Source organism: Ambystoma mexicanum, chromosome 13 (assembly GCF_040938575.1).
Source record: "Ambystoma mexicanum isolate Mex_15411 chromosome 13, UKY_AmexF1_1, whole genome shotgun sequence".
NCBI lineage: Eukaryota > Metazoa > Chordata > Amphibia > Caudata > Ambystomatidae > Ambystoma > Ambystoma mexicanum.
Window position 1 is genome coordinate 801,514,979 of NC_090938.1, and position 288,358 is coordinate 801,803,336.

General features: G+C 47.5%; 1 protein-coding gene across 1 annotated transcript; it reads left to right on the top strand.

Moving 5' to 3' along the window:
* The first annotated feature begins 17,511 nt into the window (after window positions 1–17,511).
* LOC138520697 (serine/arginine repetitive matrix protein 5-like) lies at window positions 17,512–241,947 on the top strand. The gene is made up of 2 exons (XM_069632962.1): window positions 17,512–21,107; window positions 241,861–241,947. The coding sequence occupies exon 1, from the start codon at window positions 17,716–17,718 to the stop codon at window positions 20,509–20,511; it is 2,796 nt and encodes a 931-aa protein (XP_069489063.1). The 5' UTR covers window positions 17,512–17,715; the 3' UTR covers window positions 20,512–21,107; window positions 241,861–241,947.
* Window positions 241,948–288,358: the final 46,411 nt, after the last annotated feature.

Sequence of the window (288,358 nt, forward strand, 5' to 3'; positions counted from 1 at the left end):
TCAGACCCTATCTCTAGCCCACTGTGCGCTTTGAATGCTGCTTCATAACGCAGAAAGTACTGTGCTACTTCCTCACTTGCACCCTGTATAATAGCGGACAGTTTCTCCACATTCACATCAAATGGGGGTAACACCTTTTCTAGAGCCCTCAGGACTGCCATGCCATGCCCCCTTAGGGGTTCAGGATATTCCTCATGCAGTTTTCTATTTTTGCTCGCATCCATTACATCTTTCCATTTTATTGTTTCATTGTCTTTGGCACGAAAGGGGGTCCATATTTCTTCTGGGACAATGGCTAACAATATGTTATCTACATCCTCTACGGTAAATAACCCTGGTCTGAATAACTTTCCTACTTCTTTGTAGAATCCTGCCGGGTCTATACGGGGGTCGGGGATGGACTTGGTGATATGCATTAATTCAATTCGGGATAAAGGGACATACACATAGGTGCGCATCATGTTACCAGTGGCTGCCTCTATGGTGGGTTGGCACTCTCTCATTGGCATTAATAGTAACTTTTCCGTATTTGTTTGTTCACTCACAGGGGCCTGCGCTGGTGGCGAAACAGAGGATTGATGACTAAGAGCTTTCTCTTTTATTTTTTTATAATCTTTTAATAGTTTCTCCACCTTAGCCATCCTCCATTCTTCCGCCCCTGAATCATCCACTCTTATATTAGATAGCAGTTTCTTATCCAATTCCGTCCTAATCCTATTCCACTGGGACACATATCTAGGCTCCTTTTCCTCTTCTATATCATCCACCCTAATAAGAAGATATTTAATTACGTTTACTTGTATAGGCCAGCCAAGGCCCTCCATCAGACTCACCAGGGTGGACATGGACTGCGAGTGTATGGATGCTATCATACGATTAGCTACGTTTTGGCCCGCCTGGTCTGCATCTTTGAGTTTAGCCTCTCTTTCCCTCACCTCTCTTTCCCATGCCCTCTTTTCCTTCTCCCATTCAACACCGCCCCTTATGACTTCCGCTATTATGTCGGACATACATCCCCATAACTGAACACTGGATGCAGTCACTGGTAGTAACGCGACAGCGTCCTGATATGCTGAGGGCAGATCCCCAGTACTCTGTCCTCTCAATTTACAGTTACCCTCATGAAAGGTATATAGTTTAGGGGCCACTGTCCTAAATTCCAAAGGTGTCAAACGCCCCAATTGGTCCCGTAGGCTGTCATTGAGGGGTGTGCCATACAGCCCGGTCATAAGGATTTGCAAGTCTCCATCTCTATCCTTTTCTACAGTAGTCGTTCTCCTATGGTCTATCAACCTATCTGGGTCTCCATACTTCATTGGGAATTCCACCCTTTCACCCTCACTGTCTGCCGGTGGAGCTGTAGCTCCTGGAAACAATAATTCAGTCGTTGTTTGTTCTGCTTCTAGCCCTATCACATCTTCATATCGAGGCACCGGCACGGCAGGATACATACCCCCACTGTTCTTAATCATCATATGTCTATCCAACTGATCTAGCCTCTCACCCTTCTCTTTTATCTCTAGATCATGTAATTTTTGATTTACCGTTCTCTTCTGCTCCTTTGCTTTTTGTTTATTCTGAGCATTGCTCCTGCGCATTGCTTCTACCCTCCATAGTCGTATAGCCTCAAACTGTGCGGGTCTAACCCGTCTTTTTACTAACTCTATTTCTATTTTGGATATGCGGTCTATGTCAAAGGACCCGGTATCTGGCCAATTATGTTCAATCGAATCTTTTGTATATTCAGACCACTCCCTTAAAAACAATGTCGAGTTCAATCCATGTTTAATCAACATATCAAATGCAGGGCTTCCTTCAAGGGGGGCATAGTGTCTCTTGCCTATACCTCCCTTGTGGGAAGCCGTTTGACCCATCTTGGCGGTATACCGCAATTGCCTAAAACACTCACCTTTCCCAAATATGCACCTATTGGCTAACAATAATAATACATCCTCCTGGCGTATCTAACATATCATATCATCATTTCAACATTACTTCTTCATAGACGGACTTACCACCGTCCTCTTCACAAACCCTGAATCATTATTTCCTTATTCCATCAATCATCCGTCCATACCACTTATCTTAAGGGTCCCGCCAGAGTGTTCCGGACCCGAAGGGCGACAGCCTGCTGTTCCACCGCCAACGGAGCCGGAAAAACAAGGATGACGCGTTGGTTGCAATCAAAGGTGCGGATTCAGTTGTTGGGGCCCCGTGATCAATTCCTTCTCCGGTTCCGCCGCGGCGTTCCTCACCCAGTGACGGACTGTCGCTCCTTCGCGTCCCACTTCTGACACCAAAATTGTGGGTGCGATTTCTCGCCATCACCATAACCAGTACAAAAGGGACCCTATAAAAACTCAAACAGAAAAGAGTTGAGTAAACATTTCTTTATTAACACACAAGCATTCGCGAATGGGCCACAAGTTCAACCGTCTCGCAAAGCAAGTCGTCAAAGTGCCGCCCTTTCCCCTGCACATCGTGGTCCTTTTATACCCATCTGTTTTACATTGTCATACATTGCTGCACATAGATTATGTCCACCACAAGGCGGTTCCTCCCAGTCATGACTTTGCATCAACGGTCAACAGTTCAACATCTGCTATTGTGGTTTCCTGTTATCTGTTATTCGCTCTCTCTCGTGCCCCTCTGTGTCCTTATCTCTGTGCACGAGGCTGTGCTTACTCATTCCTTCCCCACCCGTAATCTGCAGATAGTTTTAGCAGGCTCAGCATGCTTCGACATACAGTGACCAAACACAATTCTTCTGTTAAAAACAGGTTCTTGCCAGGTCAGCAGGTCTTAAACGCCGCTGTATAAAGAGAAGGCCTCTTCTTTTAACAAAGGGTACATTCTTTTAACACATATGGTGATTAGTACAAACTCCAAGTGTGAGCACAACATTACATATGTATGCGTACCTTCAGCACCATCATACCATCCAAAAGCACCTGGTGCTCACCAGTGGTACTCGTACCTAAGCCTGATGGGTCCACAAGATTTTGCATGGATTTTAGACAATTGAATGCAATATCTCGCTATGAAGCTTATCCCATGCCTAGAATTGATGAGTTATTAGAAAGGTTAGGAGCAGCAACATATCTAAACACACTGGACCTCACAAAAGGGTATTGGCAAATACCACTGCACCCGGAGGATCAAGAAAAGACAGCGTTTGCAACCCCTCAAGGCCTCTTCCAGTTTACTGTCCTTCCTTTCGGTCTGCATGGGGCACCGGCCACTTTCCAAGCCCTGATGGACCAAATCCTAAGACCACATGAACCATATGCAGCTGCCTACTTGGATGATATAGTTATTTTCAGTACCACCTGGGAGGAACACTTATCCCATCTTAAAAAAGTAATCATGGCATTGGGAGAAGCCGGCTTGCACATAAACCCTAAAAAAACCAAACTGGCAGCAAACACTACCAAATACTTAGGATACTCAGTGGGTGGAGGAGTGATAACACCTCTGTTAGACAAAGTACAAGCCATACAACAGCTCCAAGTGCCCACCACCCGGAAAGGGATACGAGCTTTTCTAGGATTTGTGGGATACTACAGAAGGTTCATTCCTCACTTTTCCTCTATAGCTGCCCCATTGACAGACGCCCTCAAAACCAACAAAACGCTAACAATCACCCCAGAAGTAACCCGGTCCTTTTATTCTCTGATCAAACTGATCGCTAACAGGCCGGTTCTACACTGCCCCGATTTTTCCAAGCCTTTCTTTTTACAAGCTGATGCTTCAGGGTGCGGCCTGGGGGCTGTACTATCACAGGGAACAGAAGATGAACTCATCCCAGTTGTTTTTATAAGCAGAAAACTGTTATCACACGAACTTCCATATTCAACCCTGGAAAAGGAGTGCTTAACCATAAAATGGGCAGTGGAATCTTTACGTTACTATCTGCTGGGTAGACAGTTCACCATTTTCACGGACCATGCTCCTTTACGGTGGCTAGCAACACAGAAAGATTCCAATCACAGGGTATTGCGATGGTTTCTTACATTACAGCCATTCCGATTTGTAACCGTGCACAAACCAGGAAAATATCAATTGGTAGCGGACTATCTGTCTCGTTCTGTCAGATATCCTGAAGCACGGTTCCGTGTTGACCCGTCGTGAAGAATATATTTCTTCCTACCAATGTGATTCTCAGGAGTACGAAAGGACAGGCTGAGAAACTAATTGATCGGAAGATGGTGTAGAGTCGTTGGGATCGGTAGAGTTGAGCGGACCGCAAACTTCACGATAGATGGAGAATCCAGGTTCCTTTCAACGACTGCAGAATATTACACTGATTAACAATCAAATACACCCCTTTCTGGATAAACGTTTAACAAATAGTTAACAGACTAACCTGCAGAAAACGGGTTTTAACCAGAAGTGTTTCATGCAAGAATGTCCTCAATACTGGGGAAATCTGGAGACCATAAGAAGAGAAAATACAATCAGTACCAGATAGTGAGTTTGTAGAGAATGGTAAGGAAAGTTAAGTTTCTTACCCTGGTTTCCCTGGAAGTGGTCGTCTCTGGCAAATCTCCTTCTCCTTTTCTGTACGAACTGTGTGATGGTATCTGCCCCCCCCCTGTCCGACGAACCAAATAATCCAATGGTGCAAGGAAGTCACTAGTCCAGCAACAACCTATTCCCGCCGGCACGAGGACGCCTAAAAGGTGCTCAGGAAGTCTCTAGTCCAGCACCTAGCCTATTCCCGCCGGCACGAGGACGCCTACAGCACCCTGGAGGAAAGGACAGGGAAGGAATAGGAGGGGAAGAGGAAGGAAGGAAAGAAAGAAGGTAAGAGGTCTCCCAACCTTCAAGGTCCAAAATCAACTTAACCAAACCACTAGGCAAGAATAACCAAAAAACAATCCGAGGTCAAAATACTAGAACAGGTAAGGGCAATCCGTGAGCATATCCAATAAACGTAATCCGAGATCAAAAAACACCAAAAATTTCCAAGCGAGAAGAGCCGCTGTCAATATGGGATCAGAAGCAGCGAGAAGTGGGCGCCGGATCATTAAGTACCTGAACTACCGGCAACAAGATGGTCACGTGACCCAGTACGTTTTCTATCACGTGGAAGACGCCGCGCCCACTGACGTAACCTCCATGGTAACTTCCACGTGAGGCGTCGGGAACTACGTTCCCGACGAAAATGTCTACCGCGAGTAGAGCGTGGATAATGCAAGCCCGCCTCCTGTCTGATGTTCGAACGCGACAGGCGCTTTTGGCTACGAGAAGACAAGAGAACCGAAGGGGTATCACAAGACCTGAAGCGTTTTCTGACAGTATCCTCCCCCAAAGGACCCCCATGCCCCCGTGAGGCCAGAAACTGGGATACCAACAACGGGGCATGCACATTCTGCTCTGGTTCCCATGTCCGATCCTCCGGACCGTAACCCTTCCAATCCACTAAGAAATACCTGATACCACGAGAAACCTTAGAATCAAGAATGGAATTGACTTCATACTCCTCTACCCCTTGAACCAATATCGGAGATGGAGAAGCCACTACCCTGGTACTGTCCACACAAGGCTTAACCATGGACACATGAAAGACCGGATGTATCTTCCAAGAGCACGGCAAATCTAACTTGACTACCAATGGACTCAAGACATCCTTTACAACATAAGGACCGACAAAACGTGGCAACAAGCATCGTCGTCCTGGAATGCGTAAATTCTTTGTGGACAACCATACCCGCGAACCGGGAACGTAATTGGGTGCAGGACGGCGATTCCGATCAGCGTACTTCTTTGCCTGCTCTTGAGCTTGTTTCAGATGTTCCAGCACCCTATCACGGACCAGAGACAGATCCTTGATACAAGACTGAACTGCCGGGCAATCCGCAGGTAGTTTCCAATCAAGAGGTAGGGTGCGTGGGTGTTGCCCATATAAGGCATAAAATGGCGATGTTCCCGTAGATGAATGGCTGGAATTATTATAAGCGAATTCCGCTAATGGAAGAACGGCTAACCAGGATTCCTGATGTTGAAGGATGAGACACCTGAGATACTGCTCCATAGTAGCGTTCACCCGCTCTGTTTGACCATCCGTCTGGGGATGGAATGCTGTGGAACACCGTTCATCCACCCCTAAAGAGAACATAAGATGCCTCCAGAAACGTGACGTAAACTGGGACCCTCTGTCAGAAACCACAATCTCAGGTAACCCAAAAAACCTGAAGACATGTCGCAAGAACAGCTCCGCCAGCTTAGCAGCTGATGGCAAACCTTGGCAGGGAACAAATAGAGACATTTTAGAAAAGCTGTCAACCACCACCCATATAGTATCAAAACCGTCGATCAAAGGCAACTCCACCACAAAATCCATGGTAATCATCGCCCATGGTCTGGCCGGCACTGGTAATGGCTGTAGTAACCCCATAGGTTTCGCCGAATGGGATTTACATTGGGCACAAATGGCGCAGGTCGAGATATACTGCGAGACGTCTCTTCGCATAGAGGGCCACCAACACCAGCGTTTGAGGAGTTCGAGGGTTTTCTGTGAACCAGGGTGCGCTGCGATAGCAGCGTCATGACATAAGGAAATAGCTGCACACCGGGTATCCTGATCAGGCATAAAGACACGACCCTGGACATAAGGAAGACCATGCAAAATATCCATGTTATATTCTGCCAGTTCTGCGGGCTCTTTATCAACCCAGGTCTGAAGCGTTGACTTCAAAGTGGGTTGTAGAACACAACTACAAACCACTTGTGTTGGTAATAACAATGACCCATCCTGTGGACGTGAAACATCATTCCCCAAGCTTCTGGATAGAGCGTCAGCCTTGGAATTTAGAACACCTGGGCGATAAGTCAACGTAAAGTTGTACATAGAAAAGAATTCATGCCAGCGGGCATGTCTCGCAGTGGTGCACGTCAAGGACTGCAAGGCCAACAGGTTTCTGTGGTCAGTAAAGACCTGGACCGGTACTTCCGTACCAAGAAGATGATGTCGCCAGACCATAAATGCGTCCCTAACAGCCAACAATTCCCGTTCAGTTACGGTATAATTGCGCTCATAGGGCGTTAACTTGCGTGAATGATAGGCGACTGGATGTAATTCCCCGGTATCAGCGCATGTCTGGGACAGGATAGCTCCTACCGCAACATCCGAAGCATCAGCTTCGACGACGAAAGGACGTTTGACATTTGGATGTAGCAAAACAGGAGCTGTAGTGAATGCGGCCTTTAAAGACTCAAACGCTATTTGGGCGTTATCGTTCCATAGATAAGGTTTCTTGTTACTGGTCAATTCGGTGAGGGGTGCAGCAATAGAAGAGAACTGTCTAATGAACCGCCTGTAAAAGTTAGAAAACCCCAGAAACGATTGCAACTCTTTCCTTGAAGTTGGTACAGGCCAGTTTAAGACCGCTTTTACCTTACTACTACTCATCTGCACTCCTTTGTTGGTGATGTCATATCCAAGGAACTCGACCTGATTTGCATGGAATACACATTTTTCTAACTTGACAAAAAGGTGATGCTCCCGCAAGCGTTGTAAGACTTCTGAAACATGACGTACATGATCTTCCATAGATGGAGAATAGATGAGTATATCATCCAGATAGACGATAACGAACCTGTCGATCATGTCACGCAGAACGTCGTTGATGAAATTCTGGAATGTGGCCGGGGCATTGCAAAGCCCGAATGGCATCACCAAATACTCGAATAGGCCATATCGGGTCTTGAAGGCGGTTTTCCATTCATCCCCTCGACGAATCCGGACCAAGTTGTAAGCACCACTTAGATCCAATTTGGTGAAGTATTCTGAAGACCCTAACTGATCCAGTAAGACAGAAATCAGCGGAATCGGGTACTGATTTCGGATAGTACCTGCATTGAGCTCCCGATAATCAATACAAGGTCTTAAGTCACCCTCCTTCTTGGGTACAAAGAATAGCGGTGAAGCAAATGGAGAGTGAGAAGGCCGAATAAAACCTAACTCAAGGGCTTTATCCAAATATTCCTTAAGGACGACTTCTTCCTTTTGGGTAAGGGAATAAATACGTCCCGATGGTGTCTTAACATCTGGTTTGAGAACAATTGGGCAATCGTAGGGCCGATGAGGCGGCAGAATCTCCGCTTTCCCTTTGTCAAAAACATCCTTATAACTTGTGTATTCGACAGGCAATACGGTGTTAACAACTGCTCCAATGGTAACCACAGAGTCCAACAAAGCCCGACTAGGAGCTTCAGGTGCTTCATACATAGACTCTACTGAATTGCATGATCGAAGACATTGCTGAGAACTGAAAGCGATAGCCCCGGTCTCCCAGTTAATGACCGGATTATGAAGCTTGAGCCATGGTAAACCCAGGATTAGTTTATATTGCGGTGCCATAATGACGTCAAATGTGATGGTTTCCGAATGCTCAACACCAATGGTTAACAGTAACGGAATGGTATGTTCAGTAACAAGCCCAGAAAGAAGGGTTGATCCGTCAACGGCATTGACTACCTCAGGAACACTCTTTGACAATAAGGGAATACCCCATTTCCGAACATATTGGGCATCAATGTAGTTACCAGTTGCCCCAGAGTCAAGAACAGCTACAGAACTCCAAGGCGTGACCTGGTCATAACTCAACATAACGTCAATATAAAAGGGTGTGGACAACAAGGAACCCTGCATGGAAGAGCTCGGCGTAGGGGTTCCTTCTACGACCGGGCCTTGGCGTTTCCCGACTTGCGGGGTCTCTTTGGGCATGCACTGAGTAGATGATTAGCGGAACCGCAATAAAAGCACAAATTGTTCCGTCTGCGATGTTCTCTTTCTTCCGATGTTAACGGGCCCCTTACTGCCCCGATTTGCATAGGTTCGTCACCGCCAGAAACAGGAATCGGGGAAACGGTAGTATTGACCGGAATTACTCTCTTCTCCCCTTTTCTTTCGGCGCGTCGGGCATCAATCTGAAGTACTAGGTCCAAGAAATCCGGAAAGGACGTAGGAACCACCGGAACCGTGGCTATAGTATCTTTCAATGAGTCCGACAATCCTTTATAAAATAGGGCTGCCTTTTTATCTTCCGGCCAACCAGTTTCAGCAACCAACTGATTAAACTTAGCCAAATATGACAACAAAGGAGTATCCCCCTGACGGAGATTTAACAATTCCAGATCCGTGGCTTGAGTCTTGTAGCGAGTATCAAACACCCTAGTCATAGCACTGATTAATGCATCGCAGTCGAACAATAGCGGACTGCCTTGTTCTAGCAAAGGATTAGCCCAAACAGCGGCCATACCACCGAGGTTTGATAAGACAAAGGCAGCTTTTGTAGTCGCATCAGGAAACGAGGTAGGCCGACACAAGAAATGCAACCTGCATTGGTTAACGAAAGTCCGAAAGGATTTAGGATCCCCAGTAAACCTTTCTGGGGGAGCAAGCGGGAACTGAGCGGCCATGTACACATGCGTAGAATCAGATCTGACCGAAGGCCCTGCCTGACCTGAAGTGGAAGCGGAGGCCAAAGATGGTGATCCTGTAACCACTTCCCTGATACCAGCTTGCATTTCGTCAATGCGCCGGTGGGTGTCAGCCTGGGCCGCCGTCATATCGGCACGTAGGTCGGCCACCAACTGAACCAAAACAGCCAACGGGTCATTCGCGGCATCCATGATATGGCTTCTGATTCTGTCAGATATCCTGAAGCACGGTTCCGTGTTGACCCGTCGTGAAGAATATATTTCTTCCTACCAATGTGATTCTCAGGAGTACGAAAGGACAGGCTGAGAAACTAATTGATCGGAAGATGGTGTAGAGTCGTTGGGATCGGTAGAGTTGAGCGGACCGCAAACTTCACGATAGATGGAGAATCCAGGTTCCTTTCAACGACTGCAGAATATTACACTGATTAACAATCAAATACACCCCTTTCTGGATAAACGTTTAACAAATAGTTAACAGACTAACCTGCAGAAAACGGGTTTTAACCAGAAGTGTTTCATGCAAGAATGTCCTCAATACTGGGGAAATCTGGAGACCATAAGAAGAGAAAATACAATCAGTACCAGATAGTGAGTTTGTAGAGAATGGTAAGGAAAGTTAAGTTTCTTACCCTGGTTTCCCTGGAAGTGGTCGTCTCTGGCAAATCTCCTTCTCCTTTTCTGTACGAACTGTGTGATGGTATCTGCCCCCCCCCTGTCCGACGAACCAAATAATCCAATGGTGCAAGGAAGTCACTAGTCCAGCAACAACCTATTCCCGCCGGCACGAGGACGCCTAAAAGGTGCTCAGGAAGTCTCTAGTCCAGCACCTAGCCTATTCCCGCCGGCACGAGGACGCCTACAGCACCCTGGAGGAAAGGACAGGGAAGGAATAGGAGGGGAAGAGGAAGGAAGGAAAGAAAGAAGGTAAGAGGTCTCCCAACCTTCAAGGTCCAAAATCAACTTAACCAAACCACTAGGCAAGAATAACCAAAAAACAATCCGAGGTCAAAATACTAGAACAGGTAAGGGCAATCCGTGAGCATATCCAATAAACGTAATCCGAGATCAAAAAACACCAAAAATTTCCAAGCGAGAAGAGCCGCTGTCAATATGGGATCAGAAGCAGCGAGAAGTGGGCGCCGGATCATTAAGTACCTGAACTACCGGCAACAAGATGGTCACGTGACCCAGTACGTTTTCTATCACGTGGAAGACGCCGCGCCCACTGACGTAACCTCCATGGTAACTTCCACGTTAGGCGTCGGGAACTACGTTCCCGACGAAAATGTCTACCGCGAGTAGAGCGTGGATAATGCAAGCCCGCCTCCTGTCTGATGTTCGAACGCGACAGGCGCTTTTGGCTACGAGAAGACAAGAGAACCGAAGGGGTATCACAAGACCTGAAGCGTTTTCTGACACGTTCCCTAGATCAGCCCGATCGGCATGATTCCTTGAGGGAGGTATGTGAGGATACACCCCCGGAGTCACCTAATTTGAACAGTGGCGGGACATCTAGCCCACTCACCAACATAAAGTTAACAGAACACCCTGTACCTGCAGTCATGGACGGTGAAAACATGCCGCACATAATGAAAAAACCCACTCTGCCAGGAGATTCCAAAATAAAATCTACAGAGACTTCATGTCAGAAAACTACTTCTCCCACAATGCACTATGCTGAATCACGAAGAAAAGCTGCCAAATCACTTAGTTCCAAAACGCATAGTGACCTTCACCTACCTTATTACCTCAGCAGAAGAAAGGCATTCAGAACGGACAGAATATCAGGAGGGCGGGTGGAATCCAATAATAACCAGGGAGGTCAGGTGGGAGAGCCCAGAGAGAAAAGCGCGGAAAGGGTGGGGTTGATTCATGAGAGCACGGAAAGATTGAACACACCTGGACTTGGGAGGGGAGGGGAAGACAGCATTTTTAACGCATGCGTGGATTCAGAGAGGCTGTCTGTTCTTTCTTTATCCAGGGAGAAGGCGAGTGCAAGGAGAAATGGAAGGAGGAGGAAGCAGGTTTTAACTGGGCATACTGATTGCCAGAGCCACAGGCATGCAAGAAGTCTGTATGCGCGAACTCTCGCCGCAGAAAAACGCAGAGTCCCTCTGACAGGGGCTTACTTGAAAAGCACCATTTGGCCGGGATAAATGCTGGCTGTTAGACGACACGGGCATTGATTTATGGACTGTTTACTTTAACCCACGGAACCAAGGAAAGAAAAGGTTATCGGAATGGACATCTCTTTTTTTTTTATTGAACTTCAGATAGGAAGTCTGAAGCAACGCTTAGTGAGTGCCTTAGGAGGAAAAAGAAGCCCACAATAAAAGGCAAGGACATTTAAAAGACTTCTGTTTTTTTTTCTTTCTTTACATTAATTTGGCCTTAACCCGTGTCACAGCACCAACCCTGATTTAAGGCCTTATTTAGGAAAGTGAAAGAAGTGCTTCCTTGAAAAAACGAAAATCGTGCTTGTGTTGAAAACTGCATTTAAAGTTTTTTTTTTTTTTGTTTGTTCTGAATAAAAGGATTTGGTGCATCTTCAAATACGCCTCCCGCCTGCTGATTAACAGGCCCCTACTTCTGTTCGGGAGGTGCAGCGGTTCTTGGGACTTTCGAATTATTATAGGAGATTTATTCCGAACTTTTCAGAAGTGGTGTTTCCCATTACCCGATTGCTCAAGAAGGAGGCCTACCCGTTTTCCTGGTCCACTGAGGCGGAGGAGAGCTTCTGTCATCTGAAAAGCCTTTTCTGCTCAGCCCCGATTCTGCAACATCCGGCTCAAACTCTACCGTTTATTCTTGAGACAGACGCATCCGCCATTGCTGTTGGGGCCGTGTTACTTCAGACCTTTCAGGATGTAGAACACCCGGTCGCCTACCTATCTAAGACTCTCCCAGTCAACTCAATTATTCTGTTCTTGAAAAGGAGTTACTGGCAATGAAATTGGCTTGTGAAGAATGGCGGCACCTCCTCATGGGTGCCCGTTACCAGTTCCTCATCCGCACAGATCACAAGAATCTGAAGGCCTTACAGGAGATGGAATGTTCAAACTCCAGACAAGCAAGATGGGCTTATCTGTTTTCACAGTACGACTTCCAGATCACATGCATTCCGGGGTCCCTTAATCGACTAGCCGACGCTTTGTCTCGCAAGGACTCCCATACTGAAACCGTGTCTGTCAAGACCGAGGCCATGTTCCACCGAAACTAGATCCTAGCAATGGTGGGTTCTTTTCTTCAAGAGGTGAAGGCTGCTGTCACGCAAGAATTGCCTCAAATCTCCTTCTTTTCTGATTCCCCCTTTCAAGTAAAGGATGGATGGGTGTTTTATAAGAAGAAGTGGTACATCCCAGAAGGACCGCTACGCAGGAAGACCCTGAGATGGTGTCATGACTCACGTATGGTGGGACACAGAAGCGGAGACGGCACCTTGGAACTCATCTCAAGGTCGTTTCTCTGGCCCAACATAAGAAAGGAGGTGTTTGAATACGTTGTCCAATTTGTGCCAAGGCCAAGTACGCCTCGGGCAAACCTCTAGGACTCCTCACTCAGGTGGAGAAGCTGACTCGCCCGTGGGGACTTATCTCCACAGACTTTATAGTGGATCTTCCGGAGTCCGAATCATGTACTTGTATCATGGTGACGGTGGATGCTTTTTCCAAATTGGCACATTTCTCCCCCCTTCCGAGATTACCTACCGCAACCAAGATGGCGGAGACCTTTGCCTGAGACATTTGCAAATTACATGGTCTCCCTGACAAGATCATTTCTGATCGAGGAAGTCAGTACATTTCAAAATTCTGGACAGCCTTGTGTACCTGATTAGGGGCAGAAAGAGCCCTTTCTTCCGGTTTCCATCCGCAATCTAATGGCCAAACCGAGCGTCTCAACGCCACTCTAGAACAATATCTGAGATGTTTCATTTCCCCACCATCAAGACAATTGGGTCTCTCTACTTCCCACTGCAGAGTTCTCCTACAATAATTCCAAACACTCCGCCACTGGCCTTTCTCCATTTTTTTGTACTTACGGAGTACACCCAAGATTTCTAATACCAGAGGTACCCCGATTTTCCAACTCACCAGCCGCTGAAGAGATTTTGAGAAATATCCAAGAGGCACAGACCAACGCATTGCAAGGGTTGGAAGACAGCAGACGAAGGAATAAGGTTGGAGCTGACAAGCACCGTAGAGAATGCCCTTCCTGGAGGCCAGGTGACAAGGTGTGGTTGTCCTTCCCTGGTTGCTGGTACACCATTTGGGTGTTGCAAAATGTAATCTGCAGGGTTTTGGTCACCCTCCGGTCTGATAATAATTTTGTAATGTTATTCTTGTAGGCGGATGCCCCACCTCTCGATCATGGATGGCATCTTTGTGCGAGAGTTCCCGATTAGGCAAGTTATCGGCCCTCTGCAAGTCATTTTTCAATGTCCTCAAACACCTCCTGGCACTCTTCAGACCAATTGAACTCGGTGTCTTTCTGGAGTAGTTTCCTCAGGGGCTCTGTGAGTGTTGCCTAGTGCATGGTGTATCTCGCACAGTATCCAGCCATGCTGAGGAAAAATCTCACGTCTTCCACTTGTGCCGGGGCTTGGAGATTGGTGATGGTGTTCACTTATTCGGGGTCTGGAGTCATCCCTTTGTCCGAAAAGATGTGCCCAAAGAATCTAATTTTTGTCTTAATGAACCTGCATTTCTCTATGTTCAAAGTCAATCCTGCGTGTTGAAGGGCGGTGCAGGGCTCTAAGTAGGGCCACATCGGGCTCTACTTGTGACGCGCCAAAAACTAGGATGTCATCACTGTAATTTAGCACCATCTTGACAGTGCGGATGACTTGCCTGATCGCCTCATGGAACATTTCTGCCATGGAGGAGATGCCAAAAGTTCAGTTGGCGGTAGCAGAAAAGGCTCTCATGCGTGGCGAATGTGGTAATGCTTCTGGACACCGGGTGTAGCTTGAGCTGGTGGTATCCTTGCACGAGGTCCAACTTGGAGAAAGTGGTCGCTCTGCTCAGTTGGGCAATCATATCCTCAATACAAGGTCGAGGGTGTCGTTCCCGCTGGATGGCGGTGTTGGCCAACCTCATGTCGACACAGGGTCTGATGCGACCCTCACCTTTGTGGACGATCACAAGTGGTGACACCCATGGGGTTGGTCCGGTTGCGGGTTCTATGATCCCCTTTTGGAGGAGCTGGTCCAGTGCTTGTGAGACCACTTTCTGGAGGTGGAACCATACTCTTCTAGGGTGTTGAGGTACTGGACAGACGTTTTTGTTGACATGTAATTTGACAAGCATTCCTTTTAGCTTCCCAAGCCTGGTGCATAGGCTCGGAAATGTGGACTGTACGAGTTCTTTTGTCATGGTGCCACCTCTTCCTGGTATATTCTCATGTCGTTTCTTGAGAGTTCTGTTTTTTCTGGCATGCGTAGAAATTCCTATTCTCCCATAGTACAGTGGTACCCGAATCCACCAGAAAGCAATAGAGTTTGTTACCTATGTTGATAGGGAACCTGGGTGCTTCTTTTGCTTCCCGATCATATTGGATCAGATTGACATATTCATTCAGCGGACTCTGGTTGTATTCTGTGTTGTAGTCATATTGGTACTGTTGGTCCCTGTATGGCTGGTGAGAGTATGGGGGTTAGTCATTTTCATCCCTGTAGCTGGCGTATTGGTCCTGCCGGTCATATTCTTGGTTTGAGTCTTGGGTTGGCATCTATTCCATTGCCCTCACGTACCGTCTCTGGCCTTGGTATTGGGATGGGTTGAATCTTGGCGGGTAGCCTGGAGGTGGGGGTTGACAGTGGTAAGGTCTCCCTTGTGGTTGCAGTGGAGGTGTGGGGAATGGTCTCCCCTCTCTGCAGATGGACTGGAAGTGACCTTCTTTCCTGCAGTTGGAGCACTTCTGTGTCGGAGCCGGGCAGGTCCCCGAGTGTGGGAAGCTCATGCCGCATCGGTAGCATTGTCAGATTGGCCTGGGAGGCAACTTGCCGCCTGACCTTTCTACTAGTAACCCCCTCTCTCCTGGCCTCTGTGCATGTGGTTGAATCGCTGCAATGGCTTCATGACGGTCCTGTTTGGGCCCTGGGTTGTTCTTAATGGAGGCAGTCTGTGCATCCACGCTTTCAAATATTCTGGCCAGTTCGCTCACTTCGTCTAGAGTCAAAGGCTTCTTAAGAAGCTGTTTACAGAAAGCGGGTGAAGTGCAACCCTCGATCATGCGTAGTCTTATGGTCTCATCCGTGGAGAACAAGTGGAATTGGCAGTGGGCACTCTTCACTCGTAGGCGCGTAATGAACTCATCAATGGAATCTTCTGGTTTTTGCTTACATTGATTGAACACGTATCACTCGTAGTCACGGTTGGGCTCAATGATGAGTTTCCTGTCAGGACGGTAAAATCGGTCTTCGCTTCTGGGGCTATGGTTTTGATCCCTGCACCCACCAGGTTGATAAACATGTCACTTAGCATGGGGGATTTGTCCTCACCTGCCACCTTGACGAGGTGATTAAAGTCCTCTACCCACTCAATTCCCAGAGGCCCTTTGTCACTCTGGGGCATGAGGGTGAATGGGAGTGGTTTTCTTAGCAGGGCCGCTTTGAATGCCAGTGGCGTGATGGGGGCCTGGGCTGCTCATTTTGGCTGTGGCGCAGGTGTGGTCGCAGGAGAAATGGCACTGGTGCAGCGAGCTGGATTGTGGGATTTGTACAGTACCTTAGTGTCACTGTGCCTGGCTGCAGCGTCCTTTCTGATGCCTCGGTCAGGCTTTGAGGCAACTACTGTTGATTGGTCTGTTGGTGGATCGGTGGTCTGTCTCTCGTGCCCCTACTGCAGGGAAATGGCTGCAGGCTGCGTGTAGTTCTCAGCAATGTTGTTTGTCCCTCCTTGAGGGATTTCCTCAGGAAACGCTGGAGCGCTGGGAAGTGGGTGGAGGGTGGGATAGCTGTGCTTCCCTCCTGGAGTCCATGCTGGCAGGACAGTGCTGGAGCTGTTTCCAGCATGGCGGGGTCACCCTGGAGCGGTCTTTGTTTTTCTTTTTTTTTTCCTCAAGTGGGTTCGCTGGAGTGCTGCTGAGCACCGTCGGGTGGGGGCACCCTGTGGAGGAAGGACGTCAGAGCGTGGGCAGGATCGCCACGGACAGAGGGGGCCCAGTGGGATCACCGGCCCAGAGCAGCAGGAGCAGATGCTGGTGCACAAGTAGAGATCCTCGTTGCCAGTTGTTATCCTTTCTTTAATAAGGACACGACACTGGTTATGTGAGGGAGACGTTTACTTTATTAACCTTCTGCCCCTGCATAAAAGTAGGAACTAACTCCTCTAGGAAAACCCTGATTCCTCCCTTTCTTCCCTTTTACCGCCTGCCTTAAAGGCACAGAGGCTCACAACATGTACAAGTTGATAAAGGAGATTTGTGCATAATAGGAGACTCTGGTCTTGACATAGCATTGTTCAATAAACTACTTAACAGTCACACTAGTGATTCTGACAATGATCACCCATTCTTTTCCCAAAATCAGGACTGGGATATTACATTAAAATAAAGGAGGACAGAGGGCTTAATTCAGGGTCAGTCCAAACAAAACCGGGCCATCTAGTCACCCTAAAGGCCTAGAAGGAGTAAGGATGTATCAGGGGGACGTTCCCTGAATAGGTAGAATTGATGTTTATTTTAGTGGGCAGGTTAAAGAGGCACTCGAGGATGCACTGGGCAGATCTCATATTAACAACATTGCATACATTTTAATTTCCATGCCTGTAGTTTGGCACCGGAGAGGCGGTTGGTGGGGGGGAGTGGTTTCCGTCGCCGATTCCATTTACACCTGCGGTAGGTAGCGGGGGTGAGGTTTGTCCCTCCGTTTCATGTATTTTCATCCATTTCATGTTTCATCTGTAAGGCGGTGTAAAAATAAGCTGCGTAAGCTGCAGGATGTGAATAAAATGCCCCGCCTCAGTGCCGTCAAGAGGCCGCTCCGTCTTCTTGGTATCGCCCACCTTTGGATTACGTCACGGAATCCTCACAGAGGTATCGACAGCGGAGTGAGTGGTGTGCCGTCACCTGTCTCCCCCTTGTCCCCGGGCCCGGAGAACATCAGCGTGTTCGAGCGGCGGCACTCCGCAACTCCAAAACCCACCGGGCCCACCCACTATTGTTTCCTCTAGCCGTTTATTTCCCTTCCCGCCTTTTCTTTCCCGTTTATTTCCCTTCCCGCCTTTTCTTTCCCGCGCGCGCCTCCGCCGCCTGCCGGTGGCGTCCATGGTGTTTTCTGGCAACACTGTGCCTCGTGAGCCCCCTGCCGGCAGCTCGCCAGAAGCCAGCTCTGCGGATGACTCGTGCTCCGAGGGCTCCGCAGGCTCCGCCGTCGACTCGGATGACTTCTGCTCGGACGGTTCCAGCGCGTCCTCCAGCGCCTACCTGGGACATGCCGGCCTCTGGTGCGCGTCGGAGAGCGACGCCGCCTCGCCCGGCACCTCAGGCGACAACAGCTACACGTGCGTGTGCTCGCGAACCCGCCCCCCGAACTCGAGTTGCTCAGAAAAGTCCGGCCACCCTACTTTCTCCCCATTGGACACGTGTTCAGACAGCGGCCTTCCAGAAAACACCTGCTCGAACCAAGAGCCCCCAGAAAGACCATACCAAGTTTGCAGCTCCCGTGTAGTAGCAGAAAATGCCGCCCCTGCAGATATTTCCACAGATAATGCCAGCAACTGTGATCGTTCAGAAATATATGGCCACCCTTCATATATCGCCTGTCAAAAGAGCAGCCAGTCCAGTATTGCCCCCGAAAGTATCTGCCCCTCATATACCACCTCAGCAAAGTCCAGCCGCACCAGCATCACAGACCAAACTACCCACCCATCCATTATTTCATCAGCAAAAAACAGAAGAGCTAAGAAGTCCAAAGGGAAAACTCAGCACGTTTCTATTTCAGAAAATCCACAGAACGCTAGTGTAGGAGATAATCGCCCCTCTCCTATCTCCTCAGTGATATCTTCAAAGAGTAAACACCCCTCTAAAACCCCAATAATTACAAAGAAGTCTAGGAGTGCACCAGGACGTAATTCGCCCCCCAAAAGAGCCTCTAGAAGTACATCACCATCTAAAGCAACTCCAAAAAGCAAAGCAGCCTTGAGAAGCCTTTTTCAAAGTACACCACCGCCTGACCACGGAAGTCCACCGGTGTCAAAATCGGACAAAAAAAGTAAAGCATCCTCAAGAAGACCTTCAAAAAGTCCACCACGTTCAAAAAGTAAAGCAGCCTTAAGAAGACCTTCAAAAAGTCCACCACGCTCAAAAAGTAAAGCAGCCTCAAGAAGACCTTCAAAAAGTCCACCACGTTCAAAAAGTAAAGCAGCCTCTAAAAGACCTTCAAAAAGTCCACCACGTTCAAAAAGTAAAGCAGCCTCTAAAAGACCTTCAAAAAGTCCACCACCTTCAAAAACTAAAGCAGCCTCAGGGCGTACACAACATTTGAAAAGCACAGCAAAACGTAAAACTGCCCTTAAAAGCCCTACTGGAAGTACAAAGCACAGTAAGAGTACCACAGGAAGTCCAAAGCGTACTAATGCCTTCTGGCAGCGCAAACACTCTAAAACCAGAGATGACGAGCCAGCCGTAAAGCAAACCACAGAAGATGCACATCAATCTGATATCACCTCGCAAAGTTCTACACCTAAAAGCTCCCCAGATAGAAATCAGCGTTTTAGCTCCCTAAAGAAACGTTGGTCTCGTGGGCTTTCTCCAAAAAAACACCCTTCAGATATCTCCTTAAGGAAAAGTGTTTCCCCTAAAGCAGAAAATATAGCTTCATTTGCGGCCACTTCCGAAAATTCGTACCTCTCTGCTTCCTCAGCAGTCATTGTCACTGATCCACAGTCTAATGAAATCTCAGAATCATCAGGTTCTTCTGATGTATGTGCAGGAAATCAAGTGCCTTCTCGAGCCCCAGACAGTATATCTGCCTGTTGTCCCTCTTCAGGGAATATTTGCTCACCTTCAATCTCACCAGGGATTACTTTCCCCTCCAATATTATACCTGGAATGATATACACTTCAAATATGTATTCAGAGTGTCAAAGCTCACCTAGTATTTCTCCTGGAGTTAATTGTCCCTCTAAAAAAATCACAGGAATTGTCTGTCCATCTGACATCACTCCAGGTATTCCGTGTCCCTCTAATTTTTCTTCGGAGATGAGCTTCAGATCTGGTGTTTCAATGTGCAAGGCCTGCCCTCGTGATAGCTCGTCAGCGGATCAATATATGTGCCTGAGCAATGTCCCCCCTGCCAGAAACTTCTGTCATCAAGAGAGTTCGGCATGGATTACCTCCCCCTCTGCCATCACTCCATGGGCAACATGCCCATACCTCTCCACAGGGAAAGTGTGCACTGATATCATTCCCTCCAATACCTGTCACGTTGACAACTCAGCAGGGATTGCCTGCTCACCGAACACACCCTGTGACATGGCCTGTCCATTGAAGAATAACTTTCCATCTAACAGCTCCTCAAAGTCTACCTACCCCATTCCTTCCACAGGGAGCCCCTTCTCCCACACTGTTTCTCAAAGGAATACATGTCACTGTGTTGTTCCTCCATCTGCAGCCTGTACCTGTGCTTTCTCCTCCAGGAACATCTGCCCCAATGCTCCCTCATGTAATTCCCACCCTTGTGCTCCATCGCCAAGGAGTACCTGCCCTCACATTTTCTCTACTGGGTCTTCTTCTTGTGCTCCATCATCAGGAGACAGATGCCCACAAGTACCCTTATCAGAGAATAGTTGCTCCACACAAGCTGCTCACACGAGATATGCATGTCCACATGCAACCTCAGCAAGGAATCCTTGCCACACCCATCGCCCACGTGCAATGGCTGGCTGCTCCCTCCCAATTTCCTCAGACAGTGTATACCCCCATGGATGCACTTTAAGACGTTTCTACAATTGTGCTTCCCCTACAGGGAACACCCTCCCTGGTGATTACTCTGAAGGTAATGCCTGTTCATTTACAATCGCCCCAGGAATGGTGTGCTCATTCACTATTCCCAGGTCCTAAATAGCCAAATACCTCTCTAACTTGATTACTAATTGCGTGCATCTTTCCTCTCCATGCAAGCACTGCAGGAAACATGCACTTGCTCCCTAATTTTCCTCTCTGCTTCTCAATCCCCTTTTTCACTTTCTCCCACCCATTGCAAACTCTGGACTTCATTCTGCTGCCGACATGTTATTGTGGATTACCATCCCACTTGATACCTTCTCATAGATTACATGTGTTTCTCCACTGTCTCTAAGGATGATCTACTTCTCATATACCCTTGGATTATTTGACTTTGAGCTGTGATAAAGCATTTCTTTACGTCTGCTGTGTCAGCACAGATCATCCGCCCCTCTGCTACTTCAAAATACATGACCTGTCCCATTTTCTCTCATTTGTCACCCATGATTACCTGTCCGTTTATTTTGACCAAGGGTGTCATTATTGCGCTCCTGCTCCCTTCACCACCATTTCAGATGACCTTGACGTGTGCGACTTCCAAACCAGTGAAGTGTAAATGATACTCTTCTCGCAAAGTCAGCTCTAGTCTTGTCTGCAACCCCTTGGTCGGGATCACTACTTCAGAAATCACAGATATTAAAAACTGAGCAACGGTAAGTGGTCAGAAAATATGTAGAAGTAGATGGGGGTACGCTGGATCCTCTGTATGGATGCATCTGTGGGGGCTTGCCTTATCCATTCAGCAGAGATGGATTTAGATTGGACAGATACTTTCTTATGTAGTGAGTTGATTTGGCATAAGTGTTTGAATTACTCTTTGTAAACTATCCACTTTAGCAATCCTTAAATGTAAGGCTGGCAAATAACATGTTGAAATCTTCTTTTGCTATTATTTATTTATTTATTGTGCATTTGTAAGGTGCTTATACATCTCAAGTAAATTGTGTTTCAAAGCGCACACAGGGCAACAGGGAGGGCACATGGGAATGAAACAAATGTAGCAATAAAAGATAGAGGCTGTCCTACTAGGCCTTGTGAGCATTCAGAATGTGCAAGTGCAGATAGAGGGAGGGAAGAGGAAGTGGGAGGGGGTATGTGCTAGGTGTATCAAGAGGGAAGTGCTAGGGAGTGAGCAGCTGTAAGTGCATAGGTGGAGTGGTCAGCTGTCAATAAATAAGTAATTGCAGGCCTGTGGTGACATAGGCCAGTGGGGGCCAAGGCAAAGTGCTGGGAGTGGTTGAGGCTGTAGGCGATTTGGTGTGGGAAGCCAGGACCCTGGAGGACACATAAGGGCCTTGATCACCAATCTCAGCAACTTTGGGATTTAGCAGAGGAGGGAGGAACGGAAGAAAGAGGTGAAAAGTAGAGTTTTGAGGAGCTTCCGGAAATTTGAGGAGATCTGGCTCAAGAGGAAGTGGGAGGCTGTTCCAAAGTAGGGAGCCTGCTGAGGAAAGAGATCGGCCACCAGCCCGCTGTTTAGCAAAGCGCTTAACACACAAAGAGTTGGTGCCGGAGGAACGTAAAATTCTGGAGGGAGAGTATTTAGTGAGAGCAAGTTGTAGATAGCCTGGTCCCTGGCCCCAGAGAGCCTTGTGGATGATGCAGAAGCATTTGAATTTCATTATTGCAGCGACCGGGTGCCAGTGGAGAGTTTTTAGGGCTGGAGAGATGCGGTCCCTGGGCTTGAGGCCAAGGACATGTCATGCAGCCCTATTCTGGATTAGCTGGAGGGGTCGTAACGAAGAAGAGGGTAGATTCAGGAAGACACTATTGCAGTAGTGTAGCCTAGAGAGAACCAGAGCTCTAGAGACATTGAGCTTCTGGGGGAAGTGAGGAAAGGGAGAATTCCTTTGAGGAGGTGGAGATGAAAGTGGGGCCTCTTGGCAAGGTGTTGAATGTCTGGGATGAAGGAAAGAGAGGAGTCGAAGATGACACCACTGTTTCTGGCTTCAGATGAAGGAGAATGGGGAGAGCCCATAGAAGATGGCCGGATTGAGGGCCTGAAAGAGGGAGCAGGAGTCCCAATCTTAATGATCTCAGTATTGCTTCCGTTGAGGCAGAGATCATTGGAAGTACACCAGGACTGGATGGCAGCTAGGCAGTCAGGAATGAAGGAGGCCGTAAGAAGAGGATCAGAGTGAAGTTTAAGAAGAGTTGTGTGTTATCTGCATAACAATGGAAATTTGGGGAAAAGGTGGAAATGAGGTGTGCAAGCAGAGCAAGGTAGTTAAAGAGCCAGGGAGAAAGGTTGGAGCCCTGAGGGACGCCGCATGTGGAGATAGAGTTGGGTGAGGAGAAAGAGCCCCGATAACCTGGGACGGATGGTCAGTGAGGAAGGAGGTCAGCCAGTCCAGTGTTTTGTGAGGATGGACATGGAATGGTTGACCGTATGAAATGCAGAGGAGAGATCAATTAGAATGAGAATAGCTGGAGAGTTGTAGTCAAGAGATGTGAGCAATTTCTCACGGGTGTTCAGAAGAGCAGTTAACGGAATCCAGATTGATGGTCATGGAGGCAACCAGAAAGTTCAGTGTGCTAGGTCAGTTGGGGAAGACCAGATTCTCCAAGAGTTTCCCAGGGAAGGGGGTGATAGAAATGGGGCAGTAGTTGGCTGGACAAGACCGGTCTGCAGAAGGTTTTTTCAAGAGGGACGCACAATGAAGTGATTGAGGGAGGAGGGGTAATATCCAGTAGCAAAAGAGTGGTTGCAGAAATCGGCGAGTGCAGGGGCAAGCGAGCCAATGTTTTCCTTAATGGTTCTGGAGAAGGGGGGAACCTGTTTGGGGGAGACCTTAATGGAGTAGACAGCTCTGGTGAGCTCCTCAGGTGTGATAGAAGAGAAGGAGGAGAAAAGGGCAGAGGGAGGATGGGAGGCCCTAGGAGGAAAGTGGCTGGGGCAAGGGGATGAGGAGAGGGAGGCAGGATGTCCTCAGTTTTTGCAGTGAAGTGTGTGGCCAGTGCTTTGCAACGGGACTGGGAGGGAATGGGTGAAGAGGAGACACACTCATAGCAGTACCAATGAGTACAGCTGGATTCTCCAAAGGGACCGAAATCAGAAATTAGATGTAGAAAACCTATAAGGCCTGATTCAGAGTTTGGCGGTAGTGGAAAAAGAACAGGTAATTGCCATTACTGTTTGCTTTACCACTCCATCAAATTCTGAGTTTTTTTTCCAAACATCTTATTTCTGGCTCTTTGTGTGTTGAGGTAAACACCTCCAGCGCAAGAACAGTACCTGATGAAATAATTACCACATGGAGTAAATAGCAGACACCAGTCTTATGGGACTCCAAAATCGTGAGTAACAGAAAGGTCTGGATAACTTGGAATCATGCAGTACTTTCTGTTTGCCTACTATTTACCATGTGTTGTAACAGTAAAAGGGTCTGGCGTTATTACCAGAGATGATACCACCAACTTCTTAATCAGGCCCATAGTCTTGATTGCATAACAACAAGGTGATGGCCGTAAGGTACATCTTGCCGCCCATGGACCGTAGACTAGAAAGTCACACATAGGTATCAATCATTTTGCTGCAGAAGTAGCAGTGAAGAGGGGGGTAGAGAATAGGAGGAGTGGCCAGAGGCAACGCTGGCCTTCATAAATTTATGTAGCCGACTTATAATTATTTTTTAAACAAGTGTTTGCTATCAGTTATTTGACTACAGATGACTTGTGTCAGAATCCGATTAGATACTGCTGCAATACAGAAAAACAACACCCTCCCTGTCACAACCACAATAGACCTTCACGTTGTTCCAGGCTATGAATAGATGCTGCATTAGTGCTAAGAGATGAGCAATTAAGAAGTCAGGTGCTAGGTATATTTTTCTAAAGTCCAACTAGAGTTAGACTTCATAAGACTTATCTCTTGGTATTAGGGACCCAACTCTTAATATAGGCCTGTACTGCACAAGTCGGTAGAGTGGCTGAGCAGCCAGGCTTATCTTAAGAGGGAGTTATGTGAGCAGTAGAGCAGTACAAAGAAATCCGTTCCTACAGAGATCCACAGAAACACTCACTTAAAGTTATATTAGAATATATTTATTTATATATACACAAGGCACACAGGCAAATCTAAAATGCAGCAACTACCAATAAGATTCACTTAGAAAAGGAATAAGACTATAAAAGGAACAATAATGCAGGTGAGTAATATATCAAGCACACAGAGTGACTTCAGTTAAGGTCAGTAAAATCACTTATATGTATCACCTTTGCAAAATTCAGTGTAAGGGGAAGTAAATGTTAGACAAAACACAGTTAGCAACTGGTAATTAACAATGTAAACTCTTCAAGAGGGATTTAGGCAGTCTGTTTCCTAACTAAAAAAGTGTTCAGAATTCAAGTTTAGGGAGGAACCAGCATTGCCAAAGCCAGAAGGATCAAGAAGATGGACCCCACTTAAAGTTATATTAAAATATATTTATTTATATATACACAAGGCACACAAGCACATATAAAATGCAGCAACTACCAATAACATTTGAAAGTGAACCCCAACTTATAGGGGCATCCCTTAAATATTTTGGGGTACCCCCTCATCACCCTCAAATCAGAGTAAATGCACCCCTCTAGGGAATTAAAAGCCATGAGTCTATCTTGCAAGTGATAACAAGACTTTAATCTTTACAGATCATGAGGATTGGGGGAAATCCAACCAGCATTTTGTCCTCCATGGCTGGCTCCCAAGTCCTGAAGACTGGTGCTGGGCCTGGGGCTTAAATACTCTTGACTTGGTCACTGGATACTAGCAGAGCTCCTCCAAAACTGTTCTTCTTGCCATACAAGGGATGCTGCAGAGTCTCCAGTGTTGCATGGCCAGGTTCCGTTTGGGACAAGCTAGATACCATAATGCTGCATATGCAGGAATACTTTGTCGCTTTTGTTTAGCATAATTTACTATGTAATAACCATTCATACATAAACACATCTTCCCTCCATTATCTCAACACTTATTCAATAAAATGATATTTGATCTAGTAAAAAAGTTGTTTTCCCATAGTATTCTGCTGTGCATTGAATCTTTTTTAGTCTCCATTGGCTTGTGATTGACAGGAACAGCTGCTGAGTTACCTCGTGCTCTCTACAAGCCTTAGCCTCAGTGATGCAACACCGCATGAGCTCTGCGATCCATTCTTAGCGCAAGCCACATTCCTTTTTGGCAGAGAGCCTGCTCTTTACCGTGCTCTGAGAAAACTAAATACAATGTAACATTATTACAAATTCATTCAACATAGTTATTTGCATCTTATAGTTCCATCCAACTATCATTATTTAATGACTGGCCACGCCTCTGTGTGATTATTGTTGCATGAAAAAAAGCTTTCAGTGCTATAGTGCTTAGAAGTCTTGCCTCATTTTAAAGCGCTTGAGGAGTGCAGGAAGGCACTAGCTGAAGCGCTAGCTCCTCCCCAACATTCCCCGCTTCCGTTACTTCTACAGTAACAAACTCATCGCCACCCGACATATCTTACAACCCCAGAAATGTTAGTTTGAGTTTCGCTGTTTATTGTATGGCAAGGTGTTTTAGATCCCCACATTGATACCATCATCTTTGCACTATTAGGGACTATAGGAACACATCATCGGAGACCCCATTGGCATGTGCAGAAGAGAACCAAGATCACAGGAACCAGTATTTTTACTGCTGCCCCCAGCCATGACAGGACCCAATCAAAGGCAAGCAATAGCCAGTCTGTGTTCTGAACTCTACCTTCTTTCTTCATTTGAACACCTAGATTGTGCACCGCCTTGATGACGTAGGATAGTGACCTATTCTCAGCATCCTCCAGGGGTAGAAAAGTGCAGCAGCTGCTTGTACCCCAGGAGCCAAAAAAGATGAAAAAGAAAGTCTCGGCTGAACTAAAAAGTCATTACTTGTCAGGTATTCCTCTGAGCAGTGCGGAAACAGTCTTTTGAGACAGTTTGAGCTTTTCTTTGTTCCCTGCCGTCGAGATCGTCCTTTTTCTGGCAGCATACCAAATTCTTGTGTGATCTGCAAGCTTCTTTCTGCTTCTTTAGGTGCTAGTGTGACTGTTGGCACCTCAACAGGCATTTCTTCTCCCTTCAGGCGTTCATCCAGGATTACTAGTAGCACTGAGTGCAGGGTGGCCAGTGAACACTTGCCCCTCCAAGATGGTAGGAGTTGCAGGTAGGCTTGTTGGCCACAAACCCAGTAGTAATCCATCACTGCTGCTGTACTTTTCATCATACCAGGGATCACAAAAGTGTGGTTGCACTGTATGTTTGCACCACCAGGAACTGTTCCTTCATTGCTAAAACAAAGTTGAACATGTTTGGCCCTGTCTATTCGCACTGGTTTCTTCATTGTTGCAATCCGTGTCAGGCTTGGGATGTGTTGGGACCATATTTGCGCAAAGTCTCTATTTGGGATATTGCTTCTCCACTGTACTCGGATCAACCCATCTGCCATGCACATCATTGTGGTGCCCTGCCATTTGTCATTGTCATTTGAGTAACCTCCCAAATATGGTCCTTGTAGACACTGGCGGTATTTCGTGTTGTCATTGCATAAGGCTGGATCTAGATCAATGCTCCTCAACTGCACACTATGTGCCTGGAATGTGTCCTTTATCCCCTATAGTGCAAGATGTACCAAGCATTGTGCCTCTGTAATTGGGACTGGATGTGGAACTAAAAACCTTAGGAGCCCCTAATGCGTGCGGGATAAGTGCACACATTTAACAGCTTTCTTTGATTATATTCCTTCCTGCAATGCGCATATCAGAGTGCCAGCTATTTAATGTTTCTACATTCTGGACATCAGAAATAGTGTCAAAGCCCAACCCCTTATATAAATCATAAGTCATTCATACTTCCCATTTCATTAGTCTAAGTAAACTTGTAGGGGTGGCCAGCAAAAAGTGAGACATTTTTAATTTCCTTTTTTATAGACATATTATCATTGTGTTCCCAACTGTCCTCCCCCCCCCGGCCTCTTTTATATGGCCACCCCATATAACAAACATCCCTTCATTCACACCAACAACCACAACCAGTGTCATACAAAACAACATAGCACTACTACATTTCTAGACTAAATAACATCTTTATTTATCATTATCCCTACATAACAGAGAGGTCGGTCAGCCATCTTTGCTTATTCCTGAAGAGGAGAAAAAAGGTTATCAAGAAAGAGAAAGAGGAAAAGAAAGAGAAAGAGAGAGAGTTAGAGAAGAGGGAGAGAGAAGAGGGGGAGAGAAGAGGGGGAGAGGAGAGGGAGAGAGGAGAGAGAGAGAGGGAGAGAGAAAGTGAGAGACAGAGATAGTGAGAGAGGGGGAGAGAGCGAGAGAAGGGAGGGAGAGAGAGAGGAAAAGAGGGAGTACCCTTTTCCACCAGGGCCGACCGGATCCTGGACCTTCAAAAAAAAATAGAAAACAAAAAAAATAATAAATCAAATAACAATTGACAAAAGAAAAAAAGAAAAAAGCATGTGTGTGCCACTGCACACCACCCTGGCATGGATCCTCAGAAATGTCTCTTCTATGGCTATGCCCTTATTAAACTTTGCCTTGTCTCAGGTGCTCTTAGGACACCCGAGAGATGCACCCAATATCTAACTCCTTCATACGGACGGCGAGAGGAGTACAGAACACCACCTCATCTGGACCTTTAAACATGGGGCTGATCAGTTCCCCAGATAATAATGGTTCAGTTTTAATATGGGCAATGCTGTGTATGGAACTATGGTCTTGCTTTCTACAGGGGTGGTCACTATTTCCCCACCCCCTTTACCGCACACTACTACCGCCTCTGTGTGCTTCCATCCCGTCCCCTGGTCAATTATTTATGACCCATCAACATATAATATGTCTCCTTCCGTCAATGCATGAGCCGTTCATCAGAGTGGGAAAATAAATGAAACTCCTGTAAATAATCTGGAATTGCTAAAACAGCTTAAGTCCTCAAACTGTCTAGTCTGGTCATTTTGTCAGTCCATTAAAATGTACTTTTAAGTCCTCTGTCCTTCCCTGAGACTTTGTAACAGTAGCCTTGTGTAGACTGTGTAGTCTAGGATCCATGCCCTACAATAATAACATAAGCCCAAAAAACTGCTACATTTCCTTCACAGTACTGGGCCTAGGGGTAGTGTGTACTGCCGCCGCCTTATCTGATATTTTTTTTCCCATTACAAAAATGAGTTGTCCCAAGTATAGTCCCTCCAGTTGGCAGTATTATAGCTTCTTCTTATCTGCCTTGTTCCCTTTGTGAGCCAGCAATGCCAATAATGCAACACAATCCCTCCTGCACTGATGTTCATTTTCACTGCATCCCAACCGATCATCCACATACTGGATGATTTGTGCTAAGCACCTTACTTCAATGTAATCTTGTACTGGGGTCACAGCTCTCAGTAACCCAACATTGTGTGGATTAACAGTCCATACTTGTGCTGGCACATATTGCATGTCCCCCTCAAAAAATAAAAACATCTGAGTTACCACTGCCATTAGGGGACACTGTGCCTCCCTATGCTGCACCATGATATCACAGGGGATGCAGATTCCCAAAACAATCTCCCCATTTTGTTCACTGTTCTCAAATAACTCCTTATTTGTCATTTCCTTTAAATACACCGTCAGGTCTATACATAATATTGTGCACCACTCGCACTCGTCCTGGTCTTTTCCAATTAGGACTGCTCTTTAGACTGATACTACTAGTCCTTATAAATTTAATGACAATATTGTCCCTGCCACCATCTCGGGTGGCACCATGGGTCGGAAAATAAAATCTGTAGGTACTCGCCAACACTTTGTCACAATTTTAGGCGCTGCATTTACTAATACCTTTCCTACCATAGAAAATTAAATATATCTAAGACCACAGGAACTTCCTGTTCATGGACTACTGACTCCCTTGCATTTGCATTGATTATTACCTTTGCTTGAGTTACACACATCCCTGGAATGCAACACACTACCCCTTGATCTGTGACTGATACATTTCTATTTAGTTTACTGAGCAGATCCCTACCCAACAAGTTCACTGGGGAACTCTCTGAATATACCAAAGGCTCGTACTACCTCCCCTCCGACTTTTATATCCAGCTCCTCAGTCTATGGAACTATAGAAATAGCCCCAGAGAATCCCTACATGTCAAGAGTCTTTATCTGATAATGGAAAGTTCCCCTCCATGATGCACGATTTGGCTGTACCTGAATCTACCATAAATATTAATTGCCTGTTTCCTATTTCCTCTTCCACCAAGAGCTCCTCTTCAGGGTGTTCGGTTATCAATAGGATTGGACATGCAAGTGCTTTCTGTGGGCTGTCCTAATCAGAATATGTATCTATCCTGGGGAATGAAAAAGGGCCGCCCGTCATTGTAACTTCTTGGAATGGGGCGCCTTTTCCCCCTGCCATTCTGTTAAACTGTGTTCCCTCACCCTACTGTAGTTGTTGCCCTTGCCTGTGTTTGTGCCCTCCCTGACTTATACGTGTAAAAATGAATAAAACAGACACTCCCTGGACAGGGAATAAGGCACAAAAGAGCAGGCTGCAAGAGTTCAAGGAAAAGTTTATCTAGATCTCTGAGAGCGCTCTGAACACATCAAGGTTACAACACATCTATATAAGCACATTGACATATCTAACATATGATGCTACGTTGGACCCGGATTGGTCAGCCAGGGTGGTATCTTAGGTGTGGGCATCATCTCTTCCTCCGGGTTGGTTGCTTGGTTGGCGGGAGGATTGACGTCAGACATCTGTGCTCCGGATGGGTGAAGGTCAGGTCGCTGTGAAACACGGTGGTCACTATCTAAGCTAAGAAAATACATTCTAAATAATACATGCACAAAATAATGGTGATCAAAAGACCCTCAGTAGTTTATCATGTCATTGTACAAATCGCACAGGTATCTATATCATGCATAACATTTGGGTTATACAGGTCACAGGTTTACGGGTCTTGACCACTATAAATACTCTCATTGAACTGTGGGGTTAGTCTCACAAGAATCTCAGGTATGTGGTGTTTGTTAGTATTGGGCACGATATACTGCAGCAGGGGTCTAATGTTAGTTGGGAGTCTGTTGGGTGGGCTTCATAGCATGGTCAGCCATCTGGCACATGAAAGGAATATCTTGCAGGGACACAGGGTTAGAATGGCAATAAGTTTCAACTGGCGAGGGTAAGAGGGCAAGGACACTTTGGTGGAGATGGACGAGTTATGTGCTATGTTGATTCACATGCAGGACAGTGATCTCAGAGGAAAAGAGATGTGTTACATTTATTATTTGTTGCCAGCATCTCCGGCTTCAGCGTGAGAATGGAGCTGCAGAGTTTTCCAGTCAGAGTGGGAACTAGGGTGGGGGCCATGTGCTCCGAGCTGCTGCGGTGGGGAAAGGGAGAGAGGCATTTTGTACTATCGCAGTGAGGCCTGGTCACCAAGATGGAGTGGAAAGGGGGTACAAAAAATGGATGCCCCGTGCCCTGCTCAGTGGTCCCATCTACGCGAATGTAACCCAGAGTTAACATTGCATAAGGGCGAGGGGCGTACCCATCACTGGAGGCACTTGGTCCGAGTTTTGTACTGAGAAGTGATGGCAGAGAGGGGCCCATTGGCCCCACGCTCCCACACATTCCCCCCTTTTGTTACATCTAAAGTAACAAATATTTGTATTTTTTATTCTTTTCATTCTCCCTTCGGTAGTACTCAGCCTCCTCCACAGCCTCGTCCCACGCGGGGGTGCCTTTTATTGGCATCCACGCTCTGCATACACTTCTTAAGCTATTTCCTCTTCTGGCATATTTGTCTGGTGTACACATTAAGTAAATTCCTCCATCCCCATCTAGATCCACCCATACCTCTTGGTACCATTGCAACTCCCTTTCTCCGTTCTTTTATCGTTGTATGATGCAAATTATCAACTATATCCCCATATACCCTGTAAATTGCCGTCATCCTGTATTGTGGTGTAGTGTACTCCCCTGTTTGCATTTGTGCATCTATCATGGTAGCTACTGTTGTCGGTCGGCCCATTGCTACCATCATCATAGCTGAGGTTGGCATACTTTTCTCACAACACCGTAGTCCCAGTTGGCACACACATCTTTTCTTTAGTTCATATTCTGACAATAGTTAATACGCTGGAGCTTCTGTTATCATTAGTTGGGGCGCTGTGGATGGTTCAGCCGATTGCCCTGCTGCCGATATGCCAGCCGATTGCTCTGCCGACCCTTGGATATGGCTCTCTGGTATTACCATCAGGGCTGTGTGGAGGGTGGCTAGAGCACAAGTTCCTTTCCACGATGCGGGGAGGTGCAGGTAAGCTTGTTTGCCGCAAATCCAGTACATATCCATTAGTTTAGCAGTGCCTTTCTTCATGTCAGGTATGATTACCGTTTTGTTACAATTCCTTGTCTCCCCCATGTTCACTCTTCCTTCCCCATGGATACACAGTTCATGTGGCACTTCTTTTTGTATTTTGATGGGTTTTTCTAATGCTGTGACCCACGTTAGCTTTGTGACATGTTGCGACCAGATGGGGTCACATACCTCCTTTATCCATTGGAAAGTGTCATTGGATAGGCCTCGAAGTGCTTCTGCTTTGCATTCGATAGTTTCTTCGTGCCACTTATTTTCTGCATATCGCGTCCCCTTGATGACAAGAAATGGTTCTTTGGGGCAAATTACTCCTTGGCGTCTGCTTGTGCTCGGTCTCTCATTTTCCAGTTTTTTCAATGTGACGGCGTGCGCTTGGAACGTGCTCTTTATTCTGCATAAAACCAGATGAATTAAACATTGGGCCTCCGACAAGGGCACTTCCTGCGGTACTATCATTTTCGGTGTCCCTGATGCATGCGGAATGAGTGAACAGACGTAGCAGCTTTCATTTGTTGCTTGCTTCGCCGTGCCACTCATGTCGGAATACCATTTGTTTGATTGATCAGGGTGGCGGGGATCTTCTATTTCGTCTAACCCCAGGTCATGATAAATGTCGTATTTTTTCCCTCCCTCCCCCCTTTTTCTCCTCCTTCTCCCTTCCTTGTTATTGTTTTTCACCTTTTTGTAATGTATTGGAAACATTCCAGCCCAGGTTGCATCATTGTTATTCAATATGGCATGTGTATCATCATCAGTAGCGGCAATGTTGCGTGAGGTAGGGCGTATGGTTGTCTGTGAACGAGTACTAGTGTTAGTTAAATCATTTGGCCAATAATAATCTCCATCATATTCGTTATATCCATAAGCATTGCTCATATTTATATTCAGACGTAACAATGATACACTTGTTGATCCTACAGTGGTGTGTTCTGAAGGTTGCATCACATCTGTATCGTTGATGTTAATCTCATGTGATTCTTTCCATATAGTCTGTTACTCACCGGTGGGATGAGTGCGAGGAACCAGGAAGCATCCAAACCCAGAATTTTGCTTGAAGGAGCTTAAGTAGGGCCTCTACCTAAGCCTCCTCTCTGCGAGGGAAAATAGACCTTCAAAATGATATGACCACTTGCTGTAGTTAACCAGACAAGGGGACTGATCACCCAGAAGGGCGGAGAGAATTCGTACCGCCACGAACCAGGCTGAAAAGAAAAGAACAACAAGTAAGTAATACAAAAGGTAACGGTTGTCCCTTATAAGCCTTACTAACTGAGGAGTACCTGGGTTCTTGTTTTCCTCCCCCCGTAGGATAGATGAAGGAATTAACCCGGGAATCACCTAAGAGCAGGACAAGATTTAGTATCTAACTGGTTTAAATAATTACACAAACAAAAAGGTGGGTAGGATCTTACCAGTGGGAATTGACTTAGTACTTGAAATGTTAGAACACAACGACAGGGAGAAAATAAGAAAAAGGTAAGGTTAGTAGGGTTCTACTACCCGGGCGGCACGAGGGTCGCGCTAGATTCGGGATGGTGCACTGCTGCAGAGCGTCCTGAAAATGCACAAACCCAATGTTCCGTTTAACACCAAAAGTCTTCCCACTGATGGAAAAAGATTAAGGACGATGACAGTCGGGATGGTATTTCCAGGTGAATGGGTTTTAAGGAGGTAAATTCTGGCAGGATACAGAGCAACCAATCGGAATGATGACTCTTGAGACAGGTAGGTCAAAAACAGGCAAGGTCTGGTACACTTGCTGACAGGAACTATAACAGAACGTGGAGAAGAGGAGTCCAGGAGGAAAGCAGGATTTTCGGTACACGGGAAGGCAGATCAGAAGGTGAGGGAATTCCAAATAGAAGGTCCAATAAACAATCCGAGTCGAAAACCGTAAGAACCACAAGCACATAGCAATCGAAGAAGGAACTTCTAATTACCGGTAGTAGCTGTAAACAGAAGCAGCGTCTTGGCCGTCTCCGGGAACTAAATAATGGAGAAAGGCGGGGCTAGCCAATGTGAGGCTCTTCCGGTGAACTACCGTACGGAAGCAGGTTTCCTGGGGGGTGTAGTCTCCGAGCCGCTAACTTCCACGGCAACTTCCATCGTGCATAAAACGACGCGGTTTGATGCCGAATCCTTTTGGGGAGCGCTATAAATTTCCTACTGCCTCTGGTAGTAGATTTGGAAACCCGAAGCGCCAGCGGCGTAAGTGACCGGGTTTTGCTGATAGCCGGGGATGAACGCCGACTCATAACAGTATCCTCCCCCAAAGGCGGCGGCAACCCCCTGCGGGCATGGAAGCGGCGCAGAAGAACAGGCGAGTGGATATTGCCCAAGGGCTCCCAAGACCTGTCCTCAGGCCCGTATCCCTTCCAGTCGACCAAATAAAAGGGTCGACCCCTACGGAGTTGAAAGTCCAAAATATCAGCCACTTCATATTCATCCTCGCCATCCACGCGAACAGCACAAGGCCGAGTTGGAAGACGCGTGGTAAGAAGGCATGGTTTGATGAGGCTGACGTGAAATACGGGATGTATCTTCCATGAAGGCGGCAAAGAAAGACGCATTGCCACTGGATTTAACACCTCCGTAATGGAGAAAGGACCCACAAACTTTGGTAGAAGCATACGTTTGCCCGGAATACGTAGATTACGTGTAGACAGCCAGACTTTTGAGCCTACTTTGTATTCTGGAGCGGTAAGCCGATGTCGATCAGCGTACTTTTTAGCCCTCTCCTGTGCAAGTAGAAGGTGGGATCGAACTTCCCTACGGACTGAATCCAGGTCCCGTACACAAGCCTGAGCAGCCGGGTTGTCAATGGGGAGCGCCGGGTCTAAAGGCAATGAACGTGGATGGAAACCATATAAGGCAAAAAACGGCGATACCCCTGAGGCACAATGTACCGAGTTATTGTAGGCGAACTCGGCAGGAGCAAGCGTTTTTAGCCAGGTAGACTGGAATTGGAGACATAAACATCGGAGGAATTGTTCCAGTGTGGCGTTTGTCCTCTCAGTCTGTCCATCGGTTTGTGGATGGTAGGCAGAACTGAAACGATCATCGATGTTTAGTGAAGAAGTCAAAGCCCTCCAAAAGCGGGACGTAAACTGAGGACCACGGTCCGATACAATGATAGAGGGAAGTCCAAAGAAACGAAAGACATGTTTGAGAAACAATGAAGCCAGGACAGGGGCCGAAGGCAAGCCAGCACAAGGGATGAACAAAGCCATCTTGGAGAAGTAATCAATAATAACCCAAACGGTATCATAACCGTCGAGAGGAGGTAGGTCCACGATGAAGTCCATGGAAACCATGTACCAAGGTTTATGCGGTACTGGAAGGGGATGCAAAAGACCTACAGGTTTGGATCTAGAAACCTTGCATTGGGCACACACTGAGCAAGACTTCGCATAGTCGATGACATCCCTAGACATCGAAGGCCACCAGGCCCAACGGCGTAATGACTCCAACGTCTTTTGCTGTCCTGGATGGGCTGCCATCAATGAATCGTGTGACCAAGTTAAAGCTCGAAGTCGTGCTTCACCAGGAGGAATGAAGAGACGACCCTGGATATAAGGCAGATCCTGAACAATGTCGAGATTCAACGATTCGCATTCCTCCTTGTTTGAGGTCACCCAAGATGATATAAGGGCACGGAGCGAAGGTTGAGGAGTGCAAGCACAAACCACCCTTTCAGGCAACAACAAGGGACGATCAGATTTAGAAATACAAGAACTGTGAGGTAATCTTGACAGAGCGTCGGCACATGCATTGAGGCGAGCCGGTCGATATGTGATGACAAAGTTGAACTGGGAGAAGAAAAGATGCCAACGAGCTTGTCGGGCTGTAAGGCATTTCATGGATTTGAATGCAAGGAGACTGCGGTGATCTGAATAAACAACAACCTGGTGACGGGCCCCCAACAGATGATGACGCCATTCCGCAAAGGCATCCCTGATAGCTAACAATTCACGCTCTGTGATGGGATAATTGCGTTCATACGGGGTCAATTTCCTGGAAAAATATGCCACAGGATGGATTTCTCCCGAATCAGGACACTCCTGCGACAGAACCGCCCCAATAGCTGAACCGGAGGCGTCCGCCTCTACAAAGAAAGGGAGGAGAGGGTCCGGGTGTTGCAGTACCGGGGCCGTCGAAAAGGCGGTCTTCAGGATTTCAAAGGCTTGTTGTGCCTCAGGATTCCAAGCAAATGTTTTTTTGGAGCTGGTGAGTGCCGTTAAAGGAGAAGAGATCGACGAAAATGAATGGATGAAACGTCGATAGAAGTTGGAAAACCCCAAGAAAGACTGAAGTGCCTTGACTGATGTAGGAACGGGCCATTCCAGAATCGCTTTGACTTTAGATTGACTCATACGAATGCCACGATTGGTCAAGTCATAGCCAAGGAACTCAACCTCCGGAGAATTAAATACACATTTCTCTGCCTTGACGTACAGGTGGTTCTCCCTTAACCTCTGTAACACAAGACGCACGTGTATAAGGTGTTCCTTCATGGAGGATGAGTAAATGAGAATATCATCTAGATAAACTACAACAAATTGATCCAGATAATCATGGAAAATGTCATTCATGAAAGCCTGAAAGGTGGCCGGGGCATTGCAGAGTCCAAATGGCATTACTAAGTATTCGAACAGACCGTAACGTGTCTTGAAGGCAGTTTTCCACTCGTCCCCGGCTCTAATCCGGACGAGATTATAGGCCCCCCTGAGGTCAAGTTTAGTAAATACCACTGATGAACCAAGTTGATCCAGAAGCACTGATATCAACGGAAGAGGATATTGATTTTTAACTGTAATAGCATTCAATGCCCTGTAATCTATACAAGGGCGCAGGTCCCCCTCCTTTTTAGGGACAAAAAACAACGGTGATGCAGCCGGGGACTTTGAGGTTCGAATAAAGCCTGTGGCCAGGGCTTTATCGATATATTCTTTCAATACCTTGTCTTCTGGTATAGTAAGTGAATAGACCCTTCCGGTTGGTATTTTGGTCCCTGGTATTAGATCTATCGGGCAGTCGTAGGGCCTATGAGGCGGCAATCGATCTGCCCTACCCTTGTCGAACACGTCCCGAAAGGATTCGTATTCAAGGGGAATACCTGTACTAGGATCCCGAATAATGGCGCCTATGAGAGACACGGAAGCCACAAGAGCCTGGCAAGAAGAATCAGGGCAGACATATGTGTCCAGAAAGCAGTTCTCATTGCACTCCGGAGAAGGAAAACGAACACTCTTCTTTACCCAATCAATAGCAGGATTGTGGTGTTGTAACCACGGAATTCCCAATATGACTTGATATTGCGGAGCTTTGATTAGATCAAACGAGATTGATTCTACATGACCATCTTCGGTTTTCATGCTAACAAGAGTGGTGTTTTGTGTGACCAAACCGGATACCAAGGTTGTGCCGTCCACAGTATGGACCCTCTCAGGTTGAGCCTTTGGTAGAAATGAGACATGGTTCTTTGTAGCATAGTCGAAATCCATATAATTCCCTGTAGCTCCTGAGTCTATAATAGCCAAAGAGGAAAATGTGGCGTCATCGGCAGTGGTGAAGGACACAGGTAGACTAACAGGGGCGGATAAGGTACTCTGTGAGCCCAAAGAAGACACTCCCGGCGTAGGGACTCTATCTACCGCCGGGATTTGGCGTTTCCCGCCTTTTTAACTGGTCTTTTAGGACAATCTTTCAGATGGTGTTCCGAAGACCCACAATACATGCATAAGTTATGCGAACGTCTGTATTCCCGTTGTGCCTGAGTCAAGGGACCCCTCACGGCCCCTATCTGCATGGGTTCGGGATTCGAAACAGAAGGAGGAGCTAAATCTGCCGGAGTGGGTGTAGGGATGGCTGTTTTACGTTCTCCTCTTCTTTCAGACCTTCTAGCATCTATTTGTAAGACTAAGTCTAACAATTCACCAAAAGAGGTTGGGACAACCGGTACTGTGGCTAGGATATCTTTTAATTCTTCAGATAACCCCTGATAGAATACAGCTGATTTCTTTTCTTCGGGCCAGTCTGTCTCCGCAGCCAGCTGATTGAATCTGGTAAGAAAAGAAAAAAGAGAAGAATTGCCTTGTCGTAGACCCAGCAGCTCCAGATCCGAGGCTTGGGATTTATAACGATTGTCAAAGACCCTATTCATGGCCAATATGAGTTCGTCACAGTCATAAAGAACATAACTGTTGGACTCAAGCAAAGGGTTGGCCCATGCAGCCGCTGTACCTCCTAGATGTGAAAGAATAAAGGCTGCCTTGGTTGTGGAGTTTGGAAAGGCGGCGGGCCGACACAGAAAGTGCAATTTGCATTGGTTTATAAAGGTTCGATATTGTTTCGGATCTCCAGTAAACCTTTCCGGAGGGGCCAACGGGAATTGCGTGGCCATCAAAACCGGTGTCGCAGAAAACCCTGAGGCTGAAGCTGAAGGTAGACCAGAACCTGAGGCGGTTGCACCTTCCATGTCTACTCCGAGTGTCTGGGGATTTTGAATATTCCGTAAGCTGTCGATCCTTTGATGCATGGCGTCATGGGCCAATGTCATGTCTGATCGTAACTCAGACACTAAACGAAACAAAGCAGCCAAAGGATCCGCTTCTTCCATGGCTTCTGTTTTTGTTACTCACCGGTGGGATGAGTGCGAGGAACCAGGAAGCATCCAAACCCAGAATTTTGCTTGAAGGAGCTTAAGTAGGGCCTCTACCTAAGCCTCCTCTCTGCGAGGGAAAATAGACCTTCAAAATGATATGACCACTTGCTGTAGTTAACCAGACAAGGGGACTGATCACCCAGAAGGGCGGAGAGAATTCGTACCGCCACGAACCAGGCTGAAAAGAAAAGAACAACAAGTAAGTAATACAAAAGGTAACGGTTGTCCCTTATAAGCCTTACTAACTGAGGAGTACCTGGGTTCTTGTTTTCCTCCCCCCGTAGGATAGATGAAGGAATTAACCCGGGAATCACCTAAGAGCAGGACAAGATTTAGTATCTAACTGGTTTAAATAATTACACAAACAAAAAGGTGGGTAGGATCTTACCAGTGGGAATTGACTTAGTACTTGAAATGTTAGAACACAACGACAGGGAGAAAATAAGAAAAAGGTAAGGTTAGTAGGGTTCTACTACCCGGGCGGCACGAGGGTCGCGCTAGATTCGGGATGGTGCACTGCTGCAGAGCGTCCTGAAAATGCACAAACCCAATGTTCCGTTTAACACCAAAAGTCTTCCCACTGATGGAAAAAGATTAAGGACGATGACAGTCGGGATGGTATTTCCAGGTGAATGGGTTTTAAGGAGGTAAATTCTGGCAGGATACAGAGCAACCAATCGGAATGATGACTCTTGAGACAGGTAGGTCAAAAACAGGCAAGGTCTGGTACACTGGCTGACAGGAACTATAACAGAACGTGGAGAAGAGGAGTCCAGGAGGAAAGCAGGATTTTCGGTACACGGGAAGGCAGATCAGAAGGTGAGGGAATTCCAAATAGAAGGTCCAATAAACAATCCGAGTCGAAAACCGTAAGAACCACAAGCACATAGCAATCGAAGAAGGAACTTCTAATTACCGGTAGTAGCCGTAAACAGAAGCAGCGTCTTGGCCGTCTCCGGGAACTAAATAATGGAGAAAGGCGGGGCTAGCCAATGTGAGGCTCTTCCGGTGAACTACCGTACGGAAGCAGGTTTCCTGGGGGGTGTAGTCTCCGAGCCGCTAACTTCCACGGCAACTTCCATCGTGCATAAAACGACGCGGTTTGATGCCGAATCCTTTTGGGGAGCGCTATAAATTTCCTACTGCCTCTGGTAGTAGATTTGGAAACCCGAAGCGCCAGCGGCGTAAGTGACCGGGTTTTGCTGATAGCCGGGGATGAACGCCGACTCATAACATAGTCTTTACCCCAGTCCATATCAAGTGCGACCCTTCTCGTATCAGGTTAGCCCTGCTCCCCCCCTTGTGCATGTCATTAACCAAAGATAGAAGGGTATAATACCAAGCCATAAAAAAACAACATTACTGACATCAAAACTGCAGCAAAACACATTCAACATTACTGAACCTTTTAGCCCTAATGGCGTCCCTATCACTATCTAACATTAATTGGTTCTCCGCAATTGTAGTTCGTTGGGCCATTTGTCACCTGGAGGGGCGATATAAATTCGTTAAGTCACCACAATATATACATGTATTTACATTTTTTGTTCAACTTCATGTTTAATCATCATTTTTAGTCATGTTTGCTCATTTTCTCTATTACACATTTACTTTTTTCTATGGAGAGGAGGAGAGTGAAACAGTGATGGAGAAAAGAGTGGAACAATAATCGAAACGAAGGTGAGACATAGAGAGAGTAGAGATGTATGGAGGGGATATCGAACAATCAAAAAGGAAAAATGAAAAAAATAGAAAAGAAGGAAGTAGGAGATAAGTCGTGCAGAACAAGATACATATCATACCTTTTATCTTTGCAGGTTATGGTTACCAACAATTTTGTTATCTCTTTTCAACCTCATTTGTGATACCAGTGGCACCATCTTGCTCCTCGTGGGGGATTGTACTATCGCGTGCCCTCCTCACATCTGATAAGTGCACCCAATATTTCAATCCCCTCACTTTTACTGCAGTGGGTGTACTATAGATGACCTCGTAAGGGCCATGAAACCTAGGTGAATTCCACCTCCTTACAAAGCTGCAGACTTACACTTGTGCTCCTGGCATCAGTGGCCCACTTGGGCTGTCTGTGGCTGGTGTGGTAGTATCAGTTGCCACATTTTCAGTAAAAGGCGGTGCTATTTGTCACGCTATACTACGTACTGCACGTGTCAACTGGGTTAGGTATTCTTTGAACTCTTCCCCCAGCACTGTGGCAGCACTGTTTCCCTCCTCTGCTTCTCTCGATATGGGATATTGTTTTACTCTCAGCGGTATTGCACCTGGCTTGAGTTTTATTTTTATTGGTGTCACCTCATGCAGTAACCCTACATCGTGGGGCCCTGTGGTCCAAATTTCAGGTGCTACCTTTGCCTTGTCTTCCTCAAATATAGTCAGTGGGGCATTAACGCTAGCCATGAGTGGGTTGTGTACCTCTCTGTACTGGATCATAATATCACATGGTATACTTATTTCCATTATTATTTCTCCGTCATCTTCACTATCGGTGAATAATTCCTCGTCTGTTCTGTCTCATAGCATTATGTTTGGGTCTATGCATAACACAGTTCTCCACTCGTCCCCCTGCGCGTCCAGTCCTATGACCACAATACGTTTGCTGGATACCTGAACTGCCTCGATGTCTATGGACATTATCGTGCCTAGTACGACATCTGTGTGTGCAATTGGGCAGAATATGATATCTGATGGTGTTCTCCATTCTTTTCTCGTTATCTCTGGTACCACTTCTGCTAAAACCTTGATGCCATAAATAAACATGCTTATATCAATATGTATCCCTCGTACCACAACTTCATTCATCACTGTGCTGATCATCAACATGGCTCGTACTGGGCATACTCCTGGGGTTGAACACACTATTCCTCGTTCTGTAAACGAGATGGTCATATTTAATTTGCTTAACAAATCTCTCCCTAGCAAATTGATCGGCGCGTCTTCGTGGTACAGTAAGGGTGCGCGCACGGTTTTTCCCCCAACCGTTATAGCAAGATCTTTAGTGTAAGGAACTTTCAAAATAGCCCCAGAGAACCCCTGCGTCTCCAAATTCCTGCCTGAGAGCGGAAACCGCACTTCCATAAGACATGACTTCTCTGCTCCTGAGTCTACCATAAAGATAAACTGCTTATTTCCTATCTCTGCCCCCACTAGTGGTTCCTCTTCTGCACGTAGGGTGGTAGATAGGACTGGACACGCAAGTGTTCCCTGTGGGCTGTCCTAATCTGAATGTCTTTCTTGCCCTGGCACTTAAAAGACATTGTCTCCAACCACGGTCATGCCACGGTATGGTGCGGGCGCACCGTTTGCGGCTGTTGCAAAACAATTATTGTTTGCGTTTTGTCTTGCCATAGGTTGTGGTGGTGGTTGCTGTTCTTGCTGCATTTGAGGTTCGTTATAGCACTGGTCCTGCTGTCTCCCTCCTCCCATCGGTAGTCCGTAGGGGCTACCTGGGTGTGGGCACCCCCAGCCTTGTTCGTTCTCCATGGGCTGTTACCCCTGGAAGTACCCCGCATTCTACAATCTCTGGAATAGTGTCCCCATCTCCCACAATTCCAGCATGACCCTTGTGGTCCGCCTCTCATTCCTTGACCACCAAATCCTCTATTCCCCATACCTCCAAACCCCCCTCTCTGGCCACGGTACCCACTTCTTCCTCTTGCTGGTCTTTCTTGCCACTGTTGTCCGCCGTATTGCTCTTCTCCGTTCCACGGTCCTAGTCCTCCTGTTGCCCGTAGTGCCGCTTTTGTTACTGGTCTGTTTCCCGCTCCTTCATCCCCCTCGTTTTCTCTGTTTGTGGCTACGCTGGCGTTGATGGCGGCGACTTTCACTAATTTATTCTGTACCAGCTTTGCCTCGTCTGCCAGCCTTTTTTGTGCTATCTCTTTTTCTCTCTCTTTGATCCTCCTGCAGTGGTGCACAATTATGCTCTGTATTTGAGAAAACCCGGTCAAGTGGCACAGCGAGTAGAGCGCCCGCTTTGACACCCGTGCAGAGCCTGTTAACGCAGGTTCGAATCCCGGCGGGGCCAAACTCAGCCTTTCATCCTTCCGAGGTCGATAAATGAGCACCACACACCGTGGGTAATAATAAGCAGCGCTCAGATACCTGAGGGTTTGTAGCGCTATATAAAAGCCTAATTATTATTATTATTATTATTTCAGGCCAACCCTTGGCTTCTATCCCAGCTATTTTGTCCAAGGCCTTCTGTACCTCCTTCGGGAGCCCCTTTTTGATGATAAAATAGAACAAGGCGGTGGACTGGTTCCACGCCGTGCCAGTTTCGCTTCTCCATAAATCCTGCACCCGCAGTATGAATTGCGTGGGATTCTCGTTCTCCTCCATTGTACACTGCATTACTAAATGTAAATCTGGAATATCTGGAAATGTGCGCCGCAATGCATCTCACACTTATGCTCGAATGTTGTTGAACGCCGACCCATCATGGCGGTCACAACTCATCGTTAAGCCGGGCAATCCAGCCTTTTCCCACACTGCGTCTGCTTGGTCACAATTGCTGACACTAATAAACTTTTCACATCCCCTATTGCTAGTGGCACTTCTGCCGTGTTTTTCTCAAAGGCGTGTATCCATTTCCCAGCCCCGGCGTGTATCCATTTCCCAGCCCCTCCCGATAGCGGTGGGAGGACCTTCAGCAAGTTGTTTTTATCCATTTGGGCCCATGGCATGTAGTGTGGCCTACCTGCTCCTTTATGTATGAATGGCATTTGTAACTTGTGTTTCTTTCCTATCTTACTTACCACACCTTTCTTTATTTTACTTACCATCATATTTCCCCCTTGCTGTCTTAATCTACCCTGCCATAGTGGTGGCGATGGTGTATCTGGGTAACGACGGTTTGGCAGTGGGGTCCCGGCCTCGGCAACTGCCTCTTCATATTCGTCTAAGTCACTCCATACCTCTTCTATTTCTGATTCTTGCACATTGTTTTCTTCACGTCTTTCTCCTTTCTCACTTTCTGGGGTGGGCGGGCGTATAATCCTCACGGGTTTGTCATTTAGATGAAACAGGAACTCCCCTGACTGCCACTCTTTCTCTCCCCCTTGTGGTATGCGTGTTCCTTGTGATGATATTGATCGCGCTGGCTCTGAGATTGCTTGCGCCACTTCCCCTGCTGTGCTTAATGTTGACGTTAGATCTGCCATAGATAACGGTGGCACCTCTCCTCCCCCTGGCAGCATTTGGCCTCTATCGCCAAATGCCCTTAGCCGCGTTATTTCCATCTGTGCATGCGCCAGCTGGCGGTCTAATTCTCCAGTTAAGTGTGCCAAATTCACGGGGGGTGCACTTGTCGGACCATACAAACCTCCTTTATCATAGGGCGGCGGTGCCGTGGCGACTGCTCCGGTTGAGGGTGCGGGGGTGGGACATGCTGGTATGTACAGGGGCTCGCTGTATCCTACTGCTGGCCTTGACATTAAAGGATATATTATCGTTGTATCGCCTTCAGCTGTAATGGTTGTGCATTCGCCCTTTGGCGTTCCGCTTACCTCTTCCTGCATTTTCTGGGTTTTGTTTGTTCTTTATTTACCTACCTCTGCTGTAGGGGTAACTTCTTCAAACATTCGCCACAGGTCTAGTACTTCTCTCCTATTCTGTAGTTGTTTCTCCTTACACCTTGCTAACAAGTGTGTGGACACGAAATCTAACACCCTTTTATCGAATGACCCACCTTCTGGCCAAATTGGCGTCACACTGTCTCCTTTTATCTCCGTCAACCACTGATTGTGGTATTTTTGTATCTTCTCACTGTATAAAGGAAGGTGCTGACAAATATGGGCTAGTGGTGTTATTCCCCCCATGACAGTATTTTTTCTTCTTTCCCTTTGTCTGTACTTGCCCTTCAACCTCTCTTTCCCTTTAATCACTTCTTCACTGGCCTTTCTTTCCTTCTAGCTGGACAATATACCACAAATCTTCTCAATTACTTGTAGTTTGTATGCACATATATGTATCAATATATATATATAAATCAATTTTCAATGTTACCCTTATAATGGTTGCATGTTCAAATTCAACAGTTCATTTTTGCATATTTTGCCACTTTTACTCACAAATCAATCACATTATTTGGATATACTTGACGAAAATGGACAGAACACAATGGACATATAACACATATCATGCACATGCACTACCTGCGCGCTTTTGCTTCCCGTCTGTTCTTTTTACCACCCCTTCCCCGTTTGGCCTACTCTTCTCATTCACTCCCCACCTCTTACACCCTCTTACTCTTTTCCAAGAATTATTTCATACCCAGAAAAAGAATGTTCTAAATAAATACTCTGAGTCTACTCAATATACGAGACTTCTACTGTTTTCTCTGTATCTTCACTTATTTATTCTGCACTGGACGAGACAATGCTACGCGGCGTCACCTTCTACCCCGTTCGGGCTAGGATACCACTTCTCTTTTTCTCTTCTCACAAAAACCTAATGGCCATATAAAGGACAGATCAGAAAAGCCTCATCATCACTCACACAGGCCCTACTCTTCCCTATAACCCATTACCACCTGTCCCCCCCTATTTCCCCCTTACCTTTCCTTAGTAACCTTCGCAACTGGCACTCACGTGTTCAGTCAGGTGACTCGAGGGTCACCGCTCGCAGTCCGACCCCAGTCAGGCTCGCACCACAACCAAGCCATGGCCCGCCTCGCCGAGCAGCTTTTCAGTCGGGTATTCGTCAACCGGGAACCCTTGACCCTTCTTCGTAGTACGCACAGGCTGGTCGGCCGCGGAGGCAATGGTTTTGCTGGGGGGCGTCCCGGATCTCGCCGCACGGCGCCGGCCTCGAGGCACCTCTCCGATCACGTCGCAAGGGGTCACCAAATGTTTGTGCCCTCCCTGACTTATACGTGTAAAGATTAATAAAACAGACACTCCCTGGACAGGGAATAAGGCACAAAAGAGTAGGCTGCGAGAGTTCAAGGAAAGGTTTATCTAGATCTCTGAGAGCGCTCTGAACACATCAAAGTTACAACACATTTTTATAAGCACATTGGCATATCTAACATATGATGCTACGCTGGACCCGGATTGGTCCGCCAGGGTGGTGTCTTAGGTGTGGGTATCATCTCTTCCTCCGGGTTGGTTGCTTGGTTGGCGGGAGGATTGACGTCAGACATCTGTGCTCCGGATGGGTGAAGGTCAGGTCGCTGTGAAACACGATGGTCACTATCTAAGCTAAGAAAATACATTCTAAATAATGCATGCACTAAATAATGGTTGATCAAAAGACCCTCAGTAGTTTATCATGTCATTGTGCAAATCACACAGGTATCTATATCATGCATAACATTTGGATTATACAGGTCACAGGTTTACGGGTCTTGACCACTATAATACTCTCATTGAACTGTGGGGTTAGTCTCAACAATCTCAGGTATGTGGCATTTGTTAGTATTGGGCACGATATACTGCAGCAGGGGTCTAATGTTAGTTGGGTGTCTGTTGGGTGGGCTTCATAGCATGGTCAGCGGTCTGGCACATAAAAGGAATATCTTGCAGGGACACAGGGTTAGAATGGCAATAAGTTTCAACTGGTGAGGGTAAGAGGGCAAGGACACTTTTGTGGAGATGGACGAGCTATGTGCTTGGCTCATGTTGATTCACATGCAGGACAGTGATCTCAGAAGAAAAGAGATGTCTTACATTTATTATTTGTTGCCAGCATCTACGGTTTCAGCGTGAGAATGGAGCTGCAGAGTTTTCCAGTAAGAGTGGGAACGAGGGTGGGGGCCATGTGCTCCGAGCTGCTGCAGCGGGGAAAGGGAGAGAGGCATTTTGTACTATCGCAGTGAGGCCTGGTCACCAAGATGGAGTCGAAAGGGGGTACAAAAAATGGATGCCCCGTGCCCAACTCAGTGGTCCCATCTACGCAAATGTAACCCAAAGTTAACATCGCATAAGGGCGAGGGGCGTAACCATCACTGGAGGCACTTGTTCCGAGTTTTGTACTGATAAGTGATGGCAGAGAGGGGCCCATTGGCCCCTCGCTCCCACACACCTGTCAGCCCCATAAGGGAACTGATTTTGACCCCCTCGCCAATTTGCTGTTGTCTCCTTCCTTGAGGCCCTTGGAACCGCTGCCCTGATGGTGATGGTCCATAATTAAATCTCTTCCCAGGCCTGTTCCTGCATTCCCTTGCGAAATACCCCCATTTCCCGAAACACCAGCACTGTGACGTTTCCAATCCTCCTCCCCGAGGCCCTATCCTACCCAAAGCCTCTTGCATTTTGCTTCTCGAAATCCTCCGTTTGCCATTGGTGCTCCTTCATATTGCCACAGTGGGTTGGGGTACTGTCCCACCCACCCCATTGTCCCTATTCTCCTTCACCCCATAGTGCTGCAGTTGTGCATTCCCAATTTGTTGAGTATCTTCTGTCCTTTCCCCCTGAGCCAATGTCATCACCAGTGTTTGGATGACAACCTTATTTAGTTTCTTTTCAACTAGTTATGCTTCATCAATTTGCCGCTTCTGGGCTGTCTCCGTGTCCCGCTCCTGGATTCTCTTACAATTGTGGACTATTATACTTTGTATTTCTGCCCACCCTTTGGCTTCAATTCCCACAATTTTATCTAGTGCCTTCTGGACCTCTTTTGGTAGTCCCCTCTTTACAATAAAGTAGAAAAATGGTACTGTCTCAACTCTCCACATTTCCTGTAATTTAAGAATAAACCTAAATGGGTCCTCATCATCACCCATTGTGCACTGCATTAAAGAATGCAAGTCAGGGGTATCTGGGAACATCCTTCTTAGGGTATCCCATACCCTTGCCCTTACCTCATCAAAGTCTTCTCCATCATGTTCATTATCTGCAAGACTTACCTCAGCCCTTGCCCATATGTCCCCAGCCTGGTCCCCAACAATGGACACCAGTAAACTCTTAAAGTCTCCTACTGCTAAGGCTACCCCTGCTGTTTGTTTTTCAAATTCATAGATCCATTTACTAGCTCTGTCTATAAGCTGGGGAGAGCTTTAATCAAATTATTTTTGTCCTTTTGAGGCCATGGCACATACTGTGTTATCCCTACTCCTTTATGTATCAGAGGCATCTGCATATCTATTTTGCTTTCTACCTCTTTAGTATTCTTCTGATCTTGAACTACCATGATTAAATCTGGTCTATTTATTGGTCTGTCCCTCCCCACTGCCTCTTGTGGCAGGGACGGGTTTCTCACTGCCTCTTCTCCTTGATCTCCTTCTTGCCCTGCCTCTTCATTATTTCTACCACCTTGATCTTCCCCTCTATTATCCCTTGCTTGTTCTACTTCTTGTCCCAGGACCGTCCATACCCTCTGCCCATCATCTTTTTCAACACAAACATTTCTTACTGCCCCAGGGTTAAACCTAAACAAAAAAAATCTCGTGAATTCCAATCCTCTGGTTTCTGCACCGGTAGCCTTATTTCTGGTGATACGTCTTGAGGTTCTTGTAACCTGACCAACCTTTCCTGCAATGCTCTCAGCTCATTGTCAATGTCTACCTGTGGACCCTCTGGGTACACTAATGCTACGGGTATATTAGAGCTTGTGGATGGGTTATATGCAGGTGCAAAAGCTCTTGAGTCCCCCCTCCTAGTTGCTAAACCTGCAAATCCTGTTGAAACTCTCTCTACCTCTGGAGTTTTATAGACTGGGTTTTTATACCCTACTGCAGGTTTACCCGTTACAGGGTATATCCCCTTACATTGGATCTCTTCTTGATCTCCCATATCCTCAACTAATTTACAGAGATCTAGAATCTCTTCTCTTTTTTGGGACTTGTTCCCTTCATATTTTGCTGCTACAAAGATGGACATTTATTCTAGCGTGTTTCTGTTATGGGAGCCCTGCTCTGGCCAGGAGCAGGACGTCCCCCCTTCCTTTGTTTCTACTATCAATTGTTTATTTTGTCACAATACAGTGGCAGAACCCTTATGCATGTGTTTTATTGGAGTTTCCTCCTCCATAATGTTGTGTGTGTCCCTATTGCTTCACTTAAATCCTACTGCTATGCTGCACACGCTTCAAAAATACAGATCAACCCACTTTTTCCCCACCCCCTTTTACACTTTCTTCACTTTGATTTCACCCACACACACACCGCGACTCATCCACCTTCCTTCCTTACCACAAAAGACAGCAAGAGAAAATATAAAAAATTGACTAAGATCCAGGCTCATTCCTTAATACTGAGCCACTACGTAATACCACTTATTGCTTTTATCGTCATAAGAAGAATAATGTGTGGTACTACCTTCTCAACCTGTTTATAGTGGCCAAGGATCCCTTACCTCCCAGTCCTTATAAGCTGGGGATCCATTTCCTTCCCTTTCCATTATAAAAAGTAGAAAAACAGAAATATGTGACAATTTCATTACATGACCCACTTTTTATCCAATATACTCCTCAACACATCACCTGAAATCCAATCTAACCTATCCACTCTTATGCCTTATCACCAAAAGTCCTACTTTATACTTCATCACCAAAGGTCCTATGCCATAATACATCACCAAGTTCTTATTCCATTGACCCCGTACATCACCGTACCATATCTTTCACATCACCATACCATATCTTTCACATCACCATACCATATCATACATACATGTTCCCATTTTGTTATCACCTGCAAGAGTATACTCATGTGGGCGTTGTTTACTTGAGTTTCCCTGTGTTACGAAGTTCCATGCTGGCCTGTAATTCTGGAGCCACGCCCTGCTCCAGTGAGCAGAAAGGATTTCTTTTAAAATGGCTTCTACTAATGTCACTAAGGACACACAGGTTTTTTGAGTTAGGAGTCTGATCACTACAGTTGGGCGTGGCTGACCTGCATGGGGCTTTGCAAAGTACAGGGGCAAGAAACTAAGTAACACGTCACGGTCACCACTGAAAGCGAACCCCAATTTACAGGGGCGCCCCTTAAATATTTTGGGGTACCCCCTCATCACCCTCAAATCAGAGTAAATGCAACCCTCTAGGGAATTAAAAGCCATGAGTCTATCTTGCAAGTGATAACAAGACTTTAATCTTTACAGATCATGAGGATTGGGGGAAATCCAACCAGCATTTTGTCCTCCATGGCTGGCTCCCAAGTCCTGAAGACTGGTGCTGGGCCTGGGGATTTAAATACTCTTGACTTGGTCACTGGATACGAGCAGAGCTCCTCCAAAACTGTTCTTCTTGCCATACAAGGGATGCTGCAGAGTCTCCAGTGATGCATGGCCAGGTTCCGTTTGGGACAAGCTACATAAAAGTATGCTTCATATGCAGGAATATTTTGTCGCTTTTGTTTAGCATAATTTACTATGTTATAAACATTCATACATAAACACATCTTCCCACCATTATCTCAACACTTACTCAATAAAATTATATTTGATCTGGTTCAGTAATTCCTACAAAAAAACCTTGTTTTCCCATAGTATTCTGTCGTGCCTTCAATCTTTTTTTAGTCTCCATTGGCTTGTGATTGACAGGAACAGCTGCTGAGTTACCTGGTGCTTGCTACAAGCCTTAGCCTCAGTGACACAACACTGCATGAACTGTGCGATCCATTCTTAGCGCAAGCCACATTCCTTTTTGGCAGAGAGCCTACTCTTTACCGTGCTCTGAGAAAACTAAATACAGTGGGCCTCATTCCGAGATTGGAGGTAGCCATGGTGCTATTAGCACCATGGCTGCCTCCAATACCGGGTCCGGTCTGGTTGAATGGGGACTTACCGGGACATTCCGACCTGTGCGGACCCGGTAGGTCCCCATTCAAGCAATCATTCCCCATTCCCATTTGAGCCCCCATAGGGCTCAATGGGAACGGGGAAGGAGCTAATTACGGGCCCGCGAATAGCAGACCCGTTATTAGCGCCCTGGTCCCTTAGCGGGAACCGTAAAGGATGTGTGGTCAGACCACACGTTCTTTGCAGCTCCCGCTAAGGGACCTCGGAATTGGACGGTAAGGTTTTAACGGCACCGGTCTCCTTACCGGTGACCGTTAACCCATACTGCCCAACTCAGAATGACCCCCAATGTAACATTTTTACAAATTCATTCAACATAGTTATTTGCATCTTATATTTCAATCCTAACTATCTTTATTTAGTGACTGGCCACGCCTCCGTGTGATTATTTTTGCATGAAAAAAAGCTTTCAGTGCTATAGTGCTTAGAAGTCTTGCCTCATTGTAAAGCGCTTGAGGGGTGCAGGAAGGCACTAGCCGAAGCGCTAGCTCCTCCCCAACACATTCACTTAGAAAAGGAATAACATTATAAAAGGAACAAAAATGCAGGCGAGTAATTTTCCATATACATTTCATATCTAGCACACACAGTGACTTCAGTTAAGGTCAGTCAAAGCACTTATATGTATCACTTTTGCAAAATTCAGTGTAAGGGGAAGTAAAGGTTAGACAGAACACAGCTAGCAACTGGTAATTAACAATGTAAACTCTTCAAGAGGGATTAAGGCAGTCTGTTTCTATCTAAAAAGGTGTTCAGAATTCAAGTTTATGCAGGAACCAGCATTGCCAAAGCCAGTAGGATCAAGAATATGGACCTTTGAGAAACCAGCAAAGCCACAGTCAAATGGACAGCACCAGTTCTGATGAAAATCTTCGGAGAAAAGTTAAGTAACCAGTCAGTTGTTCTTGTAGGAAACACAGGAGCTCAAGAGGAGTCTTCCTGTTGGGATACAGGTTGCACGGCCTGCACAGTGGAGTTGAGGCCAACTCCCAAATGAGAAAAACAGCACTCCGAAAGCAAAGTAGCACGGGAAATGGCCTACAGTAAGTGTAACCCAAGCTCCACAGTAACTGAAGGGTGAAGTTGAAAATGTAGCTGGTCGCCTTCTGGATGCAACACCGAAGAATCTGATTCCTGCTCCTTGGTGGCTGTGACGAAAGGGGGGACCTTCGGTGGGCTTCTGTGGCAGCACTCGAGCGAAGGGCTCGGCAGCAAAGGATTCAGCTCACTCCAGTGGCTGTTTGTGGCTTTGGCGTGTTTTTCTTAGCGCCAAGAAGAAACAAATATAGCTGGTTGGGTTCTCTTCGACTACTCGGTCGTGAACTCTTGTGAGGGGATTTTTGGTGAAGAATCCCTGCTTATGTAGGTCCACACAGATGCTTTTGAAGTTTTAGTGAGATTTGATGCTCGCAAGACGATGCACTTGCAAATGGTCCTAGTACCCCGTGTATTGCTATTCTGAAGCCCAGGAAAATCATAAGGCGTCGCGGGTGGCTCAAATTGAAGGTCTTGAGGTTAGTTGATCCCACCAGCCCAAGGGAGGAAGTTGTCCTTGGTGGAGCTTCCCTTTCAAGTTGAAAACAGGGTCAGCACAGCTGCAGGGCTTCACCAGTACTTCAGCGGTTCTTGAAGGTGCTGCTGGCATCTCTGCTCATCTTCTGCTTCGGATTTCCTATGGGGCTGTCAATCACTTGGGGGCTGACTGTCCTACAGGGCAGCCGGCTGCCCAGTTTAAACTGGTTTCAGCCAGGCACACCTACAAACAAAGGACAGTGTAGTTTCGGGACCCCCTCTCACTTCCTCCCTTGCCAGACACACTGTAGCCTGGGCGGGCTTCAGGGCAGAAGCCAGCCAAAGACAAAACTCACAAAGGATCCACCCCCACCTGCAATATTAGAAGAAGAGCCCAGAAGGAACTTACAAATAGTGAAAAAAAGAACACAGTCTGTTAGTAATCTGCACAAATGGCAGAAAAGGTATCCACTGCCATGAACCATTTAATTTTGTTAGTTACTGTAACACAAAGTTATATGAGTTGTGGGAGAAGAGTTTCAATGTAACTCACCAGGACCCCACATAAGGTGGTGTGTGCTCGTCCCATAAAAGGAAAGCTAAGTAAGATGTAAGTTATCTTACTACTCTTGAGAATTGTAGTTCACACAAGAGAATGAAATAAAACATAAAGAAAAGTCCAAGGGGCCTCTCAGTGACAATGCACAGAGGGTGCTGAGTGTCACAGTGTCAATAGCAGATGCCTGTATTAAACACATGGAGGAAAGCATACTCAATTAAAGCAGTAAAATAAGAATCCTAGTCAGAGAACAAGAATGAGTGAGTAGTAAAAAGTTCCACTCACTCAGGAGAATAAATAAAATAAAGTCCAGAGTCCAGCAGAAAGTGCTGGGGGTCTCTAAAGGTAAAGGGAATTAGCACAGCAACTGAAAATTGTCTCTAACATCCATTGAGAATGTTAATTTACTACCATGATAAATGCATCAAGGTGCATTTACAGCTGTGACAAAGTCCCTTGATTGGTTTTACGGGTATAGGGTGGGGTGGTCATGGGGGATGGGTGTCACTGACAGCTAGGCAATGTTGGGCCCAGGGGGTGATGTTGTGATGATGCCGGGCCCACCCTACCATGCCCCGGTTCTTTGTCAGGGACTATTCACATTGGTTCACCATATGCCCTGAACCTCTTTAAGAGGACCACAAACATAAGTGGACTCACCCATCAACCTAAAAATCTGTGACTCCTTTACCCACAGAGTCGTCCTCTTGGAGTTGGCACAGACCCCTCTCCAGTGCGGCATGATGGCAGAGACAGGTATAATAGAGCATGTTTAATATCACGGCCACCTGGAGGGTGAGTTTAGTCTTTCCAAAATACAAAGAAAATATCTCCAGAGGTGCTCTAGAATTGGAGAATCTCCAATGCGTGGTAAACCACTTGCTTCCCTCATTCGTGCAGCAGAGAGGGGTGATCTATGCAGAGAATCCAACAGGATTCACCCCGGGAACCTGGTCTGGGACCCTTCTCATGTGGCCAGGGGAAGGCACGCGCTCTCCGATCCCAACCCTGTGGCTGGTGTACTGAGGGATGATCACATGGAGGGATGTGGGGGATCAGACCAGGAACATGGGGAACAACCTCTTTTTAACTTTCCCTGTGACCCTGCCCTTCTAATGGCCTTTTGCCATTTTAAAGAAATAGGAACAAAATATTTCTCTAAAATGGACTACATGTCCTTCCAGAATCCCACAGGGACTGTGACGAAGAAGAGGGCCGAAGAGGCATGCAGGAGTCACGGTCAGGCAGGCCTAATTGCTTTTGGCAAGGTCAGGCAATTCTTTATAAGAGCATGTTCCTGAAGCCAATTAACCCACCTGACGGGCATAAAAGGCTGTAGCAGGAAGGAGCAGTAGAAAGAAGCAGGTGCTGCAAGGTCGGCTGAAGTAGTAGCAGAAGAAGCAGAGCATGAGGCTGGCAGTTTACTTGGAAGTGTAACCACAGAAGAGACACAGGAGCAGAGGGAGAGCAGATCTCACCTGCAGGCTCTGATTTGGTCCTGTGCTCATGAACCCTGTTTGGCTGTGGCAGCATTGAAAGAGACGGGAAGAAACAGGCAGTCTTTCCAGGTGTGCCTAATTGCTGTGAATGCAGAGCTAAAGTTGTGTATCCACCCAAGGCCCTTGTGCAGAACCAAGCTGAGGGAAGCTGAAGAAAGGAAGACTATCCATTAAAAAGGCTGGATTGGAGACACCCATGCAGCAGAGGGGTGTGGGTCCCAAGAGTGACCATAGCAGTAACGGCAGATGAAATTAAGTCTGAAGTAGAAGCAGGCCGCTGCCGCTGTGATTGTGGAGGCTGTGGAGGAAGCTCTGGGTTGTATCTTAAAATAACAACTGCACGCAACTGACAATTGTCCCCCTGCTTTCCATGTAATGGAAGCGGGGGACACCCTGACAACCCCTAACCCACAATCCCGAACAAGGGCAGCGGGTGACACCCCCGCAAACCCTGCTCCCCTTGTTCGGCATTGTGTGATTTGGGATTTTTGTCCTTGCCGAATGCACACTAAACACGCATTCTGCAATTCTTTCCTGTGATTTTTGGTGATTACCAAAACTCCGTACTCAAAATCATCTGAAATACCTTCCTGGTAACTGTAGCCATCTTAATTTATGCTTGCGTGCACATAAAAGCAAGTGAAAGTTGTTTGCAGAAGTGGGAAGTCATTTTAACAAGGGAATTGTATCACACGCTTATATCATCGAAGCCAAAGCTACAACGTGTAGAGAAAGGTGAATCTTATGAAGCAGAAGTTGACTTTCCTGCAATGTTACCAGTTCATTTAACATCAAAAGAGTTTGCGGGGGGCGTGGCTACATGGCCGCGTGAGAGGACGTGTTCACAAAGAGCTCCCGTGGATCCGACATTGATCCTTCGGAAAGGTAGTGCTTTATCGTAGCCATACATACCTGCAGCACACCCACTGAAGCACGAACATTTGGGGCACAGGCTGAGCATTGAGACGGCCCTATCCGCTGAGGGAGGGGAAAGATACAGCTGCCGGAAGAAATGCGGTGCCCGGGTCTCAGAGGGGCACAAGATGGCGGACGACAGGCCATTAACTGACCGCCACATCGCGATCGTATTGGCAGGCCGGCGCACTGGAGACCAAGCCCGCAGTGTTCGTGTGGGATAGTAGGAACCCAGCTTGTGTGCCGCTACTGGAGGACCCGAGCAGAGGGGGGTCCTGCTGGACCAGGAGGCGAGACCGTGGTCCGTAATACGAAAAAGTGCGGCGTGGGATCATTGATGCACTGGTTGTGGGACGCTGTATAAGGCTGGGGAGGATTGCCCCTGGACTCGCTGCAGCCGTTGAACATTGTGCAGCTGCGTGGCTGCCACCCTGTGTTTGACGCTCTGCCGGCAGGCTTCGGGGCTCCCGGGGGGTGCCAGGACTTGGAGGGGGCCTGACATAGCAGGAGGCATCGGCCTCTGGAGAGACCCGGACTGCCGTGAGGGAGATGGTGGCGCCCGCCCCACATTGGCGCAGCAGCAGCAGATGTGTCGGAGCCCAGTGAGTCAGGCCCTGACGGGACCCATGGCGCTAGGGCCAACACTGCAGGAGAGCATAAATGCCCAGCGTGAGGGATCTTCTCTGGCACTGGAGGGCCCGAAAAGGTACTCACCCAGCCTAGACTATAGTGCGTAGCTGGTTTCCTGGTGGATGTACAGTGTGCGCATTTGTACGTGCGCCTGCAGCAGTGGGATACACTTGGGGATACAGGCCCGTGGTGCGGCAGCACCCGCGGCAAAGGAGCGGCACCAGGCTGCAAGCATTGGCTGAAGGATATAAACCCGAGTGCCAGGACCCATGGACAGAAAAGGGCCGCACTAGGGCCAGTGATACTGCGCGCTAGACGCCAGGTCGGAGCTGCAGGCTCAGTCCCCTGCGGGAGGTGAAGCGAGGGTCTATTGCATGCCGGGGTTGGACGGACTTGCCAGTGAATTTTATAAAACGTATAAACAAGAGTTGCTTCCGCCGCTGCTGGCCATGCTTAATGAGGCTTATGAACGTGGGAGATTGCCACAGTCCCTACGGGAGGCGGTGATCATCCCGCTCCTGAAACCGGGCAAACCAAGTACAGACTGTGGGTCATATAAGCCCTTATCAATGCTCAATCAGGACAGTAAAATCCTTACAGCTGTGCTGGCTAATAGGCTTAAGCGAGTCATCGGCAGACTGATACACCCGGACCAAACGGGTTACGTCCCAGGCAGAAACATAATAGATCATCATAGGAGACTTCACCACATTATTGACCAAACAGAGAAGGACCCCGGCGAGCCGGCTATTGTCTCGCTGGATGCGGTCAAGGCCTTCGATTCAGTGAGATGGCCCTTGTTGATGGTGATTTTGAAAGAATATGGGATGGGGCCGGGGTACCTAAGATGGGTCAAGATGCTATACAGCTCCCTAATTGCAAGGGTTAAAACGGGCGCTGTAATCTCAGATAAATGGAGACTTGGTAGGGGAACTAGACAGGGATGCCCCTGGTCGCCCATGTTATATATCCTTGCGTTGGAGCCGCTGGCGGTCTGCCTCAGGCAACAATATGGGGAGATAGGGATCCGCACTGCAGGAGGTGCGCATCTTTTATCTCTGTATGCCGACAACGTGCTTTTGTATCTGCGCTACCTGGAGGAGAACCTACAATATTTCCTGAATGTGATGGAACATTACGCTGTCCTCTCCGGCATAGCGGTGAACCCCAGGAAGTCCAATGTGTTCCCCGTGGGGAGGTACAGAGGCACCCCACTGGAAAGCCTGCCCATTTTGCCAATACCTTGGTGAATCGAGACGTTTCGATACCTAGGTATCGATATATACCACACGACAGGGGCAGAACACAAACACAATACAGAGAAGGCAGTTGAAGGTGTTAAAAATAGCATGGTATTCTGGTCCAGGTTACCCCTGGCCATGATGGGGAGAGCGGCCTTGCTTAAGATGGTAGTCCTGCCCAGATTGCTACACTTTTTTGTAAACATCCCGTATTTGATCTCAAAACACTTCTTTGCCAAACTTCATAGCCTGTGCAGGGGTTTCATATGGCACAATTCCAGGAATAGGGTGGCCCGCTGGAAATTACAAAACTTGTGCAATAAGGGGGGTATAAACCTGCTGAACTTTGAATTATATTACTTGGCCGGACAGCTACTATATGTGGCTAGGTGGTTGTCCTAAGAGGACACGGCTGAAGCCAGGCTCTTGCAGAAGGACCCTGCTCCATACTTCCTCAGAGAGACAGTGTGGTTGCCTAAATTTAAGGTACTAGAAATGGCGAGGTTGTTGGTGCTAGGCTGGGAGGTGTGGCGTAGAGCATGGCAAACCGTGGGTGACCCAGTCCCGTTCTCCCTACAGGTGCCGTTAGTGGCGTTATGTGGGGGAGACCTCCAATTGATAAAAGTGGTCCGCAGATACTGGGAACCGGTGGGCGTAGCCACCCTTGGAGATATATGGCAAGAGGGGGAGGCATTGGATTTTCAGAGATTAATGGAAGATACCGGGGTGCATAAAGGCCAACACATTACTTATTCTAGAATCATTAAACGGGTGAGAGAAAGGTGGCCTGGGGCGGTTCTAGCGGAACAACCCGATGCTACCATAGAGACGATGTATGATGTCTGAGAGGGTGGGCATGAAATATCTCGTATATACAAGTTACTGGGAACTAGGGCGGGGAAGGAGCTGTTCCAACTGAGGCGAGACTGGGAGGAGGAGGTGGGTGAACCCATGACGGATGGACAATGGTATAGAGCCCAAATGTATCATAAGAAGGTGTCCCGAAATGCGAAACTTCAGCAGATCCAATTATATGTCACTCATAGAGCATATTTGACCCCCGGTAAAAAAGCCAGGTTTGGCGGCCCGGCAATACAGAAATGCCCCAGGTGTGGGGAGATGGAAGCTGGGTTGCTGCACATGTTCTGGGCTTGCCCGGAGGTGAGTAGGTTTTGGACGGAACTGAAGACACGATTGGCAGACAGAGGGGTTATGTTAGATGTGGAGTCGGCTTGGGCATGCATGCTTGGGGGCATTACCAGACCACGTAACCTGAGGCACATCAGTAAGATGAAGGACTTGGCTTACATCTTGGCCAAGCGGAGAATTGCAATGTGCTGGAAGGCGGCCCATTGGCCTAAAATTGAGATGAGGTGGGCAGACCTTTTGAAATGGGCAGAGGCAGAAACGGCTGCCTGGTACGACGCAGTCACTAGGGGAGGGGAAGAAGAGGTGGGGTCCCTAATAGCATGGAGGCAATTGGTGGCCTCTATGGTGGGCCCCTCCCAGGCCGACCACAAGGATGATGACACGGAAGAGACGTTGGTAATAGATACACCTGAAGATGTACAGGCGGATGACATGGATACAGTGGCTCAAGTTAAAGGGGTGGGAGGGGGAGGACGGAAGAGCGCATTTTGCAATGTAATGCTTGAAGCTTAATTAAGAACGTCCTCATTGTTTGTAATGTTTGGAGTGTTGTTTATAATATAATAAAAATTATTTAAAATAAAAAAAAAAGAGTTTGCGCACATGATCCCTTGTTTCCCAATGTCTTTTGAAGCATAACGCTGACCAAAAAGAGGGAATGCACATCTTTAAAGTAGTAGTTCGTTATTAAAACGAAATCCTGTGTACCTAATTTTGTTTCTATAAAGAAATTAACTTCTTGTAACATACTGAACATTTATGTAGAAGTCGCAGAAATATTACCCAAGCCAGTAGACCAAATCCTGTAAAAGTGAAACCAGCTCAATTAAGAACTGGACAACATTGTTTTAAGGTTGATGAAGCTGTTGGAACCTCAGTCCTCTGATACAAGGGTGACAAGGTTATCCAAGGCTGGTAGAGTGGCAATACAACTTTGGGGTAACTACTGGTGACAAGAAGGTGTATTTGAAGCTGGGGAAGGGAGCTGAGTATTTGTTAAAAAGAACTCATTAAAATCTGTAGAGCTAAGACTATTCTAATTAAGAAGAAGCAGTCTGGCAGCCAAAGACAGATTTTGTGGTATAATTGCAGGACAGAAAGGAAAGGAAAAGAGGCTACCCTTTCTTGCCATACAAGAGAGAGGAGTGCATTGCCAACCTGTAGAGGTCGAAGAGACTTGCTAAAATTGTTCAAAATACTAAGGGCCTCATTACACGGATGGCGGTATTAGCACATGGACCAAGGTGCTATTAGCTATTAGCACCTTGGTCCATGCCGGTAAAATAGCGGCACCGCCTTGGTGGAAAGGGGAATTACCGCCCCATTCCAAGGTTGGCGGGGCGGTAATTCCCCCTTCCACCACTGCCCTTCCCCATTCCCATTTTTGCCCCATAGGGCATAATGGGAATGGGGAAGGTGCTAATTACGGCACCGCAATTTTGTGGTGCCGTAATTAGCACCAAGGTCCCTTAGCGGGTTGGTTTTTAACGCCTGCAAAAAGCAGGCGTTAAAGCACCAACCCGCTAAGGGACCTCGTAGTAAAGCGGTAATGGTTAACGGTCACCGTTACCATTAACAGTGACCGTTAACCATTACCGCCATCCGTGTAATGAGGCCCTAAGTCTAAACTCTTGACTTCAATCTCTCAACTCAGGAAACAATGTGTACCTATTTGTTTGGAGTCAATGGCTTTACTACTTTTTCTCATCATGCTAAGGCAGGTTCATCAGGCCGACCATCGGGGGGGCTTGCTATACTACTGAACAATAATATCAGTGCTAAAGCCAAGATTGCTCACATAATGATATCCGGGTTTTAGAATATCAATAGTCGAAACCTCCTGCTTGTTTGTTTCATTATATGTATCTACTTCAATCCTGCAAATAATACCCTTCAGCAATGTTTGGATGCCCTAGATCTTATACTTGAAGAGGCCCTGTGTAATAATCCTGACTATTTCATTATCTTAGGTGGCGACTTTAATGCGACATGTATCAGTCAAGTGGTTATTAATTCCAGCACAGTGGGGGTTGGCGAGAGTACTGATTCAAAGCAACGCAGGGAAGTTTGGCTCCAATATTTGGACAATTGGAACATTCATTTGGCTAATTTTACCTCGAGCGCCCCCGTTGTCACCTGGAAAGGGGTTTAGCCTTTTCCTGCATTGATTTTTTTTTATTTCAGCAAATTTACTTGCTATAGTCAATCTTGTACAGATTGGAGGCACTCCTTACGGTGATCACAATCCTATTAAGCTTGACATTAATACTAGATTGGCACTACTTCCCTGCAACTCAGATTTGCTATTAATTCAGTATGATAGAAAACTGCATTCTGTCTATTGGTCGCCTAAGTTATGTCAGCACCTCACCTATTTAATTAATAGGGATATATGGCATGTATACAATAACAAATTACTTACTCGATATCCCTAACAAAGGGAACAATGGACTGGCCCAGTCATTTAGGAATAAAGTTCTGATACATAAGAAACCCTTCAACGCAGAATTGGCACTTCTTAAAACACATACAAATTCTGCCTCGAAAGCCTTAACTAGAGCCTTCATTTCTCAAGATGAATATTCTGTTAGAAAAAATGTGATTACACAAACTTACAGAAAGCAATTGAAAGTTATAAAACGTCAAATCCATGGTGCAGATAATCAACGGCTCCTTTTGTTGCTTTGCAAACGGGATGTTCGTAACACATGAGGCCTCATTACGACCCCGGCGCTAAACCATGGTGCTATTAGCACCATGGTCCATGCCGGGGTCCGCCATGGTGAGTGGCGGAATTACCGCCCCGTTCCAAGGTTGGCGGGGCGGTAATTCCCCATTCCCATTTTTGGCCCATAGGGCTCAATGGGAATGGGGAAGGCGCTAAGTACGGTGCCGCAAATTGCGGCACCGTACTTAGCACCAAGGTCCCTTTGCGGCACCCTACTTTAACGGCTGGTAAAACCAGCCGTTAAGGTCGGGTCCTGCAAAGGGACTTCGTAATTAAGCGCTAAGTGTTTAACGGCGGCGCAGCCTTTTACGGCGCCGTTAAACACTTAGCGCCTGGGTCATAATGAGGCCCATGGTCTTTTTTAAGAGGCACGTCCAAATAGAGTACCACAAACCTAGGCTCTAGTATTTCTGCAGATGTCTGGAAAACGTATATTTCAACTAAATTTAGTCTACCTGTGCCGTTTACATCTGGGCACTCTTTAAACGTAAATCTGACAATTGCTGACGATGGCCCTCATTACGACCCTGGCGGAAATCGCGGTGCTAAAAGCACCGCGGAGCACGGCGGAAAGCTGCCGATAGCGCCATGGAGGTTGGCGGATTTTCCGCCCCATGCCGACCTTGGCGGGGCGGTAAATCCCCATTCCCCATTTTACCCTTCCCCATTCCCATTTTTGCCCCATAGGGTATAATGGGAGTGGGGAAGGCGTTAATTGCGCCACCGCAAAATACGGTGGCGTAATTAACATCAAGGTCCCGTAGCGCCATGGATTTCTCCGCCCGGAAAAACCAGGCGGAAAACGTTCCATGGCGCTACGGGAACTCGTAGTAGGGCGGACGGGTCCGCCGCGATTAACGCTGGCGTAAACCCACTCCGCCAGGGTCGTAATGAGGGCCGATATGTCATTCTCAATAGAAGACATCCTGTGGGCGATGGAACGTATGAAGAATTCCAAGTCAGCCGGTCTTGATGGTATTCCACCTTGTATCATAAAATCTGATCCAAAATTCTGGGTGGCCGTACTTTACACTCAATTCAATAACATTTTGCGATCTATTAAAATTCCTATATCATGGCACAATGCAATTATTATAACCATCCACAAGAAAGGGGACCCTCACGATACAAATAATTATCGTCCGATTGCCCTGATGGATGCTGCTACAAAGATATTCGCGGTGCTCTTGCTTAACCATATGGAAAGACACATCGTTGAAAATGATATTTATTCTAGATATCAAGTCGGAATCTAGGAAAAATATGAGCACCTCATTAAATGCTGTTGTGCTAGCTCATCTGCTGGCTAGCGTTCAATCTTCTGACACAGACCCAATATATGCGGCTGCATTGGATCTCTCGTCAGCCTTTGATGCTGTAATAAGAGAACTCCTATGGTGTAAAATGCTGAAGTTAGGCTTCCACACAGATTGGTTCAGTTAATTGCCTTGTTACACATCAATACATAATTTCAGGTGCGCGTAACCAAGAAGGGGCTATCACTGCCCACATTCCCACAGTGACAGGGATGAAGCAGGGCTACAATTTAGCGCCCACGCTTTTTAACCTTTATATATGTGACATTGATCTATTATGGGGAGACGCAGCGATGTATCCAGCTAGATTAGCAACCTTACATCTATATTGGCTCTGTTACGCTGGCAATGGCCCTCATTACGACCCTGGCGGAATTCGGAAAACGATGGCGGAAATGCAATACCGCCATCGAATAGCGCTCGGTGCGACTATGACCCGTCACCGCAAAGTACGAAGCCATTAGCGACACCGTAGTGAACGCCAACGCTAACTGCACCAAGCACGCGCGCGCGCGCCATGCCAAACCGTAAACACCACCATGGCGCAAGGGTACGCCAATTCCGACCCTAGCGGACATGTACCTAACGCCATCAAGCATGGCGGAATGTACCATTCCGCCATGGTGAGAAGTACGGCATCGCGAATCAACCGTAAACGGCCCCACTGAGTGCCTGTACACCGCTCCCTGCCCACAAAGTACAACTCCCCGTAGGTGCAATGAAGTCACAATGCAACCATTGAAATGTACAAGTCACCCATGCATGCCAACGAACAAATGAAACACAAGAGGGGCCAATGGGAGCTGCAGGGCACAGATGGCACGAATACAGAAGCCATCCCAATGGACATGACCACAGTCCCCCACCAAGAAACGCACGCAAACACAGGCACCTGTGACCAGCAATATTCCGAAAATCACATCATTCCACCAGTCCACCTGGCTGACCGGCATCTGTTACACAAAACCCAATCCCCCGCCCCTGAGCATGACAACATTCAAACAGTCATATTGGCAGCCCCCATCCCTGACCTCACGGGCTTCGTAGGCAAACGCGCCCAGTACAGTACCACGCAACTAAACTCCGAAGCTGGAACCCAATGCAGATCTCCTCACAATACATCGCTCCCCAAATAGGAATATGCCACATCACTTGCAAAGAAGAACGCTACACGGGCCAAATCAGAATAGAAATTTAATGCACAACAAAATCACCAAGCCCATACAGCCATCAGGCCATGAACTCCAAAACACATTTCACCATTGTGGGCTGCATCCGCAAGAAATGACCAGCCACTACTTGTGTGACGCCCTGTTCCATCATGGTACACAGAGCCACATTCACGTACGAAAAGGCAACATGGAAGCGCACAGAACCGCAGGGCCGTCCCAATGGGGAGGCACTAGTCCAGCTGAAAGGCCGAAATGTTGCTCCGAGCCACCAGTACTGCGTAAGGGCATGTGGCCCATTGGCGATCGTCCCATAAGATCGTAATGCTGCTCCACTGATTAACACGAAGCAGCAGGTGTCGGGAGTAAAAGCCATCTGCAGGAGTGGCATACAGATGGCAGTGGCAAAAGGGGAGGAGATACCTGTCAACCAAAAGAAAAGAAAAAGAACAGAATGGCCATCAGAACTACATTCGAACAACTCACTTCAATGACCACACTAAATCCACAGCCATATGCATGCTAGCCCACTCCAAAGGTTCATCACCACCCAAAAACCACTTGCGACTCATAACTATCTATATCGAGGTGTAAACACCATCACAAACGAGTGTACCTGTGCATGCGTCTGTCAAAACAGAATCCATCAGATGGGATTGGTAACGTGCATGGACACAAGTGTCTGAGGGCGCGTCGAGACAGGGAGGGCTCAACAAGGCCAGATAGACGATGGTCCCATTATGGCAGCCCTGCATCACATAGCGTAGGGGAGGCGGATAGATTCCAAGAAGCCCTGTACATGGCAAACTCTGTATCAAATCACCTGCCCATGCATCCATTCATCATTCCCTCATCCCGGGATTAAAACGCCTGAATATTTACTCACATAACATTAGAAATATCCATTGAGTCTGTGCGTTATGCAGCCTGCAAAATCCACAGTGCCCCAGCCCGTAATTCCAGTGTAGTGAAGTAACATGTATTTGGGAACGTCCGGCCTCATCGCCCACGTCGCCATTGCGCATCCCAAACCATTCATATCAATCATTGCATCCTCGCCATGGCCCCTGTCCCAAGGACATTGAACAATAGTACGTTATATTTGCAGTCAGACCTGTGGGCATTTCCTCGCCGCTAGCTGAAAACCGAAAGCGCCGCCCTTCGAATTCCTCATTTGCAACATCACGTCGAAGAGGCATCTGTGGCCGTTTGAAATCACTAATTAATCCATGGAGTGCGGCTGTGTGTGAAAATGGCAACTGCCTTCACCCACAAATGGGACGCCCCGCCCGTCGTTGCAACTCGGTACAGTGATGCATGAGGGTCCACCGTTACTCGAGTACTACGTTCCACTGACCCTTCACAAGTCTGTTCGCGACTGCACAGATAGAATGTGAAACAATGGGACCACAGCAGAATGAACATATCAACCAATGTTACACGGCCATCGGGTACAAATACATGATTGCAATAGCAAGATGCCATTCCCCGAATTGCAGCGTTGTGTGCGGGACGTGCTCGGCCAAAGGGGAGAGCAGTTTGCACAGGTGGAATGAATCACCACAGGTGGAGGCCATACAGCCTGAAAACACATAAATTGCACAGCCAGTCTCCTCCCACAACCACACCGAAATGCTACCGGCAGGACTCGCGATGTTGGCCCTGGGGGACATGATAGCACTGCAAGTACTCCAACTCCAAGAAGAAGACGAACACCAACTACAACCGGCCGCACGGAGGAGACGCAGGAGGAGGAGGAGGGCAAGGCAGGGCCAGCAAGGGCCGCCAGCACAGCCACTACCACCACGCAGGCAGCCCGCAATCCCACGCCTCCGAGCACATCCGTTCAACCTCACTGATGAGCAGATCCACACCCTCTACCGTCTGGACCGGGACACCATAGCCGCCATTGTGGACATGACACAGGCTGACCTTGTCAGCATGATAGATAGCCCAACCGCCATCCCACCCCTACTGAAGGTGGTGTCTGTACTACACTTCCTGGCCACAGGCACCTACCAGCACACAGTCGGACAGTTGCATGGCATTTCTCAGCCACTGTTCTCACGGACACTATTGCAAGTGCTCGATGCCCTCCTGCAGCACGCAGACGACTACATCTCCCTACCACGCTCGGAGCAGGAAATTACCAACACAAAAGTGGGATTCCATGCACTTGCCGGCATACCGGGTTGCATTGGTGCCATCGACTGCACCCATGTGGAATTGGTCGTCCCACATGCCATGGAGGCCCAGTACCGCAACCGAAAACAATTTCATTCTCTGAATGTACAAATGGTGTGTGACTCCAACAGGATCATTACACATTGTTGTGCCAGATTCCCTGGATCAACCCATCATTCTATGGTCTTGAGGAACTCTACAATACCACGCTACATGGAGCGACACGCAGGGAACAGATCCTGGCTACTCGGTGAGTCTCATTACATGCATGATAATGTGGGGTATGTGATTCGGCAATGACCTGGCAGGAAGGGGGGGGGTGTGCGTACGTAGCAATGGCATTCCACATCATACGTTTATCGTCCACATACAGGTGATGCTGGATATCCACTGAAGAGATGGCTCCTCACACCAGTCCGGAACCCACGGGACCAGCATGAGGAGGACTACAACCATGCCCACTCACGTACCCGTGTAGTCATTGAACAGGCATTCGGCCTACTGAAGGGTCGTTTCCGCTGCCTCAGCAGGTCTGGCGGGGCACTCCTGTACCGCCATGAGAAGGTTGCAAAGATGGTGATGGCATGTGTCATGCTCCACAACATGTGCGTACGTAGAAATGTGCCCATGCCCCCTGACGCAGAACTGCAAGCACCTGATGATGGTCATGATGAGGGTGGGGATGTGGCAGCACCTCAAGGAGTCTGCGAGGCACCGGAGGGCCGTGACATTCATCAGCATCTCATTGATGTATGCTTCTAGCACTCACGCCTGGTGGCTGATACATGGACACGGGACTCGTGGCACTGTGTGTGTCTGGGACATGCACAATATGGACTGTACGCCTATGATGGCCTAGTACACAAAGATCAATGTCCACACATCTCATTGGTTGATCGTGCACTGTTTATGGCATATGTGATATCATGTTGTACACCCTATCGACCCGCCACCCAAGTGAGCCCAACACACCCCCTCCACCCTCCTACCTCCCCCCCGAACACCAGTGTCCAAAGATGCTCATTGTCAGTGGGCAGTCGCTATTGCAAGCCCCCTCTGCGGGTATCAGGGGCACCCCTGCCTGTGGAGCGCAGGTTCCTCCCAGATCTACGTTGGGGGCTGCCCTGGACGGAACTTGCAACGGATGATGTCTCTGCCTGCTCACGTCCATGCATGTCCCTAAGGGTTTGCGAGAGCTCAGTGAGCACACGGCGCACTGCGGCAAGTTCGGCACATACGTCCTTGGACGTCGCATGCAGTTCCCCCCTCAGGCTCTCGGTGCTTCTCTCCATTTGGACTCCCAGGCTCTCGGTGCTACTCTCCATTTGTGCCCTTAGTGTCTCAGTTGATGTTTCTATGTCTGCCTTAGTGCCCCCACATTCATCGGCATGGTCCTTGAGGAGCGTGGCCAGTTGCTGCTGTTGCACGATTAACTGGTCGAGGGACTGTTGCCTCTGCTGGGCCATGGCCATTTGCGGGGGTGTCACAGAGGGGCTGGTGACCTCATGTTGCCTTGCCACAGGGCTTGTGGGGGATGGCCAGTCGTCGTCTTGTGGGTGCCCCTGCGTGGTATCCTCATGGTGTACGGGATGGAACAGACAGGGGGATTGAGACAGGTCATGGATGGATCTGACTTCGACATCCCCGTCTTCTGTGTCGGAGCATGCTGCCATCAATGGGGTGTCACCTATGGTGCTGCTGCCACCAGAGGCAGTGCCTTCTGTGGCATCCGTTGGGGGGACCTGTGGTGGTGGTGGTGGTGTGGGCATGCTGGCTGCTGGGGTGCCTGTTGATGTTCCCTCCTCTGTGCTGCCACCTGATTTGTGCTGCTGCCGTGTCTTGATGCGTGCAGCTGAGGTGGAGGGTCTTTGGCCGTTGGTCTTGGCCCTCTTTGCAGGTGTGCTGGTAGGGGTGTCCTGATGCTCGTCGTTTGGATCGGACCCTGTGGTGGAGTAAAGGAGGGCGAGGGTTATTGATGGGTCTGTGGGAATTGGAATGGCATTGTATCACATGCATTGGGGTGGTACCTGAGGGTGATTTGGGTCGGGGCCTTGGAGGTGCTTTCATTTGTGTGTGGAGTGAGGGTGCAGTTGTTTGGCAGCCTGCAGTTAGGGTGTGCCTGCTGCACGTGTAGTGCGTGTTTTAGGGGTTTTTAATTATTTATGTATTTATTGTGGGTTTTAACGTGCGCTATCAGGCCGATGTGTGTGGACGTTCTCCTGGACATGTGTTTCTGTTGCACTATGTGGACACATGGTACTTCACATGGATGGACTTTGTGGATTTGGCATTGTTTTATCTGGCCCACCTACCTGAATCTTCGGATGTCTGCACTCCTTTCTCCATCCCTCCGACTCCCTCTATGCTCTCCATTCCGATGGTGGAGGCACAGATTTCTTCCCAGGGGGTCAACTTGATGGGTGATTCAGGACCTCCCCCGGTGGCTGTGGCAATGTTGCGGTTGGCAGAGAGTATGCTGCGGACGCGTATCCGCAGGTCGTCCCATCGCTTTCGGCATTGCTGTGGGGTGCGGGGTGCGGTCCCCACCGCACTTACCCGCTGTGCCACCAGAGCCCATATGGCCTTCTTGTTTGCAAGTGCCGTCCTGGTCATTTGCGTGCAGAAGACGACGGCAGCATTCTCCTGGAGGGTCTCTGTTAGCACGGTGAGTTCCTCACGGGAGAAGTGGACCTGCCGCTTGCGGTCGCACGCTTTCTTCGCTACTTTTCCCATTTTTCTTGGTTTCGCTAGGGTGGATGACGGGTTGGGGTGTGTCTCAGGGTAGTGTTTTTAGTGGTTGTGTGGTTTTAGTGGTTTTATAGGTGTACGGCGGGATGTTTCCCGTTCCGGGCCCATGTTTTTACTTCCGTTTCCGTATATTTCCGGTCACCGTACTTTCCGGTAGGCGCACACTGCGGTGTCCGCTGTGATGGGTGGCGGCATTGCACCTAGGGCGCCGTACGCCGGCGGTGTGGGCCGTTTTGGGGTCATTTCCGCCATCGCGGACTTTGCACTTCCGCCATGCCGTGGTGCTCGTGCCCGATGGGTCGGAATGGGCCGCACTTTGCTCCTTCGTGCAATGGCGGAAACGCTATTTACGCTGTGGCGGTCCGGTCAGTCACTTTCCGCCAGGGTCGTAATGAGGGCCAATATCATTTTGCTGGATACAACGCCTTCAGGTTTGCAGTGTAAATTAAGGGGCCGATTCATGGAGCAAACGTGCGCCGAAAATCCCAGCGCAAGCAGGCGCAAGGTAGCGCAAGCGCGAGAAATGCAGCGCACGCGCACGTGTGCGATTCAAGGAAGACGTTGCGCATGTTTCCCGCTGTCCGTGCGCCCAATCCAGCCATGGCGCACGCAGGCATACACGGCGTGCGCTATGCGCACAGCAAAAGCGCACATAGCGCAGCGCACACAACCAAAGTGGGCGGAACAGTGGGCGTAACACGCGGAATGGGGAATAACGCGTGAAAAAGAAGGCGTAACTGGGGAAGTACTGCAGGGAACTACACGGAACGCCCACACGCATGCGAACAACCCGTATTCATGGATTCGAATACGGGAAACCCGCGCACGGCAAAAGACACACACAGGCGTCAACGCGTCCGCCACACGAAGGCAGGCGGAAGCGTCCCCGCGCACAGTATAAAAGTGCGCGCAAACAACAAACACGTATATACAGCTACGATGAATGCCCCATTTGTCGCAGCACTGATCGTGGGACACCGCAGGAGGAGGAGAATAGCCAGGGCACGCATTTTCGCACCACAGACAAGCCTTTTTGGGATCCCTGACGACCAGGTCTATGGCAGGTATAGGTTTCCACCCCACATCATCCTAGACCTGGTCAGGGAGTGGGAAGATGACCTTACATCCCCCACCCTTTGCTCCCAAGCATTGAGCCCCTTGGAGAAGCTGCTCAATGTCCTGCATTTTTTGGCCACTGGGTCATTTCAGCGGACTACTGCCATAGTGGGGTGGGAGGGTCTCACAGGCCACACAGTCACGCTGCCTACACCAGGTAATGGCAATCATGACAGCGCGCCCCTCAGTCCGCAGGCACATATACATGCCCAGAACACCCGCAGGATTTTTTCAGGGTGGCACACTTCCCCAAAGTGCTCGGTGCCATAGATTGCACCCATGTGGCCCTACGTCCACCTAGGGCCACTGAGCACATCTACCGAAACCGCAAGCACTGGCATTCCATCAATGTACAGGTGGTATGCGATGCAAAGGGAATCATCACCTCTGTCTATGCAAACTACCCTGGCTCCACCCATGACAGTTTCATATACAGAATGTCTGCCCTGAGCCGGGCCCTGGAAGCTGGGCAGCATGGCGACACATGGCTCCTAGGTGAGTACAAATGCCCTTGCACATGCATGCATGTCACACACACACACACACAAATAAACAAACCCCAATAATCACAACCATTTACACCTCCCCAGGGGACAGTGCCTACCCTCTGAGCAACCACATGATGACGCCAATCCGGAACCCCACCACACCACCCCAGGTAAGATACAACGCCGCCCATATTGCAACCAGGGCCATAGTGGAGCGCACATTCGGAGTGCTCAAGTCACGTTTCCGCTCCCTTGACCGCTCTGGCGGGCAGCTACTCTATGCACCACCAGTAGTGTGCAGGATTATTGTGGCAGCATGTGTCCTGCACAATGTTGCAACACGGCAGGGCGTCCCGGTGGACATGGTGGTGCCCCCACATCCCCAACCACAGGCACAGGCGCTGCCCATGGGAGGGGACAGGGCACGTGGCGAGGAAGCCCGGACCCAGCTTGTGGCCACATTTTTCACCTAAACTCCCACCCCTGCGGAGTGCACACAGGCCTGGCACATACCAGGTGACAATCGATGATGACAAAGAGACAGTCAACTGTCACAACCCTACCACCCTGAGATAGTTGCCATGAAAGTGCCACATTGTCTGCATCCCTAGCTTCTTAAACACAAGCTATCCTGTGTGACCAAAAGGCACACATATGACATGACATGATATGGCCTATACACAAGTATTTCAAGGTGCGATGAGGCAGGGAGGGGGGAACAAGGGAAGACAGACAACGGTACTACTAGGCCAGGTGTCATTTAGAGTGTGCAAGTGCAGGGGTAGGGGGAAGGGAAAAGTGAAGGGGAAGGGGAGGAGGGGGAGTGCAGTACAGGGTAAGTAGACCAAAAAACAAATACATAGGCCAGCTGGTGGCAACTGCAAAGGTAAGTGCAGACAAGTGCTGGGAAGGGGGGGCTGTAGGGATAGAGAGACAGTACCGCAGTGCAGGGGTTGCCAGGGAGGCAGTGCAAGTGGAGAGTGGCTGGGCCAGGGACCGAGGTCGGTGAGAGTGGCCCAGTTGCAGATCCAGTGCAGTTCCAGTGAAGAATTTTGCAAGGGAGAGGCAGAGAGAAAGCAGAAGCAAAGGGGAAGGTCTTGAGGTGCTTCCCGAACCGGAGATGGTTCTCCTCAAGTTCCAGTGAGGCAGGAAGGCTGTTCCAGAGGGAGGGCCCTGCCGCAGAGAGAGATCTACCCCCAGCTAGTTGCTTTGAGAAGCGGATGACCCTGACATGCAAGGTGTGAATCACACACACCTGCAAAACAGGCCATGGCCATCACTGTTATGTCACTCAAACCCTCCCAAACCACAACATGACATGGCAAGCAATACCCATACACCAACACAGTAACAATAAGGTACACATTGCCATGCCCAAAATATACAGTGGCATCAGACAATGATGCCTGACCTGGAATCGGATGAAATGACTGACCAACAACCTCCCACCCAAAATAAGTCATTTCCAAATGCATTACAAGAGTAGACGTAACATAACAATGAATGCCTGTCTACATTGTGCATTGCAAAATCAACACTGCAGCTTCTGTGTGCTGTGTCCTACTCCTGCAACACGCTGCTCAGCGCACAGCACAGTGAACAGCCATTGTGTGTGATGCACACCCTGAGCATCACATCTAAGCGACAGACCACATCAAAAAGCAAATTAGGCATGTACAGGATCCATAATTGGTCACAGAACGTGTTCTGCAGGGACACAGTGGGCACCAGAAGGCAAACAGTGTACACGTGGATATGCAAGGGTGGTAGTACATGTAGTGCATCATAGTGCAAGTGTGTGGGTCAGCAAGGACATGCACTCAACATATGCATGTGCAATCAAGTGACCATCAGTGTTCTCTACACATCACATGTGAACATTCACCATGTGTACACCCCAGCATGTCAAACCACAACTATCCCCTCGCACCTGAAAAGTAAACACAACACATGAACAGGCATTGATCAGCAGAACACAACATTTCCATAGGATACCACCATTACAATGTCAGGGTTCCCATCACACTGCAGGGCAAGGCAACTATCAACAACAACCCCCCCCCTCCCTCACAAATGACCATGACCCACTGAACAACTGCACCTGGGTCATGGAGCCTTCAACCCTCAATTCCACCTGGCCGCAGGATCACCTTTACCCTTCGTCACCATCTCCCACCTTGTGTGTAAAAAGGTGCCTGCACCCTCAGAATCCACACTCATTTCCAAAATCACAAAATCCAAGGCATACAAACGAACCAGAACACCCTCCGTAGATGACTTGACGTAGCAGTACCTCACAAAGGCCAAGTACTACCACAGTGATGCAACAACCAAGGTAGCACAGTAAAACAATGTCACAACAGAATGTGAACCATGTGTGGTACATAACATAGAATGATGCACCATGAACGGATGTGTACTGTCACAGGTCCCGTGTACAGGCGCGGGAGTGTCACGAAACAACCACCCCCACCGTGTCCCGGGTGCCTGCAAGGTCAAACTCACACAGGCCCCTGAGACCCTGGTGGGGAAGGAGGTTCAGGGATATGCAGTCGGGATAGGTGTTGGCACACTGGATAACTGGAATGAGTGGCAGGAGAGGGGAGGAGGAATGACACATGAAAGTAGGGAATGCACGAAAATGTACTACCTGCATGAACACATACACAATCCAAACAAACTTGGACATCATTGTCATGGCCTTCTGTAGTCCAGGCTTAGGAGTGGCACGAACCAACCACCCCCTCTAGGGTTTTGGCGCCTGCAAGTTTGGGGCTTACACAGGCATCCGCAACCCCAGCGGGGAAAGAGGGTTAGGGAACGTTGCTTGGATAGGTACGGGAAGCAGGAACACCGGGTAGAGGGTACAGGGTTCAAAATTGCATAGGATTCAGGGTGATTAGGGGAAAAAAACATACCAAATTGAATTACACATTCATCCATGCATTAGTGCACCCCCCAGCAAGCCTATGCAGAGCAGTTTGAAAGAAAAACAACAAGACAATTAGCTCTGGTTTTGAGTGCTGGCCTCCTGCCTGCGCACTCTCAGGTCCGGTTACAGGAGCACTGCAATGCTGCAAAGAGAGCCACAGTCAACAACCTGTACGTGCCAATTACACAAAAACACACCACCAAACATGCCCCATAGCAACCAACTACTCTACAAACAGACAATCTGGTGTAGATGCTTCGTACCCATCTATAACATTACCCCTGTGATGGGTCATACACAGTCAATGCAGTAAATCAGCCGCCGGTGGGTGCGTGGCAAATGGAACACCAATGTGTCACAATTCACACAACATGCAATGTTCCCTGTGTAAGCAGACATACCCATATAGCAAGCCATGACTTCAGAGCAAGTTGTGTACCACCTTGACCGAAACAAAGTTGGCAGTGCATTTATCATAATGTACATGGAAATGAAATGCACTGCACCCGAGTATGTCCCTTGCTGTATGTCCCTGTGAGCTGCCCCTTTCCATGTCTCGGAAGGCTACATGGTTGATACAAGTGGACTTTGGTGTACCGGAGGGTATGTGCCACTGCCCCTGCAGGTGTCCCAGACAACCTTACAATCAACAGCCATCAGTCCACCAACACATCTGAGCTGCATTGTGTGCTTCAACACCAATATTCGTCCAAGCTCACCCTCAGTGCTGTGACTAAGCCTGCATGTGCAACTCGCCTGGTGCAAGCTTTGCTGTGTTGTGGCCCCCCTGTGCTGCTCACCTTGCCTGGAGTTCCTTGGAACACGTCAGCAGTTCTAGGATGTAGGTCTGCAATCCCTGTGCCTCTGCTTGTGCACACATGTGCATGTGGGCACCAACAAACTTGTCCAGAATTCCGTCATCCAATGGGCCATGTCTGCTGGCAAAGGTGCTCTGGAGGCTCATCCCGCTGCAGAAAGGGCATGAAACACATGATTAATGCTTCAAAGTCATCTGTGTGTGTCTCTTCAGGCATCTCATTACTTGACCATGTCAGAGAGTCACATCATAAATCACACCATCAGTCCGTCTTTCACATCCAAAGTGTGGAACACTAGCTACAGCATGAATTGCAACAAGCACATGTACAGTAAAGATAAGAAACATACTACACAATGCATAGCAATGAATGTACACATTAATTATGAAACACCCCATCTAGCAAAAGCTGAACAGTGGACAATAGTACCGCAATCATCCCCACTAGGGGTGTAAACACAAGTCACACAGCACCAGACATGCCACAGATATGACAGTCCAAAGCCCTTGTGTAAAAGGTTGTGACACTGAACCATCCTTGCGAGCCCATGGATAAGGAAGGCAGGAGTGGCATATGTGAGTCAAGGACCCCAAGCAGCAAACACATAAACAAGACAAGCCTGAAGGGCCCAGCCGGAACAGACAGTGGATGCCTTCAAAAGCCACAAAGCACCGCACCGTCACATGAAAGCACAATAGACAAGCAATTTTAAACTATATTAACTAATTACACTAACTATGGAAAACCTACATTACCTAATTAAACTATCAAACAGAAACTTAACTAACTAAACTAAAAGAAAAATCAAAAATGGCCACATACGACCCGGGGGGGAGGGGAGGCACCCAGGAGGGGGGAGGTACAGGGTGCTGCTCAACATCCACATGCGATGATGCTGAGCCAAAAAAAAAACCTCCATGGGCTCAACGCCTGCACAGCCCGACCTATGTGGGAGATAGATGGTCGTCCGAGTCTGGCTCATCCTGTAAAGGAGGACGTGGCACAGTAGCCTGGCCACGCCTAGCCGCAGCTTTCCCCTCGTCGGCAGCAAGTCTGCCAGACGGGTGAGCCTGGTTCTGTGTGGCGATGTGACGTAGGTCTGCATGCAGAACCTCAAGTGATACACATGCTTCCTCTTGCAAGGTAGCATATGTAACACGGAGTTCCTCCTGCAAGGCCTGGCTGGACAACCGCTGCACCTCCCAGCAAGCCTGTAGCTCAGCCGAGATGGTACGCTCAAGCTGTGCAAACCTCTCCTCTGCCCGCTGCCTCTGGGACATCATAAGGACACCCAGAGTGGATTTGAGGGAAGCATACTCCTCCCTCAGGGCATCCATGTGCGCCTCTGCGTGAGCAGCAATTGCTTGATGCAGAGACGACATTTCAGCCTGGCGTGCCCTGTCTGAGGCCCCCATGCCCAGCCTGAGCGAGCGGGCCGTGGACCGTGCCGCCTGCTGCTGGAGAAGCACCTGCCTAGCAGGGGGGAGCACAGATCGGGCCACACGCTCCATGCTCTCAGCGATGTTCTCCATTGCTGCCCCCTGCCGTTCTGAATTGGCAGTCATGTCTTGCTCCCACTCAGTACACTGCGGTTGCGCGCTGCGACCGTGTTGCCGGGCTTGACCCCTGTGGGACCCAAGGACCGGGGGTCCTCGCTGTGTTGGCACCGCCCGCGGCTGCACGACTACATGCCCCCGTCGACGTGATGTCCCAGGCACATCAGTGACTGGTGTGGAGGGTGACGCTGCATCCCGATCCACCACGGGCGGAGGAACCAAGACTGTCTGATCCCTCAGTGCAGGTGTCGCAGACAGAGGGGTGTCCACATCAGAATCACTCACCCCTGACACATGGACTTGATGCTCATCCAACTCAACATGGACGTCAGAGTCGTCATCAAGGCTGGACTCATAGGCAGCCAGAGACAAGATGGACTGTAGCACTTGGGGGTTTTCGTGGCCTACCACCCCACGACCCCCACTAGTGCCGGGTTGATGTAGTGGTAACAACCCATTGTCTGGCATGACAACACCATCCTCCGCCTCCATTGCGTCATCACCTGAAAAATAGAGAGAAAAAAGGTCACTACACATGTCAGAAGCACACAACACACACACACACCGACAGCAAACGCATCAGGCAGACATGTGACACACAGCATATAACCTGGCATGCATGCTGGGTCAACTTTGAATTGCTTCTGTGATCAGACCTGTTGAAAGGTGGCAGTTTCCATGGAAGTGGGTCTATGCAGTGCAGAAAATGTGTACGCCACTCACTACCTACATGTACAAGGACTCCATGGTGTGTGCCAGGAAATGTGAAGGCAGTGCAATGTCAAATTCAGACATCACGTACATTGTGCATTCAATGTGTACCATATCTAGAAGCCAAGCACCCCTCCACCCCAGTACCAAAGCAGGGATGCCTAGCATGGTATCAAAAGGCTGACCATACACCTGTGTATGGACAGGCAGTGTTGACTGGCATCAACAGCTTAATGTGATTCAAGTGACAATACTGCAAATGATGCTGGGACAGTAAGCAGGACACATGATGAAAACTCTGGATGCCGCCCATGTGTGAAGAAGACACAACAACAGTTGGACAGAGTCATTGGCCATTGAACAGGCTGAGGCCTGTGAGCCACACAGATTGTCAGACCCTAAACATGTGTGCAACGCAGGACTGAGCCACAGTTGACATGGGAACGCTGATGAGATGTCAGGCAATGTATGTAACCAAGGACTTGTATTACAGTGATCATCCAGTCAAGGACACATAGGGGCATGCGTGCAATGCACATGGAGCATGAATGGGCACTCATGTCCCTGCGGGACATCTGACCTATGCACAGTACAAGTGAGATACCCTGCATCAAGTACTAAGGCTGTACCACACGGCATATGTCTGGCAGATTCTACGCTGGAAGTTAGCATCTACACAGGACGCATGAACAAGAAGGTACACATTGGCAAGATTGAAGAACACCAGTGCAAAGGTGGAACTGGGGTGCAGAGTGGCAGAGGAGGGGCAAGGGAGCATGCCTACATGGAGTCCCCGCATGCAGGCAGAGGAGACATGCATGACGGAAGCATTGCATTACTTACACATCAGAACCATGTACACGTCACATGTAGTGGCAATCATGCACAACACATCCCACAAGTGAAACACACACGTCCTCAACAAACACGCATCAACACTCACTGGACTGGGCATCAAAGTCCAGCATCTCTCCCACTCCTTCGACCAATTCAGGTGGTATGAACTCCGCAACGAGTGCCTCATGCGGAGTGAGCTCTTCCTCCTCTGGTGCAGGCCCACCGCCAGTCACCAGAGTCAAGTTGTAATTAGAGGCACGCTTAGCCTTAGTGCTGCGTTTGATGTAATTCCAACGCTTTTTGCACTCTTGCGCCGTGCGCACCTCATGGCCGAATGAACTGACATGTTCTGCAACATGCTTCCAGTGGGTGTCACGTTGGGCAGCCGTAGTCTGACTATTGGCACCCACTAGCATGTCACGGCTGTGGCCCCGCACGTAGTCCACGAGGAAGTCCAGTTCCTGCTTGCAGAAAGGCTTCTTCCTCGACGTGCAGGAGGTCATGGCTGTGTGTGGGGTCCCAGCCTGTGCTGCAGGTGCAACCTTCCTCCTCTTGGACTGTGGCGCAGACCCTGGCTGGCTAATGCCGCCCTGACCAGTATGGCCAGTGGGTTCGGTGGAATGAGCCAAGGGAGTGGCAGGTGGAGGGACGACCAAAGGCCTGACTTGTGTCAGTGGCAGCTGGGTGCCCACTAATGGACCTTGCGCAGCAACATCAGCTGTGGCAGGGTCATTGACCGCAACGGTCCTGGTTGGCAGACTCACAACCGGGGTGTTGTTGGGTGCATCTGCCCCTGCACTTGCCAACACCCGGCTGTTCGGGGCAGCAGATGAAATGACTGCCCCAGGGACACGTGTCTTGGTCTGAGCAGCCCGGCCTGCCCCTATTGGTTCCCTCCTGGCCTGTTGGAGATCTACCAAGGGCTCCTCAAGTGCCAACGCAGCCTGCGCTGGCAGACCCTGAGCCTGGGTGGCAGTGTCCACAGCTGCACCTGCAGCTACCACTACCCTTGGGCCCGTGGCAGTCGATGGAACGGACTGCCGGGTCACACGGGCGCCAGTGCCAGATGCAGAAGCTGCATCCCCCGGAACCACAGGGGGTGGTGGCATGACTGCACCAACACATGGCACAACATTGTGCTTAAGTGGCGCACCCCTGCCTCTTCCCCCTCTGTGGCCGCCCTGGACACCCTGAAGTGCCCCTACTCCCTGGTCACCACGGCCACGTCCCCGACCACACCCGCCACGAGGAGGACGCCAAGCTGAGGCCTCCCAACCATGGCACAGATGTAGTAGTGCCGGCACAGATGGAGTGGTGCCAATGGGAGGTGTACACCACAATTGACCTGGGCAATTGGGGTGAAGGGGGTGGAAAGCAAGATGTTAACAGCCCCCCTGCAAGGCTGTATGTGACCCCGGTGATGTAGTGACGGGTCACGCAACGCTCAGGCACCCCAAAACTGCAGTAAAACCGTGCACGCAACCCTGCAGCCTACGTGCGTGGATTCAACCTCCCGCAGTACGCGGTGGCACCCAGTAACACGAATAACGCGTATGCGTGGGACACGCAGGCTACTATGACATCGAAAATGGGTGCGATACACAGGGGCACCCGCAGTGGGAAAAAGAGCGTGTGCGACTCACCGTCTGACTAGCGCGATGCAGAAAAACACGCGTAGCCAATACCCCCGCCAAAAGAAGAGATACGTCCTTGATAGCTGTGAAGTTGTGATGGCGCGCGAAACAACAGGAAGCAGCAACACACGTCGGTCTCCACGAAAGGCACGTACAGCGAACTGCTGGGCCCGCTCACCTTTAACCCGTGCTGAGGGAAACACCCGTGCGCGTCACGTCACTTACGCGCATGGGCCCTTTCCTCGGATTACACGCGGACGTGCAGTTTTTCACGCGCGCTGAAATGCCCATGCACGCCTGTGCGAGTCACGTCACAGGGGCGCTTGCGCTTGAGGGGCCTTCTGTCCAATGAAATTGCATATGCGTGCAGACGCGCTTACGCGCTAAGGGCCTTTCCTCGAATTACACGCTGATGTGCAGAATTTTCACGTGCCAAATCACTCGGTATCAAGCTGGCCACGCGTAAGCACATGGAAGACCACGCTCCTGCCCAGAAGGCTGAATTACTGCCCCCCAGAGCCCCGAGCACGCTCCCACCTGCCATCTGCTGCTGCCTGACTGCCTGCTGCTCACGTGCCCTGCCATTTGCTGCCTGCACATCAGCCAGGGGTGCTGTTGCTGTGACCACCCCTGCTGGAACCGAAGACTCCCGACTGGGATTCCATCGCTCCACAGCCAAGCCCCAGGACCCAGTTGCCCACCCACTCCTGCCTCTGGGGTTGTCATGTCGGGCACTGCAACATCTGGCACCACTGACAACCCCCGGCCAGAGAGGCAGAGGGGCACCAGCTTCAGTGCCAGGGAAGTTGGTGTCCTGGTGGAGCAAGTCCTGGGGCAGTATGATGCCCTCTTCGGAAGTTCCCGCGCCGACAAGGAAGGACGGACTCGGATCTGGACTGACATCGTGACTGCCATCAACGCGGAGGGGGTGGCAGTCCGCGACTTACAACATGTCAAGAAGTGCTGGGAGGACTTCAGGTCCAGGACCCTGAACAAGGCCCGGCGCCTCTTGAAGGCAGCGGATGCTAAGGGGCGCCAGGGCCACTTGTCGGAAGATCAGATGAGGGTCCTGGAACGCATATCCCCAGCGCTCCACGTCCAGGTCCTTGAGAGGCAGACCCGTCTGGAGTCGAGCGGTAAGTGTACATGCATCCTGATTGTGAGCTGTGCGTGTGGTGATGTTTCAGTAGTGTGCAGGTTGCACATCTGTTTGTATGGGGTCGAGTATGGGTGGGGGTGTACAGGGCCGTGAGGCTAACACATGCGAGGGCTGTAATGTGTGAGACATGGATGGTGCTTGTGTGTGTAGGCTTGCATGCCAAATGCAGTTGTGTGGGCACACATGTTTGGATGAATGTGTATGTAAGTAGACATGTTTGTGATGTCACGCATGTGTGTTGTTTTCAGCTTCATGTATCAGCACTGTGTACATGTGCATTTGTGTGTATTTGACAAGGGTGCAACAGTGATGCAACATGGATGCATGTGACAGCGGGATGTGGAAGCCTGATTGGCAGATGTGACATGGATGCCCATCTGAACACTGCGACACTTGGCAGAGGTGTACACATGCATGCAATTGTGGTGGTGTGTGTACATGTGTAGTGCACTTCCTGTGTTGCATGTGATGTCTGGCTCAGCTTTGCCTGCTCATGCTTTTGTATGTGTATGGATGGTGCTAGCAGTTGCGATATGGCTGTGGTATGGCTCATGTGTGCGAGTTGAAATGACATGTGTTGGGGATTGTGATGGCATGTCTGAGGTTTGCCAATGCCACTCATGTACAACTGTCATGTGTTTATGTGTCCATTGTACAGTGCCCTGATGCCTGTGTTTTATTTCTCCCTGTCTGCAGCGTCAACTGATGAAGAGGGCGGAGAAGGTTCTGTGGAGCACAGCGGCAGGGATCCCACCGCCAGCCGGAGACGCAAGGCCCGGCTCCCCTCCCAGGTTGTGATCTCGTCGGGGAGTGAGGAGTCCGGTGCCGCGTCCCAGGCCCCAGCTGCCGGGGGGAGGTCCAAGAGGCGGAGGTTGGAGTTGGACTCCTCGGCAGCAGAAGGGGCAGCTGGGACCCCACAGGGCCCAACGGGGGAAGATGGCACGGAGTCATCCTGGTTGGTGGGGGGTTTGGTGGAGGAGGAGGCCGTGCAAGCAACAGAGACGGGGTCTGGAGGTGGGGATTCCACTGGTGCTAGTGGTGCAGTGCAGGACCAGGGACAGGAGGCAGCACAGGCCGCCGCGGAGGTGCCTGTGTGCAATCCTGTCCCTGATCATGTCCCTACATCATCTTGCACCAGCAGGGATGCCTACGTCCAGACCCGTTTTCAGGCAGGGGATGAGCTCACGACAACTGGCCTTCCTCTGCCTGCGGACGTGGCTATCCGGGTCCGGGTTGAGCCTGTCCTGACTGGTGTGGCGTTGCGTCAACGGGCCATGCGAGGTGACCTGCAGTCTTTTCATGAGGAGACTGCACGTCATCTCGAATGGCTCGTTGACCGCGTCGGCCTACTGGGACAGGTCACCCAGGCCGGATTCCTCCGTTTGATGGGGCTTGCTGCGACCCCCTCCTCAACTGAACCCCCTATGCGCCAGTCGTCCTCCGTGCCATCTTCCCACCCATCAGTCACCTGGGTGCCCTGTGGAGCTGCCTCTGACAATGGCCCAGGCTGGTGGAGGAGGCATCCCTGCCACAGTCGGGAGTCAGACGTCAAGCAGGGGTGACCACATCAACGACTGCACCCCAGCCAGCGGAGGATGTGCAGGCAGCAGGAGGCAGTGCACGGGCAGAGGCACAGCAGCAGCAGCAACGTGGTGGGAGCCATGAAGGCTCGGGGCCTTCGACATCGGGGGGGCAGGCATCGGCCGGAGGGCAGGAGGACCCAGGACAGAAAGTGTCTTCTGTGTGGCAGCGGTTGGGCCACGCCATAGATGCGGAGCGGCAGCGGGCGGAAGAGGCACGGCTCACGATGGGCAGGGCGGAGAACTCCATGCGGAGGGCCCTGAGGCGGGCTGAGTGCCTCGAGGCAATCCACAGGGGGTTGGAGGTGGACACGTCGACGGCCCTGCGGACCCTCGGGGCCATGGAGGAGGACCGCCTCCGGGACATTGAGCAGGAGTTCGATGATGCCCTGGCCCGGGACATCCAAAAGTGAGCCGTCGGACCAGCCCGCTGCCCTTGTACATAGTTCTGTAGTTAGTGTTAGGTTTCCTTTGTTTTTGCATTTTTTTTGGACCTTTTGGACAATGGGCCACATTTTTGTATATAGTTATTTTTTATTAGGTAGTGTTGTTAGATAGGTTTCATTTCTTTTGTTGGGATCATGGACCCTGGCTTGTTCATCTGTATATAGTTCACTGTTGGATTTTCTTTTTATTTTACAATTTACCCATGGAGCAATGGCTTTCAATTATAATTTTCCATTGGATTTTCTTTTGTGGACTGTGACTTTGGACACCATTCCTTTGGATTATGATGTTTGGTTTTGCATTTTTTCACGGACATGCTTCTTTTCATTTTTTTACATTCCCATTTCTGTTTGTTTATTTTTGATTCAATTTATGTTTCCTTTAATACATATTTTTGATCAAACTTCAATGTGTAGTATCATCTCATTGGTTTCATGCATATCATGATATGGGTTTTGAGATTCACTGACACCCATTGGGTGTATGTGAGGGACATGTGTTCGTTTCCAAACTTGCAATTGGTGTTCTATCATGTTACTGCCATTTCTAAGTGGGTGGATGCAATACTCGGGTGGGTGTTTTGCATTTGGAGGCTGACCATAGGGACCAGGTATCTAGATTGTGATGACATGTTGGCTGGGGAACATGAGTTGGGGCCTTGTGGAGGGTGGGGGTGATGGGAGACATGAGTGGGAGCCTGGTGGAGGGTGCACCACAGTGCTGGGGGGTGGGGGTGCAGGGGAACATGAGTTGGGGCCTGGTGGAGGGTGCACCACAGTGCTGGGGGGTGGGGGTGCAGGGGAACATGAGTTGGGGCCTGGTGGAGGGTGCACCACAGTGCTGGGGGGTGGGGGTGCAGGGGAACATGAGTTGGACATGAGTGGGGGCCTGCTGGCAGGTGCCCCACAGTGCTGGGGGGTGGGGGTGCAGGGGAACATGAGTTGGGGCCTGGTGGAGGGTGCACCACAGTGCTGGGGGGTGGGGGTGCAGGGGAACATGAGTTGGGGCCTGGTGGAGGGTGCACCACAGTGCTGGGGGGTGGGGGTGCAGGGGAACATGAGTTGGACATGAGTGGGGGCCTGCTGGCAGGTGCCCCACAGTGCTGGGGGGTGGGGGTGCAGGGGAACATGAGTTGGACATGGGTGGGGGCCTGGTGGAGGCTGCCCCTGGTGGCTGGGGGGTGGGGGTGATGGGAGACATGAGTGGGGGCCTGGTGGAGGCTGCCCCTGGTGGCTGGGGGGTGGAGGTGATGGGAGACATGAGTGGGGGCCTGGTGGAGGCTGCCCCTGGTGGCTGGGGGGTGGGGGTGATAGGGGACATGAGTGGGGGCCTGGTGGAGGCTGCCCCTGCACTGCTGGGGGTGGGGGTGGTGGTAGACATGGGTGGGGGCCTGGTGGAGGCTGTCCCTGCACTGCTGGGGGGTGGGGGTGATAGGGGACATGAGTGGGGGCCTGGTGGAGGCTGCCCCTGGTGGCTGGGGAGAGGGGGTGATGGGAGACATGAGTGGGGGGCCTGGTGGAGGCTGCCCCTGGTGGCTGGGGGGTGGGGGTGATGGGAGACATGGGAGGGGGCATGGTGGAGGCTGCCCCTGGTGGCTGGGGGGTGGGGGTGATGGGAGACATGAGTGGGGGCCTGGTGGAGGCTGCCCCTGGTGGCTGGGGGGTGGGGGTGATGGGAGACATGCGTGGGGGCCTGGTAGAGGCTGCCCCTGGTGGCTGGGGGTTGGGGTGATAGGGGACATGAGTGGGGGCCTGGTGGAGGCTGCCCCTGGTGGCTGGGGGGTGGGGGTGATGGGAGACATGAGTGGGGGCCTGGTGGAGGCTGCCCCTGGTGGCTGGGGGGTGGGGGTGATGGGAGACATGGGTGGGGGCCTGGTGGGGGCTGCCCCTGGTGGCTGGGGGTGCAGGGAGACATGTGTTGGTGGGCAGTAGTGCAAGGTGACATGTGGGTTGGCTGGGGGGCATGGCCATGGTGGATGGGGTGCCTGCAGGACATGTGCAGGGTAGGCCCCTGTGGTGTGGGCTACCTGCAGGGGCCATGGAGGGTGTAGAGGGAACACCTGGGAGGACCCACATGTGCAATTCACGTGTGGTGCTCCCCGCGCACCCCTGTAATACACGTAACCTGATGGAATCGCGTGTGATACTTCCCGCGCACCCCTGAAATACACGTACCCTGCTGATTTTGCATGTGATACTTCCCGCGCACCCCTGGAATACACGTACCCTGATGGTATCGCGTGTGATACTTCCCGCGCACCCCTGGAATACACGTACCCTGCTGATATCGCGTGTGAAACTTCCCGCGCACCCCGAAATACACGTAGCCAGGACATTCGCATGTGGAACTTCCCACGCACCCCTGATATACACGTACCCTGCTGATATCGCATGTGAAACTTCCCGCGCACCCCAAGATACACGTAGCCAGGACATTCGCGTGTGGAACTTCCAGCGCACCCCTGGAATACACAAACCCTGCTGATATCGCGTGTGAAACTTCCCGCGCACCCCGAAATACACGTAGCCAGGACATTCGCGTGTGGAACTTCCCGCGCACCCCTGCTATACACGTACCCTGCTGATATCGCGTGTGAAACTTCCCGCGCACCCCAAGATACACATAGCCAGGATATTCGCGTGTGGAACTTCCAGCGCACCCCTGGAATGCACGTACCCTGCTGATATCGCGTGTGAAACTTCCCGCGCACCCCGAAATACACGTACCCAGGACATTCACGTGTGGAACTTCCCGCGCACCCCTGATATACACGTACCCTGCTGAATTCACGTGTGAAACTTCCCGCGCACCCCTGATGTACACGTACCCTGATGGAATCACGTGTGGAACTTCCAGCGCACCCCTGAAATACACGTACCAAGCTGAAATGACGTGAGGTACTTCCCGCGCACCCCAGTGATGCACGTAGTCCGCTTGCTGTGCTGGTAGAGGGTTAGCACAGCCCTTTGCGCTGCATTGGGGATTTTGATGGCTTTTCCCTGCGCGAGAGGTGTTCTTGGGGGTGTAACTGGCGCTGCTGCAGGGTCGCTGCGCCACTGTGCGCCACGGCTGGTTTTGGTAGCTGGAATCCATGAATACGCTGTGCGCGGAAATGGATTTTAGTGCACGTGGCTGGCGCAGGGATTCGCACGTGCACACTGTGCGCCAGCCGCGTGCGCCACTTGTGCGCTAAATTCTATGAATTACCCCCTAAATGTCTTCTATGACTTTGGGACTACTCACAATTTACAAGCTAACTCAACAAAATCAAATGTTATCATTTTTGCAAATAAAAAGCGCCCCAAAAAGTACAAATGGTTTATGGCCGATCAAAATATCCACCAAGTATCATCATTACGATACCTGGGGTATCATTTAACAGATACCAACTCGTTGAAATCTTGGACAGTGGAGCTGAAAGCAAAGGTGCGACCATTGCTTTCTCCAAAGAGAATTACCGCTAAATATATGGAAAATTCTCTTTAGTCCCTGTCCTAGATTTCTGTACTCTTAAGGTGGAACCTACTTTATTGTTTGGCCTAGATTTATATCTATTAAATCCTGACGATATCCTTACCAGGATACAGGGTCGAATGTGGAAAGCTACGCTGGGAGTAGCCCCGGCCGTTCCTAACTCTATAGTTCGCCAAGAGCTTGGCCTTCTATCGCTATCTGTAAGATATACCTGGCAGAAGCTTTTGATGTATGCAAAAATACTGGTGCCATCCCGTAATTCACTATATCAAAATCTCGATGAGCCTTTGTTCATTCAAAGGGTTCCTTCACTTCTTTCATTTGCTAATCAAATGCATGTCATTCTTGCACAGATAAATTCATCTGTGGAGGATTTCATTCTGGGGCTTCCGATTGTAAAAACTAAACTGTACGACTCAGATTGGACTTCTACCATGCATAATAACCAATTATATAAAACATACAAAGAGCATGCTATATTTGTAAGAAAAAGACTTAGTCGCTCTGCATACTTACTCAAATATCCTTGTCCTAGGGTCCGTCCCATCTATATGAGGTTTAAATTAAACCAATTACCGACCCTAGAGCGAGTGCAATACACACTTCCATTCCTTGAAGGAAATAATGGTCTGTGTTGATTTTGTCTTGTCTTGGCTCAAGACGAAACCATAAAACATTTGCTTGTCCATTGTTCATATTTTGAAACAAATAGATTACAGCTGATGGGTGATTTTTACCCCGATTCAACAGCAGTTGCACGGCATCGTTCTGGGAACGTGCAATGAGAGGTGACAGCACACGATTAATACTCACACTGGCCAGATACCTGTACAAATTGGAAGAAGTGTTGATCAATATGAATCAGACTGCATATTTTAGAACTTAGTTATGAACTAGTAATTGCGAATCATGCTTCTATACCTATGCAATATGTTGACTGTTCATAACAAGATTTTTATTTTCATGTGAAATTATGTATTTGTTTTTGTTGAATCTATGTTCTGTATTTAGATGTAATCAGTTTGATATACAACAAATGATTTTAAGTAAGGATTTGACATATATATGTATATATACATACATACTTACTTACATTTAAGTAAGGATATGACATATATATATATATATATATATATATATATATATATATATATATATGTCGCAAAAAGAATATCTTCTTTTAGTAATTTATGTAATGTATAGTTGTTTTGCTGTGATTTATTTTTTTGGTTTTTGTAAAGGTTTTCTTTGGGAACCGTATACAAAATAAAAATGTATACAAAAAAAATAAAAGAAATAAAAAATACTAAGTTGCATTAGTAGCAGTATAACTGTGGTTGCTGATACTCTTGTCAGAACATTATATTATTATTTGAATGTAGTAGAAGCAGAAGTAACCTGTAGGGCAAGAGAGCTTGCTATCACAGTATCAGTGGCAGAAGGGAGTTACTAGAGAGAGAGAGAGAGCAAACCCTAACTGTAAGTATCCTAACAAACTGTATTCAAAGATGCTGCAGAAGTTACAAGAAGAATTCTTTCCTGGAAGGAGGTTATCGAGGAATACCATGGTGCTGTTGTTTTCTTTGTGAAACTTGGAAAGGGAATCTTTTCATCAAGCGAAGAAGGAACTGTTTCCAGTGGATTTTTGTTTGTGTGAACTTTTGTTTGTTTGGACCTTTTTCAAGACTTGATTTAAGACTTTCTTTTCCTTGGAAGAAAAGTAACTTTGATACATTCCTGGGAGAGCAAGATCTGCTCAGGAAAAGTAGAAGTCATCAAAGACACTTATTTGGTAACCTTTTATTTATGGTGTTTATATGTTATTTTGAATGTTTCTGTTGTTTAGTGTGAGAGTTTGTTTTGTGTATGCTAGATGGTTTTCCCTTAGATCCTAGACTAGGTAGCGAATCCCCCGGTAGAGTAGGTTTAGTGAGGGTTTTATTTTCTACTTTTGTTTAAAATAAAAAGTCAAACCTTGTGAAAACTAAACATAGTTGTGAGTCTCGCATTACTGACCCCTCACACCAGGCATCAACAAACTTACATTCTAGTTTCCTGAAAGGTAATCCTGCTTCAACCCTCGAACAAATGCAGAGTCAAGATCACAGTTGGCCTTTATGTCTCGTGTATCCGTGGGTGTAGGATGGCAGAGGCAGCAGAGAGCGAGCAAACCATTTAAAAACATATATTTTTTAATCTGTTCATTGGTAAGTAGCGATCAAAGTACCAGATTAACAACAAACTATAACAAGCAACAAAAAACAAAAGGGCATCTAACATAACAATAGAGGTGGCACATGTGGTCAGAGCCGCCGCTCTGGATACTGGGGCGGAAGGGGGTCATCTTCCCAGTTCCAGAACCAGCTAACCCACATGTCAGTTCCAAGCAGACCTATACTGCGCCACGTGTAGCTCTAGTACATATGTACGAGAACATCAGGTGCTCGCAGGGGTCTGTCATCAGATGGGCTGCACATTGCCAGGATAAGTGCATTCCAAGCTGTGATGTTTTCAGTGGGTTCACAGATTACCCTCCTCATGGCTCTACCCAGTCACAGTTTCAGCTGTGCCAGAGCATGTATTGCGGGCCCCTTTCAGCTTCCATGCCACCATCACTATCCTTCTTTTGGCTAAAACACAGGATAAGTCCATGAATTTGACCATTTGTATTTTCTTCTTTGGCTTGGGGTACACTCCCAGCAAACATTCCATTACTAACTCCAGCGCCTGTGTATGCCACCTCTATCTGATGCCAAAAGGCACAGACTTTCGGGCAATACCAAAACGTGTGTTGGATGTCTGCATTATCATTTCCTCACCACAGGCAGTTGGGCAACACCGTAGCGTCTATTTTGGCTAACCTGCTCAGGGTCAAATATGTCCTATGCAACAATTTAAGCTGGAGAACATGGCATTGTGTGAGACCTTTTTTACATAGCATAAAGCATTATCCCATTGACCATCATTCAATGCTTGACCCAGGTCAATTTCCCACTGCGTTCGGAGCGTTGTGCCTCTCTGTTGCTGCATTCATCAAGCCCCCAAACAACCTAGAGACGGGTCTCCAGTTATCCTCTAGTTCATAGAGCAAGGACAACAATTTCATAGGTTCAGATTCCCCTGGCCAGTCAGGCCATTTGCCCTTCGCTATTTGGACATGCTTCCTATACCTCAAGAACTGGCCCTTGGGGAGTAGGACAAAGGGAGTCTGGGTCCCCGAGCTCCACACGGCAAGAGGATTTGCAGCCGATATAAACAGCACTAGGGAAACAAATGCTCCCGAAGTAAAACCTCCACTAAGGGCTATGAACTTTGGTTTTCAAGAACGGCAAACCCGACATGGTTCTGGAGACCGGAGTATCACAAACGGAGAGAACCAGGCTGTGAAAGCTGACAAAGGTATGAGCACCTGCAAGAAACTAACAAGCACAAGTCCTATGTAAAACTGTGTGAAAGAGATACAAGTGGTTTATGCCAAGGCTGAGAAAACCAACAGAAGTACAAGGAATGAGAAAGTCAGACTTGCAGACGTCTTATGTAAAACATATTGAAAGTAGTATGACCACTCTCGAAAAATGTTGGTAAAGGCAACTAGTGTACGGTAGCCTAGAAAACCTGAGCAGACAGACGTCCCATGTATACTATGTTGACTGACAGTCAGTATGCCTACCAAGGAGTCATAAGACTTTGGGGAGTCCTAGTTTTGCGAAGTTTGAGCCTAAATAATTGTGTTACGAATGATCCTGAAGGGATGTGAATTCTTGATAAAAAGCTGAGAAGAATAGTCTAAAAAGACCCCTTCTTTTCCAAAGGAGAAGATAAAACAGTATAGAGGACATTTGTATATTATTAAACAGAAGCTATAAAAGACTGTGAACTGCAATATTTATATTTGGAGTCTGAAAAGAAGTTATCTAAGTGTTGGGCCAGGCAGAATCCAACAACAAAGGCCATTGCTATGACCTCCTTCTTTGTGTTAAGTTTTTCTTAAGTGGCAGGGTCAGTTAGTTTTTAGGATTCGGAATGAATACTATTTTCTTTTGGGACTTCACAAGCACCATTTAAGGTCTCATTACAAGTTGGGCGGTGCAGTAAAAATCTGCAGTAATGCATCAGTAATTCTGTTACACAAAGCTGGTAGCTAGGGTGGAAACCGTAAGCATATATCAGAGGGATGGGACTTGAGAAAGGGTACCAAACAAGGTTGCCCACTGTCTCCAATGTTGCTCATCCTTGCCCTTGAGCCTCCTACTGCATTTCTGAGGATGGAATTTGCAGCAGCTGGTATACCAGTAGACTGGCTCATGCATGTTATCTTATTGTACGCGAAGGAGATGCTGCTCTATTTGCGACACCCAGACACTAATTTGCAGTACATCCTTGAGGTCCTAAATCTCTTTGCAGAGGTCTCAAGCATAACCATAAGCTGTGATAAATCATGCTTCTACCCATTGGCAGGATTGGTGGGCTTGATTCAAGAACAAAAGAACAACGACTTAATTAGCAGTTGAGGGTGGTCGGACACTTTTCGCTACCTTGGAGGGACACAATGGCAGCATTCAACAGGATAGTGAACTCTATGGATTTCTGGAAGGATCTACCACAGTCGATGGTGGGGATAGTAGCCCTACTCAAAATGGTGGTGCTTGACCGCTTCTTGTACCATTTTGTAAACATACTTCTGGGTCGCGCCGGTCTTCACCGGTCACGCCGCGAAGCATACATATTGAGGAGGAACTTCCCGCACCTCATCTTTCTTTGCAGGTAACACTGCTGCTGCTAGGGGTAAAAGGAAAAACCATTTCACTTTGCTTACTTATCCGCCGTTCTCGGCATTTCACTTTCACTTTCTGCCATTGTCCATCACGGCTTAAACTACTCCTAATTTGTTAAATTGACTGTGCATTTTTTATTCATTGCACACGTGTGTTTGGGGGCTTATCTGTGTGTTATTGATTGTGTGGGTGAGAGCAAAGCACTCTCATGTATGCCTGTTGTGTTGCATTGCATGTAGTCCTTTGAGACTACATTTCCCAAGACTCCTTGGGTATTTTTTCTTCGTTCAGGCGCTTCAGCGCCGGCGCATCTGGGTCGTGCCGGTCTTCACCGGTCATCGCCACAGCTCGCTGGCCCTGCTCCTGCTAGACTGGACTTTGATCTTCCCCAAGTAAGATTTACACACACTCTTTTCCGGCCGCTGTAATGTGCCTGAACAAAACAACGCGCTACAACAACATGAAAGGTGCTAATATCGCACCAATGCTGGTATTATCCCTCTCATTACTCAACACACGATCGTTACACAAACATGGTGTTGAAATCAATGACCTTGTCAATGACCACAAACCAGATTTCCTTGGAATAACCGAAACTTGGCTTAATCCAAACCTACCCAACCAAGCAACACTCTCCACACCCGACGATTATACACTCTTCATACACTCTTCAGAGCTGACTGCTTACAAGGAAAAGGTGGTGGAGTTGCAATGCAAGTCCAGTCTTGAATGCCACGAAATCCCTCATAGCTCCCCAGATGGATGTGAATCAATATGGGTGAAAATAAAAACTTCCCCACACACAACTCTCAACATAATTACGATTTATCGACCACCTAGAGAAATGCCTCTCTTTGAAGAGCAGCTCGGCGATCTGCTAGTTCAAATCTGCGCCACCAAGTGCTCTGTAATTATTATGGGCAACCTCAATCACTGGGCTAATGACCAACGTGACAAAGCAGGTACCAGCCTCATGGACATTATTACCTCATTCGGTCTCACTCAATGGATAAACCCTGCCACGCAAAAAAGTGGTCACACCCTCGATTGGCTCATATCACAAAACGCCAACATCTCTGACATTCTGGCCACTCCATGTATATGGTCAGACCACTTTCTCATTCAGGCAAAAATTACACTGCCTTACACTGCCTTCCAGTCCCCCCAAACTTAACACAGGCCATCGCATACAAAAGATGGCCCGCAATCTAAAAAATCTAACAGCCTCTAATTTAACCACAGAGTTGTTATCCACGCTTCAACCCATATCTAGCTTCGATGACCCATCTGAATTAGTCAATCACTTACTACTTAATATAAAAGAAACCGTCAACGATCTTGACCCTATGAAAATGAAAACCATTAAGACTGAAACCATAAAGAACACCTGGTTCTCAGACGACATTATCAACGCCAGACAAATTAAAAGAGCTCTTGAAAGAGCCTAGAGGAAGAACCCAAACGACAACACCTTAGCTGACTACAAAAAATCCATAGCAACCTATAAAAACGTATTATTGAGGCAAAAGCCACACGCTACAACAATAGGATCGTGAATGCACAATCCAGTGTTGGCGAGCTATTAGAAATCTTAGCAGAGTTTCAAGACCAGTCTACTACTGCTAATAACATCATCAAAGATGATAAGTGGTGTCAGAACATCCATGACGCATTCCTAGTCAAAATCGACTCTCATAAGGATAAAATCAAGAAAGCCCTCTGCAAGGTTGCGCCGGTGCTTACTCCTTCTGGAATAATCTCCCCTAATAAAGTGGAAAGTACAATCCCTCTATTTTCATTTACTCTCTACACTGAAAAAGAAGTCTCTAAAGTCATACAAGATCTCAAAGCCACCTCTTGTCCTGATGATGACTGTCCAACAAGTATTTTTAAGGAGTCCTCTGACATTTTGGTTCCATGGATTACCAAACTGATAAATCTATCCTTTGATGAAGGTCTAGTACCGGACCTGCTAAAATCTGCATGGATAACACCATTATTAAAAAAAGAAAACCTGGATCCCGCTAATAATGACAACTATAGGCCCATAACAAACGTGCCATTTATTCTCTAGATATTAGACAAACTTGCATATCTGCAATTACAGGCTCACGTCGAGGAACATAAAATCCTCGGCAGTCGGGTTATAGAGCTCGTCATGGTACCGAGACGGCCATGCTCGATCTTAAATCTACCCTGGCTGGTATAGCAGACAAAAACTAAGCCACTATGCTCATGCTACTTGACCTCTCCACAGCCTTTGACCTGGTTGATCACAGTTTACTTGTGTCTAGGCTCGAAGAGGTCGCCAACTGTTCCACGACAGCATCCAGATGGATAGCCTCCTTTCTAGGCCCCAGAAAGGTCAGGGTCTGTGTAGGCAACTATCACTCCTCCCCCATTTCTCAGACTTGTGGAGTTCCACAGGGCTCCTGTTTGTCGCCTCTACTTTTTAATCTATACATCCGCCCCCTTCTTGATCTTTTGAGTAAATTGGGAGTTCAATATACGAATTACGCTGACGACATGCAGGTAGTGATACAACTGAGTGGTTCATATAGCAAAGACACTGAAACCATTAACAATATATACAAAGCCATACAGGACTGGATGGCCTGCAACTCATTGGCTTTAAATGATAAAAAAAAACGAGCTCCTGATGGTGTCTTCCAAAAGCACTCGGACAAAACTTGACCCTAACTACGCTAGCTTTCTTATTGCGGATAACATCATCATTGTCCAAAAGAAAGTGAAAACCCTAGGAGTTGTTCTGGATGAAGAGCTTTCCATGAAATCTCATGTCTCCAGCATAAGGTCCAGCTGCGGACTAATTAACAAGCGAATAGGATATATCCGTCCATTCATCTCTGAATTCATTCTATCCTCAGCACTGATAAACTTTCGATTAGACTATTGCAATAGTCTTCTATCTGACACCACAGCTACGAACATCCAATCCCTACAGGTGGTCCAGAACAATGCTGTGCGCACCATAATCAACCAAACTCGCTGCACCCACATCACCACCTGTAGGAAGAAACTTCACTGGCTCCCAGTAAAACATCGCATTACACACAAGGTATTTACCACAACGCACAAATGCCTCAGCCTTAGTAACCCCACATATTTGTCTGATCGCATTAGCATTAAGTCTAATGAGAGGAACCTCTGCTCATCCATAGCTGTCGTTCTCAAACACTCCAGATTTAGGACAGCTAAGTTTGGCGGTACCACCCTTGATGTGCAGGGACCCCTTCTATGGAACGCACTACCAGCCCGGATACAGCAGATCCAAAGCTACACTGTGTTCAAACAGGCCATAAAAACTCACTTTTTTAACTTGGAATAACTTGCTCCTAGTTCCACGTTTCTTCTGCTATGTCCTTTGTTTGTCTTTGTTCTCTATGTGCGCTCTGAGGCCCACGGGCATGTGGCGCGTTACAAAAATTAAAATAAATAAAATAAATAAATAAATACCCTATGACATTCCTAGGATGTTTTTCCTCAATTTAGCCTCGACAATAAGAGGATTTATATGGGGACGAAAGAGGAGTAGCGACTACAAAGATGAAGGGATTAAACGTCAGCACTTCGAATCATACTACCTGCCGGGACAGCTGCAATTTGTGATCAGTTGGCTAGCTGATGAGGCCTCGTTGGACACAACACTTTTGCAACCATCTGTCTGACCATATTGCCTGAAAGAGATATTGTGGTTATGTGAGGTCAAGACTGCTAACTTACCTCATTTGTTAACACTATGTAGAAGACTCTGGCACAGGGCCTGGAAGTTCCTTGGTATAGCGGAACCATACTCCACAAATATCCCATGGGCTGCTATGATGAATTTAAGGGTGTCATCCCTCCTTTCCCTAAGATAGCCTCTCCCCATGTGGCCAGGGGACGGCAGCCCCTGCCCTGATCCTGACTCTGTGGGTGGCTGTATGAGGGAGGACCACATTGGGAGATGCAACCCTCAGGGGACTAGCATGGCATCGTCGGATGAAAACACATACCCCCTTTCCCTTTTAAGGATCTCCTTTCCATGTCTCATGCCTTTATGATTTATTGTGCTAGCTCCCATCAGTCACATATAAACTTTACTGATAATGCCTGTCTAAGTAATGTGCACAGAACTGTTCTTCAATCCGATATATATAGAGGTACTGGGACGAGGAACAGGACTGGACCAATGACAATGACTAAGACCAAGAAGCCAATGCAACAGTCTACTCTGTGGAAGGTGCTCCACCTTGACAGGAAGCTTACATTTACCCCAACTGACAGAGGTGAACAAGGAGAGCAGAAATGGGAAGGTAAAGTGCCAGAGCTGGGTGAGCTGGAGAGACACCGGTCAGCATGCTGCAGGCCAGCACGTCAGGGAGCGTGGTGCTGGAGAAAAGCCTACCGACGTGAGGCGAAAGCAAATCACAAGCGCCCCATCGACAGAAAGCGAGAGGCAGCGGGAGCCGCCTACCGCAGAACGAGGCACGAACAGCAACTGATAGACTGCACGTTGAGCCGGCAACCCAAAGGAGAGGGAACGGAGAACCGGGGAGATCACTAATGTATGCGGTAAGCCCAGAGAAGAACGGGTTACTGGGTTGCTTGAGGGGTTAGAAATGAAAGCCGGACATGTTTTTGGTTAAAGACTTTAATGCAAATGAAACTGGGTTGGGAAAATGCCTCTCTGACCCTATGCTAAAGAGGCATTTCCCTTCCTAAACACCAAAAACTAAGAATGTGTCTGTGTCAGGATGTCAATAACCTTGTGTCCAAAACGTCCTATCCTGGCCCTCACACTACAAACAAAGCAATACAGTGTGCAAGGAAATGTCTTCAACCTGATATTGGCAAAAAAAGTGTTCAAAACTGAAGAGTGGAATAACTAAAAAAAAAGGTTAAAGACCTTGGACCCAAAGGGTGGTTCCCTTCCCCTGGATTCTAAGATGGATAGCAATGTCTCTTTTACTAACGGTTCCTTTTGTGTCTCTCTTGGATTCACAATGTTCCGTTTAGCCAACAGTGGCCCTCATTACGACCCTGGCGCAAAGCGAAAAACGATGGCGGTAAACGATTACCGCCATCGTCTTCCGCTAGGGCCGATTACGACCCGTGACCGTAAACTACGATGTCATTAGCGGCATCGTAGCTAACGCTGCCGCTGACTGCGCCAAGGGCGCGCGCACGCGAACATCCACACCGTACTTAGCGCCATGGCGGAAAGGTACGCGAATGCCGACCCAAGCGGACATGCCCCTAACGCCATCACCCAGCCCGTTAAGTACCTTACCGCCATGGTGCTAATTACGCCATCGCGAACCAACCGTAAAGGGCCATGTAAAGTGAATGCAGCTGCCACAGGTGCACAGAAACAGCACAGGTGAAGGCAATACAGACTCAGGAAGTACAAAAAGAGCACACCCCACCCCTTCCCACACCCAGTCACACTCCACAATGATACCAATAGGACTAGCAATGTTGGGGCTGGAGGACCTGATAGCAATGCGAGTGCTACAACAGCAACTACAACAACAACAACAACAACAGGCTGCACAGAGGAGACGCAGGAGGAGAAGGAGGGCAAGGCAGGCCCAGCAAGCCCCACCAGCACAGCCAGTGCCACCACGCAGGCAGCCCCCAATCCCACGCATCAGACCCAGCCCATTCAACCTCACCGCTGAGCAGATCCACACCCTGTACCGACTGGACCGGGACACCATCACCACCATTGTGGACATGATACACAACGACATCGTCAGCATGATTGAAACACCCACTGCCACCCCCCCCCCTACTGAAGGTAGTGTCCGTGCTCCACTTCCTGGCCACAGGCACCTACCAGCACACAGTGGGGCACTTGCATGGCATATCACAACCATTATTCTCGCGTACACTGATGCAAGTGCTCGATGCCCTCCTCAAGCACACAGATGACCACATCTCATTACCACGGTCTGCCCAGGAGATTGCCAACACCAAAGTGGGTTTCCATGCACTGGCCGGCATACCTGGTTGCATTGGTGCCATTGACTGCACCCATGTTGAATTGGTGGTCCCACATGCCATGGAGGTACCGTACCGCAACCGTAAACATTTCCACTCAATCAACGTGCAAATGGTCTGTGACTCCAACAGGATCATCACACATTGTTGTGCCAGATTCCCCGGATCAACCCATGATTCTATGGTCCTTCGGAACTCAACAATACCACGCTACATGGAGCGACATGCAGGCCCAAGATCCTACCTACTCGGTGAGTCTAATGTCATGAGCATGGAAATGCAAAGTGGGTGTTGAATGACGTACCAATGCATATTACATCTGGCAGATACAGGGGGGTGATGCATACGTCACATGGGTGCAACTAGCAGTAGCCATATCATTCCCTGTGGCAGCACTGACGTCAACAGAGTAGTGTACACATCATGCCTGACCTAATCATCCCAACATGTGAATGAAAGTGCATCCCAAAAACGACACAACCATTTGCAAGTGCATTGTGCAAATTGTGACCGCATTGACCCTAAAGAAAAACACCAACATGCACGTCACCATGCACCAACTACTGAAAGGCCTGTCCCCCACAACTGCGCACAAAGGAGGCACATGACAGACAGGGACATCAATGCACCACTACAAGACCCACAAACTGTCCCCATTGACACCAGTAATGCTCACTGGGGTCATAATGAGCCAGACATCAATGTTGCTATCATGTGAGCTTCAAGCTCACAGGACACGTGCAAGGTCACATGAATGACGGCCTGAACGGACACAGTGGATGGCCACTCACAAGGCAATCGTCCCCCCTGCATTGTGTTTTTGCATGCAAAACAGTACATGAGAGCCATGAACACATACTGGTTGCACAGTGTAAATCCATAACCACAACTCCAATTGGTGCACAGTAACAGTCAGAATCAAGGCATGGTTGTGCGTCATGTTCACATATCAATCTCGTTCCTGACACATTCTTTTCTCACATTTTACAGGTGATGCGGGCTATCCCCTGAAGAGGTGGCTCCTCACACCAGTGCGGAACCCATCGAACCAGCATGAGGAGGACTACAACCATGCCCATGCACGTACCCGTGTGGTGATAGAGCATGCTTTTGGCCTACTGAAGGCACGTTTCCGCTGCCTCAGCAGGTCTGGCGGGGCACTCCTGTACCGCCATGAGAAGGTTGCAAAGATCGTCATGGCATGTGTCATGCTACACAATATGTGCATCAGACGAAACGTGCCTCTGCCCCCTGACGCAGAACCACAACCACCTGATGATGGGGATGATGATGATGGGGATGGGGCAGCACCTCAGGGAGGCAGCGATGCACAGGAGGGCCATATAATGCGTCAGAATGTCATTGACCGATACTTCTAGCACACACAGCGAGTGTGTGACATATGGATGGCACTTGGGGCACTGTGTGTGTCTGGTATGTCAACACTGTGGACTGTAAAACAATAAAGCACACATACGCAATGAGCAATGTCCACACTTTTCGTTTGTGATAAAAGAAAAAGTGTATTGTTCTTCTGAATAGGTATAACAGAACCCCTCCCCCTCCCCCCTGAACACTCCAACACACCCAATTCCCCCCTCCCCCTCCCCCCTGAACACTCCAACACACCCAATTCCCCCCTCCCCCCTGAACACCCTGCAAACATGTGACAGTGCCCGTGGTGAAGTGTGTATAGTTTAGCACACTATTGACTGCCCCCTCTCCCGGAACCTGGGGCCCCCCTGCCTGTGCTCCTCAGGGTCCTGGATGACCTGCGGACGGGAGAGGCTTGTGCTGAACTTGCAGCTGAGGATGTACCGGGCTGCTCAGTACGGCATGTGTCCAGGATTGTCTGGATGAGCTGGCTCATCATCTGCCGCACTGCAGCAAGTTCGGTGCATATGTCCCTGCTGGCAGTTTGGATGGCAGCCCTGATGCCATCAGCACTCCTCTCCATGGCTGCACTGGCACTTCCACATTCTGCAACATGCTGCGTGAGGAGTGTGCCCAGTGCTTCCTGCCTGTTGGCAATCTGCTCCAGCGACAGCTGGAATTCTGGCCCAATGGAGGGTGCCAATGGGGGACCAATGGGACTACTCCCATCTTCCACAACTCCCACTGGGCTTGGAGTTGCTGGCCATGAATTAGCTGGCGATGGGCCCTGGGTGTCATCTCCATGATGGCTGATTGGGGATAGGTGTGGTGAGTGCAGTTGCGTGTTGTGGTCAAGTCCAGTGTCATCCTCCACATCACTGTCGGAGCAGGCAGCGATGGCTGCAGTCTCCCCAACAGTACTGCTCCCTGCTGACACATTGCCCTCAGTGGGCAACAGTGAGTGTTGTTGGGATGCAGGTGCTGTCACGACCCCTTCCTCGGGGGACTTTGCTGCCCTGGCCTCTTCAGCCTGGCGTGGTTTCTGCCTGGGTCCAGCAGAGGTGGATGCATGGTTCCCTTCTCCCACTTTCCTGGCCTTCTTGGCTGGGGTGCTGGTGCTGTCGTCCCTGCCAGTGTCCGATTGCGAGCCTGTGGTGGAGCAGAGGAGGGTGACTGTTATTGATGGTTCAGCGGACATTGAGCAGGCATTGTGAAGAGTGTAATGGATAGATGGTGGAGTTAGTAGCCCGTGACATACAGGTTGCCTCCCTTTAGGTTTGGTTTTGCATGCAGGTGTGTGTCTGCCTACTGTACAGTGTACATGCTGCATGTGCGCAGGGCGTGGCTCATCTGCTGATGTGTTGCGTCTGCCACATTGTGATTGTCACGTGCAAGTGTATCAGGGTGTCTTGCAAGGCTGGATATGAGGCACCTACCTGTGTCTCCAGATCTCGGGGCCCCTCTCTCCATCTCGCCGACACCTTCGATGCACTCAATGCCAATCAGAGAGGCACATGTCTCCTCCCATGGCTGCATCTTCAGTGGGGAGTCTGCTCCCCCGCCAGTTCCCAGGGCCAGGTTACGGTTGGCAGACATAATGCCCCGGACCCTGATCCGCAGGTCGTCCCATCTCTTGCGGCACTGTTTGGAGGTGCGTGGGGTGGTTCCAACAGCACTGACACGTTGTGCCACAAGTTCCCACACCTCCTTTTTGCGGCCTATGGCTGTCCGGGTCATCTCAGTGGAGAAGACATCGGCCTTCTCCTGGAGCGTGTCTGCAAGCATTTGCAGTTCCTCTCGACTGAAGCGCTCCTGCCGCTGCCTGTCACATGCCTTCTTGACAACTTTAGGCATGGTTGGCTGAGGAAATGGGTGGGTTATGGGAATGTCAGGGTTTGAGGGTTGGTTGTGGTGTGGTTGGGTAGGATGGCAATGGATTGTGTTTTTTAAGATAGCCGCTGTGCTGTTTCCCGTTCCGCCGCGATTACGCTATTTCCGGTTCCGCCTAATTGCGGTCACCGCTAATTACGGTGACCGCTGACTACGGTCGGCGCAATGATGGGTGGCGGTAGGTCACCCTGCGCTGTTAACGAGGGCGGTAAGGGCTGTTTACGGCATGGCGTAGTTTACGTTACCGCCATGGTGTAATGCTCGTGCGCGATGGGTCGTAATATGGCGCTCTTACCGCCATCGGACCATGGCGTTAACGCTCATTACGCCATGGCGGTAATTTCGATCACTTACCGCCTGGGTCGTAATGAGGCCTCTTTTTAACACAAGTGTATCTTTTGTCTAGCAAACACTGTTTCTTTTTTAGTAATTCTTGTAGCTTTGCAACTCTCCTGGTATACCCACCTGCCAGGACTCTGTGCAATTCCAACCGCCTAGTCTACTCTCCTGCCAGGACTTCTCTTGTGGTTTCACTTGCCTGGTATCCTTTTCTTGCCAGGACTTCTTATGTGCTTCAATTGCCTGGTATCTTTTCTTTGCAGGATTTCTTATGTGCTTCAATTGCCTGGTATATTTCCTTTGCCAGGACTTCTTATGTGTTTCAATTGCCTGTATCTTTTCCTTTTACAGTTCCCCTGTGTCACCAAAACTGCATATAACGCTTTTGGTCGGTATATCGTTCTATGATATGGCTTGTTCAAGCTTTGCACCACACATGCATCTCATGCATCCATATCTCATTGGGGTTTGAATCTGTATTTTGCTTTTTCTGCATTCAAACAAGCTTCTTGTATTTTCTGTATTAGCAATCTCATTACTTTCTCATTGGCGCGGTCGCCGGAACGGCCTGGGATCCCCACTCACAAGTTCTCTCCAGCATCACCGGTCCTACTCGCGCTTCAGTAGGGTGGCTCTGCCGCTCCCTTCCCACTCTGGATTGTGCAGACGTCCTTCCGGTCTCCTTCGTGCTCTGCGGTCACACATCTGCTTCCCTTCAGGCCCCGGTCTGGGAAACACTGCCTCTTCGAGCTGATGCATGCCCAGGAACTCTCTTGTGGCTCCTGGCATCTCTACGGCTCTTCCTGCTCACACACTGCGATTCTCCTTCTGCCTCGATGGACTCCTCTTCTCCGCCACACTGGTACATGTCTCTAGGATGCTCAGGGGCCTCTGCATAAGAGCCGACGTCTTCTCCTGCATTGCTTACTCAGTAGTGCGGTTGCCATCTTTAAAGGTCCCTCGCACAAGTGATTTGGAAAATCCACTAGTCTGCATATTAAGCTTCAAGCACCTGTTACCTTGGACCAATTCCTTCATGCTCCTTGTCTCAGTACTGCAGTGATTATGAGAGTTGGAGTCTATAGATGTCATTGGACATATAGCATTTTGGTAGTTTTACTCAGTGGTTTTACATGAGAGAACACTTTCACGTAAAGGCATATCATAAGCAAAAAGGATTTTGTTGGAACTAAGTATGTTTAGGTCATGAATGGGTTTTTGACCTAAAGGATATGGGGAAGACATTTCTCTGCTTCGTCTACAAGGGGTAACAAACAGTTGAAATAGGCCATCAAGGTTTTGGGCATTAGAGAGTCTTCCTCGAGGTAAATGGGGGGATACTGCATCTTGTTCAATGAAGTCATGACATCTCCCCAGTAGTTGGCTCCTCCCTTGTGAACCATCCTCATATAGCTGGCCCCAAGGTAAGGATCAGCTAGCGGCTGCCGTCCCCTGGCAACATGGGAGGAGGTCACTGCCGGGGAATCCATGATGATGCCATTGGATTCATCACAGTGAACGCTGCTCCACACCGAAAACAAAAGAGACGCTAAGTGAAGCCTTTAAACAGTTAAAAGGGGCTTTGAAACAGACCAAGAGAAAGTACAGAAAGCGAAACAAACTGTTAAACAAATGTTGTCAAATTGATATGGGGCAAATATTACTTTATGGCCCGAGAAGAAAGAAAGCAGCATATAAGTCCTGGTAGGAGAGTATACAAGGCAAACTCAAGTATTTGAAAGAGACTGCAAGTCAACAGCTTGGGGAAATACATACAAGACCTGGTAGGGAAGTATACCAGGAAAAGGCAAGTTCCCAAGTGTAAGAGTGAAGTATACAAGGAAAAGCCCTGGCAGGAGCGTATATGTTATGTTATGTTATGTTATTTTGCATTTATATAGCGCCTTATATACCATTGGTATGGTCTGAAGGCGCCGGTAGGTTGAACGCCCTTGGGAACCGAAGTTCAGATAAGTAGAGAGAGTAGAGGGAGTCAAAAGGTGCGTGTGAGCACCGGGTATGTGTGCAGCTAGTGCGGTATTCTTTTAATAGCTGCTTCTTAGCGGTAGGTGTGGTGATTGAGAGATCAGGAGTATGTGTTCGTTCTGGCAGGAATTATCCAGACCGGATGTGGCTGTGTTAGGCCTGAGGAGAATGCCTGGCTGGGGTGTGTGTAACCAGCGGTGTTTACTTAGAATGATGTGGAGTGAGCGGCGAATGTTGGTATGAGAACAGTTATACCGAATGGTGTCATAGTATCTCTGTGTTCTAGTTCAGTGGTGATGTAAAGGAGAGAGTAAGCGTGGTGGTGTGATATGATGGGTTATATGCTCTTTCAAACGTTCTCTGCATTCGAAACCATACTATATACGTCACGCAATTCTATGCGCTCCAGTCCGTTCCATGCACTCCTATCCACTCCATGCACCCCAGTCTGCTCCATACACTCTGGTTTGCTCCACACACTCATGCATTTCAGCCCGCCCTGCGCGCTCCAGTCCGCCCTGCGTACTCGAGTCTGCCCCACGCATGCACTCTTGTCTGCCCCACGCATGCACTCTTGTCTGCCCCACGCATGGACTCCTGTCTTCCCCATGCTCTACGCATTCAGCACTTCTATGTACTCATCTATTCTACGCACTCATCAGTACTGGTTGCAATCTGTGCTTGTTCGTTCTACGTACTCGTCCGCTCTACGCAACGCGTCCGTTCACTCTGGGCACTCGTTCGCTCCAGGCACTCATCCGCTTTATGCCCTCACACATACTATGCATTCGTCCCCTCTATGCACTCGTCCCCTCTATGCACTCGTCTCCTCTATGCACTCGTCCACTCTATACATTCGTCCACTCTTTCCACTCGTCCGCTCTTTCCACTCGTCCGCTCTATACACTCATCCGCTCTATACATTCGCCCGGTCTGTACATTCATCTGCTCCAGCGATCTACACACTCTCTGCACTTCCGTATTCATCTGCTATCCACACTCATGCGCTCTATTTGCTTCTCCTGCGGATACCTGCAGATATGACCTGTAGCTGTCACATGCTCTACATACTCATCCGCTCCACGCACTCATCTGTTCTACACACTCATTCGTTTTACGGTCATCCGTTCTGCACATTCATCTGTTTTACGCACTCCTGCGTTCTACTCGCTTCTCTGTATTTACGCACTCATCCGCGCTACACGCTTGTCCGCTCTACACACCCAGCCGCTCTACACACACATCGCTCAACATGTTTATCCATTCTATACACTCATCCGATCTACTTATTCATTCCATTTCCACACTCATTCGAACTATATAGTTATCTGTTCTTCCACTCACGCATTCTTCCACTCAGCGCATTCATCTGTTCCACCTGCTCCATCCATTCTAACTATTTCATCCACGCCATTCACTTCGTTCACTCCTCAAGCATTGTGTCCATTTCAGCAGTTTAACTCTCTTTACTGTTTCCGTATGATTTACTCTTATTAACCATTTCACTGCTTTGATCTACTTTATTCGTTTAATTCTGTTTGTCCTTCTAGTTTATATTAGGGGGTATTCGCTGTCAATTTCTCGCATCAGGTAGTTTGTTGGATTGGTGTCATTGAGTTGCTGTTAGTCTGTTTGGGTTAGTTTGGTACGGGTTGGTATTAGGGGAAGAGCCAGGTTTTCAGCAGTTTGCAGAAAGACGTTAAAGTTAAGTACTGGGACAAGGAAGAGCAAGACTAGGATTAATGAACATTACAGGTAAGTAATTCGAGCATTACTCTTGCAATAAGCTCATCTAGAACGTGTCTATTCCCCAATCATTCTTTGCTGATCAGATGCATATGGAATTCTGGCAACTTCGTAACACTTTGCAAAGGCTCCGTGTGTCACAAATGCAGTCAGTGGGCATCTATTTTCAGGTTTATATGCTGGTCTAAAGCTGATGATCGCTTAATAGCCTGCTTTCTAGCAGTTTCCTAAAGGTCAGGTGGCCATCTGTGGGTAGGGGGGTTGGAGTTTGGTTGAGAAGTAGATAATAAGAGCATTTGCGACAGAGTGGTAAAATATGCGTACTGCATTTCTCCCCACCAACTCCACCGTTAACATCAGCTTCCTAGTCTGCCGTTGGATAGCGATTATTGACGCTTGGCGAGTAAGAAATGGTGTGCTGCGTGTATGTGCAGAATTGAGGTGCAAGTTATTTGTGTAGGTCAGGTGGCCATCTGTAGGTAGGGGGGGTGGAGTTTGGTTGAGAAGTAGATAACAAGAGCATTTGCGACAGAGTGGTAAAATATGTGTACTGCATTTCTCCCCACCAACTCCATCGTTAACATCAGCTTCCTAGTCTGCCATTGGATAGCGATTATTGACGCTTGGCGAGTAAGAAATGGTGTGCTGCGTGTATGTGCAGAATTAAGGTGCAAGTTATTTTATGGTATGGCTGGCTAGTAGCTTGCAACTGGTAATATTTACCCCTGTATACCTATAAGTCAAACCTTAATTTATGGGCAATTTCATAACATTACAACCGCTCCCCATTGAAATAGGGATATTGAAAGCACCCCAGTCTTCAGCAGCTCAGGGCAAACTATAAACACAGTTACGAAGTCACATCACCTTCGCTGCCACAATAACACAGATATCAGACATGCCTCATAACACAGGCAGGCAACCATTAGAGCCCGACATGTTTTCAGGGTATACCCGTCCTCAGGTGCCATTACGATAGTGTGATCAAAATTATCGTAGAAGTTGATTTCTTCAGTTAAGATTGTGCATGGCCCACTATTGATGAAAGCATGACTTTTAGCGATGCATACAACAGGATATAATCCCATTTAAACATCTTAAAGTATTGAAATAAAATAACTATAAACAGTGCTTCAGATAGTTGAATGTGCAGGATAGTACCACCCACCCCTCATCGCCTCTACAGCAAGTGAGGCTTCCGAGCCTTGGAAGGTTCCATTTGTCTGTTAGCCTGCCTCTGGGGATCAGTTTATCTGGTTCCCTGTGTGTACACCTGCCGCCATACAGGTGTGTCTGCACAACTGCCTCTGTGCATGCATTAACACAAGCGTGTTTGTGTGCATGCTTATATATTATTTGTATGTGTGTGCCTGTTCGTGTTCAGCACACATGTACATGACCAGCAGAGTGAGGCACCGAGTAGTTGTGGACATTAGAATAATTTTTTAAAAAGCAATTACTGCTTCATAGTGCATCCAGGGCAAAAGATGAGCACTACAACACTAGTCGCTGGGCAAAATGTGCATTACTGCAGCAATAATGACAATAATTGGGCAAAATATGCTAATTACTGCAGCTCTGCTTATGCAGGCAAAACGTGTTTTACTAGAGCATTGCGGAACTTGCAAATGCAAGCGTACTGCCCATTACGGGAAGAGAAAAAAAAAAGCACACATCACATGTATGCTGCAAGTCATTCAGGCTGAGTAGTCAGTTCCACACATGGGGATCTTATGTTTATCTTTACGACCATTTGATATTGTTTTGTGCCACACAGAGGTACCGTGGAACAGAACTGATGATGACCCAGTACCTAACTCTTTCATAATGTGGTGTCGAAATGGCCTCAACGAAGAAGAATTCTTGGGGGTATTTTACCAAAAAATTGAAGCTACGGCTATGGGGGTCACTATGGCCCCAAGCATAGTTAATCTCTATGTAGAGAGTTTTTTAAAAAAAATATATCTTTTCCGACCATAATCTCTGCAAAGCACAGATCATACACTCGACCCATTAAATCGCTGATATTCTGGTCGTTTGGGTAGGAACTTCCGAGTCAGCTAATCTGTTTTTTGACTGGCTCAAGAACCGAACCCGCTATTTTAAAGTTCACTAAATCCCAGAGCAACGAGTGTACCAGTTTTCATGATATCACTATCTTTCATCAAGAAGGACAGTTGCTGGTTAAACCCCATCATAAACCAACTGAAAAAATGTCCCTTCTAGAGTACACTAGTCATCACGTAAAACACTTGGAAGATAAACCTGCCCTTCTGGCAATTTTTGTGCCTTACTCCGAATAGTATCACCAAAGATGTGTTTGAAAATGAGGCATTGGTGTTATCCTCTAAATTACAAGCAAGAGGATACCGGAAGAAATTGGTTAAAAGGGCATTTAACAACCATAGAGAATCCCTTTTAGAAAGTAACCCTAAGAAGACAGGTGATAACAGTCTTGTTTGCGTTTCAACTTTTATCAACCCGATACAAAACATCACTCTATGACAAGACTGGAGGCGAGCATTATGCTTCAACTTCTTTAATTTACTACTCTTTAGCAGTTTCAACAAACTCAAAAAATTATAACAAAAACTCTGAACACAGTCTAAACAGACTTTTCTTCTTTCGAACTACAATCCCCATAGTCTCTGTAGTCCATCTCATTCCATGCTCAGCTATGACCACTTCCTGTCCCTGAGCTCCTCCTCTTCTTTTACTGCTCTTCAATCAGATAAGTACTATTTTGGTTATCTCCCTATTGTATGTGGAAAAGATTATGATTCCAGCAAGTGTGGGGTTGGATGCAGTGTTGGACAGACAGTAATGTTAATTCAGAATAGGATGCTTTGATCCTCAGATCGTTTAATCTTTATGTGTAATCATTGGCAGCGCAGCGGCGCGTCGTTCGTAATTATCAAGCGAGCTACAGCTCGTTCGTGCGAGCGGCCTTTCCCTCGTCTTGCGCGCCCCGTGCTGGATGCCTGGCACATTAGGGGTGTCAGCCGCGAGCGAAGTTTGGCAGAAGGCGGATCGCGAGACCTCCCCGCGGAGGCATAGACTGCGGAGAGCCGACTGCCGAGTGGCAGCCCCCTCCCTTGGGGGGGCAGAGTCGGCAGCGTGAGAGGATACGAATCCTCTCGGCCCTCTCCGTTGCGGGGGCAGAGCCAGCGTGCGCCTGCTTCCGTGTTCGCATTCTTTTCATGCGACACGGAGCAGCGCGAACAAAAGAAGCCGGGCCCGGCGGTGATATTACATCGCATTTCTAAGCCGAGGAGCGGCAACCCATTAAAGGGGCAAAATACAGCATAAGAGCACATTCTAGCACGCGCTCGCCAGGAGTAAGGTAGAGATCCTTCGCCGGCAACGGCAGTGAGAAGAGCCTCTCGAGGCTCACAGAGGCAGTGAGAGAGGTCAAGTGACACACTTCCTCTAGCAAAGAGGACTTGAGAGAAAGCCCATCACAGGCACACATAATAACTATACCCCGTCCAGTACAGCCACCAAAGAAAAAAAAGAAAAAGAAAAAAAGAAAGAAATAAAAGACAATATAATTTATGATTATTAAGAATAAAAAGAAGGGTCAGGAGAATAAGACCCCGAGCACTTATAGTGAAAGGGCGTGCTGTGACACCCTCACAGGTACAGCAGGCACACAGCACCCACACAAGATGTCGGAGTTTGAGTGGAGCGAAGAGGAGCAGACTTCAGATCTGACTGCCAGCTTCAAACAGGTGCTGGGAAATTCACTAATAGATGCGTTGCTCAAGGGGTGAAGCCCCTGCAAGATAGGCTGGAGTCCCTAGAGGCGATATTACACCAGCCCTTAGGCAATGGCGGACGGACAGGGTGCATGCCCGGAGAACTCTCGGAATCAGGGTCATTGGGGAGTACTAAGGCCCGTAAGAGCAAAGCCCCTCTTGACCCCTACGGCCCTTCAGATGGGGCAGAGGAGAAGGCCCCGGAGGTCGTCGATGCCTTCGCAAATTTCCGTGAAGCATATTTGCGGCGTCAGACTGTGCCAGACCTCACGACCCCCGCTCCAGGGGACGAAGAATATGGAGAAGAGGACTCAGGCTCGGGAGAAGAGCTGGAAGAAGGTGAGACTCCCTCACAAGAGGAAGAGGAGGATGTAGAGATCAAACCTAGTGGAGGGAAGAGAATCCGCAAAGAAAAGCACCTCGAAGAGGTGGAGGAGGACATGTTCGATCCAGATAGCATTCGTAATCTGAGATCCTCGGACTGGCAGCCCTTGCAGAGAGTGGCGCAATATATGACCAAGAGGCTGTGAAAAGCGCTGGACAAAGAAGTCCACCAGAGGCTCTGAGCGGAATGCCCGAGACCGGACCTCCCAGGGAAGGTGGCTGAGACGCCAGAATTGGATCCCAAAAATAATGGACCTGGCTGAGAGAGCCAGAGACACTGGGGAGGAAGTAGACCCCGACGCCCTAGCGGGCTGGGCGCAGAGAGCAGTGTGCCTCCTAGGGAACGCGAACTGCGCCATCGCATCAGAACGCCGGAGAGGCCTCTTATTGAAGATAGATTCAAAGTTAAGTGATTTGGCCTCCTACGAAGCCGGTGAAGTGGCTCAGGGACTCCTATTCGGAGAGACATTTGGCAAAGAAATGGGTCGCTTCTTGGGCACCTACGCGTTTCTGGAGAAGGCGCAGGCTTCCATAAGGAAGATTTTCCCCAACCGAGTTTTTGGAGGGACCAGTCGCCACAGGGGACGCTCGACTGGTCGCAACCAGGGTGGAAGAAGACCCCAGAATCCCAGAGCCCAGTACTGGGAGAATAGACAACAGGACTCCTTCTTCCCGTCCAAGGGACGCTTCCCAAGGGGTCACAGAGGAAGAGGATCCGGGCGTGGACAAGGGTTCACTCAAGGTGCGAGCAGCGTATTATCTCCCTTTGGGGGGGAGAACAGGCATGTTCTTGAGAAGCTGGCGCAAGCTTTCCAGCGATGCCTGGGTGTTGCAAGCAGTTGTGGGTTTGCACCTGGAGTTCATACAGCCTCCCGTGCAAGTGCGCAGGCCTCACCAGCAGCATTTAGAGCGCACAGAGCAGAGCCTTCTAGACCAGGAGCTACTTCTGCTAGCAGCGAAGAACACCATAGAAAAATGCCCGAGAGATCCCGCTTTTGTAAGCAACATGTTTCTGGTGCACAGGAAAGAGAAAGTGCGTCCAGTCATAAACCTAAAAGAGCTGAACGGGTGGATAGTGTACCGACATTTCAAGATGGAGGGCATCCATCAGCTCCGAGACACGCTCAGAGAGAGAGATTGGTTGACGAGGCTAGACCTGAAGGATGCATACCCCGACTATTCTGATAGCAGAGGAGTTCAGGACTTTCCTAGCTTTTCGCTGGAAAGGACAGCTTTGGCGGTTCAAGACTATGCCCTTCGGACTTGCTTCAGCACCATGGGCCTTCACCAAGGTAATGAAGCCAATAGCGGCGGCCATAAGGGAGAAAGGAATAAGAATGATCATTTATCTAAACGATCTCTTGCTACTAGCCGAGGATCGAGAGACCCTCAAGTACCAGACATGGTAGGTCCTGGACCTGTTATCTTCCCTAGGATTCCTAGTGAACAGGGAAAAATCAGATACCGAACCAGCGCAAAGGCTAGACTTCCTAGGTTTCATCCTGGATACCAGGAAAGCGACGCTCGAGCTGCCAGCTTGGAAGATTCGCGACATCAAGAGGGAACTCAGAGGATGCCTGCAGAAGCAGATAGTATCCCTCCGTTCTCTAGCAAGGATAGTAGGGCTGTTAGCAGCTTCTATTCAGGCCATCTTTCCAGGTCCACTACATTATCGAGCACTGCAGAGGTTAAAGATAAGGCACCTGCAGCAAGGCCTGCGATACCACCAAGCAGTGCCGTTGGATCACGAGTCCAAGACGGAGCTGGAATGGTGGTTACAGAATATGGACGCCTGGAATGGACGTGCCATTTTCGGAGACAGACCAGACCTGGTGTTAGAATCCGACGCCAGCCGGCTGGGCTGGGGCGCAAGGTGCGGAGACCTGCAGACAGGAGGGAAATGGAGCGAGGAGGAGCTCCGCTTACACATAAATTGCCTAGAGCTTCTAGCAGGATCCTTTGTGATCAGAGCCTTCACGAAGGGGAGGATAAGATCTTCGATCCTGCTGAAGATGGACAACATATCGGCAGTGCGATAGATAAATCACCTGGGCGGCACCAAATCCAGGATGCTAGCCGAACTAGGGAAGGATTTTTGGCACTTCTGCCTGCAGTCAGAGACGTCCGTCACGGCGGAGTACCTTCCCGGGACGTTCAACGTCATAGCGGACTGGAACTCTCGTTACCTGACGGATTCCAGCGACTGGAAGCTGGATCCAGCAGTCTTTCAGAGGATGTTCGAGAGATGGGGACCAGTACACATAGACCTCTTCGCATCCCGGTTGAACGCCCAAACAGCAGAATATTTCAGCTGGAGGCTGGACCCGGGAGCTCGAGGGACAGACGCGTTCCTGCAAGAATGGAACGGAGATCCACACTACGCGTTCCCACCATTCATGATGCTGAGCAGAGTCCTAGCGAAGTGTCGGAGGGAGACAGCAGAGTTGCTATTAGTAGCACCGTGCTGGAAGTCACAAGTGTGGTTCCCGACTCTCATGGAACTAGCAGTAGATTACCCGAGGCTTCTCCCAGAAGGAGAGCACCTGCTCACGGACCCAGCTGGGTCGTGCCACCCTCTGAGAGTGAGGGGGACTCTCCCGCTCATCGCATGCAGGATATCAGGAGACGCTGGGCGTTGCCAGGCATTTCGTTGCAAGCTGCGCAGCTCATCGCAGACTCCTGGGCTCCGTCCACAAGAAGGAGCTACGACGCGGCTTGGGCCAAGTGGACTAGGTGGTGCAGAGGGAGAGGTGTTCATCCCATTTTTGCTCCTGTAGTGATGATTTTGAACTTTTTAGCCCAATTATTGCAAGGCGGTAAAGCTTTCCGCACCATAGGAGTGTTCAGGTCCGCCATATCCGTGGGACATCTCCCTATCGAGGGTGTTCCAGCAGGTGAACATCCAGCAGTAGTGCGGCTTATTAGAGGAGCCAAATTCAAAGAACCCCCAGAACCTCGATATAAGACGGTCTGGGATGTTCTAACAGTTCTTAAGCTATTGGAAAGTTGGCCCGGGAACAGATATTTATCTGTGAAGCAGCTATCAGGAAAGCTAGCGATGCTGTTGTGTCTAGTTTCTTGTAAACACGTGTCAAACGTGAGAGCCCTAGAAGCAGATATCAGGGCTAACGGGTTGATCAATGGAATTGGCTAAAGGTTCAACAATATCTTCCTCTTCACTTAAGTAACAGAGTTCCCCCAATCTCCCCTCCTCCTCCTCCTCCACACTTGATGAGGTTGAATAGTCCAACTTCTTCCTTCGGGTGTGTCGAGCGTTGGGCTTCCTTTTCTTGAGTAGATAGGGTCTGCCTCGAAAGGAAGCCACTGTGACTCTAGATCAAGAGATCCACAGTGTCTCCCCTCCATGACAGCCAGATGTTGCAAGGGGAAAAAGCCTTTGCTCAAAAAACCCCTTGGTGCGGAGGTGAGTAGACGCCGGAGAAGCAGTCAGGAGACTGGGCTGGGGTCTCAGGAGTGTCCACAGTTGGAGAAGCGGGTGGAGGAACGTACCCGTGCCGAGAACGTCCACTGAAAGAAGAGGCACAGGATCGTCGCTCCTGGAGGATGACTGGTGGAAGATCCACGGAGTGAAAACAAGGAAGCAAAAATAGAAAGCTCAGGCAAGACAAAGGGAGGCAGGTACAAGGGAAGGGAGAAAACCAGGGAGTAGAAAGAGGGAGAGCAAAATAGCTGGAAGTAGCGGGCGGAGTTTAAACTAGAACACCGCCAGGAGGGTAGCAAACTAGCGCACGCAACGGAGGAATACGCACAGTTGCAACGCGCCGAGCCGCCAACAGACGAATGGTAAATACTATTGGCGGTGGCCATGTTGGAAAAAAACTAGACTGTCAAACACGTAGAAAATGGAACGTGGCGGCACAGTCTAATGGCGTCCTTGTTTCCACCTCCTCCACAGACGCCAGTCCCAACGGCTGTGACAGCAGATAGGAAGTCATTCGGGCCGAAGGGCGTGACATTTACAATAGTGGGAAGAACTAAGACGGGGACATCCTCGGTCACTACCCATATTTCCCGGCTAGACCTAAATGGTGCGTAGCGAGCGGCGTAAAAGAGTATGAGAGCAGGACGGCAGAGTTCAGAGCAGCAGATACTAAGCAATTGCTTATAGCGCGCAGAAACACATTCAAAAGAGTATCCACAACTACTATAGCCAGATGGGTTAAAGAAGTTATGCATGCAGCAGGGATAGATCTGGGGAAGTATGGAGCGCACTCGGTGCGAGGAGCTATGGCATCTAAGGCCTTTAAGACAGGAGTATCTCTTAGAGATATTATGTTAACAGCAGACTGGTGGAATGCTCGAGCTTTTAAGGAATTTTATTTCAAACCGACCAAGAGTTTAGCGGTCGCAGTGTTGGGAAGCTTTGAACAAGCATAATGCTCGCCTCCAGTCTTGTCATAGAATGAAGATTACCCCTGCTTTCTGCGCAAGGAGTATTAGTTCTATTAAAGACTAGGAGGCGAGCATTAGATTCCCGCCCAAGTATGTATTGAGCATGATATGGTATGATCGCATGTGATAGTAATATGATGTTATTGGCAATACATGGACGCCACCCTGATTTTTCTGCTTTCTATTATTCCTAGGAGAGGAGCAGAAGAACAATTGAAGTGGGAGACTAGCAGAGGTAGTCGCCTGAGTCGAGGAAGTTCGACATTCGTTTGGAATGGTTCAAGTCGTTGCCAGTTGCAGGACTTAATATGGAGTTTGCAGTGTGACTTTCAGAGCGAGTAAAAGAGAGGAGGAGCTCAGGGACAGGAAGTGGTCATAGCTGAGCATGGAGTGAGATGGACTACAGAAACTATGGGGATTGTAGTTTGAAAGAAGAAAAGTCTGTTTAGACTGTTTTCAGAGTTTTTGTTATCATTTTTTGAGTTTGTTGAAACTGCTGAAGAGTAGTAAATTAAAGAAGTTGAAGCATAATGCTCGCCTCCTAGTCTTTAATAGAACTAATACTCCCTGCGCAGAAAGCAGGGGTAACCTTCATTAACATTGGAAAGTATCTGAACGGGCTGACAACCGGCTGAAGGACCCATTTTTGCGTACCGGAAAAGTACTTCCATTGGTAATCTGATCAGCAAAAGTAGACTACAGGGCGAGAAAGACATTGCCCCTTCAGGTATGCCTACATGTGGCCTCAACCCAGTCACCAGACACTATCCCTGTAGGAAATGTGGTATATGCAAGTTACCAAAACGCAAGAGTAACAAGGGATACCAGGGATATCTATGTACTGTGACCTAGCCTGGAATGAACATATAAAAGATTAACATAGAAGGTCAGAGTACTGTTGCGTTCAGATGACAGGTGCTAGTGTACTATCCATGTCTACAAAGTTTTTTTTTTTATTTAAAATATATTTTATTTTATATATGTAAACCACACAACATTACAACTTGAACATAAATAAACACGTTTAACAACAAACAACACTGCAATCCCCATCCCTCCCCCCTATGAGCCTGTATGGTGTTCGCCTTTGGTATCCGCTGTGGGCGAGGGGGCGTCATCACTCTCAGAGTCAATTGAAGCTGACCCCGTTCCAAACAGTTCAGCTATCAACAATTTCCATGCCGCAAGAGAGCACATTTCCTCGTCCTCCCCTGCGATACTGGCATCTCGCCACACAGCCGTCTCGGCCTCCGCCCATTTTTGGAGATCCCTCCACCAGACCTCCGTTCGTGGCTTATGACACTCCTTCCAACCCATGGCAATCCTACGTTTAGCAAGCACATAAGCCAGATCTTTCAATTTATCGACATGTCTAAGTTTACGCGCTCTGGGATATCCCCCCAGTAAGCAGGCCCAAGCTGAATCCACTTTGAGCGTGACACCCTTTCCTGCCAGCTTCTGCGCCACTTCACCCCAATAGCTTGCAATTACTGGGCACGCCCAAAACATGTGTATCATGTCTGCATTCTCCTCGTCGCACTTGGGGCACGCATGGCGTCCAACACCCCGAAATTTGGATATTCTCAAAGGGGTCAGGTATGCTCTGTGCGTTATATAAAGCTGTATTTGCTTAAACCTGGCATTTCTCGATACTTTTTTATGATACCCGAGGGCTCGCTCCCACAACCCATCTGTCATCGGGGCCCCCATCTCCGTTTCCCATTCCAGTCTCAAGTGCCCTAAATCGCTCCCAGCCTTCGTCATCAACATCTCATACAACCTAGAGACCTCATGCCCGCCCTCCGATGTGTCATATAGTATCTCCACCGGGGCATCCGGTTCATCGGCCAGGGTAGTTTCGGGCCACCTATTCCGGATCTCCTGCACTATCCTGTGATATGTCATATATTGACCCCTGTGCAGTCCCGACCCTGCCTCTAATTCTTCGAACTCCAAGATGGTCCCATCCTGCCAAATATCTCCCATGGTGACCAACCCCACTGACTCCCAGTATATCCGAATGGTTGCCCTGAGCTGCCCATCTCCCCTCGCCAGTGCGACCAATGGGAACTGCAACACACACGGCAAAGGGTTGCCCATCATCCGGCAGGCCCGTTTCCACATGTTCCGTCCCAAAGCTAGCATACTAGGCCGCTCCCTCATGCATGCATTAGCCACCCAGATCACCTCTCGCAAGTAAAAAGGGGAGCAATCCCTCCCAAACAGCCTGTGTTCAGGGGTCTCTTCATCAGAGAGCCACCTGGACACATATTGTAGCTGCGCTGCCACATAATATGCCTCAAAGTTCGGCAGCTTGATTCCGCCCTTCTCATAGAAGTTCTGCAGCTTCCACAGTGCGACTCTGTTGCGCATGCCGTGCCACAGGAATTCTCTGCAAACACTATGTAGCCTCACAAAAAACTTCTTAGGAATCATGTAGGGGATGTTGTTAAAATAATGCAGAAGCCTGGGCAGCAATACCATTTTAAGCATGGCTCCTCGGCCCATCATCGCTAGTGGTAATCTTTCCCAGAACCTCATACATTTCTCGATCTTCCCCACAGCAAGTTCGGTGTTATGCTTGTGCTCTTCCACGGTCGTATGATACACATCAATCCCCAAGTATCTAAAGGATCTCGTCGCCCACGGGATCTGCAACACTGGCAACCTCTCCACTGGAGTCCCCACATAGCCCCCCAGCGGAAATAGAGTGGATTTCTGAGGGTTTACCGCTATACCGGACAACCAGGCATACCTCCCCATCACCTCTAAGACATACTGCAAATTTTCTTCTGGGTATCTTAGGTATAACAGCATATCATCTGCATACAGGGATATAAGGTGACACTCTCCTCTCACCTCGATGCCGACCGGGTCATATTGCTGCCGGAGGTAAATCGCTAAGGGTTCTAGGGCCAGGATGTACAACATTGGGGACCAAGGACACCCCTGCCTAGTGCCTCTGTCCAACTGCCATCTCTCTGACACCACTGCGCCCGTACGGACCCTGGCCAGTGGTGCACTGTATAACATCTCGGCCCACCTAACATAACCTGGTCCCATCCCGTACCCTTTCAGAGCCGCTAGCAGCCAAGGCCACCGAACAGAGTCGAACGCCTTAACCGCGTCCAATGCTACTATCGCCATTTCGCCGTCCTCACCACCACCCCACTCGACCACCCTGTGGAGGCGCCTGTGGTTGTGAGTGATGTTCCTATTAGGGACATAGCCCGTCTGGTCAGGGTGGATCAACTTGCCGATCACTCTACGCATTCTAGTAGCCAGGACAGCTGTCAGGATCTTACTATCTTGGTTCAACATCGACAGGGGCCTGTAGGAGCCACAATCATGTCCCGGTTTATTTGGCTTGGGGAGCGGTATTATAATCGCCTCCCTAAGTGACTCCGGCAACCATCCCATCTCGTACGCTTTGTTGAGCATTTCCAACATGGGCGGGAGCACTTCCTCTGCATAAACTTTATAAAATTCACTGGGGAACCCATCTGCCCCTGGGGCCTTACTAGTGGGCAACTGTCTCACAATCTCCTTCAGCTCTTCCAGGGTGATCGGAGCATCCAGCTCCTCTCGCTCCTCATCGCTGACCTTGGGCAAGCCTACATCTTCCAGCACTTCGTCTATCTCCTCCTGGCTGCCCCCCTCGCAATCTTCGTATAAGACCTTATAGTATTCCACGAATGCCCTGTTCACGCCTTCTTGGGTGTCTACCTCCTCCCCCTTTTCATTGGTTACCATTATGATCGGGGATCGTGGGGTCTCACTCTTGTACAGCCAAGCTAAGAGTCGGCCCGTTTTATCTCCCCCCGCATGCAGTCTCTCAATATACTTTCTATAGTTCAAATTACAGAGCCTGTCCCAATGTTCCGCACACTCTTGTTGCAATTTGGAGACCGCCTCCGCATCTGTCCCACCACCTTTCAACTCCTCCTCCAGCGCAGTCTCAGCTCTATGCAAATCCGCCAGGACTCCCCCCATCAATCCCTTAGACTTCGCAATGGCGATCCCCCGCATTACGACCTTAAAGGCCTCCCATAAGGTGCCAGCCGACTTAACGCTCCCTTTATTCACCTCAAAATAAGCAGTTATCTCTTCCCTAATATCCTCTCTGAAGGCGGGGTCTTTGAGCGCCTCCGCCCTTAGGCGCCATGTTGGTATACGCGCTCGTGGGGAATACAGCTGCCATCGCATGACCAGGGGTGAGTGGTCAGAGAGGACCCTCGCCCTGTATTCTATATGGTCGCACTCCGCGACTATGTCTGGCGTAGTGAAAAAGTAATCAAGCCTCGTGTGCAGTAGATGCGGAGCCGAATAGTGCGAGTATTGTCTCGCGCTCGGGTGTTTCGCTCTCCACACATCAACTAGGCCAAAATCCGCCAGCAGCGTCTGCAATACCCTAGCCGCCGGACTGGGCCTAGCCATCTTGTCATCCGACCTATCCTCCCTGGGGTTCAACACGAAATTAAAGTCACCACCCCATATCACCGTGCCCCCCATCCCAACACTAAGCTTGGTGCACAGCGTCCTAAAATATGTCGCCGTTTCCTGGTTAGGCGCGTATGTGTTTACAATGCACACTACTTTGTTCTCTACCAGCCCCCTCACCATAACCAACCTCCCATCCTCCTCCACAACCTCCTCAATTAGCTTGAATGGGACGTGTGGCGCCACCCACACCAGCACTCCTCTGGCATAGGTGGAGTACGTTGATCCTACCACTGTTCCCTTCCACTTCCTCCCTACCAGCTCCAGTTTCTCTCGCTTTAGATGTGTCTCCTGTAGCAGGGCTACGTCTATCTTCTGCCTCTTGAGATACAACATAACTTTATTTCGCTTGAGATAACTGTTAAGCCCCCTAACGTTCCACGTTAATATCCTGAGGTCTCCCATGGCCTATCAGTAGTTTCCTCCCCCCATCCGAGGCAATCCCTCCCCACTCTGCGAACACCCCCTCCCGGTTTCACCCCCAGGCTCATACAAAAACTAAAACTCCCCCCCAAACCCCTACCCCCAACCACTGCCCAGCTCCATCCCTGGATCTCAGGCATCCCTGTGTTCGGTCCTCCTTGGAAACCCAAATAGAGAACCCGACAGGGTGTCACCCCACTAACAGTGACTAAACTAAACACAAAAAGGGGGTGTGAAGGGTGGCTTCAGGCGGCTCCTCAACTTCGCAACCATGTCCGCGCAAGGACCACGTTTCATAACCCCTGACGCGCGCATGTTCTCAAGCGAGTTCAGTGACTATAATCTAGTCCCAATGTTCATGACCCGACCGGGCCTACAGCGTTACTTATCTCGTCCTTTATTTTCCACCGGCCGTCTGAACATCTGACTCCTGAGGGCAGTTGTGTGCATCCAACCACTCCATAGCATCCTCCGGGGTGACAAAGAACAGTAGCTTGCTCTGAAAGAAAACCTTCAGTTTGGCCGGATAGAGCAACATGTATTTAAGCCCCGCTTCCCGCAATCTCCTCTTCACCGTTCCGAAGTTCATACGACTGCGCTGTACCTGCAGGGTGTAGTCGGGATAGGCCGTTATATTCGCCGCTCCTCGTTGTATTGTGCCTCCCTTGCGGAAGTGTTCAAGGATCCTTTCTCGGTCCCGGTAATTAAGGATCTTAGCTATCACTGGCCTGGGCGGGTTTCCCGGTGGTGGCTTCCTAGTTAAGGCCCTGTGCGCTCTCTCAACCGCAAAACCCTGCGACAGGGTGCCTCCCGTGATCTCCTGCAGTAGCATGTTTTCGATAAATTCCGTTGGATTGTGGCCCTCAGTTCCCTCCGGCAGGCCTACGATACGAATGTTGTTCCTCCGGGCGCGCCCTTCTGCCTCCTCCGCCCTACTCTCCAAGTTGCCCACGCGTTGCACCAGGGCATGGAGTTCACGCTTATGCACAGCGCAGTCCGCCGCGGTAGGGCCCAATTCTTTCTCCAAAGTCTCTGTACGCTCTGCCAGGGTACGCACGTCCTGCCTTAGGAGGTTCACGTCCTCCTGCACTGCCCCAACCTGGAGTTCCATTGCGGTCTTCAGTTCAGCCACAGCGAGCTGGAGCTTGGTCTCCCAGGTCGCTTTCAGGTCTGCGATCGCAGCGAGGACCTCGTGGTTCGCACCCCCGGCGGCCATTTCCTTGGCTTGCGTTTTGTCCTTGCTTTTGGCTCCGTCTGGGCCGGGAGGCGTTTTAGCGTATTCGTCGAGCGTGTGCTGTTTGGTCTTCGCTCTCAGGGGCTTGTTAGACATGTCTCACGTCCTTCAATCCCCGCTCGGATCTGGGGCAGGGTTTCACAGTGCGCTCTGCGGGTGCCCCATTGTTGTCACCACTTCTCTGACACAAAGTTCCTCTGCCCTCCGGCACCCCTGGCCATCTTGTCTATTACCTAGCTAAGCCAGGTCGCGTCTCACCCTCTGAGGTCCACTTTAGGCCACAAAGGGCCCGGGGCACAGTTCCCGGTCACACCGCACGATCCGGTTATAAAGTATCTTCGATCAGGCCCTGCTCCCTTCCCAGGTCCACGCCGTCGGCCTCGCAGGACTGGGTGTCCTTAATGACCTCGATGCACCCGCGTCATGCACCTACACCATCACCATGCTCCAGTGCGACCGACAGGTGCCCAGATCAAGCACCCCTTTGTTCCTTCGTTCGGCGGCGGCGGCCATTTTCTCGTTCATCGCACTCTCGCCTCCAGATCTTCTTTTAGCTTTTTGTTGCGCTCTCACGGTGCAGGCCCGTGTCGAAACATAACCTCACGTTCACCTGAGATTCATGCGCGCAGTCATATCAGTCTCAGCCAAATTGCATCGGTCCTTGCACTGTTTTCAGTCGGATAATGTGCGGATCTTCGGGAGCCCCCGTACAGACACGTCCTTTCACATGGCTTCCTAGCCACGCCCCCTCCATGTCTACAAAGTTAAGCTGATTTGTCGGTGCATAAACCTACTGTCAGGCACCAGCGTCCACCAATGAACAAAAACCTGAGATGAAGCAATTGAATTCAACCCAGTGGACGCTCGAATATAATTAAATATTTTTTATTGACATTATTAAACAAATCACTAAAAAACGGATTTTTCAATAATAAAAACATACAGCAATATTAGTATCAAAAGTTATATTCGTATTGATCAACCCTTCAATTCATCATTGGGCTGACCTGATACATCATTCCCATCTAAAAACCACAAGCACACCACTTTCATACACAATCCATTCAAAAATTCATTCAATAATGACAAACATATCATCAATAAAAAATCAAACATTCTAAAACACCTATTATACCATTTTCTGATCCATTATTAATATGAACCATAAAGTTTAGCACCACTGAGCCTATTCCTCATTAATGTAATCTCTTCTGGCTCAGGCGGATATGGCTTCAAACTGTTCACAAATAACAATACACTCCCCAACCCATATATGCAAGTTAACCACTAAATCCGAAAAGATAAGATATTGGGCTGGATAGACCATGGAAACAGAATACTTTTTCCAAATTGCAATAAAGACCATCTAGTCCACTTGATTATCTGCCCATGCCCGTGAAAATACATAGGCAAAACAAACTGCAAGTTAAAAACAAGGATAATTGAGCATCGGAGTTGCATTAAAGAGAAAAAACAAGATACCATGATAAAACGTTTCCTTGAGAAAAAACGTGGATGGGAAGATTTTAAACTGACGACATGATATAAAAAAGCAAGAGAAGATGAACTCTTTAGAAGAGAACAAGAGTTGATATTTTTGACGAAGAGCGACTCATTAGGTCTCAATGAGGCCATTGAGTGCCATACAATTAAGTAAACTTGGCTCCTTTGTTATAAGCTGACTTCGGCCCCCAAGCTATTTAGTTGGGCACATGGAGCAGTTATGCCCCTTGATCAGGCTAGAATTTAACCTACTGGACCATTTGCACTGAACCACACATTTGTTTTGTTGGTGAAGACTATTTCCAATTGATCTTCTCCTTTGTTAAGCTAATAGATTTAGCTGCAGGTGACACACTGAGTTCTATACGTCCCTACTCCACACTAAGATGGCCGATCTGTAACCTCTCTATACCGAACAGTATAAAAGGTCTAGTAAGTAATGAGAGTCCCTCTCACCGTACCAACCGGGTACCGAGACTTGCAGCGAGCGGCACGCCTGTTTGAAGGTAAGCTACTGTTACATTTACATCAACTAAATGGTGTTTAGATTGTAGTAATGCCATAGGACACTATGGGCCTCATTACGAGTCCAGCAGTAACCGAGGCGGTAAAACCGCCTGGTTACCACCGGACTCGTATTACCATTCCGCCTCTGTGATTCCCAGAATTACCAGGGCATTACAACCCCGGTGACCCGGGAATTCCGGAGGCGGAATGGTGTTAATCCCCATTCCCATTGAGTCCCATAGGACTCAATGGGAACGGGGATCATGGAAACACCGGCACCATCTCGTGATGGTGCCGGTGTTTCCTCGTCCGCCTGCAGGCGGGCGGTGTTAAACCCGCCAGGTCAGACCTGGCGGGTTTGACGCCTCCGCCTGCAGGAGTTGTGATCACCCGGCATGGAAACAACGGTGGCGGCGGGTTTATCGCCACCATTGTTTCCATACCGGGTCGATTGTAATGAGGCCCTATGTCAATATCTGTATTAAGCAATTAAGTTCTAGCGCATTGACACGGGTGCTTCATTTTCCCCATTGCTATTCGTGCAGGCTATGCAGAGCATTCACAATCGTTTCCGCACTGATGAGACCTCCAATTGTCTCTCCACACAACTGACTGATAGTGTTACCCCACGCACCCTAGCGCTGTGCATCTTCAGTTCCTCCATAATCAGGTGAGAATGCACACTCTGGACTAAGATGTCTAGTGTTCATTTTCTACCATACATGGGTGGTTGCTAGAAACTCAATAATAAATAGCAGAGAGACGTTAGATTTGTCTTGTGTCTCATCACTACAGATTGGACACTGCATTAAGGCGCACACTCTGGAGATTACAGAAAATGTTAGGAGTTCTCCAGTACCTTCAAAAAGTTCTGATATGCTATGTATATACACAAGTATACTCATAAGGTTGGTACCAAGTAACCCATACTATGACAGTGGGACCCCTGGTTCTCCCCGGGGGCTGTTGTTCCAAGTGAAGCTGATATCACTGCTTTCTTGTATTCACAGACACATGGTAAAGAATGTTTTTATTGGGAAGAGTTTCCTGTGCTCTCAGAACCTCAGAGGCGATTGCATTCGCCATTTCTATTTGCTTTTCTGAAGGCAATGTAGGGGTAGCAGCACCCTTCCATTTAACCACTATTGCACCAATGACTATATATATGTTTTTCTTGGTATTAATCTCAAGTGTCGTGCGAGACTATAAGCTCAGCAAGCAGAGTGCCTATCATTATCAGCTCCTAAGGAAAGTTCAACCAATCGTTGGGATAAAGAACAGAAACATGCTGAGCAATGGACCCATTTAATAAGGGGTTTTGTAATTTTTGAGTGTTCCAAGCATGTATGATTTGTTATCAAATACGGACCAGGATGATTCATTTGGTATTCAAGCACAGCCAGTCCTACTAGATTTTGAATTAGAGTCCCGCTAGCACTTTATACATTTGTAGCTCTTTATCTTTTTTATATACAAGACACTGGGCCTCATTACAAGTACATCTGTCCGGAGTTAACGCCGCCGGTAAAACCATACCGGCACCGTTACCGTGTCCGCCCAATCATGACCTGCGGCCCCGGAAATAGCACCACCCCCAACCGCCACAGCGGAGTTAAGGGTCCCGTAAAGTCCACCTGCATGGAAACCCCTCAGTTTCCGGCTATACGAAACACTGCAAGCATCACAACTAGCACGGACATGGAAACGCCGCCTGAAAAATGGCGTTAAATCCGTGATCACGGTGGCGGTACCGCCGCCACTGCGAACATGACGTTAAACAGTGCCTGCTGAAATGAATGAGGGCACAGGTGCACCAAATCAGCCCAGCTGGACCCAGCAGCCCACTGGGAGCCTACAAAAGGGCCACACCCAGCCCAACACAACACAGAACCATGCAGGCAGCAGCTCTAGTAGCACTGGGACTGGGCCTACTCAACCAACAGGCATTACTGCACATGATGGCAGTAATGGTGCAGAGGAGGAGGCGGAGGCGGAGGAGGCGCAGGCGGCAACCAGCCAACCCTGCACCTATGGCAAACCCCATTGTCCAGCCGGCACAACCCCGCAGGCAGCCTGCAATACCATGCATCAGGGCCTCACCCTGGAACCTTACCCCAGGACAGATCCACACACTATACCGGCTGGACCGTCCAACAATCCTGTACATTACCACCATGATTGAGGACAACATCAGCAGCCACATAGACACCCCCACCGCCATCCCCCCCTCCTGAAAGTTGTGTCTGTACTGCATTTCCTTGGCACTGGCACCTATCAACACACGGTTGGTGAGCTGCACGGCATATCACAACCCTGTTTCTCAAAAATCCTGGTACAGGTACTGGATGCCCTGTTTCACCATGTGTCGGAACAGATAGCCCTACCCCGTACCCTCCCCGAGGTCATTGCCACCAAGTTGGCCTTCCATGCCATAGCAGGCATGCCAAATTGCATAGGTGCAGTTGACTGCACCCACATTGAGCTGACAGTACCACGTGCAATTGAGATGGTGTTCCGCAATAGGAAACAGTATCACTCGCTGAATGTACAGATGGTATGTGATGCCACGCAACTGATAACACACTGCTGCGCACGTTTCCCAGGCTCAACCCATGACTCAATGGTACTGCGGAATTCCACATTGCCACGGTACATGGAACGCTATGCCGGACAAAGCACATGGCTATTGGGTGAGTACAGCTGCCAATGCAGCAACCCTGTTGAAGTGGTGTGTGTGTGTCCAGGCCAATGAGCAATGTGAGTGTGCTGCTGTGACTGCACATGCATCACCCCCTGCCATCAATGAATAGACAGCGGATCCTAAACATCACAAAGCAACACATGACAGGTCACCACAGTGTGCCCGTACACACCCTGCCACATGACACACACAGCCGATACTATCACTGTCCCATACACCTTGTGCCACTGCAATCACCCACCCACAAATGGAACACTGCCCTCCCAATGCACATGATGCTTGTACATGAGACGTCCTGCATCGACTACTTCATCACAGTGGAGGGACTCTGCCATGTGTGCACATCACTGCACAATGCCATACTCACAATCAAATTTCACCCGCAGGGCAGAGTACACATGCACATCAATGTGTAGGTCAATGTCCAGTTGGCAACGTCCTCTGTGATGGCCAGAAAACACTACCAACCACTGCATGGCACATATGCATGAATGAACAATGACACAAGATAGCACAGCATCAGATGAAGACATGATACCACTAACACTGACATGTCCCCCATCTACATCCCATGTAGGTGATGCTGGATATGCACTCACGCCATGGATGATGACACTTGTACGGAGGCCAAGGAACAGGCATGAAGAGGCGTACAACAGGGCACATGTCCGTACACGTGGCATGACTGAGAGGACATTCGGACTGCTGAAGGCCCGGTTCTGCTGTTTGAGCAGATCTGGCGGATCACTGCTGTGCAGCCCAGTGAAGACGGGTATAATCACGCTTCTATGTGCCATGCTTCACAATCTCTGCCTGCGCAGGAACATCCCAATGCCCCCAGACGCAGATGAAGAAGATGGGGATGGAGATGGGGATGGAGATGGGGATGGGATGGCACCACCTCCTCCTGGGGGTCCACTAGATGGCCAAAGAGTACGGGATAAACTGATTCGCATTTACATTTGAGACACAGCACATTCACAGCAATGCATGGATATGGTGATTCCAATAAATTAATTGTTGTACTGCAAATGAAATGATAGATGTCCACTCATGTATGTTTTGTTTTTAAATGATGATATAATGATGAATTAACAACAGAGAAGGAGGTGCAATGGTTAGGGAAGCTGTACACCCATGCCCACCCACCACCCAAACGTACCCACCCCCAACCAGGCCCCAATGTTCTAACCCCCCAAACAACCTCCCCCACCACCCAAACGTACCCACCCCTCACACCCTTCAAGTCCACATGTGTCCTGCAGTGCTCCACACACATGCCATCACTTCCGTGTGCGCTTCTGTGCCTGTGCATCCTTGCCCGAGAGCCCTGTTAGCCGACTCGAGCGCCTCCTTGGACTCCTTGGACTGGCAGTAGTGGAGCTGGATGGGGAGGTGGTATTGGATGGCACAGAATCAGGAATAGATGCAATATTTGCCTGTTGGCCAATCAACATAGACTCTATGAGCCTGGAGGTGTTGTCATTGCCCTCCCGCACATGGTGTGCCAGGGTGACTGTAGTGCTGGCAAAGCGTCCAATGGACCTTGATAGGCGACGTACTGACGTGCTGTAGCACTCCCTCTGCAGCCTAGATTCCTCGAGCTGCCTCTCCACCAGCTGGGTGAGGGTAGCCTGCTGCTCCTCCATCCGCTGCATGCTGGAATTTAGCTCTACCATTGATGGGGTGGGTGACCTCATGGGACTTCGGAGTGATGTGGGGCTGAACTCCAGCTGATGGAAGGATTCCAGGTCATCCAATGTGGGCATCTCCCCCTGTGGGCCAGTATCAGACTGCTCTGCCGGGGCACTGTTGTCACTACAGGCCGCCTCCTCTGCAGTGCAGCTGCCTTCTGTGGTGGTTTGAGTGGGCATGATGGGTTCCCGTGGCACCTGTGTTGCGTCAGGCAGCGTGGAGACGGTGGGGATTTCTGTGTTGGTGGCCGGCACATGTGTTGCAGTTGTTACTGGGGGCAGGGATGCCGAACTGCTGGCAGCATCCTTCTGTGCAGGGGCAGTGGCTTGGACACGTGCCAGTGCTGATTGCCTGGGCTGTTGTGCAGTATCACTGTCACTTGATACGGCTGTGGGGACACAGAGGACATGCAATTAGTTATGTGGTTGTGCCTGATGGGTGCATCACATGCATCATACAGGTTGATCACTTAATATTGGCAGTTACATGCATCTGCTTGTTGGGGGTATGCATTGTAGTGATATTGGTTGCCATATGGATCATGATGGGTCCTTTGCCCCAGTCATGCACTGCCTGGGGGGGAGGGGTTGTTAATGGGTCCTTTGGCCCAGTCAGGCACTGCCTGGGGGGGTTGTTATTGGGTCCTTTGGCCCAGTCATACACTACCTGGGGGGGTTGTTAATGGGTCCTTTGGCCCAGTCATGCACTGCCTGGGGGGTGGAGGGGGTTGTTAATGGGTCCTTTGGCCCAGTCATGCCATCAACATGTACTCATATGGCATTCATGTTTTTCCACTTACCAGCATCTGCAGGTGGGCTCACTCCTGCCTCAGCCTCCCCAATCCCATGCATGCCCTCAAGGTGGAGGACACTGCTGCAACACTCCTCCCATGCTTGCAGCCTCAGTGGGGAAGGTGGTCCTCCACCTGTCACACTTCTTCTTTGGCGGTGTGTGGAGATCAGGTTCCGAACCCTCAGCCTGAGGTCGTCCCACCGCTTGTGGCAGTCCTTTACACTCCTCACAGTCACGCCCACAGCGGTGCACTTGTGTGCTGCTTCCGCCAACACTTCCTTCCTCCGCTGCTGTGTGGCACGCCGTTGATCGGCACTAAACAGCATCTCTGCTTGCTCCACTATGTGCTCCACCAGAACAGTAAGCTCCGCCTCACTAAAGCGCTGTTTGCGCTGCCTCTGGGCTGGAATCCTGGCAGACATGCTGGTGGTCCCTTTTGCCTTCTCACAGTGTGGATTCTGCTTCTGCTGACTCTGGATGGCAATGGATTGTGCTTTATATGATGGCCGCCTCTCTGTTTCCTGTTTTGGCGATCACGGTATTTCCGGTTCCGTGTCCGTGGCGATGGTGACGGACACAGGTTTTGCGCTACTTGTGGCAGCGCTATGTCCATTTCCGTGGCTTTTTCCGTGATGGCGGTAACAATGTTTCCGCGTCCGTGTGGTGCGCGCGACCGACAGCACGTAATCGGACAGTCTTTCCGCAACCTTGCGGATGCGGAAACTTTGTTACCGCTGTCACGGAATCACCGCGGTCCAGACCTGACAGGTTGTAATGAGGTCCACTGTTTTTTTAGCTCTCGTTTACCAGTGTGGTGTACTTGTCATTTTTATCCATTGTGAGTTAATAATTAACGCCTTTCTATTTGTTTTACATTTATTTTCTTTTTGTGCCATGTCCGCTTTTGGTCTTCGCTCCTCTGCATATGCCTTGTGTTCCTGACTTCTTTTATTTCATAGTGCCGCCTGGGGCAATTAGATGTCCCGATAGCATGAGGGAAACATATACTGGCACTTGGGATATGTTACAATGTGCAGAGCAGCACAATGGAGAATTTAGCTATTGTGTATGGCTATAGGGACACTGTTGCAGATCACGCACCCAACATGGCTGCCATGGATTTTGAGTATAGGGCTGATGAGGATGGTTGCCTTAACACCCAATGACAAGTGGGGCCCCTGGGAGTGGTGGAGGGAGCAGAGAGATGAGCCGGAGGGAGAGGGAGTGAAGCTGGCAGGTGGGTGCGAGCAGCATAGGCTTGCTCAGAACACAGCTTGGATTGTGAGATTTAGCCCACTTTCTAAATAATTTCACAGGCTGTGGCATTAGCCATCGGTGATCATGGATTTTTTACTAATAAATATTTGCTATCATAGCTCTTGTTAACACATTGGATGTCATTGATGCCTTGGACCATGTGCCTATAACGTTACCATGAGGGGGTGGGGGAGGACAAGAGAACACTAACATTCTTGTAAAGTGTTTAACCCCTGAAGTAGGTTTGTCCTGAATTCCCATAAGTAATCATTGTAGGCTCCACCCACTCCTGCATTTAAGTTTAAATCCTATCCAATTTTGACCAAGATTAATGACACAGTAGGCTTACAATTGCACCCTTTTCTAAACGGTCTTCAGTTCTTACCATTTTTTATGGGGACTACAAAGAAAAGTTTTGAATACTGCTAGTGGCATGGAGTAATTTAAAATGAACCATGAGAATGTGAGCTACTTTGCGTTTACCGGGGTCACTGTGCAATAAATGTACCCCTCTTCAATTACTATTTATCTGTTCACGACCTACCCGCCTGTTACAAGTATCATGCATCTCACCTTTCCATCCCAGTTCCATCTGACTTACCCACTTCTTACCTCCTGTAGCTGGAAGGCAGTGCACCCCATAAGACACTGTACTTTGAAACCAGCACACCTGGGCAATGCCGCAGGGCTGCCCAAGGCGAGGCAGGGTAACTGATGTTACCATCCAGCAGGCCAGGAGAGGGGCAGCCCGCCACCCCCATGCCTGCTCCTCTCCCCTTCAGCTGCAGAGACACGCAGTCTCTGCCATACAATGCCAGGGAAGGGTGAGGTGTGAACAATCACCTCACCCTTCCTCCAAGCAAAAAGGTGCTAAGCACCTAAGAAAAACCAACAGTCAGGCAAGACACAGGTTCAAAGACCTGCTCCCCCTCAGGGGGCCAGACAGTCGGCGACCCGGCCTGGGGGCTGGAGTACAGCCCCCTCCACTATGCACATCAAAGACCCAGGGCTCCCCTGGGTCTTATAAATAAGAGCAGTATGCTCTAAGAAAACACAATCGGTTTGCGGACCATGAACGGGGAACCAAACAAACAGGAGGTTCGCTGTTCACTCAGCATCTTCCACTCTTTGCTTCTTTACCACAAAACCCTCCCACACTACAAAAGAAGGGAGAAGAACAAAGGAAAAGAGGTACCGGGCACTGTACGGGTCCACAAGTCGTTTGACAAAAGGCGGCACGGGCCAGAGGGGGTAACCTCAGGACCCGGTGCCCAAAAGTATGATACTATTATGATATGTGATTATTTTTATCTCCATAACCATATCTGCACAATAAAATCCTACGGCCTTTTATTGCCAACACTTGACACATTTTGTGAGCCAAATGATTTACTGGTGAGGGTAAGGGGTTGGCTAACACAAGTTGCATGCATATGGGTTCAGCAGTTATGGGTTATTCATCTTCCTCGCATGGAGAATTTTGTGGGCATGGGCAAATAAGTAGAAATTACGAAATGGCAGGGTAAACTACTGTTTGCGAGTGTGCTTAGGCTAAAAAGATGCCTAATATATAAGATATTGTTGAGGTGTGCTGCAGGACTGGTAATCTCTGGTCCTACCCTAGACGCAATAGAAAGCTATAGAGTTAAACCAGTGTTCTGCGCCTATCAAACATTTATGAACACAGAAATTGATAACAACCTGCCTATCAGATCAATGCGTATGATACGAGTTTTCAAAAAGTCAAAGTCAATTTTAATTGACATAACCATAGTCCAGCCGACACGTGTTTCGACCACTGGTCTTTCTCAAGGCAATCATTATTTGTATGGAAGCTCAAATGTTTATGCATCTATCATGCCTTATGATTAGCATACATGCTCATTCTAATTCTCATTTAGATGCCGCCCCTATAATCTGGTCACATTCAGATAGTTCTAGGTGACTGGTGGGTATTTTCTTCCTCCAGGACGGTGTGAACACTGTAGGCGATTTTGAATCTCTCCTAAGGATCCAGCACGGCGCAGAAAGCTATCATTCCCATGGATCTGATTAGCAAACCGTTATCATACATTTCTGCATTCATAAATGCCTGGTATGCGGTTTCCACATTTCAAAGTAGGTTGGGGAGCTGCGACGGGGGCCACTTAAAAAAGAACTCTGCCCCGCCCCCCCACCCCCCTAAAGTTGCCAGTCGCATCATGGGCGATGAGCACATAAGCAGATTGCCAGCTCTCCACATGCTTACAATTTCTTACAGCAAGAAGAACTTATTCTCCAGAGGGCCCGTTTTCCACAGCAGTTATAATATTCAGATCTATGTGATTTTGCTGAATAGCAAAATAAATAATGCAGTTTTAGTGAAACAAAATGTAGTCTTTATTTTCTATTCGTTAAAAGTCACTGGATACCTAATAACTAACCTGAACCAAATGTTGCATAGTTATCTTTACCTATGAGGAAATGGAAGCCAGGGCAACGCCAATGTACATCAGCTTCCTGCAGCACTGTTGCTTCCATTAATACTTATTATCCAGCAGCACAGAATGCAACCACCATGGAGTGTCATACATTTGAGCTGCACCTTGTACATTAATGGTTTGCAATAGGCTACGCTTGGGGACTAGGCTATGTACAGTGTGTCCTAGGCTTCCAGTAGGCTCAAGGGCAGGTACAGAGCCAGACGTCCAGCAAGAGCTAGCCACGGGCCAACACAACTAGAGAATAGACAAAGCTACCAAGAGCTGATACAATGGAATGCAAGAAGTGCGCTAGATACCACAGATTTCTTGTTAGCCATGATTAACGTGTGAGCTTTGGCATGCTACTACTAAATTACCAGTCAGTCAGTAGTATTACAGACAATCACTTGCTACAGGGGCCCGCGAGATATTGCATGTATACTGTAGACCCCATCCCATTCCCCTTGTAAACCTGGGGCCAACTTCCTACAGTTGTGGTATGTTGTGGGCACTCACACTTGTGAGCGACCCCACTGTGCTTCTGACGAAGTCCCTGCTCCACCTGAAACCTTACAGCATCGCAGGCCTCCGAGTGAATGTAGGCCTTCTCAACGCTTCCCTTAGTACCAATGCGAACCCAACTATTCCCTATGACGCCTACGTTCCAACTCCGCTTCTTCCTTAAATCTATTTTATGGCTAAACAAAGTTAACATTTAATAAAGAAAAAAAAGAACAAATGAGGAAATTAAAAAAAAAGAAATGTCAACAACAGATAACGAATCTTGCAACACAAAAAGGTCAAAAACACACAACACCTACTATATAACGTTTTACAGCAAATAACAGCACGTTCTTAAAATTCCAGTAATAACAAGGTATGCTTTTAGACCACACAAATATATATTTATATTTAATTAATATCCTTGAAGGTCCACCACTCATCACCATCAGTCAAGTCTTGTGACATGCAGAGGTATCCGAGTCTCACTGATAACATGTATGAACTCCGAATGGATTGGGTGGGGGGGAGGGGGTGTCTACGCACTAAGAAGGACAACCCAGTGAAGATTTCAGAACACCAGCACCTTGCTTTGGTAACCTGGCACACTGCTGGCATCAAGTATTTTCGAAGCGGCATATATCCGTGCTATAGAAAAACACATTAAAAAGTTATTTTATAGGTCATACTATTAGCTACGGCTGTATGGAAGGCTGGATTTAATAAGTATGGGCAGTGGAGTAACTTTGATGCAGATGTTGGAGGGGGGGGCAAGACATCTGAAGAAAAGGTGCCCCAGCCAAATGTATGGGGACAAAAGGGTGTACCATGAAAGTTGGGGGGGGACAAACACCCCTGTCGCCCCCTAAAATTACGCCCATGAGTGTGGGTGGGACAGCCCTGGTTTCCGACTCGTTGCTGCCTATGGCAGCCTATTTGACCTCAGCCCTGCCAGGCTACACTCCGGGAGCTGCCTCAGCTCTCCCCGCTAACTCTCAAGTTTGCCGGAATCCCAGCTTCCCCCAATATGCCTCACAGTTTCACCACCACGCGTGTGATCTTTGGCCCACTCACTGAGTCATACGGCTGTATGGAAGGCTGGATTTAATAAGTATGGGCAGTGGAGTAACTTTGATGCAGATGTTGGAGGGGGGGGCAAGACATCTGAAGAAAAGGTGCCCCAGCCAAATGTATGGGGACAAAAGGGTGTACCATGAAAGTTGGGGGGGGACAAACACCCCTGTCGCCCCCTAAAATTACGCCCATGAGTGTGGGTGGGACAGCCCTGGTTTCCGACTCGTTGCTGCCTATGGCAGCCTATTTGACCTCAGCCCTGCCAGGCTACACTCCGGGAGCTGCCTCAGCTCTCCCCGCTAACTCTCAAGTTTGCCGGAATCCCAGCTTCCCCCAATATGCCTCACAGTTTCACCACCACGCGTGTGATCTTTGGCCCACTCACTGAGTCTTCCGGCGGTTCCGATCCTGGTGCAGTTGGTAGAGGTCGAGTCCCATTTCACCCAGATGCTTGTATATCAGGCAAACTTAACTTTATTAAACTGAAAGTGAACAACATAAAGAAAACCCCAAGGAAGATTCATGCCCTTAGGACCATGAAGTAAATATTGAGGATGAAAGAAGTCTGGCAGGGCTGTATACCAGGTGTTAGGGAGATTTCTCACACAAGTGCTTAATTCCCTCTACCTTAGAGACCTCCAGCTCTTTTGCTATATTTTGGGACTTTGAATCTTTAATTTTCAATGTGTTTTACTTTTGTGTTCTTTGGTTATGAAGTTTTAAAACAACTCCATAGGCATCATCTTTTTTCTGTTTGTGACACAGCATCTTCAGTGCAGTGGCACAGGGATGTCTTTCATACTTCCCAAGGTTTAAATACCTTCTCTGGGGCTGACTACTGTCTCCTAGAGCATGTAAAGTTAAATTGACTTTACTAGTCTCTTTAAATTTACAGCCCCAGCACACACTATCTTCCTATAGAGTGCTGCAGGGGTTTCCTAGCTTCCCCTGAGTCAAAACACTCATGTAACAGTCAAGTGTTAACCTTTCCTACTTTAAATGGCTGGTGGAAGTGGTTTAGATCAAACTACCATTATTTTTTCCGACCGCGATTAATGGTAGCTAGAAATCGGGTCAGCCATGTTTTCCAATATGGCACCCAAGACCTATTTGTAAAAATAGACTGCGGTCAACTTTTTTTGCCATTTCTTTTAGGAAAGGTCCTTCAAGTGTTTGTCTCTGCATGCCAAACCAGGTTTGGTCCCTTTGTTCGTTGGCCTTTGGCGGGCTTCACTGCTGAAGCCCTCCTCTGGCACCAGGGTGTCTGGGGTGGGCAGGATGTGAGGGAGGTGCCTGCAACTCCCTGTGCTTAGTCTCCTAGGAGACCTGAATGCATTTTGGCGTGATTGGCCGGCAAGGACAGCCATCCTGCTGTGTGATTGACAGCCAGGCTGAAATTAATGAGGGAAAACTGTTTAAAAGCAAGTCTCTGGGACTTGGAAAGCGTCGACCACTGGAACGAAAGAACCGAAGACGAGCTGAAGGAAGAGGACTGCTGCAACTCCTGGATGACCGGTGAAGCCCTGCTGCAGATCCGAATTGCCTGAAACTACATCGACAGAGTAGCCCTTCAATGTTAACTTCTTCTCTTGAGTTTGGTGGGAACAACCAACTCGTAAGCCGCCTGGACACCGTCCCCTCCTGGTCGAATTTTCTGCAGAGTGCTGTGGAAAACCGGATAGCCAGTGGGAAGGATACCAGTTTGTGGTCTTTAAGGCACTCACACCTTAAACCAATGTTTTGCCAAGCTTGTGGCCTCTTCCGTGGGCAGTGCAGGAACCTCCCAACATCCTCCTTCTTAACCCCACGACTGAAGCTCAGGAACAGTGAGATATGCTTGAACTGCCAGAAACAACTGCCTCAGCTACAGCTCTTCTTCACTTTAAATGTACTGTGCAAACGCGGTCCCGAAATCTTTTCGACCACTGCGAAAGTTTGTGAAACTTTCCCAACTTCAAAGGCTTGTCCTTCCCTAAACATTTGGCAAACATTTCGCCTAGCCAAATTCTCCTAGGTTCCGTGGCAAAGTCTTAACCGTTTACTACCAGAACTGTGCTATCCTATACAAAGACACTGAACCATTGACTTTGGCCCAGGCCTATGAACTGAATTGCTGGTTGAAGTTTTTTGAAACCCTGTGCCCCGCCTATAAAAGTATTTGTGCTGTTGATTCTTATAACCTTGTCCTTTTACCCCTTTTTAAAGTATCTGAAGTGCCATTTTGCTCCCACTTCAGGGGAGCTGAACTTGTTCAGTAACTTATTGGTTGTGTATTTGTGGTGTATTAGTATATGCTATTGAGCTGCTCTTGCAAGTGTAATGTTTTCAAACTGACTGTAAATTAATGTATATTCTTTTACCAAGAAACTTTGAGTAAGTTTGTGTTTGAACCACTGTATGTGTTGGTTCTTTGCTCAGCCACTGCTACCACATAAATGTGTAGTACAGGCTTGTACCAAAGGTGAAATTGTACTGACACTTGTAGTCCTAATTGCATGTAGTGTTCCCAAAGGGTATGGCATGTGATTTTGCCTAACACCTGGCACCATGCAGGTCTGGGACTCGCGTTTGAGTTGCATAATTTCTTTTGGAATAGGGAATCCTAAGAAAGACGCATTCCCTTAAGAATCTGATTTATTTTAACTGTTTCTGTTGTTGTGGAAGGAAACCTGAGGAAGGGAGGAAGGGAGAAAGGGAGTCATTCCCTGACCTTGAACTGTTTTGTGTTGTGGAAAGAAACCTGGGGAAGGACAGACCCTTAGTTTTGGTTAAGGTAGGGAAATACCTCCAAGCGCAAGGGCAGTCAGGCATTTTACAACCCTTTTGATTAGTTCAATAAAAGTCTATATCAATCACTATGAGTCCTCTGCGATGTGTCTTATTCCTGTTTCATCACACTGCAGAATACGGGAAACATCCCAACGACGTCCGTACAATTAGAACACACTGGGAGACTAACGGAGTACTCTCACTGGGAGAGGTATTCAAAGATGGTACATTGAGGGAATTTGCAGAGCTGGTTACAGAATATAATATACACAATGGCCAATTCTTGCTATACATGGGTATGATCAAAGCAATCAGAGCAAGATGGTCAAGATTCTGAGAAGGAGTAGAAGTTGATTCTATGCTGGAATCGATGTATGATATATTGGAAGGAGGTCACGTTGTTTAGAGGCTCTGTAAACTGCTACTGAACAGGTTGAGCACAGCAAACTTCGAGGTACAGGCAAAGTGGGAAGCTGATCTGGGTAGAGTATTCACAGAGGCGGAGTGGGCAGGTGCTTTACATTACACTAAGAAAGCCTCTAGGAGCGCTAGGTTCAAACGTACGCAACTTTATGGATATCTCCCTTTCGTGGAGCAGCTAGACAGGGTTGCCCAAGATGCACAGACAACGAAGCAGACATTTTACACATGTTTTGGACTTGTCTGGTGATCCAGAGGTTTTGGTCAGGGATTGCAGACAGGATTGTCTATGGAGGAATACATATGCATACATGGTCCCCTGAAGCCTGCTTACTGCAGATGTTTCCACAAAGGCACATGACTGCACACCTCACTAGAATGAAAGCCCTCATTTGAATATTGGCTAAGCACAGGATTGCAATGGCGTGGAAGTCTGCATTTGTCCCCAGTGTAGGGCATGGTGGGGAAATTTAAAGCAATGGTATATGGGTGAAGCTATTGTCTGGCACAGAGCAGTACATATGGGGATGAAGGAAGTGGGTGATGATCTAGCGGCATGGAATGCGTTGACACAGGCAATGTTTGCTCCCTCAGGTGAAATTCCCTCTTGAGTGGAGTTGCCCAATTAAGGTCTGACAATCAGAGTGTGACCCACGTAAACCTGGGTGGTTTGCTGCTGCTGATTACTCCAAAAAGCAGAAGAGAGCTGACCAGAGGACGGTACAATGCGATGCAGTACAAGCAAGCATAGTTAGTAGGTTAGGCTTTGTTTACATGTTTACCACTTGTACAAAATGGTGAATACTGAATATGCAATGATCCTTTTGTTGATGCATGGTCCTTTGTTGTATCTATCAATATATGAAACGGGAAACAAAAGTGCTTACAAAGAAAATCAGCCTGACCAAGTGGCTGTAATGGTAATTCTGATTGCCGTTATTCCGTGGTATTTACTGTCGGAATACGACCAAACCTGCAAAGGGGCCCTTAATTTGTTAGGCAGGGAACGTCAATCATAGTGATAAGGCCAGATAGGCATTTTTCTTTTATTTAAATATTTTCTCTTGAATCATGACCCACTGTAGTCGGAGTCCTTCTGATACGTCACATCATACAGTGAAAGGATTGCTTGGTATCAAGAATAGACAGACACAAGTGATCACAGTTCAAGGGTGTTTATTAAACTGTATAGGTAGGGTGGGAAAACGCCTATTCTAAGCCTTAATCTAAGAAGGGAGCAAGCTACAAGTATCAAATCAAAATAATGCAGTGCTAGTGGTGTCTTGTCAAATAAAAAGGCCTATACTACAGAAAACCTATTGCCAATCCTTACGCTAAATACAAAAGAGTGTTGGATAGGGCTCATAAGAAATAAATAAGTGTTCACAAATAATATGTCAGGATGCAATAGTTCTAGTCTGCCTTTCCCGATGTTTTGAACACGGGACAAGACAGGACTCTGGAGCACAGCACACGCTCAAGCTTTTGCAGCATGAGACGACAGTTCTATTCTCAGCTATCAGGACCGTCGATAACCAAGTCTCTTGCCCTCAATAAGGCCTCTTGCCTTCGAGGGTCTGATGTATTCAAAATAACAACAAAAGTTCCTCTGACTATGTATGTTGGGTGATGACTTTTCACCCTGGGATTCCCCCTCTTCTGGGCTCAGATCCCCAAATAGTTCTTAACGATATCAGGACCTTAAAAGGTTAGCTTTCCTGCTTCTGATGGCCTGATAGATTAAAAATCAACAAACAAAAATTCCTTCTGTGTTGCACTTGAGGTGATGATTCATCACCCCTGGGTCCCCCTCTTCTGGGCCTCAGACCCCTTTCGAATATCGACATCCCTCCATCGGGTTCACTTTGGCATGTATTCAAAAACAATTTCTCGGTTGCATTCACGTGTTGTTGTTGTGTGAGTTTCTCACCCCTGCATCCCCTGCTCCTGGGCGCAGATCCTTCTCAACTGTTTGCCTCCCTCGGTCCGGTACACTATAGCTTTCAACACAATCTCCTCTGCTTATATTCTCAAATCTTAATGTCTTTTTAAACAGTTCAACGTGGACCACCCTCTGCCGGGCTCACTCTTGTCAACACACTGTTCCTTTGGGAATTTAGACTTTGCCCCTTTTCATCGGCATCCCTCCTTCGGGTTCACTCTTGCCAATCTCACAGTTCCTTCTATTTTCTTATGATGTGGGATTCACTTCCCTTTTTCACGATCATCTGTCGGTCAAAGATTTTCGACTGTAGAGAGGATTTTACTAGACCCCTGTATGACTACTTTGACCTTCTTCTCGCCTTTCCCAAGGCCTTCTGGTAATAGTAGTTTCAACAATCGGGTAATCGCCCAGAATTTCATTAGTGAACACCCACGTGGCGCCTGGTTCATCTGCAGCTGGCTTTCCCCTTTTACATTGACAGTTTTTTGTACATTCTGCAATCAGCCGTTTGCTACTTTTTTTAAACACAGTTCGTTTTCTTTATTGGTTCTCCCCTCGACTTACCGGCTGTGGTCTACCGCTTGGCTTTCTTCGTATCGGGAGTCAAGGCTGGTACCATGGTAGCAGGCATCTCCCTCTGTCCTGCTTATCAGCGTAGGCACTCTCTGTGTACTGTTGACATCTGCTGCAACACACTTGGGCTATTGTTTGCAGTCTTACAATTCCTTCCACGGGCCTTGGTTGGAAAGGGCAAGGTCGCTGCTCTCCTTGTCACCCTCTCGGTTCGCACCGTCTTTCTACTCCTCTTGTACTACCTTGTCTAGATAGCTGTCTTGTTGTGTGGTCTGCCTTGCTTGTATGGTGCTCTCGTACTCCATCTGTGGGGAAGGGAAAGGGCCATCAGGTGTGTGTGATTCTGGTCAATTGCCTGACTTTGCCTGACCTTTGTGTTGGGATACGTCAGGTAAATGGCTCTGGTGTTTGTCCGTCGTCTTTCATTATGTGGGAAAGTGTTAGAGTCGGAAAAGGGGGAGGTAGAGTGTTTGAATATCCTACGGGGTAGGATGGTGAACAGGTGTAATAAGAAGGGGGATGCCTCGTCTCAACCGTCAGTGTCCCACTTCCACTCCCAGAGGACCTCCCATCCAGGTGATCCTCCCTCACTGGTCCACCCCAAGGAACTGGATCCAATAGCGATGGCCATGTCCTGGCCACCTGAATGACCCACTTGGATGACAGACCCCTGGGGATTTGTACGCGAGACACCTTCAGGTTTCTCACAACATCAGGTAATGAAGTGGAGAAAGAGATAGGAGACAGCATACTGGAGGGAGTTGATGGAGGACATAGAAGGAGCAGGAAGGTAGAGGCTGGCAAGAGGTGACCAGGAAAAGGAAGAGGAGGGGGAGGTGGCATATAAGAAGGAGTCGTGAAAAGGGAAGATCAGAGGGAAGGAGGCAGTGGTAACCAGAAACAGCAGAGAGAGAGGGGTGTGGCAGTAGAAGGATCTTTAGAAGGAGAAGTGGAGAAGTACATTGGCTTATTTCCTGGAGGGGGTACCGGTAGGAGTGAGGAGGAATACCTTAAGGAGGTGGTTCGGAGCAACATCTGACACAGGGGTGGAAAGCATTGAGAAAGATACATAGTTGTGGGCTGAGTGCACAGCAGGTGATGAAGGGGAGAAAGCGCATAGAGAGGAGGCTAAAGGAAGTTAGAAGTAAGAGATGCAGGTACTCCATCAGCCCGACAGGACAGAGTAAAGGAGTGTTGCAGAGTGTCTGCAGTTTGGGGCAGCAAACAGAAGTTTAGCAGCCCCTTTTATTGCTGGAGAACATTGCTCCACAGAGTGCTTTTAGTGTTACCCTTGGGAGACAGAAAGACTCCTGGGCAGCACAGAGTGTCGCAGATTGTCTGCAGGTTGAGCCAGTTGGAGTACGGATGGGAGCACCCCTAGACTGGGGTGAGTGCTAATGAGTATTGATATAGAGTGATTGTATGATGTATAATCTGCAGAGTAAAATGGCACCGGACAACTGTAGTTCTAATGAAATACAGCAGAATTTGATTCAGCTTCACAAACCGCAAGACGATGGATGAGGCAAAAGTAGTGGTCTTCCCAAAGCCAAATAAAGTCCTGACGCTACCCAGGTCCTATAGACCCATAGCGCTTATAAACCTTCATGCAAAGATTTACACTAAAATCTTAGCTAAAAGGATGTTATGACTATTACCTAAGCTCATCGGGCCAGATCAATCTGGGTTTATCCCAGGAGGCAGACCCATGACAATATACACAGGGCCTGCCATCTGGTTGAGAAAACCTCAATAACGTAGAAGTCGGCACATTTGGTCTCACTGGATGCAGAGAAAGCATTCAACCGGGTAGAATGGCCTTCCCTCTTTGGTGCGTTAGAATGCATGGAGTTTGGAGGATGGTTTCTGCAAATGGTTTGGGCAAATGATCACTCCCCCTCTATTCGGCTCTCAATGAATGGTAACCTATCACAACGGATAGACACTTGACAGAGCACAAAACACGTGTGTCTGTTAAAACACCTGTTGTATGCCCTGTACCTAGACCCCTTATTAGCCAAACTCTACACCTTAGAATTGGTCAAAGGGAAAAGCATGGGTGGGGAGGTGCACACAATTATGGCCTTCGCCATTTACATATTATTGACGCTGTTGGAACTGGAAAGTTCCCTTCCTGCTGTAAGGGAGGCATGGTATAACAAGTATGACACCGACAAAAGAGCTACAACTTTCAAAACCTTTATTACATTCTTGGGGTTTGAAAAACTCCTACTTTGCCCTAAAGCTATGATGGGAGTAGTCTCTGCCATCAATTAATAAAGAAAACACAGTCCTAGTCAGTCTATGTCAAATCAAAATGGCCTATGCTAACAAAACCTAATGCCTGCCCTATCTCTTATACAAAAATTGTTTAAAGGGGAATTTGTATGCAAACACAAGTCAGTGTTATAACATAAAAGATCAAGATGGGTGAGTCAGCTCTGTAGGGTATTTTGTGGAGATTTGGGGCCTGACGGTATTTTCTTACCGCCGAAATATAACTTAGCAACAATCACTCCTTGTATTCAGATTGGGCCATGTACAACAATAATATAGTGAACATGCATTATTTCAGCACCCAGGCATGCGTATTTGGTATGCGTGGGTGGTAGGCGTGGTTGGTGGTATTTTGGTGAGCATAATTCCCTTGTTTTATTTGTGGCCCCAATGTCCAGAATCCCTTATCTTTGCTTAGATTTTTCGTGTAATCACTAGAGAGACCTCAGACCTACATTTTAGGAATACCACATTTTTCAGTGTTAGTGTTAGTGTGCCACCATGGGCGATCTCACTGACTTATTTACGACAGAGAGCTATATATGGTAATCTTGTGGTAATTTCCAGTACCTTATATACGGTAGGGAGCTATGTTCAGAGAGTCTCTCTTCCCGTTGGCTCATGTACCTCCAACGAGCTATGCTACAGTCACTCACAACTGTTCATACTGAATCTGACATGCACACATCTGTCTTAAAATGACCATTGCACTGTTTAAAATCTCCCCACATCATCAGCATTGTAATGGTAAATAGTAAATACACCACCCGTCTGTTTTCAAATATTTTTCTGTATTATAAAAGTTGCAATTAAACACGATCTCATTCTTTACAGAAATAAATAAAATGGTACAGTAAAAGCATTGTCTATGACACACTGCAAAGAGAGTGGCGGAGAACAGAACTCAAATTGCAACATTAGCATTTGATTAAGGCATGCACAGGAATCCTACACTGACTGCATATTATCGTACACACTCAGCTCCCACACTTCTGTAATTACCTTATCTTTTTAGTTGTTCTCTTTGGCTGTTCTCTTTCTGAATGTGGCTCCCTTGAAGATTAACTCCAGTAAAAAGGAACGCTTGCCTTCTCAAACCGGGGTCATTGCCTGGAATTCTCAGCTTTTGCAGATAGGAATGCCTCAGCCAGTGGAAAGGTCCTTCTTTCAGCTCCCCCCAATCTTGACTGCCCTTCTCCTTTCTCAAAAACCCCCCAGCAAAACCTGATCACTCCCTCTAGCATGATACTTGCTATGACGCTGCTCCAATCAGAATTAATCACGCCATCTCCTCCTTCTCTACACAATGGCTCATTTTTATAGTAATACTTTGTAACCAACTGATTTCCTGTTCTTTCGAGCCCATTTGCTTCCTGTAGTTATGTGGACAGGGCAGCAGAGAGAACAGAAAAAAAAATGGATGTGCGTTTAAAAGTTCACTTTCAGAATAGGCCTAATTCTGCAGTGGAGACACATTTTTATTAGTGGATTATGTTTCATTAGTCAGGTTAGTTGTCAGTAAGTTTAGTTATTATTTTCAAATGTGTCTCTCGCACCATAGGCATTTCAGGTGAAAAATAGTGTGCATTTTTGAATGTGCACGTGTACTTTTAACTGTAAAAATAGATTTGCATCTTATATGTTAAAATCGTTTTTGACTGAATGGCCTGTCTTTCCTTGTTAATCTGGTAACACATATAGCAATGCACCGCACCCTTGTGGTGGTGCTGCAAAAAAAAATTGCTACCTGTGCAGTAGTGCTGTACTCTGTGCTGTTTGCTACCTGTGTAGTAGTGCTGTACTCTGTGCTGTAACACGCCAAATATCCTTACATACCCTCCTTTTGTTTTTAGAACTTGGCTATAATCCAAGCCAATTCCTAAAAACAATTTGTTCTCTCTTTTTTTTTCTTTTACAATATAGCAATCCAACAAAATGAATATTCATGTGCATCAATGAAAAATTTGCAATCAACACAGTATTCATCTGAGTTCATTAGTTTACAAAATGTTCTACATTTGCCTTCTCAGTTGAAGTGGCATTACTTTAAGTTTAGATTTTCCAAGTCAATTAAAAACAAAGAAATAAAACAACTAACTAAAACAAATAATTAATATAACAAATTAAAATAAATAATTAAAATAATAAATACGTGGAACTCCATATGTCAGCACTCTTGTCCGCTTCTGATATGTCCCGACCAGCGATGTTATTCGGTTCATTCGAGTACACTTCCATCTTGGCAATCTTAGATCCATAGGAGTCATCCTTTTTAGCATTCTGGTTATCTTGTCTTCACCTCCACCTGGAGGCAGGCATCTTTTGGTCTTCATCCAGGGGACTCCAGGACTCCATCGTCTCTCCCGTGGGCTCTGATCTCGGAACCTCCGACCAAATAATGTTAATTGTCTAAATCAAAATAGAAAATAAAACAAATTAAGTACATAGCATAATACTAACTTCATCCTTTTGCCAAAAATAAAACATGCTTGGTAAAAATATTTCATTTTTTTTTTTCCTGAAATTAAACACAAGTTAAAAGAAAACAAGCAGATATTCAATATTTAACACACTTTCTCTCTGCACACCAACCATGAGCTTCCATTATATGTGCATTTATTTATTTATTTATGTATTTATTTATTTATTTATTTATTTATTTATTTATATTATATATTTTTACATATATTACAGTGTTTATGTACCATCATAACAATCAACTTTTTTTTAACTTCTTTGTCACTGCCTCCTGATTACACCCATTTATTTTCTCTTTTTTTGTTCAAGGGACTTTATCTGTCTCTACATGCTCAAGCTGCCTGATCTCATGTCTGGGATGGCATGGTTTGATTTGATTTACATGGACAAACTGCTCTATTGCTGTTTCACCTTCATTTTTCAAAATTTTATAAACCACAGGAGAGACCTTATCTATAATTCGAAATGGCCCCTGCCAGGCTGCTAGAAATTTAGAATTTTTCTGTTTACTTTTTCCAAAATGAAACTTGTACACCTGATCCCCTACACTGTATTCCTTTACTGATGTCTTTTTATCATAATACGATTTTGCACTGTCAGCAGCTCTTTCCAGATTTCTCTGCACAAAAGCAAATGCATGTTGCAAATGCCTCCTCAGTTCATCAATATATTCATGAACTGTGGATGCACTCACAAGGGTTTGCTCATGTGTTCTGTATAGTAGGTGTTGTGGTAACACCATTTTCCTACCTGTTAAGACCTCATGGGGGCTAACACCTGTTGCTTTGGCAGGAGTCGACCTGATTGCCATCAAAACCAATGGTAAACGCAAATCCCAGCTGGAACGTGCTTCTGCCACAAATTTCTTTAAAATATCCACAACAGACCTATTGCTTCTTTCAACTGTACCTGAAGACGCCGCCCGATATGCGATATGTAGTTTCCTTTTCACACCTAGTATTTGCCATACCTTACTCATTAGAGTACTTGTGAAATGACTTCCTCTGTCTGACTCAATTCTTTGTGGCAACCCAAACCTTGAGAACACATGGTTCACCAGCAATGTGGCTGCTGTTTGCGCACTACAATCTGGTGCAGGAATGCACTCAATCCACTTCGACATCAAACATACCACACTCAAAATATAACGGTGTCCCCTGCTCGACCTTTTTAAAGGACCTACATAGTCTATTTGCAAATCTGACCATGGGAGAGTTAGGCCTCTTTTCATCAATGGTGCTCTATGCATTGGTGAAGCAGGTTTAAATTGGGCGCATACTAGACATCCTCTAGTATATAATTCCACATCTTGGGACATATGAGGCCAGTAAGCATAATCTTTTAGTATTTCTAATGTTTTTTGTGAACCTCTATGGCCTGCAGTTATGGCATCATGTGCATGGTGTAGCATTAGTCCTCTGAATGAAAGGGGTACTACCCACTGTATTTGCCCTGTTATGGACTCTCTAATCATGAGTCCATCCTGTAATCTAATTCGTGTTTTGTTCTTTAATAACACCCTCAACTCTTCTTTTCCCATACAATCATTTTCTGTTAAAGGATTTTGTTCAGGATCTATCAAATGATTATAATAGATTCCCAAAATTTGATCATTCTTTTGTGCCTCAATCAAATCTTGGTCTGGCGTGTCATGACTCCACTGCACCACCGGTTGATCTACCTCCTTTGGTGCTTTAGAACGTGTGACTGCATCAATTTGTATTTCACCCATTAAATAATCAATAGGTAGCAATTCTCCCATCACAGCCCCAATCTTAGCCAGGTGGTCTGCCTTATCATTTCCCTCCTTATCCTCTCCTGGTGTTTTTAAATGCCCACGAATTTTTCTCCAGTATATTGTTAAATTATTTTCTGACACCAATTTGTCTATGGCTTGTATCATTTTTCCATGTTTAAGTGGCTTTTTGTTGTATGTAACCATGCCTCTTGCTTTCCAACCAGGCAAATACTCCACAAAGCTATTCCGTGCATAGTCAGAATCAGTCACCAGGACAATTTCACTGAACTTTTTATCAACTGCAGTAGCAATTGCTTTATAAATGGCTGCCAATTCCGCCACCTGACTGCTCCTATCTCCAATCCTCATCCCTATACTGGGAACGCCTTCACATTTCAACCAGACATTTCCTATTCTTGCCACTAATTGTTTATTACTGTCATTTTCAATGTGAAAAGCACAACCATCCACATATACAGTTGGCAAATCCTTGCATGTTTTTTCATCAAAAGCTTTGTGTGGTGATTGTTCAAATTCCTGTAAACTAGTTTTCACTTCCATTTCATTTGGTATTTGTTCAGCTGCACAGTCATGTAAGTCAGCTAACCCTTGAGCAATTGGGCTCTTTTTATTTTGTCCATATCTCACTTCTACGGGAAAACCTTGTAATGCCAGCGTCCATGAAGTGATTCTGGATTGTGCTAGATTGCCTGATCTAATTCTTTTACTCTCTAAAAATTGCAAAGGTTGATGATTTGTTTCAATAATCACCTTTTCTCCCTGAACAATGGGGCGGAAATGTTGTAGCGCCCACACAGTGGTTAATAGGGCCTTTTCACATTCATTAAATTTAATTTCAACTTGGGAAAATGCCTTACTTGCATATGCAATGGTTTTGTGATTCAAATCGTGTTTTTGTGATAACACTGCTGACATACAATGTTCAGAAAAACCTATTTCTATAAAGAAATCCCTGTCCTTTATGGGGTATGCTAAACATGGTGCCTTTACAAGAAATTCCTTTAATTTAGCCACTGCATCAGACTGCCCTCTTTCCCATTTCCAGGGAGTATTCAGTTTAAGCAGTTTAGTCAATGGTTGAGTGATTTCTGCATAATTTTCAATGAACTTTCTGTTATAGCCTGTCATCCCTAATAAACTTTTTACTCCTTTCACATTTTTAGGATCTTTTAATCTTTGTATGGCCTCTATTTTCTTCCTTTGTGGATTTAGCCCATGTTCAGTCACTTCATGCCCTAGAAAGTTCACTTTTTTCTTGCACCATTGTGCTTTTTGCAAAGATACTTTGGCGCCTGCTTTCTGCAATTGGCCAAGTACATGTCTTATTTCATCAAAATGGCTTTTCAGGCTTTCATTTTTTATCAGGACATCATCCACATAAACTATTGTTCCTCTTTCCGCTGCATCCGGCATGGCCTTTCTCAAAAATATGCCAAATTCACTCCCACTATTGATGTACTCGAATGGAGCTCTACGCCAGGCATATTGAGTCCTGTCAAATGTAAAGGAAAATAAGTGTTGTATCTCCTCTGCCAATGGCACGCACCAATATCCAGAGGTGAGATCTAATGTGGTAAATACATTTGAACCATGTATCTGAGCTAGGCCCTGATCAATGAATGGCAGTGGCCATCTAGATATTGGTACTCTTTTATTTAACTCTCTTAAGTCTGCACACAGCCGCCATTGACCATTTGGCTTTAACACACCTAAAATAGGCGTATTGGATGTGCTATGAATGGGCCTGATTATTCCCCGTGATTCCAAATTTTTAATAATCTCTGCCAATGATTCTAAACATGCCAGCGGTAGTCTATACTGGCGTACAAACACTGGATTTCTGCTACAACCTTCTGGTAGTGTGGCCACATGTAAATCAGTTAAACCACAATCATAAGCATCTTTTGCAAATACATCCTTAAACTCCATAAATATTTCCCTCAGGTCGTCCCTATCCTTATCGCTTTCACATGCATCCGCTAAGGAGATCTGCTCTTCTACCATTCTGGAAAATTCTGGAAACTCTTCTGGTAAAGGAATCTCAGCGCTTTCCTCTAACTGTGTGGCTGTGTCTTTTTGTAGAGCTGCCACTTTTAAATATTTTGGCATATCAGCTTCCACTTCAATGGGCTGATTTCCTGTTTCATTTTCATTTAAATTAAATATTATGCAATCCTCTTGATGGCAGCACACTGTCTCATTTGAATCATAAGGATAAACAGAATGAATTTTAAATATTCCTTTGGGCTGAGAATCCAGGTGTTCTGGCAACTCGCCCTTGGCATCTACATATTTTTCAGGAATATTCCCAATCACCATGTTATTTAAATCTGCCGTATAATGTGATTTTTGTATGGCCATTCCTAATGGGGAGTTTTCCTCTAAATGAATATCCTGACAACCTTTATTATTTACCATGATTTTTACAGATCCCTCACCAATGTCTACCAATGGAATGTATTCATAATCCAGGCCTTGCTGTTTTATGGATTCATTCAGGCATACAAATGCATCAGAGCCTTTCATCTGCTGTCCATTTTTGCATTTCAGTGTTATTGCAAACTGTTTTGTAAATGCAGGAATAATAGTATTTTTCCTCATGTGTAATTCGACTGCATAAGGAACCAGTTGTGCACAATGATAAGCCCTTCTTTTGTCTTCAAATTCAGGTGCCGGACCACCTAGACGTGACCATATTTTTTGATTAAGGAAATCTAACACCATACACATTCTGTACATGAGTTCATTGCCCATGTAAAATTCATTTTGTGCTCCACTCACTATCCATACATTATGGTAAATTGTTTTCTGCCCAATGCTAATTTTAAGCATGCATCTGCCTGCAATTCGGTTTTCAAAGTCTGGACTGTCCAACCCAGAAACATATTGGTTTTTAATCCTAAATTTCGGGATTTCTTCCCTCTCCATACTTTTTTGCAACAATTTCTCATTTATGAAACTCCTTTCATGTTCAAGCGCTAAAGTGGCTTTTATTGTTTTAAGATAATCATTTATACCAACATGAACCCATGGTTGCTCATCTTCCATGTGTATTTCTGCCAGAGTGGTAATGTGTTTTTCTGAATCTGTTTTAGGAGCAATATTCTGTTTGCATGTTTTCTCTTTTAAATAGAAACGTAATGTGTGCTCATCTATGGCAGTCTGCCAATCTTTCCTTGGGTCCAAGTATATTTGTACAGGTAGTTTTTCATTGTCGCTCTGCATTTTGTCTTGACACATTAATATAACAGTGACACTAGGTATGCAGCTATTCTGGAGATACACCTCCACAGCATCATTTATTTTGGCAACGGTGTGACATTCATTTATATTGCTGTTTTGTGATTTTAGTTTCTTAGGCCTCAATGGTTTTTTGGTTAAGGACCACAGCACTCCATTCACCCCATCTATGAGAGGAGACAATCTTTTCAGGCAATCTGTCCCCATCAGAAATGGAATTTCACAAATAGATGTGATCAATACCTCTTGTTTCATTCTGTGCTTTCCTATTTTTATGTCAACCTCAGTTACACCTATGATGGGCACCTCCTCCCCATTAAAGTTATGCACTGGGCCTTGATTTGCCTTCACTGTGATCTGACTCTGTGGAGGCCTCCCTTCATTGATACTCTTTACCAGCTCCTTGGACATAATTGTGGCCTGTGCGCCAGTGTCAATCATAGCAAAGGTGTGGCATTTTTCTTCTACAGTGATGGGTGCATAATATCTGTCCTCAACTTCCTCTAATACACATAAGAAATGTGAATTCTTACTGATTTCAGGGCTCACCTTTCTCAGGTCTTTTTCACTTTTGGCTAAGCACATTGGTAAATGAAAAGACATTTTTCCCTCCTTTTTACCCGTTTCTGTGCGAGATATTTTATTCATTTCTCCATGTTCAGAGGTTTTTTGGAGTGTGGCCACTGTTCACCCATCCATCTGGGTAACATCAGAGACCACATTACAATCCTCCAACTGAACATGTGTAACAACATCATTCAGCAATTTGTCATTTTTTAATTCTGTGCATTTGTGATCATTTAGTGTGATACCAGCCCTTTCAGCCTCTTCAAAAATATGTGGCTCAAAGAATTCTTCAGGTGATTGACTTGTACCCTCCTTGTGAGTATTTCCTTTTTCTGTCTGTGTTTGGTCATTGTTTTGCTTGCCCAGGGAAGGAGCTATGGCATCCCCACTTACTCCCTGTTCACTGGTATTCCCCATGCATGAGTCATTTTTCTTAAATCTGTCCCTTTGTTCTTTTGGAATTCCTAATGTTTCTTTTTCATTTGTGCAAATCTTTACTGTTTTATTTAGCTCTAAGTTAAACCGTACCTCTTTTTTAGAAGTATTTGCACTTTCTGTCACAATTTCATTTACTGGTACTTTCATTTTTAATCCATTAGGCATCTCAGAGTCGTTATGCAAAATTATATCAGAGCAATCAGTCATTTTGGCACTGCAGTTATCATGAGTACTTAGTCACTTTTCGGAAGCCCCCCGGTCATTGCTATGGCCATCAGCCCCCTCTTTGGAAGGTTGTTTTTGCACTGTATAGAGCTTTCCTATTTGCTCAGCTAACATTTTCACTTGGGCCTCAAGGCACTGGAACCTTTCCATCTCTCTAGGATCCTCTTTCTGTGGCCTAGGTCGATGTTGGTTGTTTTCCCCCTGATTGGATCTATTCTGATACCTCTCAGGTGATTGATGTCGGTTGGGATGGTTTCTGAACTCTTGATTCATTTGTGGAGGGGAGCGGGTTGCACCCATCCTTTGATTATAGTCCCCTGGTGGGGAATCATTGTACTGGCGTGGACTGTAGTTCACGTTTTGCCTCATGTCCTGTCTCTCAGATTGTGGGTACTGGCCCCTATGTTGATTTCCATTATCACTAAATCGATCCACATATCGGGGCCTATCCTGATTACCATATATCATGGTGTTGGGATCAAACCTACTCTGTGTCCCCAATGACTGGTAGGGACCATCATTTCTTTGATCTTGATTTTGTCTCTGGTTATTGTTCATACCTGCCATATCAGGCCGATATCCTACCCGGGGTCTATCCCCTAAATACCTAGGGCTGATGTAGCTCTCTCTATTACTAGGATCATGTGATTGGAACATTGGTACAGGAAATGGCGATCTTTGTTGATTACCCCTTTGTTCAGGTGTCACATTATTTTTACCTTGGCTTTGAGCAGACTCAAGGGACATTTTGGCTGACCTGATTTCCATTACTGTGGCTGAGGGGTCTTTAGATTTAGGCCTAGTATCTTTCATTTTATCACTTTCTCTACCCTGACAATAGAGTACCTCATATAGCTTTGTGCTTTGATGTACAATCCATTCAAGGGACTTGTCACGGTCAAATTCACGGACCAAATGGGATATGATGTCTTTCTGTAGCCCATAGAAGTATGCAGTTTTAAACTCATTGGAATTTGAGTCAAAAGATACATCAAAGCGAGAGAATGCTCTTTTTAAGTCTTGTAAAAATTGGCGAGGGGATGTATTAGGTCCAGCAGTAATTGTGTACGCGACTTTCTTTGCCTCCTGCAATGACTGAAAAGGAGAAAAATGACGCCTAATTTCTTTTTCAAACTCCAGCCATGTCATATTCTGCTGTTCATTTAATCCCCTTATGATGCTGGCCGTCGGGGCATCTAAAGTGAAATGAAAATTTTGTCTGTACTGTTCCTTAGGTATCTGGAGTGCTTTAAAAATGTCATGCACCGCTTCTAAGTGATCCTCAATGCAGCATTCACCTCCCTTTTTAAATGGTTTGATCAGGGCTTTAATCAAATCCCCCAAGGGCGCTGCAACCAAGTTCAGTCACCGGCCCAGTCACTGGAGCACTAGCTCTTTGGGCAGAGCTAGAATTCACCTCCTCTCCATTGAATGTGGTACCCTGCCGCCTCTCCTGGGACCTGGGAATGCACATTTGCTGTTCTAAGTCCTTACACTTTTTAAGGAGTCTGGTTGCTTCATTTTGCAAATAATTATTTGCATCACTCATTTTATTAATCACCTCCTGCATTTCGCACATTTGCATTTGGCATTCATTGAACTCTTTATTTCTCTTGTCTCTTTCTTGGATCATTTTAATCATTTCTTGTTCTGCACTCTGGAGATCACCTTCTTTTTCACAATGTTCTTTTTGTAAAATCTGCATTTCTGAAACAACCTCATCTTTATCCTGCCTAATGTGATCCACTAAGGCTTTTAAGTGTGCCAATTCTTGCTCACTATCTTCAAATTGTTTCTTGCTTTTGGATAACTGAGTATCAAAGTCTCTGCATTTTAATTGCATGTCTTTTTGGCATACATCCAATTCTGCTCTCAACATTTCCTGATTTTTACTTGCCCCCTCTAATTCAGTCTTTAACCTGTTAATTAGCTGAGTATCATTCTCTTGCATTCGCAGGGACTTGTTTAAAATAAACCATATTTTGCCGCATATCCGTATTAAACAGTTTTTCTCTGCACTTTTATCGGCTGCATTCAATAATCTTGTAAGGCAGACCTGAATTATGCTGCCTTCTGCAAAAATATTGTCTAGTTTTTCTTTCTGCACCTCACCCTGAATGCGGTTACTCCATTCTAACATGCTATTTAAAGACCAATTCCCATGTGCAAATAACTTTGCCTCTAAATATTGCACTAGATCTGAGAATGTGGTTTCCCTTTGTGACATTCTGAAATTCGTTTTTAGTGGCACACTGCTATTATAAAATGGGTTCCCTTTAATGTGCAAATGGCAGTGTGAGACACGCTTGCCACGCCCAGTAGGTACTCTATGATCACTTTCCCGGCCTGCAAGGCACCATAAATATGTAGGGTATTTTGTGGAGATTTGGGGCCTGACGGTATTTTCTTACCGCCGAAATATAACTTAGCAACAATCACTCCTTGTATTCAGATTGGGCCATGTACAACAATAATATAGTGAACATGCATTATTTCAGCACCCAGGCATGCATATTTGGTATGCGTGGGTGGTAGGCGTGGTTGGTGGTATTTTGGTGAGCATAATTCCCTTGTTTTATTTGTGGCCCCAATGTCCAGAATCCCTTATCTTTGCTTAGATTTTTCGTGTAATCACTAGAGAGACCTCAGACCTACATTTTAGGAATACCACATTTTTCAGAAAATGATTGTATGGGAAAAGAAGAGTTGAGGGTGTTATTAAAGAACAAAACACGAATTAGATTACAGGATGGACTCATGATTAGAGAGTCCATAACAGGGCAAATACAGTGGGTAGTACCCCTTTCATTCAGAGGACTAATGCTACACCATGCACATGATGCCATAACTGCAGGCCATAGAGGTTCACAAAAAACATTAGAAATACTAAAAGATTATGCTTACTGGCCTCATATGTCCCAAGATGTGGAATTATATACTAGAGGATGTCTAGTATGCGCCCAATTTAAACCTGCTTCACCAATGCATAGAGCACCATTGATGAAAAGAGGCCTAACTCTCCCATGGTCAGATTTGCAAATAGACTATGTAGGTCCTTTAAAAAGGTCGAGCAGGGGACACCGTTATATTTTGAGTGTGGTATGTTTGATGTCGAAGTGTTTGCTACCTGTGTAGTAGTGCTGTACTCTGTGCTGTAACACGCCAAATATCCTTACATATTTAGGAATACCACATTTTTCAGTGTTAGTGTTAGTGTGCCACCATGGGCGATCTCACTGACTTATTTACGACAGAGAGCTATATATGGTAATCTTGTGGTAATTTCCACTACCTTATATACGGTAGGGAGCTATGTTCAGAGAGTCTCTCTTCCCGTTGGCTCATGTACCTCCAACGAGCTATGCTACAGTCACTCACAACTGTTCATACTGAATCTGACATGCACACATCTGTCTTAAAATGACCATTGCACTGTTTAAAATCTCCCCACATCATCAGCATTGTAATGGTAAATTCAGATTGGGCCATGTACAACAATAATACATTGAACATGCATTATTTCAGCACCCAGGCATGCATATTTGGTATGCGTGGGTGGTAGGCGTGGTTGGTGGTATTTTGGTGAGCATAATTCCCTTGTTTTATTTGTGGCCCCAATGTCCAGAATCCCTTATCTTTGCTTAGATTTTTCGTGTAATCACTAGAGAGACCTCAGACCTACATTTTAGGAATACCACATGGGGAGGTGCACACAATTATGGCCTTCGCCATTTACATATTATTGACGCTGTTGGAACTGGAAAGTTCCCTTCCTGCTGTAAGGGAGGCATGGTATAACAAGTATGACACCGACAAAAGAGCTACAACTTTCAAAACCTTTATTACATTCTTGGGGTTTGAAAAACTCCTACTTTGCCCTAAAGCTATGATGGGAGTAGTCTCTGCCATTAATTAATAAAGAAAACACAGTCCTAGTCAGTCTATGTCAAATCAAAATGGCCTATGCTAACAAAACCTAATGCCTGCCCTATCTCTTATACAAAAATTGTTTAAAGGGGAATTTGTATGCAAACACAAGTCAGTGTTGTAACATAAAAGATCAAGATGGCTGAGTCAGCTCTCCTCCCCATGTTGGACAGCACGGAGTAAGGTGGCCCTGGTAGACAGGATGACACACTCTGGATCAGGTTATCAAAAAAAGGCAGTTCAAAACGTGGGACAAGGCCCACTTGGCCTTCCACGTTAAAGTCACTTAAGTTCACCAACATTTCTTTCACGGTTCAACAGAAATGTATGCAGGTCTCCCTCTGACGAGCTCGGACCTCTCAAGGCATCAACAGTTCACCTAGGTCTTCCTCAGTCAGGCTCGGACCTCTCATCAAAAGTACCTGATACAACGTAGATCTCCCTCAGCCGGGCACTGACCTTGCAATCAAAGCACTGGCAAGGGCTCTCTTCCCAAAGCTTTATTCACAGTCCTTAGGGGTTCTCTTCCCCTAACCTATTTCATGTTCTAGGGCTCCCTCAGTCGGGCTCGGACCGTTCACTTATGTCGAAGACTTTCGAAAGTGCAAGGCTCTTTCCATAGACCGTGCAGGATCACTTCAACTTTCACTTCAACTTTCCCCAATGTCTCTTGGTCTTGGTAGTTCCATAACACAATCAGAAAAGTTCAAAGAAATCTTTCTCTTAAAAAAAATCACCTTTTAAATTCCCCTTTCGCTAGGGTTAATCTTGACCATTGCACATTTCAGAGTTTGTTCACTTTGTCGCTTTATGACAAAGCATCAAACATTTATTTATTTATGACAAAACATCAAACAGGCTATCCTGCTGTGCTCATCTGCCCAGCACTGCGCATTTCCAAGCGAAATATTTGAATTTGCTGCACTTTTCTAAAATGGCCGATGCCTTCAACGCGCACTCTTGGGAGCCCTGCATCCGGCCCAGCCTAAGGCCATGATTGGCTACGTTGCCGCATATCCGACACCCGACGTGACCGTTAGGCGGAAACCAGACCGATTCCCTAAGGGCCGCTCATAAGGGCCTGTCTGCGGCTGTCCGCGGAAGTCCGCGTGGACCCACGCGACCGCTATATTGCACCCCCCTTCTTACCGACGTGATAAAGTGAGCATTACTGATCTCACGCGATCTAAGTTGCCTGAACTAGCATTGACTTCCTCAACTGCACATTGCCTGCTATGCAGATTAATCTAATGCATCGCACAACACTGCCCTCTGCCTCGCATAATACCACAATGGCAGTCTATTGCCGATTGTACCCAGCCCCCGAGGATGGATCTGTTTCCTGACAACTACACTTAACCTGTGCACCCTTCTACTATTTGATTGTTGCATTTGGCTTGTTACTCACCTGGTAGTGGATTGTTGCATTTAGCCTGTGCACCCACCTACTATTTGATTGCTGCATTTAGCTTGTTACTCACCTGATATTGGATAGTTGCATTTAACCTGTGCATCCTCCTGCTATTTGATTGTTGCATTTAGCCTGTGCACCCACCTACTATTTGATTGCTGCATTTAGCTTGTTACTCACCTGATATTGGATAGTTGCATTTATCCTGTGCACCCTCCTGCTATTTGATTGTTGCATTTAGCCTGTGCATCCACCTACTAGTTGATTGTTGCATTTAGCCTGTGCTTCCAATCCACCTACTATTTGATTGCTGCACTCAGCTTGTTACTCACCTGATGCTGGATTGCTGCACTAGCCATTGTGTCCATCTGGGATCGGGTTGCGCTATATATTTTGCAACAACAAATTGAACGCAGCAGCCCTTCAACCGATCTAGCCTATCCGGTAATGGTGACTGAATTGAACGCAGCCAATCTCACCCACATAATGCTGATACTCCTGACCACCATCATGTTTCCCTTCTGCATAATACCCCACTCCATACCATGCACTAGAGGACACATCATCAAAATTGAGGAAGGACTAGCTAGATTGGGATGTCAACGCCACCACCCAATCCCTTACCCTTCCCCATTCCTCCCCTCACTTCCTCCATTCCCCCCACAAATTGTATCCCCCAATAATACCTCCCCCAACATCAAGAATGTAGCAGCCCTAGCCATCCCAAGCCTCAATCACAACCTCGCCACACACCCCCAACCTACCAAAACCAACAATAAGACTACATCCAAAGACACTAGGAACCAACAAGTCACTAGAGTATAGTGACTTATTGCATACATTTGCTACAACAAATAAGGTGAAGACAAAGTACTTCCCTTTGCATTCTTTTAACAAGGAAGTACAGCAACAAAAGTCCTGGTTTAGAAGAGAAAAAAGAGTAGTTTTAGCTTTGCCCTCCCAAATTAAATGGCAAGCCCTTAAATCATTGAAAACAAAACATAAAAATTGGATGAAAGCCCATCGAGCTACTCTTTATCAAATTGATGGAGAATGCATGCTCCAAAAGATGGGCTCAAAAAACTCTGCGCAAATATGGGCTCTAATTAATAAGACTAACCCTAATACGCAGATTTCACTACAAATCAATGATGTGGCAGAGGCTCAATGGGTTGAACATTATGCAAATTTGTATGCCTGTCCTGAGACTACAAACTCATTACTTAGTCAGTGTGATCCAGGAGCTTTTACCTTGCAATTCTCAGTAGCAGACATCTTATTTTACATTACCAAATCTAGTAGCTCACGTGCTCCCGGTCCAGATGGGATATCTAATTATATGATGAAACAAGATCCGAACCTATGGGCAAGGATTTTGTATCAACTTTACACTACAATCATACGCACTCAACAATTGCCTAGATCATGGTCTCTCTCAATTATTGTCCCGGTGTTCAAGAAGGGTAATAGACAAGATCCGTCAAATTATAGACCGATTGCCCTTCTTGATACACCGGGCAAGATCTTCGCCCGGTTGATTCTTAGAGACTTGCGAGCATGGATTGAAACTGCTGGTAAAGCTGATGTATTTCAAACCGGATTTGTTGCGGGAAAAGGCACGGCAATAAACATTACAGCAATTAATGCGATTAAAGCTAAATGTGAATATCTCAACCAGCCCTTGTTTTTAGCTTTCGTAGATTTTAAAGAGGCTTTTGATTCAATCGATAGACACCTGCTAATTAACAAATTGATCAAAATGGGTTGCCCTAGTTCAGTGGTTAAATTGATTGCGCTTCTTTATACAAACACCGCAATTCAGATAAGAACCACTTTAGCTGGGCATCTAACTACTAAAATTGCGACAGCAAGAGGTCTGAAACAGGGCTGTATTCTGGCAGCTACTATTTTTAACCTATTTATATTGGACATGGGTAAGAATTTTATTGATATCAACTCAGATGCCCCAAAACTTGGGCCGCATCAAATTGCATGGCTATTATATGCGGATGATCTTATTTTAATCTCTAAAACGCCGGCCGGTCTACAGCGGCTACTACAAGGGCTTTCATTGTATGTTCAAAGAAACCATATGGCTGTTAACTTAAGCAAAACACAGATCATGCAATGTTATAATAATAAAAAAAAATGTCGCCCCCTAAAATCGTCCGTCTGGACTTTTCAGGAAGAGATTATCTCTATCACCCCGCAATACAAATACTTAGGAGTGATTATTAATAATCTGAAGTGTGACACCCCCTATGTGCAGGATATAAAACAAAAATTGCAAACATTAACAAGTCAAGCTAAAGTCCTTTTGCAAAAATTTGGTAAATTCACATGTTCGCAGATATTGTTATATTATACGCAAAAAGTTTTACCAATAATAACATACGGCTCAGAATGTAAATTACCAAGAGACCGTATGTTTTGGGATCGACTGGAGGCAAAATTCTGGCGGTCAGTGCTTAAGTTACCGAATTCAACACCAGGGCCTTTGATACGATATGAGTTGGGTGCTCTTTCAATGTTTGTATTTTATGCATGGAAACTGTGTTCGCTAATGAAGAAATTTCTGCTGTGCACTAATTGTTCAGATTTATCTTATATATTGGCCACATATATGTTGAAATCCACACACTTTTTTCCCAATAAGTGGAGAAATTCTGTTACCAATCTGTTAGTAGAGGCCGATATAACCATTGAACTGCTTCTAACTAATCCCAATCGTGCCCAGAGAAAATTATATCAGCATGACTGGATCTGCACTTTAGAGCTTTGCTCACAGTACAAAGATTATTGCAGCCTGCCTTTTGGTACGAAAAGAATGAGAGTTGCAGCCTCCTATTTACTTAAATTTCCCTCGCACCATTTTAGAAACAACTATCTTCGATTTAGATTTAATTTGTGGCCCACTAGAGAAATTTTAGCTCGAAGAGGTCAAATAACAAAACAAGAAAATAAATGTCGGTTTTGTCAATTACCAGAGTGCGAGGAAACTTTAAAACATTTGATAGTAGGTTGCCCCTCACTAAAGGATTTACGTTGTAAATATTTTAAAAAACTGTACGAAAACTATACCTGTTTAACTAAAGATGTACTGTGGTCTAGAATATTCTCCTCACCTCTCCAAGCTGTTCGTATAGCCACAGTCCAATTTCTGCTAGCCCTAAATCTTGAGACGAGCCCCTAAATAGATGACATGTGTTTTCCAACTAATACCTCCTTGCTGGTGGATCACTAGTGGTTCCAATGATGTGGAATTTGAATCTATTTGGATTGATTTTAGATGAAAACTCAGATGATGTATACATATGAATTGTGATTTTATTATTTTTTTTTGCTGTTAATGAGAAACAATTGAAGGTTGAAGTGGTGAGTTTGTAGGGTTTTGTTGAATGCAGATTTTGAGCTTGATTCTATCCTGTTTTAATTTGTGATCAATTGTGTTATATATTAAATTGAAAGGTTGATTTTCAACCAACCAATAAAATAATAATAAAAAAAAAAAATAGACTACATCCATCTTCGGCATTGACAGACTAAACAGACTTATTGCCAGAACCAAAACCCTCCACCGAGCCACCTCATCCACAACAACCTCCAACACACCCACCAAACTAGACACCACCCATAATAACTACCATTACAAAGACCACTCCAACATACCCATCAAACACCAAACCAAGACCAAAACCATCAATTACACTCCCCACCCAGGCAACACACCGTCTCACGCCCCCACCTCGACTCTAAAAGGCCCACTCGTCAACGCGCACTCCCTTGGAGCCCATACAATAGAAATTCACAACCTTATTGTGGACCAACAACTAGATATGTTGGTAGTCACCGAAACCTGGCTTCACCCAGCTGCAGGCCCACTCCTAGCTCTTGCTATCCCCCCAGGCTTCAGCATCCTTAGGACAGAGAGGACTAACATCCAAGGAGGTGGAGTCGCTGTAATAGCCAGAATCATCTTGCAAATCAGAGACTGCCCAATGGAACAAATACAGGGTTAGGAACTACTACTAGTAAAGTTTACATCCAATCCCAAAACCACCACTAATTTTCTGGTAGTGTATAGATCACCCAACAAAAACTCCCACCCCAATCTGGACATCCCTCTACTATTAACTCCCATTATCAAGCCCAAAACCAAATGTATTATTCTCTGAGACATCAATGTAGTATTCAGAGATCCCCTAGAACCTGCCGCATTAGCCTTCCACACAGCCATGTCAGAAATGAACTTCATACAGCTGATAAATGAGCCCACCCACTCCAAAGGAAGAACCCTGGACTGGCTCCTCAGGCTTAACTAACAAGTCTCCATTGACTCTATCCTCCCTGTCAAGTGGTCAGACCACTTCGTCATCAACTTTACACTGAACAACACCAGTACAGACCACACTACCCCAAAAAACCTGACACCTTTGAAACCAGAAACATTAAAAAGCTTTCACCAGACAACGTCTCCCCCGTTCTGAGTGCAGCACTAGCCAACACTATACGAAGCACCAACAATCCTGCCTACCTAGCAGAACGTTACCAACAAAGCCTCACCCATACCATCGATCTACTTGCTCCCATCATTACCAAAACTCGAAGGCCAAACGATCTTGCTTCTGGTTTAATGAGGAACTAGTGTCCCTCAGACGCATAAACAGATCGCTCGAGCACCTCCACAGCAAAAACAACACCCCGGAATCAGCTGTAGCCTTTGATGTAGCCAACAAAAAATATAAATCAGCGATTATCACCCAAAAAGCTAATGCCTTTAACCTGCATATTACTAATGCGTCCTCAGACAGCAAAGAAGTGTTCTCCATCCTTAGAGAGCTTGAAAATCCATGTCAAGTCATAGCACCAGCCAATGCCAGTAAAGACTGGTGCACCACAATACAAGATGCCCTAGCATCCAAAATCCTACTACTACAAAACAGAATTGACAGCAAAAAAACACTCTTAGTGGACAAAACTCCACCCTTCATCGCAGTGAACCCAACGAACACCACTATTGGCTCTCCATTCCAATTCACACCAGTTTCTCACAAAGAAGTACTAGGCACCATAGCCAAACTCAAAGCCTCCAACTGTAAAGAAGACCAATTCCCCTCCCACCTAGTCAAACTCTGCGCTCCCACTCTAACGCCTCTCATTACCGAATTTGTTAATGCTTCCTTCCTTACCAACACAGTCCCCACAAGCATTAAAAAAGCTTGGGTGACCCCCCCTTCTAAAAGAAACAACCGTGGAGCCAGCTATCCCTACCAACTACCGACCTATTACAACGGTCCCATTTCTCCCAAAAATAATCGATAAAATAGCTTACTCCCAAATACAAAACCACTTGGAACATCACCAACTACTAGGGGACCGACAGTCAGGTTTCCGTCCCAACCACAGCACAGAGACAGCCCTTCTTGATTTGAAGATCCAAATGGATACCACCAGAGAAGCAGGTAAACTCTGTTTACTAATGCTACTGGATCTCTCAGCGGCCTTCGACTTGGTCGACCATGACAAACTCTGCAATACACTAGCCAATAACTTCAGTTTAGCCAAGAATGCCACTGACTGGATCAAATCATTCCTAGCAAACAGGACATCTAGAGTATCCATCGGCAAAGAATCAGCCGACCCATTGCCAGTCCCGCAAGGTTCCTGCCTATCCCCCACACTATACAATGCCTATACCAAGCTACTCTTTGCAGCCCTGGATGCCATGGGTGTCATCTACACTAACTTTGCAGATGACACCCAGATCCTCATCCCGCTAACAGGCAACTATGAACAAGATTCACTGCTAGTTAACCAAATCTACTCACTCTTACAAAATTGGATGGCCGATAATAGCCTCTGTCTCAATGATGACAAAACAGAGCTACTCATATTAAGTTCATCCACCAAAATCAACGCTCTCCAGCCTGCCTACAATTCATTCATCAATGATGGCACCACGATCCCCATACTCAAACAAGTTAAGACACTTGGTGTCTACCTAGATGCCACCTTAACCATGTGTAAACAAGTAAACACTCTAGCCTCTTCCACATCCTACACCTTCAAACTCATTGCCCTTAGTCACAAATTCCTCTCAGTCGATAATTGTGTCACACTAGCCAGAGCTCTTATTCTTTCTAAGCTCGACTATTGTAACATCCTCTTCCTTGGCACCTCCAAATCCAATATAGCGAAACTTCAACTTATGCAGAACAAAGCCCTCAGAGCTGCCGTAGGCATAAAAAAATCTGATCATATCTCTAACATCAGGAGAGATAACCACTGGCTCCCCATCCAAGCTAGGATCATATTCAAAACCCTGAGCATCACACACAAATGTATGGCCAATAAAGCCCCCAAATACCTCAACAATACAGTCATGAAGAAAATTCAGACAGACTTCTCAGATCCAACAATAACTCACACCTCGAAATCCCAAGATATAAAAGAGAGAACGCGGGGGGTAGCAGATTCAAAGTCCTGGCTCCAGAACTCCCTACCCTCTAACATCATGAATGAAACATCATACCCACAATTCAAAAAGGCCTTGAAAACTTGGTTATTTAACCAACATTAACTGAGCCTAGATCACAAACACGCCTTGATTAAGACCTCTACCCTCCATTTGTATATATTTGCTTGTCACATTACCTGCACTTAAATGTGTTTCCCTGTTTTATTATTCAGATTGTATTTACCCACTGTCTGTAACTACGCCGTGATACCCCCGGGTCTGGGCGTATAACAAATGTAATAAATAAATAAATAAATACGTTTTGTTGAGACTTTTGAGTGGGCTGTATCCTTTCGCCTGAGCACTCTGCTACTCAGTATCACTGGCGTCACAGTTACCGCTGACTTTAAAGTTCTCTTCAGGTTTGCTTTCTTTCTCGTCTCATCAGCACGCATGCAAACTTCAATTCGGAGATACACTGTTGTGGCTTCAATCTTTCCTTGACACAAACTGGCCTTTCATGTCTTTCGCCAAATCACCGGTTGTGTGCATTCCTTTCTGTTCTCTGCAGCTTTGATTTCCGAGCCATGGTTGATCCCACAAGCTTGGCCTTGCCTCCCCAACTTTGCCATTCATCCGGGAGGGTCGCTGGCGTCCTTGAAACACAATGCAGGCTTCTTTTTGTCTGGGATTTGGCTTTCTCTGCGTATCTTTCACGGTTTCCATTAGAGGCAACATCCTCCTGTAAGGAATCTTCACGGTTTTTCTACCCCTTGCTCTGGTCCCTCGATTGATTTCTGCTCCAGTGGGTTTGCCTTGCCCCAGGAAATCTGCTTCTTCCTGTGTCTCACCTTGCTCAGAGTGTGTCTCTATGTGTGTCTCTATGTTCCACCTTTTATCCTTGTGGGGGGAGATAATGGGTATCAGATGTATGTGATTAAGGTCAAGTGCCTGACTTTGCGTGACCTTATTAACAGGACATGTCCAATGAGATATGCAAGTGTTAGCCTCTTTACTCTCAGTCCTCCTCTTCCTCGGCCCAGCGTTTGTGTAGAAAGTGGCTGGGGGAGTTGGAATGGTGGAGAAGCCTATAAAATAGGATGGGGTATGGACACAGGAAAGGGGGGGATACCGCGTCTCACCATCGGCTGCCTCATCCCCACCCCCCCAAAGATCCCCCACCTAGGTGATCCTCCCACACTGGTCCACCCCCAGGGTCTGGATCCAAAGGTGATGGTTGTGCCCTAGCCACAACCCCGTATGATTCCTTCTCATCCTTTCTTGCCGGGATATGGGTCCACGGAAGGCTCCTATCTGCATGGGTTCTGGTTCTGTGACTGAGCCTGGGTTTATGTCCGTTCTGACGGTGCTCTCAAAGGACACCTTGGAAGGATTTTCCCCTGGATTTCTTCTTTTCAGCCTTTCTTTCCTGGATACGGAAGTCTATTTGCATGGCAAGGTCCATTAGTGCCTGGAATGAGTTTGGTCGAGCCACTCTGGCCAACTCATCCTTAATATCATCATTCAGTCCTCTCCTGAACAGGGTGAGACTCGCCTCAGAGGACCAATCAGCTTCCTTGGCCAATTGCTTGAATCGGGTCACATAAGTGAGCATATCCTGGGAACCCTGCTGAAAGTCTAACAGACGTTCCTGGGCACTATAGACCTGCTCAGGGCGATCAAACATGTTTTTAAGGGCCTGTATGAACCCATCATAGTCATCTAGGAGGGCATCGCAGGAGTTAACGAGGGGTGTAGCCCATGTTAAGGCATTCCCAGAAAGGTGGGAAATTATGAAACCCACCTTAGCCCTGGGAGTCGAAAAGTAATAAGGCTTAAATGTAAAGTGGACCAAACATGAATCAGGAATCCACGAAGGGTTTTTGCAGACCCATCGTATTTGTCAACAATGCCGCCCAACAAGACGCTTTCTTTTGTGACCGAATCCCGGGATAAGACCAATTGTTTGAGTGCAGCGTTTTCCCCCTTTAGATTTTGGACCTCGGTTGATAGTTCTTGCATGCGATGCATCAGGTCCTGAACGGCGGCTTCCCTTCCATGTCGCTATCGAGCTCGGTCGGGTGGCGTCTCAAACTGTCAAGGAGTTCCCCCATTCTCACCTGGGTCCGTTCTTTGCTGGAGTCCTTGGTCGCTGCCTTCTTGCAGACGGACCTGGTTTTGAACAAGGCTACCCGAGTCTCTTCCGACTCCAGAGTGCGTTCAGTTTCCGGGACGCAGATCCAGAAATCCGGGGAACTAGGAAAGGTGCAACTAGCACACGAGTCCAGGAAATAGGAGGAAAGGAAGGGGCAAGGAACGGGTAGATAGACAGGTACAAGGAAACAATACCGGGAGCTACGGGACACACGTCGGATCGCTACTTTGCAATAGCATTGAGTCGCGCGGAGCCGCAGAAGGCGTGGTCTATTAATAGAATACGTTACGTCCAGCGCATGGAGCGAAAAAGGGGTTTCACGCTGGACGACCATGTTGGGAGTATTATGGAGTGCAAGCCCCGTTGTGACAAGGACCATGTTAGGGAGAATTCTCTGTTAAGGCTAATTTCCCTAACCTAGTGAGTCCCCCAGCAGCTTTGCTGGATTTTTGGGGTTTCATTTTTTATCCTGCTAAGAGTGAGACTCTTTTTCTCCCACTCTTAGACATGATTTGAGATATCCTTTGACTTTGTAAGGTGTTTAATGGGCTATGGGGTCTTTTACTCCATAGGGTTTCATGTGGTTTTTGGTAAGTGTGTTACACAGCACCCTAAGTGCAGTAACACAGGGGTGTCATAGTGACCCCCAAACATAGACTCCATACCCTGGGACTGACTACTGTCTCCCAGGGCATGTAAAGTCACCATTGACTTTACTAGTCTTAAATTGTGAACAGAACCAGTACAAACCATCATATTGTGGAAGTACTGGTAGGGGTAATTAGATTACCCCTCGGTCTGTTTTTCGAGGGGGCACTGTACAGTCCCCCCTCGTCGAGTTTCTGGCTGGTGGCAGTGGTTACAATGCGAAATATTCCACCGGAATATTTCCTATGGGATTTTCCCATTCATTTTAAACACACCACTTTTTGGTGCAATGTTAAAGATACCGCCGGGTTATTTATTTAATATTTATTCCCCGGTTGGGTCTTTTTGCCAGGACTCGGTTTTAATATGGCGTTTGTGTTCGCCTCTGTAACTCCAACCCAAGTCGAGCCCTTTGTTCCACTTTTTGGCGGGCTTATCCACAGAAGCCTCCAAAAGTGGGGCCACTCTGTCTGGGTCTACAGGATGTGTGGGAGGGGTTTTAGGCACTCTGGACTGAGTTGCCTCGGCAACTTAAGTCACACTCTTGTGTGATTGGCCCAGTGGTGAGCCGCCCGGCTCACCACTTAGCATGTTTGAGTGACAGCTAGGACTGATGAATGAGGGTGTTCTGCATAAAAGCAGGGCTTTGGGGACTGGAACTTCAGAAGTCGCCACAGGACCAAATAATCCGAAGAGGGAGAAGCTGAGCCGACCTGCAACGACGACACCACCGGTGGAGCCCTGCTGAACTGTCTCACCACTTTTTCCGACGACAGAGGAGATCTTCATTCCGAAGAGTCTTCTTTTGACTGGTGGGGATAACCAGTTTGCCTGCCTTTTTGCCCTCCCGGATCATCTCGTGGCCGCCTTGCCTGTGCCAAGCACCCCGGCAACCAGGATACCACGATTTACCACTACCACGAATAAAAGGGTAGTACCTTTTAACCGGAGAACTCCACGGCTGGTTTCTTCCCTGGCAGTGCAACAACCTTCAGCTTTCCTCCATGTCGAGACCTTCTCTTCCTCTGAACGACGCCGCGACTTGCACCCACTGCCAGGAACAACTGCCCCCGCTGGAAGATCCTCTCCATTTTAAAGGTACTGTGTCCGCCTAGCCTCCCTTGCAACGGTCTGTTTGGGGTCTCTATTAAATCCTCGACTTACTACCTAGGCTGACCCGAGGCTGGCTAACTGAACTTTTTTGAGCTGAACTAATTCCTTTTTGAACTCTCTGCAAGACTTTTTCAAGCCTCTTAAACTGTGTGATCTTGGGCTCATTGGTGCTCTGCTCTCTCTAAAAGGGAGCCTGGCCTCTGAACTTTTTGCTCACAAGTAGACTTTGACTTTCCTACCTTGCTGGGTGCTTCTAAAGTATTAGTGTTGTGTGCTTTTCTAATTTCTGCCTTTTCCCTCCCTTTTTTGATAACTTATTGGAGTGCCATCTTTAGGTAAGCGCTCACCTCTGTCTGAAAATAAGTGGTTTTAACTAAGACTTTTCTAATAAGGAATAAGGGATGTATATATATTAATAGTGACTGTGTTTTGGACTTGCTTACAATAATAGTGCTGGAGTGGTTCTATAAGTGTGTCTTTAAATAAATAATTATATACTTTGATACCAAAGCTCTGGTCAGTGTTTGGTTGTGCTACTGTATTTTGGTACCTATCTTGTATACTCTATATACTGTCTAACTCTTCTTGAGAGAAGTCTGGCTGCTCAGCCACAGCTACCAGGTAAATTTGGGTGGTACAGACTGCTACCAATTGGGTTTACTGCCAGCACCTGTAGTCCTAAGCCTTTTGCAGTGGTCCCTAAGGGAACTGCACAGGTTTCTGCCTAACAGACCAGGAAGTCCAAAAGGGACGTGTTCTGTAGTTCATGACAAGCAGCCTTCACTTGCGATACATTGTTGCAAACTTCAATCTTTCTTAGCACACACTGGTCTCTCAGGTCGCTTGCCAACGCACCAGCAGTGTGCAGTTCTTATTGCTTTTCCGATTTCTAATTCACCAGTCAAGGCTAGTATCACAGGCTTGGCCTCACCTCCCCAACTCTATTGTTCACCTGGGAGGGTCGCTGGCATCCTTGAAACACAATGCACTCTTCAATATTGGGACCTGGCCTTCTCCACGTGTCTTTTGCGCCCTTGTGGAGGCTATGACCTCCTGTAGGGAACTCTGTGGGGATTTGACCTGCTGCTCTCTTCCTTTGGTCTGTGGCTCTACTCCAGTAAGATCTGCTTTGCCCTAGAAGTTCTGCTCGCACTTGTGTTCCACCTTGCTCAGAGCGTGTCTCTAGGTTCTGCCTTTTATCTGTGTGAGGAGAGCTCATTGAGATCAAGTGCCTTACTTTGCCTGACCCGATTAACGGGACATGTCCAGTACGATGTGTAAGAGTTAGTCTGGTTACTCCCAGTCACCCTCTTCCTCGGCCTAGCGTTTGCACAGAAAGGGGAGAGGGGAGTTGGGACATCAGATTCTAAAAAATAGGAGGAGTTGTATGTACTAAAAAGAGGGGAATACCGCATCTCACCATCGGCTGCCTCACCCCCACTCCCCGAAGAGCCCTCACCCAGGTGATCCTCCCACACTGGTCCACTTGTAGAGTCAGGATCCAAAGGCGATGGCTGTGCCCTGGCCACCTGTGAGTGATATTTCCGTGGACTATTGGGTGAGACACCCTCTGGTTTCTCACAGGTCGCAATGAATACTCTAACAGCACGAGAAGTCAAGGACGACTAGGGCTCCTGCACTTCGGAAGTTTTTTACAAGGCGGCACAACTACGAGTGCTAAAAGAATAGTTCTCGTGTGACACCGAGAAAATGTGGGCACAAGAGGCTAGTGCAGTAGTGGGAACACCCCTATCGGGAGTTTCGTGGCTCCAAAAATACACACACCATTTTATGTATATATTAGTAGAATTGTGGGCATGGTGGCAGACATTTGGGATTTACTACTGACAAAAGGGGCCCTTTCCACTATCCCCGCCCGATTTACACCCTTATTTCACAACCTGCTATTTTATCCGGGGCTGGAGCAGAAATCCTTCAAGACGTGGTGGAAGGCAGGGTGCCTAAAACTACAAGATATGATGCAAGGGCAGGAAATTATGTCGTGGGAAATCTGTAAGCAACTGGTAAGAGTGGCTAAGGAGGAAAGGTTTCTTGGCTGTCAGATCTGTGCATTAAAGCCACTGCTATCAGACAATTGACCCCATTTGAGAAATACATAACAACACAGTCAGGGTCGAGGAAACTTGTCTCTGCACTCATGGAGGGTCCGACCCCAGGCAATGGTCAGACATGAGTAGATGGGAGAGGACGCTGGGTATCAAAATTTCAAGGGAAAGGTAGAATCACTTTTGGGACAATATACCTAAGCTGATTGATTGATTTGTTATTTATTATGTGCCTATACACAAGTGTTTCAAGGCGCAACAAGGCAAGGGAGGGGGAACAAAGGGAGGACAAGACAACAATCGTACTAGGCCTTGTGTCACTGAGATCATTCAAGTGCGCAACAGGACGTGTAGGGGTGAGGGTGCAGGGAGAAGTGCACCCAGAGGAGCAGGGCCCAGAGTTAAGTGCAAGGAAGGCTGGTACTACAGAGGGTAATCCCAGCCCGATAGTGCAAGGTAAGCCAGGCGGCAGTGCAAGTTGGGCCAGGTGGCAACTGCAGGGGGACTGGTCACAGGGGGAGCCTGGTGCCATGAAGACTCAGAGGACACCGAGCAGCCAGTCAGCAGGTGAAGCAGGAGCAAGGGAAGGTTAGCAGGGGAGAGGGAGCGAGAAAGAAGAGGAGAAAAGGAAGGTCTTGAGAAGTTCACGGAACTTAAGGAGATCCAGCTCAAGGCAGAGAGAGGCAGGGAGGCCATTTCAGAGGAAGGTACCTCCAGAGGAGAGAGAGCTACCCCCCATTCTCTGCTTGGAGAAGCGACACGAGCAAAGTGCTCTAGGTGGAAGGTACTTAAGAAGAGAGAATTGAAGGTACTGAGGGCCACGGCCCCAGAAAGCCTTGTGAACAATGCAGAGGGTCTTAAACTTGATCTTTGCAGCCAACGTGAGCCAGTGGAGGGATTTCAGGGCCATAGAGATTCGGTGCCTGGGCTTGAGGCCAAGGATTAGTCTCGGGGTCCTGTTCTGGATGAGTTGAAGAGGGCGAAGAGTAGAGATAGGCATATTGAGAACGAGACTGTTGCAGTAGTCCAGCCTAGAGAGAGCCAGGGCTTTGGAGACAGTGAACCTCTCAGGGAAGGTGAGAAAAGGGAGAATACCTCTGAGGTGGTACACCTGGAAGTGGGCTTTCTTGGCAAGGTCTGTGATGTGTGGAGAGGAGACAGTGGAGTCGAAGATGACCCCAAGGTTTTTTGCCTCATAAGAGGGTGAGGGCAGAGGGCCCAAGGAGGGCGTCCAGAGTGAGAGGTGAATGCAGGAGCAGGGGTCCCAATGAATAGGATCTCAGACTTACTGGCGTTAAGGCAGAGATCGTTAGAGGCACACCATGCCTGAATAGCGGGTAGCCAGTCAGGGATGAGCGAAGAGGAGGTAGAGGCCAAGGGTAGCCTGAAAGAGCCGGCCAAAGGGGCCAGACAGACATTAAAGAGCCAGGAGGAGAGGATAGAGCCCTGGGGAACACCACATGTGGAGAATGAGGTGGTGGAGAGAAAGGAGCCTAGTTGTACGTGGAACGGTCGGTCCAAGAGGATAGAAGACAGCTACAGCAGAGCCTATATCCGTGATACCCAGGGTTTTGCAGAGACGAATGATCCAGATGTTGTGGTTCACCATTGTCTAAAGCAGAGGATAGGTCGAGGAGAATGAGGATAGAGGGAGAGCTAGAGTCAAGGTTAGGGAGCAGATCTTCACAGGTGTTCAGGCGAGCTGTTTCCGTGCCTGTGGCAGCTCCGAAGCCAGACTGATGGCCATGGAGACAACCAACAGCTTTGGGGTGGAGGGTTAGCAGGGAGATAGCCAACTTATCCAGGAGTTTGCCCAGGAAAGGAGGGATAGAGATCGGGCGATAGTTTGCTGAAATAGAGGGGTCAGCAGAAGGCTTTTTTAGAAGGGGGTACACAAGGGAGTGCTTGAGAGGAGAGGGGAAAACTCCAGTGGCGAAAGAGTGATTGCAGAAATCGCCCAGGGCTGGAGCGAGGGGGGCAATGTTGCCCTTATTGGTTCTGGGGGAGCAGGGGGACAGCTGTTTGGATAAGACTGGAATTGTGTTGCTCTGGAGTGGGTCACCTATAGTCTGCAAGGGGATTGGGATGCTTTCAAACAAGACTGGGGACTAGTGCTATAATTCCCTCAAAGTGACTTTAATATCCAGTGGTGCATGCACCGATTGAGAATACTGGACATACTGTGATAATTACTGTCTTATTTTCCCACTGCGACAAGTTCTGTGTCTGTTCCTTTGGCGAATGGGGGTCAGAGAAGTGGGGGGAGGGAAGGGTGTGTTTGTTCTTAGAACTATAATGCAATAAAACTATAAAAAGTAATTTAAAAAAAACAAACGTCCATAAACAACCCCATGTCTGAATGGTAAGTGGAAAATAATGATTGCAAAATAAAACTCCATGATGATAGCTCAGTTATGCTTATGTTGCTAGGGATGGTTATATGGATTGCTGTTATCACTAAAAGTAAATGTATCAGTAAATGTCATATTCCGGGGATCAGAATTATGTTAACACACCAAAATAATTAAAAAATCGCTGATAAGTCACTGCTTGCTGTTAGATAAGATAGTTTCCAAAACAGGGAAGAAACATTCTTACTACTACAATCGATTTCTTCTGTTAGTGTCAATATTTGTTCCAAGGTTCTTCACACCAGTGTCCTATGTGAGGAGGGTTAAACAATGATTGCCTATCTTTAAAGTCTCTTGACTGTTGGCAATATGGGTTACAGATTTCCCCAAACTAGTGTCTCAGGAAACGAGAATAGCGCCTGAGTTGCCCTTTTATGTCTTTGTCATGGTATATTGGCTGTTGGCAATGTGGGTTACAAATTTCCCCAAGTTGATATTTCATAAAAGGAGAATTATGCCCTTTTTACCTTTTAATTCTGCTTGCTCTGTATTCAAAATTATCTGGTATTAGTGAATGTTCCGCTCGGAGCGCCCCGGAGTTACCTGTTTGTGCAGGCCAACTCACCGGCTTCTCTAGGCGGCGAAACACATTACTCCTTGCTGCTGCGGCAGACATTCTGTGGATCGGCAATCCTGATGAGAGCTCTCCTGTACTTGCCATCACCTACAAGGCCCTTCCTTGGAGCTCCACCAGCTCCGTCGGGTCACTGCATCCTCCAGCACAGTTAAGTGACTCATGTCGGGTCGTGACCACGTCTCCCACACAGCTGGGTTTCTCTCCCCTTTGTGGACCACAACTTCCTGCTGCGTGTACTCTGCAAAACCTCACGCCTTCTCTTCCTGCGTCAGTTTCTGCTGGCCCTCACTCCTCATTCGGTTCCCACCACTTCAGCCTCTCTCCTGACTACTTCTGCATCTGCTACTCATTCCCACAGCTGTGTCTCATTCTCAGGTTTAAATGTCCCATGCAGGTACCTCGACTTTAAACAACTAGACTGCACACTCCTTTCTGTGGCACCTTTGATCCTCATTAACTCTCTCTCCTCTTCCTCGTCCCAGTATCACAGGCATCATGAATCTTGAAGTTCATAGTGGTTGTGGCACTTTCCTCTCTCTTTAGTTCTGATTGATTTGTGAACTGAATCTAATCAGATTTGCGATGTGTTTTGTGAATGTTATATGATTTGATATTGGGGTTGGGACTTTTACCTAAGGCAGGGGATGTTACATTTGATTCATGAATTCCCAAAGTATGAAATGTATTCTGTCTAGGTGACTTTTCATAGAATGTTCTTTGGGTTTTCCCAAGGGAGAGACTTCTGCAGTGACAGCATGCCATTGGATATATGGGAATTATAGGACATTCATCCTCATAAGAAGATGAATACCCTGTCTCTCAAGGGAGTCACCATTTCTCCCTGACAGACACCTTCTCCCATGTGAGCCTTCCTTATGATGCCACCCCCAAGGTCAAGATCATGTAGCAACTTCCTTTCCCTGCCCACATGGGAGGAGATTGTACGCTGGGGTTTAGTGCAGGATTCATCACACAGTCTTTTAAGAAATGCTTGCAATGCCACTGGAGCACGTTTCCCAACAACGAGAGGTTGCTGTACCACGCAATGTTGCCACCTGTTTGGTCTCTTGGTGCTCTGACGAATCTGCAATGCAAGGAGGGCAGCAGGGTGTGTTAGTCAGATTGACCGGGAGAAGAGCAAGAGAGCTTTGATGTGCTGTTGGCAGCTTCAGTCTGAAGAAACCGTTCACTGAGGGTTGGTGCGTTTTCAGTCGGTAGCCGTCATGTGGTGTTGAGGTGAGAATGTGAATGGTTTGGTTTCATGTTGGGTGTGGTGAATTGAATGCGGTTTGTGTTGTGGTAGAGGTATGGTTGTGTTCAGAGTTTGACGGGGAGTATGCAGAATGTTGAGTTTTTAGTGCGGTTAGTGTGACAAACCAGAAGGTGTCTCACCAACTAGTCCCCAGGGATCTGTCATCCAGGTGGCCAGGACATGGCCATCGCTTTTGGATCCAGTTCCTAGGGGTGGACCAGTGCAGGAGGATCACCTGGATGAGGGGTCTTTGGGGAGTGGAACACCGGACGGTGAGACATGGTATGCCCTTCCTTGTAACACCTTTACCCATCCTACCAGGTAGGGTATTTAGGAGCTCTACCACCCCCTCTTTTACAACACAAACACTTTCTCACTGACAGCGCACTCTAAAGGAAAACAGACTAACACCTGAGACATATACCTGACATGTCCCAATACTATGGTCAGGTGAGGTCAGGCAATTATCGACAATCACTCACACTTGACTTCCATTACACTTCCCCACATGGATAAAATGGCAGAGTAAGAGAGCACACTCTGAGGGAGGCAAACACATGAGGAAACAGCAGTTCCAAGATGGCAGTTTAACCAGAGAAGAAAGATGACAAAACAGAAAGGGATCATGAGGAGGGAAGTAGCCTTGGCATTTTTGACAAGGAACCTTTGCTTTCACAAGTCCTCGATATTGGAAAACATAAGACCAGAAAACAGGCTGAAGAATCTTGCATTGTGTGTCAGAGATACCTGGGGCCCTCCCGCGTCAATAATCAAGGCGGGGAGAATCGTCAGCCACCGCGGTACTGTCCGTGGCTCCAAGAACAAAGACGCTTCAGTGAAAACAACACAGCCAGTGAGTTGGGGAGGCTGATACAAGACCGTTCTGTGTTTAAGCCAAGGTTGCAAGCAGCAACATTGTATTGCGTGGACTGGAACGAACCTTGTTAAAACACATGTGATAAGAGACGCAAGTGAAGTTAAACTGCTGATGAGTAATTGAACTTGTATGCAAGCTACACTACCTTTGACAGAGTGGTCTGGCCCCACGTGGGTGCTCAATCAAAAGTCTCTGTAGGGTATCCAGCTGAGGAGTAACGAAAGTAGATCAATTTGATCCGAACCCGGCAGAGGTAGATCATTTTAAAGTGAATGAATAAATGTGAATGAAAGTGGTCATGTGATGGGTCAAGCAAAATCCTACGCACAGTCAAAGGTCTTCGATGTTGAGACAGTAAAGAAAGTTTGTGGCAAAGTGGATAAAGTTGGTCTAAGCCCAGCAGAGGGTGATCAATTGAAAACCTTGTGTTACAGTTACAGTGGGTCTGAGCCCAGCAGTAGGGGACCCGAGGTGAAGCGAAAATCACCGAGAAGGTTATGTGTTAAATTGGGTCTGAGCCCGGCAGAGGTGGACCCGGGGTGAATCGAAAATCACCCAAGACGTTGTACATGAGAATCCGGAAGAAAGGAACTTTTGAATGTTTGTTAGTTGTATCAGGCCCTCTGAAGTAAGAGACTTTGAATGGCATAGAGACTTTGGTACAGAAGGCCCTGATGCTGAGATTTGAACTGCATCCACGTGCTAGAGAAGCCAGAGACTGTGCTATGCTCTAGTGTGCCACCTTGTCCCATGCAGAACATGTGGGGAAGGAAAGCCAACGGCTTGAATATCCTGACATATCATTTCTTGAACACATTTCTTTGCATAACATTGTTTCACACACTATTTGTTTCGAGAAGTAAGGATTGGCAATAGGTTCCTTAGTAAAAGCCCTTTTACTCTGACAAGGCACCACTAGGACTGAGTTATTATTATTTGATGGTCGTAGTTTGCTCCCATCTTTAGATTTAGGATTAGATAGGCATTTTTCAAACCCAGTTGAAGTTCAATAAACACCCTTGAACTGTGATCACGCGTGTGTCTTACTGATTGAATCCATGCCTTCCTTACATACGTGAGATGTTACTCAATTGAGACAAATTGGGGAACCCTAAAATTCCAGAAGCTTATTCATAGAGTCTCAGATCACTCTATCACCATGAAAGAATCCATAAGCTTTGCTATCTGTAACAGTAGAGAAGCTACCATCCCTCCAGGGAAAAGAGGAATGATTCCTACAGACTTAGTCTTGATGCCCCCTCCTGGTTGTTATATAATATTGGCTCCAGAATCTGGCCTGGCCTGGAAATTCGGTCTGGATTTCTTAGCACGTGCCATAGATCCCAATTTCTAGAGAGACATCAAGGTTCTCTTACAGAACCATGGCAAAAATCCATTTGAAGTACATTGTGGGGCCACCATTGCACATGGAATTCTTAAAAGGGCTATATTTCGGGGGGCGTGGCTTGGAGCTGCTGCCTGAAGCAAGGCTCTGTAGAAGCTCCTGAGGTGCTCCAGACATCAAGCGGATTTACGCCGGCTCCGCGGTCCAGTTTGGCGCTGAACTGGGAAGATGACATCCCTATGCTACGGGGTATGAGTCGGCTGTAGGATCTAGTGATGTCTTGCGGTGACTGTGGAGAAAACAGCAGTGGTGCCTTCCCGCCCATTGCGGCAACCGCAAGGAAAATGGCGCCCACATCCTCCGCTGGCACACTGTAAGAGGAGGGGCCGGCCGGACAGAGCGGCATCCATGAACTGGCGTGACTGACTGGAGGGCGCCGGTCTAACTCAGCTGCAAGGATCCCACTTCCCCAATATGCTCGATTCGACTCCCCCAGAAGGTAAGATTCGACACCCACCCTCAGCCGATGGAGCGGTATGATGCCTCTTTCTGCCGCCTCAGTGGGGAGCGCAGCGCCCCTCAAAATGGCTGGTTCGCCGTCGCCACGGGTCTGGAGGAGTCTTCCAAGCGTGATGATGTCTATGGAATGACTTGGCCGCCGGAGGACAGTCCGTGACAGCTTGGAGGCTCGGGCTTCATCCCCCTTGTGACGCACCGACCGAAGCCTGTCTCAGAGTGCCTGAGCCAACGAGGATTCCGCCCCGCCTCCCCCACCGGGTGATGGCGCACCCTCCCACTGTGCGGACCCACTGGACTCGCGGTGCACCCTGCAACAGCTTGCGACCTTCTGCCTATCCCGGCCTGGTGTCCGGATCGCTCAGCCCTTGGACAAACTCCCCGTGCTCCCTGGGTTTGGCCGCGACGTTGGATCCCTCTCCTGCAAGCAGGCCTCTGCCCTCTCCCTATAAGCTCCGCTGGCATCATCCTGCGCTCTGCCAGTGGGAGGAGGTGACTGGATTTGCATCAAGCTACGTGGCTTGAACCTCGAGCCCCCCTGCCCCCAAACCACTGACCCACCAGCTGAACCTGGCATCTGGGGGGCCCTGAGACCCGTAGAGCAGCCTCTGCTGTGGAGTCCTGGGGAGCACAACAGCAAGAACTGTGCATTCGCCGGTGGAAGGTGTGTTCCTGGGGATATCTGAGGAGGAAAGGCCTCTTAGGCGCACCTTTGAAGCGCCAGCAGCACCGCACCGCCCCAATCCTGGCGGGACAGCAGCGCAGGCCGGAGGACATTAGGTGAGTGCCGGCGACTGTGTCTTGCTCCAGGTTGGCGGGGTGCCTCCCATCAATCCCACCGCAGGCGCCCTGCAGCACAATCCTGTGGACCCCCATCCTGAAGGAGCGTTTGACCATCCGTAGGCCCCACACCATAGTGCTTAGCCTGGCTTGACCTGGTGGGCCTGGCACTGGTCTATCAGGGAGTGAAGCCTCCCAACAACACAACGGTGTGTGCTCTCTACGATCCTCATAAGTGGATTTGGTCGCCTGTCCCCCTGAACGTCTGCGCCCCCACATTGGGAGCCTGCTTCTGGACCAGCTCTGAGTACTAGCAAGGGGGAAGGAGTGAACGGAGCACAACTGGGCTCACCACATCTCTAGTCATCCCCACTCACCAGGCCCAATGGCAAAAAGCAGCAAATCAACCAAACAGGCAGACATAGCGGTGTTCATGAGCAGCTCCACCTCGGAAAAGGCGAAGAAGGGGGACATGCCACAGGAATCATCCTCCGGAATCGGCCATAAACAGTTGGCCGCATTCCCAGAACAATCCGCCACTAAATCAGACTTAAAAGACCTGCTTGAAGCCCTGACTAAGGAGATCCAGAAGGGCACTGAAGAGTTCTCCAAGAAAATCAACCTCCTGGACAAAAGAGTGGCGTATGTAGAATCCTGCACGGCAGAGTTGGAAAATTAGTGGTGTGACCAGAAATTCGAATGGGAACGAGGGCAGCACAGAATCGGTGCCCTAGAGGCAAGGTGCGAATTGCTGGAGGCGAAACAGGAGAATGCAGAAAATAGTTTGAGGCGCAACAACATTCGCCTCAGGGGCATTCCAACAACTGTCCTGGACTCAGACCTGGAGGGATGTGTGTCGGATCTATTTAGATTCATCATAACACTCCATTCACTTGGAATGTCCAAGGCCTTAACTACCCAGGGAAGCGCAGGTCGGTGGAGCACAAACTGGGGCTATTGGAGGGAGATGTGGTTCTGCTCCAGGAGACTCACCTACTGCATGCCGATGAAAAGCGCATTAAATACAGAAGGTACAAAAAGGGGTTCTTCGCCACATCTGGGGAGAAAAAGTGAGGGGTAGCAATCCTGCTGAGCGAGAGGGTTCCCCTAACAAATATCACAGTCAAAAGAGTCCCGGATGTGAGATTTCTCCAGGTGAAGGGACACCTCTTGCAGCACCCCATTACCATAATCACGGTTTATTGCCCCAACGCTGCCCAGGACAAGTTTCTTGCCAACCTGATCCCAATGATTCTGTCCTTAGCGGAGGGGGTCCTGATTATGGGCAGGGACTTTAACCTGGTTCCGGATCCCCTGGTAGATAAAACTCTCCCCCCGACCAGGACAGATTACACATATGCCCTTTCCCTGGCTAGCCTCCTTAGGGAAACGGAGACTATAGATGCATGGAGACTGCACATCAGCGGGTCGAGGGACTACACTCACTACTCTCACGCACACCGGGGCTTCTCGCGTATAGACCTCCTCCTTGTCTCGGGCTCCATCTACCCAAGCCTAGACAATATAGCCTTTCACACTCAAACAATCTCAGACCATTCCCCAGTCTCTGCAAATCTTAGCATAACAGGCTCCACCCCCCACCCCCAAAGATTCTGGAAGCTGTATGACTCTATTCTCCTGGATGAGAGCATAAAAGGGAAACCAGTGAAACCCTCATTAACTACTTCACTGAGAATACAACTCCTGGCATAGTCTTAGAAATGATTTGGGACGTCTTGAAGGCGGTAATTAGAGGTACCCTCATTAACACAGGGGCAGAGCAGGGGCAGAGCAAAAGAGGATCTTGAAAATTGCTGCAGCCAAATTAGAGAGCGATGTAGTATCGCTGTAAAAGGAGCTGCAGTCTCATAGGTCCCCGAAAACCGAGCGAGCATGGAAGAGAGCTAAAACAGTACTCGAAATGCACTGGGCTGATCGCACTGCTGAATCGTTAGCCTACACTAAACAATTTGATTACAGTAAAGGCAATAAAGAGATAAAAATAAAGTCCTTGCGTATAAACTGAGAAGAGTTCACAGCAGGAATAATATTCGAAGTCTTATCGGAGCCGACGGTAGAACTCTTTATTCCGAGAAGGACAAAATGGAAGAGTTGGTGAATCACCATAGAGCAATAATGTCCAGCAAGGACCTGCCCAGCTACTCCACCAGCAAACCACAGCCCGTAGCCTCCCTGGCAGCCCTAGAAAATCTGATTACATCGTAGGAAGTCATGGAGGCCATTAAGTCTCTAAAAAATACGGCTCCGGGCCCCGACGGGCTGACAGCAACATTTTTATAAAACCTACGCCTATATTCTTGTCCCACAACTAACTGCCTTATTTAACTACTTTCTGTCCACGGTTTCAGTCACCAAATCAATGGCAGGGTCATTAACGATTCTAGACCAAAAACCGGGGAAAGACCCGAACTAAGCTTCCTCTTACAGACCTATAGCCCTTATGAATAATGATGGGAACATTTTCTCGAAAGTCTTGGAGACAAGGCTAAGATCGCATCTCCCAGACATAGTCACCCGCGATCAAACGGGGTTCATCCCGGGAAGGGGAACACAAGACAATATCAGATGGACTATAGATCTTTTAGAGAGTGTGTCCAGGACTGGGGAGGGAACGCATAAAAGGTTTGATCTGGTGGACTGGGGGTATATTAGCAAGGTTTTAGCACACTTTGGGTTCAACCCGATTTTCTCAAGATGGTTAATAGCTAATTATCATAACCCCACCATGCAGCTCTGCGTTAATGGGGCTAGATCCGAGGTGATCAATATAACTAGAGGCACCAGGCAAGGCTGCCCCCTATCGCCACTGATTTTTGCTTTATCTATGGAGCCATTCACAAACAGGATTTGGCCAAACCCAAAAATAAAAGGGCTCACGGTGGGGAAACACGAGTACAAGATTGCTCTATATGCAGATGACATGCTCATCACGGCGATGGCATTGAACTCATCCCTGGGGCCCCTCTGGGAGGAAATTGAGGGATTTGGCCGGGTCAGCCCTTAGTCCCACATTACTGATCCCATGGGCGGAATCTGCAATGGAGTACCTCGGGGTGCGGATCCCTAAGGACATTTCCCGCCTGTATTTGTGTACTTTTTCTCAACTTCTGGAAGAATTCCGGCAAGATCTGAAGCAGTGGGAGTCCCAAGAAATCTCCTGCTTTGGACGTATCGCCGGGGTAAAAACTAATCTGGTCCCCAGGCTGTTATATCATTACGCGGCACTCCCAGTAAATATCCCAGCAAGCGAACTGATCGTCCTGCAGAGAAACATCCCAAAATGTGTCTGGGGGGGGGCCGAATAGCTAAAAGGATTATGCTCTGGGGGAGGGTGCTAGGGGGAATGGGAGTCCCAGACATAACTAGATACACACACGCAGCCCAACTCTCCCATGCATACACATGGTCCCAGCCCATTGTCCAACCTCTGTGGAATCAGTTGGAAGAAGCCTGGTGCCCTGGGAGGGCTAGGGAAGCTGTTAGATCTGTTAGAGGCTGGCTCCCCCATCTCATTCGAACAGTGTAAAGAGAAGTTTGGGGTAGGGGAGAACGAGAGGTTCCACTATGCCCAACTTCTCCCACAGAACGGTCAGGGAAAAGGGGGCCCGAGAGTTAACGTCACTGGAGAGTTCTCTACTAACCACCATCCTTAAGGGCAGGGTCTCAACACTTTATCGTCTGTTGGATAGGACAAACCCTGAAAAGAAGGAAAAGTCCACGCTAGACTGGGAGAGAGACCTTGGCCGAGAGATAGAGATCGAGGAATGGGGTAAGATCTGGACCAGACTTCATAAGAGCACACAATGCATCTCCAATAGGGAAGGGGGCTACAAATTCTGTTATAGATATTATGTTACCCCATCTCAGCTAAACAAGGCCAATCCCGAAATTCCCCCAAGCTGTTGGAGAGGGTGTGCTGCTAACAGCTACTTATTCCACCTAGTATGGTCTTGCCCCAAGACCGAGTCGTATTGGAGGGAGGTGACAGATCAAATTAGGGCAATTCCGGGCAATTCCGGGCTGGCAATCCCGTGGGATCCCAGAATTGTGCTCCTGGGGGATGCAGGGGGGGAGATTATCCACTATCGGGGCAGACATCGCGCCTCTGCATACATCTCCTATTAGCCGCAAAAGTTGCAATGGCCAGGCTCTGGAAAAATGTGGATGGCCCCTCGGGCCCTTTATGGTGGTCAAAGTGTTGGGAAGTTGTGGTGGCCAAAAAAGTAACGGCTATTCGGATAGGAAACCTGAACTATTTCTTGAACACCTGGGCGCCATTCATGGACTAAGCTGAAAAATACCCATGCCTCACCAGAAGGCCCACTCTAATGCGCTGGCTCCAATGAGGCTTGACCTTGCAACAAGGCGGATCCTGGGTATATTGATCTATGGCCGGGGCGCCCCATGGGGAAAGTGACTATAACTAGACCCTCTGTCAACTTGCAGCCACCCGGACATGTGGGGTGTTATCCCTGTCAAAATGTCTGATTACGTAATATTATGCCAGTGTCACTGTGCTTTCTATGAATCCTTTAGTAAAATGTTTGATTGAAAAAAGGGCTATATTTCCCTGTTTTATAGAGAGTGAACTAGAAGAAACTGAGATTGGGGAAGCTGAGGAACCATCTATCACAGAGGCAAAAAGGGAAGAAGAACCTATCATGCTTCCTGACCTAGCCTTCGGCCAGCAAAATGATCCAGCACTCGCAGATGTGATTCCTGAAGGAGAGGGGAAGGTTTAGAGAATGGAAGTCCTTTTTTCTTACTAAGACAAGGATTACTGTACATAAAGGAAACGTCCACAGAAGGCCTAAGTAAAATTCAGTAATCCCCAAAACCCATCGGAAGATCGTGCTAGAGATTGCACATTCTCATTTGACAGGGGGACACTTAGGACAATCTAAGACCCAGGTGCACATCATTAGGAAGTTTTACTGGCCAGGTATCCATACTGATATAAAGAACTTAATTCAGACATGTGAAATACGTCAGAAAACCAGTACGCATATTCCCTTATCTGCTCCTCTGAACCCTTTACCAATAATAGAAATCCCTTTCTCCGGGATTGGGATGGATATCATTGGACCGTTGGAAACCTCTATACTGGGTAACAAGTATGTCCTCGTAATCGTCGATTACGCCACCCAATACCCAGAGGCAATCCCCATGGTGAATAACCCAACGCAACAGATTTTAAAACATCTATTGCCATATTTTTCCAGGGTTGGGTTTCCCAAGGAAATTCTAATGGCTCAGGGATCCAATTTTATAAGTAAACTCATGGGTGAAGTCAAAGAATTGCTCCATATTGCCACCTTAAGAACCTCAGTTCAGTTACCACCCCCAAACGGACGGATTGGCAGAAAGATTTAATAAAACACTTAAGATGATCCTAAGAAGGTTGGTAGACAAGGACAGGAAGGACTGGGATCACATGATTCCCTGGGCCCTATTTGCCATAGGAAAGACACCTTAGGCATCCACTGGATTTTCTCCTTTCAAACTACTCTATGTAGACCACAAAATTCATCATCCAGGCATGGATGGCCTCCCACCACTCTTAACCATTCCAAAATGGCCACCCGTGATCCTGCCTTCATTGAACTAGCCTAACATCCTCCTGCTGCAAGGAGCACGACATGATTGGTCCACTTCCAGTACTTGTAGCCTATCACATCACCGGCTGGCGAGCGCCGGCCAACCAGCCTAGGCACACCTCCAAGGCTACGACCCCTGGATGAATGTTCTAAGCTGGTCAGTTGGTCAGCCAAAAGCCTGAGTGATGGGCTGCCAGTGTTTTTATTGTCCTATAAGTAACTTATATGTAACCTGATTGACTGCTTGTAAACATATCAATAAACCTAGCAAGTCAAACTAAGACTCCTGGGAGTCACTTCACAACACTCTCACCATTCATCACCAAACTCATTAACGCCTCCTTCTCCTCAGGCACCATCCCCAACAATCTCAAAGAGTCTTGGTTTCTCCCTTTACTCAAATAACCCTCCCTAGACCCGACTACCCCTACTAACTACAGACCCATCACTACCGTCCCCTTCCTGCTCAAAATACTAGACAAGACAGCGTACCTACAAATACAACAATACCTTGAACTAAACCATCTCCTAGGAATTGGGCAATCAGGCTTTAGACCCCAACACGGGACAGAGACCGCCCTCATCGATCTCAAGGCTCAAATTGATACCCTAGGAGATAACAGGAAAACTGCTCTACTACTTTTACTTGGCCTCTCTGCAGCTAGGTGCTAAATGCAACAATCAAGTGGCAGGGCCAGTGGATACTAGGTGCAGCATAGGTGCTAAAAGCAACAATCAAATTGCAGTGCAGCTAGATGATAAATACAACAATCAAATGGCAGTGCAACTAGATGCTAAATACAACAATCAAATGGCAGTGCAGCTAGGTGCTAAATACAACAATCAAATGGCAGGGCCAGTGGATACTAGGTGCAGCATAGATGCTAAAAGCAACAATCAAATGGCAGTGCAGCTAGATGCTAAATACAACAATCAAATGGCAGTGCAGCTAGATGCTAATTACAACAATCAAATGGCAGTGAGATAGGTGCTAAATGCAACAATCAAATGGCAGGGCCAGTGGATACTAGGTGCAACATAGGCAACAATCAAATGGCAGTGCAGCTAGATGCTAAATACAACAATCAAATGGCAGTGCAGCTAGATGCTAAATACAACAATCAAATGGCAGTGCAGATAGGTGCTAAATGCAACAATCAAATGGCAGGGCCAGTGGATACTAGGTGCAGCATAGATGCTAAGCGCAACAATCAAATGGCAGTGCAGCTAAATGCTAAATGCAACAATCAAATGGCAGTGCAGCTAGATGCTAAATGCAACAATCAAATGGCATTGCAGCTAGGTGCTAAATGCAACAATCAAGTGGCAGTGCCAGTGGATACTAGGTGCAGCATAGGTGCTAAAGGCAACAATCAAATGGCAGTGCAGCTAGATGCTAAATACACCAATCAAATGGCAGTGCAGCTAGATGCTAAATACAACAATCAAATGGCAGTGCAGATAGGTGCTAAATGCAACAATCAAATGGCAGGGCCAGTGGATACTAGGTGCAGCATAGATGCTAAAAGCAACAATCAAATGGCAGTGCAGCTAAATGCTAAATGCAACAATCAAATGGCAGTGCAGCTAAATGCTAAATGCAACAATCAAAGAGCAGTGCAGCTAGATGCTAAATGCAACAATCAAATGGCATTGCAGCTAGGTGCTAAATGCAACAATCAAGTGGCAGGGCCAGTGGATACTAGGTGCAGCATAGGTGCTAAAGGCAACAATCAAATGGCAGTGCAGCTAGATGCTAAATACAACAATCAAATGGCAGTGCAGCTAGATGCTAAATACAACAATCAAATGGCAGTGCAGCTAGGTGCTAAATGCAACAATCAAATGGCAGGGCCAGTGGATACTAGGTGCAGCATAGATGCTAAAAGCAACAATCAAGTGGCAGTGCAGCTAGATGCTAAATACAACAATCAAACGGCAGTGCAGCTAGATGCTAAATACAACAATCAAATGGCAGTGCAGCTAGATGCTTAATACAACAATCAAATGGCAGTGCAGCTAGGTGCTAAATGCAACAATCAAATGGCAGGCCCAGTGGATACTCTGGCAGCATAGACGCTAAAAGCAACAATCAAATGGCGGTGCAGCTAGATGCTAAATGCAACAATCAAATGGCAGTGCAGCTAGATGCTAAATGCAACAATCAAATGGCAGTGCAGCTAGGTGCTAAATGCAACAATCAAATGGCAGTGCAGCTAGGTGCTAAATGCAACAATCAAATGATAGGGCCAGTGGATACTAGGTGCAGCATAGGTGCTAAAAGAAACAATCAAATGGCAGTGCAGCTAGGTGCTAAATACAACAATCAAATGGCAGTGCAGCTAGATGCTAAATACAACAATCAAATAGCAGTGCAGCCAGTTGCTAAATACAACAATCAAATGGCAGTGCAGCTAGGTGCTAAATGCAACAATCAAATGGCAGGGCCAGTGGATACTAGGTGCAGCATAGATGCTAAAAGCAACAATCAAATGGCAGTGCAACAAGATGCTAAATGCAACAATCAAATGGCAGTGCAGCTAGATGCTAAATGCAACAATCAAATGGTAGGGCCAGTGGATACTCGGTGCAGCATAGGTGCTAAAAGCAACAATCAAATGGCAGTGCAGCCAGGTGCTAAATGCAACAATCAAATGGCGGGGCCAGTGGACAATAGATGCAACATAGATGCTAGATGCAACAAAAATGCAGGCAATAGTCAATTTTACAATGGGATAGATGCGATATGACTAGGGTACACTAAATTGCTCTTGCCAAAGGGGCTGATTGCAACATAGCTGACAGCATGTTAGATCAATGTATCCACTGGGCGAGATGTATTTTCTAGAGTTATAGCAGCGCAGCCAATCATAGGCGACTGGTGCAGAATAGGCATAGTTAAAGCATACTCAAGTACAAACAGTTGCAATTACTGATTAGTGGCATGTAGCAGTCATGGCAGTTGGATATTATTGTTAGGGCACAATCCGGTGAAGGTGATGATCAAGTAGTCAGGCAAAGAGTAGGATGAGTGACCCTTTAGTGATTCCAATCGGTGCAGGGGAGCAATGCGTGGAGGCAAGTGTACCGGAGTGTTTGTGCAGCAGGCCCATGCACTTTACAGGCAGCGCATGTGGGTATGGGGACAAGAAGACAGTTTTTGTCCGTGTATTAGGTGCTTGTGTGTGTGTAGAGCGCGATACATGTGCACTCGTGGGGCCAGTGTCAGTTGGAGATGTGGGCAGAGAAGAAGAGGGCAGGCCTTGCGGGTGTTATAAGGACAAGGTAGGCAACATGTAAAGCGGGATGTACACACGCTGCAGTAGTGGGGGGGCTTACCCATTGACTCTCGGAGCTGGATATGGGTGACCACGGACAACGGCTCTTTCGGCTCCTGACAGGGGTCGTAGCCTTGGAGGTGTGCCTAGGCTGGTGGGCCGGCGCTGGCCAGCCGGTGATGTGATAGGCTACAAGTACTGGAAGTGGACCAATCATGTCGTGCTCCTCGCAGCAGGAGGATGTTAGGCTAGTTCAATGAAGGCAGGATCACGGGCGGCCATTTTGGAATGGCTAAGCCTCCTCGTGGTGAACAATGGTGGCAAGCCTGATAAGGATGTAGAAGTGGCGTTATGGTCACCAAATGCTCGCAGGGATGGCTTCTCGTGATTTCAGGCGCATTTTGTTTTATTTCGGCGACAGTGTGGTGATTTTTCAGCCCCATTCCAGATTTTGATCAGAAGGGCTCCAAATGCCATTGGTAAGCCTAGTGGCATACCTTAGATGTTTGCTTCCCCCAGGTGTTCTTCTGGGGTGGTGGGCACTGCTCCAGCAGTGAGGGGGGCCCCTGCTCCCCTGAGGACAGAGAGGATCTAAGGGGGACAGGCTCAAAACAAAGGTCGTAGCCCCAGAGGTGTGCCTTGGCTGGTGGGCCGGCGCTCGCCAGCCGGCGCTGGCGATGTGATAGGCTACAAGTACTGGAAGCGGACCAATCACGTTGTGCTCCTTGCAGCAGGAGGATGTTAGGCTAGTTCAATGAAGGCAGGATCACGGGTGGCCATTTTGGAATGGTTAAGCCTCCTCGTGGTGAACAATGGTGGCAAGCCTGATAAGGATGTAGAAGTGGCGTTACAGTCAACAAATGCTCGCAGGGATGGCTTCTCGCGGTTTCAGGCACATTTAGTTTTATTTCGGCGGCGGTGTGGTGATTTTTCAGCCCCGTTCCAGATTTTGATCAGAAGGGCTCCAAATGCCTTTGGTAAGCCTAGTGGCCTACCTTAGATGTTTGCTTCCCCCAGAAGTAAACTCGGAAACGCAACCTTCCCATCAACCCTAGACTTAACCAAGGGGTACTGGTAGGTCCCAGTACATGGACCTGATAAGGAAAACAAAATCACTAAAGATGGACAGTTCGGGGTTTCCAACTGTGGCTTACCCAAATATATTATCACACTGAATAAACCACACAGGTTAATTGATTATACAAGTTGAGACATGCCAACGTGCATTGTCGTTCTCTCAATCTTGCCTTGATGCACAGTGTAGTGCTAAAAGGTACATGCTAGGTTTAAGGAACTAGGCATGTGTCGGCTGCTATTCACATTTACTGGGTACCCTGCAACAACCTACTCCTGAAATTACCAAGCTACTCACAAACATAGAGAGGGTGCAGAACAACAACCATTGCAGACTATACTACACACAAAATTAATAAGGCACGCAGGCTTGCTCCTTCCACATAGCCCTGAAGAAGGTGGTCTATCTACAATACTCCACTGAAACCGGTCGTCTTCAGAACAATCTAATCTAGTGAAAACTAATAGCGTCACAGTTTAAGATTGTTCTTTTTCCTTTATACTCCTTCCAAAAAGACTGAGTAGCCCATACAGCAGTGAGTCCTAGAAACAAGTGTATGCACGAATTTCTTAGCAAACACTGCTTGGAAGGACGAATCATTTATCAACCTTTCACTTTTTTCCACTTTTTTTTACTTTGCTTCTGTTTCAGATAAACACTTTTTTAACCTTTTTGAATTTTAAACTGCCTCTGCTAAACAAAGAAACCCCAATAAAAAACTTTACATTTTTTTTTCATTTGAATAGCAGCCGACACATGCCTAGTTCCTTAAACCTAGCATGTGCCTGATAAGGAATAGATAGCTTCTTTCTCAACTCCCCTAGGACTATTCCAGTTCAAAGTCCTCCTTTTTGGCTTACACAGGGCCCCCGCCACTTTCCAATAGCTTATGGACAGGATATTACAGCCCTACTCCAATTTATGTGGGGCTTATATTGACGACATAGTCATTTATAGTAAGACATGGGAAGACCATCTTTTCCATCTCTTAACTATTATGAGAGCCCTCAAAGAAGCAGGCTTAATTGCCAATCCATCAAAATGTAAGATAGCTCAATCGGCTGTGAAATACCTCAGCTTCTTTGTAGGGAATGGCAGTGTCCAGTCTCAACGAGAAAAAGTGAAAGCCGCCCTAGATACCCCCATGCCTAAAACCAAGAGAGACCTCAGAGCATTCTTAGGATTAATCGGTTATTACCGTAGGTTTATCCCTAATTTCTCGGACAGAACAGCTAGGTTGATAGACAAATTAAAGAACACCGAACCCCAGAAGATTCATTGGACTGACGAGAACGATGTATGTTACAACAACTTAAACCCTTTGCCAAGACCCGATGCTAAAGGTAGTAGTCTTTTCAAAAGAGTTTGTGTTACAAACTGACGCCTCTCTTACACGGTTAGGAGCAATTTTGTCCCAAGTTTGTCTTGGATTAAAACACCCTATCCTATTCACTTGTTAAAAGCCCTTCCCACATGAAAAAAATACTCTGTGCTAGAATTAGAGGCCCTTGCCATCAAATGGGCCATCACCCATCTAAGATACTATCTCCTAGGAAGAAAGTTCACACTCGTCACAGATCATTCTTCATAACATTGTTTCCCACACTATTTGTATAGAAAAGTAAGGATTGGCAATACGTTTATTAGCATAGGCCCTTTTATTTTGACAAGACACCAATAGGACTGCGTCATTATTATTTGATGGTCGTAGCTTGCTCCCATCTTTAGATTAAGGGCTAGATAGGCGTTTTTCAAACCCAGTCAAAGTCCAATAAACGCCCTTGAACTGTGATTACTTGTGCCTGTTTTTCTGTTTGATACCATGCCTTCCTTACATTAGTTAGTAGCAATACATTTCCTACCCCCAGCAGTCCATCAAAGTGCAGTACATTTCCTACCCCCAACAATCCATTTTAGTGGACAGGGCTCAGCACAACACAGACGCTACATCATGCCTATCTCATGGCGCCGCAGGAAGCATAAGGCTTGCCCATTTAGTTAGACCAGATTCAGAAAATAGCTAATCTAAACAAACATGTGAAGTGCACATGTGGATCATTGTGAGAAACCTGACCTTGTCTCCCTAGCGAGTCGCCAGGGATCTTTTATCCAGGTGGCCAGGACACAGCCATTGCTATTGGATCCAGTTTCTGTTGGTGTACCAGTGAAGAGGATCACCTCGATGGGGGGTCATTGGGGAGTGGGAGTGGGACACCGATGGACAAGATGCAGTATCCCCCTTCTTTCAACATCTTTTCCCCATCCTACCACGTAGGATATTCCAAAACACTTCCCCCCCCTTTTACCACAAGAATACTTTCGCACAACATGAAAGACAACAGACTAACACCAGAGCCGTTAACCTGACGTGTCCCAATACCAGGGCCAGGCAAAGTCAGGCAATTGACCAGAATCACACACACATGAAGGCCCTGGCCCTTCCCCTTCCCCACAGGGATAAAAGGTGGGGCACAAAAGCACTGGACGAACAAGGGAGACCGCACAACGTAAGAGCTAACTAAACACAGCAGTTCAAGAGGAGGAGAAAGAAGGCGCACCCCGAGAGGGAGACAAGGAGAGAGTCGACACTGCCCTTTCCGACCAAGGCTTGTTGAACCTCCACTGAGTGAATGGTAAGTCTGCAAACAATAGCCAGCATGTATTGCACCAGATGTCAACGGTACACAAGACCCTCCTCTGCTGATTGCCAAGCCGGGGGAGAGACACTTGTCTTTGTGGTACCAACCTTGACTCCGATGCGAAAGAAAGCCAAGCAGTTCATCACAGCTGGTGAGTTGAGGAGAGTGTCGATAAGAAACCAAACTGTGTTGAATGAAAAGTAGCCGAAGGCTAGTTGAACTTTCAAAAGCAAAGGAATACTATTAACAAAGGAGGCGGGAAACTGGATACAGAGGAGTCCAGCACCATGTGGGTGCTCACGCAGGAAACTCTAGGTGATTACCCAACGGTAAAGACTACCGTAACCAGATGGCCTTGGGGAAGAAGCGAAGAACGGTCAAAGTGGTCATACAGGGGTCTTGTAAAATCCTCTGTACTGTTGAAAGTCTTTGACCGACAGAGAACTTTGAAAAGTAAGGGAAGTGAATCCCGCATGGTGAAGATTAGTACATAAACAGTGTGTTACAAAAGTCGATGAGAGTGAACCTGGCAGAGGGAAGCCGACAACCAAAAGTCTGCGAGAGGGAACCCGGCAGAGAGAAGCCTACAACCAGTGGCAAAGGCCAAAAACCTGTTTAAAAAGACATCAGGATTCGTGAAAGCAAGAAGCATTGCACGACAAGGGGAAGAGAAGTGTCCCCCTTGTCATCTGTGGTCTGAGTCCAGCAGAGGGAGATCCAGGGGAGGAAAGTTATCACCCAAAGTTCACTGTCTTGATAATTTGTTGAATACGACTTCTGAGAGGTCTGCAAACAGAAGAGGGGGACCCAGGGTCGAAGCCATCACCCAGAGTGTTCGTAGAACAGAACTTTGTGTTTGCTTGTTGAGAGCATCAGGCATCGAAGGCAAGAAACTTTCATTACGAAGAGACTTAACCATTGAAGAACCAGATAGCTGATATGGAACTGTTAGCTCGTGCTGGGAAGGCTCAAGCGTGTCCTGTGCTCCAAAGTCCCACCCTGTCCCATGCTAAAAACATGGATAAGGGAGACCTCGAGGCAATCACATCCTGACTTATTCTTTGTGAACTCTTTCTTCCTTATTTTGAATACTTCATCCCACACTCTTTCTGTAATTAGTTGTAAGGAATTGGCAATAGGTTTTTCTTAGTATAGACTTTTTTTCTTTGACAAGACGCCACAAGGATTACCTTATTTTTCATTTGATGATCGGCGCTTGCTCGCATCTTAGATTTAGGTTTAGGTTAGGTGTTTTTTTTACAGTTTAATAAACACCCTTGAACTGTGATCACTTGTGTCTGTCTTTACTATTATCACAATGAGTTCCTTACATATGGTGTCAGACGTGGGATGTGGCCCAATTGAAACAAATTGGGGAACCCTACCATTTCAAAAAACTTAAACTTAGTCCAAGAGCCTCTAACCCTTCCATCACTACCAAGGAATCAATAGGGTTTGATATGTGTAGCAGTAGGGAAGCTACCATTCCCCCTGGGAAGAGAGGAACTATTCCTACCGACTTGATCTTGATACCCCCTCCAGGGTGTTACATTAGATTAGCCCCTAAATCTGGCGTAGCATGGAAGTTTAGGATAGATGTCTCAGCCGGCTTTTTTGATCCCGACCTACGGGGAAATGTGAAGGTTCTCTTACAAAAACATGGCGAGATACCTTTTGTGGTACATCGGGGAGATCAAATTGGCCAGGGGATTTTGGAAAGAGCTCTATTTTCTCAGTTTAAAGAAAGTGTACCAGGTAAAACAGAAAGAGGTAACTTAGGCTTTGGGGAAGCCAATGAATCAGTTGACATCAAAGAAAGGAAGGAAGAAGAACCCACCATCTATACAGACTTGGTCTTCGCTCAGCGAAATGATCCAGTTCTCGCTAAAGCGTTTTTATAAGCAATCCCAGAAGAAGAAGGCTTAGAGAAAGGGAGTAAGTTTTTCTTTCTAAAACAAGGATTGCTTTGCCGAAAAGAACCCCGCCTAGAGGGTATGGTAAAAACACAATTGGCAATACCCAAAAGCCAGCGAAAGGTTGTACTGGATCTCGCGCATTCCCACCTTACCGAGGGGCAGTTAGGACATTCTAAAACTCAGGCGCATATTATTGGAAAGCTTTACTGGCCAGGTATCCACGCTGATGTAAAAACATTCATCCAAATAAGTGAAATGTGTCAAAAGACCAGAACGCACATCCCAACACCTACCTCTCTAAATCCGTTGCCGATTATAGAAATCCCCTTTTCCAGAATTGGTATGGACATAATTGGACCGCTTGAAACCTCCAGATTAGGAAATAAATATGTCCTGGTGATCTTGGATTATGCAACCCGACATCCTGATGCCTTCCCAATGCAAAATAATACCACCCAACAGAGCCTTAAAAATCTTCTACCATATTTTTCCACGGTCCGTTTCCCTAAGGAAATACTGACAGATCACGGCTTGAATTGTATGAGTAAGCTTATGGCTGAGGTCAAAGAGTTACTCCACATTACCAGCTTGCGAACCTCTGTGTACCATCCCCAAATCGATGGCCTGGTAGAGAGATTCAATAAGACCTTAAAACTAATTCTCTGAAAACCGGTAGACAAGGACGGAAAAGACTGGGACTGCATGATCCCATGGGCACTATTTGTAGTGAGAACCCCTCCCTCCCCCCCAAGCCTGTACAGGTTTCTCTCCCTTTGCATTGCTCTCTGGAAGAGAGCCGAGAGATGTCCTTGACATGCTCTGGGAAACCTGGGAAGAACGAGAAGAGGCCCCTATTTCCATTTCACAAAGCGCCACCCGAATGCAAGAACATATGAATTTGGTCCATGACTTAGTTTGCGCTCACATGGAAAAGGCTCAAAGCCAACAAAAGGCCACTTATGACAAAAAAGTGAGTTTGAGATCATTCTCCATAGGACAGAAATTACTAGTCCTCTTACCAACCTCAGAGGACAAACTGCTCTCCAAATGGCACAGACCATATGAAATAGAAAGAACGTGAACCTGTACTTATAGAGTAACCCAACCGGACAGGAAAAAGAATATCCAATTCTATCACGTAACTCTCTTGAAAGAGTGGAAAGAGAACCCGTCAGCCACACATGCCAAAGTACTAGCCTGTCTGGTTCCCGAAGACATAGGTAACTTTGATTTAATTCCTTCTGAATTATCTACTCAACACCAACAAGATCTAAAGAACTTCTTGTATTCAAGTTAACTCCCTTCTCCTGGATCACATCAGGTACGTTATTCACAATGTTCTTGTATCAAGACAAGTCCTGTAAACGCATTACACATGTCTCTTTCACCTAACACTTTCCTCAGGATGACAAAATAAATGTTCTTTTCAAAACGCTGGTTCGGGTAAAGCAGGGAAAAGTCTACTATTTTTCAGAATGGCAAAGCAAATGTCTTTTTCAGAATAGTGATTCAAGTATGTCAAAAGGCATGTCTTTTCAAAGCTTCTGGTTGACTAAATGTTCAATTGAAACAAGAACTTAATACGACCAAGTCTCTTTTGGTACACTCTCCTGCCAGGAAACTTCTCAATTTCAACTGCAAGGAACCCTTGATATCATGTTTTACTCTGCTGCCAGAATATCCCCCTTTTGGTTCACTTAAATACCCTGGCATACTCTTCTGCCAGGTATCTCCTTCCAAAAAGGTTTCACTATCGGATAACCTTATCAGGCTTCTCTGCAACATTCAATCTCCTCTTTAATATTCTTACAGTTGTACCTCTCCAGTGGCACAACCCTCTTTGACTTCAGTTAGTATTTGCACAAATATCCCTCACATTGGCATCCCTTATATGAGGGTTTGTTCAAGCTTCTTCTGTCAACCTCCCTTATACACTCTATTGGCTCTTGGCAATACATGTTCCAGGTTTCGCCGAACTAACATTTCCTGTCAGGAGAATCGCACTATACTTGACCCTGTTGTTCTTTAGGCAATGTCTTTTATCCCCTCCATACATCCGTAGCCCCCAAACTCTCAAACCTTTCCTGTAATGAGGCTGACACTCCCGCTCCCCCGACCCGTTCCTCCTCTCCCAGATCTATCCTGGTTCCTATGCCATGCCAGGTTGAAGCCACCCATTAAGACAATATGTCCCTTTGGAAATCCTTCCGACACATTTAGGAATTCCCTCAAGAAGGCTTCCTGTCCGGTATTGGGGGCGTATAATGAAGCCAATATATATGAGATGCCTTTGCGATCCCCCACTATTATGCTATATCTTTGTCCTTTATCCCCCTTGGTTCCTGATACTATGAACTTTAGACTATTTCTAACAGCCAATGCAACTCCCCCTGACTTTGTTGGTCCTGATGTGTGAAATATCTGGGAGAAGCCCTGCAATTTAAGCCTTGCCTGGTCCTTCTTCAGGAGATGAGTCTCCTGAATCGCCAGTACATCTGGCCAAGAAGTCCTAGTGAATTTTTTTAATTACTTCCTCTTGAGAGGGGTAGTCAACCCTCTCACTTTATGTGTGGACCCTTTGAATTTGGGTGACTATCCATGTTCCATTCTTACCCCTGCCTCCTTTCCTGTGTAGTAACTCATAACCCTCCTGAACCTCTTCTCTTACTGGTGACTCCTTGCCCCCTGTTATGAAAACCCTGCGGTTTGCTCTTCACCATGCACCCTGTTTGAGTGCCTCTCCTTTTTTGCAACGCTGGCGGTTTCCTTGGAGACGCAGTGTCTCAGCCTCCAAGTTTCCTGCAGCTCATGTGACTGATCAGCTGTTGTCACGGCTTGAGAGGCTCTGCCCCATGCAGAGGAGTATTCAAAAGAAACACTCAACGGGTAAGACGCTGCATCTAATTAGCGTTACTACTGCAACTCTTATGGATCAATTTCTTATTGAATTATACTGCTCCCATTTGGTTTGTTCAAGTATTGGTGTTCAACCGCTCATCAACGGCTCCATCCAGCTGACGAGCCTCTACGCCACTCGGCGTTCCAATTTGGCTTTATTTTGGAAGCCTTTCTATTTCGCCGCAGACGCTGCTGTTCTGACACACGGCCGCCAGTGTTCCGTGAGCCTTTCCATTCACTGTGGAAGCTGCCATTCTGCCACCCGGCCTCCAGTGTTCCGTGACAGACAGAGCTGGATCAGTTCTGTTGCCTCAGAGCGGTAAGACTTTCATACTCCATTGAAGATTGTGACTACTGCATGTTGTATTCTGTATACGACACTGAACTTACTCATAATAACTCAACCTCCTGAGAACTGCCTATTCCTCCCTGGGGACGACCCAATGCCTGTTCTGGAATTGCCTTGACCTACCTCCCTACCCTTTATTGGGAGACTTGAACTGGTTATCCACGGATTGTTGTTGTGCACATGAATGCTATCCTGCTACAGTTGCACCACCCTGGCCCTAGTTGCGACCCTCGTGCCGTTCAGGGAAGTCTCCTATACTAACATCCCTTTTTATTATTTTTTCCTGTTGTTGTAGATTCCTTTTGCTATCAACCAATCTCCTGTTAGGGGGTAATCTATTTTTGCCAATTCTGTGCCATTTTGGGTTCTAGATAGGATTTCTGGGAAATAATTGTACCTCTCTCTTTCCGTAGTCAACTGTTCCTGTCTACATCTCTTGCTGCCATTACGTTTTCTACAAGGATCTTTTCAGGTAGTTTACTGTCCTTCAGGAACTGCATCTGTTATTGTATACCACCACACGCTTAATTGTGTTTTGTTCTTTCCCTACTGCCTTGGTGTGGCGGTGTGGGTATCCCCTCTCTTTTGGGTAACCAACTCCTTTGATTGTGTCATCAGAACAACAAAGGGGTGTGTTGCATAAAAGAGCTCCTCAAGTTGAGGAGGCCTGGTTCTGGAACGTTCCTGAAGGAACTACTCCAGTTCAGGCTGAACATTTTACCAGAGCAGCTCCCTCTCCTCTGCTGTCTTAAGGTCGAGCAACGCTCTGACCTGTTTGACTAAGTGGTGAGTGGAAGAAAAAGAGGATCCAAAGTAGGAAACCTCCCGTCCCTTGCACACTATCTATAATCCACCAGAGAGGTGGTAATTGGACATAAATGATACTTCATTCAAGTTAGTTGACTGGATTCGCTGAAAGCGGTTCACAGAAAATGAATTCATAAAACAATGTTCTAAAAACACAGACTGTGTTAAAAATAACAAGTATTTTAATCACATATGCATAAAAAATGTGAAGGCGAGCAAAAACACATTTCACAAGTTCAATACAATGTGGCTTTATTCGTTTCAAGGGAGTTCCTTTTCATGAGAAGCATATATTGAACTGTTGATAGTTGATGGTCGGTAATGGAGAAAGTAAAAGGAAAAAAGGAAGGAAAACAGTGAACCAATAGCTCTAGATAAACAAGGGAATTTTCTAATAGTCCTACACATTTTTAAATATTGTAATATACTTGAACACATGTGGCAGCGGCTAAAGGAAATTTATTCCATACTTTCAAGTAGAAAATTATGTGAAACTAAGTCAAAGCACTTAAAAATTCACACACAGACAAAGTGACTGCAATTATCATTTTCAAAGATGTAGCCACAACATGTTTTAATGTAAAGATGGTAAGGCACTCAAAGACCTGAAAACTCAGGACAAATTCCCAAATTTAGATAGTCTGTTTCATTAGAATCATCTTTACCAAATATATACACTCCATATGGAGAATGGAGCCTATATAGTATAGTTTGAGTCTGGATAATGCGGTAGGACAAGGGCATCTATTAAATGTGAACAAGACAAAGGGCCTCATCACGAGTTGGGCTGTAGCCCATAAATGTGGTGGTAACGGTATTACAGCCGCATATAAGGGCTGGACCTATCACAAGTTGGGCGCTAAATGGGCTGTTTTAGCTCCAGCCTTTCCCTGGAGGTGAAAACCACCTGTTTTCGGCTGTATTAACGCCGACTGTATTAGCCTGCATAATTAGCACTGAAAATGCCCCATTGAGTCCAATGGACCGAATGGGGAATGGGGATTTACCGTTAACACCCAACCCGTGATGCGGCAGTAATACCGCTGGACCGGTCGCTGCTAGGGCTATTACAGTCAGGAGGTATTACAGCTGGGATACAGCCCAACTCGTGATGAGGTCCAAAGTGAGCCAGAATCAGGAAATTCAACGCATACACAAACGTATAGAAGGTAACTCACCTCTATAAGTAGTAATGCTCGTGTGTTAAAAAGTGGGCCAAACCTGGAAATAACGGTCACATGACGCGCAGGTGCGTGCCGCTGACTCAGAAGTAGAGTCCTGTTAAAATATAACCAAGGACATAAATATGTATCAATTACTACATTTCCTCTATATGGCCTCAATTAAAGTTTAAGTCAAGAGTAGTTTGCAGACAAGCAACTATGAGGAATCTATAGGCGCCCACAATAGTGATCAGAGGAGACTTGATATACGCATCGGTGTGCAGAACACCAGAAGCGCTATTTACCATTCTAGAAAATGGGCATGATTAACCAAGTGACCGAAAACAATGTGCCTTTTAGGTAGAAGCGGTGCATAGAGAAACATAAGGAACGAAAGGCTGTGTAACACGTGGGACTAAACAAACAAATACCTTAAGCAGTGGACCTGCTGGGTATATGGAGAAGTCTACATCAATGGATGCCGACAATGGTGTCTCAATTGGCGTAACACGCCGTTAGTTAACAGTGCTGTCCTGGTATTCAATGCACGAAGAACTTTCTTGGAACAATCAGAGCTGCGGTGCGGCAAATGGGGGTGCCGTCATAACTACAAATAGAAACATTGAGTAGCCGATCAGTTTATTACCATAGTAAAGAAATTCAAACTCTCATAACGAGATGGACAGAAAGTGCATCAAGGAACCATACCTATTTGCAATAAAATCTGGTTGCGCAGCAACTGCGGCATCCATGGAGTCCGTTGTCAGGGATGCCGAAAGTGACACGGCAGCAGGCTCAAAGCGAGTCTGTAATAGGAGCAATAGAGGAAGGACTGAACCAACTGCGGTGGAGGCTGGGTCGGCCTTCTTTGAGTGATTGAGGAATAGAAAAGGCACTAAGGTTGATCGAATAGATGGAATGCAGTGGCCATAGGATGGATGACATGCAGAACCATTCAAGGGATAGATGGGTAGTAGAAGTGCTTGGAGAATAGACAAAATAGATGTATTGAATAAGGATTTGAAAGGTCACGAGTACACAAAGAATGAAAGAAAGGAAACAAGGTGAATGGTAAAGGCCTAATGGATGGTAAAAACAAAACGTCACAAATGGTTTATGACTATAGCGAACAACTAGTATTCTTACACTAGTAGCCCAAATAAAATGGTGGTGGGCCAAGAATTAGAATTAATAATAAGATTGAGAGAAAGGGTGAAGTGATGACCAGAGACCCATGGAATAAGAGTGGCTGGGAGTTTAAAGGGAACCAAGAAGGTGAGGATACATGCGTCAGAGTCAAGAATGATTACAATGGATCAGAGTTGGAAAACAAAGTGGATACCACTAGTTGTTTTATACTCAGATACTTTAGGTAACAGTTTTAATTAAAGGCGCAACACATACCACTCATGGTGTTCCGGTGTTATACATTCATGTTAAAGCATATTAACAAAAACATAGGTTTAATTCATATAATAACTTGCAGAAAAAGTCCCATTCTGGTCCGCATGTGGGTAAATACTGTGTGTTGTATTTATACTGTGGAGGTATATTAATGTTTACCGTGAATGTAATCGTGCCCTGAACCAATGTAAATAGGGCTACTGTCAGGGTTATGTGTCAGATATGAGTTAAAGTCCAATCAAATAAAACAACTCAGTGAGAACTCGTCGTTCAACCCTTTAGGTTGCAGAGTATCCAGTAGGTCAATCCAAAACTTTTCTCTTCTTGAGAGGAGAGCCTGATAATCACCTCCTCTTTGCAGCTTTTTTACAACCTCTATGATTTGAAATTTCATCTGAGCAATAGTGTGTTGATGTTCAAGGAAGTGTCGTGCTAATGAAGACTTCTTGTTCTTGCATCTGATTGTGGATTTATGCTCCGTCCACCTGTCCTTTGCTGCTCGTACTGTTTGTCCAATATACAGTTTGCCACATGGGCATTTAATTGAGTATATCACTCCTGTTGAGAGACATGTTGCAAAGTGATGAATTTGAAGTTTCTTCCCAGTTTGTGGATGCAAGATGGTATCGCCCTTGGTTATATTATTGCAATGTTTGCAATTTAAACACGGGAAGGTACCCTTCTTTTTTGTCTTAAGCACCAGTTGTTTGTCTTTATTTGATCTTTCAGCCCTGACTAATCTATCTCTCAAGTTACAACCTCTTTTGAAGGCCATCATTGGTGCTTGCAAAAGTTTCAACAATGAAGAGTCGTTATGCAGTATGGTCCAATTTTTTCGGATAACTCTGCTTATTTGAAAGCTTTGTCGTGAAAACTTGGAGATGTAGAGAAGGGGCATGGATTTATCTTTCACCTTAGATGTAAGTAGGTCATCCCTACTCAGGTTAGTAGATCTCTCAACTGCGTCTTCCAAAGTGCCCTCAGGGTAACCCCTTGATTCAAAACAATCTATTAGTTTTGAACATTCCAAGTCTACACCAGCAGGATCAGAGATGATCTTTTTGAGACGAAGCATCTGGCTGTACGGCAAACTTTTTAACATAGACTTTGGATGAAAACTTGTATAATGTAACAAGTTGTTTGCATCTGTAGGTTTGTGGTAGACTGTCCTTCTTGAATTCTTAATTCCACATCCAGAAAGTGTAGAGATGGTGATCCTATTTCCATCGTGAATTTTATTTTGTGGTGTACTTTGTTTACGTAGTCAAAGAAAAGGTCCAGTTTGGTTCTTGTACCACACCAGATGGCAAAAATGTCATTGATGTAACGCTTCCAGGTAAGTAACTGTGGGGACCAGTGATGATGATCGAGTAAACATTTTTTCTCAAAGTGGTACATAAAGGTGTTAGCATACAATATTGCTGACCCCATGGAGGTCCCTGAGATTTGGCCATAATAGTTGCCCTGGAATCAGAAATAGCTATTGTTTAGGATTAGGTCGAGTAATTCTACAGCGAACTCAGGGTTCCCTTTGATCTCTGATGAATTGGAGAGTAGCCATAAGACAGCTTGGATGCCTTCTGCGTGTGGGATAGACGTATAAAGACTACATGCGTCCATACTGAAAATAATACACTCGCTGCTAAGGGCTCTTATCTCTGGAAGACGGTTCAGAAAATCTGTGGTGTCTTGCAGAAATTTGGGAATTGACTATACTAGTGGTTGCAGCAAACAATTCAGGTAAATGGCTAGTGTGTCAAATACACTGTCTGTCCCAGCGACAGTAGGTCTCAACGGCAGGTTCAACAGGTTCTTATGGAGTTTGGGTAAACCATAGAAAACAGGTGCGATTGGATGTTTGTTTAGAAGAAATTGGCTTGTTTTTTCACTGATCCATCCGTTCTCCATTGCGTTGTCAATCAATGTTTCAATGATAGTTTTGATTTTTTGTGGAGGATCTTGGTCCAATTTGGTATATGTGGTTTCATCTCTCAGGAGTTCTAAACATTTCACAGTGTAATATGCAGTGTCCATTACTACGATAGCTCCCCCTTTGTCAGCAGGTTTGATTGTTTAGTCCTCGTCTTTTGCTAGAAGCACGACATGCTCCAGTTGACTGTTCTTGATGTTAGTAGGGGTGTTTCTTTGATAATTAATCCTCTTTAGGTCATTCATGACATTCCTTTCAAATAGATCTAGAATATAATTTTGAATTTGCGGATCAAATTAACTTTTAGGGCGCATCTCCAAGGTGTCATCCAGTTGCATCATGACCTGTTCATCCATATTGGTTTCAAAGAAGATTTTCAGTCTCAATTTTCTCAAGAGTCTATGCAGACAAATCTTTTCTTCAAAAAGTGAAGTATTACCTGTTGGTACAAAGGCGAGCCTTCGATTAAGGATATTGAGTTGCCCACTTGTTAATGTTTCATTCGAAATATTAACCACAAGGTTTTCAATCACTTGTTCCTTCCTTTTTGGGTTTTTCTTCCCTCTCCTGTTTTTTTTTTTGTCTGTCTCGTAGGCCTAAAAAAGCACCTGTGGTGTCAACTGTACCGCTCGGACGGGCTTCACTTGAGGTGGATCCAGGTATCTCAGACGACTCGCCTTGATTTGTGGGATGTGGGTGAGTTTTGTCCGGTCTAATTGGTTCACCTATACTTCCACTGCTGCTGTCCCTCCCTGAGTCAGGAGTGTTAGGGTTGCAAGGTCTATTTCTATTTTGATTCCGATGTTGGTAGTATTCTTGCCAACTATAGACGATTTCATTCAAATAATCGAACGTATCGCGTTTGAATTTCCTCAGCATTGTCTGTTCGATATCTGATTTGTATCCACTCAATTTCTGGTTGATGTCTTCTAGAAGTTCTGAAAATTCTTGTGCTGATTTAAATTCGGATAATTGGGTTTTCAAGGATGATATCTCGGTATCTATTGATGTTAGCGATTTGGAAAGTTCCTCAACAGTCAGCAAGATTAAATCCAGAGAGCATTTATTTAGAATTTGATCCCATTTAGCCACAAACGCCTTATTTTTGCTACACAGAGTAGGCCTAAGGTAAACCCTAACTCCCTGGTGGATCCTCTGAGATTCGTAATATTCTACGAGGGTTGAGGCGTGAAGTTTTTGCAAGATTTCCCTTCTGATGAGTTTCTCAAGTTGAAAGATAAGTCTCTCTGGGCTATTTGTACTCTGTAGCGATTTCTCAGTGTTTTTGATTAGGGAGAGAATCCGTTTTGCCTCCTCGGCATCAAATGCTAACATCGCTGCATGCTTGTCTGTAAGTTCATTGATGCGTGAAAATGACTTTGTTCAAATAATGTACTTTAGGTAAGAGTGCTACCTCAAAATGTGCCACAATAGGGAAAACCAGTGAAAAACAACTACAGAGAAGATTGGGTAGAAGGTGCACATAGTTTGATATAGTAGATAAGTCCAGAAAAGCTGGTTTCAAGTTTTCAAGGGGCAGGGGAGGAAAAAAAAGACCTTGGCACAAGGTCTCACAATATACATGGAAGAAAAAGAGGATCCAAAGTAGGAACCCTCGCGTCCCTTGCACACTATCTATAATCCACCAGAGAGGTAGTAATTGGACATAAATGATACTTCATTCAAGTTAGTTGACTGGATTCGCTGAAAGCGGTTCACAGAAAATGAAATCATAAAACAATGTTCTAGAAACACAGACTGTGTTAAAAATAACAAGTATTTTAATCACATATACATAAAGAATGTGAAGGCAAACAAAAACACATTTCACAAGTTCAATAACAGGTAGTGAGTAACAGAATTAGAAGCCCAAAGGGTTCCTATGGAACCTTCAGGAACTATGGCACAGATCCTACAACTCAAAGCTGAGTTGAGGATGGACATGTCTTCTATGAAAGACGAGTTTCAACAACGGATTAATGATATACAATCCATGATGACTGCACCCCATATGCAGGCAAAGTGTCAGGGGCAACCGCTCCCAACACTGGTTTTCCTTCACCCAGCCAGGAGGCTCCTGCAATTGTGCTCTCGGCTCAATTTCCCCTGGCTCTACCAGAACGGTTCTTGGGTGACCCCAAAAATATTAGGACCTTCGTCAACCAGTGCAAACTGCACTTTCTGTGTCATCCTACATCGTTTCCTACATCTACCACCAAGGTGGCTTTTATCCTGTCCCATTTGGGGGGTACTGCCGCTGCATGGGCTAACCCCCTGTTGGAATCCAACAGTCATGTTTTATACAATTGTGACGCCCTTTTGGCTACTATGAGCCGAGTCTTTGACACCAGATATACTTCACAGGCTTCCGATCTTGAGTTGCTCAAACTAAGACAAGGCTCGACTCCTTTGCTCTCTTGCTTAGCACGATTTAACCAGCTAGCGGCTGAAACCGATTGGCCCAAAGAGAAGAAATCTGCAGTCTTTTATCAAGGCCTTTCGGAAGAATCGAAAGACACGCTTTCAACAGTGCCAGTAGTTCCTACCGTTTTCAGTAAACTCTTGGACATGGTACTCCAAATAGACGCCTGCAGAGCGGAACGGAAAGGGGAGAAAAGACTGAGTATACCTATGTCTGTTCGAGACATCCTGACAGCTGGGGTTTCTACCCCAGACCCCATGCAGATAGGCGCGGTTCTGGCCCCTCTGACACCAGCTCAAAGAGAATACCGTTGCAGCCATAATCTATGTATGTACTGCGGTTTCTCGGAACACCTCCTGCCTGAATGTCCCAAAAACCTAAAAAGAAGGCGTGAACCGCCACATCCTGGCAGTAAAAGGGGTTCTTACGTCGGGAAAGTTAGCTCTGGACTCCCCTTGTCAAACTCAGGCATTATGCCATCTATCTGTTACTTTTTCAGTGGCTTCAGAGCCCTCCTTTCCGGTTTCTGTCTTCATTGACTCAGGAGCTACTAGGAACTACATCGACCAACACTTTGCCACAACTGCAGGGATAACCTTGATGGCGAAGCCTCAACCAGAATCAGTAAGTGCCGTTGATGGGTCAGCACTTGTCTCGGGACTTGTCACCCAACAAACCATTCCGTTTACTATGACCACAGCGGAGGGACATACTGAGGACATTGGGCCTCATTACACGGAAGGCGGTGAGCCATGGTGCTATTAGCGCCATGGCTCATGCCGGTAAAATACCGGCACCGCCTTGGCGGAAAGGGGATTTACCGCCCCATTCCAAGGTTGGTGGGGCGGTAAATCCCCCTTCCGCCATTGCCCTTCCCCATTCCCATTTCTGCCCCATAGGGCTCTATGGGAATGGGGAAGGCGCTAATTACGGCACCGCAATTTTGCGGTGCCCTAATTAGCTCCGAGGTCCCTTAGCGGGTTGGTTTTTAACGCCTGCAAAAAGCAGGCGTTAAAGCACCAACCTGCTAAGGGACCTCGTAGTAAGGCGGTAATGGTTAACGGTCACCGTTACCATTAACGGTGGCCGTTAACCATTACCGCCTTCCGTGTAATGAGGCCCATTGTCTTTGATGTCATAAAAGCCCCAGCTTATAGAGTGATCCTGGGCATTCCTTGGCTTAGGTTGCACAATCCTCTTATTGATTGGTCCTTAGGTCTGGTTCAGTTCCCTTCCACCTTATGTAACAGTTCTTGTCTCTCTTCGTTAGGGATTGCTGATGGGAACCCTAGTCGGGCCTTGTCCGGTCTCCTTTCCTGTATTGGAGCAGTCGCTGCGGCACCCGTCACCCCAGTCCCTTCCGAATACTCTCAGTTCCTTGACGTATTCGACATGGTGAAGGCAGAATCTCTGCCACCTCACCGTGTGTATGACTGCCCAATAGACCTGGTACCAGGGGCAAAAATCCCATCGGGCGCATTTATTCATTATCCCTTAAAGAGGATCAAGTCTTGAAGGATTATCTGGACAAGGCCCTTGCGACTGGGTTCATAAGACCTTCCAAATCACTGGCTGCCTCTGCGCTCTTTTTTGTGTCTAACAAGGAAGGGGACCTGCGCCCCTGTATCGATTATAGGGCACTTAATGAGGTGACGGTGAAGAACCAATACCCTTTGCCTTTGATTTCGACCCTCATTGACAAGTTGGGCAACTCGCGTGTGTTTACCAAACTTGATCTCCGGGGCGCTTACAACCTCAATTGTATTAAGAACGGTGACGAGTGGAAAACGGCCTTCAAAACACGTTTTCGGCCTATATGAATACCTGGTAATGCCGTTCGGACTCTGCAACGCACCACCCACCTTTCAGGCTTTCACAAACAATGTTTTTCATGACATACAGGATCAATACGTTGTGGTTTACCTCGACGATATTCTCATTTACTCAGCCTCTATGACGGAACACGTACAACACGTCTCTACTGTTTTGCACAGACTTAGAGACCCATCATTTGTTTGCCAAAGCCGAAAAATGTGTGTTTCACACCACTCAAGTGGAGTTTCTGGGATTCAACATCACAGATCAGGGCATCAAAATGAGCAAGTCAAATGTGAGAGCAGTGTTGGAATGGCCTACCCCTAAATCAGTCAAAGACCTGCATTCTTTCCTTGGATATGCAAATTTTTGCCGCCAGTTTATCAACTCCTTCTCGGCCATTGCTGCACCGCTCACAGCCTTAACGAGTTCTAAGACTCGGTTTGCTTGGGATACCGCAGCTCAGTCGGCTTTTGATCTGCTGAAAGGGGCGTTCACTTCGGCGCCAGTCTTACAGCATCCCAACCCAGATATACCTTTCTTTGTTGAGGCCGATGCCTGTGGTTATGCCGTAAGTGCGGTACTGTCACAGTCATGTCCACAGATGGGGGAGATACACCCTGTAGCCTTTTTCTCCCATAAACTCACAGCTTACGAGAGAAACTATCCCATCACAGAAAGGGAATTACTTGCCATTAAGAAAGCCTTTATGGAATGGCGGCACCATCTCCTAGGAGCCAGACATGTTGTCACAGTCTATTCAGATCATAGGCGTCTGCTGGCCTTTAAAACCATGAAATACCTCACTGCCCGTCAAGCACAGTGACACCTTTTTTTTCCTAATTCAGTTCATTATTACCAACTGTCCGGCACGCTTGCATGTTCCTTCGATGCATTGTGAAGACAGACTTCAAGCGCTCAACAGGAACCCAGAGAGACGATCACCTTACTTCCGATAAAGTGATCTGCGGATGCACGGTCCAGCCTTCACTGCGTTCCATCATCGAGGACTGGGTACACTCCAATCCGTCTGAAGTAGCCTCTCTCAATCTGGACGTCCAGGGGGTTTACCTTTCATTCAGGGGCGTTTATTAATTCCTCCGGGCCTAGTTCGCGTACACGCCCTGCAATGGGCTCACGGCTCGGTTGTTGCGGCACACCCTGGTCACCAAAAAACCCTAGAATCCCTCTGATGCTGGTCCTGGTGGCCCTCGATGTCACGAGACATCATGGACTATTTGTCCATCTACGCTGTCTGCGCCCAGTGTAAGGTCTCCAGGATAAAACCCATGGGACTGCTCCAACCGCTACCCGTGCCATACAAGCCATGGCAGATGATATCCATGGATTTTGTGGTTGAACTACCTACCACTAAAGGGCTGGATACCATTCTGGTAGTTATTGATTACTTTACGAAATATGCAGTTTTCATTCCGTGTTCCGGACTCCCTTCTGCTCCGGTGTTAGCGGATTTGGTACGCTTACACATATTTCAACACTTTGGTCTACCTTCTATCATTGTCTCAGACCGGGGACCACAGTTCACCTCGCGTTTTTGGAGGGCACTTACCTCCTCCCTTCTTATTGAAGACCATTTCTCCTCTGCCTTCCACCCTGAAACAGATGGGCAGACGGAACGTCTCAATGCCACTATGGAACAATATCTGAGGTGTCTGTGTCTGCAGTTTCAGTTTACTTGGTTGTCTGCTCTACCATTGGCTCAGTTTGCCTACAACAATTCATCGCATACTGCCACGGGTGTCTCGCCATTCTTTGCCTTGTTCGGGTTTCACCCACGTTCTTTGCCATTTCATCCCTCTCTGCCCGCCGATAACCCGGCGGCCCTTGTAAGTGTACAGGACATGGACCATCTACATCAGGATGTCCGCCTGCATCTCCTGCACGCTCAGGTGAGAGCAAAGAAATTTGCTGATGCTCATCGATCTCCCGCTCCTGCCTATCATCTTTGCATGATGGTTTGGTTGTCTACGCATAATCTGAGGATTCCTGGGGAAAGGTCCCTGCTGCCCAGGTTCGTAGGCACCTGCTGACCCTCTTGCATCTTCCATCATCCCTGACTGCTTATCTGCCATCCGGTCCTGGTGCATTTCCAATGACCTCTGCCTCAATGCCAGCAAGACTGAGATCCTTCCCATTGAGACCCCTGCTCCCTGTTTCTTCCCCTCACTCTGCCCTTCGTCTATGGGCTCTCTCCCAGCTCATTCATCTGAAGCCAGAAACCTTCGAGTCATCTTCGACTCATCTCTCTCCTTCCTCCCTTACACTCAGGACATTTCCAAGAAAGTCCCACTTTCAACTCCTCCTTTTCAAAGGAATCCTCCCTTTTCTCACTTTCCCCCAGAAGCCCAATGTTACCTGAGCCCTGGTTCTCTCTAGGCTTGAGTACTGCAATAGCCTGCTCCGGAATCTACTTTCTTCCACTCTCCGACTCCTCCAGCTAATCCAGGATAGGGCACTGAGACTTATCCTTGGCCTTAAGCCCAGGGACTGCATCTCTCCTGCCCTAAAAACTCTTCACTGGCTCCCAGTTGTTTCACGGATTGAATTCAAATCCCTATGCATCATCCACAAGGTTTTCTGGGGCTGGGGCACACGCTATCTACAACTTTCTCTTACTAAATACTCTCCCTCTAGACCTCTACGTTCCTCTGGCACCAACTCTTAATGTGTAAAGCCTTTCACTAAACAGAGGGGTGGAGGCCATTCTCTTTCTTCAGCTGGCTCCCTCCTATGGAACAGCCTTCCACTACCTCTTTGTCATGAGCAGGACTTCCTCAAATTCCAGAAGCTCCTCAAGACTTTCCTCCTCACCTCCTCCTTCCCTTCTTCCTTCATCTGCTAATCTCACAGTCGCTATGATTGATGAGCAGGGCCCTTATGTATCCTCGGGGTCCTGGCCTTCCACACCCAATCGTCCCAGCATCTGCCTACCTCGCAACACTTGCCTCGGCACCCACTGGCCTTTGTCCTGTAGGCTTGCACTTACCTACACAATGCAGCATCTGGCCGCTTAGCACTTACCATACTTTGCACTTCATCTGCCGCACACCTACGAGCATGGACACTCCATCCCCCACTCCCACTTCCCCTCTTCTTTGCTGTACTTGCACGTTTTGAATACTCACAAGGTATAGTATGTTTGTTTTTATCCTCTACTGTATTTATTGTTTCAATCCCATGTTCCCTCCCTGCTGCCCTGTGGGCGCTTTGAAACAGAATTGACTTACTGTATAAGCGCCTAACAAATGCACAGTAAATAAAAAAAATAAATGGGACATTGATAGAAATGGAAAAATGCCTCTGTTGGATTTCGCAGTGTTTTTGCAGAGAGGGGGGGTTTTGTCAAAGGGAAAAGGGAACAGTCTGCGGTTATGTAATAGGAGGGAATGTCGGGTAGGGTTTTATTGGAAAAAGGGGGGTACCATGTCTTTCCTTTGGGCAATCCCTCCCCGATCTCAAAAGACTCTCCACCCAGGTGATCATCTCCCGCTCGTCCACCCTCAGGGTCGGGATCCAACAGTAATGTCCTTCCCCTGGCCACCTGTGTAGAAGATCCCCCGGGAGTAGGGAGGGAAAGACCCGTTTTCCACATGTTCCAAATAAAGTTCTGAGCCAGCTCCAGGCTTACTTTTCAGCTCCCCTTCCTCAAGTTCAAAGCAGTTCCACAAAAGTCTTGGGGTTCCCTTCCCCAAGTTCAAGACAGTTCACAAAACTCTCGGGGTACTCTTCCCTGAGCTAAAATAGATGATTCAAAGTTCAGAACAAAACAGTTCCACCCCAACCTTCTTACCCTGGGTAATCTTCCCTGGTTCACCAACTCACGTCTGTTACAACGCAAGTCTTTCCATGTATACTTTCATTGGCTTGGTCCTTTTAATTTCAACACTCTTGACTCCTTCTTTTTTCTGCTTTTTCATGCACTGCACTTGGTCTAGTCGTAGTTGTTGGACCACACAGTCCACCCATTACAGGTCACGCAACTGATGCACCTTTCTTGGATGCTTGGCTGTTGTTCATCAATATTGCTCCAGTGCAGGAGTCCCCTCAGTCTAGGAGCAATTGACAGACCACCCAGTCCACCCATTACAGGTCACAGAACCAATATCCCTTTTCCATCTGTTTTACCAACAATTGTCTACTGCTTTCCTTTGACAATGATGAGTGTATCAGCATTATTTTCTTCCAACAATGTATCGTAGCTTGCTTGACCACCATTCACCTGATTACACTTGTAATACTTCTCTGGCTCTTACCAATACAGGTTTCCTCTTAATCTGTAATTCCTTGACCACTTGGCTTGGTTCTATGTTCTTAGATCAACAGGCTTTTTTTCACAGAGTTTTTTTCTGAAAATATTCAGCTGAAACAAAACTCATTGAAATTTGTTTTTATGTTTGGGGGGAGCCCCTTGAATCCCCCTTCTCGATTTTGTAGTCCCTATACCCCACACCTCCCCTACACTTAATATGCCCTTACCCACCCACCCACCCACTATATTTTTCGATGAGTTTTTCAGCCGAAGATTTTTGGCAAAAAAACGCTGCGACAAAAGCTTCCCAATGTAATAACGTCTTACCCTTGGCTTGCGTCAATACTTATTTCTCTTCTCACACCCTTCTTGGTACTTTACCTGCTTTGCCAACACTTGTATTTCATTCAATTCATTCTGTGCTATTTTCCACCTACACAACGTTGCTAATATTCCATTCAAAACATGTTCATTATTTGCTTTGCATATTCAATCATACTCCTTATTTGCTTTAGTTCTGTATGGTATTCAATAATGCTTTCAATCCATTTGGTATTCAAAACTCATAAACTCATCCGTTTGGTCCTTGCCTGACACGGCTTCCTGTGCTTGCGTCTCCCACTCTTGTCTCTCCGGTCTGCGATCTTCCAGCACCTGCTCCACGCTCCAGCCTGCTGGTTGACTCTCTTTGTTGTGAACAGCCCACATTTTTATATCCATTTTCCTTACTAAGTGACCACAGGTGGTGGTCATTGAGTCCAATTGCCTGACCATAGTTAAAGGGACGTGCCTGGCTTTTCCATCTGAACTATTCCATAGCCCTCTTCTTCGTCTGAGTAGCAGAGTGGTGTTTGGGGAGAGTTGCATGAAAGGAATTATTCACAACTCTGTGTTGTCTTCTCCTCACTTTGGTATTTAGCTGACATTTATCTGAGGCTGACAATATCCAATAAAGGTTGTGGGAACCGAGGGCTCATTTTGATAATAGAATGGGGGAATACCATGTCTCACCTAAGGTTACCCTCTCCCCTATCCCCTATCCCCTCGGATCCTCCACTCAGGTGATACTCCTTCACTTCACCACTCCTGGGATCCAGATCCAAAAGCAATGGCCTTTCCCTGGCCACCTGAGAAGAGGATCCAGGAGGAGTTGGTGCGAGGATCCCCTCAGGTTCTTTACAGTATATGGTAGAAAATGAGCAAAAAGGGGAATTGGAAGAAGAGCAGGAAGAATACCCCCCCATAAAAACTATAAATAACTTATTCTTAGGAGGAGAGCAATTCAAAACGCATGACAACGCTTTGGTTAATGGTATTCATGATCAAGCTCTAATTAATTCTGGACGCTGACAAACAGCTATAAGACCTAATCTAAAACCATCTAAGAATCTTAAGAGAAATCAACTTACTAGAGTTATTTGTGTTCATGGAGATTAAGAAATGTATTTTGAGTGTGTTGTGTCCGCCAACGTATTCCTCATCTTTGATGTATTCCATCCAGCTCTGCTGCTTTGGAAATTTTTTTTCGGCAGAGGGCGCCGTGCGTCGATGTCGTCGAGTCGATGGTCCCTCGAAGGCCTCCGTCGAGGGCCTCTGTCAAGGGTGACGTCATCTGGTGTATAAGTAGCACGCGTGGCGCCCGTTGGCCTCAGTTCCATTTTTCCGCAGTGTTCGTTGCTTCGGAGATTCGGCACGCCTCAAGTTCTGTCAAGAAAGAATAAATAACTAAATATGTCTTCGTCATTGACGCTGACCACGACCCCGAAATCGGGTTTCAAAAAATGCAAATCGTGCTTATGGTGCCTTGAAGAAGGCCACGACATGGAGGCCTGTATGAAGTGTCAAGCGATGACGGGGAAAGCCTTGCGAGAGAGGAGGGGAAAACTGCAGGTAGGTCGTAAATCCAACCGAAAAGCTTCTAGCGTCAAGTCGAAGTCCCGTGAGGAGAAATCTCCTCGACGAGAAAGGCATCGGTCCAGGTCCCGAAGCGATTCCCATCGCTCGTCGCCTTCGATGAAAAAATCGAAGAAACAACGCCACAGATCCCCCTCCACTTCGTCTTTGGACGAATCCCCAAAAAGGATGAAATGTCCTACAAAACATTCATCTTCCGAAGAATGGGAAGCATTTAGAGTAAAATTACGGAGGTGTTCGAGAAAGCGAAGCCTCGGTCCACGCCTTCCTCAGAAGCCGGCCGGGAGCATTATCGCTCCGACACTCGCGCGCCCTCGAGCCCCAGTGATCGAAGGAGGAAGGATAGAGAACCTTCTAGGACGTCGAGCGAAAAAGATTGCTCGAGTCGAGTCGACTGCTCGAGGTCACCGACGCCGTCCGAGACCGAACATACCTCGAAGGGCAAGTCTTCGAAGAGTGCCTCGATGCCCTCGAAGCCGATGCCGTTGAAGTCGGGTACTATGTCGACGTTATCGACGCCTTTGTTGACGTCGACGCCGAAGCCCTCGACGCTGAAACTTCCAGCTCGACAAGATCAGCTAGGAAGAGAGAAAGAAAAGGCTAAAACAACTGGGTTGCATTCAGGACCCATTGGCACTCCTCCTCTACCTCCTCCAGAGAAGGTTTTCAAGCCTCTGCCTAGGAAGGAGTTTTTCAAATCCCTGACCTCAATTTTTGAGGAACAAGAAAGATCTGATGAGGAAAATTTACCTTTTGGGCTTGAATTTGGTACTCCAAATGTTCCTGAATGCCTGATTTCAGAGGAAAGCAGGATGAAGGATTTGGTTGAATCATTGCACAATGCAAGTGTTATTGATACGTCCCCAGAAAATAAATTTGGTAACCACAGCCAGGTGAACATGCCAATCCATCACACCGTCAGTTAATGACTAAGGTAGTAGATTATTTGGGGTGGGCCAGGCCTACAGCCCAATTTGTCCAAGATGATCTTACAGACATACTGGACCATGGTCCTACTGAAGACCCAATTCTACCTTTCCATGTGGCCTTACAAAATAGGGTGGCCAAAAATTGGGAGACGCCGGATTCTATTCCTCCAGTGAATAAATCCCTTACTTCAAAATACCGCCCTGCCAGTAGCCACCCCGGCTATCTGTCTAAACATCCCACTCCCGAAAGTTTGGTCATACAGGCAGCCACAGCTTCTAACAAACTTGCGTACCCGTCTATCCCTCCAGACCGGGACGCTAAGCGTGTGGATGGCTGGGCACGGAAGGTATTTTCAGCTGGGAGCATGGCATTAAAATCAGCCAACTCCACTTGTGCCTTGGCAAAGTTTTTGTACACTCTTTGGGAGTGCATTGCAATGGCGGTGGAGCACATACCAGAAGGGGAAGAAAGGGAAGGATTCCTAGCCTTTGTTAGAGATCGAAAGGAAGCTATGCAAGAATCCCTTGAATCTGGTTTGGACACTGTTGATAGTGTGAGCAGGTCCATGGCCACTAGCACAGTGATGCGTAGATTTGCATGGTTACGAAGGTCGGTTTTGCACCAGACGTACAAAACCGTCTTCTGAACATGTCCTTTGACGGGTCTCACCTTTTTGGCAGCAAGGCTGACGAGAGCCTTGAGAGGTTGCAGACCTCAAAGGCAGCTACCAGGTCGTTGGGAGCTGCTATCAGGCAACCCCAGCCCTTTCGTGCGACAAATCAATCTTGGAGGGGTCGATCCTATTGTTACTACTCCTCATATGGAAGAACGAGAGGAATGGCCAGTCAAGGGGGCCAAAGAAAGGCCACTCGCGGTGGACGAGCAAAACGTGCAAAGCCAGCTCCAGGTACAGCCTCTTTGCCATCAGCGGCTGCAGCAACCGCCACTAAACCACTTTGAGGACTTGCATCACAAAACACCTGTAGGAGGCAGGCTGTCACAGCATCTGCAAGAATGGCGAGCCATTACTTCAGATGTTTGGGCTCTAGAAATAATAGCCCAAGGTTACTGCCTTTCTTTTCTAACGCAACCTCATAGCAATCCACCAGGGAGACACCCTTTGAAGTTTTCGGACCCGCTCCTACAGCAGGAAGTTCTAACCCTGCTGGAGAAAGGTGCTATAGAACCGGTACCTGCAGCGGAGAGGAACATGGGATGGTACTCCCCATATGTTTTGATCCCCAAAAAGGACGGAGGACTGAGACCCATCCTGGATTTAAGAAACTTGAACAAGTTCCTCAGGAAGGACAAGTTCAAGATGGTCACTCTTTCCCAGATCCTTCAGGCCCTTCAGCTTCAGGAATGGTTGGTGTCATTGGACCTCCAGGATGCTTATTTTCATGTGCCGATTCATCTCAAGCACAGAAAATACCTGAGGTTCGTGGTTGGCGACTCACACTATCAGTATCGAGTCCTTCTATTCGGATTGACCTCTGCCCGAGGGTCTTCACCAAATTGATGGTACTAGTGGCAGCACACCTCAGGAGAGGGGGGATTCATGTCTACCCCTATCTGGACGATTGGTTGATCAGAGCACGATCTGCCGAACAGGCACTGGATCACCTGAAAGTCACCTGCCATTTCCTCCACAGTCTGGGCTTCTCCCTCAATTTCAAGAAGTCACAAATTACACCTTCTCATCGGCTCCAATATATAGGAGCTGTGTTAGACACATCCCTGGGAAAGAGCTTGCCTCCCAGGTCGAGGGCTCAAGACATTCTTCAGATGGTTTCCAAATTCCAAAACGGCCAAAATCTTCAGGCATACGACTTCTTAAGGTTGCTCGGCCTCATGGCATCCTGCATCTTTCTGGTGCCAGAGGCACGCCTGAGAATGAGATCCCTTCAATGGGCTCTAAAGACTCAATGGTCCCAGTTCTCAGGTCGAATGACGGATCTTTTCCAGATTCCAAACAAGGTTTGTCAGGATCTTCTATGGTGGACTTGTTCAGAGAATATTCTGAAAGGAGAACACTTTTGGTAGCCATGGCCGGAGATTACAGTAGTGACGGATGCCTCACTCAAGGGGTGGGGAGCTCATGCCAATGATCTGACAATCAGCGGTCGTTGGTCTCCATCGGAGTCCAAACTACACATTAACCTTCTGGAGCTGAGAGCAATCAGACTAGCGCTGATGGCTTTCCTGCCATCTGTCAGATGGAAGAATGTCCTGATAATGACAGACAACACAGTGGCCATGCATTATCTAAACAAAATAGGAGGTGTAGGGTCACTACCTCTGTGCAGAGAGGCAATTCAACTCTGGTATTGGGCAATTCAAGAAGGAATCTCTTTAACAGCAATTCACCTAGCCGGGGAAGAGAATATGACAGCAGATGCTCTGAGCAGGCAGAGCACAGTGTCCCACGAATGGGAGCTGGCTCAGGAAGTCATTCTAGAGATCTTCGCCCTTTGAGGAACCCCTCAGGTAGACCTATTTGCGACCGGTATCAACCGAAAGTGCGAAAGGTATTGCTCAAGGGAATTTCCCCCGAGAGGAGCCCTGGGGGAGCACTGAGGGACGCGTTCATGGTGGAGTGGAATTTCCCACTATTGTATGCGTTCCCTCCGATTCCCGTCGTTCCTCAGGTCATCAGGAGACTGAGACGGTTCGGGAGCCGCATGATCATAATTGCCCCGGATTGGGCCAGGAGAACGTGGTACCTGGTACCTGGACCTTCTAGACATGTCCATCTGTCCTCCAGTACGTCTTCCTCAGAGAGAGAACCTTCTCTCTGAAATGGAGCGTCAGGTTCTCCACCCAGAGGTCAAAACGCTCAACCTTCATGCTTGGTATCTGAAAGGCTGAGATGCAGGGATTGAAACCTTCCAGATGACATCTCTATACCGTTGCCGTTGGAAAATGTTTTGCAACTGGTGCAGAGAAAAGAATGTCGATCCTTTTATTTTCTATTCCGGAAGTACTATCTTTTCTTCTGACCCTAGCACATAGAGGTCTAAATGTTGGAACCATTAAAGGTTATCTTGTGGCGCTTTCCATCTTCAAGTGCTCGTCAGAAGAATGCTCCTACTTCAAAATTCCTTTGATAGTACAATTCTTAAAAGGACTCACTAATGTGTTTCCTCCTCACCCATTTCAAGTACCGATTTGGGATCTCAATTTGGTCCTAAAATTCTTAATGTGTGCTCCTTTTGAGCCTTTGCACACGTGTCCATTAAGATTACTAACATGAAAAACTGCTTTCCTAGTTGCTTTAACATCTGCAAGAAGAGTGAGCGAATTGCAGGCACTGTCTTCTCCGCCACCCTATACTGTGTTCCATAAGGACAGAGTTGTGTTGAAGGTTAAACCCTCATTTTTACCAAAAGTGGTATCTGAGTTTCACTTAAATCAAAAAATTGTGTTACATGCATTCTATCCTCCACCCCATCCTAGTAAGGAGGAGGAAAGATTACACAGGTTGGTTCCAAAAAGAGCTTTAAGCTTTTATATCTCTAGGCTTTCTAGGCTTAGATTGGACAACCAACTGTTTATTGGCTACACAGGAAAAAGATTGGGTCAATCAGTAACAATACAGACAATATCACACTGGATTGTGCTTTGCATTTCGGAATGCTACAGACTGGCGGGAAAATACCCACCAGAAGGTTTAAGGGCTCATTCCACCAGGGGCATCGCTTCATCTACAGCCCTGCAAAGAGGTGTTCCTATAAGGTCCATTTGTGAAGCAGCGACTTGGTCATCGCTGCATACATTTTCAAAACTCTACAACCTAGATGCTTCCCAATCTAAGGAGCTAAATTTTGGTTTAGCAGTCTAATACTCAGCCATTTGAAGATATTTAAAAAATAAAAAATCTAATCCCTCCTCCATAAGAATTATCCTTACTGCTTTGGGAGTCTATCAAAGATGAGGAATACGTTGGAGGACACAATCCACTCGAAGAACAAGTTACTTACCAACTGGTAACGTTCTTTCGATTGGATGGTCCTTCATCGTATTCCTCATCGCCCTCCCAACCTACCCCTCTGTAGATTTTTCCCAGGCTGTTGCCACTCCAACTCTCGCAAGGCAAAATACCTGTCTACCGGCACAGTCTGCACAGTGGAAAATCGATAATAAAAAGGGGAAAAACAGAACTGAGGCCAACGGGCGCCGCACGTGCTACTTATACACCCGATGACGTCACCCTCGACGAAGGCCTTCGAGGGACCATCGACTCGACGACATCGACGCACGGCGCCCTCTGGCGAAAAAAATTTCTGAAGCAGCTGAGCTGGATGGAATACATCAAAGATGAGGAATACGTTGGAGGAACATCCAATCGAAAGAACGTTTCCAGTTGGTAAGTAACTTGTTCTATCGTACCCCTGTACTATTGGGATTCAAGGGAATGTCACCAAAATGAATGTTGCAGTCATCCCAGGGCTGCTAGAAGAAATCAGTATTGTCACTGATTTCCCACATTTTGAAAAACAACATCAAAATGTAAATCATCCCAAAACGCTTTTCATATTATTCCACATTATTTCTGGGCCCATGAAGAGTTCTTCCCAGATGATCCAGTCTGGGACTGGGAAACTGGTGGACCTACTAAGAATGCAGGGAGGCAAAAGTAGGAGAGGAACAGGAACCTGGACCGGGAGGTCAGGTCTTTAGGGGAAGGGTATGTGATGAATCCTGCAGATCCCTCACTGAAACCCTTCCTAAAGTCTCCTCCCAGGTGGCCAGGGGAAGGTAGACGCTTCCTGATCCTAACCCTGGGGGTGGTGTACTGCAGGAGGATCATCCGGCTGGAGACAGGGCCCAGGGTAGTGAGGAGATTCTGTGGGATGAGACACTGTAGTTTTCCTCTGACAGAGGTCATGGCTTATTGTCATTTCAATGTCTCTCAACCTTCTATTAAATCTAAGGTGATGAACTGTCAACTTCCGGTGATTCCTTCGCCCCTTCCGTTTCACTCCAATCCCCCTCCTCCTCACCTGTGAGTTCCGAATGTAGGGTTCCCCCGAACCGTTTCTTCCACAGCTCTTCTTTCCTCTTTCCTTTTTTTTGTGGAAAGGATCTGCCCCAAAGGGAAGCCACCCTGACTTCTGAATAGAAGATCTGGGGGGGGCCCCTCCTCCGGTTCAGACCAGCGGGGAAAAAGCCGTAGGCATAAAAAACCCCTAGGTGACGTTCTGAGATGAGATCGGCAGAAGGTGAGTCCTTGTCTGATAAGCCGGATGGAAGAGGCAGGCAGAGAATACGAGGGCTGGCGTACCTGAGATCAGAGCGCAAGAAATACTGAAGAGAGAAAGGGAGTGAAAATTGGAGGAGAGGGGGGAAAATGCTGCACTCCCTGCTAAACCTGACGCGAGCCTGCGGGAACAAGGGCAGAAGGAAAATTCCAAAGGAAGGGAAAAGCAGAAGGGAGAAAATCCGGCACCGAGAAAAGGCGCCGAGTTACACACAGAGGGAGAGAAAACTTACTAGCGCTTCAACCCGAAAGCCTGACGCGAATAGGTTGCAACGCGCAGACTTCCGGGTAGGAGCGGCTAATAAGCGGTCACCTCCCGGCAGCCGGCCGGAAGACTAGACCGTGACCGTGCGTTGCACGGAGACGTGGCGGAACCGCTAATGGCCGCTCCAACGCCATCGGTTCCATGCACGCCAGTCACGGCGGATCATGACAGTATGCCCCCCTCCACGGCCCACACCCCCCGGCTTACCCGGGTGGAGTCGGTGAAACCGCCGAGTCAGCCTGGGTGCATGTACATAAGAACCAGGCTCCCAAGAGTCCTCAGAATGGGGGAACCCTTTCCAGGCGACCAAATACTCCAGCCGCCCTCGTCGATACCTGGAATCTAGAATACTTGAAACTTCGTATTCCTCGGGGAGAGGTGGTTGGGCTGCAGGTAAGGTTAGCTTTCGTTTGCAAGGAGTACCAGAATCCACCGGTCGGAGTAAGGAAGAGTGAAATACAGGATGAATCCGGTGCATATTTCTGGGGAGTTGTAGTCTAAAGGCCACCGGATTTATCTGCTTGACGATCTTAAATGGACCCAGGAATCGGGGAGTAAGTTTGTTCGGATGAACCCATCGTGGTAAATATTTGGTGGACAGCCATACTCTGTCTCCTACCTTCCACTCGGGACAAGGAAGGCGAGATCGATCTGACTGCTCCTTATACCTACTGCGGGATTGCAGCAGACTTTGATGAGCAGCCTTGTGTGCGGTGGTTATCTCAGCTAAATGGGATTCAAGCGTAGGTATATTGGAAAAGGATTTGAAAGAGGGAAGCAGTCCTCGTGGGTGTATACCATAAGTGCAAAAGAAAGGACTAAAACCTGTGGCTGAGTGCAAGGAGTTATTATATGCGAATTCCGCAGTAGGTAGGAGGGATACCCAGTTATCTTGTACCCTGTTAACATAACATCTGAGATATTGTTCGAGTGAGGCATTAAGTCTCTCAGTCTGCCCATTTGTCTGCGGATGAAACCCCGAGGAAAGGGCACGTTCGATTCCCAAACGCTGACATAGTGCCGCCCAGAAACGAGAGGTATACTGACTTCCTCTATCACTGGTAATCTTCTCAGGTAACCCATGTAACTTGAAAATATCCCTAAGAAAAACTTCCGCCATGACCGAGGCAGATGGCACTCCGGTTAGAGGGGAGAAATGAGCCATTTTGGTAAAAGAATCTATAGTAACCATCAGACAGGTACAACCCTGAGACGGAGGTAGATCTACAATAAAATCTGTAGAAATATGGGACCACGGTTGTACAGGGGTCTCCGATTGTTCGAGGAGGCCATAAGGTTTATGAGTTGGATTTTTGTTCTTGGCACAGGTCAAACAAGCTCTACAATGTCTCTTGACATCTTGGGCAAGAGTGGGCCAGAAAAAGGATCGGGAAATAAGATCTAGGGTACCCTTGATCCCTCTATGACCTGCAGTCACATGGTCGTGGCCCCAACGTAGGATCCCAGATTGTAGGGTCTTGGTGGGGATGAACACTTTCTGACCCACCAGCAATAGACCATCTGACCATCGGACCTGGTGTTGTTGGTTCCGAGGTATCAGAGTCTCTGTTTCAGACGTAGTAACCGTTCTGACCTCTTGAAGAAAGGCGGAGATCATACCCACGAGACGGTTCCTAGGAAACATAAACTCAGGTGTGGGTTCTGGTAGTAGATCGGGGACGTTGCGCCTAGATAACGCATCTGCCAAACCATTCAAGGTTCCAGGTATGTAGGTAATGATGAAATCGTATTGACTAAAGAAATGAGCCCAACGTGCTTGTCGAGAGTTCACACATTCCATGTTCCTGAGGATCCGTAGGTTTTTATGATCCGTGCGTAAAGTGAAAGGATGCAGACTTCCTTGTAGTAGGTGTCTCCATTCCTCGCAAGCAGCCTTCAATGCCAATAATTCCTTCTCGATCACCGAATAATTCTTCTGACTGATAGTGAGGGTTTTTGAGAGGTAAGCCACAGGATGTTCCTTCCCGTCTTTAGTCTGTAGAAGAACCGCTCCTAGGGCTCTCGCTGATGCGTCTGCTTCTACGATGAAAGGTTTGGTTTGATCTGGCTGACTTAAGATCGGAGCAGTACAGAACCTCTCTTTGAGTGTAATAAAGGCTTGGTCCGCTTGTTCTGTCCAGAGAAAAGGTCGTGATTCCTTCTTGAGAAGGGCGGTGATGGGTAGAACAATTTGTGAGAACTGACCTATGAACTTCCTATAAAAGTTCGCCAAACCTAGGAAGCGCTGAACCTCCTTAAGGGAAGTAGGAGCTGGCCAGTCCAGGATAGCCGACACCTTCCTGGGATCCATCGTGATGCCTTCAGAGGAAAGGATGTACCCTAAATATGGCACGGACGAGACTTTAAAGAGACATTTCTCTGTTTTGACCTTTAAGTGTTGAGAACGAAGACGGTTGAGTACTGTCTTCAAGTGCTGAGTATGTTCTTGATGAGAGGTCGAGAACACTAGGATGTCATCCAGGTAAACGATGGTATTCAGAAAGAGTAAATCCGAGAATAGACGGTCCATAAAGCGCTGGAAAACGGCTGGTGCATTAACGAGTCCGAAGGGCATAACCCTATACTCATACAGACCAAAAGGTGTTCGGAACGCCGTCTTCCATTCATCCCCTTCTTTGATACGGAGGAGATGGTAGGCGCTTCGTAAATCCAATTTGGAGAAGACCGAGGCGTTTTGTACGGCCTCAAGAATGTCTGAAATAAGCGGCATAGGGTAGCGATCCTGGATAGTGACTTTATTAAGGCCACGGTAGTCTATACACGGTCTTAGTTCCTGAGAATCCCGTTTGGGTATGAAAAATAACGAGGCTCCCGCAGGAGACCGTGAAGGTTGAATGAGCCTATTAGTCAAATGGGTGTCCAAATAGGTACGAAGGACCCTCTTCTCTGTCATGGATAACGAAAACATGCGCCCAAAGGGCACTAGAGCATCTGGGATCAGCTCTATGGCGCAATCTTCTGGCCGGTGAGGAGGCAGGTCCAGGACCGGAGTTTCCTTGAACACTTCTTGGTATTCCGACAATTCTGGGGGGATCCGACACACGGTGCAAATGTTCTTATCTTCAGTAGTAATGATTTGCACAGTGTCGGCCTGCGGCAGAACGAGACATTTCTGTCTACAAAAGTCTGACTCGAAAGCCATAGTGTTACGGTTCCAGTCTATAGTTGGATTGTGTCTCCTGAACCATGGAATCCCGAGAATAATAGGGAAATGAGCCGCTCTGATGAGATCGAATTGTATCAGTTCGGAATGCTGAAGGATGGTTGCAGTTAGGAATTCCGTGGACTGAGTAATTGGTCCGGAGGAGAGTGGGGTACCATCCACCCCTTCCACCTTCTGAGCGTCTTCACGTTGCAAGAGGATGAGACCTTGCTGGTTGGCCCATACAGTGTCCATGAACACTCCTGCGGCCCCGCAATCAAGCAAAGCCATAGTGGTAAGGTCTACGTGTCTTATCTTCAACTGGATAGCTACTACCATGAGACGCGCATCCATTGCTGGGACTTGGGGTGATACGGTAACAGAAACATAGGGACTAAAGTTTAGACCTCGGACACTGGTCCCCTTTAGGTCCGAGGTTGATCGTTTCCCGCCCGTCTAGGTGGTACAGCTGGGCAATTTCTTAATAGATGGGTATTAGAACCGCAGTACATGCATAGGCCAGATTCTCTCCGTCGCCTTCTTTCCTCTGGTGTCAACGGAGGCCGAGCTGTTCCGATCTGCATTGGTTCTTCCTTATGGCACAAGTATGGGACGGAAGGTAGAGAGGAGGCTCCAGCGGAATGGGTGACTGGGGTCCTTTGCTTCCTTCTTTCAGCCTTTCGTTCAGTGAGTCTATATTCTATCTGCAGAACTATCGACATGAGGTCTGATAAGGTTGTGGGTCGAGCTATGCGAGCCAGCTCATCCTTGAGTTCTTCCCTAAGACCTCGACGAAAGAGGGTATACTGAACCCGTTCTGGCCACCCTGCTTCTGTAGACAACCGTTTAAACGAGGAAATGTAGGAAAGCAGGTCGCTGGATCCCTGCTGTACTTCGAGTAGCTGTTCAGCCGCTACAAGTGTTATGTCGGGCTGTTCGAATGTCTGTTTCAGCACAGTCAAGAAGGCATCATAATTCCGAAGAACTGGGTCGTTGGATGTGACAAGAGGTGTAGCCCAAGCCAGGGCATTGCTTGTCATATTAGACACCATAAATCCCACCTTTATGTGGTCTGTGGAATAGGTCTGTGGACGAAAGGCAAAGTGGACAGAGCATGCTTCCAAAAATTCCTTCAAATGTTTAGGGGCTCCATCGAACTTGCCGGAGGACAAGACCATGGGAGGCAAATCAAACTCCCGTGTTTCTCGGTGAGTAAACAATTGCTTCAGGGTGGCATTCTCAGATTTGACGTTCTGTAGTTCTGTGTTCAAAGCCTGAACCGCGGCTACCAACTCTTGTAACTGTTCCGGGGTAGCCATCTGAATCTTTTGGCGTTGCAAACTGTCAACTTCTGGTGATTCCTTCGCCCCTTCCGTTTCACTCCAATCCCCCTCCTCCTCACCTGTGAGTTCCGAATGTAGGGTTCCCCCGAACCGTTTCTTCCACAGCTCTTCTTTCCTCTTTCCTTTTTTTTGTGGAAAGGATCTGCCCCAAAGGGAAGCCACCCTGACTTCTGAATAGAAGATCTGGGGGGGGGCCCTCCTCCGGTTCAGACCAGCGGGGAAAAAGCCGTAGGCATAAAAAACCCCTAGGTGACGTTCTGAGATGAGATCGGCAGAAGGTGAGTCCTTGTCTGATAAGCCGGATGGAAGAGGCAGGCAGAGAATACGAGGGCTGGCGTACCTGAGATCAGAGCGCAAGAAATACTGAAGAGAGAAAGGGAGTGAAAATTGGAGGAGAGGGGGGAAAATGCTGCACTCCCTGCTAAACCTGACGCGAGCCTGCGGGAACAAGGGCAGAAGGAAAATTCCAAAGGAAGGGAAAAGCAGAAGGGAGAAAATCCGGCACCGAGAAAAGGCGCTGAGTTACACACAGAGGGAGAGAAAACTTACTAGCGCTTCAACCCGAAAGCCTGACGCAAATAGGTTGCAACGCGCAGACTTCCGGGTAGGAGCGGCTAATAAGCGGTCACATCCCGGCAGCCGGCCGGAAGACTAGACCGTGACCGTGCGTTGCACGGAGACGTGGCGGAACCGCTAATGGCCGCTCCAACGCCATCGGTTCCATGCACGCCAGTCGCGGCGGATCATGACATGAACCCAAGGCTAACAACAAAGCATACTATACCAAAAGAAAGACTCTTTTTTTTCAACACACTTTATTGGCATTTCATTATAACAGTTCCACAACTTCCCCGCCCTCCCTAACCCCCAATACCAATCCCTCCACATACATGAACATCTGTAATCAACCAATCCAACAGATTCCCAATCCCACCCCCCATCTCCCCGCTTCCCAGTATCTCAACTACTTCCTTTTGTCTCCATTGGTCACAGCACAACAGACTTCCGTGTCCATTGTTCGTTGAGGGCTGGGCCTATTCACCCTCCGTTCACACCGCCGGGCTCCCTCCTCCCCCCATCCCTCTCACATTCCCCCTCCTGCATCTGCCATTTCATGGTGGGCATAAATCATTGTCTTTTGCCAGATCATTTAACAGTTGGGACCAGTGGAGCGTCACCACATCCCGGTCCTCTCCCGTCTCCCCATTCTACAGCACCGTTAGCTCTGATAACCCCCACCGCCGTACATCCTTTCGCCATAAGTTAATCAACGGGCCCTGGGGCGATTTCCACGCTATTGCCATTCGGCGCTTAGCCAATATAAGCAGAAAGCGGCCCATTCTATTCCGTACCTTATTTCGCTTTCCCCCCAGGAGCTTCCGCCACAGGCAGGTCTCCGGGCATCGCTCCAAGGTGGTTCCCAATACCTCATTCAATCTTTTAAGCACCTTGTCCCAGTATTCTATTATCACTGCACATCCCACACCATATGCCAAAACCCTACCCGCTCCGAACCACATCTAGGACATTCCCCCGACCGATCCCCCGTCATCGCCCTAAGTGCCAAAGGGGTGGCATATACCCTATGCAAAATATTAAATTGGACCAGCTGGAAGCGGGAATTCCTCAGAGACTTCCGGACCAAGTCCCAAACCTGCCCCCATTCTTCATCTGATATAGACCGCCCCATATCGGCTTCCCACTTCTCCTTAACCTTCAGTTCTCCCTCTACCAACCCCTCCCCCAGAGCCTTGTATATACACGAAATACTCGCTCTACCCGCCATCTGGTCAATTAGCACTCGAAGAACTGGACATGGCTCCGGCTCTTCAGGAATTCCATCCAATAGCTCTGCCATTCTGCCAACAACCGCTCATTATGCCAAAAAGACTCCCGGCTTCTCCCGTAACCTCCGTATCACCACCCTCCCAATCGCCTGGCGGAGCTTCAGGTTGGCCCCCCAAGGTAGAGCACCCTCGTAGCGGCCCCTCACCCCTTTGCGGCCCACATATTTTCTTCATGTCTCCCTTACCGCCTCGAAAACCACTGATGTCCCCATAGCTCCCAGCGGATGCCATAGGAGCTCCACCGCCCTACGATCCGGCTGCAAGGGCCTCACCAATACCTGAAGAAGCTCTGCCCCCGGTTGATCCCATACCAACACTGACTGTAGCTGAGCCGCCACAAAGTAGTTTTCATAATTCTGGAGACCCAGCCCTCCCCTCTCTCTAGTTCTTCGCAGCGTTTTCAAGGACACCCTTCTTCTTCCTACACCCCACAGCAATTCCCTAATCTTAACATCCAGCATTTTAAAGAACACTTTCTTTGCCACATACGGTATATTCGTGAAAAAGTAAAGCCAACATGGAAGGACCACCATCTTACATAATGCCACCCTCCCCATCAATGAAAGGGGTAAAGCCTTCCAGAACTGGATGGAGTCATCTATTTTGGACAATGCCCTCCCCGGGTTATGCACAAACGTGTCCACCACTTCATGAAAAACCTGTACCCCTAAGTATCGAAATGACTCCTTCTCCCATCGTATCCCCAAATCTGGCAGTTCCTCCAACGGCACTCCCGTAGCCCCCCCCCCCAACGGGAACAAGACCGACTTCTCCGTGTTTATACGGAACGCTGACATGTACCTAAAGTTCCGTAGTACTTCCAAAAGGTCTGGAAGATATGTTTTAGGGTCCCTTACATATAACAACAAGTCGTCCGCACAAAGGGACACTATGTGTGTCTGTCCTCCCACCTCGATTCCAGCCTCCGCCATTTCCTGCCGCAAGAACGCCGCCAGAGTTTCCAAGGCCAATGCAAACAAAATTGGGGATGCTGCACACCCATGCCGCGTCCGCCTGCCCAACTCCCACGTCTCCGACACCCAGTTATTTGTTCTCACCATCGCTAGCGGTTTAGTGTAAAGCAAGCCAACCACCTACAAGTGTGCTCCCCAAACCCAAATTCCCACAGCACCCGAAACAACCATTTCCATTCTAAGGAATCAAAAGCCTTCATAGCATCAAATGACGCGATCGCCATGTCCTGCCTTTGGAGCTTCACCTGGTCCATCACATGATGCAACCGGGAGATGTTGCCCGACGTGCTCCTGCCCCCTACAAACCCACATTGATCAGGGTGTATCAAGCCCGGCGCCACCTTCGCCAGCCTAGCGGCCAAAATCTTCCCCAAGATTTTCCCATCTACGTTCAACAATGAGATGGGCCGATATGCCGCACAGTCCCTCGGATCTTTTCCCTCTTTTAGGATCACTGTTATAACCGCCTCTCTCAGTGATCTGGGAGGCACCCCTCCTGGAATGCCTCCTCGTACATCTTCTGAAGCTGCGGAATCAAGAGGTCAGCAAACTCCGCATAGAACTCCACCGGGAGTCCGTCGCTACCCGGCGCTGTACCCCTCCTCATAGTGCGGATCGCCCAGCGGATTTCCTCCTCTCCTATCGGGGCCTCTAGCTCCTCTCGACAGTCCTCCCGACACTTTTTGGTTTGTAAAATTAAATGCCCACCTCAATTCCAATGGTACACTACAAAGGATGGCAGAAATATGGTCTTCTCTAAACCATTTTCCTCTTGACAAGTTAAATATCATAGCCCCTCATATACCCTTAAAAGTAACCAAGAAGTAGAAACACATAACTTTAATGAAACAAACTACAAGTCCCAGAATCCTAGAGGGACCGAGATGAGGAAGAGGGCTGAAGAGGAATGTAGAGGTCAGGCAATTGAAATTAATGGCTCACACTTGAAGCCAATTACCAAACCTGTGAGGCATAAAAGGCCCCAACAGGAGAGGAAGAAGGAGCTGGAGCAGGAGTTGGAAGGCTGACAGTAGTAGTAGCAGAAGAGAAGCACGAGGCTGGCAATTCACAAAGAAGTGGGAGCACAGAAGGGATGCCGGAATGTGAAAATAGCAGATTTCACATGCAAGTTCTGAGAGGGCACTGTGATCTCAAACCCTTTATGGCTCTCTCTGCCCAGAACAAGACGTGTTGAGAGTGAAGATTTCCCCATGTGTGCCAAGTTGCTGTGATTGCAGAGCTGTGACCGTGCTGGAGAAGCCTGCGGCCAGAAGCAGAAGGCAAACCAAGGGACTGGGGAATAAAGGAGATTCCTAATCAACATGGCTGGACCAGAGACACCCGTGCTGCAGAAGGGTGTGGGTTCCAAGTGAGCCCAAAGCAGTAGTAGAGGTCAAGTAAGTCAGGATTGGGAAGCAGCCTGCAACCACAGTGTTCCTGGAGCCGGTGAGTGAAGCTCAGCGTTCAGGTTCACTCAGCAAGCCTTGCCTACAACTGTAATCAGCTCTAAAGTAACTAGCGTATACTTAAAAGCGAGTATAAACTGTTTGTTGTTCTGAAAACCCATTTCTAACAATGGAAATGTAGCTTGCACACTACTTGTGAAAGCCATAGGGTTCACATAAGAAGTAAAGAACATTACATCCATGTTGAACATTTTCACTGTTGCCGGAGTGGTCGCGTGTCCTTAATGGAAAAGGGTACGCTTCCTAAAATCATTCCAAAGGCTAACGTTAACTTTTCACAAGAGTTACAAGTGAATACAGCATCAAAGGAAGGTTGCATGTGGCCAATTGTTTTTTCCTGAGAGAAGTCTGAAATCATCTCTGTGATATTATACAGGAATACAGTTACTTGCATTCTTTTAAGGGTAAAGATCTATCTGAAAGAGTGGTCACGTGTGCCTAATTATATTTTCCCTTTAAAGACTGAACTTTGTAGTATCCTGAACAATCATTCTTTATTCCAGAAGTTGTTATATTGATGAGGAGAACAAGCATTACCCAAGCCAAGAGGAAACCCCTTTTCAGAGTGAAACAGGTCCTGTTCAAATCCATCCCCCTAATCTGTAAAGTTGTTAAAGGTCCAGTGGCCCTGATACAAGTGTGACATTGTTACCTGAAGGTGCAAGAGTGGCACTACAGCTTCTGGATAATTACTGGATCTGAGAAGGTGTGAGTAAAGCTGGGGAAGGGAGCTCGGTGCTTGCAAAGAAGATATGATATGATATGATAGTTTATTTATATAGTGCCTATACACAATGTGTTTCAAAGCGCTTCAAGGCAAGGGAGGGAACAAGGGAAAATACAACGACATTCATACAGGCCATGAACGGTAAGGATGTGAAATTAACTATCGTACTCGGCCTGACGACATTTCAGATAGGGCATAGATAAGGAAGAGGGGGGGGGAGTGGAAAGGAAATGGAAACAGACAGACGACTACCGTACTAGCCCTGACGACATTTCTGGTATTCTGGTAGAGCTGGAGAAAAACAAAAGGTGAGGGAGAGGGGTGCAGAAAGGGAGGGGAGGAACAAAACAAGCGACTATCGTACTAGGCCTGACAATGTTTCAGATAGTGCTGGAGGGAGGTGGGGACAGTAAGGTGATGGGGGAGCGACAAACGAGTTTGCTATCATTCTAGGTCCAGGGACACTTCTGGTAGAGTAAGTGCATAGAAGAAAGTAAGGGGAGGACGGGAGGAGATGGGAAAAGGGGAGAGGGGATGGGAGGAGAGAACACAGAGTAAGCAGTCAAAAAGAGTTGAGAAGCAAGAGGGGAGAGCGAATACAATTGCAGAAGTCAGTAGTAACACATAATGTTGCAATCCAGGATACAAGATGAAGCTGGGAACAGCATGATTCAGGGCCACCATGAGTACAGGATGCAAAGGAAGTCCAGCATGAGTTGATATAGGGTGACACACCGTGAATCAATGAAGTCCATAAAAGTAAAATCCAGCACTGGCCACAAGACGGTGATGGTTAAACCAGAATATATCAGGACAGTCTCCTGTGTACGGGAAGGGGGGCACAAGGGAACAACACGGGGGGACCAGAGAGGGTGGGATGGCTTGTGGGGACAGAGGGTGTAAACACATGTTATTGCATGCTTGTCTGCTGTCTTAGCAGGGCGTTGGACCCTGGATCCTCCTTATCCAAACAGGTCCAAACAGGAATTGCCCTTTTCTTTGTCTGCCCTTCGCTTCGGATGCCTGGGCAAGATATGCCCTTGATCCAAGAGTTAAGAGCAGGAAGGAAGAGGCAGGGCTAAGAAGGTGGGTGGTACTTAGGCCAGGTGACCTAGATCCACTTACAACTGCTCCCCAGCTGCAAATGAAAAGAGGCTGGAGGGCTCCTTAGGTAGGGAAAAGATAAAGGAAACAACCTGTAATGCTGAAGACTGCTGAAGCTGAGAGGAAGTCAGTCAAGAGGCAGAGGAAGGTTATACTTGTGGCAGTCAGGCAGACAGAAGAGGCAAAGAGGCTGCCCTTTTCTTGGAGCATAGAAAGGAAGAGTGCCTTACCTACCTGTAGAGGTTGAAGTGTCTTGTTCTTACATCTTACAGGCTTAATAACTCTGAAGTACAAAGCAGCAGTAGGAATATTGTGGCAGTAAGACAGGCGGAAGAGGCAAAGAGGCTGTCCTATTTTGGAGCATAGAAAGCAAGAGTGCCTTGCCTACCTGTAGAGGTCGAAGGGTCTTCTCATTATATGCCTAATAATTCTGAAATATAAAACTGAAGCAGAAGTACCTCAACTGTGGTGGTGTATAATATTGTCAGTGGATGCCACATTGAAGTGGCCTGGAGTAGTGGCATACTGTGGGACAAAGGTGACTGTTCTCAGAGTGAAAATAGTAGAATAGTGCTTGGTAAGAGGGAAGCAGCAACCCAAAGAGAAGCATCCTGCAGAGGAGAAACAGATAAATAACAATAAATAAATAATAAAGGCAACAAACAGTGGTAGTGCAGCAAGCAATTTGCAAGTGCTAGGTTTAAGGCAGCAGACAGGGTAGGTCTGATAAGTGCAGGAAGTAAAAGGGGGGCTGTATGGGTACAGGTACAGACCCCAGTGCAAGGGGTGGCCCGGAGGCAGTGTGGGATGGTGGCTGGGTGAGCAGGTACCTTGGCCTGGAGGACAGAGGGTGGCCAGGTGCACGGTGCCAAGGGAGAACAGATCAGCGGGGGGTAGAGGGGGGGCGAAGGCAGAAGAAACAAGGAAGGTTTTACGGAACAAACTGTTGATTTCATCATGATTATTAACAGTGGTCACACAGAATCCCTCTGCTTCGATGTCACTCATTGCAGCCCCACAATATCGGTTGATTCTGGGGTTACCATGGCTGACACATCACAACCCGATAATCGATTGGAGATCCGATGAAGTGGATTTTGTGTCCTCTCATTGTGAAGCAATGTGTTTTGCTTCTATCACAAGCCCAAGCTCACCTTGTCAGCTACTGTTAAAGGTCTCATCTTCCATAGGGGCCATCACAACCATTATCTTGCCAAAGGAATACATTATCTATGCGGATGTGTTTGATGCTAAGGGTGCCGAAACTCTTCCTCCACATCGACAGTACGACTGCCCTATTGATTTAGTACCTGGAGCCAGGATACCAGCAGGTCATATCTACTCTCTCACACAAAAGGAGGATCTCATTCTCAAAGAATATATGGACAAATCATTGGAATCTAGCTTCACCCGTCCCTCTCATTCTCCAGCAGCTTCCCTGTTGTTTTTTGTGCCCAAGAAGGAAGGGGATTTACGGCCTTGCATTGACTATCGTGCCTTGAACGCCATTACCCTCTGTAATCAATACCCTATTTCCTTGATCTCTGTACTTCTTGATCAGCTCGGTTCATCAACAATATTTACTAAACTAGACCTACGAGGAGCTTATAATCTGGTGAGGATTAGAGAGGGGGATAAGTGGAAAACAGCATTCAAGACTAAGTACGGCCTCTTTGAGTATTGTGTTATGCCATTCGGCCTATGCAATGCTACTGCAACTTTTCAACACTTTGTTAATGATGTTTTCAGGGACATGATGGATAGGTTTCTCATCATTTATTTAGATGACATCCTGATTTATTCAGATTCTTACGAACATCACGTACAACATGTACGTTTAGTATTGCAACGTCTATGGGAAAATGCCTTATATGCAAAGATGGAGAAATGTATATTCCATGTGACTTCTGTGGAATTTCTCGGTTATGAGATCACTGACCAAGGAATACATATGAGCTCCACAAAGGTTTGTGCGGTTCTGGACTGGCCAGCTCCAAAAGACCTAAAAACTTTGCAATCATTCCTTGGTTTTGCAAATTGTTATAGACGCTTTGTGAGGTCATTTTCTGAAATCACGGTTTCCCTTACAACCCTCACCAGTAGCAAGAAGGGATTTGTCTGGGATTCCGCTGTTAACAAGGCTTTCGAGGCACTAAAACTTGCCTTTACATCGGCTCCAGTATTACAACACCCATATCCGTCCCAGCCATTTGTGGTTGAGGCTGATGCATCAGATACTGCTTTGGGTGCCATCTTGTCACAGCACTGCCAGGACTCGAAAGAACTTCATCCTGTGGCATATCACTCCAGAAAACTCAATCTCCTTGAGCGAAACTATACTATTACTGAAAGGGAGCTTTTAGCCGCTAGGGATGCCTTTGTTTTCTGGCATCATCATTTACTTGGCACTTCAAGTCTAGTACAGGTATTTACTGACCACTGCAATTTAGTGGCTTTCCAGTCTGTGAAATGTACAACGGCTAGACTTGCACGTTGGCATGAATTCTTTTCGGCATTCAATTTCACGATTACTTATCGTCCTGGATCTAGACACACTAAGGCAGATGCATTGTCCCGCATACCTAGGGATGCAATTCAGCTGGCCGGTCAGAATTCTCTTTTGCGCCCGCATCAAGTTATATGCGGTTGTACTATGAACTCATCTCTGAGATCTCTTCTGCTTACTTGGGTTGAACAAAACCCAGAGACCATCAAGAAAGATAACATCAACATTATTCATTCTCTGCCTTATGTTCAAAATAGGTTTTTTCTGCCTACTATGGCAACTCATAAGTTGGCCTTACAATGGTGTCATGACTCCAAATTTTCGCCACATCCAGGTGCTCGAAAGACCCTAGAACTATTACGCAGATGGTGCTGGTGGCCAAATATGTCTGATGATGTCAATGGTTACATCTCTTCCTGCGCAGTCTGTGCTCAGGATAAAGGTTTACATGCCAAACCCATGGGGTTGCTACATCTTTTACCTAACCCTAAGGTACCATGGAGCATGATATCTATGTATTTCATTGTTGAATTGCCTCCAATCCGTGGTTATGATACCATTTGGGTCCTGGTAGATTATTTGACGAAGTCTGCATTGTTTGTTCCATGTCGCGGTTTACCTTCAGCCCCCGTGTTAGCAGACTTAGTCATCAACCAGCTTTTCAGGTGATTTGGTCTGCCGAGTATCATTATCACGGATCGTGGTTCACAATTCACGTCTCGTTTTTGGAGGGCTGTGACCTCTACTTTGGGTGTTGAAGACAGATACTCGAGTGCCTATCATCTGCAAACGGACGGGCAGACAGAGCGGGTGAATGCTACTCTGGAGCAGTTTCTGAGATGTCTTTTGCTACACCATCAAGGGTCTTGGTTATCGCTACTGCCTATGGTGGAGTTTGCCTACAATAACGCATCACATACGGCCACAGGTGCCATACCATTTTTTGCTTTATATGGACATCATCCTCGCACCCTGCCTCTGCCGCTGATAACTTCCTCAAGTAACTCTGCTGCTCAGTCCTGTGTCAAATCCCTGGCCAAACTGCAGGCTGGTCTCAGGCAACATCTGCTGAATGCCCAGCGTTGTACTAAAGGTTTTGCTGATCTACATCGGTTAAAATTGCCTTCGTACGACAGGGGTATGAAGGTTTGGTCGTCCACCAAACATCTTCATATACCGAGCAGGAAGTCATTTTGCCACGCTTTACGGGTCCTTTCGTAATCACGGAAGTGATTAACCCAGTGGCAGTTCGTTTGAAACTCCCTGATTCTTGGAAAATACATTCTGTCTTTCACGTTTCCCTTCTCAAGCCCTTGCAGGGGGACACTAGGTTCATAGCCCGTACTCGTCCTCTTCCCGTGGTGGGCTCGGATGAATATGAAGTGCAATAGATCCTCGATACCAAGGTGTTGCGTGACGTGAGGTTATTTCTGGTTGACTGGAAGGGTTGCGGGCCGGAGGATCGGACCTGGGAACCTCTTTCTCATATCCATGCCCCTGCTTTATTGCACGATTTCTGGTCCTCGCGCCGGGGGAGGCATTCTTTGAGGAGGGGTACTGTCAGGAATATTAGTGACTCATCCACTCTTCCCTCACGTTTTCCTAGGAGTAAGCCTAATAATGCCTCTAACATGTTCACTCAATCACAAGTATTGTCTTTTTCTCTACGGGGAAAGCGTTATGTTCCAAGATGCGGTGCTCAACTCCAGAGATTCACAACATTAAAGAAACGTGGACCGTTTGCAGCACAATGGCGGTTGCCGTGGAGACTACGGCATAAACAGTGAGGCGTACGTCATCACGCGCATGTTCAATCATGTGACTTTTTGGCTATTTAAACTCCTCCTTGACATTTAACCAGTGCTTCTGATTTTGGCCGAAGTGCTCTACGTTCTGTGTGTGTAACTTCATTTGTCTACTGGTCTCCTGATCTCTGGTTTGTCCTTGGACTTCGTTTTTGGCTGTACCATTTCCTGCTCTACATTACTCCAAATCCTTGTTCCCTTGTTCTTTCTGATCCTTTAAGCCTTCCTCGCTCTGCTGTCTTCCTGCTCCTCCAGTTGCCGACTCCGACTGCTCAACATACTTCTGTCTCCTTTCAATTTTGGATTATTACTGCCTCCAACGTTGCCGAATCGGACTGCTCAACGGACTTCTGTCTCCTTTCGATTTCGTGATTGTTACTGCTACCAACATTGCCGACCCAAATTGCTCAACGGATTGCTTTCGCCTTTCGATTCTGGATTTGACCTGCTCAGCATTGCCAACCCGGATTGCCCATCAAACCGCAAGTGAATTGGATCCTTACCTATGATCGCTACCCGGTAAGTCCAGAAGCTCTTCTCTCCCGATCATCCTGGTACGGACTAGAGACTTCCTGGTACCTGGAGGGTGTTTTGGGAGCGTCCGCGTTCCGTTGGGTTCTTCAAGGAACTTCCTGGCCTCTAGGCGTTCCGTTTTTCTGCGGGAATAGTCCTATCACATTGTGTTGCTTCCGGAACTTGCCCAAGTAGCGATCCCACATTGTTTCTGCACGTCAGACGCTGCCTTCCACCAGAAACACGGTAAGGGCCCCATCCAATCCCTGTCCTGGTCTTTCTCTTCTGATCTATTATACCAATTATTATATTGCATGTTTCTTCCTTGTTACTCTACAGATACCTCATACCTCATTGTGCTCCTGTTGATTCTATCCCATTTGGCCAGCCAGGGTGGTGTTAGACATTACTAGTGAAAGCTCATTTAAGGTTGGTTCAGTTTGGATATACTGTTACTTGTTGATAAAGAAAAGGCTGTTGCTAATGTGCCTTTTCCTTTCCGGCTCTAGGAGGTCTGCTGTTCGTGTTTGGGTCCATTCTTGCAAATAATAGATCCCTTGGTATTGGTGTTTTGTATCCATACACAGGGTTATATTGTTGGGTAGAATTCTTCGTCTACACGCCATGGGCAAGTCACAAGGAAACCCTGACACCTTTCCATGCATTTTCGGCGCTAATAGCGCCCAGAAGGTCCCTTTGCAATGGAATGGGGATTTACCACCACCCCCGCAACTCACGATCTGCGCTCATAGCGGACCAAGTTGCGGTGACGCAATTTGCGCTGGCGGTATACACCTGTGTATAGGCGTGTTATAAATGTCATATTATAATTGGGAAGAGGTGAGCTGCAGTCCATTTAGCGACCCTCCTGGGCCACGCTGTACTCGTTTTTTAAGGCCTCCATGTGCCCCAGTGCCTGTGTGCAGCCCATCTCCCAGCCCCCTCCCCTGCCTCCATTTCCCTGTTCGTGTGCTTCTTCCCGCCTCCCCAACCCTCCCACCTCCCCTGATTGGACCATCTGAGGACCAGTTCCTGGGACCTACACGGCGCGAGCACCGTGCTGGCGCCCATTTCCATTGGGAAGAGGTGAGCTGCAGTCCATTTAGCGACCCTACTGGGCCACGCTGTACTCGTTTTTTAAGGCCTCCATGTGCCCCAGTGCCTGTGTGCAGCCCATCTCCCAGCCCCCTCCCCTGCCTCCATTTCCCTGTTCGTGTGCTTCTTCCCGCCTCCCCAACCCTCCCACCTCCCCTGATTGGACCATCTGAGGACCAGTTCCTGGGACCTATACGGCGCGAGCACCGTGCTGGCGCCCATTTCCATTGGGAAGAGGTGAGCTGCAGTCCATTTAGCGACCCTCCTGGGCCACGCTGTACTCGTTTTTTAAGGCCTCCATGTGCCCCAGTGCCTGTGTGCAGCCCATCTCCCAGCCCCCTCCCCTGCCTCCATTTCCCTGTTCGTGTGCTTCTTCCCGCCTCCCCAACCCTCCCACCTCCCCTGATTGGACCATCTGAGGACCAGTTCCTGGGACCTACACGGCGCGAGCACCGTGCTGGCGCCCATTTCCATTGGGAAGAGGTGAGCTGCAGTCCATTTAGCGACCCTCCTGGGCCACGCTGTACTCGTTTTTTAAGGCCTCCATGTGCCCCAGGGCCTGTGTGCAGCCCATCTCCCAGCCCCCTCCCCTGCCTCCATTTCCCTGTTCGTGTGCTTCTTCCCACCTCCCCAACCCTCCCACCTCCCCTGATTGGACCATCTGAGGACCAGTTCCTGGGACCTACACGGCGCGAGCACCGTGCTGGCGCCCATTTCCATTGGGAAGAGGTGAGCTGCAGTCCATTTAGCGACCCTCCTGGGCCACGCTGTACTCGTTTTTTAAGGCCTCCATGTGCCCCAGTGCCTGTGTGCAGCCCATCTCCCAGCCCCCTCCCCTGCCTCCATTTCCCTGTTCGTGTGCTTCTTCCCGCCTCCCCAACCCTCCCACCTCCCCTGATTGGACCATCTGAGGACCAGTTCCTGGGACCTATACGGCGCGAGCACCGTGCTGGCGCCCATTTCCATTGGGAAGAGGTGAGCTGCAGTCCATTTAGCGACCCTCCTGGGCCACGCTGTACTCGTTTTTTAAGGCCTCCATGTGCCCCAGTGCCTGTGTGCAGCCCATCTCCCAGCCCCCTCCCCTGCCTCCATTTCCCTGTTCGTGTGCTTCTTCCCGCCTCCCCAACCCTCCCACCTCCCCTGATTGGACCATCTGGCTATCATAAGCGGCCTTTCCAGGGCAGCCCCCTGCCCGGCAGCCCCTGCGGCTAAGGGCCCTAAGGCCAAGGGCGGCTCCAACAGAGGCGGCTCCAGGAAGTGTCAGCAGGTGTCAGCAGGGGAAGCCAGGGAAGCCAGCAGACACCAACAAAACTGTGAGTGTTGCATGGGTGGGGTGTAGAGCAATTACTCTACTCCAGAAAGTCCCTGTCACCCTACCTTACCTTCCATAGCGTAGACTGCCATAGACTTAAACAATACATACTTAGGAAGACTTTTGACCACTGTAAACGGACTGCAAATGTTGCCTTCGTGATGCATATGCTAGTGCCACACATCTAGGGAACTGAACTTTAGCTTGCACTGCATCTAGATCGAAATGGGATTGTTAGCATGTGCCACACTCGTATGGAATTCTGAACATGGCTCCGTCGCGTCCAGATAGAAATGTGATTCTTAACCTGCACCACACTTAGATTCTGAACGCTAGCTTGCGTCGCTTTTTCAGAGCCGCCAGAGCACCGGGAGACCACCTTGGCGGTGATTGTGCACGTTACAAATGTCCTTTAAAATTAACTGTGTCTAATTTCCTCTCGGTGTAAAATTGAATTTAGAAGTGTGCCTATTAACATGCCCTGGTTGGCTTTAGAAGTGTGCCTAATATCCTCCCTGTGCAATGTTGAATTTAGAAATGTGCCTATGAGCGTGCCTTGGTTGAATTTTGAAGTGCGCCTAATATCCTCCCTGTGCAAAGTGGAATTTGGAAGTGTGCCTATTAACGTGCCCCGGTTGACTTTAGAAGTGTGCCTAATATCCTCTCTGCACAAAGTTGAATTTAGAAGTATGCCTATTAACATTCCATGGTCGACTTTAGAAATGTGCCTATAAACATGCCCTGGCTGTCTCTAGAAATGTGCCTATTAACGTGCCCTGGTTGACCTTAGAAGTGGGCCAAAAAGCATGCCCTCGCTGAATTTTGAAGCATGCCTAATATCCTCTCTGTGCAAAGTTGAATCTAGAAATGTGCCTAAAATCCTCTCTGCAAAGTTGAATCTAGAAATGTGCCCATTATCCTCTCGGTGCAAAGTTTAATCTAGAAATGTGCCTATTATCCTCTCTGTGCAAAGCTGAACTTGGAAGTGTGCCTATTATCCTCTCTGTGCAAAGTTGAATCTAGAAATGTGCCTAAAATCCTCTCTGTGCAAAGTTGAATCTAGAAATGTGCCTATTATCCTCTCTGTGCAAAGTTGAATCTAGAAATGTGCCTATTATCCTCTCTGTGCAAAGTTGAATCTAGAAATGTGCCTAAAATCCTCTCTGTGCAAAGTTGAATCTAGAAATGTGCCTATTATCCTTTCTGGGCAAAGTTGAATTTAGCAGTGTGCCTATTAGCGCGCCTTGGCTGAATTTAGAAGTATGCATAATATCCTCTCTGTACAAAGTTAAATTTAGAAGTGTGCCTAATAACATGCCCTGGTCGACTCTAGAAATGTACCTATTAACGTGCCCCGGTTGACTTTGAAAGTGTGCCTAATAGCGTTCCCTCGTTGAATTTTGAAGTGTGCCTAATACGTTCTCTGTGCAAAGCTGAATTTAGAAGTGTGCCTATTAGCACGCCTTGGCTGAATTTAGAAGTGTGCCTATGAGCACGCCTTGGTTGATTTTAGAAATGCACCTAATATCCTCTCTGTGCAAAGTTGAATTTAGAAGTGTGCCTAATAACGTGCCTTGCCTGATTTTAGAAGTGTGCAAAATTAAAGCGCCCTGGTTGAATTTAGAAGTGTGCCTGATATCTCCGCTGTGCAGAGTTGAATTGGGTTGCCTAATATCCTCTCTGTCCAAAGTTGAATTTGGGAATGTACCTATCGGCGCGCCTTGGTTGAATTTAGAAGTGCGCCTAAAATCCTCTCCGTGCAAAGCGGAATTTTAGAAGGGTGCCTAATATCGTGCCCTGGTTGAATTTAGAAGTGTGCCTGATAGCGTGCCCTTGGTTTACCTAGAAGTGTGCCCATTAGTGCGCCTTAGTTATATATCCTCACTATGCAAATTTAAATTTGGTTGCCTAATATCATCCCCACTGCAAAACTGTTTTCGCTGCCTATTATCCTATTTCTGCAAAGTTGAGCTTAGAAGTGTGCCTAATAGCGTTCCCTCGTTGAATTTTGAAGTGTGCCTAATACGTTCTCTGTGCAAAGTTGAATTTAGAAGTGTGCCTATTAGCACGCCTTGGCTGAATTTAGAAGTGTGCCTATGAGCACGCCTTGGTTGATTTTAGAAATGCACCTAATATCCTCTCTGTGCAAAGTTGAATTTAGAAGTGTGCCTAATAACGTGCCTTGCCTGATTTTAGAAGTGTGCAAAATTAAAGCGCCCTGGTTGAATTTAGAAGTGTGCCTGATATCTCCGCTGTGCAGAGTTGAATTGGGTTGCCTAATATCCTCTCTGTCCAAAGTTGAATTTGGGAATGTACCTATCGGCGCGCCTTGGTTGAATTTAGAAGTGCGCCTAAAATCCTCTCCGTGCAAAGCGGAATTTTAGAAGGGTGCCTAATATCGTGCCCTGGTTGAATTTAGAAGTGTGCCTGATAGCGTGCCCTTGGTTTACCTAGAAGTGTGCCCATTAGTGCGCCTTAGTTATATATCCTCACTATGCAAATTTAAATTTGGTTGCCTAATATCATCCCCACTGCAAAACTGTTTTCGCTGCCTATTATCCTATTTCTGCAAAGTTGAGCTTAGAAGTGTGCCTAATAGCGTGCCTTGGTGGAATTTAGAATTGTACCTGATAGCGTGCCCTGGTTGTACCTAGAAGTGTGCCTATTAACGAGCCTTGGCTGATTTTAGAAGTGTGCCTAATTTCCTCTCGGTACAAAGTTGATTCTAGAAGTATATATAACAACACCACTCTGGCATAGCGGGATTTGACAGTGCCCCTAATAACGTCACTGTACCAAAGTCTTGAAAGTCTACCCTATATAGGGTGAACGGGTGAAGTGGAAGCCCTATATCGGGTGAAGTATGGGGATGGAAAGGGTGAAGTATGGGGATGGAAAGGGTGAAGTATGGGGATGGAAAGGGTGAAGTATGGGGATGGAATGGGCAAAGCATGGGGATGGAACGGGCAAAGCATGGGGTTGGAACGGATGAAGGGTGTGGATGGAACGGATGAAGGGTGTGGATGGAACCGATGAACTGACGTAGAATGGGTGAAGTAGGTGGAACGGGTGAAATGGTAGAACGGATGAAGTAGGTGAATGAACGGGTGATGTGCTTGGAACCAGCGAAGTGGGGGGAACTAGTGGAGTGGGTGGAACGAGGGAAGTGGTACAAATAGTTAAGTGAATGGAACGTGTGAAGATGACGTATGTGGATGGATGATGCATGGAGTAAGGATAACATGGGTAGAACGAATGAAAGGATCAGTACGAAGATGACTTATGTGTATGGATAATGCATGGACAAAGGATAACGTGGCTAGAACGAATGACGGGAGTAGTGCATAAAATGGTGGAGGGCATAAAATGGTTCAAGTGCATGGAACGGATGGGAGTGCATGGAACGGATGGGAGTGCATGGAACGGGTTGGAGTGCACAGAATGGCGGGACGTACATGAAATGGTTTGGAGGGCATGGAATGTCTGAAAGAACACTGAAAGGAATGGTCTGAGTGCTTGAAACGGTCGTAATGCATGGAACAGTTGGAGTACATGGAACGGATGAAGTTCATGGAAGTATTGGAGTGGGCGCGATCTCAAGCACCTACAGTAAACCACCATACTCACATCTCCACGCTTACTCTCTTCTTTACACCACCACTCAAATAGAACACAGCGATACTATGACACCATTCGGTATAGCTGTTCTCATACCAACATCTGCCTCATACTCCCCATCACTCTAACTAAACACTGCTGGTTACACACCCCCCAGCCAGGCGTTCTCCTCAGGCGTAACGCAGCCATGATCGGTCTGGATAATTCTCGCCAGAACGAACACATACTATTGACCTCCCAACCACCACACCTACCGCTAAGAAGCAGCTATGACACGAATGCCACACCAGCTGCACACATATCCGGTGCTCACACGCACCTTTGACTCTCTCTACTCTCTCTACTGACTTGAACTTCGGTTCCCAAGGGCGTTCAACCTACCAGCGCCTTCAGACCATACCAATGGTATATAAGGCGCTATATAAATTCAAAGTAACATAACATAACATATCATATCCCACCGAGATACCTCCAGACTCCTGATAGAGCCCCATATCAGGATGGAGGGATAAATCAAATCAAGTCAAAGATTCTAAGCTAAGAGGACCTAATTTCTCCAGCATGGGGTCTGGCATGGATTCACATGCTCATGAATATTCCCCGTCGTCAGGCCGGGAATCCTCAGTATAGAAAAAAATCAGTATCAGTTTCGTTTCTGATCTGTCTTTCTTAATAGTAACCAATCACTGGTCTCTGGGTCATACTGCCCCCAGCCAATGACTGCCCTCTCCCTAAGCCCCGCCTCTGGCAGCCATCCTTAGATTTTTACCGCACATTCAAGTGTTGGGATTCCGCCTGCTGTAGCTCTCGAGCTTTTGATGCGTTTTCGCGCTTTTTCAGGAGTTTTCTCTAATTTTTCGGTTAAATAGAGCCTCAAGCTCCACCGTTTCTACATCCGATCAACAGGGATCCGTTTTGGAGTTTTCTATGCCCCTCAAGGGTGAAGTTTTCGTCGAGTTACGCTTTTGGAGGATTCCAGAAGTTCAGAGGCCTACCCCGGACATGGCCCAGGAGAAAGGAAGCTCGACGCCCGGGAAGCTGTTCAGGACCTGCCCTGGATGTCAGCTTCAGAATGTTTTCAAGGAAGACGAGCATTCGTTATGCCTCTACTGTCTCCATGAGGACAAGACGCACACAGAGAAGGACAGTGCGTTTTGTGGGAACATGTCGGAGCGGACCATGAAGGATCGCCACCTCCGTCTCGCCAACTGGCTGGAAGGGAAGAGCCCGTCAGGCTAGAAGAAGAAAAAGAAGTCAGAGCGGTCTTCTAAGTCCTGTGAGGGCGCCCCGGCGACAGGGGCCCAACAAAAGGCTAAGCACCGCGAGTCCGCGGGCACTGGGAGCGCCGAACGGTCAGGCTCCTTGGCTGCCAAGCAGGGCGCATCCTCCCCGGCGCCATCAACCACGAGCCAACGCTCTGGCTCGGGTAAGAGGAAGTCCGAGAACCCGGCGAAGCTTCTGGAGAGGCCCCGGTCGATCTCGAAGATTCCGGCAGAGGGGGAGCGAGGCTTGGACCCTCCCCCCCAAGGTGAAGGCCCCAGGCGTCCAGAAGGTGACGATGGCCTTAATTCACCCTGCTAAGACCTCGATTGAGGATGTCGCCGCGGCCCTGGCTCAGCCTGTGGAGGCTACACCAGTGGAGGCGCCCTTAGGACCCAGAGTCTCCCTGCCACCGTAGAGGGAGTCGTCTTTCAGGCCCATTGAGAAGACCCCCACGAAGTCCTTGTTGGAAAAGGTGGGGGAGGGGCTGGTGGCCATCGTGGATACGGACACGACCTCTGAAGAAGAGCTCATCGAAGTCGTGGAAGAGGCCCAGCCCATCGGGAGGGATCCCGACGAGGGCGACGACGAGAGTGACGGTGTCGCCGACAAGGCTCCTGAAGAGCCCTCGCACCCATCGGTTTCGGCGCCGCAGGACACTTCGGTGGCCATTTTGTCAGCGATTCAGTCCTTATGCTCGGAGATAGGTTGCCCCTTCCCCCGACGGAGGTACCTGAGCCAGACCCGACGGGGGAACCGGAGCCAGGACCTTCGGAAAGTCCACCGCATAAGAGGAGGAGGACGCATCCTACGCCACCTCTCCCACCTCTGTGGCCTGCTCTGCCTTCCCCCCGGTCTACTACCCACTGGGATGATACAGGCACGGACACGGCTACGACAGGTACAGATGACGACGGAGGCGACGACGGGACGTGTCCCCCGTCGCCCCCAGCTCGGGCGTCCCCGCCCGCCGAGATTGGATCCTTTCATGCCATGATTTCCAGGGCATCCGAGCTTTTCCAGCTCTGCCCAGAAGAGAAGAAGAAAGAAGGGTTCCTTTACCAACGGCACGAGACTAAAAGGAAGACGGTCCTTGCCGTATCGCTTCTTGATGACATCTGGGATGAGGGGCTCGCCCTCCTCAAGAACCCTGCCACAGCGCCGGCAAAGAGGGACCGGTACGAGAAGAAGTACCGGGTCCCCGACGCTGCCCCCTTGTGCCTTCGGGCACAACCTACCCCGGATTCGGTCGTCTCGGCGGCGGCAAAGAAGAAAGCTGGGGGGGGGGGCATCGCCCTCAACATCAACTTCCCCGCCGGACGGCGAGGGCAGGAAGTTGGACACGATGGGACGACAGATCATCTCATCCGCAGCGACGACTATCAAGGCGGCCAACGCCCTGGCTATCGTAGCCCGCTACGACCGGCAGTTGTGGTTCAAAATCGCCCCTCTGTTAGACTTCCCTCCGGACGCCAAAAGGGCTGAGGCCCTTGAAATCCTACAGGAGGGTGAGATTGCTTCGGACCACGCCATCACGGTGGCAACGGACATTGCCGACACCGGTTTCCGTCAGTTGGGCAACGGCGTTTGCTTGAGACGACGAGGATGGCTCAAGGCCGCGGATTTCCGCCAGGACGTACAAGCCAAGGTTTTGGACATGCTCTTCGACGGGAACAACCTGTTTCGGAAGGCGGTTGATGAGTCCCTTCAGGCCATCAAGACAGACACAGAGACTGCCTGGGCACTGGGAGTGCTCCAACAACGACGGCCGTCCTTTCGGAGCTCCGGAGGCAGACAAGGTGCCTCCAAGGGATCCGGCAGTGGCTCCTCCACTTTCCGCCAAGCGGCAAGATCTTCGTCCCAGGAAGCCTACAGGGGACACGGCAAGCCAGGTGATGCCCGTCATCGTCGACAGGGAGGTCAAGGAGGCAAGGCGGCCTCCAAACAAGATTGAACTGACCGTGGGGTCGGGCCCCTGCCGAAGCATCCCGGTGGGAGGCCGGCTGGCGAGGTTCGTCAGCATGTGGGAGTCCATCTCCACCGACCGTTGGGTGCTGGACGCCCTGGCCCAGGGGCACGCCCTCCAGTTTCAGAAGAAGTGCCCTCGCATTCCACCCGTGGCCAGGAAGGAAAATCACATCCCTCAACTACTGTTGGAAGTAAGGGCGATGCTCAAGAAGGGTGCCATCGAGCTCGTCCCAAAGAGGCTTCGGGGCTCCGGAGTTTACTCAAGGTACTTCCTCATAAAAAAGAAGACAGGTGGATGGCACCCCATCCTGGACCTACGACGACTGAACAAGTACATCAAGGCGCAGAGGTTCCGTATGGTCACCCTCCAGCACGTGCTGGGCCAGCTGGAGGAGGGCGATTTCCTGTCGTCGTTAGACTTGGAGGATGCGTACTTCCACATCCCCATTCTAAAAAGACACCGAAAGTTCCTCAGGTTCGTGATCCAAGGGCAGCACTACCAGTTCAAGGCCCTCCCGTTCGGATTGAAGTCGGCACCCAGGGTGTTCACCAAGTGCCTCGCACTGGTGGCGGCGCGGCTGCGCCTACAGGGGATCCACGTCTACCCCTACCTGGACGACTGGCTCATCTGGGCAAGGACGAGGGAGCTCACCGTCGAGCACACTGCGAAGACCGTCCAGCTGCTCACGGACCTGGGATTCTCCATCAACTTTCCAAAATCCCACCTGGTTCCGTCGCAAGTCTCCCTGTTTCTGGGAGCCAAGCTCGACACAGTGGCGCGGCTGGCCTCGCCGTCGGAGGAAAGGACCAGGACCATTCTGGGCAAGGTGCAGCGTCTGCTGGCCACAGACATGGCCAGGGTAAGATCTATCAAGTCCCTCCTCGGGATGATGTCCTCCTGCATTTATCTGGTGCTCCTTTGCAGGCTTCGGATGCGCCCCTTACAAGAGTTCCTCGACGCCCGCTGGGTCCAGTCGACGGGCAGCTTCGAGGACAGGATCCCTCTCAACGAGACGTTCCGTCGGGCGATCCGGTGGTGGGGTAGCCGCTCCCATCTGTCGGCGGGCACAGACTTTCAGATCCCAGATCACCAGGTGACGGTGACGACGGACGCCTCCCTGGAAGGCTGGGAAGCGCACTCCGGAGATCTTCACGCGAGAAGCCTTTGGCTCCCAGAGGAGAAGTCACTCCACATCAACATTTTGGAGCTCCGTGCAGTGTTCTGGGCCCTCAGGTCCTTTCTCCCGTCCCTCAAGGGTAAGGTGGTGAGGATCTTCACCGACAACACCACCACGATGTTCTACATCCGGAAGCAGGGCGGAACCAGGATCTGTGGCATTGGGCCGTCGCCCAACGGATGTTTCTGGTGCCTCTTCATCTGGCAGGAATAAAAAACACGATCGCTGACTCACTCAGCAGGGAGCTGCGCTCGTGCCAGGATCAAGTGGATCGACTCTTCCGACGATGGGGCGAACCCCAAATCGATCTCTTCGCGACGGCGACGAATTCCAAGTGCCGGAGGTTCGCCAGCAGGTTCCCCCAGCCGAGGAGCATGGGCGATGCTTTCTCGTTCCCCTGGGACGGCCTATTTCTTTATGCATTCCCTCCGCTGCAGTTGCTGCTCCGGCTCATCAACCAGCTCAAGAGGTCCCGGTGCAGGATGATCCTTGGCGCACTGGTGTGGCCGAGACAGATCTGGTTCCCGGACCTTCTGGACTTGTCAACGTCCACACCAGTCAAGCTGCCGACGGACGCAGACCTTCTCTCCAGAGAAGGAGGCGCCATTCTTCACCACAACCCGGAGTCGCTGAACTTGCAGACCTGGCTCCTGCAGCACTAGAGTTTGGAGGGTACGACATCCCGGCCGACTGCTGAGAGGTTCTTGCAAAGGCCAGGGCGTCCTCAACTCTCAAGTACTACGGACATAAATGGAAGAGGTTCTCTGTCTGGTGCCGTGCACAGAAGATTAACCCTCTGCGGATTACGGCCCCTCAAGTACTGCCGTACCTACTGTCGCTGGCCAAAGCTGGACTGGTTCACGCCTCCATCAAAATACATCTGGCTGCAATCTCCCGATATACCAGGACTATGGGACGGGCGTCCTTGTGGTCTCATCGCCTGGTGAAAGAATTCATGAAGGGACTATTCCGATCATTTCCGCCGGTGAAGGCTCCTGCCCCGGCGTGGGAGCTTAATGTGGTGCTGACCAGGCTCATGGAGGCCCCATTCGAGCCTATGCATTCGGCGCCTCTGAAATTCCTGTCATGGAAGACAGCTTTCCTCGTGGCCATCACCTCCGCACGACGAGTGGGAGAGATCCAGGCCCTATCTTGCAAGCCTCCATACTTGACTTTTCATGACACAAGGGTGGTGCTGAGGACGCACCCCTCCTTTATGCCCAAGGTGCCGTCGGACTTCCACCTCAACGAGCCCTTGGTGTTGCCAGTTTTCTTCCTGTCGCCTTCGTCGCCGGCCGAAAGGACTTTGCACTCGCTGGATGTAGCTACAGCGCTGAAGTTCTATGTGGACCGCACGAAGAGGTTTCGGAAGACGTCACAGCTGTTTGTGAACTTTGGGACTGTGAATCAAGGGAAGGCTCTCTCGAAGACTTCCATTTCCAGATGGCTCTTTGGCTGCATCATGCACTGTCACCGGTTGGCGAACCGACCGCTGCCCGGCCGTCCGAGAGCCCATTCAACCAGAGCGATCGCTGCTACCACGGCGTTCCTGTCTGGTGTGCCCCTGCTAGATATCTGCAGGGCTGCGACGTGGAGGTCGACGCACACCTTCACAAGATTCTACTGTGTCGATCGGGACTCCAGGGAGGAGTCCAGGGTCGGCCAAGCAGTGCTGCGCAACCTGTTCGCCTAAGGTGAGCCTGGTGAGGAGGTAAGAGATGCTTAATGTTGAGTTTTTGTATTGCTTAATGTTGCTCCTGTTGCCACCTCCCGTGGTTGTGCATGTGTGTACTGCTATGTATTCTCTTATTCATGAGCATGTGAATCCATGCCAGACCCCATGCTGGAGAAGGAACAAGTTACTTACCTGTAACTGTTGTTCTCCAGCATGGGTCTGGCATGGATTCACATGCGAACCCTCCCGCCAACCCCTCTGCGGCTCTTCACTTGGTCATACTGCCACTTTACGTGCTACCAAATCTGAAGATGGCTGCCAGAGGCAGGGCTTAGGGAGAGGGCAGTCATTGGCTGGGGGCAGTATGACCCAGAGACCAGTGATTGGTTACTACTAAGAAAGACAGATCAGAAACGAAACTGATACTGATTCTTTTCTATACAGAGGATTCCCAGCCTGACGACGGGGAATATTCATGAGCATGTGAATCCATGCCAGACCCATGCTGGAGAACAACAGTTACAGGTAAGTAACTTGTTCCATCCTTAGCTAGTCCCATATCCAACCCTTATTGAGCTTTGGCATGTGTGTGTCCCGGAAAGGGCCCTTTAGTGCATTCACAGCATCAAAGTGGTGTATGTGTCCAGCAGACCTTTTTACTTTGCCTTGGCAGTGATCCAGCAGATGAACTATCCCCAAGGACTCTATTGCTATGTGCTACACTCGTACCGGGGCAGGACCTTTCAGGTCACCCCTTTTGCCTCTACTGTGCTCTACTGAAGCAAGACCTTTCAGTGTTCCTCCCTTGCCCTGGTGGCCTCCTTGGGTAGGATTTTCTTCCCCTTACCCGGATCCTGTTCAGACTGTAGTAATTATAACCTGCCAGCTAATGGTCACCTTCCTGTGGTTCTTCAGCTTAGAAACCTCTCTTCATCTGTGGTAGCTTTGCAGCAACCACAGGGATCTGGAAGAGACCAAGCAGGCTATCCTCTGTCTATTCCTCTTCAGTGTCCTCTGGTGTTTGACAGCTTCTGGGTCAATGTTCCCAGCAGGCTTCTTGCTCTGTTATCTCATACATGTTTCACCTCTTTCATAGTGTGGTCTATTTCATCTTGCCACCTCTAGCTTTGTACCCCTGATTCCCCTGCAACCTCTCCCTGCTATAACACTGTCTGGAACACAGACATTACTCCCAGACAGTGCAGTTGCTTGTGCCTCTTTTTATCACCAATTAGGCCGGGCCACTAATTGGTCCATCAAGTGTTCAGTTGGTTGTATGCTAATTGTTTCAATCTTCTCCTTTTGTGTGTAGTTGTGTGTGTTTGTGTCTTCTTGTGGAATCAGGTTTTGTCTTACACCTAACTGCCTTTGGCTTAGGGTCCTCCCCTAGTGCCCAAAAGACTTAAGTAGAGTACCTGTCATATTGGGGTCAGATTAAGGTATGATGATGGCCAGGTGCATTCTGGCAGCCAATGCCCTCACTAGTGGAATAATGATGCTTCCTGACACTTTGCCAGAAACAAGGAGAAAAGAAGCAGCCTAGATGCAACAAAAAAAGTTGTTTGTGGCCCAGGGTGTTATGGCAGGTCTGCTCCAGCCAGCTAAACTCAGAGCGCCAGTAAAGGGGACCGGCAACGGCAGTGAAGCACTTGCGGTTAGGGGCGCAGGACGGCGGGAAGATAACTTATGTCCCCTGCAGAAGAGAAGATATTAAGTGCAACATGGTTACGGGGCATTTTAATGTCTGTTGTATTGCATTTGACTGTCTTTAATCATGTTTAAACCTGTTTGATAGGTCAAGAGGACAGTGGATATGTGATTTTTCTGCATGCCTTTCCCACATTTTCCCCCAATTCTCGCTAGATAGGGCTGCCAGAAGGATTCATGAAACGTAACCAATTGTAGGCATGTAGTTCTTTAAAAACATGTATTTGAGTGTGATTTTGATTGAAACAAACCATGAAAATTAAATGTTTTTGAAAATTGTAGAGAACAGTGCAACTCGTGGTCTCGGTTGGCTGGCAGTTGCAATTCAAGTGGCCCTCTTTCACTGTAATGCAATGTATACAACGTATAGAAACAGACCATACACTTGGTTTTAAGGGTGAAAGTGAATTATGCTTTTTGTACTTAATGAGAGTGAAGGTTTAGTAATTCATCTCTTTTGCTTTTTAGGGAATGCAGTCACGTGGAGCTCGGCACAAATCACAGATTTTGGCATATTCATTGTATTAATTTAATCGTTTCAAATTCTTCTAAAAAGTCATTTCACATAACAAGTGTGAATTCATCATTTAAATACATTGTTTTTCAAATGGCCTGCATTTAAAATTGCTTTATTTAAAACAGGTGTGTGTGTGTGTGTGTGTGTATGTGTGTTTATATGTATGGATGGATGGATGGGATTTATAAAGCGCGAACCTAGCTGGGAAGCAGCAGAGCACTCTACAAAGGGGACACACCCAGGGGTTACAAGTATGATGCAGGGGTAGCAGAGGAGCCGGCCTGCAACAGAGAAACAGGGGAGGTGGAACTCAAGAGGGGGAGAAAGGGTTGAGTGGAAGGATCAGTGATTGCCCCTTGGCCTTTCTCGGCATACAGTTCCCAATAGCAGGTTGTTGGGAGTGTCAGGAAGTGAAGAAACTGAAGGGTGAGGCTTTATTCTAATCTTTTGAGGTAGTGTTTTCCACACCACTTCTTGCAGAGCTCCCATGATTAGATATACATGGCATCAAGAAGCTTGTGGCTCCCAACTAACTACAGACACTGAAGATAGGGCACTAGAATATTTAGACCACGGCACTGATCAATGGATGCGTATGCAGAGACCCTGCTGTGTGTGACAGGTTCAGGAGAGACAGTGCCTTACCATCTCAAATTGGGTTAAAAAAACAAGGGGAGAACCCTAATCACACCGGCGCTGGGTGAGCAGTACGTTCAACATGGGAGGTTAATTTGGTATCAAGTAATACAACCATGACTAGTTGGTGAGAAGGTGCAAGTGGCTCTAGGTCACCTGTCCCAAGCCCTGCCCACCTGTCAATCACTATAAACAGCTGGCGCCTTCCTGTTTTCCTGCTCTTTTTCCCTTCTCAAGCAGCCCTCCAGCCTCTTTCCTTTGCAGTTGGTGAGCAGGTGCAAGTGAATCTAGGTCACCTGGCCTAAGCCCCACCCACCTGTCAATCACCATAAACAGCTGGCACCTTCCTGTTTTCCTGCCCTTTTTCCCTTCTTAAGCAGCTCTCCAGCCTCTTTCCTTTGCAGTTGGTGAGCAGGTGCACCCCGGACGTCTGAATTGAAGGGCAGACGAAGGAAAGGGTAGTTCCTGTTTGGACCTGTTCGACCAGGACATGTCCCGGGAGGATAGCTTAGGGACAATGTGCTCGCCTTGGAAGCAAGACAACACTGAGCAACACGGGTTCGATCCCCGGGTCCATGCTTAGAAACCTCTGGGTATTAAGCGCGTTATAAATAACCTATCATATCATATTATGCCAGGGCCATAGCCCCTGCTCAGACAACAGGTAAGCACGTGCTGACATGTGTTTACTCCCTCTGTCCCCACAGGCCATCCCCACCATCACCAGGTAACGCCAATGTCAATGACTTCACCCCTCGTCCAAGGCATGGACTTTGCATCCCTCACCATCCACAACATGGAAGTTGATGATCGCCAACATCTGCTCAGCTATCACCATGCAGCAGACATCGCCGACCTCATCACTACACACAACCTTGATGCCATCTTCATCACAAGACCTGGCTGACACCCACCTCCACCCACATCCTAGATGTCCTTCACCCCAACGACTACAGCATCCAACACACAGACCAGCTGAACAAGGCAGACAGAGACCTTGCAGTCATAAACAAGACATCATGGCCCTGCACCAGACTTGACATTGACAACATCGGCTCCTTTGAAGTCCTCTTCTGGCACTTCACACTCTCCCCAATGGACACAGTCACATTCCATCTACAGACCACCCATACCCAACACTGCCTTCATCAGAGACTTCACTGACCTGGTCACCACCATGTCCCTCACAAACATCGACAATATCTTCCTAGGCGACTTCAACCTCCCAGGCAACAAGGCCACCAAACCGATAAAGGAAGCTCTCCTCAGCCTTCTCGACACCCTCAGCCTCACACAGCACACGAAAGACCCAACACATGGGAAAGGTGACATCCTAGACCTAATCATCACTGCACTGTCTTCCCTCCAATACTGCTCTCCTCTCCCGCTTGACTGGTCTGATCACCTAGCCGTGCCTTTAACATCCTGCACACCACTCTAGTCAAGCACTTCCAGCACAAACCCAGCAGGCAAACTTTCAGGTCCTTCAAGATCTTCCCAGTGGAAGCCCTCACAACCTACACCTTACATGGACCAAACACCCCCAAACGAACTACGACTCTCTACTGGAAGCACTCAATGCCACCGTCTCAGTCTCCATCAACCAACAGGCGCCTCTGAAACAACGCACCTGCAAAGCAAAACCGTCAGCACCCTGGTTCATGCAATAAATCAACCTCAGCAAAAGAGTCACCATGAAACAAGAGAAAACCTGGCACTGCTCCAGGCCTGCCTCCAACCTGGAGTTCCTCAAGGAACTCCGAACAACCCACCGATAACTAACCAACACAGCCAAGGCCTCCTACTATCAGAACAACATAGTAGAAGCCGACAACAAAAGCAAATCACTCTTCAAAACGGTCAAGCAGTGCATCAACCTGCTTCCCAACCCTGCCATACTCCATTGAAAAATCCACTGCCATCAACGCCTTCTTCATTGTCAAAATCAGCAAGATCCACCAGCTCTGCATCCACAGACCCACCTCATGTCCCTCCTTGCAATATCTCCACACCCTGGACAACATTCAAGACACTCTTGACAGAGGACCCGGTAGAAACCCTGGCCACCCTCAAAGCCACATTGTATGCAGATAAAATTCTCCCAGTATCCATCCTGAAGACCCTTTCCCAGAAGCTCCCCTTCCCTACCTGGAGACCATCAACAGCTCCCTAACTCAAGGCACCTTCCCATCTACCCTAAAAACAGGACAAATCCTGCCTCTACTAAAGAAACCGAATCTAGATCCCGACAACCTAGGTCACTATCGCCCCATCACCCATCTTATCTTCCTATGTAAGATCATCGAGAAAACACATTGACACCAATGATCCCCTTCAAACCTACCAATCCAGATTCAGACCCAGATGCAGCACAGAGACAGCAATCATACAGGTGGTAGAAGACGCCCTCAACATCCTTGACGATGGCCACTCAGGCCTCCTGGTTCTACTCGACCTTTCAGCCGCTTTCGACACAGTAGACCACCAGGTGCTTACAGACACCCTACATCGGCACATGGGGATCAGCAACCTTGTCCTATGCTGTTTCAAGTCCTACCTCACCAACCACAAGCAGTTTGTTCAGATGGACTCCTTTAGATCGCCAATCACCTATGGAGTTCTGCAGGGTTCCATCCTCTCCCCAGTGATCTCCAATCTCCACACACAACATTCACATCCATCAATACGCCGACCACACACAGTTATACCGCAGGATCGACTCCATCCAGGACATCCATAAGTTCAGAACCTGCCTCTCGCTGATCCAATCTTGGATGTCCAGGGCACACTTGACGCTCAACCCCTCCAAGACCACATTTCTGCTCCTCACCAACAACACCAAACACCCAGACATACAGACCTGGCTATCAACCATGAACTTTGATGACTTCATACCCAAGCTCACCTCCTGCGCCAAGTCCTTTGGGTTCCACAGCAACAAACACCTCTCCTTCAAGACACACATCGCTAAGAAAACTCAGACAGCTTGGTATCAGCGCTGCCTCCTGTGAAAAGTCAAGCCCTTCCTCCCTGCAGACAAGTTTAGATACACCGTTCAAGTGGTGATCCAATCTGTCTTTGATGTGGTCAATGCACTCCTCGAAGGCCTCCCATCATCCTCCCTTGTGCCCCTGAGAAGTGTCCAACACGCGGCTGCATGCCTCATCAAGGGTCTATGCAGATACGACCACATCACCCCAGCCCTCATCGACCTTCACTGGCTTCCACTGCACGCACGAATCACCTTCAAGTCTTGCTGCATCATCTATAAGGCAGTTGCCCTCAAGTCACCGATCGACCTCGCGAAGAACCTCAACATCTCCGGCAGACAGCGCACCACCAGAACCCAGGGCACGTGCAGACTTGAAATCTGCTGCTGCAAAAAGGAAAGGACCAGAAAACAAGCCTTCTCTGCCAAAACTTCAAGACTATGGAATCTCTTCCCCATCGGCATCAGACTTGCCCCCATGCTCCTTCCATTCAGCAAAGGACTCAAGACCCACCTCTTGAAGGAGTCTTTCCTCCTCAATACTTAGGCCATCACCTCGCCCCTCAAGCCTACCTGACTCGCTAGATTATGCCTGCCCCTCTCCTCCCTGCCACCCGGTACAGCTGTACTCCTCCTCTGTCCCCCTCTGTATCCTATCCCCGCTGTATATCTGTTCTGTTGTTACCACTGAAATGTACTCTGTCATGCATATGTAAGCACTCCGTTATGTATCTGTATTTTTGTATACCTCTGTAAAGCACTCTGTTGCTTCTCGAAGCTAGGTCTGCGCTCAATAAATACCATAATAATAATAATAATAATGGTTGTGTTGAGGATAAGGGTTATTTTAATTTTAGTTCCAGTCAACATGTGTTTTAACCCTCCTGGGTCTTTATCAAGTCAGTGGGTCTTTTACTATTGGCCTCATTACAAGCTTGCAGGGTGGTAACAACGAAACCGGTAAGCTTGCCAGTACCGTTGTTACCAGACCGGCAAACTATGAGGTCTGCTCGGGGGTGCCTTACTGCCCGCCAGGTCTGACCTGGCAGGCGTATCGGCACCCGCGAGCAGACCATGTCGGATGCACCGGCAGCATTCACAAATGGTACCGGTGCATCCAGCCTCCCCATTCCACCTCAAGTGGGAATGGGGAGCATTTTTTTCGGGCGCACAGGAATGGCCAATTACGGGTCCACCGGGGATGTAATGCCCCGGTAATTGCCCATTCCCGGGCGCCGTAAAATGAATGACTCTGGCACGGCTACCGCCAGAGACAAAATGAGGCCCATATGTCTCATTGGTCAGTGCAATTTCCTGTTCCAAATGCAGGATTCTTTTGAATCCTGGAATGAAGTGCAGAACTATTCGTGCCGGAGTAAAGTTGAAGGAGCCCTGTAGGGGCAAGGGATGATAGTATCCTGGAATGATATCCTAGGAAGATGTGAATCTGTTCGTGGAAAATCAAACCATTCATCTGCACGACTGTGTGAGGCCTGCTTGGAGAGGCCTGTCCGCATACAGGGATCTTTTGAAAGCGTCAGGATTCTCCAAATGTGCTCCGGTGCTCGCCTGCCACGGGAGCACCAGTTTCTTTGGGGAAAGCATTTCGAATCTACGCTTCCCACCACGCAACCTCTGCATTCACAGCCACCAGGGGAAAAGCTTGCTGCAACAATGCTGCGCAGCCTCTGCATACAGGGACATCATGGTTAGAGACCCTCATGAAACCTGCATCCGCTTTACATCTAGCAGTGGTCCCAGTGTCTCTGCTTCCCTTCAACCTCTGCTACCATTGCAACGTGGAGTCTCGACCAGAACTCCACCTTCTGCTTCTCCTAATGGCCTGCACCTAAGGGGGTCCTTTATACGCTCAGGTGTGGGTCATTAGAATCATTAGACTGCACCTTGCAGTCCAGTGCCTCCAAATCCCTCTTCCTCATCCCAGTACTTTGGGCATTGTGGGACTTGAAGTCAAATTGTTCAAATTACTTTTCTCTTCTATACTTTCGACTTTACAATATGCCATTAAGAGGGGTCTTGGGGAAGTTATTAAAGGGGGGGTTACCATTCATCCTGGCCAGATCCTGCCCCATGTGATCCTCCCGCAGATTGCCACCCCCAGATTCAGGATCAGTCTGCTTTTCCCTGGCCACATGGGAAGCGTCCCAGGCCAGGGTTTCTGGAGCAGTCAGCACTGATTCATCACACGCCCTTCCCCTAATGTCACTGGTTTACACAGCCTCTATTGGGAACTGTGAAAGGAAATCAACATTACCAACTTTCCTTAAGGCACAGGTAACCTGATACAAATGGGACATGTGTTCGGGCCAGGTTTTACTATGGATGATGTTGTCCTCAATATAGGCACTACAAAATGAAGAATATGGTCCAAGCACATGGTCCATTACTCTTTGAAAGGTAGCGGGGGCCCTGTGCACCCCAAAAGGTAAAACTTTGAACTGAAACAATATTATTGGCGTGGAAAAGGCTGTCTTAGGCTTGTTTGTAGGGTTGACTTTCCCCTGCCAATAACCTTTTGTTAGGTCAATGATAGAAAGATATACTGCATCCCCCAACCTATCATTCAGATCATCTAGCCTAGGCATAGAGTAGCTGTCAAACTGTGATACCTCATTGACTTTTCTAAAGTCGATGCAAAACCTCCATGAATTATCGGGTTTGGCAGCCAACACAATAGGAGAGGACCAAGGACTTTGTGAGGGTTCAATAATATCTGCTTTTAGCACCGCCTCTATTTTGTCTTGAATTATTTGTTTCCTACTCAGGGATTCTTTAAGGCTTCTGATGAACAACCTTCGCCATAGGATTTAAACTATGATGGTATACCCCATTTACTCTCCCTGGCTCGGTTTTAAACCCATCAGGGAACTGTTGTAGGAGGATTATCAGATCTTGTTTATGATTCTGTGGTTAATCAGAGGAAATTAAAAAGTTAGTATCATTTTCTTCAGACAATAAACTTGTTAATATGACAGAAGTATTTTTCATAGGGTCTTCTTTCCATTCTTCAAGTAAATTAATATAGTAAATATTAGTTTTTATTTTCTTGTCTGGCTGAGAGACTTTATAATTGTAAGGCCCCATCTGTTCTAAGATTTCACAAGGCCCATGCCATCTGGAAAGTATTTTATTTTCAGAGGTGGGATGTAGACCATTACTTTTTGACCTACAGAAAACTATCCCATCACAGCCCTCTTGTTGTAATATTCTTTTTTATGTTCTTGGGTTTGTGCCATATTATGTCTGTACTATATTTCACACTGCTGTCATATGCTCTTTCAGTCTTTGTGCAGTTTAGGATAATGGAATAGTAGCCCTCTCCCTTTCCTCCCAGGTTTCACATAGCATATCCAATACATCTCTGGGTTCTCTTCCATTAAAAAGGGAAAACACCTGTAGATGAATGAGAAGTCTTTCTGATGGTGAACAGGGCCCATGGTATGGAATGGAGCTTTGGCTGAAAGGGAGGAAAGCACACACACTAGCGTTAACCAACGTGGGACAAAGGTTGCAACGCATCAGAAAGCCGAACAGGAGACAGGATATAATTGCGGTGGCCATCTTGGAAATAAGCTAGACCATTCATAGGAGAACGGCAAAAAACGTAGTGGGTGATTCAATGATGCCTCCAGCGTGTCCACAACTTCCACGAGGGATGCATGACACAAGGCCCATTTGGCCTTCCATGAAAAGTCACTAGTTTAGCCACTGGACCGCTCGGCTTTCCCTCACTCCAGCCCAGGTCACCTTTTAGCTTAATACAGTTCAATAAAAGTCTGTTTCCTTCTTGTTACCACACTTCAGTTCAGGTTTCCCTCCAGCAGGCTCAAACCTTTCAATCACAATTTGTGGGGGATCCTTCCCCAAGCTTCAATCACACCTTCAGACTCATGCCTTCTTTCACTTTCCTTGCGCTGTCGAAGACTTTTGAAACTGCAAAGCTTTTGCTCTTACCTCAGCATGAACAATTCGACATTCTTTCCTCAAACATCACTTTTTCTCTCCTACAGCAAGGCCTCTTGGTAAATGTAGTTTTCAGCACAGTACTTATTTCAAACTTCAAAGATATCTCTCACATCAAGGTTTCCCTCTGCCAGCATCAAACCTAACAACAGTTCAAATCTTGCATCTCAGTTTCTTTCTCTTTCCGCCACTTCTACGGCATCAGACATTTCACAGAGACTTTCAGTTGGGCAATCTTTTGTCGCTGGACCACTGTGTTACTTTGTATCTTTTATTTACAGTTCTTTACAATGCTTTGCTTTCTCTCGTGTCTTATCGGCACCCGCGCAACCTTCGTTCGTCAGATACTGTTGCCGTCAAGTTTCATTTAACACAGACCGGACTTCCATTGCTTTCATCAACTCACCGGCTTTTTTAATTCCTTTTCTTCATTTTCGCGGCTTTGATCCTGAAGTCAAGGCAGATACCACAACTACCACTGCACCTCCCCAACTCTGCGGTTCACCTAGGAGGGTGGCTGGTATCCTTGAGACGCAAAAGAGGTTTGTCTCTTCTTTCTAGCTGGGCTTCCTTGCGCAACCTTCAAGGCACTTCATAGGTAACAATCTCTCGCCGGGGTGTCCAAGGTTTCTCTGTACCTCGGTTCCGTCCCTCAGCCTGTCGCTCTGTTCCGCCTGGTTTGCTGTTGCCCTGGAAGAACTGCTCCTTCTCGTGCACTGCTGTTCTGACTTGAGTGTTGTGTAGACCGATGAGACCTCCGTCCCCAAGTGACGTACAGGGGAACTAAAGAAACCCGCTGTACGACCTTTGAGGCCACAGGTGGGAGATGACTTCCCAGATCCACGGAACCTGCAATGAGTGTTCTGTCTCTCAGATCTTTATACTGTGCATCTCTGGGTCATGTGACGTCTCTGGGTCACGTGACGTCCACCAAGGTCACGTGAGGAACGCCACTCTGGATCACGTGATTGACGTGGAGACGTAACACCGCCCCTTCTGCTGTACGTTCTCCAAGGCAATTGCCAATGCAGAAAGGGTTGCAATCGAGCCCGTACACCATAGCTGGTACGGAGTTTCCGGTCCTTTGGGTTCACCGAATCACCTGAGCCTCGAACCGTGGGAGGAGATGTTGGGGAAATGTGAGCAGTGTTCTGGTGTGTAGCGGACTGGTGTGCAGAGGATCGCCTAACATAGCCCCTCCCCAACGGCCCACGACCCCGTGGGCAGGACGGATGATCCCTATGAAAGCGGGCCACCAATCGAGGGGCGTCTAGATCCAAGGTGGAAACCCAAGAACGCTCCTCCGGGCCGTAACCCTTCCAATCCACTAGATACTGGAGCCTACCCCTAAACCATCGGGACCCCAAAATGGCCGACACCTCAAAGACATCAGGAGAGGCTAGGGACACCGGCGCAACAGGGGTACGGAGACGGACAGAGTCGGGACAGGGCTTGAGGAGGGAGACATGAAACACAGGAAGAACCAAGAACCAGGAAGCACTAGACGAAACGCCACCGGGTTAACAACCTGAGAAATCACATACGGGCCGACAAAACGAGGCAGCAATTTCCGGCAACCCAACAGGCGAAGATGACGTGAAGACAACCAGACCCGAGAACCCACCAACAAAGGAGGAGCAGCTAGACGTTTTTCATCCACACGGGCCTTCATAGAAGCCTTTGCTTCAGTGAGATGGACCACAGTACTAGCATGTATAGCAGACAGATCCCTAAGACATGTCGTGGCCGCAGGATTCGAAGAAAGAGAAGCATCGGGGACCGGCAAGACCTTGGGATGTTGGCCGTAGAGGGCGTAGAAAGGTGAATAACCTGTAGCTGAATGAGCCGCGTTATTGTATGCGAACTCAGCAAGCCGTATAACGGCCAACCAGGAGGTCTGGTGTTGTAATATAAGGCAGCGAAGATACTGCTCCATGGATTGATTCGTCCTTTCAGTCTGCCCATCAGTCTCAGGATGATAGGCCGAAGAATACCTGGTATCAATGCCCAACAATTTAGTCAACGACCTCCAAAAACGAGAGGTGAACTGTGATCCTCGATCGGATATAATGACTGAAGGGAGTCCAAATAACATGAACACGTGTTCAAAAAACAAGTCTGCCAAGACCGGAGCTGAAGGAATACCCTTACAAGGAACAAAACGAGCCATTTTAGTGAACGTGTCCACCACTACCCAGATGGAGTCAAAACCTTGTGCCTTGGGGAGGTCGGTAACGAAATCCATAGACATAGTATGCCAAGGTCTGGGAGGTACCGGAAGCGGAAGTAGCAACCCAACCGGTCGGCCTCTCCGATGTTTAGCCTGAGCACACACTGCACACGAATTGACATAACACTCCACGTCTCGCTTCATAGAGGGCCACCAACACCAGCGCTTGAGAAGATCTAAAGTGCGCTCCTGACCGGGATGGGCATTAAAAGGAGCATCATGAGACCACTCAAGGGCCAGATTACGAGTGTCAGATGTGGGAAGGAACAGACGTTCATGCACGAAAGGCAAACCATCAGAGTACACGGGGTCCCATTCTCGCAACTGTTCGGAATGAATGCTAGTCCAGGATCGGATCGAGTCTAATAATGACAATGAGGGTGTACAGAGGCAAATTACATGACTCTTTCCGAGAACAGTGTCGGGGAATGTTGGCAACTGGACCCCACCTGGGGAACGTGACAAGGTGTCTGCTTTACCATGTGAAGTTCCAGGACGATGCGTAATATGAAAATCAAAAGAGGAAAAGAAAAGATGCCACCGAACCTGTCTGCTATTAATGCACTTCAATGAAGCCAGATCCTGTAAATTATGATGATCTGAGTATACAGTGATGGGATGTTTAGCCCCCAGAAGATGATGGCGCCAAACACGAAAGGCGTCCATGACAGCCAGGAGTTCCTTCTCCGTAACGGTGTAGTGTGTCTCAGTACTGGAGAATTTACGGGAATGGTATGCCACTGGGTGTAATTTGCCTGTTGTAGGACATGATTGGGACAATACCGCACCGAGAGCAAAAGAAGAGGCATCCGCCTCAACTATGAATGGAAGATCAGGATTGGGGTGTTGGAGCACCGGTGCGGTAGTGAAAGCGTTTTTCAAAGCCTCAAAAGCCTCCTGATGTTCTCTTTGCCAACGGTAGGGTACCTGAGGGCTGGTCAGGGCCGTGAGCGGGGCAACGATTGTGGAAAAGGAGGAAATGAAACGCCTATAGAAGTTGGCGAAGCCCAAAAAGGACTGTAATGACTTGAGTGTTTGAGGTACTGGCCACTCTAAGACTGCTCTGACCTTGGAATCGTTCATGGGTAATGCTCCCGGAGTAATGTGAAATCCCAGAAACTCAACAGACGTTTTATGAAACTGACATTTCTCAGGTTTGGCAAATAAGGAATGTTCTCTGAGACGGGATAATACTTCTCGGACATGTTTTACATGGTCATCAAGATTACGAGAAAAGATCAAGATGTCGTCCAGGTACACAACCATGTATACATCCAAAATATCCCTGAATATGTCATTCATAAAGCGTTGGAATGTGGCCGGGGCATTACACAGACCAAAGGGCATGACTAGGTATTCATACAAGCCGTAACGAGTACAGAAAGCAGTTTTCCACTCATCGCCCTCGCGAACGCGTACTAGATTGTATGCGCCGCGCAGATCAAGCTTGGTGAAAACAGAAGCATGTGATAAGTGGTCCAGAAGGGGTGTGATTAACGGAATTGGATACCTATCCTTTTTTGTGATGGCATTAAGACGTCGATAATCCACACAAGGACGTAAATTCCCCTCTTTCTTAGGTACAAAAAATATAGGGCTTGCCGCTGGTGAAGTAGAGGGACGGATGTGTCCTAATCAAAGGGCGTTCTGTACATACTCTTTCAATGCTAGTTCCTCCGAAGGAGATAAAGAATAAATCCTGCCCGAAGGAATAGAGGAATCAGGGATTAATTCGATTGGGCAGTTGTATGGTCTATGCGGAGGTAGTACCTCAGCAGAGCCACGATCAAAAACTGATTCGAATGCTTTGTACTCCGATGGTATCCCAGACACCAACCCCCCAACTGTATGTGGAGTCACAAGCTCAGATCCATCAACACTCAGCGTGAGTTGAGCTAAGGCTCCCAAAGCCCGAGAAGGAGTATCAGTTATTTGATGGGTCGGGAGACAATAATTCTGACAGATCTCGGATTCGAAGAGCACAGTGCCTGAATGCCAATTAATCAATGGATTGTGTTCACGTAACCATGTTATCCCTAATATGATACCGAATTGAGGTGTGGTGATTAAGTCAAAACTTAAGGTCTCTGTGTGAATATCTTGTATGGTCAACAAGAGAGGTGCAGTTTGGTGTCTAACAGGACCAGAAACTAACTCAGAACCATCTACGGCTTGAACAGGTTCAGGTCGGGTTTTTACCACTAAAGGTAGATTGAGTGAATGGGCTAACGCAATGTCTATGTAATTTCCAGTGGCACCTGAATCAATGATGATTGTGACTGCATGAAGAAGGCCTGCAGAGGGACATAGAGTAGCGTTTACAGAGACGGGTTGAACCCGAGCAAAGGCAAGAGAGGTACCCGGAGATGGAGACTGAACACTCGACCTGCTCTCCGGATCTAAGGTCGAGCTGTCCGAAAAACCTGACTCTTCTTGGGACGTCGAGGACACTCTTTCACATAATGTCCCGTGGTGCCACAATAAAAGCAGGCATTATCCACCCTTCTACGTTCCCTCTCCGATGTTGTAATAGGGCTACGTAAACCTCCCACTTGCATAGGTTCTTCCGTACTGGAAGCAGGAGTACTAGCAAGTGTAGGATGGGAAGAAACCCCCAACTCGGCTCTACGCTCCGATCGCCGTGCATCTACTTGTAGTGCAAGATCAACTAGTTCCTGATACTGTGTGGGCATAGAAGGGATCACTGCTAAAGCGTCTTTCATTATGTTACTCAACCCTCTATAAAAGACAACTGCCCGCTTGTTTTCTGGCCATGATATTTCAGCTACTAATTGATTGAACCGGGTGATGTATTCTATCAAGGTCCTTCTACCCTGGGTTAGTTCTAACAACTCCAAATCCCTAGACTGTGCCTTGTGTCGGGTATCAAATACTCGAGACATTTCTAGAACCAACAGATCAAAGTCATAAAGGACTGGGTTATTATTCTCCAACAGAGGATTAGCCCAAGCGGCAGCTGTCCCGGCTAAATGGGAAAGGGCAAAGGCGGCTTTAGCAGTGGAAGTAGGAAAGGACAAAGGTCTGCACAAAAAATGTAACTTGCACTGGTTAATGAAGGTCCTGAATTTCTTGGGGTCACCTTGAAAACGTTCAGGAGCTGCCAGGGGGGAAGGGGTTGGGAGGATCACCGGAGTTGGGACTGTAGTATTAGTCAAGGGAGGAGGTGTGGTTGAGGAACTAGCGTCTCCGAACTCAGGGTCTGCAGGAAGGGAATGCTGAACACTCTGTATGGAGTCTAACCTTTGGTGGATCACCGCATTCGCGGCGGCCATATCTGCCCTTAATACCGTAATCGCCTGGACTAAAGCAGCTATGGGTTCTTCCGTGGATCCCTGCATTGTCTGACATGACTATATGGCTTCTCAGTCTGTTCTGACTTGAGTGTCGTGTAGACCGATGAGACCTCTGTCCCCAAGTGACGTACAGGGGAACTAAAGAAACCCGCTGTACGACCTTTGAGGCCACAGGTGGGAGATGACTTCCCAGATCCACGGAACCTCTGGAACACCGATGCTGCTGTCAAAAAGGAACGAGGTTAAGTACCAGGCAACTACAATACATATACAGTAAACCAAGGATCTAAAAGGTCTTACCTATCGGGTGTTAGGAAAACCCAGGAAACCTAGTAGAGGTTCGAGACTCAGATGATACGGCAGTCCCTGAAATAGTAGGACCGCAAGATAGCGTGGATGTAGGAACAGCCACCTGTAGGAGTGAAGGCGTGACTTGAATCCCCAGAAGGGAAATGGCGTAGGAGTTCAGTGAAGTACCAAAGGATGATCCAAAGACAAGTCAGGAAGTAGTCCAAAGTCCGGCAACAGGTAAACAGTTCCAAGCAAAGGTACAAGGGGTATCCGAAGGAGTCCGAGGTAGAGTTCCGTGATCAAAGGCAACAGAGGAGCAATGCGTAACGCCAAACAGAGTCTGAAGACAGCTGAGAAGCAATGAGTGTTCTGTCTCTCAGATCTTTATACTGTGCGTCTCTGGGTCACGTGACGTCCACCAAGGTCACGTGAGGAACGCCACTCTGGATCACGTGATCGACGTGGAGACGTAACACCGCCCCTTCTGCTGTACGTTCTCCAAGGCAATTGCCAATGCAGAAAGGGTTGCAATCGAGCCCGTACACCATAGCTGGTACGGAGTTTCCGGTCCTTTGGGTTCACCGAATCACCTGAGCCTCGAACCGTGGGAGGAGATGTTGGGGAAATGTGAGCAGTGTTCTGGTGTGTAGCGGACTGGTGTGCAGAGGATCGCCTAACAACTGCCTTGCTTCGAGTATGTCTCAGTGTTCCACCTTTTAACCATGTGGGGAGAGCTAAAAGGTACCAGTTCTATGTAATTAAGATCAAGTGTCTGACCCTGCCTGATCTTATTAGTGGGACATATCCTATGTAATGCATGGGTGGTACTCCTTTCAGCTGCAGACCTCCTCTTCTGTGGCTCATTGTTTGTGATGGAAAGCAGGAGGGTCTGGGAAGTTGGAATATCCTATAAAATAGGATGGTACAGGGGTATTTGCAAAGGGGTGATACCATGTCTCGCCATTGGGTGTTCCTACCCCACTCCTTAAGGACTCTGCACCCAGGTGATCCCCATGCACTTGCCTGCCCCCAGGGTCTGGATCCAAAGGCGATGGGCGTACCCTGGCCACCTGAGTTAGGATCCCTGGGGTCTAGGCAGTGAAACAACCTCTGGTTTTTCACAGCACGTACCAGGGACACGTCCACTCCCACCTCCTGAATTTTACTTTCCAACGCCTTTCTCGAGTACTGTATCTCTACCATCAGACTTTCCATCGTAACCGCTATTGGCTCTTTCTCTGTATTATCATTCGACCGGTCCACGGTCTGCTTATGTTGTTTAGATTGGGCCCTCACATATGCTTCCATCTTTTGTTGCCCCTTCACCATCTCTCTTCCTCAGGGATTTAACTTCACTGTCAGCTTCCAGTTCCTGGGGTGCATTAGACACTCATTTGATACTTCTATCTTATCTAACCTGGCAGTACAGGGCCTATCTATCCTGTGTGATGTTCTTAGGTCTCCTTCTGTGGTAATATTCCTAACAGGTGTAGATCTGCGTGAGCCGTTCTCTCCCTCCTGGGATTCTGTGTTAGCTTTGGTGCCTTTTCACCCTGGACTTAAGGTTGCCCTCTCTGAAGCACTGTCTCTCCTGATACCCCATGGATATTAAAGGAGGGGGCCCCTTGTTTATGGCTGAATGCTAACCAGAGGTAGCAATACAGTGAGATGAATGGGGATGCAGAAGTTACTTCAAACATCAATAATTGAAACGACTCAGGTAGTTGGCAAAAAAGATTAACTGTTTTAATATCAATTATCTGAAACAGGGAGTACAACAGACATCAACAGATGTCTCACCGCATGATCTCTCAATTTGCTTCAGAAAAAACATGAGTTATATAATAAAAACTCGTCATGGATGATGTGAACCTATGTATTTACTAACGTCATCCTATGTGGAAAACTACTCAAACCTAGTGGCAAATGTGATAGGCTCAAAAGGAACATCTAGGTAAATGTTCCATACTTGTCTAAGAAAGTGATAGGCTTCTTAACATCAGGTGGGGCAACTAAGCCCTCCCCTCAAACAAATCACTATGATTGTCACTAAATACACAACATTCTATTGGTTACCTAAACTATAGGGCTCTTAATCATGCAGCCCCCTACAATTGGTTGGCACTCTTACATACGTTAGTACTTTTCCACCTACGTTAGCAGCACGCTAGACTTCCAGGTGCTGGTGAGCTGGTGAGCTGGTCATAACCATAGTTTCCCACCATAGTTTCCCACCAATTAGCATATCATCCATCATCACCTCAGTGGTCTGTTGTCAATTAAGGCTTTGAACTTGTCCTTGGAAATGTGTCATGCGACGCATTCCTACCTGGCGTCTGTGGCCTCGATTCTGATTACGCACTTCCTAATTCCTGTCACGTCTTTCACGTCACATCCACTTGACGGTCTAGTCTTTCTCCCTTTAAGCGAACGTGGCGTTATTTAAGCCACACCCTATCTTCCTTCTGTGCGTTGCAACCCTTCCGGTCAGCTGTGTTTTCTTTTGCTGCCGCGGTTTGCTGTATGCTGTATTCTGGCTCCGCTGAGCTTTCCTCTCTCTACTCCTCCTCGTCCTTTTAGGCTGCGATTCCCGGGACCTTTCTCTCTCTATTTTCCTTCTTATTCTTTGGTTCATTAACCATCTGTAACGCTCACCTGATTCCCGCAGAGGCGCCGGTCTTGACTGGGTGAATGCCGTATCTTCAAAGGTGATGTGTAACACACGGTTGGCTCTTTGGGCTGGACCTCTGTGCACTGTATGTCTGACTCAAAGAGTAAGATGTCTGCAGATAGAAAATATGGGAATAATGAACTGGGGTTATTGGGTGCCTCTCTCCTCTTCCCTTTCTCTTCTCCTGTAGAACCCCAAAGGTTAACGCCCTCACCTTAGGTAAGTGAACGCCGAGCTCTCCATCTGCCTCGGGGCAGGGTGCCGTAACCAGTTTCTTCACTGGATAAGGGTGCAGGCCTCTTGACCTCAGAGGACTGCTGTCCATCGTTAACTGCACGAACGGTAAGTTCTGGGCACTTCAAATGTCTTAAAAGTCTTTTGTAATGATATCTCTTGTTTTGCAGGGTTCCGGCGATGGCGGATGGCGGGCTGATGAGAGTTGAGGATCGAACCCGCGTGAGGAATAGAAGCGCCTGGAAGCACGTAAGTAAGCGCTTGTAGCCTGCTTCACGATGCGCACTAACTGTCCCTTTTATCTTGCAGGTACAAGTTCGGAGCTTTAGAGAAGCTGAAGGGTGCTGGAATACCCACTGGATTCGGCGTGGGAAGGAGTAATGGCACGTGAGTAATAAAGTTGCCCAATGTCTTTAAACGCACCTTCTTTTGTCTTTCAGATGCGGGATGCAGCGCCGAAGGCCTCCGGAGCGTGCGAAGAGCTGGTAAGCTTTTGTCTTTCAGATGCCGGAATGCAGTGCGAAGACCTCCGGAGCATGCAAAGAGTAGGTAAGCCTTTGTCTTTCAGATGCCAGAATGCAGCGCGAGGTGTTGGTGACAGCCGATGGACCAGGTAAGAGATGCGCTGCCACTGAAGACCGTAGTGCTAACGTGTTCTTTCTTTGTCTTTACAGGTGCTGCTGAAGACTGGATTCCAGGATGGTAAGCCTTTGTTCCCTTAGGCCCAGGATCAGAAGCAGAAGACACGATGAGCGTTCTGCTGCAGAGAATGCAGAATAACACAAAGCAAGTTTCATCCATCGGGTGTGGTTTAAATAGCCTCCTGTAGTGCTTAGGTGTCTCCTTCCACAGCCACGCCTAGGTAAGAAAAGAGTTCCTGCTTTCCAGAAGAGTTCCAGTGTTCTGAACCTAGGGAGTGGCTCCTGCCCCACCCAACAGGAAAAGTAGTCCCAAACAGAAGAGGATCAGGGGTTCAACTGGCAGGTAAGTAAGCAGCATGGTCTGGTGCAGGTAAGTCCACCCAAGCATTATGAGCCCGGCGCTTCCAGCGCTGGGACTGGGCATCTTTATGAGCCTGGTGCCACTGGTGCCAGGACAGGGTCCAAAAGGTCCCAATTGGGACTGGCTGGCACTCGGAACCGGGGTTATGGGTCTGCTTCCAAGGGAGTCGGGCAAGTCCTGATCTTTTGGAAGCAGAGATCATGACAGCACCCCCCCTCAAGGCCCCTCCCAAACCGGGCTTCTCCGGGGGTTTGGGCTTGTTAGGAAATGTTCGATGAAATCTTTTGATTAGACGAGGCGCGTGGACATATTCTGCAGGTTCCCAGGATCTTTCTTGGGGACCGTAGCCTTTCCAGTCAATCAGGTAAAATAGTTTAGATTTGGAGATCTTGGAATCCAGGATGCTTTTGACTTCAAACTCGAGTTCTCCATCAACTAGAATAGGTTTTGGAGATGTAGTTAGTCGGGTTTGAGGTTGCACGGGTTTTAATAGAGAGACGTGGAAGACCGGATGTATCTTCATGTGAGGGGGCAAGTCCAACTTGACCGCTACTGGATTTACTATGGTAGTGATGGAATAGGGACCAAGGTATCTTGGGTTGAATATGCGTGGTCCTTTTAGAGGTAGATATTTGGTGGATAACCAGACTTGATCTCCTACTTGATATTGGGGGGCTTCCTTCCATTAAAGAATCGTGATAACAAGAGATTACCTTTTTCTGTAAATCTGTGCTGGGCAGGTATAACCGTTCTTGGAAATATAATAGGTTGTCCTTCACCGTAAAGTCCTTTCCCTGCAGATGCCAATTCTGTATGTCTGCTGGAGTTACCAGTAGCCTGGCTTTATCCTTAACTTCCTCTATGGATTGTGTGGCGATTACACCTAGAATTCTTTGTTCGGGAATGATAGGTACAGGTTTAGGATTGATCAAATGTTCTTCCACTCCCATCCGAGAAAGGGCATCAGCTTTACCGTTTTTTGTACCAGGTCGATAGGTAATTATGAAGTCAAACTCGGCAAAGAATAGTGCCCAACGGAGTTGCCTAGAGGATTGAGCTTTTGCGGTTTTCAAATATTGCAGGTTTCGGTGATCTGTAATCACAGTAACGGTGTGTCGGGCCCCCAGAAGATAATGCCGCCAAGCCTTAAAGGCGGACTTGATAGCTAGAAGTTCCTTATCAGTAATAGTGTAATTGATTTCAGGAGGCGAGAATTTGCAGGACCAAAATGCCACGGGATGCAACTGATTGGTTACTGGGTCCTTTTGTGATAGAACTGCCCCCATGGCAAGGCTCGAAGCATCAGTTTCAACGATGTAGGGGAGTTCTGGGCGAGGATGTTTTAAGATCGGTGCAGAGATAAATCTAGTCTTCAAATTCTGGAAATCTTGTTCCGCCTCGGTAGACCATTCAAAACGTTTGTTTTTCTTTAACAAGGCGGTGATGGGCTGGACTATTCGAGAGAATCCGGGGATAAACCTGCGGTAAAAGTTAGCGAAGCCTAACATGCTTTGAACACCTTTTACGGAGGATGGCGATGGCCATTTGAGAATTGCATCGACCTTCTTTGAATCCATACGCACTCCGCTAGGTGATAATATGAATCCCAAGAATTCAACTTCAGTCACGTTGAAAACACATTTTTCCAACTTAGCGAAAAGTTTGTGTTGACGCAATCTCTCGAGGACCATTTTCACGTGTTTCCGATGTTCAGTTTCCGATGAAGAATAAACGAGGATGTCGTCAATGTAAACAACAACACACACATCTATGAGCTCTCTGAGGACATCGTTCATAAAATATTGAAAGGCGGCCGGGGCATTGCAAAGTCCGAAGGGCATGACCTGATATTCAAATAGCCCATACTTGGTGCGGAAGGCCGTCTTCCATTCATCGCCCTCTTTTACTCGTACCAAGTGGTAGGCTCCTCTAAGATCCAGCTTTGTATATATGCATGCTTTTCTGACTTGGTCCAGGAGTTCAGGGATCAAAGGTAACGGATATCTATTCTTAACGGTGATCTGGTTCAGGGCGCGATAATCTATACAAGTTCTAAGGTCCCCTTCTTTTTTTGGAACGAAGAACAAAGCTGAGAAGCAGGGGACTTGGAAGGACGAATAAACCCATTCGCTAGGTATTGATCCAGGTATTGTCGGAGGTGAAGATTCTCAGGCTCGGTGAGGGCATAAATTCTACTACAAGGAGGAGTAGATCCAGGTATCAGGTCTATCTGGCAGTCATAAGACCTATGAGGAGGTAGAGAGTTAGCCTGATCCTTCCGGAAAACATCTTGGAATTCTAGGTATTCAGGAGGTAACTGGGGAACCTCCGAGGAAATTGCTGCCAGTGCAACACCAGGTCGAGGGTGACAAGTAGAGACACATTCTGGAAACTGAACCGTTCTTGCTCGCCAATCGATCTGAGGATTGTGCTTCTCTAACCAAGGAATTCCTAGAATAATCTGGAACTGAGGGGCCTTGATCACATCGAACACGATCTTCTCATGGTATCCATCTTGACTTACTAGCGTCACTTCTTGGGTGGTATGCGTTACTGGTCCGGAGGCTATCTCCGTACCATCCACCGTAGTAATGACGTCCTTTACAGCCTTTGGACAAAGAGTCAGATTCATCCTCAAAACCATTTCATGATCCACATAATTGCTGATGGCACCGCTGTCGACGTAAGCTTCAATCGCATGTAATCGATCCGGATGTTCAGGGCTAATGAGGACCATGGGTATCACGAAATGCGAGGTCACGGAACTGGTTTTAACGCTCGGCAAGAGGACCTCTATTCTTGTTGGGCGAGGTCGTTTCCCTGCTCAGAGTTTGTGACCCTGGTAACTGCAGCTCCTACTGCCTTCTTGGCTGGTTTCACCGGACAGTCTCGACGAAAGTGCCCCGAGTTTCCGCAATAGAGGCATAATTGCAGCTGTTTTCTCCTTTCCCTCTCCTTTTGTGTTAGTGGTCCTTTCAGGCCCCCTATTTGCATGGGTTCCCCGGAGTCTACTCCTTTGGTAGGAGTTGGTGGTTTGGAAAATACTCGAGCATCAAACTTGGAACGATCGGCCTTCCTGTTTTGCAGTCTGTGGTCAATTTGAACGACTAAGTCAATATAGTCCGAACAGTCTTGCGGGGGATTCACTACTTGGGCTAACACATCTTTGAGCTCTCCATGTAGACCTCTATAAAACAGCGTAATCCTTTTGTTCTCAGGCCATCGAGTTTCCACTATCAGTCTGTTGAAAGACGCAATATAAGCCAAAAGGTCTTGATTCCCTTGTCGCAATGAAAGGAGCTCATTGTCCAAGGCCTGCCCCTGTGAATGTCTTGCAAACAGTTTTTCCGTAGTGAGCTGAAAAGCTTGAAAATCATGGAGAACCGGATCATCTTGATTAACTAGAGGGATCGACCAGTCTGCCGCATTGCCACTAAGGTACGAAAGCACGAAAGCTACCTTAGCTTGATCAGTTGGAAAGGCTGCTGGCCGGCATAAGAAGTGCAACCGGCACTGATTAATAAATACTGCAAACCTCTTTGGGTCACCAGAAAATCGTTCAGGCGGAGCCAGAGGTACATTCCCAGGTAGGTTGATCTGCACTGGGTTCGTAGAGGATGTTGAAGGAAGATTTGCCCCTGATGCGGGTAACAGAGTTTGTCCAGCTTGTGACTGTAGCAATTGTCTAGCGAGATCGTCTGTTCGCTCCTTGGAAATAATCAGTTCCCTTCTTAGAGCATTCGTTTCCTGACGGGCTGCATGCACTTCTGCTCTTAGTTCCCCAAGTAACTGAGCTAGCTGGTCGGTATCTGAGGTTTCCATAGCGCCTGGGTGGGAGTTTTGCGGTAGGATTTGTGTTCTGTAACGCTCACCTGATTCCCGCAGAGGCGCCGGTCTTGACTGGGTGAATGCCGTATCTTCAAAGGTGATGTGTAACACACGGTTGGCTCTTTGGGCTGGACCTCTGTGCACTGTATGGCTGACTCGAAGAGTAAGATGTCTGCAGATAGAAAATATGGGATTAATGAACTGGGGTTATTGGGTGCCTCTCTCCTCTTCCCTTTCTCTTCTCCTGTAGAACCCCAAAGGTTAACGCCCTCACCTTAGGTAAGTGAACGCCGAGCTCTCCATCTGCCTCGGGGCAGGGTGCCGTAACCAGTTTCTTCACTGGATAAGGGTGCAGGCCTCTTGACCTCAGAGGACTGCTGTCCGTCTTTAACTGCACGAACGGTAACTTCTGGGCACTTCAAATGTCTTAAAAGTCTTTTGTAATGATATCTCTTGTTTTGCAGGGTTCCGGCGATGGGGGATGGCGGGCTGATGAGAGTTGAGGATCGAACCCGCGTGAGGAATAGAAGCGCCTGGAAGCACGTAAGTAAGCGCTTGTAGCCTGCTTCACGATGCGCACTAACTGTCCCTTTTATCTTGCAGGTACAAGTTCGGAGCTTTAGAGAAGCTGAAGGGTGCTGGAATACCCACTGGATTCGGCGTGGGAAGGAGTAATGGCACGTGAGTAATAAAGTTGCCCAATGTCTTTAAACGCACCTTCTTTTGTCTTTCAGATGCCCAATGTCTTTAAACGCACCTTCTTTTGTCTTTCAGATGCGGGATGCAGCGCCGAAGGCCTCCGGAGCGTGCGAAGAGCTGGTAAGCTTTTGTCTTTCAGATGCCGGAATGCAGTGCGAAGACCTCCGGAGCATGCGAAGACTAGGTAAGCCTTTGTCTTTCAGATGCCAGAATGCAGCGCGAGGCGTTGGTGACAGCCGATGGACCAGGTAAGAGATGCGCTGCCACTGAAGACCGTAGTGCTAACCTGTTCTTTCTTTGTCTTTACAGGTGCTGCTTAAGACTGGATTCCAGGATGGTAAGCCTTTGTTCCCTTAGGCCCAGGATCAGAAGCAGAAGACACGATGAGCGTTCTGCTGCTGAGAATGCAGAATAACACAAAGCAAGATTCACCCATCGGGTGTGGTTTAAATAGCCTCCTGTAGTGCTTAGGTGTCTCCTTCCACAGCCACGCCTAGGTAAGAAAAGAGTTCCTGCTTTCCAGAAGAGTTCCAGTGTTCTGAACCTAGGGAGTGGCTCCTGCCCCACCCAACAGGAAAAGTAATCCCAAACAGAAGAGGATCAGGGGTTCAACTGGCAGGTAAGTAAGCAGCATGGTCTGCTGCAGGTAAGTCCACCCAAGCATTATGAGCCCGGCGCTTCCAGCGCTGGGACTGGGCATCTTTATGAGTCTGGTGCCACTGGCGCCAGGACAGGGTCCAAAAGGTCCCAATTGGGACTGGCTGGCACTCAGAACCGGGGTTATGGGTCTGCTTCCAAGGGAGTCGGGCAAGTCCTGATCTTTTGGAAGCAGAGATCATGACACCATCCTGTTTGCTTGCAGTTTTTTTCCGTTTTATTTGTTGTGGGAGTTATTGTATTTCCTACACTTCCTGTTTCCTGTTATTCCTTCCTCGCTTTCTATTACTGAGAATTGCTGATTTCCGTTGAGTTCAACTGCTACAACCTTCATCAGGACTCCCACCTGGAGTTGTGAATTGCTAGGGTTTTTGCCTACACTTGGCTTTTTCCCCTTTCCGGTCTCTCCCGGGAGGGGGTCACGGTCAGGGCGTTCCTATTGTTCTCACTGTGGCTTCTTCTCGTGGGACATATCCGCAACAAAGAAAAAAAGAAAAGGACTACAGAGCGCATCGAACTCTCATATCTATTGAAGAGGACTCTAATTCAACAGGTGAGGAGGTTGAAGAGGGAAGCAGGGATATTGACATCGAGTTTGCTGGCAGTTTGCAACGCCACCAAACATCAAGAATGGCTACTTCTGAGCAAATGCAAGAGTTAATAGCTGCGGTGCAAAATCTTTCTCTCGAAATGCAAAACATGAAAGCTGAAAATAACCTTTTGAAACAAATTGTGTCGGCAAGCGAACCACCCACAACAGATCTACCTCCTATGTCCTTGTCCTCTGGGAAGTACATTGGGTCTCCTAAGACTCTAAAATAATTCCTTGATGCTTGCAGGGTGTATTTTTCCTTTAGGACCCGCACCTATGCTTCAGATCATGCCAAAGTCGGGTTTTTTATTTTTTTTTTATTTTGGGTGGCTGATTAAATCAACCTTTCAAAACATACATCAATAAGATCACAGATATCATAAGAATAACAAATTTGACAGATAAGATAAAAAATACATTTGTTTAACTGAAAAAAAAAGAAAGAAAAAAGAAAAAAAACAGATAAGTAAAGCCTCCTATGATACCACTTCCAGTTGGAATGTCTAATTCTCTGAGTCAGACAATAATAACATATTAAAATTAGATATAAGCACTTCATATTCAAATGGTTATCGATGTATATAGAGAACCAAATTCAACCCAATTTCTTCCATTATCCAAACAGCTTACTTACTTGGATAAATTGGACACAGAATTTTATTTAGAAATTGGATAGTTGCTATTCTTACAGTTATCTTTGAGGTCGCAAACAGCTCATGCCATAGCTCATCGTTAGAGCGACTTGTGTAATGGTACCTTGTTAATTTGTCAAGAATGTCTTTTCTCTGCAATCGGAGTGCAACACATTCTATCAATAAATGTTTCAAGGTTTCTTTGGTTTTCGTATCATTGCAGAATCGACAGAAAGAGGAGTCTGTCTTAATAATACCCCTCCTTAATAAGATTTGTTTCGTTGGCCATAAATTCAGGCGAAACCTCAATATTTGATTTCTCAATTTGTGTGAGGGACATTTTAATAGATAGTCAGCAGTTTGCCGGATTTTCTTATGCCCAAACAGTGCTCTATCAAAGTCTTTTAGTTTTACACAATTCTGTTGAGTTAAGTACCAATCCAGTTGATACAGTTTTGTTTTGGCTTTGGTGGGATTAGATAATAAAAGATCTAGAGAGATGTTTGCTTCTGTTAGGTCCGATAAAACAGCCGCTCTCCAGTTTGAAGGGAATAAATGTTCCGATCGCAATAGATAATCTGCCAGGGTTCTTAATACACTGTTGCTAGAGAGACCCAACACACATTTTCGAAATAAGCAACATCTCTTCCAGGATGCATGAATATTCACCGAGAGGATACCCAACTCAAAGCGAAGCAATACCGTTGGGCTTGAATCTGGAAGATTCAATACTTTTTTCCAAAACCTTGCCTCAATTTTGTCCCAATAACCGGCCTGCAGGGGCGACCAGGATTCAGATCCATAGGTAACAATAGGAATTACTTTCTGCTGGTAGAAAATAAGTATGTGCTTGCATGAAAACTTGCCATACTTATATTGTAAAATCCTTGCTTGCGATATTAAAGTCGACAGTTTACCCTTTATACTGTCTCTTTGAGGCATGTTATTAGGAGAATTACTGAATATAACACCTAAGTATTTATATTCATTAACTACATTCAACTTTTGGTTGTTCAGATACCAACAATACTGTTTCTTTGATCTAGATCCATGCCTCCCCAGTTCCATCACTTGTGTTTTTTCCAGGTTTAAGGTCAAATTATTCTTGGCAACATACTGATCCAGTTTAACAAGCATGTTTTGTAGGCCTCTCGGTGTTTGTGAGATGAGAACTAAGTCGTCTGCATACAAAAGCCATGCAATGATCTGGTTGCCAAGTTTCGGAGCATCATTCACAGCGTTGCTGAATTCATTGCCCAAATCAAGTATAAACAAATTGAACAGTGTAGAGGCTAGAATGCAGCCTTGTTTCAGGCCGCGTTTGGTGGGTATTTCTTCCGATAAAAGTCCTTCTAAGTTTAATTTAACTTTCATTGAGGTGTTTGAATGAAGTAAATATATTAGATACACAAGTGAGGTTGGACAGCCAAATTTTAGCAGTTTTCCGAATAGCATGCTCCGATCTACCGAGTCAAAAGCTACTCGAAAATCCACATACGCCAGGTATATTGGTTGGTTTCTTATGGCATTCATCTCTTTGATTGCATTAAGAGTCGTTATATTGATACTAGTGCCAAGACCTACCACAAAACCAGTTTGAAATGGGTCTCGCCGATTCTCCTTTGACGCCCAATTATTGAGGTCTCTTAAGACAATTCTACTAAAGATCTTGCCCGGGGCGTCAAGAAGAGAAATCGGTCGATAACTTCCAGGATTTGCTCGATCACCCTTCTTATAAATTGGCACTGTAATGGCCTTACACCACGATGGAGGAACTGCCTGTTTTATTAGAAGGTTTTGGAAGACAGCATAAAGAATAGATGCCCATAATTCCGGATTCTGTTTTAAGATATAATTTGACAAGCCGTCAGGCCCTGGAGCTCTTGAAGAACTAGCTTTGTTAATGTAAAACAGAACATCTTCGCGATCAAAATTAATCTGAAAAGATGGATTAATTACTTTCCAATCCAGCTTCGAAGTATTATTAGATGGAAGATCATAAATGCTGGAGAAATAAGTGACCCAACTTTTCTCCGACACACCATTGAGTTGAGCTGTTAGTTGGGGAGTACCCACTCCATTATTTATCATTTTCCAGATTTGTGATGTATTTTTAGTTTTGGCCAACTGTAACCACCTTTCTCCATCCTGTTGGAACATAACTGCTTTATGACCTCGGATCCAATTTCTATATTTGGTCTTCAATTTACGTAGGGCCAGCTCTGTCATACACAAACCAGTCCCGCCACCATGCACCGTCACACCAGCACACACAGGTACTGTCCCTGGGTTGCAGACCACCTCCCGGGACATTTCCATACCTAGGGTGCGAGGGAGTCGCCATGGTCAACGAGGGCGGGCAGTGCGGAAGGTCCGACCCGGTTTGTTGCCTCGTTACCATTGGCAACTCCCATGGAGACTACGTTCAAGCTGGAACACCCGACTGCGTTTACTTCCTGGTTCCGCGGCGCTCTCCCGATCACGTGCCCAGTATCCCGCTCACGTGATCAAGAGCCGGCACGCATAAAACCGGGAAGTTCGAGTTCCATCACCGCTTCACAGCTGTTCCACGACTCTGTTCGGCTTTTGCAGCATTCACGATACCTGGATACAACGGATTTTTTGGACCTTGGCTTACGGATTACGGACTGGCTTGCTGACTCCTCGGATCTTGTTGCACGGATATTGTTACTTTGGACCCTCGGCTTTTGATTAACGGATTGCTTACGGATCACCCTTTCTTGACTCTACGATTTTGGCCACTGGCGCTAAGTGGCAAACTCAGGTGCTCACCTAGTCACAACCAGCCACTACCATCTGGGTTACGGTTGACACGGCTGTCCAGACCTACGGCTCTCCCTCGCACCAGGCCCCCGGCACCCCAGAATCATCCCGGTTGGGTTTAGGTAAGAGATTTATACACGTTTCTGCATATCCCAGTATTGTGTCTGCCTGTGCTAATCTTACCTTCCCTTTAACAGCCTCCGGGGTCCAGGACGTCATCAGATCCGACGAAGAAACAAAACACCTGTGGCCTCAAAGCTCGCACAGGGAGTTTCTTTACTCATCCCTGTGGGTGATTTGTGGACAGAGGTCCATTACTCTTCACTACGCGGCAAGTCACAACAAGCTCTCTGTTTTCGATGTTGCCTCTTTTTCTCTCTAAAGGCCAGATCAAATACATGGATGTTACACTGATTACTCTTTTTAATATCTGGGGTTGAAACAGGGACAAAAAGATGCATTTTATCATGATAGTCAGTAATGTTCAGACCTCTTAACAGTCGCTGGTGGTCATTTGTTACACTGCCCACAAATGATTGCAGTGCATCACTTGACCAATGAAGTCTGTTTCGTTGAGGATTTATAATTAGGCCACTTCATTGATTTCGGCTAGAGCGAGGTTCTTCCTTAGTTTGAATTAAGAACTCAGCCCTCAGAATCCAGTGATCGCTCGCAGTGGTGGGAACTACCCTAAACCCAGAGATTTTCTCAAACAGCCCTCTATCAACGTACATGTAGTCAATTATAGCATTTTGAGCACCACAAGACCAAGTATACGATGGAGGATCATCAGTTTCCACAGCTCCATTTAGCATAACTAGATCCCACGTATTAATAAATGCCCTCCACAGTGAGACCCGATCCATATTTCTTTTCTTAGAAGACGCCAACAGATGTATGTTCAGATCCCCAGCTAATATTACATGCGCAATATCTGGGATAGTTATAGTGTCTTCCATCAATGCATTCAGATCATTGAGGAAAGTAGAAGTTGCAATTGCAATTGGGTTCCAATATATATTTATGACTAAGAATTTCAGTTTTTGGAACATTATTACTGAACATTGCAGATAAGAGTTTGGATTGGGCCTCTCAGAGATAATACTTATCGTGGACATATTGGAAATGATTGCCAAGCCAGACATGGGTCTACCTTTTTGTCCCTTAATTGCTGGTACTAAATGGACATAATGATTGTCCCATGATAGGGGGACAGTGAGCCAAGTTTTTTGCATAAGAACTAGATCACACTCTTTCACATCACAATTAGTGTCATTTAACAGATGTTTATGCCCCCTAGTATTCCAGCTCATGACTACCATTTTCTGACCTCGGGCATCAGAATATTCGGTTTCTAGTTACGCTTTCCCACAACTACATCCTCTACCTGAGGTATGCTCACCATTAATCACCTGACTAGCAGGTTTAAAGGTAGCTTCCACCGGTAGTGAATCTTTTGAGGTTGGAATTAAATTGAAGCCCAAATCATACAATTCAGATCTAGCAGACCAGATGATATTATAAATAATACGAGAGCTTAACCATATGCAGGACACCGTTGGGTCATTGTCATCAGGGAACTCAACTTGTACCACATCTCGTGAGGAGATATCTTCCAAGTTTGGGATGTCTGAAAATATTTGCATAATACTTCCTCTGTTCATTGTATATGTTGGAAAGGAACCCCCACGACAGCAAAGAAACAAGGAAAACAACTGGGTGGGCTTTTTACTCTTAGGCAGTGCCTTGACATCAGGGTAACTCTGCTTGCTTGATGTTTCTCTATTCTTGTGACAATTTGTCTCCACCAATGGGGATTTAAACGAAACATTTTTAGAGGAACTACCTTCATGAGATGAATTTACCAAATCAGAATGGCCATTCTTCATTGCCTTCAAGGACGATTTTATAATTTTTTGTTCTGAAGTCAGAGCAACTAGACAGTCTTTATAAGATGTTATTTTGCAGATTGTCTTGAGCATCCGCAGTTGCATTGGTTATTAATAAGTCATTGTTAGAGGACTTTACTTCATGGCTAGGAAGGGGCCTCCCAGCGTTAGAATTCTCATCGCACTCTGGCTCAAGTTTTTCTACTGATGGAATGGAAATCAGAGACAGGGGATGAGTCAAAGGCGGCTTAGGATGGTATTGGCTCATATACTCATCCACAGCCTTTCTAAGATCCTCCGTGTTAACTATTGCATTAGGCACTGGGTCAACTTTCACTTGATTATTCTTTTGTACAGTTGGCACTTGAGTTTGGACCGATACCTTTCTGGCTCCACCCTCTAGCTCCTGCGCAATATGCACCAACTCGTCTAGGGGAGCATAAGGGGGAGCTACAGGGTCGGGATCCGTGCCCTTATTCATCCTTCTTTGTCTTTCTTGAGATAAGTTCTGATATTTTTTTGTAATCGCATTAGAAGCTAGCAATGAGCATCTATCTGGCTTGGATAGAGATTTAAAGAATTGTTTCGTAGTCCCACTCGAAGTCATTGTTTTGGACTTTTGATTTTTTGACTTTTTTGCCTTTGTCTGCGCTTGATTAGAGAGGCCCTTAGACTTTTTCGCAAAAATCGTATAAGCCCCTTTTGACTGCTGTATTTCTTTTGTTTTTGAATCATCAGCGATTAAAACCTCTGCTTCCTCTTCACTCGGCTCAACCTGATCGGATGAGGGAACTTTTCCTGTCATCTGCACATGATTTCCTCTTCTCACACCGTCAGCATATTTTGCTATTCTTATCCCTGGACCTGACTATAATACCAGAGATGCATTCATGGTCTCCTCAGCTGTCACTTCTCTTATGATGCCCTCAACAAGAGGTACCGCAGTATTAACACTCCGTGTCTCCCCCCCACCTTTAACTAAGCCCAACTTGCCGTTTAGTTTATCATCTGTTTTTTTACATGTTAATGACAACATACCCAATTGCTTTAAGATAAGAGCAGCCTGCTCGGAGTCAGATTCTTGTTTCCGGGCCAAGGACAGACCGAATGCCTTCTGTGATCTTTTGAGATTATTAACAATATCTTGTATCACGTTAAGTTTTGAATCTAGAGTTTCAAATAGTCTAGCCAGGGACATCAAAGCCATGTTCATAATTTCCAATGTTACTGGAGCTTCTTTTTTAGTCACAGGGTCCTGACTTTTAACCGAACTGTTTCTGACTAGTCTCCTAGGAGTCGGCGGGATGAATGAGATCGAACTTTCAGATTCAGAAATATCTCCAGTATTAAATAGCGCTGGAGATTTAGAAAGATCAGATTCGTCATCCTTGGCCACAAAACAAGAATCCGATGACTCTAGCTCTATAATTGCAACATCTTTGACAACATCAGCATCCTGGTTATCTTTGAGGAGGGGAGCTAAACTAGTAACCCCTGATCGAGCATTCTGCAGCATCATCGAGTCAGACAGTGAAATATTACATAACTGTTCCTCCACCTCATTACCACCATTTGTAACCTGTACCAGCTGTGCATTCACGGCAGATTGCTGGGCAGGGCCCACATCCACTTCCATACAGAGGGGCTGCGCCTCTATATTTGATACACTTAAGTTATTAAGTTCGGGTTTTTAATATCAAACATGACAGGGAATGCTCTTGCTTGGGCTACCCCTCTAGTCACAGGAACCGACCCAATTCTCCAAAATTTCGATACCTTTGTGGATCTAGTAAAATGCACATTCGAGAGACCTGAAATATCTATGGCAGCAGGGGAAGACCTGCTAGACATTCGCCCGGGCCAAGCCGATTTGTTGTCTTACATTTCCTCTTGCAAAAGACTGGCATTGGAGACTGGTTGGTCGGAACAATCTCAATTTATATTATTTCGCCGAGGCCTCAGAGAGGAACTTAAAGACGAATTGGCTCATTTTGCTCGTCCTGCCTCGTTACCGGACCTGATGACTGCCACGCTTCAGATGGAATTTAGGATGCAAGAAAGGCGGCAGGAGAGACGCAAGACACGCCCATCTTTTACAAGAACCTCTTCACCTGCTTCAGCTTCACTCAAACTCAGTGTCAGGGATGGCACTCTATTAAGAGTAGCACAAGACACCCAGAAAGGGTTTGGGTGGTTGTGCCAAAATAAAGTGGACAGATAAGTACACACACAGCAGAGAGGAAAGAGAACAAAGAATAGGCCAGAGTAGCAAGGGAAAAAGGTACAGAATGAATTCCCTCTTGGGGTGTATGCAGATCTAGGAAAAGAGTATTCCACGAACCTTAGGAAATACTCTAGCCTTCTACACAGTTTGCTATAACAGAGGCCCACGCTGTTTGCTCATGGCTTGGAACAGCAGCTATGGGTGTCTGTAATGTAGAAACGAAACAAGGGAAGGGGCAGAGGTTGACTGATGGGAACCAACAGACAAGCTCTGTACAAAAGGGTCTACAAACAGTACAAGAGAAGATACTACAGACAAATCCAGGAAAGGAGGTGATAGCAAACTAGCAGAAGGAAATGAAGGGAAAGTCGTGTAACAGGATAGGATAGCAGAGGACAGTAAGGAACAAGGTTGAGAGCTCAGAGGAGCAGGAAAGCAATGAGCAAGCCCACAGGAGCAGGGCTGTAAGTTAGAGAGCCCAGATGAAAAGGGCTTAGGGCAGCAGAGTAAAGCGGGCTGCACGGTAAGGAACCCAGAAGGGCCGGACGGCAAGGAGTGGGCCCTGAGGGGCAGGGCCGCTGACCGTAGAAGGTAGCAGAGGACTGTAGCGGGCTGCTAGGCCGAGAACCCAGCGGAAAAAGATAGGTAGTAGGCAGCGGAGCGTGATAAGCTGCAAAGTAGGAAGGCCAGAGGACAAGGGCCGTAGGCAACCGGAGTGAGGTAGACTGCAGAGCAGGGAGCCCAAAGGACAAAGGCTGAAGGCAGCCGGAGTGAGGCAAGCTGCAGAGCAGGGAGCCCAGAGGACAAGGGCTGAAGGCTGGAAAGCAGCAGAGCGTGATCAGCTGAAATGTAGAGAGCCCGCAGGGCAAGGGCGGAGGCTGGAAGGCAGCAGAGCGTGATCGGCTGCAATGTGGAGAGCCCGGCAGGGCAAGGGCGGAAGCTGGAAGGCAGCAGAGCGTGATCAGCTGCAATGTGGAGAGCCCAAAGGAGCAGGGCTGTGAGGCAGGGAGCCTGGAAGGCAATGGCAGGAGGCAGCGAAGTGTAACAGGCTGCAAGGCAGGAAGCCCAGAGGAGCTGGACTGAGGCAGGGAGCCCAGAAGACTAGGGCTGTAGGCAGCAGGGTGTAGCAAGCTGCAAGGCAGGAGGCCCAGAGGAGCTGGACTGAGGCAGGGAGCCCAGAAGACTAGGGCTGTAGGCAGCAGGGTGTAGCAAGCTGCAAGGCAGGATCCAAGCAGGAGAGATGGTAAACAGCATACAAAGATCCGTAGAAAGACGCGAAGGGTGGAGGAAGGACTCTCAGATGCAAGAGGCTGAGCCACTGCAGGCAGCAGCCTTTATACTGCCTAGTCCAGCACAGAGGCAGGCTAATTGGTTGCACCTGGCTAAGCACACCTGCAGGCAATCGGCCACCTCCCTTTCTGTTCCTGGGCTGGTGGAAGCAGGGCAAGTCCCTAGGGCTTCTGGGGGGTGTAGTTCCTTTGATAACCAATAGGAACAGCCAAGAATCGATGCTTGTAGCCAGGTGCATTGTGGTATACGTAGTTTGTTGGAAAAAATAATAAAGCACCAAAGTCTCGCAAATGGGAAATAAAGTTCCCAAAGTAAATATAGATGGATCCAAGAGTCTGTTGTAAATAAATGATAAACAAATAGTCCATAATGAGCGTAAATGGATGCGCCCGTGGCGCAGGCGTGACAGTATGCCCCTCTCCAGGCCCCTCTCCAGGCTCCCCGAAGACCGACCTACAGGAAGAATGTCTGTCACACCGTACAAGAGTCTTAATCCAAAAAGGCACATCATGAAGCACCAGAACCGGGTTGCAAGGTGAGAGTCTTGAATGACAGAGACAGTACCAATGTTCTGAACTTTTGATGTAGAAATCAGAATAGACGAAGTCTTTGGAACACTGACCCCAACTGTGTGTGCATGAAGAGAGGAACTGCGAAAAAAGGAACTGCGAAAAACTGCTGCAGGCTCCATGATAGATTTTGCTTTGACGGGCAACAGTATGGTGCTGGAAAGTGGAGCCATAGGTACAGCAGAGTTGGTAGCTTTAGGAAGGTTTTCCAAGACATCCGGAGCAGCAATGACAACGTTAGGGTGAGCCGCAGAGAGTTCAGGAGTCACAGCGGTGGTTTTCCCATGATTAGTAGACAGTTCAGAGGTTACAGCAGCAGTGAGATCTTGAATGGCTTTAGAGAGTATCAAGGCTGTAGCAACTGGGTGTGTGGGTGCCATGAGAGAACCAGCAGGCTGGAACGCACCTGAGACTGGTAGAGTAGAGTCTGGCAGTCTTAGTGCTATAGATACACCAGCAGGAGCAACTGGAACAGTAGTCTTAACAGGGAAACCCTTCGCTGACTTTGCAACAGTTAGCATGGCGGATGAGGGATCAGGAAGAGAAGGTGCTGCGGGATCAGGTTGTGTAGCAGAGGATTCTGCTGCAGCGAGCACAGCTGCGAAGGAAGTAGAAATCTGGGCATCGGGAGCATCAGAAATAGCGGTAGCTTCAGGAATCACAGTAGCTATAGCAACCTCAAGATTCGCAGCAGGGACTTCAGGTGTCTCAAATGTGGCAGGGAGTTTAGGAGCCATAGCAGCAGGAGGATCATGAATAGCAGTTGGAAGTTTGGGTGCTGTAGCAGCTACAGACAGTTCAGGTGTTGCAACTACTGGTAGATCGGGTACCACAACCACTGGCGATTCAGGGGGTATCGAAGAAACTGAAGATGTTGATTGCTCAAGAGTGTTGTCTGATAGCACAGCCACACTTTGGCAAGCCCCGCTTGCCAACTCAGCATGCTCGGTGTGAACTGTGCCAGTCTCTTCAGCTGCCGTTGTCACTTCAGAAGAGGTTGTAAGTGTGAGTACTGGACAATAGGCAAGGATGAGGGCGGAACCATCCTTTGACTCAGAGGGATCTCCAATTAGAAGACCACCCTTGTTTTGTGGTGTTATGGCTGTGTGAGTGATTTGACCCACCGGAGGAGTTAATTCTTTTCTGTCAGTACAACAACCTGAGTTACTGTGGCTGGAAGATGAAAGAGCTGTGTCAGTCTTTAGAAGGGATACATATGCTATATTTAGGTCTTCCATCTGCTTGGTATAAGTCTGTATCCTTTTCTGCGTGGCAATTCCAGGCCTTATCATGTCGATCTCTAAAGATAAGATGTCAGGTGTTGGACATAGTGTCAGATGGTCTGGTAACTTGTGTCCCTTCATAAGATTCTTATAATGCAAATAAACAAAGTCATCATAGAGGTCTTCGGTCTTTCTTTTAAGGCGTAGGAGTTGTTCTTGTAGCAGGTAAGTATCATTTGTTTGATCTAAAGCTTCAGAAGCTGGTGTGGTAGAAAATTCGGTTTCAGCAATGGGAAGACTGACCTTAGGGTTATTGTGGTTAGTAGATACTGTGGAAGCATTTAGACAACCGATGGTTAGTATAGGTCTTTTGTACCCAGGACCAGATGCACAAACCTCAGGATAATGACTGCCTTGTCCTGTCAAATAAGGTTTTCCAGCATTCTGGGGGGCTTGCCAAGCTGATCTTGCACATATCACTCTGGCAACAGCGTATTCTGGTTTAGAGTCTCCCACAATGAGTGATATATCCTTAGCTGTTGCGGTGTTAGAAGGCTTGTCAGAAGACGCAGGAAAGTTTTTCACTGTTTGGTCTAACAAGATCTGTAAGAATTCATTTTCTTGCTGTAGCTCTGCAACAGATAAGGACTGCGGATCATAGTCGCAAATGTCATAATAATTGTACATGGAAGAAGGGTCAGCTAGCCAGTGAGTACAGTACCGTGCTTGTAAATCTTTGTTTAATAAGGCGAGACTGTCCTTTAGACTAAGGTTCTTGTTTGCTGTCTTTAGGGAAACCATAGGTTTATGCAAAGGTTTCTTAACTCGAAAGGAAAGCATCTTTGGTCTGTGTGTGCCTTTCCGGCCTATGGAACAAGAAATTTTTAGCTCTTGCATTCTGTCAGGGATGGCACTCTATTAAGAGTAGCACAAGACACCCAGAAAGGGTTTGGGTGGTTGTGCCAAAATAAAGTGGACAGATAAGTACACACACACCAGAGAGGAAAGAGAACAAAGAGTAGGCCAGAGTAGCAAGGGAAAAAGGTACAGAATGAATTCCCTCTTGGGGTGTATGCAGATCTAGGAAAAGAGTATTCCACGAACCTTAGGAAATACTCTAGCCTTCTACACAGTTTGCTATAACAGAGGCCCACGCTGTTTGCTCATGGCTTGGAACAGCAGCTATGGGTGTCTGTAATGTAGAAACGAAACAAGGGAAGGGGCAGAGGTTGACTGATGGGAACCAACAGACAAGCTCTGTACAAAAGGGTCTACAAACAGTACAAGAGAAGATACTACAGACAAATCCAGGAAAGGAGGTGATAGCAAACTAGCAGAAGGAAATGAAGGGAAAGTCGTGTAACAGGATAGGATAGCAGAGGACAGTAAGGAACAAGGTTGAGAGCTCAGAGGAGCAGGAAAGCAATGAGCAAGCCCACAGGAGCAGGGCTGTAAGTTAGAGAGCCCAGATGAAAAGGGTTTAGGGCAGCAGAGTAAAGCGGGCTGCACGGTAAGGAACCCAGAAGGGCCGGGCGGCAAGGAGTGGGCGCTGAGGGGCAGGGCCGCTGACCGTAGAAGGTAGCAGAGGACTGTAGCGGGCTGCTAGGCCGAGAACCCAACGGAAAAAGATAGGTAGTAGGCAGTGGAGCGTGATAAGCTGCAAAGTAGGAAGGCCAGAGGACAAGGGCCGAAGACAACCGGAGTGAGGTAGACTGCAGAGCAGGGAGCCCAAAGGACAAAGGCTGAAGGCAGCCGGAGTGAGGCAGGCTGCAGAGCAGGGAGCCCAGAGGACAAGGGCTGAAGGCTGGAAAGCAGCAGAGCGTGATCAGCTGAAATGTAGAGAGCCCGCAGGGCAAGGGCGGAGGCTGGAAGGCAGCAGAGCGTGATCGGCTGCAATGTGGAGAGCCCGGCAGGGCAAGGGCGGAAGCTGGAAGGCAGCAGAGCGTGATCAGCTGCAATGTGGAGAGCCCAAAGGAGCAGGGCTGTGAGGCAGGGAGCCTGGAAGGCAATGGCAGGAGGCAGCAAAGTGTAACAGGCTGCAAGGCAGGAAGCCCAGAGGAGCTGGACTGAGGTAGGGAACCCAGAAGGCTAGGGCTGTAGGCAGCAGGGTGTAGCAAGCTGCAAGGCAGGAGGCCCAGAGGAGCTGGACTGAGGCAGGGAGCCCAGAAGACTAGGGCTGTAGGCAGCAGGGTGTAGCAAGCTGCAAGGCAGGATCCAAGCAGGAGAGATGGTAAACAGCATACAAAGATCTGTTGAAAGACGTGAAGGGTGGAGGAAGGACTCTCAGATGCAAGAGGCTGAGCCACTGCAGGCAGCAGCCTTTATACTGCCTAGTCCAGCACAGAGGCAGGCTAATTGGTTGCACCTGGCTAAGCACACCTGCAGGCAATCGGCCACCTCCCTTTCTGTTCCTGGGCTGGTGGAAGCAGGGCAAGTCCCTAGGGCTTCTGGGGGGTGTAGTTCCTTTGATAACCAATAGGAACAGCCAGGAATCGATGCTTGTAGCCAGGTGCATTGTGGTATACGTAGTTTGTTGGAAAAAATAATAAAGCACCAAAGTCTCGCAAATGGGAAATAAAGTTCCCAAAGTAAATATAGATGGATCCAAGAGTCTGTTGTAAATAAATGATAAACAAATAGTCCATATTGAGCGTAAATGGATGCGCCCGTGGCGCAGGCGTGACACTCAGTGATGAACCCATGCAAATCGGAGCCACTCGTCGGTCCCTGACCTCTGAAGAAAGGAAAAGGAGACGGGAACTTGGCCTATGTGCTTATTGTGCTTCGGATCGTCATTCAGTACATAATTGTACAGAATTGCCTCAGAAACCGGCGGAAAACGCAAACCCTCGTACCTAAAAGGGACGGGTTATCGAGGGCAATCTCCAGTCCCTATGTGACTATGTCAATTGATTCTTCAGATCCCTCAGAAGATTCACGGCTTATGGTATTAACAGTAAAAGTTACCATTGATGGCAATCAACTGGAGACTCTGGCACTTTTAGATTGTGGTGCGGCAGGAAATTTTGCTGATACACTCTGGGTGGGCAAAGTTGGAGCAAAGCGAGTTGATCGCAGACACGGCCAAAAGGTTGAGGGGGTAGACGGTACACCATTGAGTTCTGGACTCATTGTGCAAATAACTCAACCTCTGCCTCTCACCATTTTTCAGCATTCAGAAGTCATCACATTCGACATTATCAGGGCAGCTCATTTTCCTCTGAGCTTAGGGATCTCCTGGTTACGTCAACATAATCCCAACATCGACTGGAAATCCAACAGTTTGCATTTCAACTCTAATTTTTGTCAAGCACATTGTTTCAAGGACACACCTTATCAGAAGGTAAAGATCCATCCCACCACTCTTCACACGACCATTGGAGTACACTCTCTTGACAAAGTGTTGGAGGATTACCAATCAGTATTTGCAGAAGCTGCTCCCATGTTGTTACCCCCTCACAGACCTGAGGACTGCGCCATTGACCTGGCTCCCAACGCTCTTGTACCCTTTAGCAGGATGTGTGCGTGATCAAAAACTGAAAAGGAAGTACTACGGAAATACTTGGACGATAACATGTGTAATTGTCTCATTAGACCTTCAAAGTCCCAAGCAGGTGCTCCTTTGTTCTTTATCCCCAAACGGGATTCCAAAGACCTCAGACCATGCATTGATTGGTTTATAGTCATAATGTCGAAAAAAAAATGTCGACAGACAAAAATGTCGAAAAAAAAATGTCGAAAATAATAATGTCGACATCCTATACTTATAATGTAAAAAGTCATTTTTTCGAAAAAAAAATGTCGACATTTTTTTTTTTGACATTGTGACTATAAACCCTTAAAACTATCAACACCTCACCCAACACCCCCCTGCCACCCCCCCCCCCACACCCCCCAACCACCCTTTCACCCCTCATACTCAACACATACCAATTATTTATTTATTTATTTATTTATTCAATAAATAAATAACCTAAAAAAGGATCATTTACTATGGGGGGGGGTCCCCCCCCAACCCCCCCCTCACCCAACACCCCACTGCCACCCCCGCACACCCCCCCAACCACCCTTTCACCCCTCATACTCAACACATACCAATTATTTATTTATTTATTTATTTATTTATTCAATAATTAAATAAAAATTGTATTTACTATGGGGGGGTCCCCCCCCAACCCCCCCTCACCCAACACCCCCCTGCCACCCCCCCCCCACACCCCCCCAACCACCCCTCATACTCAACACATCATATATATATTTATTTATTTATTTATGCATACACTAAATTAAATTTCGAAAAAATATTGAATAATGTCGACATTTTTGTTTGTCGACATTATTGTTTTTCGACATTAATTTGTCGACATTTTGACTGTCGACATTATTGATGTCGACATTATGACTGCACACCGCATTGATTATAGGGGACTTAACAAAGTAACTCTCAAGGACAGATACCCCATGCCGCTGATCCCAAACATTTTGGAATCCGTACAAGGAGCAACGGTTTTCTCTAAGTTGGATCTGCGTAACGCTTATCATTTACTCAGAGTACGTCTTGGAGATGAATGGAAAACGGCTTTCAGAACACCATTTGGCCTACATGAATACTATGTGATGCCCTTCGGACTAGTGAATGCTCCCGCGATTTTTCAAAGGTTTATCGACCGTATCTTCTCAGATTTGTTATTTGTGTCTGTTGTCGTTTACCTTGACGACATACTCGTTTTCTCTCAGACAATGCCAGAACATCTAATACATCTCAAAGAAGAACTGGAGCGACTCAAAAGGCATAAACTACTAGTCAAAAGGGAAAAGTGTGTATTTGGTGTTTCTTCTGTACCCTACTTGTTATTTATTCTTTCATCTCAAGGAATTCAAATGGACCAAAAGAAGGTCGATGCCATTCTACAATGGCCAGCTCCTTCATCTGTTAAGGAAATACAGCGATTCCTGGGCTTGGCAAATTTTTACAGGCGATTTATACCAGGGTTCTCGAACATCGTTCTACCCATCACCAGTTTACTTAAGAAGTCAGCCACGCCTTTTTTCTGGGACACTCAGGCTGAAGACAGTTTTCAACTCTTGAAGAAAAGTTTCTGTAGTGCTCCCATCCTACGTCAGCCAGATCAAAGGAAACCTTTTATCCTTGAGACCGATGCTTCAGCTGCAGCCATAGGAGCGGTTTTATTACAGGAACACGACAATACAGAACATCCCATAGCCTATTTGTCAAAGACTCTTACAACAAGCCAACAGAATTATTCTGTCATTGAAAGAGAAGTCTTAGCTATGAAAAAGGCTTGCTGTCACGACTCGCTCCCTTCGCTCCCGTTCCCGCCACTTGGGGGCATGTTTTGGGGCTTATTCCTTGCTGGACATTTCCTCCGAACCTAATGCCACAGTGCTGTAATGAATTGGGAGCGCTAAATCCCTATTTTCCAAACTACTTCCCTTCCGGATCCATTCCAGGTTTTTGGCAGCCAGCATGCTTCTTTAACCAAATGACTGTGCTTCCCAGAATGCCTGGCCCGCTGCTCCACCTCCACCCTTGCAGGACAAGGTTGGGTGGAGGAAAGGCAACACCTGTGGCTGCAGGTGCAGCAGTCAGCACACCTGAGGCGTGTGCTCGTTAAACAACTTTAAAAGCCTCAGTCTCACTTCAGTCCAGCGCTGGTCATCGTTTGCAGTGTTCCTGTTTTTGACTAGTCCCTGGTTCCTGGTTCCTTGCCTTTGTACCTACTTCCTTGTTCCTGTTTTCTTGTTTCCTCCGCCCTGAATTTCGGATTCATGAGCTAATTGATTTCTGCTCCCTTGACTTCCCTTTTTGTCTTCCTCTGTTTGCAGGCTGCAATTCTCAGTGCTTTCCCCTTTTAGATGCAGCCCAGTTTGTCTGTGTTCTATATTTCTTTGACTCTGTCCTTTGCTGCTGTTACCCATTTGCCTTAGCCTTCCTCTTAGTTTAGTTTCCTGTCTTTTCCTTGGAGGGGTAGGGAGAAGTTTGCATAGGTTATTTCGTTTTTCCCTGCTCCTGATCCTTACTTTCTAGAGGATCCATTCCATGTTTTCCACTGCACTTCTGCATTTATTTTCCCTTTGATTATTAGGTGTGGTGTGCGGTAGTAGCTAGCTCCTGTGTGAATGCTTATGTTTTCCTCACTATTTTGTAGACACTATTCCCACTTAGGTATTTAGTTTTCCTTCCATTGCTGTTCTAGCCTTTCGGGGTCCCAGTTTCTTCAACAGGATTCGTGGGCTAGCTGACATTCAAGAGGTTTATCTCGTCCTCGTGAGTACAGTTCTTAAGTTCCCTTCTGTAATACCATCAAGAGTGTTAGTACACAGATCCTGTCATTGCTTGCCCTCCACGTGGGTTTAGCGCTGTCAGTACCTGTAACAGCAATTGGGGGTAAGGCGCTTGCCGACTTTCCTCGCGGTCAGGTGCTTACCCCACATCCCTTTTCATATATTGGTTTTGATGTCACACTCTATTTGCACTCCTGGGTTCTAGCATACCTGAGTCGTAGTTCCTGGGTGCACATTTCCCTTGCCATATTCGCTGCCTTTGTACTCGCCTGACTAATCCTGACACTTGCAAAGTTTGGAGACATCTTCTGCAAGGGAGTTGCCACCCCTTCACAATTCGAACTGATCACAAAAATGTACAGGTGTTACAGTCAATGGATTGCATAAACTCCAGATAAGCAAGATGGGCACATTTCTTTTCACAATACAATTTCCAGATTACTTACATCCCCGGAAGTCAGAATACCTTGGCTGATGCTCTATCCAGAAAGACACTTGCCTCCCAGACAGCCTTTTCCTACCCTGAAAGACTGTTCCCAAGGAATCGAATAGTGGCTACTATCACCTAATTTTTCAACAGATTAGAGGAGCTGCTTCCTCTAAACCGGAGCCCCATGGCATGACTGAACGTGATGGCCTGTTCTTCAAAGACAAAATGATATGGGTACCACCCAAACCCCTCCAGAAAGACATCTTGTCCTGGTGCCATGATCACAAAACAGCAGGCCATAGAGGGCAAGCCAGTACCTTGGACTTGATAAGAAGAACTTTCTATTGGCAGGGTTTGCCTGAGGATGTTAAACGGTATGTCAGGACCTGCAAAATCTGTTGTCAGAGCAAAAACAGTACTACGAGGCCCCTTGGATTGTTGCAACAAGACACCGTTCCTGATCGCCCATGGAGTCATATATCCACAGATTTCATTGTGGACTTACCACTGTAAGAGGATTCAATTCAGCACTACAGCTAAGTTAACGCCTAGTCTAGAATACTGAATGAAAACCCTTATTGATATATCTTTAGGTCCAGTTCATGCGTTCTGGATGACTACCCTTATATAACACCCCTCTCTTGGAATCCCCCTGACCCCACTGAGCCAAGAAGTAGTTCTGTTTTGCAAGTTAAAAGGGTTTATTTGATGATTTAAACAATAGATATATATATGACACTTTATAATAAATTAAGAATTGAATAGCACACTTAATCTGATATGATAAAGATCAACAACGGAGAATCTGGCACCAGCACACTTCTTATAATCACTAATGAGTTGACATGAAATGGATAAGATAGCACACTGGTAAATAGGAACAAAAGTATAATGTGGTAGAGGACGCTCTATGCAAGCTCAGGTGGATGCAACATTCAATGAATGCAGCACAGAAAATACGCAATATGACTTCAACCAAACAATGTAATCACTTTTCTCTGGCTACTCCCCTCCCCCCCTTGATGCAAGGCAAGGAAATGGAAGGAAGCACACAGTTCTCAGAAATGCAATCAACTGTAATTCAGTTCAATCCAGCAAGCTTACAGAAAACAGATAGGAGTTTTGAAAACACAGGCCCAAATGCTTTGATATGTGCTAGCAATGGATGAGAAATATGCTGGAAATGCTTTTAATTCCCTTTTAGAGGTTCAGGATGAGTGGTATCTAGTTAATATTAGTCCAGGCTCACACTAGCAATGATGCAGGGATAGTTAGCAGGTTAAACGAATTTCTGGCAAATGAAATCAGGCAGCAGCAGTTTTTTACATGTGAAGAAATTGCAAATCGCGGCAAAATTCGCGGATGCGCCGAGCGCTATTACAAAGGAACCGCAAGGACTATCTCTACCGTTTTGGGGTCCTAGGAAAGCCTGGGATCTCAGCTTCAAAATGAAAGTTACTGCAAGTCTCTAGCCCAAACGGTCGCGGAGATATGAGTAATTTAGTAAAGGTCGTTTTTGGTTTTGTAAATTTTAAACGCACACTTTTTCAAAATGACAAATTTTACTAGAAATGACAGGTGACAGATAGGAGGCAGTTCTACTTAGGTTAAATAGATTGAATTAGATGAATTTAAACTAAGAGATGTGTTCTGAGTTTTGCTAAGTACTCACAAGAGATTTTGAACAGGAAAGCGACTTGGTCACGATCTTCAGTCTGGTCAGGTCTTTCCGGATTCTGCTCACAGCGCCTGGTCTGGTCTCTGCTAGGCACAGCACTGCTTTCTCTCTGGTCTGGTCTCTGCTAGGCACAGCACTGCTTTCTCTCTGGTCTGGTCTCTGCTCTGGATAGATTGAAGTCTCTAGTTTGGCTTTCTGGAGTTTGATGGAGGTAAGTATGGATTTTTCCGGCAGGGCTTCCAGCGGCAGATGAAATTGAATGTCTCTATGTGTCCTGACTCTCTGCTTTTATCTGTTTCTTGAGAATGGGTGTGTGTGTTGCATCACTAGACTGGCCCCTCTCATTCGACATTGGTCAGGCTTCCATTCCTCCGCTTGATTGGCAAACTGAACTGTGAGTCAGATTGATGTCATTTTATGATCTCTTGAAACAACCTCCCTTGTCATCTGTGCACCCAAATATATATATGATCAAAATCCATACTTCAGAGTTACACAGTTGTTTGAAATTACATATACATGGTGTGGCTGAATTTAGCCATGTCTATGTCCAAATCTGCTCATTCTCGGAGCTTGCATTCAAAGAGTGTACATAATTGACTTTTTAACTGCTTTTTCAATTTCCGACATGGACCCAACTTTACATACACGTGTGCAGGGGGTAGGGACATTAACTGATGAAGTTTCAGATTTTTAACATGCACACATTTAGAGTAATATCCACTTTTCCGCTAAAACCCCCCTGAACATACCACCGGTTCCTACCACGTCTTAAACTGTGGGCAGAAAAATCACAAGAATTATGGTATCATTTATAAAATTTTCACATGTCCGCTCTACGAGTTATTCATCTTTTTAAAGTTATGTTCTGGCTCCAAAGGGGTGTGGTTTACCCTCAGCACAAGGTTGAATTTCTGGTTCTTTCCAGTTCTGCCAAGCCAGCTTGCTCTCACAGGCAGTGCTCCTCCCAGCTCCTGCCAAGAGGAAGCTACAATTTACGACTGCGGTAATAAAAACCTTTGCCTGAGTGAAGAGGGCTTTGTTCACTCTCTTGCAGAGCACAGATAATTCAATTATCAGATAGATGGCATATCCTTAACTTGGGCAGCAAAAGGAAGGTTGGCCTGGGAACACAGTGGTGACTCAAGTTTCACTGCTGATGGGGGTAGTTGCCAGGCAGAATCAAGTTCCTTAAGCCAGACTTTCAGCTAACTGGCAGGTTTTTTTGTTGCTTTTTAACTTAACTTGCAATTTTACACATGCAGCTAGAATGCTGATTCTAAGTGCAAAACTATGACATTTCAACAGTTACAAAGGCATGTGACACCAAACATAGGTCACTCATTTAATCTAAACATTTTCGATTTTAGTGTCTTTAAATCCAGTGCAACTTAAACTGCTGCAATCCACAGCTCAGCCAGTCTTGTTATAAACCTTGTCTTATGATCTTCATTTCCCAGATTCTGTAGGCACACAAAACTCCATTCTGCCAATGTCTGCTGGTGTTCAGTAAATATTTTGCACATGTTGCACTGTTAGAAATAGGCATTTTGACTTGCCTTCAGAAACACACAGAGTGGTTTTAAAACGCCGGCTTTTGGATAGTGGTGAGTACTGGTACTGCACTCATTTTTGGGATTTAAGAAATGAATTCCCCACACTTCTAGGTTGCATTTGGCAATCAGCATTGCCATTCCCAATGGTTTCAGACTACTGTGCGGGTAGTCCAATGGTGGTTTTAAAGCGCTTTGAAGCTAACCGGCGCTACTGTTTTTCCTTTGGCAACCCATTTCCCTCATGGCAACCCGGCCTTTCATTCTCGCACTGGTGGGTGGCTAGTGAGGCAACCATTTTGGTGGGCGCACAAACTGCGCAGCTTTCCTGGATTTCGGCGCACATGTGGGTTTTCCGCCATCTTGAATTTCCTAAGCCCACAGCACCAAATGTTGTAGCAGGATAGCTTAAACGTGGGTCAGGACACCCAACAAGTCCCCCCCACGCGACTGCACTTTGAATTTGAGTCGATGGGGAGTCGCGTGCACAAGGGTTTTGACCCATGCACCGGTCTGTCCGCATAATCTTCTTCCTCTTCTGTAGATGGCACAGTTCAGCATCTTCTTCTCCATCCGGTACTGATCGATCGGTTCTCCTCGCCGGTCCTGATGGGAGTATTGGGCGGTCCACTGGGCCCATTGGATCTCCGTTCCCGGTCTCCGGATCGTCCTTCTTGGTCATCCTTCATGGTTTCATCTCTCCTAGGATGATAAAGCAAAAGCGGCAATATCTACTCATAGGCGATTTTTTCCACCACTGTTGAGATAGTGGGGCAGCATATGCATTTTATCATAACGAAACATTACATTCTTATTTTAATAAAAACAGTATGACTAAGAGACAGTTTCATACAATCACAGTATGTTAGAGACTAGATGTGGTATGTTTTATGATTGGAACTGAATTAGTCTGATACAGTACCCGCTAGGATTCCAGAGGATTCCTCCAGTTGTTGCAGAGTGTGCCTGGGATGGCAACATTTCAACTGGTTTATGTGTACCCACTTGTCTTCCCCCTCTGCCGAACCGCCTTTGGGGATGTGGATTTTGTAGGCCACAGGGGAGATCTTGTCGATGATCTCAAAGGGTCCCTTCCATGTAGGCAAAAATTTGCGCTGCTTGGCCTGGTTCCTTTGGAAGTTGTATAGATAGACCCGGTCCCCCACCTGATATTCCTTCCTGGAAGTTTTCAGGTCATAGTGGGTCTTCATGCTATCAGCTGATCTTTCTAGATTCCGCTGAGCATAAGCAAAAGCATGTTGGAGGTGTTTCCTTAAATTCTCCACATACTCATGAGTAGTGGAGGCATTTATCAGTGTCTGCTCTTGGGTCCTATAGAGCAAATGCTGAGGAAGCACCATCTTGCGCCCAGTCATCAACTCAAATGGTGACATTTTGGTTGCAGATGAAGGGGTAGATCTGATGGCCATTAGGACCAGAGGTAATCGGATATCCCAACTTGGCCCAGAATCTGCCACAAACTTCTTTAATATGCTCACAATTGTCCGGTTATATCTCTCTACCGCCCCAGAAGAAGCTGGTCTATAAGCAATATGCAGCTTTCTCTTGACCCCCAGTATCTCCCACATCTTTGTCATTACTTCACTGGTGAAGTGGCTACCTCTGTCTGACTCAATCCTTTGAGGTAGACCAAAACGGGAAAAGATGTGGTTAATCATCAAGGCAGCTGCAGTTTCTGCCTTGCAATTTGGGGCTGGGAGACATTCCACCCACTTGATAAACAAGCATGTCACAGTCAACATGTACTTATTCCCCCTAGCCGAGCGAATCACAGGGCCCACAAAGTCGATTTGTAAATCTGACCATGGCAGTGTCATTCCCCTCTTTTGTAAAGGCGCCCGGTGCGTGAGGGATGTCGGCTGAAATTGTGCACACACAAGACAACCCTTCAAATATTGGTTGAGGTCCTGGCCCATGTGTGGCCAGTATGCAACCTCTCTTAAGATTTCCAATGTGGTGTGAAACCCCCTATGACCGGCAGTGGCCGCATCATGGGCGTGACTTAACATCAGGCTTCGGAATGAGGTAGGAACCACCCACTGATCGTGGCCAGCTTTGGATTTCCTTACCAACAAACCGTCTTGGATCCGGAACATTTTGGGACATTTCATCAACACTCTTAGGTCCTCTTTCCCAATGTAATCGGTATCCGTCAGGGGAAAGTTCTCAGGGTCCTCAAGGTGCTGGTAAAATTTACCAATTATTGGATCCCCCTTCTGAGCAGTAATCAAATCAGCATCAGGGGTCTCCTTACTCCATTGTGCAATTGAGAGGTCGTTGTGAGCATTTGTCTGGGACCTAGTGATGGCAGTGACCTGGATTTCCCCCAACAGGGACTCAATCTCAATTAGATCCCCTTGGATGGCCCCGGTTTTGGCCAGCTGATCCGCTAAGTCATTTCCAGTTTTGTCTGGTCCCTCTACTTTGGAATGACCCTTGATCTTCTTCCAATAGATGGTCATCCCATTCGAGGTGACCAGATCATCAATGTTTTGGATCAACTTCCCATGTTTCAAGGGTTTGTTGTTAGCACATAACATGCCTCTGGTTTTCCAATTAACCAGGTGCTCCACGAACCCGTTCCGTACATAATCCGAATCTGTGATTATGACCAGTTCGTGGAGTTGATGTTGGACAGCAGTGAGGATGGCCTGATGCACAGCCATCAATTCTGCCACCTGACTACTTCGGGGACCAATTTTGTATCCAGCGGAGGGTTCTGG

Excerpts from the sequence above, each read along its gene's own strand:
- LOC138520697 (XM_069632962.1), top strand. The coding sequence starts at position 17,716 with ATGGTGTTTTCTGGCAACACTGTGCCTCGTGAGCCCCCTGCCGGCAGC.